The 282,619-nt window shown below is 42.6% G+C and overlaps 17 protein-coding genes, 1 long non-coding RNA gene and 1 pseudogene across 43 annotated transcripts in view; 10 read left to right on the top strand and 9 right to left on the bottom strand.

Annotated features, from left to right (window-relative positions):
* Positions 1–5,787: 5,787 nt before the first annotated feature.
* On the bottom strand, positions 5,788–10,081 carry LOC109903620 (transcription factor 19-like). Its single transcript, XM_020500442.2, has 4 exons — positions 9,773–10,081; positions 8,238–8,865; positions 7,078–8,062; positions 5,788–6,863 (listed from the first exon to the last, which is right to left on the bottom strand). Exons 2-4 carry the CDS (start codon positions 8,494–8,496, stop codon positions 6,542–6,544), a joined length of 1,566 nt encoding a protein of 521 aa, XP_020356031.1. The 5' UTR covers positions 8,497–8,865; positions 9,773–10,081; the 3' UTR covers positions 5,788–6,541.
* An 873-nt stretch (positions 10,082–10,954) lies between these two features.
* LOC109904449 (uncharacterized) lies at positions 10,955–26,364 on the bottom strand. The gene is made up of 9 exons (XM_020501686.2): positions 26,143–26,364; positions 21,937–21,995; positions 21,542–21,562; positions 21,109–21,381; positions 20,478–20,777; positions 20,007–20,294; positions 19,528–19,706; positions 16,427–16,525; positions 10,955–16,173 (listed from the first exon to the last, which is right to left on the bottom strand). Exons 2-9 carry the CDS (start codon positions 21,980–21,982, stop codon positions 15,751–15,753), a joined length of 1,629 nt encoding a protein of 542 aa, XP_020357275.2. The 5' UTR covers positions 21,983–21,995; positions 26,143–26,364; the 3' UTR covers positions 10,955–15,750.
* A 1,007-nt stretch (positions 26,365–27,371) lies between these two features.
* Positions 27,372–32,794, bottom strand: LOC109903619 (tubulin beta chain). The gene is made up of 4 exons (XM_020500441.2): positions 32,622–32,794; positions 29,600–29,708; positions 29,148–29,258; positions 27,372–28,976 (listed from the first exon to the last, which is right to left on the bottom strand). The coding sequence occupies exons 1-4, from the start codon at positions 32,676–32,678 to the stop codon at positions 27,919–27,921; spliced, it is 1,335 nt and encodes a 444-aa protein (XP_020356030.2). The 5' UTR covers positions 32,679–32,794; the 3' UTR covers positions 27,372–27,918.
* Positions 32,795–35,275: 2,481 nt separating this feature from the next.
* LOC109903618 (flotillin-1) lies at positions 35,276–45,364 on the top strand. 4 transcript variants are annotated; one of them, XM_020500439.2, is made up of 14 exons: positions 35,288–35,443; positions 36,076–36,138; positions 36,414–36,489; positions 36,628–36,718; positions 37,275–37,418; positions 38,089–38,208; positions 38,356–38,451; positions 39,999–40,151; positions 40,389–40,570; positions 40,816–40,861; positions 41,171–41,308; positions 41,529–41,693; positions 42,330–42,371; positions 44,554–45,362. In XM_020500439.2, exons 2-13 carry the CDS (start codon positions 36,096–36,098, stop codon positions 42,348–42,350), a joined length of 1,275 nt encoding a protein of 424 aa, XP_020356028.1. In that variant the 5' UTR covers positions 35,288–35,443; positions 36,076–36,095; the 3' UTR covers positions 42,351–42,371; positions 44,554–45,362. The 4 variants fall into 4 exon arrangements, with proteins under 4 accessions (XP_020356027.1, XP_020356028.1, XP_031644429.1 ...); XM_020500438.2 differs by lacking the exon at positions 44,554–45,362 and having other exon boundaries at positions 35,276–35,443; positions 42,330–44,245; XM_031788569.1 differs by lacking the exon at positions 35,288–35,443 and having other exon boundaries at positions 36,096–36,138; positions 44,554–45,364.
* A 204-nt stretch (positions 45,365–45,568) lies between these two features.
* On the bottom strand, positions 45,569–61,732 carry LOC109903617 (zinc finger protein 384). 7 transcript variants are annotated; one of them, XM_020500433.2, is made up of 12 exons: positions 61,583–61,732; positions 60,259–60,326; positions 59,718–59,967; positions 59,386–59,508; positions 58,910–58,948; positions 55,765–55,916; positions 55,486–55,562; positions 55,082–55,306; positions 51,743–51,910; positions 51,176–51,254; positions 50,789–50,947; positions 45,569–48,588 (listed from the first exon to the last, which is right to left on the bottom strand). In XM_020500433.2, the coding sequence occupies exons 2-12, from the start codon at positions 60,319–60,321 to the stop codon at positions 48,190–48,192; spliced, it is 1,734 nt and encodes a 577-aa protein (XP_020356022.1). In that variant the 5' UTR covers positions 60,322–60,326; positions 61,583–61,732; the 3' UTR covers positions 45,569–48,189. The 7 variants fall into 7 exon arrangements, with proteins under 7 accessions (XP_020356022.1, XP_020356025.1, XP_031644427.1 ...); XM_031788565.1 differs by lacking the exon at positions 61,583–61,732 and adding an exon at positions 60,947–61,426 and having other exon boundaries at positions 45,597–48,588; XM_020500436.2 differs by lacking the exon at positions 51,743–51,910.
* A 4,864-nt stretch (positions 61,733–66,596) lies between these two features.
* On the top strand, positions 66,597–70,322 carry LOC109903615 (carboxy-terminal kinesin 2-like; annotated as a pseudogene).
* Positions 70,323–70,443: 121 nt separating this feature from the next.
* On the top strand, positions 70,444–77,314 carry LOC109903614 (zinc finger and BTB domain-containing protein 22). 2 transcript variants are annotated; one of them, XM_031788571.1, is made up of 4 exons: positions 70,444–71,625; positions 71,716–71,948; positions 72,350–73,255; positions 73,416–77,314. In XM_031788571.1, the coding sequence occupies exons 2-4, from the start codon at positions 71,721–71,723 to the stop codon at positions 74,367–74,369; spliced, it is 2,088 nt and encodes a 695-aa protein (XP_031644431.1). In that variant the 5' UTR covers positions 70,444–71,625; positions 71,716–71,720; the 3' UTR covers positions 74,370–77,314. The 2 variants fall into 2 exon arrangements, with proteins under 2 accessions (XP_031644431.1, XP_020356020.1); XM_020500431.2 differs by having other exon boundaries at positions 70,444–70,949.
* A 1,056-nt stretch (positions 77,315–78,370) lies between these two features.
* Positions 78,371–94,198, bottom strand: LOC109903612 (death domain-associated protein 6). Of its 3 annotated transcripts, none has more exons than XM_020500425.2 (11): positions 94,105–94,198; positions 92,920–93,174; positions 92,077–92,463; positions 91,781–91,912; positions 91,486–91,602; positions 91,060–91,291; positions 82,295–82,464; positions 80,769–80,928; positions 80,070–80,631; positions 79,823–79,955; positions 78,371–79,615 (listed from the first exon to the last, which is right to left on the bottom strand). In XM_020500425.2, exons 2-11 carry the CDS (start codon positions 93,127–93,129, stop codon positions 79,556–79,558), a joined length of 2,163 nt encoding a protein of 720 aa, XP_020356014.1. In that variant the 5' UTR covers positions 93,130–93,174; positions 94,105–94,198; the 3' UTR covers positions 78,371–79,555. The 3 variants fall into 3 exon arrangements, with proteins under 3 accessions (XP_020356014.1, XP_020356013.1, XP_031644430.1); XM_020500424.2 differs by having other exon boundaries at positions 94,058–94,171; XM_031788570.1 differs by lacking the exon at positions 94,105–94,198 and adding an exon at positions 93,771–93,993.
* Positions 94,199–94,691: 493 nt separating this feature from the next.
* Positions 94,692–102,638, bottom strand: LOC109903613 (tapasin). Of its 2 annotated transcripts, none has more exons than XM_020500427.2 (9): positions 102,457–102,624; positions 101,475–101,657; positions 100,986–101,234; positions 100,379–100,738; positions 98,186–98,503; positions 97,815–97,913; positions 97,638–97,666; positions 95,692–95,728; positions 94,692–95,345 (listed from the first exon to the last, which is right to left on the bottom strand). In XM_020500427.2, exons 1-8 carry the CDS (start codon positions 102,512–102,514, stop codon positions 95,717–95,719), a joined length of 1,308 nt encoding a protein of 435 aa, XP_020356016.1. In that variant the 5' UTR covers positions 102,515–102,624; the 3' UTR covers positions 94,692–95,345; positions 95,692–95,716. The 2 variants fall into 2 exon arrangements, with proteins under 2 accessions (XP_020356016.1, XP_031644432.1); XM_031788572.1 differs by having other exon boundaries at positions 94,699–95,345; positions 102,275–102,638.
* Positions 102,639–122,027: 19,389 nt separating this feature from the next.
* Positions 122,028–154,155, top strand: LOC109903610 (uncharacterized). Its single transcript, XM_031789225.1, has 15 exons — positions 122,028–122,194; positions 127,458–127,715; positions 130,315–130,593; positions 130,903–131,202; positions 131,448–131,558; positions 131,856–131,873; positions 132,135–132,162; positions 145,647–146,428; positions 150,911–150,961; positions 151,419–151,682; positions 151,919–152,197; positions 152,357–152,650; positions 152,905–153,015; positions 153,220–153,299; positions 153,643–154,155. The coding sequence occupies exons 1-15, from the start codon at positions 122,137–122,139 to the stop codon at positions 153,682–153,684; spliced, it is 2,955 nt and encodes a 984-aa protein (XP_031645085.1). The 5' UTR covers positions 122,028–122,136; the 3' UTR covers positions 153,685–154,155.
* Positions 154,156–171,128: 16,973 nt separating this feature from the next.
* On the bottom strand, positions 171,129–174,090 carry psmb8a (proteasome 20S subunit beta 8A). The gene is made up of 6 exons (XM_020500419.2): positions 173,651–174,090; positions 173,315–173,456; positions 172,826–172,937; positions 172,268–172,397; positions 171,835–172,039; positions 171,129–171,533 (listed from the first exon to the last, which is right to left on the bottom strand). Exons 1-6 carry the CDS (start codon positions 173,774–173,776, stop codon positions 171,445–171,447), a joined length of 804 nt encoding a protein of 267 aa, XP_020356008.1. The 5' UTR covers positions 173,777–174,090; the 3' UTR covers positions 171,129–171,444.
* Positions 174,091–174,874: 784 nt separating this feature from the next.
* psmb13a (proteasome 20S subunit beta 13a) lies at positions 174,875–178,810 on the bottom strand. The gene is made up of 8 exons (XM_020500418.2): positions 178,650–178,810; positions 178,203–178,296; positions 177,894–177,991; positions 177,566–177,706; positions 175,985–176,100; positions 175,780–175,838; positions 175,420–175,571; positions 174,875–175,282 (listed from the first exon to the last, which is right to left on the bottom strand). The coding sequence occupies exons 1-8, from the start codon at positions 178,709–178,711 to the stop codon at positions 175,171–175,173; spliced, it is 834 nt and encodes a 277-aa protein (XP_020356007.1). The 5' UTR covers positions 178,712–178,810; the 3' UTR covers positions 174,875–175,170.
* Positions 178,551–181,568, top strand: LOC109903608 (proteasome subunit beta type-6-B like protein-like). The gene is made up of 6 exons (XM_020500420.2): positions 178,551–178,920; positions 179,444–179,514; positions 179,947–180,078; positions 180,488–180,617; positions 180,712–180,856; positions 181,144–181,568. The coding sequence occupies exons 1-6, from the start codon at positions 178,888–178,890 to the stop codon at positions 181,269–181,271; spliced, it is 639 nt and encodes a 212-aa protein (XP_020356009.1). The 5' UTR covers positions 178,551–178,887; the 3' UTR covers positions 181,272–181,568.
* Positions 181,569–182,439: 871 nt separating this feature from the next.
* psmb9a (proteasome 20S subunit beta 9a) lies at positions 182,440–187,916 on the top strand. Its single transcript, XM_020500417.2, has 6 exons — positions 182,440–182,758; positions 182,970–183,037; positions 183,156–183,287; positions 183,489–183,618; positions 186,118–186,259; positions 186,409–187,916. The coding sequence occupies exons 1-6, from the start codon at positions 182,705–182,707 to the stop codon at positions 186,534–186,536; spliced, it is 654 nt and encodes a 217-aa protein (XP_020356006.1). The 5' UTR covers positions 182,440–182,704; the 3' UTR covers positions 186,537–187,916.
* Positions 187,917–188,725: 809 nt separating this feature from the next.
* Positions 188,726–193,634, top strand: LOC109903604 (antigen peptide transporter 2-like). The gene is made up of 11 exons (XM_020500416.2): positions 188,726–189,446; positions 189,541–189,655; positions 189,852–189,982; positions 190,236–190,441; positions 190,853–191,050; positions 191,177–191,305; positions 191,564–191,752; positions 191,877–192,050; positions 192,294–192,453; positions 192,543–192,679; positions 192,848–193,634. The coding sequence occupies exons 1-11, from the start codon at positions 188,918–188,920 to the stop codon at positions 193,052–193,054; spliced, it is 2,175 nt and encodes a 724-aa protein (XP_020356005.1). The 5' UTR covers positions 188,726–188,917; the 3' UTR covers positions 193,055–193,634.
* Positions 193,635–221,705: 28,071 nt separating this feature from the next.
* Positions 221,706–224,101, top strand: LOC116353398 (uncharacterized). Its single transcript, XR_004202839.1, has 2 exons — positions 221,706–221,751; positions 223,722–224,101. It is a non-coding gene; the product is annotated as an uncharacterized LOC116353398 (long non-coding RNA).
* Positions 224,102–229,858: 5,757 nt separating this feature from the next.
* Positions 229,859–242,635, top strand: LOC109903601 (bromodomain-containing protein 2). 8 transcript variants are annotated; one of them, XM_020500407.2, is made up of 12 exons: positions 229,859–231,973; positions 235,450–235,756; positions 236,037–236,174; positions 236,462–236,609; positions 236,961–237,151; positions 237,420–237,905; positions 238,045–238,173; positions 238,305–238,520; positions 238,918–239,192; positions 239,339–239,664; positions 239,910–240,038; positions 240,299–242,635. In XM_020500407.2, exons 1-12 carry the CDS (start codon positions 231,942–231,944, stop codon positions 240,418–240,420), a joined length of 2,499 nt encoding a protein of 832 aa, XP_020355996.1. In that variant the 5' UTR covers positions 229,859–231,941; the 3' UTR covers positions 240,421–242,635. The 8 variants fall into 8 exon arrangements, with proteins under 8 accessions (XP_020355996.1, XP_020355998.1, XP_020355997.1 ...); XM_020500409.2 differs by having other exon boundaries at positions 231,836–231,973; positions 240,302–242,635; XM_020500408.2 differs by having other exon boundaries at positions 231,837–231,973; positions 239,913–240,038.
* A 1,469-nt stretch (positions 242,636–244,104) lies between these two features.
* On the top strand, positions 244,105–249,232 carry hsd17b8 (hydroxysteroid (17-beta) dehydrogenase 8). The gene is made up of 9 exons (XM_020500414.2): positions 244,105–244,231; positions 244,717–244,919; positions 245,200–245,316; positions 245,516–245,611; positions 245,721–245,806; positions 247,112–247,196; positions 247,299–247,341; positions 247,465–247,539; positions 247,652–249,232. Exons 1-9 carry the CDS (start codon positions 244,129–244,131, stop codon positions 247,669–247,671), a joined length of 828 nt encoding a protein of 275 aa, XP_020356003.1. The 5' UTR covers positions 244,105–244,128; the 3' UTR covers positions 247,672–249,232.
* The window catches only part of col11a2 (collagen, type XI, alpha 2), a 46,745-nt gene continuing 12,976 nt past the window's right edge, over positions 248,851–282,619 (bottom strand). The window contains exons 5-66 of one of the 6 annotated variants that reach the window (XM_031788575.1): positions 278,489–278,611; positions 273,703–274,279; positions 272,894–273,648; positions 270,897–271,016; positions 269,128–269,331; positions 268,129–268,182; positions 267,821–267,862; positions 267,657–267,719; positions 267,247–267,321; positions 266,916–267,002; positions 266,630–266,686; positions 266,389–266,442; positions 266,092–266,145; positions 265,748–265,801; positions 265,387–265,440; positions 265,038–265,091; positions 264,741–264,785; positions 264,501–264,554; positions 263,750–263,794; positions 263,553–263,606; positions 263,282–263,326; positions 262,936–262,989; positions 262,498–262,542; positions 262,283–262,336; positions 262,134–262,178; positions 261,447–261,500; positions 260,927–261,034; positions 260,676–260,729; positions 260,506–260,559; positions 260,323–260,367; positions 260,047–260,100; positions 259,834–259,878; positions 259,673–259,726; positions 259,513–259,566; positions 259,203–259,256; positions 258,902–259,099; positions 258,719–258,772; positions 258,491–258,598; positions 258,272–258,379; positions 257,989–258,042; positions 257,774–257,827; positions 257,543–257,650; positions 257,378–257,431; positions 257,186–257,239; positions 256,895–256,948; positions 256,739–256,792; positions 256,499–256,606; positions 256,341–256,394; positions 256,056–256,109; positions 255,483–255,536; positions 255,246–255,299; positions 254,906–255,013; positions 254,622–254,675; positions 254,308–254,469; positions 254,080–254,133; positions 253,775–253,810; positions 253,599–253,652; positions 253,057–253,342; positions 251,999–252,111; positions 251,820–251,888; positions 251,296–251,532; positions 248,851–250,899 (exon numbers count right to left, since the gene is read on the bottom strand). In XM_031788575.1, the coding sequence (XP_031644435.1) occupies positions 250,753–250,899; positions 251,296–251,532; positions 251,820–251,888; positions 251,999–252,111; positions 253,057–253,342; positions 253,599–253,652; positions 253,775–253,810; positions 254,080–254,133; positions 254,308–254,469; positions 254,622–254,675; positions 254,906–255,013; positions 255,246–255,299; positions 255,483–255,536; positions 256,056–256,109; positions 256,341–256,394; positions 256,499–256,606; positions 256,739–256,792; positions 256,895–256,948; positions 257,186–257,239; positions 257,378–257,431; positions 257,543–257,650; positions 257,774–257,827; positions 257,989–258,042; positions 258,272–258,379; positions 258,491–258,598; positions 258,719–258,772; positions 258,902–259,099; positions 259,203–259,256; positions 259,513–259,566; positions 259,673–259,726; positions 259,834–259,878; positions 260,047–260,100; positions 260,323–260,367; positions 260,506–260,559; positions 260,676–260,729; positions 260,927–261,034; positions 261,447–261,500; positions 262,134–262,178; positions 262,283–262,336; positions 262,498–262,542; positions 262,936–262,989; positions 263,282–263,326; positions 263,553–263,606; positions 263,750–263,794; positions 264,501–264,554; positions 264,741–264,785; positions 265,038–265,091; positions 265,387–265,440; positions 265,748–265,801; positions 266,092–266,145; positions 266,389–266,442; positions 266,630–266,686; positions 266,916–267,002; positions 267,247–267,321; positions 267,657–267,719; positions 267,821–267,862; positions 268,129–268,182; positions 269,128–269,331; positions 270,897–271,016; positions 272,894–273,648; positions 273,703–274,279; positions 278,489–278,611 (5,988 nt within the window). In that variant the 3' untranslated portion in view covers positions 248,851–250,752. Of the gene's footprint in view, positions 250,900–251,295; positions 251,533–251,819; positions 251,889–251,998; positions 252,112–253,056; positions 253,343–253,598; positions 253,653–253,774; positions 253,811–254,079; positions 254,134–254,307; positions 254,470–254,621; positions 254,676–254,905; positions 255,014–255,245; positions 255,300–255,482; positions 255,537–256,055; positions 256,110–256,340; positions 256,395–256,498; positions 256,607–256,738; positions 256,793–256,894; positions 256,949–257,185; positions 257,240–257,377; positions 257,432–257,542; positions 257,651–257,773; positions 257,828–257,988; positions 258,043–258,271; positions 258,380–258,490; positions 258,599–258,718; positions 258,773–258,901; positions 259,100–259,202; positions 259,257–259,512; positions 259,567–259,672; positions 259,727–259,833; positions 259,879–260,046; positions 260,101–260,322; positions 260,368–260,505; positions 260,560–260,675; positions 260,730–260,926; positions 261,035–261,446; positions 261,501–262,133; positions 262,179–262,282; positions 262,337–262,497; positions 262,543–262,935; positions 262,990–263,281; positions 263,327–263,552; positions 263,607–263,749; positions 263,795–264,500; positions 264,555–264,740; positions 264,786–265,037; positions 265,092–265,386; positions 265,441–265,747; positions 265,802–266,091; positions 266,146–266,388; positions 266,443–266,629; positions 266,687–266,915; positions 267,003–267,246; positions 267,322–267,656; positions 267,720–267,820; positions 267,863–268,128; positions 268,183–269,127; positions 269,332–270,896; positions 271,017–272,893; positions 274,280–278,488; positions 278,612–282,619 lie in introns of all 6 variants that reach the window. The other 5 variants (XM_031788574.1, XM_031788576.1, XM_031788578.1 and 2 more) reach the window with 5 other exon arrangements.

A 282,619-nucleotide genomic window follows, 5' to 3' on the forward strand; every position in this document is an offset into this window, starting at 1 on the left:
AGTGCTCTCTCCCTCATTGTTTCCTTTGTACAGGAGTCCATGAATTGTATATGTGGTCCTCCGTTTTCACTCCCATTCCAACAAGCCCCAAGGCCCATATGGTTGCCATCGGATTTGTGTGGATATAGATTTGTATGTTTTTCTAAGAGGGAAGGGAACCCGCAGGTTGCCAGATAATCTTTCAATCTACAAACATGTGGAGCGGTGGGCGAGAGGTGGCTGTCCATCACGGTAAGGACCCTGCTGACATGGCTGAGATTGGAGGTTGAACACAACAAACAGCAGGAGACCAGAGCTGAGCTGGATGCCATCATTGTGCCTGGGCAAAATGGAGGCAATGTTCACCATCACTCAACCAAGGGTCGATTGGGCTGGTCATGTCATCTGCAACATCTAGCCGGCACAAATGTAGGTTTAAAGGGTCTTAGTCAAAAATGATTCTTAACTTTAGCCCTGGGGTTTATTGGGCCTTTATTAGGGGTTGTGTTAAGGTCATCTCCATAGAGACCAAGTGGGGGGAGCAACAAAGTTATTACCTCCAACTACCGCTAGATATTGTCTTAGATGTGCTGGTGAACTTTAAACACTGAAGTAATGCACTGTTTCAACTAATAAAATGTGCCTTTCTGTCCCCAAAACTCTGCCAATTGTCTGAATGGCACCACTGATGGCTCAACCCAACATTCTGGAAGAAGGCCACTGTGACATGCAGACCAACAGAAAGACCATGCCTATAGTATCTCTGGAAAACAAACTGCCCATCTAAAATCTCATTTGGTAAAACCATGTCATCAAAAGAGACGACTACAGTAAATGCACCTGATGTTTGGTAGCCTCTTCCGTCTCCCCCTCTCTCGGCCCGACCATGTCCGTGCCATTTGAGAAATTGCCCCTGTGGCCAGAGATTGGCTCAGAGGAACCCGATTGATTAAACAAGCTGTCGCTTAATGCGATCGTGTGTCAGGCGGAGCGACACGTTTGCCCGCCGTAAGTCTTAGCCGCGGCGGCCTGCTTAATTTTGTTGAAGTGTTGATCTCACATCTCCCTCCTCCTCCCGCCATCTTTTCCCTCCCTGCGATGACTTCCTTCGTCCCCCTTTCTTTTCATGCCATCATTAGAGTTGAACCCTCTCCCTTTCCCCTCCCCTATTAGCTGAGCTGTAGCTAAGTGTTGCTTCAGTAATGGTACTCCAAAGGAGCAGCAGATAGTTCTGTTCGCTTTAATTAAAGACATTAAAGGGCTGGAGAGACATGGAGCCCCGGGGAGGAAGGGTTCTCACCCCTCCTGAAGTACTCTCTTTCCTCCCCTCCCACTCTCATTCTATCTTTCATTCTCTCCCGTCTCTCTCTCTCTCTCTCTCTCTCTCTCTCTCTCCCACTCTTTTCTAGTCTTCTTCTGCTATCTGTTTCTCTCTTGGTGTCTCCGCCACCTCATCCCTGGTGTTCTCCGACTCATGAATACCTTCATTAGTTTAGTACCGTGGACTTTGTTTACAGTTAATTAGTGTTTTCCCTGCTCTTTTATTTCCAGTACGCTTGTTGCCGGATTTAAGACGTTGTGTGGGTTTGAGTTTCAGGCACAAGGGTGGTAGCTGTGTTTTTGTGAATATATACTGAGGACCTTGTGTGTGTGTGTGTGTGTGTCATTTGTCTCACCTGAAGTGTATACATTCATGTGACACACACAGAGAGGCTTTTGTCCTCGTGCTGAGAGAGCCTCTCCTAGAAGTCGTTGTTGCATCTGGTGCGTCTTGTTTCTCCACGTTTTGCCATTTTTTTTACACGTTTCATTTGCATCTGTTCTGTTCCCTGTACGGTGTCGCTGGCCCCTGTTTGTGTGTCCGCTCATCCACTCCTCATCCACAATGCACAGCTCACACGCAAACACAATGGCAGGCAGGCGCTCTGATCGTCTCACATCCGCTCAACACTCCTCCATAAATAGAAAGCCGGCTCCCCAGGGGGAGAAAACAATGTTTGGAGGACAGATTAAAGGGGGGGGGGGGGGGGGTTCATTGAGGCAGGGGCTGGCTGGCTAGATGTGTGAGTCTGGCGAGATTGCCAGTCCGGTTTAATTTCCTCACATTCTCTCCCAGTGTGAGAGAGCCTGTGGGTTTTACATCCCTTGTACTTGACACATGTCCGCTGCTTGGCCCCTCTGTCATTTTAAATAGTAGGCATTTTACTCCCATCACATATAGACTTAGCTAAAACAATTACTGAGAAGGGATTGAGACACGAATACTCATTTATGTAAGCAGCAGAGCGGATGCTGAGCAAGTGTATCACATAATTGGCAGTTCAACAGCGGTTTACCCTTGTGGAAGAAGACTAAGTGGGCACTCCTTCACAGCCTGCAATAAAGCAACTTTGCCATTGCTACCATTTACTTTTATCCACGGAGTCTCAACTCAATTGTTATGACTCAGAAATAGCCATGTGGGGAAAGTGAGATGGGAGCCTGTTGATGACAACAAACATACATTTTTTTTTGCATGGACCCCATAGGTGCAGTTAAATACAATCTTGTTTTCATATTAAAATTCACGATAATAACTATTCTAGGGGCGTTAACCTCACGACCCCAGATCACTCAAACGCTAGAGGTTTGATACAGCCAAATTGTTTTGAATTATAACCCACTGCTCTTTGTGCTGTTTTTTTACCCCCTTTTCTCCCCAATTTCGTGGTATCCAATTGTTAGTAGTTACTATCTTGTCTCATCGCTACAACTCCCGTAGGGGCTCGGGAGAGACGGACGACGCTAGGCCAATTGTGCGTCGCCCCACGGACCTCCCGGTCGCGGCCGGCAGCGAGTCTCTGGTGGCACAGCTAGCGCTGCGATGCAGTGCCCTAGACCACTGCGCCACCCTGGAGGCCTGCTCTTTCTGATGTTAACCTCACGACCCCTAGATCACTCAAGATGTTACAGTGCAGATACAAGCCCACTTGCTTTGAGATTCGGATGGACTGGAGACTGATGGCTGTTCTGTTCACCACCTGTGGACTGAGTTCAGAGAATGAAGCATGCCACCCACTGTGAGATGCTGCTGTGTGAGTGATGGCCTTTGTGTGCGTGTGTGTGTGTGTGTGTGTGTGTGTGTGTGTGTGTGTGTGTGTGTGTGTGTGTGACTGGTCATTTCCTTGCATGTTGTGATACCAGTACAGTATGTGTTGTATGCTCAGGCAGCATGTTAAAGCCTCTCTGATGAGCCGAACGACAGATTGGCCGCCATTAAAATGTCATGTCCAATTACTGCCACATTTACTCCTCTCTCCCTCTGACATCAGGGCCGTCCATCAAAGTTGGTTATCTGTGACATAAAGCCTGGTCATGTGGAATGATCAACCCTCTACAACGGGCCAATTAAAAACGTGTAATAGGTGTTTCAGGCTGATTTTAACCCAAGTTAAGAATTTGACAACAATTTTGTGACCACGAAACATGGCCATGAATGTATGAATGGACTATCTCTATCCCATTGCCCGCCTGTGGTGATAAGTAAAACAATTATTCTCCCCTCGGTTCTGCTAAACGTCATTTATTTCACATTTTTAGAACCGTACTCTTAGAACCTGTTTTTACTGGCCGTGTTTTATTAATTATTGAGAAAGAGTTACAACTTTTAACTGGAAGCATTAAAGCGCCGAGAGTTCTATAATGCTATCAGACATTTATTTTCATGGCCCATTAATATTGTTTGACTGTAATTGATACACTCATTAAATTGAACACAAGGCTTACGAACGGTGGGCTCATTGTGTTCCAGGCACTTACCTCTCAGGCTGTACTATTGCGTAATAGGGTTTTCCCTCCTCTTCTGACTGGTGCTGGAGGCCCACCGAATCAGGGTCAGGATGGGGTCAGGAGGAAATAGTAAGCAGACAGGATCTTGGGGGAAGTGGCAGCTGCTCCAGAGTGATCCCATTAGGCCTCAGTAAGCCTGTGTGTCAGTCACACCACACCTCTCAGGCACCAGAGCAAGTATGGGTCAAACTCTCGCATCTGGACCTGTTTGGCTGGGGTGTCTGATAATATTCTGTGCCAATAAGTGTACTGTAATCCATCCATCCCAAGCCTATTTTGTCCCTCGCAGTAACTTATATCAATATTGAATTCTCTTTGAATTGTGTAATGAAAACAAATGATTTTCAGTGAAAATAATTGGGAATGACTTCATAAATGTATCCAGACTTGGGTAGTTTTATACCAGGCACTTATAAGTGATGTCTACAGCCATATAACGGAACAACACAGCCCTCTGCTGGTGAAAAATAAAAACGCAAAATAGCTTTTTAGCTCAATATTCTCATTAACACCCTCCCAATAACAGTATGGTATTTTCCCTCAGACTACAATTATTTGAGCCAAATAGATTTTCTTCTCACTACGGTCCCATTTCCAATCCCCTCCAAGGTTCCAGAAGTAACACTTGTCTGTCGCTGTGGCTGGCCCCCCAAAAAAAGTGTTGCCATGGAAACACGGACAATGTAATTTTCGCCCATGAGGGTCTGGCCGCGTTTCCCCCCTCTGTAATCTGTTTCCTTGGCCGTCTGTGAGTCTGTCTGCACATATCTGACTTGGTATCATGTTAACCAGGGCTCTAGGGCACACCTCACTAACCTGAGAGCAGACATGCTCCAATTGGAGAGAAAAAAATCTGGATGAAAACCTATTATAAAAGACCAGAGAATGTTATCACGACCCAGAGCCATAGATGGATATGTACCCCCAGAGGGCCGAAGTCTGAGTCATGGTAATATCATGGTGAATTGAAAAGAAGCTTCAGCACACAGGGGGCGATCTTGATGCTCCATGAAATCTGTGAAGCTGTTGCGTCGAGATCCCCGCTGTGCTAGTTTCTTTTCAATATAGTACAGTTTTTATCCAGGCACTTGGTAACTCAATAGCCAATAGATGTGTTATAGTTTCACAAATAAGCATCATGGTGAACAGAACGGACTTGCGAACTACAGGTCGAAAAATATATTCCATCAATACATTTTTTAAATACCTTTTATTTCTTCCCTGGTTAACTTTCAAGACAAATACCAATAATCAGAGAGGCATCCAACTGAGCAAACCCTACTCCTGGAGACGAAATGGGTGAGCAGGCTTTAGCTCCAGCCCTATTATATCTCACCTGTTTCAGCCGATCAAGGGCCTAAGGAGCAGCTGATTACTACAATCAGGTGAGTTATAGGGCTTGAACAAAACCCTGCACAAGGGTAGCTCCTCAAGAGTGTTGGTCATACCTGCTCTACAACTTGATGAAGGAAAACTCCACCCACAAATCTTCTGGTATTTGTTTCATTAGTCCATTGTTGACACGTTTTCCTGACCAGAAATCAATGGGCGGCAGGTAGCCTAGTGGTTAGTGTTGGGCCAGTAACTGAAAGGTTGCTGGATCAAATCTCCAAGCTGACACGGTGAAGAACTGAACAAGGCAGTTAACCCACTGTTCCCCAGTAGGCTGTCATTGTAAATAAGAATTTGTTCTTAACTGACTTACCTAGTTGAATAAAGATTCCAAGATATGTAACTTTCAAAATACAGAAATCATCCCTGTATGGTTCATCTTGGAAAAAAGCCAAATGCATCATATGGGGATGATCTGTCATTTAGAAGTGACATATCTTGAAAACGTGATTGCTGACGAGCAAAATATTTGAGACTATGTCAACAATGGACAAATACCAAAATAGTTTCTGGGTGGAGTTTCTCTAAATCGACGCGTGTCATGGACAGATATGCATACGGTACACTGTTAAGAGACGTAAATCAAAGTCACCAGAAAGCTTACGTTTAATTAGAAGACAAAAAAAAACAAGTCTGCGTGTTATAGATCTGAATTCCCATATCAAAACAGTCTTTAAGAGAAGATTAAAACAACGACTTAGATGGTAGAAACACAGAAAACCCATGCTCCTCTTTGCGTAAACATCTTTACTCAACGGGATAGAACCAAGCTAAGCACATCCTTGCGCGATTATTTTTGGTGTGTGTGTGATGAGAGTATTGCAATGCATATTGTGTAACTCCAATACCACCTCCATTAGCCCCAATCAACAGCGGGTTTATTCACAACCCGATATCAAAGTACTTAAGCACATGAAGTTATAAACCTGCTCTCTGTCACTGTGCATCTACTTGTTTCCAGACTTATACTGTACACCAGAGAGTAGCCCTTGTGTAGCTGATATCAGTCCCCGGGGTCTCCACTGCTAACCCGAGTCCTAGCTGTCACTCTATTTGGCAAACAGAGCGAACGTGGATGAACACTGAAAAATGTCAAGTTTAGGACCGCCTCTAACTATCACGTAGATGAGACCCACCCCACTGTCCATGACAGCCTCAGTCACAGCTAAAAAAAAACTCCACAAACACTGTACAACATCTACTTTTTTAAAATTCATACAATCCCCATTATACAACAATCGTCTTTTTTCCTCTCTCCATAAACAAGCCCCACATTCCCTGTGGTATGATTAAGGCATTTAAGTGTGTTCTAGTTTAGGGGCTGTGACCCACTCCCACTGTATCAGCAGCAGCCACAGTGGAAGTCTGCGTTGGGGTCCAGCAGGAGGTTCTTGCGGTCGCAGTGCAGGCAGTCCAGGTGGTACCAGGCGTCGCAGTCGTCACACTGGACCCACTGCACCGTGTCCTGCTGGGGCAGGTGGCAGCGAGGCGCGGCACAGGGCTCCACCCCCTGGGATACCACCCCCTCCTCTTCGTCTTCTGAGGAGGACGAGGAGGAGCTCGAAGAGGAGGACGAGGAGGATGTGGAGGAAGAGGAGGAAGAGGAAGGAGGGGGAAGGGAGGGCCGCGGAGGAGGGTGCTTCCTTGGTCGGCCCCGCCGCTTGCTGGGGAGAGGAGAAAAGCAAGGTGTGAGTGTCACATTTGACTTTCAATATATTAACTCGATTTCACAAAAAATATATATAATTTGAGAATGTGAAGAGAGAACGGAGCATATATATTTACAGGGAAGGAAAATGTCAAATGAAAAAAAATGACTATGATACGATAGAGAAATATCACTGTAGTTTGGATGCTGTCACATGAGGGCATTCTCACCCAGTGGTGACATGAAATCTGGCAAACTGCCCTGGCCGTGCTCTCTCCTCTTTGCAGATCCTAAGGGACGGGGACACCAGCGAGTAGCTCTCTCCTCCCACCACCATAGGGGAGTACACTGGGGAGCTGTGAGCCCGTCGCCTTCCCCTCCCAGAAGATGGCGGCGGAAAAATATTCTGCTGGCGAAACACAGAGACGTTCATATTTGGGCCAGTCCTTTGATGGTTTGGGTCGATCTCCCGCCTCTGATTGATGTTGAAGGATACGTGGTTGAGTTTGCCGTTAGCGACGATTGCGTGACCGTTTGCAATCGGTTTAGGCACAGGCTTCAGTTCGAACTGGCGTCGTACATCCTGGTCCGTTTTGGCTAAAGAAGCGTGGAAACCCTCAGACTCAGACTTGTAGAGGCGTCTTCTCTTCGTCCCTCTCTGGATGTCCTTCACGCTTCGGTGGTTCCTGGCCTCGTCCGAGCTGTCATCCTCCAGAAGTACAGTGTGGGCTGACTTGCGCCTGCTCTTGGATGACGCCGGGAGTGACTTGGATGAGACCACAGTGGTAGTGGGCGGGAAGGGAGGAGGGGTGGAGGGCGGGACCAAGGATGTAAAAGGCGGGGAGGTGGAGTTTGGGTCTGTGATACTGCCGTCACTCCTCTTAAATGTCCAAGGACTCCCATTGATCTTGCTCAGGCTTCCAATGGAATTCAGAATGACAGTCGCCCTGTTGATTGACCAAGTGGAGAGATCCAAGTTGGCCACCGCCTTGCGGTCCAGGCTCGTTCTGATTCGGTTCTTCAGGTCGGAGGAGAAGGTGCCGGCCTTGGGGATGGTGATGGCGTCAAAGTCCAACGGCCGCACGCTAACCTTCTGGAAGAGAAAGTAGAACTCTGGGCTCCCTCGCTCTGATTGGCAGCCGAAGGTGAGTGTGTCACCATCTGAGAGCTCCCATTGGACACTGGGCTGCAGACGGACCTCATTCACCCAGGTACCTGGCATGGGAAGGTGGGGGAGAAAGCTCATTAGATGAAATGCTTGTAGAATAGAGATGAATGAGACCTAAGGAAACTAAACAGAAGTGTGTGTAGTTCTAGAACATGTAGATATTTCTTTATAAATAAATGTTAAAAAGTGCACTGTAATCATGTGGGATGGTGTGAAACTCACCATGGCTGCTCCGGTCCTTTAGCTGCACCTTCCAGCCCCCCTCCACCTCCCCCTCCACCTCCCTCTCAGCATGCAGCTCGGCATGGACCCGGGACACGGACGTCGAGTCCAGGGTGACATCACACAGCTCTGCCGCACGGCCCAGCCGAAACACTGAGTGGGTCAGCGCCGGCCGGAACGTGTACAGGTCCTGGGCCAAATCTGTGGAGGACGAGCCGATTCTCAGCAGCTGGAAACACGGCTGGACTCCGGTCAGCATGGCCACGACTCACCGATCCCCACCCCAGTCAGTAACAGCTACTTTCTTACATAGAGCTTTCCATGGCTTAAATAGCAATTAAGTCAGTAAATGTGATTTAAAAAAGCCGTCTGTAATGCTGGTAAAGGCTTTGTTCTTAGTATGTGGTGTTGAATGAATTTGAAAAGAGTCAACATTAAAACTCTTGTTTTAAAAGTGAAAGTTAAAACCTATATTGTATACAATCTATAACCTGCACGGTTAGTTGCTGAGTAACGTCCTCTAAATATCAGTTGTAAATGCTAATGGTTACAGTTGTCTAAGCTAACTAGTTCAGAAATGGACACTAAAAGGCTGGGGGCTAGAACTGGCAGCTTGAGGTAGTTCAATCTGAAAAGAAGAGGGAAATTCTAAGACAGCATGCCCATGATTCTCACCAAACTATATATTTAAAAGCGGAAGCAAAGTCATTTAAGCATATTTGTTCATTTCAGTCTCCTCCATCTCTCCTAACCGAAGTTATTTGTAAGGATCATTTTTCTATTAATAATGGAAAATTAACAGTTGTACAGAAAGGCTAAATTACAGAGGAGGAACTTATTGACGCAATTAAAGCCTTTAAGTCCGGGAAAACTCCAGGTCTGGATGGCAACTCCAGGTCTACAACAAAATGTCACTTAGGGACCCCAAAAGGCTAGGGCCAGCTCTGACTGCATGGATTGGTATCGAGGTGGGTATGAGCCAATGTGGCCCCCTCATGATGAGTTCAGATTGTGGCCCCCACCCCCATCAAAGTTGCCCGTCCCTGCCCCATCTAGTGCATTCATCTGGATCTGAGAGAAGTCACATAAATTAAACATATGCATCAAAATAGACTTTTACATGTAGTTGAACAGTAGTAGGTGCTACCTTGGCGTTAGGATCACTCACAAATATGATGCACATTGTTATATGAAAAACTCAAATTGCATGTAGGTAGCTAATAGCTAACGTTACTGGATGCCTGACAGACAGTGCTCGTGATTTGCTCGTGTAGCCCAAAGCTCGTGCCATGCTATGGCACAGGGACAAAGCAGGGGACAGCAAGTGAATCACTTTTGTTAGCTAGCTAAATTACAACGACTTTTTTTGCAAAGATGACTCTACAAATGTGAACCAACTGTAATATATCGTTACACCGATTAAGAGGCGCGTATCATTAGGAACTCAAAATACACTACTAGGAAAAATTATTTCACAATCGAGGCGTAGACAGCTGGATAGTTCCTGTAATCCACATTGAAAGTCATAACGTTACCTCCACAAACGTGGGTCGAATCTGGTGCACTTGAATTCTCTTCCACTGCCTAAATATGATGCTAACGGTGCCGATTGTCTAAAACTCTGGATATACTTTAGTATTTTGATCACTTTTGACTTATGTCCAATTTAATCGTCGTTCTTTGCTAAACAGAGGTTTTCGCGTTCTTTTCCCCAGGAAGTCCTTTGAAATTTGGCGCGCCAGCCGGGCTTTCTTGCGCGAGATTCCACGCCACTTCCGCCCGCCTCCGTGCTGTCACTCACAGCTATGGCACAGTTTTATGAAACTCAGTCACTGCACAGAGGTAGCTAGCTACCTGCCCTGCTACTTCATATGAAACTTTTAGTTAGTTAGTTTAGTTAGTTAGAACAGTGCACTGCAGCACCTGCTGTAACTACAGATTGTAGGCCTACTACACCAGATAATGTTATATAACCAAAGATTGTTGGTGTCCATTACTAAATGTTACCGGTTTTCCTATACAAAACTGCTCCATAGATCTTTCAACGAACCTCCATTTGGCGATAGACCTACTCTCTTCGTTCTCTATTCTGGAAAAAAATGAATGTCCCTGTTGCAGGTGGTTCTACTAAAACAAAACAGAAAACTAAGAAAGGTTCCTCACCATCTTAGCTGCCGAGCATCTTTGCCGGAACTAGTCGTTTCTAGGCAACAGTGCAAGTAAAATAAAGAGACATGCAAGAGGCATATCTCACTCGATACAAATCATGGATTTACTATTTGAGTTTTCTCTGGTGTTTGCAGAACCACCTGCAACTGGACACTGACATTTATAAGATAACTGTTTTCCTGCATCGAGAATGAAGACAGTATCTCCAAATGCAGGTTAATCGAAAAATTGTTGGTATAGTTTTGTATGTAGGCAAACCTGTAACGTCCAGTAATGGACAACAAAAATATTTGCTTATATCACATCATCTGGTGTAACAATCTGTAGCTACACCTGCAGTAGGCCATATGTCTGCACATTACAGGAGGAAACTCGATTCACTTCCAGAATTTGACTTCATTATGGAAATTACTTTCCCAATCCTGCTACACCAAGAAGGTTCCCTAGTGAGTTTACCTCAGCTTAATATTTTTGTTCCTTATATTGGAAGAATATATTGCAGACAAGGCACTGACACAAGACACAATAATGGCATCCTTTTCCATCGCTATCTCTTCAAAATCCTTTAATGGACATTGCTCATTCATTACAGAAAAAAACAACATATAAAAAGAAATTCTGTGCATGATGCCAAAAGTATTACATTTTATAAATGGTTAATTATAGCATACAAGGGCATAGTTGTTTCTACATGATAGCGAAGTATTATAAAAGTCAATGATAATATAGCTAGGGAACCAACAGTAAGAATTCTGGACTTAAACCTAACAGACAAGTTTGGAAAGTCATTCATTTTAAATTAAACAAAACAATCAAATGCAATAATAACAACCAAGGTTAGCATGCATCGTTTAATTTGCAGAAGCAGTTTTCCTGAATATATCTGACATTTTCCCACCAAGGGATCTGAAATAAACCTGCCAGGTAGATAAAACATTCAGCTGATTTCAACTATGTACTTCGGGCTAGTGAACTCAACCCTGAAGTAGGTAAACTGGACATATATTGCTGAATACTAAATACTACTGAGTCTTGTTTAAAGGATGCACATACATGGTAGGCTCAATAATGAATGGTCAAACTTTGTCGCCAAAATCACACATTCTTTTCCTGTATATAGCATAAAGTCACCCCAAGACTTACTCTCCCCCCTGGGTGACCATTTGCTTGCATACCATGTAGGCTGACATCAATATTAAGAAAATAGAATTTAATGCAGGTCTACAAAAAAACGACCTCTCTTTCTAGCATTCTGGCACGTTTTCTCCCTTTATTCTTAATGTTTTTTCAAGACAAACCTTTCCTACGTCGTCACATCATAGTAATAAACTACCCATTCCAATGAACCTAAAAAAAAGAAAGAAACTGGTACACTTGAAAATTGCAGAGTTGATTTTTGTCATGGCTTTTGCGGGTCGAGGTGTACATTATTCCAGTCTTAGCCATAGTAATATTGACATTTGAGAATACCTCATTGACTGCATGAACAGACATCAACAGGATAGGACCTACAGTGCAATTTAAATAGTGCAGTATTCCTGCTGTCTCACAGGCAATATACAGGTCAGCATGCAGCAGTAGCTCTTGGGAATACTACAGCTATGACAGCAGTTATCTGCATAAGAAGAACAAAAATATTAGTTATAGTTGTGATACTACGAGTTCTGACGAAATGTTCAAGCGCGTAAAAGCATTTTTTCCAAAAACATTCTCAGGTGCTGATACTATCGCGTGATAGGTAGATGATATGTGATGCAACAGAGAGCGGAAGAGAAAGAGAGACAGAAAAATAGGCATTTTACTGCTATTACGTCTTCTCGGCCACTCAGTCTAAGGCATCTCATATATTATGTGTATCAGTATCTATCTACTGTGAACTTAGTGAAAGGATAAAAGACGCAATTCAGGGATATAAAATGTTGCATAACTTTGCAGTAAGAAACAGTATTGGCGATGCACATGCAATATATCTAGGCTATATACAAGAGTGCTTGAAAGTGAGCTTTGGGTAATGTTTGTAAGGTATAGTATGTGTGTATGAATTGTATATATATATATTTTTTTACCCAGTTAAAAAATATAATAATAATTTTGGTGCTACAGCACAGATATTGCTCAAGATTCAATCAGAAGTCAATTAGCTAAAATAGGAATGGGTCAAATATGCCTCCCCAGACCATGGATTCAGTAGCTTGTTACCTGATATGGAAGGGATAGCTTTAAAGATTAGGTGGCTTTTACATTGTCTTTAGTCAACGTTGTTATCCATCCTAATCTAATCAGTGCAAATTCAGCACCAATTTAACACACATCTATAAAATTGTAATACTCCACAAAACCAAGATAATAGCCGATAGAATATCAACGATCAAGTAGCTACATCATATATGATTCATTTATACATAAGATATTTATGCTGTCCAGTATTCTTATGTTGCATTAAAAACAATTAAACCTTCATTTTAAACAAAAAAGCAAAGTAGAATTATACTTGTATTTTGCAGGTATTATTATTTACAACATCTGCAATAAAAAAAAAAACATTTAAAAACATTTTTGTAACACGGGGACTTTTTCTCATGTAATTATATTTGTGCTTTTTCTTTCTGACACTAATCATGTTTGACTTTACTCTCTTGAGTTCCTCTCACGGACATCCTAAATCGGTTACAACACGAGGCAGGGATATTGCTAGCAGATGCTGTCCCCCACCAACAACTACGCCATGTCCCAGAATGCCTGGGACTGTTACACCCCTTCATTACCTTTGCTTTGACATTTTTAACATGGTCAGCTATACACCCACCTATTATCGACATACAGAATGCCTTCGTTAATAATATGCAGTACCTGATTGGACTAGAGTTGAAACCAATGGGAGGCCTTAGTGGAATGGTTCGTCAGATGTCGTAATGGATGTAATAATATACTGTTTCTGAAGCAAGTGGACTGAGGGTGGATGTCTTTGTAATGTATATTTGCAGCAAATGGACTGATGTTATCTGAATGGTCGGCGAACGGTTCTGTGTTTTTCCTGTTCAGATTGAACAGATTGAATAGATCTGGGTTACAACTCGAATAGAACTTAAGACAATACAATCATCACGAAATTTAAGAAGTTCAGCAATCACGGTGCTGGATAAGAATGATGTTCTATTTTGCATTGTGACTTTGCCGCTTCGTTGTAATCTAGTCATTCATCCTCGCCTATCTGGAATACGACGCGTTGGCAAAAGATGCTGCACTGAATTGAGATGAGGCAGCTACTGTTATTCGTTTAGAGGTTCTGGGTGGGATGTGTGGTTCAAATAAGTGACTCTGGCAATGTATATTGTGTTAAAAGAGAATGCGTAAAAAACCTTCCCCCATAAAGACAGTGATGAATGCAGCAGCAAATACATTGGATCTTAATAACTTGCTGGCTTTGTTGGCGCTCCAGTCTCACTCACTAAGCAGTGTTTTCAGTCTGTCAGGAAAGTAAGTTGGCTTAATTGTTAGCATTTATCAATTCAGCGTTCAGTTCCTTTTGGCTAACAGGGCCATGGAGTCAGGCAAAATAGGAATGAAAAAGGACATCATGCATGTAATTCCTTCTCCATAGGTCTGCCTTACTTACTTGCCTTTATTAAAGGGTAGTGATCCAAACGTTCAGGTCCCTTCCAAAGGGATCATTGTCATGTCCCATCTGTCAGAGAAGTTCTAGAAGTCTCTGTTCCAAGGCTTGTTCTGCAGTGGCTGGGGTTCTAATGAGAAACGTGATGTGGAGGGGTTTAGAATGACCTGATGTGAAGTTCCCGTTGTATTAGTTCCAGGTCATTTGTTTTGCAAGATGAGGGATGTAGTAAACATTTACTGTGCTGGGATTATGTCATCAAAAGTGGCAGAGATTGGACACCTTGTTACATGCTCAGGGACACTACTAGCTTTCTTGCATAGCATGGTGTTATTCAATCTACTAGCTTGTGTCGGTTAGCAAGAATGTTGTAAGAAGATCTTGGGGGTTTTAGTTCTCCAACTCTGCTATTCTATAGAGGCTATATGCTGAGACAAGCACTTTCTCTGAGTTGGTGCCAAAGCCTAATGCCATGCCTGTACTTTCTGTTAATAGTGTCTCTCTGGATGTAATGAAATTGTAGCGGTATAGGCCTATGTCAGATACTCTGGGTTTATGTTTGTCAGAAGCATTTTTTTTACCGAGATTTATTAAAAAATAAAGTTATCTTTATTGGTCTTGTTAATCTAGTATTACAATGTTATTTGTAGAATGAATTTGGTCTATTACCATATGTCATATATTTTGCTGCTATGTCTATGTCCCCACATACAGCTGCTATGTCTATGTCCCCACATACAGCTGCTATGTCCATGTCCCCACATACAGCTGCTATGTCCATGTCCCCACATACAGCTGCTATGTCCATGTCCCCACATACAGCTGCTATGTCTATGTCCCCACATACAGCTGCTATGTCTATGTCCCCAAATACAGCTGCTATGTCGATGTCCCCACATACAGTACTGGTGGTAAGAGCATTGAATGCTAATAAGAAATATAGATCAAATATATTTTCGCTCTGTCAAAAATGTTTACATTTTTGTCATTAGAAGAATTCTGGGATTCATTTTTACAGGGGTATAAAAACAGTTACTCAGATATCAGTGTGCGCTCATTCCTTTTGGGCATGGTAATCTTAATGTATTTTCATGAATCATCATAATGCCTTTTCCCTTAGTCCACCAAGTTATCTTAGATATTATCTCGGTCTCTGGTTCTTAGGCCAAAGAGGCATGCATGCACTATGCAGTCATCAATACTATAAATTGCCTCTTGGGCCAGCTAAGGCTAAATCCTGGCTTTTAAGTCTAATTTAAATGCACGTGTAACAGGGGTCAGTCTGCTGCTAACAGCTTAGCTTCCTCCACTGTCCGACTGCCCCATACTGGGCTCGAACCAGTGATCCTCTGCTTCGCAACACACGTGACCGCCCTGCGTGACAACGTTCCAACGTGCTGAGCCTCCCAAAAGGTATCAATTGGATGGCTCCATCCGCGACATTTCAAGCTAGCTGTGGAGTGAGCTTACGTTCTTAACTCCGTTACACATGCATTTCCTGTATGCACAGAATTAATGTATTCTAATGAGCTAGGGTCTTGTATTTTTTCTTTAGGGATTAAGTCGAGTGCATTTAGCCTGGCAATTTTTACACCAAGCATTTTTGTGTAGTTATAGTTTATAAAAGCAGTGATCAGGATTTTGGTTATGTCTGCGTGAGGGGGGGGGGGGGGGGGGGGGAGTAATTGAAGTTGAAGAGTAAAGATTGTCAGGGTGTCCGGTGGTTTGCGCTCAGGTGGTGGTGCTCTCTGCAGTGGCATTGGGAACTGACGGGCTGATAACTTTATCGGCTGCCTCAAGTGCTGCAGACAGCTCGGCGCCACTGGATGCCCTTTCTGGCGTGGTGACACCCATCAGGTCTTCTTCAGGGGCGTCGGCCTCAGACCGGGCCTGGGTCATGTAGCTGGGGCTCATGGCCGAGTCGGGGGTCCGGTTGGCACTCTGGTCTCCCTCGGGGATGATGGTGGCGGCCACACTGTCAGAGTTGTTGAGGAGCAGCTTGTGGGAGGTGAAGGTCTGGGGCACGTCCGTCTCACATTCGCTGTCCAACGGGAGGGTGGAGGAGTTGAACTCTACCCCCGAGTCGCTCATCTCCAGGAAGTTCTTGTCCGAGGAGAGAGTGTGGTAGCGACCTGCTTTGGATACCTCCAGACCCTGTGGGAGGAACGTAACGTGGAACATGAATAATTCATTTCGTATGTGTCTGCAAATGTAGTCTAGGTACTGCTTGGCGTGGAGACTGGTTATTTTCAGCCTCTTATAGAAACATTACCCCAGCATTTCTGTTTGTTCATCTACAGTTAAAACATTTGCAATTATAATGGTGGGATGTGTTTTCCTCTTGCACTTTAACATGCTCACCGGTAGACCACTTCCTACCACATTATGTGTCCCGAGCCCTGCTTACCTTAATGGTGACCTCCGTGCTCTCTGTAGCATTGCTGTTGTCCCACGTAGACGTCAAAGTGGATTCCTCAGCGAACCGTGTATAGGCCTCTTGAACAACCTACCGACGACAACACACGAGGGTCGTATTTTAGCAGGAAGCCGCGGCAAGCACATTACAGTAGCAATCACAGGTTCACTTCACCATGTACGCTGCGAGTCATAACGAATACATACGGGTAAATAGGAGTTGGCACACAAAAAGCACATGTACTGCACGCGAAGCTCTTATATGGATTTATAAGATCATCAGGTGTATATATAGTGACACATTGAGAGACTGGAGTTGTTGGCTCGAAAATAACACCCTGGAAGTTTAGAGGAAAAGGCTTCAGGGAACTATCGTTCTTGAGGGACAGGGAATCGCATACTAGAGTGTGTCAGGAGAGAGATCGAGGTAGATCAATCGATTTTCATGTCGGAACACGCAGGAAACTGCTGTTGCGACCGCAAAGCCAATCAGACAAGCTGTCCAGGTTTGTCGCTTAGTCTCCAGAAATCTCTGGCTAAATCCATAATGAAGTGGGACATGAAGCCTCGCTGCATTTGAATAGTTTTGTCTAAACCTCCAGAGGGAACACCTTACAGGGGGATTAGAACAGTAGAGGCCCCTCACATCATGTCACAATATATTCAATACATGTAAATGATCTACGGTACACCACGCTCAAACACAAAAATGTATAGCATCAGGTGTACAAAAATTACACCGACACACACATAGACACAGACAAAGACGAACAAACATAGAAACGGCACACCTTTGACACAAATTCTGTTGGGCTAGTAGCTGATTAAGCAATATACCCCCCCCCCCCCCCCCCAAAAAAAAATACATAATAATTGTAATCAAGAATAAGATCTTACATGGATGTACAGTGCCGCGAACTTTGAATAATTACTACAGTGCTTGAATTGGCCCGGCTTCCCAAACCCAGATTAAGACAGTAACTGGACTAAAAATCACCCTCAACAGAGATTCTCCATTGAGCATGCATTTTAGACCAGGAGTAATCTGTGTCCAGGAAACCCATCCAATGCACAATGCTCTTGGTGCAGTAATTAATGTGTAGGTCTATACACTCACTCCACAGTATTCCAATACTAGAGAACACTAATTGCTATTATACCAGAGTGTACGGCTGTGATAATCTTAGTCCAGGTGGCAACTTAATCCAGTGTACTATACAGCCTAATCCCACATTATGTCTGTGTACTCTGCATGTACTGTATGTGTGCTACTAACTACGTGTAAAAATCATGCAATTCACAACGTACCACAGCATATAATCAAGAAAACAAGTGGTAGATCTAGTCCAGTATCACCATCCCAATTAATATGTTAATCGCTACTGCCCCGATCTTAGACAAACGCACAGCAAATACACACACACACACACACACACATCAGCACATACTCACACATACACATAAATACATGTTTACCTTGTAACTCCGCCTCCAACAACAATATATGTGCATGTGTGCTTGAAAATAGCTGAATCGTATTGGACGGCTGCATCTGTATGCTTATTTGCACTGAGGCTAGGACTGCAGTTATCATGAATAAGTAACTGCTGCAGTTATTTGTCCGTTTGGAGATTAGCGAAAGGAGGGAGGGGTGAGGAATGGATGGCACAGACAAATAATCACTGACGGTGGTAGGAGGCCCACACAGCATAGTGACGCTATGACCATCCCCTGAGCGTTAGTACAAACACCAATACAGATTCATCCACTTAACACTACGGAATGAAGCCAGAACACAGTTCTCTCACCAAGCAGAGGCTCCGTCGGAGGCTCCTTTAAGAGGGAGAAACGTAACGCAAAGGCAAAGCGTTAACTAGATTTTCCCCCCAATTTGTAATTAGGCCGACATCTATTGTGTGGACCAATTGAGATTGAGATTAAGATGACGGGTGGACAATGGCAACATTGTGGGCTGCAGACAAAGCACTTGAAATTACAACTATGATGGAATCTGCCATATGGAGAGAGTGATGACTGATGATATATGGGTGATCTCATTTTGTGTGATTCAAAGCACCACACATGCAGGAAGCCGACATTGGGCAGACCGGTTTCATTCCTTGGTGAATTCCAGCAAATTAATCAAAGTAAATTAGGACCTGAAGTCTAATTAAAGCTAATTATCTGAGGTTTATAGGTCAAGACTAAAGACGAACACAGGAACGCACACTGCTGGAGGAAAAGAGAGCGGGACAGGCAAAGGTACACACAAACACACACAAATACAGTTAGATGTACACTGGCATCTTTCGTTGACCATACTTAAAAGGATAGTGCAACATTTTACAAAATTCCGTACTGGTTACCTTACCCTGTAAGCAGTCTATGGACAAGGTATGACAGCAACCCATGCTTTGGTTTGGTTGAACTTTCTAGCATTTGTGGCACAAATCCAATGCAAGTCAATGGGTACAACGTTACAATTTTCCCGCTTCATGTCCAAATCATCTCTCAGTAACTACATTCATTTTCAAAACCAATTTTAAGATACTTTAGGATGGATTGGACATGAAGAGCGGAAAATACTAATGTTGTTCCCATTGACTTGCATTGGGTTTGTGCCACTGATGCTAAAGGGTTAGCAGTTGAAACAGTGGCCAGGTAAACAAAACAAAAGCATGAACTGCTGTCATACCTTGTCCATAGACTGCATACAGGGTAAGGAAGCCAATAGGTCATTTTGTAAAATGTCTCACTATCCCTTTAAGAGGTCTTACCATCACCATTATTTATCTTACAATCACTTTGCAATCTGCAACTTGTGTAATAGGAATATGGCATTATCATTTTGGCATCATATTGAGCCATTGTCGCAGTGTGCGATGGTCTACGAGTATATTAGGCCTGGAATCATAGTAACAGGGTTCCAAAATACATGAAAATGGCCGATAATTGTTCGTAAATTAAGTGTTTCAACGTGAGAATAGCATACATATATGATAAAGCAGATGCTGTTTAACTATAGTACAGGGGTTGGATCATGGTGTCTTAACGTTTCCCCCCCCCCGTGGAGGAGGCGTTAGAGTGAGTTACCTTGACGAATGCATCTCCATCCCCCTTGCCCGCCTGCTGGGCGATGAGGGCAATTTGCCGCGCCTTCTCCGCCCGACGGCGCACATTTATCAGGCAGGAGAGCAGACACACCAGCAAGAGGAGGACCAGGAAGCCCAGTAAGGAGAGGATTGCAACATACAGCGTCGGTAACTTATAGGCTAGAAGAGAGAGGAAAGAAGAGAGAGAGAGGATGGAGAAAGGAAAGACATAAGGGTAGAGAATGGACAGGAATATGATAAGGAAGATAGGAGAAAGACAAGCAGGCAGAAAGGAACACAAAGAAAAGAGGAAAGATGGATGAGAGGCGAATGTGGAGCATTACAACATCAAAACAAGAGAGTGAAATATACAGTGCCATCGATGACAAGAAGAAGAAAGGGAAAGGAAAGACCATTAATAGAGGTGATAGATGGATCTATATGTTAAAGCCCTAGTCTCCTCCCTGACCCACGGTTTACCTTCCACCTCCAGGTAGATGTTGGTCACAGGGAACCCCAACAGGTCTGTCACTCTGAAGAGGCCCATGTCACTAACCCGGACCCTCTCCAGAATGCACACGGAGCCTTCTACAGTCAGCCTGCCGTCCAGTGAAGGGTCCAGCGGCACCACCAGCTCTCCTTGCTCTAGTATGACCCGGTCCTTCCGGTCCCAATCTGGAGTGTACATGAGGTTGACTTTGGTGTGGTCCACAAACAGGTTGATCTTCAAAGTACTGCCATATGATAGGTGGACGAAGTTCTGGTGCTCTTTGGAACAAAGTGGAAAGAGAAAAGGTTGTCAAATAATTCTGCTTGCTCTTATGTGTCTTCAAGCTTTGTCAATCCTATTTTACCCACACCACTAACCACAATTTCAAACCCCCTAGATCAAGCATTATCTCCCTCTGAGATTGACCACTGCCTCTCAGACTATGGTCTTCCTCATCTCACCTTTCACGTTCAGGCATGACCTCCTCCTGACTTTCCCATCACGGTCCAGTACGGTGAAACTTCCCTCGTCTGTCCCCCGCACCATGCCTAGAGTCACCCTTTTCTCGGACACACTCAGACGACCCTTGTACTCCTCTGGGGGGGTGGAAGTCTGGTTGAGCAATACCACTGCCGGGGGCTCCGTGGTCTGATTGGCCTGAGCTTGACTGGACCTGAACTCCAGGGTGATAGGGCCCAAGATGTCACTGAGTGGGATGTGGTATGTCTCACCGTACTTAACCACCTGCTCCAGCGCGCAATCTGCCAGAGAGCACACAACAGCACAGCACTATCACTCAGGGCTCTTTGGGAGTATTTTCTTCCTATACAGTTGCATTCGCATCAGAACAATGATAGTAATCGATTGCAGACCAAATGCAACTACGTCAATAATGCAAAGAAACGTTCATTTCGATTGACGTCTGCCTCTAAGGGTTGGCGCAGAGTTAGGATACAACCTTAGATAGTGAATGTGTTGGATAAACAATGGTTTTAAGAAGTATAGAAACAAGTCGATTTGCAACGTTGAAAAGTTTGAAGAATTAGAAGAGCTGAAGATGAATGAACTGTGCAGCAAGAAGAAGAACAGTACCCCTGACGATGAGGATGATGTGTTTGACATCGGCAGGCGCCTCAGTGTTCTTGATCACGTACATGCCCTCGTGCTCCTCCCCCACATCCTCCAGGATGAGGTGCTTGAGGGAGTTGAGCTGGGCCCGGTGGCCCACCACCCGCCCGTCCCTCATCAGGACCACCTCGGCGGTGCGGTTGGAGGCGGGCTTGAACAGAACATCAGTGCTGACTAGGGATGGGAGTGGGATGTGCACATCCTCGCCGAAAAAAGCAATCTTGTGTTCTTCTTTGACTGAAGAGAGAGAATGTAAAAGAGGTAGAGATTGACAAGGGTATGCAGAGTTTAAGGAACAATATGTCAGAATCAGGGTAAAGTTACTGATGGTATTCATACTTCATCTTCAGGTTTTGACAGTCCCTGAAAAAAATCAGTAGATCATGCGTGACTTTACCTTTCAGGGATGCAGTCAGAACTGTAAAGTAAAAGATAGGTTTATTTTAGCATTTCTTTACGTTCTTTGTCAATGTTTCCGAAGATCCTTCAAGAAGTTAGAAATCATTTGTACTACTGGATGAGAAACTACTAAACTTGGCAAATATCACAAAACGTTTGCAATGTAAACGGCCTACATTCTCACTGCAAAAATAGAACTGCTGTCAACATCAAACCCTCCATAAATTAGTGAGGGGAAAGAAGAAAAAAAAGGAGCAGATAATAAATGACTCGAACCATTTTGTACTCATTTGAATCAAATCTGATATAATCATGTGACTGTGTCAAACATTCTTTATGATCTTTCAGCCTCTCAACCTAAATCACTGGTGACTAATCGGCCAATATGCTTACCAGTGCAGAACACGGCTCCAAACACGGCAACACCAATTGTTTTCATCTTGATTGAATCTCTGAAAACACATAATACATTTTTTTTTTTTACAGCAGGATATTCCTTATCTAAATATGGATTTAATTATTGTACATGCATGCACAGTATACAAATACCTTTCAAACTAAATTGTAGAGATACAGTATGAAGATTAACAAAATATAATAGGGAATAGTTTAAATCTGGACAAGCAGAGCTCAAATGTAATAATCTACTCCTAGTAAATTCTACTGTAACTGGGAGTCTGCCATGGTAATGACATCATTTCCTGAGGTTAATTAACAGGAGTGGTGTGTAGTTCCTCAGGGCATTAAGTCAGCTCTTTTGTGTGATGAGGCTGACCACTATTAGACTAGAGTGGACATGAGCCTAGGCTATAGCCACCATTCTGCCTACAGCGACAGGAGATGGGGAGTAGGAGAGGGGGAGGATCTAAGTGGCTCCAAGGATCCTAGTGTACAACCATGAAATAACACAGAGTGCTGTTTAATAAGCATTGTCTCTTTCAGTGGTATAAATGAAGAAATGACTATTCTATTTGCATCTCATTTTCAGAACACAGGCTGAAAAGGCAATGGGTTTCCAATGGGTTGTATTTAGTACACTAAAAACTAGGGGTTCAACAAGGGTTCTTCTAAGATCCTCAAAGTTCTTTGAAGAACCTTAGGGTTCTTGGGATTGAAAATGGCCCAAATGAGGAGGTGGGGTTCATTGAGAAACAGCCCAGATGAAACATTTGGATTCAAGATTGAAAGGACAGCAGGCACAGGTACTCAATTTAAGGTAAGGTCTGTCCCTCGTATGATCTAAATTCATATTGTTTTATGATGATACCATCTATCTTTTCATTTTTGTGCAAATCTTTCTAAAACAGAAAAAGGACACAATTCAATGGATATCAATCAACAAAGAGGTAAGAATATGTGGGCTATAACAATATGTTGACGGCTAGCTGTATTGGGTGCAGATGACTGAACTGCTCACTTTTGTGTCTGTGTCTTCAGGTATATAGAGGAGGCACATAAAGGTATGTCATTTGGTATTGGTATGTTATGCAGATCACATGCACCAGCTTCCTCCCTTACCTCTTCATTAAATATCCCATAGGCCTCTACATTATGGACAAGATGTGCGTATGAAAACCATTATCAAAACAGTTTTTTCATTCACATCTACCACAAAAACCAAGGTATGAATACTGTCGTATGCATGTTTTGTTAATCATCTGTATAATTACTCTTTTTTGGATTCACAGACTTCACCCTCCCTACACCTCTGATGAACATAACAGGAAACATGTTCAATCACCATGCACTGCATAATCATTCTGGCTATGGATACGGAGAACATCAACACATTAACATCAACACGCCAGAGGATATACCCATTGGACTTGGGACTCTTCTGGGAGTTTACCTCATATTGATTTTTTTTTATTTTGCCTTGCCTCTAAAATCATAATTAACACCGACAACTAAAAATGTGTGTTATTGTTGTTATTGTTATGCATATTATTATTGTTAATAATAATAATAGGTGAGGGGAAGTAGTTCAGAAAGGAACCCCAAAAGGTTCTCAAATGGTTCTTCGAGGATCCATTAAAAGGGGTTCTTTGAAGAACCCTTTCAAATGTTTCGGGTAGCCTTCCACAAGCTTCCCACAATAAGTTGGGTGAATTTTGGCCCATTCCTCCTGACAGAGCTGGTCTAACTGAGTCCGGTTTGTAGGCCTCCTTGCTCGCACACGTTTTTTTTCTTCAGTTCTGCCCACAAATGTTCTATGGGATTGAGGTCAGGGCTTTGTGATGGCCACTCCAATACCTTGACTTTGTTGTCCTTAAGCCATTTTGCCACAACTTTGGAAGTATGCTTGGGGTCATTGTCCATTTGGAAGACCCATTTGCGACCAAGCTTTAGCTTCCTGACTGATATCTTGAGATGTTGCTTCAATATATCCACATCATTTTCCCCTTCCTCATGTTGCCATCTATTTTGTGAAGTGCACCAGTCCCTCCTGCAGCAAAGCAGCTCCACAGCATGATGCTGCCACCCCTGTGCTTCACAGTTGGGATAGTGTTCTTCGGCTTGCAAGCCTCCCCTTTTTCCTCCAAACATAACGATGGTCATTATGGCCAAACAGTTCTATTTTGTTTCATCAGACCAGAGGACATTTCTTCAAAAAGTACAATATTTGTCCCCATGTGCAGTTGCAAACCGTTTTTATGGCGCTTTTGGAGCAGTGGCTTCTTCCTTGCTGAGCGGCCTTTCAGGTTATGTTGATATAGGACTCATTTTACTGTGGATATAGATACTTTTGTACCTGTTTCCTCCAGCATCTTCACAAGGACTTTTGCTGTTGTTCTGGGATTGATTTGCACTTTTCGCACTAAAGTACGTTCATCTCTAGGAGACAGAACACTTCTCCTTCCTGAGCGGTATGACAGCTGCCTGGTCCCTTGGTGTTTATACTTGCGTACTATTGTTTGTACAGATGAATGCGGTACCTTCAGATGTTTGGAAATAGCTCCCAAGGATGAACCAGACTTGTGGAGGTCTACAATTTTCTTTCTGAGGTCTTGGCTGAGTTCTTTTGATTTTCCCATGATGTCAAGCAAAGAGGCACTGAGATTGAAGGTAGGCCTTGAAATACATCCACAGGTACACCTCCAATTGACTCAAATGATGTCAATTAGCCTATCAGAAGCTTCTAAAGCCATGACATCATTTTCTGGAATTTTCGAAGCTGTTTATAAAGGCATAGTCAACTTAGTGTATGTAAACTTCTGACCCACTGGAATTGTGTTACAGTGAATTATAAGTGAAATAATCTGTCTGTAAACAATTGTTGGAAAAATGACTTGTGTCATGCACAAAGTAGATGTTCTAACCTACTTGCCAAAACTATAGTTTGTTAACAAGAAATTTGTGGATTGGTTGAAAAACGAGTTTTAATGACTCCAACCAAAGTGTATGTAAACTTCCGACTTCAACTGTATCTCTTCAGTTTCACATCCCGTGTCGCTCTTCCTCACATACTCGCGCGCGCGGCATCTTTTTTTCTTCCTCTATCGCTCGGCGGTAAAACAGTGTGCAGTCTGTACACCCGTGGTGCGACAAGGGCGTGTCACGCTTCGCTGCATGGGCTATCCCAACATGATAAAACACAGCTTTGGTAATGATGAGGAATATACTGCACTGAGGAATTTGGAAGACCTGGAGAGACCCCTTCTCGTTCCAGCTACGATTTCTGTCATCCATGTGGATTTTGGCAACGCTCGCACTCTCTTTTTTTTGCGCGCATCACACGCACACAAATGCTCCCTTTCTCGCGTCCCCCGTTTACCCCTTCGCACGAGACCAAGTGCCATTGAAAAACCTGTATTCTCTCTTCAGTACATTGAGTATGTGACCAGACCAAACACTTACTTTTCGACTATGCAAAATTTGCCATCTGTCGTTCCCATTAATTACGTAGCCTAACGATTGGGTGTCCTGGCAGGGTGTCCACGCATGAACGCATTGGGCAGGACGTCAAACAAATATTGAAGAATAACCCATTTCACATTCAACTACTTACCATTCGTTCATCAATTACATAAACGATTGAGGGGGAGGGTGGATCAAATGTAATAGGCTTATGATTTTTCTTTTTTATTCCCAGACCTATAATAAACTGCACCTTTGATGGGGAGAAGAATAGCCTAGAAAAAACGAACCCTCATATTGTCTGTTCTGGTGTTCATTGTAAGGATATAGGCTAGAATCTGAAGGTGCAGAGACGCCGTTTAAGCTTTCGAAATAGCATAAATAGCCTATGAAATGCTGCCTGGTGCCCAACAATAGTCATTGTCCCCGTTTCAAATGTTCTATTATTAGCCTTTGTTTATGGGAAGTGCTATACTTTACATGTAAAATAATCATGAGATTTTATGTTTTGTAGGTGAAGATGACGGTAATTACTGTCCTCCTACCCGTCTCTGCTGCATTACCGGTATCACGCCCTAAATGACCCATATTAGATATAGCTGTTAGACATGCATAAAAAAACAACCAGATAACCTGCCAGCAAACGAAAAAACTGCAAAATTTAACCCATAAATTTCTCGGTGAAATAAAAAACCAGTAGAACTGAGTAGATATAGATGCATCATAATTGCTGGTAATTACCTTTCAGACAGGCTTGGATCCGAAAACAGCAGATGGGATTTACGGGGTACAGAAAGTAAGGTTTTCTACAAAATGTTGTTTTTTTCCTTCTTAATATCTTCCCCCTCTCCCTTACCCCCAACCCGTCAAAGAAAGGGACTTCAATGGTGTTACGAATCGGGATTATCTGGAGAGTTTCGGTAGCTGTCGGCTTGTGGTCTGTTAATGATCGGTGGAGCTCGTGCCATTTCGTTAGAATCCGGATGTTCGGCTCTGGAATGCCGCCACTCATATTCATGTGGGATTATGATATGGTATTATGACTTCACATCTTGTTTGCCTTGATGTTTGATTAAATAACAACAAATATAACACATTTATTCCAGGAAAGTACCAACCAATTGAATATATATATATATGAATATATGAATAATATATATATATGAATAATTTTGCACGCCCAATTTCAATTTCAATTTGTTAAAAAAGTTTGAAATATCCAATAAATGTCGTTCCACTTCATGATTGTGTCCCACTTGTTGTTGATTCTTCACAAAAAAATACAGTTTTATATCTTTATGTTTGAAGCCTGAAATGTGGCAAAAGGTCGCAAAGTTCAAGGGGGCCGAATACTTTCGCAAGGCACTGTAGGTGGGTTAGTTACAGTGGTGACTGATGAATTAAACAAATTCAAAATGGCCCTCCATTCACAACCTAATTAGTTTTTCTTTTATCTGTTTTGACTCCCCCCCCCCCCCCCCCCCCTTCTCCTCCTCCTGAGTTCTTTCCCCGCTGGTGGTGAACTGCTTGTACAAGCATCATTGGAGCCAAGGGATACTCCAATTCCATACCTGTTGTTTAAGAAGTACGATGTGACAAATACAATCTGATTTGTCTGTCACAGATTATGCCTTTTTTTGGGCCCCATCACAGATCCAGGCGGAGGAATCCACATATTCTAATCTAGTGCTGGACAAGGTAGCAATATTTTTGGAAGAGCATTTGGGGTTGTCTGCTGTTTTCAAGTGCTTATTCATATTCACACTCTTCTATAATCACATTTGACTATTTTCTTTGCCTTTGCCCAACAGTTTATTGATTTAATATTTGTTTCTATTGACCTGATTTTCAAAATGTTGCAATGCAACGGTGTTACAGTAAGTGTTTCTTATAGATTCCTTGTTAGTGTATTTTTGCTTCATTATACCACACTAATATCAATATTTTCCTTCCAATAATAACAACAGAGAGAGGTTTTCTAAAAATGCCTTTTTATTTCTCCCCAGTGGCACCTTGCTTTTCACTTTCTCAAGGATCAAAACAATTATAATACTTTTTTTTTTTTAAACATGCAAGAAGGTTGCAGTTTCAGCCCTTCATAGTGCAGTACAGATGTCAACAATACCTGACACTATAGCAGGGTTTGGACATATAGACGAACTGGCTTGACCTAAAATAACAATGGCTTCTATTTGAACATTTGTTCAATGTGTAAACATTTACTAAAATGTTCTGTACACACAAATTTGCTGAGGTTCTTTCAGATAATCTTGTTTCAAAACCTTGCTATTGTCTAATGGGATTAAATTCCTAGACCTCTCCATATTGTGTTCCAGGTCATTTTCAGATATGATCCTCCATTTATGGGTGTGCAATTGGGCTCCTCCTCTTCTCAGCTACGTATACTATTCCTCCGGTTTTCTTTTCGTACTTTTTGTGGTATTTTCAATTTATTTCAGAATTTTTGTAGGTCTTTTCGTCATTCTTCCTCCTCGCTCGTGTTGCTTCACTCCGTCTTTAAGCGTCCTCCTCAGCCTCCTCCTCAAACTCACCTTCCTCCTCGGCGGTGGCGTCCTGGTACTGCTGGTACTCAGACACCAGGTCGTTCATGTTGCTCTCTGCCTCAGTGAACTCCATCTCGTCCATGCCCTCTCCAGTGTACCAATGGAGGAAGGCCTTGCGGCGGAACATGGCGGTGAACTGCTCAGAGATACGCTTGAACAGCTCCTGGATGGCCGTGCTGTTGCCGATGAAGGTGACGGCCATTTTGAGGCCTCTTGGAGGAATGTCGCAGACAGCGGTCTTGACGTTGTTGGGGATCCATTCAACAAAGTAGCTGCTGTTCTTGTTCTGGACGTTGAGCATCTGCTCGTCCACCTCCTTCATGGACATGCGGCCACGGAAGACAGCGGCGACAGTGAGGTAGCGACCGTGGCGCGGGTCACATGCGGCCATCATGTTCTTGGCGTCGAACACTTGCTGAGTGAGCTCAGGCACGGTGAGGGCACGGTACTGCTGGCTCCCCCTGCTGGTGAGGGGTGCGAAGCCGGGGATGAAGAAGTGGAGACGGGGGAAAGGCACCATGTTGACAGCCAGTTTACGGAGGTCGGCGTTGAGCTGACCGGGGAAACGCAGGCAAGTGGTGACTCCGCTCATGGTGGCCGACACCAGGTGGTTGAGGTCTCCGTAAGTCGGCGTGGTGAGTTTGAGGGTCCGGAAGCAGATGTCGTAGAGAGCCTCGTTGTCAATGCAGAAGGTCTCGTCTGTGTTCTCCACTAGCTGGTGGACTGACAGGGTGGCATTGTAGGGCTCCACCACAGTGTCTGACACTTTAGGGGAGGGCACAACGCTGAAGGTGTTCATGATGCGGTCGGGGTACTCTTCACGGATCTTGCTGATGAGCAGGGTGCCCATGCCCGAGCCAGTGCCCCCACCCAGGGAGTGGGTGAGCTGGAAACCCTGGAGGCAGTCGCAGCTCTCCGCCTCTTTCCTCACCACATCCAGGACTGAGTCCACCAGCTCTGCTCCCTCAGTGTAGTGGCCCTTTGCCCAGTTGTTTCCTGCACCGCTCTGACCTAGAAACATCAGAGGAAAGGAGGGACATAAAGACCTCAAACACCTGAAATGACAGGACTGTTTCATAATGACTTTTTTCCTTGTGTTTCATTATCCTATGTGCCAACTAAAAGTGATATGTCCCTTCAATGTCCAAGCAGTGCTAAACCCAAACCCCTCTAGTTCCTTACCAAACACGAAGTTGTCTGGTCTGAAGATCTGCCCGAACGGTCCGGATCTGACAGAGTCCATGGTGCCGGGCTCCAGGTCCACTAAGACCGCTCTGGGTACATACTTGCCACCTCCATGAGAGACAACGATAGAGAGACACACACCAGCTCAATACTGCAGGGAACAATGGGTTATTTGATGTCAAGGGGAGAGGAGCTCCTGTCTGTCCACCAGGGGGAGGACAAAATACATCACGTCCTGCACACCACCACTAGTCCACAAATTTTGTGACCCTATCCAGTATCCCCTGCCACATTGAGATGTTCACCCAATATGTTACATTATGGATAGAATTGAAATGAATCTCAATTTCAATAGAATAAATGCATATATGTACATGTCTGTGTAAGCACCAAAGATGTTCTTCGGCTTGAAAAGTTCTTTGTAACTGTAGAGGGTAGAGATGTGCTACCTGAAGCCTCGTTGTAGTAGACACTGATCCTGTCCAGCTGCAGGTCACTGTCTCCATGGTAGGTGCCTGTGGGGTCGATGCCATGTTCGTCGCTGATCACCTCCCAGAACTAAAGAAGTCGAGACATGTCAACCGAGAGGCTTGAATTGACACAGGCCAGCACTGCTAAAATGCAGGTTGCGCTCAGTGGCTGAACTACCAACAGAATGTGTGGTGGTGTGAGGTCAAGGGGTTGGGAAGCTAGTGGTAGTACATTTGGTTATTGTTGTTACTATATTATTACATTAGAAATGGAATGAAAAAATGACTATTGCTGTAAAGGTGAACAAGACCCTATACCATACAAGGTATCTTCTACAACACATAACATACAAAACATCATGCAATACACTCTATTATGTTAAGTTGAATCATATACCATATGGATATTCAATACACAACATAATTCCCAAACTATTCAAAATGTTATCCAGTTTGGTTGTCTATCCTGGCACAGATGTGTGCTCCTGACCTCCCAGCTACCACAGGTGGAGAAAAACACTCCCTGAGATTTCCCTCAGGGAGTATAGAGGCAAATCCAATAAATAATTGCCTTTGCAGTCACAAGGCATTGAGCAGCACGTTCAAAATCGCATTTCTATAGCTGAATTGGTGCTTTTCAAGCTAGGCTACCCCCCCCCTTGTGCAACGTACAGTGCAATGACAGTTGTGGTGTGCTCGGCGTATTCGTTAGTTCAGCCTCGCAGTCACACTGCAAAGCTATGGTGTGTGTGTGATATTTCGAAGTCTGAGAAGTGTGTGTAGATGCATGAGTGTGGATGTGATGCCTGCACACATCCATGCGTGCATGGTCGTGTCACTACTACTGATGTCACTTTTCTGACCTGGGAGGGCTGCAGCAACAACAAGGGATTGGAGTAATGTGGAGAAACAACTAGCCTTGGTGTGAAAGACCAGCTCAAGAGATGGGCGTAAAGAGCTGCTTAAAACAACTCTATACTTACGTTAGAATATCTACCGTCCATGAATACGTGTTATAAACGGCTGAACAAGAGAGAGAGAGAAGCAATACTCTGTAGGCTACCACGTGAGCGGGCAAAGTGGAACCATCCCAGAGGAATTAGCCTACTGGGACAGATTGATGCGAACTCAACTGACCCTAATCTGAAATAGAGAGAGCGAGAACCTTGTTCTATATGAAACACCTCTTTGAGGTTTCGCCCCACTTTACCATCTATTCTTGAACCCCTCTGAATATCAAGAAATATTAGTGAAATGGCCCATTCTTGTTCACCGTGCTGTCTGGTAATACACATTCGCATTTAACACATCAACAAGTTAGGGCTACCAAGTTAGCCTATTGACACACTCTGTTTCCCATCAGAATTCCATTCACCACAAAGGGTAGGCCTGAATAGACTTATGTAGCTATTTGCTATAGACAGCATATTTAAAGAGAGTTATTGAGGCCTTGTGGATATTACATTATGTTGATGACGTTTCACTGGTCCACTGGACATGGCTGGTGTTGCCAAATGGTGTTGTGTAAAATAACTAAAGTTGTGGATAAAAACATTATAGGCTACACTTAAGTGTGTACTCGACTCCTTATCACAAGCATGAGTCATTTAAACGATGTCATGTGCTCTCATAGACCACAGCCTGGTCATATCCCTCCACAGAAGTCCCCATTCACAGTTGTTGGCGTTTTATATTTATTATTTAACTAGGCAAGTCAGTTACAAAAAAAAAATCGTATTTACAATCCCGGCCAAACCTGAACGACGCTGGACCAATTGTGCACCGCCCTATGGAACTTACAATCACAGCCGGATGTGATACAGCCTGGATTCGAACTACGGACTGTAGTGACGCCTCTTGCATTGAGATGTTGTGCCTTAGACCGCTGCGCCACTCGGGAGCCCGATCATTAATCTCTCCCTTGCCTGCTTTAGCAACTTTCCCCCTTTTCCCCCTTAAATTAAAGGACGTTGATTCAGCCCCAATAAGACAGCAGTAGTGTCCCCGCTATTCTCTTTAAATCACCATCGCGTTAATAATGGTTTATTTTACTGGTCTATTATGCGTACTCAGCCAAGATGCGACGTGTCAATGCGCAAAAGGGCAATGCGTTTTTGTTGTAAAAAGCCCATTACTCTTTTACAAGTTATGTTTAAAGTTTGACTCGTGCCACTGCCTAAAGATGACTCAATAGTATTATAGGAGGCTATCTAGAGACATAGCCTACTTAACTAAATGTGTAATGCAAGAGAATACACATAGTCTACTGAGACTAAAAGTATAGGAAATGTAAACTTGTCAAACCACAACAACAAAAAAGTCTCGAAAATGCCATCTTTGCGCGTCAACATCTGTAAACCGCGGGGGGTGAACTAGCCTTTGTGAAGCTATAGTTTTTCTACCGTGTCATAACTTTAGGACTAAGTGTCTTGTGTATAAATGTCTAGTTGTTTTTTCATCTGTGTTTTTAAAGTCTTCATTTTAGACATCTCTTTTTCGTAGACTATTGAAGAAAAGGCTATTCCAGACACGAAACAATGAGCGTGGCAGAAAAAGCAGACAGACGCCCAGCGAAAGCACGTCTCAATTGTCCCGGGGATATCTTACCATAATAAAACAACTGTCAGCGTTTTTCCAGTTGTGCTTTCTTCTAAGACTAGTTTACATTGGCAAAAGATAAATGTATATCCCATAAAGAAACAAAAACGACGTAGAAGCTTTACAACTGGACTGAAAAGCAGACAACAAAAGGCATATTAATTCCGGCACTCTTCATCCATTGAGAACTTTAAATGGCCTCATGTTAGAAAAAGAGACCATAACGGAATATACTGCATTGAATGTTCAGCATTTAGGCTAAGTGGATTTTTAAAAACTTAAAATACCCATAGCCTAGAATACAACTTTTTGAGAAGCAACAAATAGTTTTTACAATATATTTTTTTATTAATTCCCAAATGTAAGCCTAGACATTGTTCGTTTAAGTTTTTAAGATTCTTACCTTGGCCCCAATCTGGTTACCGCACTGCCCGGCCTGAATGTGTACAATTTCCCTCATTCTGTAAGCGTGTAGTAATAGAAAATACAAGAGAATAAATTGAAGTGCTGTTATGTCGACGCTGTTGACACACTCACCACTGTGAAATATGTGGATGCCACCTTTGAGTAAGGCGGGACAACAAATGTAAAAGTCTGGACAGTGGCCAACCCGAAGTTTGCGCTAATGATTGGTCAAGGACTTTGGAAACCCAATCTTGATTGGCTGAGGAAAGAAAATCAACGGGGTTTCTCTACCGTAAAGAAAGGGGCCGGAAGTCGAGAGGGAGTGCCGCGTCCCGTCCTGTTACACTGCCCTGTTGGAGCTGGCAGGACATGGAGCCAGCGCACTCGCTATCAAATATTTTCTAATCTAAATGATCGTGAACTGTATGACTTGCCTCGAATCCTGTAAGACTCATATAAAATTGTCTATTAATACAAAAAGGTATTGTTGGAAAATAATCCCCCCTCCCTATTAAATGTGGAAATAGTTCCTAGAATAAAACAATAAAACAGTGATATTATGTACAGCAATTGATTCCCTTAAATCAGATCAGCCAAGACAAATGACGTACATATTGATAACCTTACTACAATAAATCCAAAATGATGTTCATCATCCTACATTTTGAGTTGAAAACAGATATAATGATTATGCAGAATACTATCTTCTGCTGTTTGGTTATAACATCCAATGGCCAAATATATATTTGTAACCATGCTACGTGTTGTGCTGATTACCCCGGTCACTGCGTCTGAGGCCTTAATAAGACAAACATTCAACGGGGTGGTTGTATGAAGCAACACATTTAAGCTCCGGCACCAATCAAATGTATATGTAAAGCCTTCTTTTTTTTACATAAGCAGATGTCACAACGGGCTTATACAGAAACCACGCCTAAAACCCCAAACAGCAAGAAATGCAGATGTACCTTTAAGTCTTTACTGAAGACTCATCTCTTCAGTGGGTCATATGATTGAGTGTAGTCTGGCCCAGGAGTGGGAAGGTGAACGGAAAGGCTCTGGAGCAACGAACCGCCCTTGCTGTCTCTGCCTGGCCGGTTCCCCTCTTTCCACTGGGATTCTCTGCCTCTAACCCTATTACAGGGGCTGAGTCACTGGCTTGCTGGGGCTCTCTCATGCCGTCCCTGGAGGGGGTGCGTCACCTGAGTGGGTTGATTCACTGTTGTGGTCATCCTGTCTGGGTTGGCGCCCCCCCCTTGGGTTGTGCCGTGGCGGAGATCTTTGTGGGCTATACTCAGCCTTGTCTCAGGATGGTAAGTTGGTGGTTGAAGATATCCCTCTAGTGGTGTGGGGGCTGTGCTTTGGCAAAGTGGGTGGGGTTATATCCTTCCTGTTTGGCCCTGTCCGAGGGTGTCCTCGGATGGGGCCACAGTGTCTCCTGACCCCTCCTGTCTCAGCCTCCAGTATTTATGCTGCAGTAGTTTATGTGTCGGGGGGCTGGGGTCAGTTTGTTATATCTGGAGTACTTCTCCTGTCCTATTCGGTGTCCTGTGTGAATTTAAGTGTGCGTTCTCTAATTCTCTCCTTCTCTCTTTCTTTCTCTCTCTCTGAGGACCTGAGCCCTAGGACCATGCCCCAGGACTACCTGACATGATGACTCCTTGCTGTCCCCAGTCCACCTGGCCATGCTGCTGTTCCAGTTTCAACTGACCTGAGCCCTAGGACCATGCCCCAGGACTACCTGACATGATGACTCCTTGCTGTCCCCAGTCCACCTGGCCATGCTGCTGCTCCAGTTTCAACTTCCACCTGACTGTGCTGCTGCTCCAGTTTCAACTGTTCTGCCTTATTATTATTCGACCATGCTGGTCATTTATGAACATTTGAACATCTTGGCCATGTTCTGTTATAATCTCCACCCAGCACAGCCAGAAGAGGACTGGCCACCCCACATAGCCTGTTCCTCTCTAGGTTTCTTCCTAGGTATTGGCCTTTCTAGGGAGTTTTTCCTAGCCACCGTGCTTCTACACCTGCATTGCTTGCTGTTTGGGGTTTTAGGCTGGGTTTCTGTACAGCACTTTGAGATATCAGCTGATGTACGAAGGGCTATAAAAATACATTTGATTTGATTTGATTTGAGATGTAGAAACGCGATGGCTAGAAAAAAAACTCCCTAGAAAGGCAGGAACCTAGGAGGAAACCTAGAGAGGAACCAGGCTCTGAGGTGTTGTCAGTCCTCTTCTGGCTGTGGCGGTGAAGATTATAAGAGTACATGGTCCTTAAAGGCCAGATCGCTCTTCAAGATGTTAAAATGTACATAGACGACCAGCAGGGTCAAATAATAATCACAGTGGTTATAGAGGGTGCAACAGGTCAACACCTCAGGAGTAAATGTCAGTTGGCTTTTCATAGCAGAGCATTCAGAGGTTGAGACAGCAGGTGCGATCGAGAGAGAGGGGCGGGGTCACATCAAATAAACAGCAAATAAAAAAGTGCAACTAAAGAGCAGAAATGCAATACTTTTGTTGATCTAGCTAAGTAATTCGATATTGTATCCTAAATACTGAAGTATTTCACACTGATCATTGAATGAAGTTAAATTCACCACCGCAACACCAGATGGCGACAGCACATTTTGTAATGGGCGTGAGACGATGGATAGACTCTTTTTGACGGGAAGGGCTATAACGGTACAAACGCTTCATATATACATACAGTCTTTGGACAGACGATAGCAAGAATAAGGCTGCTGTATTTTTGAGAGCAAAAACAATTATCTCTACATTTTGCATTTCTGCATTAGTTCATTCTGTCAAATTGGTAAGTGATTGGACATACTTCGCCTAATCATTCGATTGATTTGATGCATCTCGGATTGCAATGTATGTAAACAGCAGTGGGGTCTGGCAAAAAGGATAGTGGAATTGGACACATTTGTATCATTTGGAAACGAGTTGCTACATCCTTGCATGTTTTATTTATATCATATTTGCATGTGTGTTGATACATTTGTTGATACATATATTAGCTTATGCTCTTTATCAGCAAAATGTCCTGAGTGATGATGCGCAACATTTACGCTAATTAAATTAGCTATCAGTGTTGTCTCGAGAACTTTCTCAAGGCTCCTGCCCCCTTGGATTTTCATGGAGAAGATCACAATAGTTCTAATACTGACTACCAGCTCAAATTCGGATTCAATCTGAATTGAAATATAGAAAACGTTTAGTCACATGTTACTTAATGTGGCTATATGAAATTATTATTAGGCCTACTATATAGATTCCAGTCAAAGCTGTCAAGCATGACTGATGAATAAAGCTAGAAATGTTTGAGCAATAGGCCAATGTAGGACTCTTAAGTAGCCCACTGTCAGGCCCATTGCCAAGCATTGAAGCTTGGTATATGAAATTGTTTAATTCAATTGTGTGTGTTGTTTTTTGTCTTTCTAGAATCTGAGGGAGAAAAAAACATGTTCTACACATGTGGTCCAAATGAGGCTATGGTGGTGTCAGGTCCATTCTCTAATCAATACAATTATATTCTCCATTTATAAACATATTACATTAAAGAGCTGTAAGATGGTAGAAATACTCGCATGTGTATCTCACCATCCTCTCGCTCTCTCGCTCTTCTTCTCTTGCTCTTTCGCTCTCTCGCTCTCACTCTCTCGCTCTCCCTCTCTCGCTCTCCCTCTCTCGCTCTCTCTCTCGCTCTCCCTCTCTTGCTCTCTCTCTCGCTCTCCCTCTCTCGCTCTCTTCCTCTCCCTCTCTCGCTCTCTGTTTCTCAGGGCTCTGCCGTTCTCCTCCAGTAATGATTTCTGGAGGCAGAGTGTTTGTGCTTCCCTGTGTTCAGAAGATCCAGAGGTGTGGTCTCTTTTCCTGTTCACGTCTGCAAACACATATATTGGCCGTGCGTTGCCATTTGCCATTGTTTTGGGATATCATTACTACAGCATTGTGGAATGACTATATCTCTCCCTCATTTCCCCTCCTCTCTCCCAGGATCTCCCTGAACACTCTGACGCTGAACGTGAAGAGTGATAAAGTCTACACCCGGCATGGGGTTCCCATCTCGGTCACTGGTATTGCCCAGGTTTGTCTCTCCATCTTTCTCTGTCTCCATTTCTTCCTGAGCCAATGTAACGGCACTATTCTGTTACATCACCTTTAAGCCTTGTGTCAACGACCGCAGCACAGCTGTGCTCAAAAGTTTACCTCCACAGTCAGGTGGGCAATAATGGCCCTAGTTTTGAACACAAATGTAAAGGCTCTCTTTAAGTAAGTAGGTATCAAGTAGCTAATTAAAACATGCCAACTGTTTTGCTTATATCATTCATTTATACACGGGTCTTAAATGATTAAATAACTCACTCGCTTGTGCTTTGGACAGAACTGAGTAACCTTGCCTGTTGGGAGTGTTAGTACTACTACTACTGCTGTGTAGTCGGGTAGTATACAGCAGATGCTTCTGTTTGTTTAGCAATGTGCACACCTGAGTCATGCTCACTAATCACCAACAACAGACTAAAACAGGGAGGGACTACCTGAACTTTCTCATAAAATGCACATTGTCTGTTTCAAAACATTTAAAAATGTTTTCGGGTGCGTGCCCTAATGAACTATTAACCTGTGTGCTCTCCTCCCTCCAGATGAAGATCCAGGGGCAGAACAAGCAGATGCTGGCCGCAGCCTGTCAGATGTTCATGGGGAAGTCGGAGGGCGAGATCGCCCAAATCGCCCTGGAGACGCTGGAGGGTCACCAAAGGGCCATTATTGCCCACCTGACTGTGGAGGTAAACTTGACCTTTTTAGCACAGCCGTGCTGCGGTCGTTGGTCCAAGGCGAAGTCGAGTACCTGCCGAGTACCCAATCACAATGCTTGTTTTGACCAACCTGTTGTAGAACATCTGTTTTGCAAGATGTCACAAACAGATCTGGGATCAGGCTACATTATAGCAACTCACTCATTTTAGTGCAATATAGAAACATTTTGGCACCATTTGCCTTCTTCATGGTTGCATGAGGTTAACTGGATAGCACTCTTACTGGCCACATCCACAGTTACAGATAAACAAACAGCACATTATAGCAGATCACTGATTTCAATGCCAAAATACCAGCAACAGTGTGTGCAAACCTTGTGAAGACTTACAGAAAACGTTTGACCTCTGTCATTGCAAACAAAGGGTATATAACAAAGTATTGAGATAAACTTTTGTTATTGACCAAATACTTATTTTCCACCATAATTTGCAAATAAATTCATTAAAAATCCTACAATGTGATTTTCTGGATTTTTTTCTTCTCATTTTGTCTGTCATAGTTGAAGTGTACCTATGATGAAAATTACAGGCCTCTCTCATCTTTTTAAGTGGGAGAACTTGCACAATTGGTGGCTGACTAAATATTTTTTGCCCCACTGTATCAACATAGGCCCTAACTCTTTTATTTCCCCCCCATCAGGAGATCTATAGGGACCGCAAGAAGTTCTCGGAGGAGGTGTTCAAGGTGGCCTCGTCTGACCTGGTCAACATGGGCATCAGCGTGGTCAGCTACACGCTCAAAGACGTTCACGATGACCAGGTGTGCTTTCTCTCTCTACTTTCAATGGAGACTCCATTTTTATGCTGATGCTCCAATAAAAGGTAAATAATGGACACTAGATGGATGCCAGGTAAATAATCGACCCTAAACTAAAAGCATGTTGTCGTCTTCCTCTCTGTGGTTCAGGACTACCTCCACTCCCTGGGGAAGTCCAGGACCGCCCAGGTGCAGAAAGACGCCCGCATCGGAGAGGCCCAGTTCAAGAGGGATGCTGTGATCAGGGTGAGCCACCTCTCCCTTCTCTCTAGTCTCTCATTCTTTCTACCTTCTCTTCCTCAACCCGTTATCCTTTACCTTGCTCTTGTTTATTTCGGAATTCACCATCATATTTTCTTTTGCTTGGTTTTCCTTATCCGTTCTTACTTGATTTTTTGGGGGGGGTAGACCAACTTGAATATTGCAGATAGATTGTAGTTTCCATCAATGTAATTGTCTGCATCATTTACAATCCCCCATATATATTTATATATATAGAAATATATATATACATCTCCTTCCAGACTCACATTAAGCATCGCCAACCTAAAATTAAATCTAGAATCGGCTACCTTTTTCGCAACAAAGCATCCTTCACTCATGCTGCCAAACATACTCTCGTAAAACTGACTATCCTTGACTTCGGCGATGTCATTTACAAAATAGCCTCCAACACTCTACTCAGCAAATTGGATGCAGTCTATCACAGTGCCATCTGTTTTGTCACCAAAGCCCCATATACTACCCACCACTGCAACCTGTATGCTCATGTTGGCTGGCCCTCGCTTCATATTCGTCACCAAACCCACTGGCTCCAGGTCATCTATAACATTTTTTTTTTTTATTGTACCTTTATTTAACCAGGCAAGTTAGTTAAGAACAAATTTGTATTTTCAATGACGGCCTAGGAACAGTGGGTTAACTGCCTGTTCAGGGGCAGAACGACAGATTTGTACCTTGTCAGCTCAGGGGTTTGAACTTGCAACCTTCCGGTTACTAGTCCAACGCTCTAACACTCTAACCACTAGGCTACCCTGCCGCCCCAGATCTAGAAGTCTTTGCTAGGTAAAGCCCCGACTTATCTCAGCTCACTGGTCACCATAGCAGCACCCACCCATAGCACGCACTCCAGCAGGTAAATTTCACTGGTCACACCCAAAGCCAATTCCTACCTTGGCTGCCTTTCCTTCCAGTTCTCTGCTGCCAATGACTGGAAGAACTGCAAAAATCAATGAAGCTGGAGACTCATACCTCCCTCACTAGCTTTAAGCACCATCTGTCAGAGCAGCTCACAGATCCCTGCACCTTTACATAGCCAATCTGTAAACAGCCCATCCAACTACCTCATTCCCATACTGTTATTTATTTGATTTATTTTGCTCCTTTGCACCCCAGTATCTCTACTTGCACACTCATCTTCTGCACATCTATCACTCCAGTGTTTAATTGATAAATTGTAATTATTTTACCACTATAGCCTATTTATTGCCTTACCTCCCTTATCCTACCTCATTTGCACACACTGTATATAGACTTTTTCTATTGTATTATTGACTGTACGTTTGTTTATCCCATGTGTAACTCTGTATTGTTGTATGTGTCGCACTGCTTTGCTTTATCTTGGCCAGGTCGCAGTTGTAAATGAGAACTTGTTCTCAACTAGCCTACCTGGTTAAATAAAGGTGAAATAAAAATATACATTACTTTTCTCTTTCCTGGTACTCCATCTCAACCTTTCCTTGTCCAAACTCCTCTTGTTTCTTTTTCCCCTCTCTCTGTGTCTCTTGCTGTAGGAGGCCCATGCCATGCAGGAGAAGATCTCAGCCCAGTATGTAAATGAGATCCAGATGGCCAAGGCTCAGAGGGATTATGAGCTGAAGAAAGCATCCTATGACATCGAAGTCAACACCAAGAAGGCGGAGTCCGAGATGGCCTACCAGCTACAGGTATGTCCATGATATTACGCTAAGACACGGATGTATTGTACTGCACACCCAATCTCGTTATTTGTTTGTTCTCAAAATGGAAAGCAGCTCACCAAACCAATTGAAACAAAACAACACAAAAGTAAAACACGGAATACAAAAAAGAAAAACACATAGATGTCAAACATAACCTCTTAAAAATGGTCACAAAGAGCGCCACTGAGATCTTGGTCTTACCGTTTGAACCCTCCCTGTCAGGTGGCCAAGACCAAGCAGCGCATCGAGGAGGAGAAGATGCAGGTGAAGGTGGTGGAGCGCTCTCAGCAGATCATGCTCCAGGAGCAGGAGATCACCCGCAGGGAGAAGGAGCTGGAGGCCAAGGTCAAGAAGCCCGCTGAGGCCGAGAGATACCGCCTGGAGAAGCTGGCCGAGGCCCAGCGGTGAGTAACGGCCACAGGGTCTCCAAATGACCTTTCACAGAGTATATATTGTAGTTTGTGAAAGATGTATTGCATAGACAATGAAAATATACTAGATAATTAATGCGTTCTATGGCGTATGAGACAGACAAAAAAAAACACATATATAAACTATACTGAATATGTACAATGTACTATATCCGTAATGTATACCTCACTGGCCAACCAATGTGTATGAGATCAAATAAATGTTTCTCTTCCCACAGTGCACAGCTCATCATGGAGGCAGAGGCTGAAGCAGAGTCCATTAGGGTGAGTGAGCATCACATTGTTCGAGAGAGATTCTGAAAACGACATTGTTAGTATAGGACTGTTACTGTTCCAAGCTTGTTTTACCCCTAAAAGCAGCTAATTCGTGTGTCTCTGACTCATATAAGCAGAGAGAACTTTAATGGTAATAGGAGAAGTCCACGTTCACCACACTCAAGCCATTTTGCTTGCTCAAATCAATACTACTAAATATTGCAGTCAACTTACGATAAATTACACCCAAGAAGGCTGGAACAACATAGTTTGACCGTCATAACAAAATGTTCTTCTCTCTTTCTCTCTCTCTCTCAGATTAAGGGAGATGCGGAGGCCTTTGCTGTGGAGGCGAAGGGGAGAGCCGAGGCGGAGCAGATGGCCAAGAAGGCCGAAGCCTTCCAGCAGTACAAGGAGGGAGCCATGGTGGACATGCTGCTGGAGCAACTACCACTAGTGAGAAACAAACCTTTGAAGAGACGGAGCTCAAATACACATATGAGATGTGGACGTTTAACGATCGCGTAAAATCCTGCACGGAATCGAAGATTTGCATGAAAAAGTCATAACACTGATAGAAAGTTAGTTCGTGCACATAGTTGTAGAGCCCAAAATCGGATCACCGGGCATAGAAACTGGACGGACACCTCTCGTATGTGCCTGTGTCCTCCTCTAGATGGCGGAAGAGATCAGCAGGCCTCTGGCGCAGGCTCAGAAGATCACCATGATATCCAGCGGCGGCGGCGAGGTGGGCGCGGCCCAGCTCACAGGGGAGGTGCTAGACATCATGACCCGCTTACCAGCGGCGGTGGAGAAACTGACCGGAATCAACATCTCACAGGTGAGACGGCCTAACCAACGATGTGTGTGATGTATTATATTACAAGATGACTTCTATTTGTCTGCCTAACAACATTCTCAGTCGGTCTCCAATTAATTATACCAGTTGTTACCCCCCCAAAATGATAATAATAATGTTTTATGTCACATACACCGGAGAGGTGCAGAGAAATGTGTTGTTTTACAAGGTCAGTCATGGTAGTAAATTAGGGTTAAGGGTTAAGTGGCTAACTCAAGGATATATCAACAGATCGGGTATTCGAACTAGCGACCTTTCAGCTACTAGCCCAACGCTCTAGAGTTATATTTCACAGGATAGGATATATGAATAACTTGCCAGATAACTGTGACAAACACGCATGTACATGTATAACTCTTCATTTGGCGGTTTATGAAGAATGCTAAAGGTTAGTATGTGTCATCGTAAGTACCATGTACAAGATAGCATAGCATGCCGACTGCAGGTTAGTAATGTTTGTATTGTTGGTAAACCCAGTTGGCTAGCTCACTGATCCTACTTTGTGAGTCCTTACTCCTTCATTTTCTCTCTCTCTCCAAATCCCCCCCCCCCAACCCCACCCTCTCGCTCTCTGTCTCTCCATCTCTCTCTCTCTCAACCTGTCCCTCCATCCTCTAGGTGGCGACTCGTATGGGCTGAGGAGAGGCTCCGGGTGCTCAGGTAGACCTATCATCATACCCCTGCCTGGCTGTAGTGTCTGCGTATGTGTCTACTGTCACAGCCTTACCTTCTCTCCTCAAGTACGTTATGCCAACGACCTATCTGTTTCTATGATCAACCCTTTCTATCGATCCCCTCTTCTTTCCATGTGTCTTAGTGCCCCTTTTCTCTGCCTGTCTCACCTTTCACCTCTAACCCGTTTTCTATTTGGCCCTGGATTCCTCCTCCTAACTGCCTGTGTCCACTGCCTTGCTGCCAAGCCCTAAGTGCATCTTAACTGGCGAGTTCAATGCAAGCGCGCAATCAACTCGTCCATCCAGTATTGTCATTCTCAGCGCTCGGTCTAACTCATCAGAAAAAAAGGGGACCTGACCAAATCCATGTTTCAGTCTTTCATTGTTTTTAATGTTACTGGTTGTCGTTTTAGTCTGACAAAATGTAATTGGTTAAGAGAAAATGTCATGGCTCTGTGGGCACTAAGTTTGAGTAACAATGAATGTAAAAAATATTCACCATTCAAAGTATCCAATATTCTAATCTATACCTGCAAAGGCTCTTTGGGAGAAGTAGTCTGAATAGGCCAGTCAACTTGTTTCTCAATATATTATTATTTTCTATGGATTTCTATCTGTGTAATGTGTGCTTTCCCCATTGATGTGTGTCTACAGTCACTGTTACGACACAGTTTTTTGATGTTGTTTTCGTTGTACTTTCTCACACTGAATTATCCTATTTAATCAATATTCGTTAGAAAGGACCTTCTAGTCAAGCAGATTATGTAGCAGTTCTCACAAATGTGACTTGAATTACTTTTGTCCAGAGTGCTAGGGGACTGGTTTACTGCTCTGTTATAGCTGTTAAAATGTAATATGATGTTATAATCTTGGAAATATTGCACTTCTGCCTAACGCTACGTACTGTAATGTCAAGCTGTACTATGTATGTTATTTGAGATGTACTGTTAGCATTGAAGCTACATTATTCTTAAGGTGGTCCTCAGATCAACGGAAATAGTAGCTGTGATAATGAATAATAAAGGGAGTGATTTTCAGTTAGAAAAATGTTGATTGTCGTCAGAAGTAGAAAGAGAGGAGGTGTCATGTAAAAAGAAGAAATTCGGAAAAGCATGTACTCTCTTTTTGGGAACCTTTTGAAGCCCAAACTAAAGCTAGATGTGTCGTATTGTACTACTAATAGAAATAACTACTAATGGACATAACAGCATGATATACAAGCATTGAGTACATGGCACATACAGAATACACATCCATTGTTGCCCTCAGAACAGCCTAATTTCATCGGGGCATGAACTCCACAAGTTTTTGAAAGCGTTCCACAGGGATGCCGTTGTTGACTCCAATGTTTACCACAGTTGTGTCAAGTTGGCTGGTGGACCATTCTTGATACACACGGGAAACTGTTGAGTGTGAAAAACCCAGCAGCGTTGCAGTTCTTGACACAAACCGGTGCACCTGGCAGGCACCTACTACCATACCTCGTTCAAATGCACTTAAATTTTTTGTCTTGCCCGTTCACCCTCTGAATGGCACACATACACAATCCATGTCTCAATTGTCTCAAGGCTTAAAAATCCTTCTTTAACATGTCTCCTCCCCTTCATCTACACTGATTGAAGTGGATTTAATGAGTGACATCAACAAGGGATCATAGCTTTCACCTGGATTCACCTGGTCAGTCTATGTCATGGAAAGAGCAGGTGTTCCTAATGTTTTGTATACTCACTGTATTTCATGACACTGCATTTCACCAGAGGAAAGGCAAGTGGTCATTCCTCATCCCCGTATGCATTGGCTGGTGCAATCAAATTTCCCCTCTGGGGGATTAATAAAGTACTATCTTATCTTATCGTCCAATCAATGTCTCAGATCAGTATGTTCAATGGAAATCCTCCAGATAGCATAGTGTGCTAGCCCTGTGTGTCTCATGGCATTGTCGGGTCTAGTGAGATGACTGATTCAGTATAGGAAGTGAGGCTGACAACCAACTTGCCTTATCCCCCACACACTGTCACCCTTGACCTCATCGTCACCACACAAGATCGCGTCTTATGTACTGATGATGTTACACAGAATAGTCTGTAATGTATTGAATTGTATATTTAATTTAATTGATTTTTTGTTTTTGTATATATTTATTGTTTTTTTTCGATGTAATTTGTCAGGAGCCTGAAGGCATGACCCATAACAGGTACTCCCGCTATGGATAAGTAACCAAACCAGGGACTGAACCAGAGGTTCAAAATATGTCCAAAGCATCAAAATAAGGGATATTTTGGATGTTGTAATTACTGTAGAAATGCCTCTACAGTACCTGTTTTAGTGAAGTATTTTAAAATGTGTGTTCAATTTAGCTTAAAACATGTTGTACTGTACTCAAAGATATCTAAAATCAGCTGTTTATGTCAAGTTGTCACATTTATCATACTTTCTTAAGAACCTTCTGAGCTCAGCGTTTTGGCCTGGCTTTGTCAAAAAGGGTTTACCTTCAGTTGCATCACAAGACAAGAGTAATCAAACCTCCTTATCCTGACTAACACAATGTTACCCTGTTTCTGTGTTGCATCTTACTATAACCAGGACATAATCTACTTTCATGGTTGTCTCTTGTTTTACCAAGAAATAATATCAACAGTTGCTGTATTATATATTCTTAAATGGCATGTTTCAGTGAAAACCAAACCAAGCTTGGGAAAAAGTTACATACTATACATTTAATGAAAATAATGAGATTAATTCCATGGCAAGCAGATTGTATCCAGGACTGGTTTCATGTCGTTTTCTTTGAGTTATATTAGAATAGTGTGTTGTTTACTTGGTTTTTGAAGACTTGCCAAAATTGTAATGTGTCTCTGTATTGTTTTCAAATGGCTGTGCACTAGTGTCATGAGGAACCTTAGACATTTGTATTTTATAGGAAACATATACCCTTAAATTATATCAAATACAGAATTCCTTTGATTCTATTAACCACAACCCTCGTCTTCCCTCGTCTTCTTTGGTGCTTGTGTGTAGGAAGGTTGTGAAATGGGCATGGCACAGGGGACACTAATGGCAAATTAGTGTCCCTAACACAATAACCTAGCATACACAATATTCTACACCATTTCAATGTATAATTTACCTGTGTACAGTACATTGATACAATACCTTCAAACTGACTGGCCACGGCATGCAGGAAAAGGTGAATCGGACAGAAAGATCGTCATCTCCGACTGTCTCACTTTATTGTCCTTACAAGGAGAAACAGTCTGCTCATATGAATGTGTACTGTGCATATACAGCGAGTGTAGCATAAGGGTAGTTAATAACGGCATTAGGAGCGATAACAATAAGAATAATGAGAACTGTGTTATTTCAAAAGACACATAATGAAGTACAAGGAGTATACGTAAGATCACCGGCCAATCACAAGCCAGCTCAATAAATACACAGAGCAGAATAGAGCTCTGTGATTGGACGGGTTACAAATACATGTCAACGATTCATACTTTTGAAGTTATTTTGTTTTCTTTTTCATATGTATTTAGATCTCTGTTTTTTCTTTACAGAGGCAGTACATAATTCCCTTTTTTGAATGAAAAAAGTCACTTCTATATACAGTACCAGTCAAAAGTTTGGACACATACTCATTCCAGGGTTTTTCTTTATTTTGACTATTTTCTATATTGTAGAATAATAGTGAAGACATCAACACTATGAAATAACACACATGGACTCATGTAGTACCCCAAAAAGTGTTAAACAACAACTCATCCCAAACCATCTCAAATTGGGTTGAGGTCAGGTGATTGTGGAGTCCAGGTCATCTGATGCAGCACTCTATCACTCTCCTTCTTGGTCAAATAGCCCTTCCACAGCCTGGAGGTGTTGGGTCATTGTCCTGTCGAAAAACAAATCATAGTCCCACTAAGCGCAAACCAGATGGGAAGGCGTATCACTGCAGAATGCTGTGGTAGCTATTCTGGTTTGCCTTGAATTGTAAAAAATAAATCACTGACAGTGTCACCAGCAAAGCACCCCCCACACCATAACACCTCCTCCTCCATGCTTTATGGTGGGAAATACACAGGCAGAGATTATCCGTTCACCCACACCTCGTCTCACAAAAACACAGCGGTTGGAACCAAAAATCTCCAATTTGGACTCCAGACCAATGGGCACATTTCCACCGGTCTAATGTCCATTGCTTGTGTTTCTTGGCCCAAACAAGTCTCTTCTTCTTATTGGTGTCCTTTAGTAGTGGTTTCTTCGCAGCAATTTGACTGTTACTTAAACTCGGTGAAGCATTTATTTGGGCTGCAATTTCTGAGGCTAGTAACTAATGAACTTATCCTCTGCAGTAGAGATAACTCTGGGTCTTCCTTTCCTGTGGCGGTCCTCATGAGAGCCAGTTTTATCATAGCGCTTGATGGTTTTTGGCGACTGCACTTGACTGACCTTCATGTCTTAATAAAGTAATGATGGACTGTCATTTCTCTTTGCTTATTTGAGCTGTTCTTGCCATATTATGGACTTGGTCTTTTATCAAATAGCACCATCTGTATATAGGACCACCATTCAAATAGGACCACCATTCTGTATTCCACCCATACCTTGATTGGCTCAATCACATGAAGGAAAAAATAAATTCCACAAATGAACTTTTATCAAGGCACACCTGTTAATTGAAATGCATTTCAGGTGACTACCTCATGAAGCTGGTTGAGAGAATGCCAAGAGTGTGCAAATCTGTCATCAAGGCAAAGGGTGGCTACTTTGAAGAATCTAAAATATTAAATATATTTTCATTTGTTTACCACTTTTTAGGTTACTACATGATTCCATATGTGTTATTTCATAGTTTTGATGTCTTCACTATTATTCTACAATATAGAAAATAGTAAAAATAAAGAAAACCCCTGGAATGAGTAGGCGTGTCCAAACTTTTGAGTGGTACTGCATATCTACATAGATTACAGTATCTTCCAATGGATAATAATGAGGATAACATTGATAGTTGCGTACAATAAGAATAACGAAGGTACTAATACTCTGTATGAAAGGTTAAAAAATAAAAAATAAACTGTTAAAAGTACCTCATTGTTTCAACACAATCCGCCTTTCTCCCCCATACCCCTTGCTTTGCAAGAATGAGTTGGGAATATAGAAAATGATCATTCTTAAATAGAAAATCTGCTCTGTTTCTTGATGTTTCTTCTCACTCACTTTCCTTGCACAATCTTTTTACTTTCCCACGTCGTTCGTTAACACATTCCAATGTTGGTAGAAAAATACATACATATGATAATATACATACAACTAATAAATGAAACAATGAGAAACCATGAGGGTAAAAATACAAGATTGATCAAGTGCCTTCTTTATATCAGCCCCCCCCCCCCTCATCTCTTTTAAGTGCCTTCTTTGAACCATTCATAGATCATCTCTTCATTCAATACTGGACTACATATCCCATACTACCTCTTCATCTCAGGTTTCCTCTTCACGCCCTCCTTTCCTTCTCTGATTGGGTCTTGCATCGCCAAACCTCATTCTTCCATTCATTCCTTCGCCAACCACAAGGCAGTGTCGCTTTTACTTAGTCCTTTCTCCCTGTCAGTGTAGGCTGGTGGGAGGAGAAATCGGAGAACGGCCTCATTGAAATAGCTGGAATCAAACACATTGATTGTGTTTGACACAGTTCCGTTTATTCCATTGCAGCCATTACAATGAGCCTATCCTCCCATTTAAAGTGACACCAGCCTCCAACTCCCTCCCTCCCCATTCTGTCCATCTTCTGCTCTGTCCATCCTCCTGCTCTATGAGTTCATGTGCTCCACCTGGATGGCTGAGGTGGACACGGTCAAGCAGAGGTCCTTATGGGCCGATAGATCAGCCACGCTGACTGGCTTGTACTGGATCTCACCGGCCGACACCGTCTTGTACTGGTGCAGGTCGAAGGAGCATGGCACGCCCTCCGTCTGTGGGTAGCTGCCCTGCTGGGGGTTGTTGGGGTTCTGGGACTGGTTCTGCCCCGGGTTCTGGCCCGCCCCTCCAGGACCACCCACTGAATTTGCCCCACCTCCTCCTCTCCCACGGCCCCTCCCCCTGCCCCCTCCTCCGGGGGTGTGGCCCTGAGCCTGCTGGGCGGCGATGGCTGCCGCCACCGTGAGGGGGTCAGGGTTGTGCTTCCGCATGTGTTTCATCAGGTAGGTCTCCTGGAGAAGAGGAGTGGGGAGAAAGATGGTGAGGGAGGTGGACAGTGCAGTGAACTCTTACTATGCAGTGGGTCTTGGGGACAAAATGCAAGGGATTGGCAGCAGCACCTACAGCTGAAGTCGGAAGTTTACATACATTTAGGTTGGAGTCATTAAAACTCGTTTCTCAACCACTCCACAAATTTCTTGTTAACAAACTATAGTTTGTCAAGTCGGTTAGGACATCTACTTTGTGCATGACAAGTCGTTTTTCCAACAATTGTTTACAGACAGATTACTTCACTTATAACTAACTGTATCACAATTCCAGTGGGTCAGAAGTTTACATACACTAAGTTGACTGTGCCTTTAAACAGCTTGGAATATTCCAGAAAACGATGTCATGGCTTTAGAAGCTTCGAACAGGCTAATTGACATAATTTGAGTCAATTGGAGGTGTACCTGTGGATGTATTTCAAGGCCTACCTTCAAACTCAGTGCCTCTTTGCTTGACATCATGGGAAAATCAAAAGAAATCAGCCAAGACCTCCACAAATCTGGTTCATCCTTGGTAGCAATTTCCAAACACCTAAACGCACCACATTCATCTATCTGTATAAGCAATAGCACGCAAGTATAAACACAATGGGACCACGCAGCCGTCATACAGCTCAGGAAGGAGGTGCTTTCTGTCTCCTAGAGATGAACGTACTTTAGTGCAAAAAGTGCAAATCAATCCCAGAACAACAGCAAAGGATCTTGTGAAGATATCTATATCCACAGTAAAACGAGTCCTATATCGATATAACCTGAAAGGCCGCTGAGCAAGAAATAAGCCACTGCTCCAAAACTGCCATAAAAAAAGCCAGACTATGGTTTGCAACTGCACATGGGGACAAAGATTGTACTTTTTGGAGAAATGTCCTCTGGTCTGATGAAACAACAATATAACTGTTTAGCCATAATGACCATCGTTATGTTTGGAGGAAAAAGGGGGAGGCTTGCAAGCCAAAGAACACCATCCCAACCGTGAAGCACGGGGGTGGCAGCATCATGTTGTGAGGGTGCTTTGCTGCAGGAGGGACTGGTGCACTTCACAAAATAGATGACACCATAAGGAACGAAAATTATGTGGATATATTGAAGCAACATCTCAAGACATCAGTCAGGAAGTTGAAGCTTGGTCGCAAATGGGTCTTCCAAATGGACAATGACCCAAAGCATACTTCCAAAGTTGTGGAAAAATGGACAACAAAGTCAAGGTATTGGAGTGGCCATCACAAAGCCCTGACCTCAATCCCATAGAACATTTGTGGGCAGAACTGAAAAAGCATGTGCGAGCAAGGAGGCCTACAAACCTGACTCCGTTACACCAGCTCTGTCAGGAGGAATGGGACAAAACTCACCCAACCTAATGTGCGAAGCTTGTGGAAGGCTACCCAAAACATTTGACCCAAGTTAAACAATTTAAAGGCAATGCTACCAAATACATAATTGAGTGTATGTAAACTTCTGATCCACTGGGAATGTGATGAAAGAAATAAAAGCTGAAATAAATCATTCTCTCTACTATTATTCTGATATTTCACATTCTTAAAATAAAGTGGTGATCCCAACTGACCTAAAACAGGGAATTGTTACTAGGATTAAATGTCAGGAATTGTGAAAACTGAGTTTAAATGTATTTGGCTAAGGTGTATGTCAACTTAGACTTCAACTGTACATACAAACTCAGTCATTTGTAGTCTATGCAAATTACTGGAAGGAAATATGGGCCAAGCGTATATAAACTACAGTAGAGGGGGGAGAAGTGTTTTTAACTACATAGCCAAACGCCTACCTGTACAGTCCTATACAACACTATAGGTTACCATCAAACCAAACTACTGGGTGTACTTGTTCATCTACTCTTCTACTGGGTGTTCAACTGTTTTCACTACCAACCAACTTACAGTAACCTGAAGTACTGTAGTCCTTCAAGTAATCTAATATTGCAGTTACTGAAAGAAGCACATACAATGAATTAATCTTCACCCTCACAATGCTCTAGCCCCTCCCCTAAAATATGACATTGCTGAACACCACTTTCATTCACCAGGCCCCTCACAAGTGGGGAGGCCCCGCATCTAGAAAGCAAAAGTGGGTGTGACTCTTTTAAAAGGGGTGGGACTTCATGTAGTTGAGGAGGAGGTAGAGGTTTTAGGGTGATTGGCAGGCGTACCGAGGTGTAGGCGCGGTTGCACAGGCCACAGGAGTAAAGCTTGGCGTGTTTGACAGTGTGAGTGGTCAGGTGCACCTCCAGACTGGCCGCATCTGTGTAACCGCGGTTACAGTTGTGACATTTATACGGCTTGTCTTTGTTGTGCTGCCGGCGGTGAGACTGGGGTAAGCAATGTAAGAGTTAATACATTATGATTATTGTGACTATAACATTATCATGCCTACATCATATCATTATGCTTATGTTATTAACTGTACATAATTCATTTAAAGATAAGTGAATTTATGCTATGAGAAATTTACAACCAAATAAATTGAACTTGAGATGATTATTGTCCAAATTTGAGATCTATTGGACTTGTGAATTGGATGTAGAAGTCCTGCCTACCTGTAAGTTGGACAGCTGAGTGAATGCTTTCTCACAGCCAGGATGGATACACTTGTAAGGTCGATCCCCCGTGTGGATCCTATGGAAGTGAAACAGTCTGTAATGAACTACAGCTCCCCGAAAACCCCAGTAGCCTGACTACTTTCATTACAGTGTCACTCACTCCAAGGAACTGACAGGAAAGATGGAAAGAGAGAGATCCAATCCCAAATCAACCACACTTGACGGCCCCTCATAGATAGAGTTTCCACCATAATACTTACTGGTAAATCCAACCAGTCCATTCAGATGTCAAAGTGTAAGGGATACGTATATTGGCAACAGCCTCATGTCCAAACTGATGCGGACATGAGGGAGGAGCTAGTAAATGTAGCAAACTTTAATGAGACTTGTAATCACATCAATTTATCCTAAACGCTTTATTAAATAACTTTGTGGGTTGTTTTGAAATTGAGCAAGAAGATAAAAGAATGAGAGACAACGATTGAGAAGGAAAGAAAAAAAGAAAGAACTAGAGAGGGTGTGTGATGACGTGACTGCCCACTGTCCCTGTTTAGTAGTGTTTACCTGTGGTGCTGCTGTAAGTGACTGAGCTGCCTGAATGTTTTCTGGCAGAAGGAGCAGGTGTAGGGCTTGGACCCGCTGTGGATGCGGATGTGCTGGGCAAGGTAGCTGGAGTTGGAGAACGATTTGGAGCAGTGGGGACACTTGTGCGGTTTGCCCTCAGTGTGGTTTCTAACAGGGGGATGGGGAGATGGAGAGAGAAAAAGAGAGAGATTTATAATGTATCAAATCAGCGACAAATTATCCTGAGATCAAATCATAATCAAATCACCCCAAATCAAGTTTAGAGCAGTTTGATTGACAGTGTGCACTTTTTTGTTGTTGCTGTGTCTGAGTTGCAAAACACAGTACGAAAACAGACAGTAGGCAGTCCCCCTTTCCTTTCTCTCTCTCTCTCCACCTATGGTGTGCTAACGATATTGTGTGGTAATTCTACAGAGGCCTACAACTTAGACATTTGAGTGAAGGCATGTGCTCGCCTTTCTCTTGAAACATAAGGCAAAAAACTGTGAGGGGCATGTGAGGGAGGAAATGCAATAGAGAAGGCAAAGGGAGCACTTTATTCTAACAGAACAGTGAGGGTGGGAGGAAGGGAAAAGCAATTTATTTAATTCCTCAAACATTCAAGAAACCAAAGACTGGTTGTAGAGATGGTGCACAGATAGAACTGAAAGTGTAAGGGAAAGGCATCCAAATAAAATGAAGAACTCAATATGGAAAGATGTAGTCTTTGGATATCTAAATGTACAGATAGAGCCATATTATTTGTCTGAAATAAAAACATTTACGTTATGATGCTCTTTCAGGGATAGTTTACCCAAAATGACATCCTTTCCCCAAAGATGGACGTGACTTATTAGTCTTTGCTATGGTTCTCCAGCCATCTAAAAGGAAGAATGCAATCTGTCACTTTCAAAGAAGTTAACCCCTCTTCAGATCAAATGTGGTGTTCCACAGGGATCGATGCTTGGACCTCTATTATTTCTAGTTTACCAAACGCATAAAAACTAATTTTTCAGATTGTGTTTGTCAATAACATAAGCAACTTTAATTCCCCCCAAAATCTGCAAACTACACATAAAAACTATAGCCTCCAAGATAGCAAACAAAGCATACACTTATTGTGATCTCTCTTGAATACAACCATGGCACTCAATCTGTACTACACTTGAAGCCTGAACTGTGCTTTTTGACCTCCCCTACACATTTAGCTTTTAATCTAGCACTGAATGTTGTGTCAAAAATCTTTGTCTATGTCTCTGGTAATGGTTATATACGGTATCACTGTCTTCCATATGTTCCTGCTTGTATGTACAGTACCAGTCAAAAATGTGGTCACACCTACTCAATCTAGGGTTTTTATTTATTTTGACTATTTCCTACATTGTAAAATAATAGTGAAGTCATTAAAACTATGAAATAACACACAAGGAATCATGTAGTAACCAAAAAAGTGTTAAATGATAAAAAAAATATTTTGCATTGATGACTGCTTTGCACACTCTTGGCATTCTCTCAACCAGCTTCACCTGGAATGCTTTTCCAACAGTCTTGAAGGAGTTCCCACATATGCTGAGCACTTGTTGGCTGCTTTTCCTTCACTCTGTGGTCCGACTCATACCAAACCATCACAATTTGGTTGAGGTCGGGGGATTGTGGAGGCCAGGTCATCTGATGCAGCACTCCACCACTCTCCTTCTTGGTCAAATAGCCCTTACACAGCCTGGAGGTGTGTTGGGTCATTGTCCTGTTGAAAAACAAATCATAGTCCCACTAAGCCCAAACCAGATGGGATGATGTGTCACTGCAGAATGCTGTGGTTGCCATGCTGGTTAAGTGTGCCTTGAATTCTAAATAAATCACAGACAGTGTCACCAGCAAAGCATCCCCATACCATAACACCTCCTCCATGCTTTATGGTGGAAAATACACATGCAGAGATCATCTGTTCACCCACACCGCGTTTCACAAAGACACAGCGGTTGGAACCAAACATCTCCAATTTGGACTCCAGACCAAAGGACCACATTTCCACCGGTCTAATGTCCATTGCTCCCATTTCTTGGCCCAAGCAAGTCTCTTCTACTTAATGGTGTCCTTTAGTAGTGGTTTCTTTGCAGCAGTTTGACCATGAGGACCTGATTCACACAGTCTCTCTGAATAGGTGATGTTGAGATGTGCTTGTTACTTGAACTCTGTGAAGCATTTGTTGGGCTACAATCTGAGGTGCAGTTAACACTAATGAACTTATCCTCTGCAACAGAGGTAACTCTGGGTCTTCCTTTCCTGTGGTGGTCCTCATGAGAGTCAGTTTCAACATAGCGATGGTTTTTGCGACTGCACTTGAAGAAACGTTCAAAGTTCTTGACATTTTCCAGATTGACTGATCTTCTTGTCTTAAAGTAATGATGGACTGTCGTTTCTCTTTGCTTATTTGAGCTGTTCTTGCCATAAGATATTTGGTAAAAGACCAAGTCTATATTATGTATACCACCCCTACCTCAAGCTGGTTTAGAGAATGCCAAGAGTGTGCAAAGCTGTCATCAAGGCAAAGTTAGGCTACTTTGAAGAACTTGTTTAACACTTATTTGGTTGCTAAATTAATCCATGTGTGTTATTTCATCATTTTGATATCTTCACTATTATTCTACAATGTAGAAAATAGTAAAAATAAAGAAAACCCCTGGAGTGAGGTGTATCCAAACTTTTGACTGGTACTGTAAGTGAACGTGTGGAACCGAGAGCGAGGAAGCAGACAGTCAGAAAAGTCAAATGAGGGATAAGGATGAGATAGGAAGAAAAGATGGATACCACAAAATGAAGAGGGCACACGCAAAGAAATCAACAGAAACAAGGATATAACTGAACAAATTCATAAAATTTCACAAAAAGCAATTTGGCAAGAAAAAACATGTCAAACAGCACACACTCTGCTTAGAAAAGTGGTGACATTTCAACAAGAGAGGAAAAAGGTGGTGCTGCTTTGTCACACGTCACCAGAAATATCACTATTGGGCTTGTTTATTCTAAATCTGCAGTCATAGATGAAGTACAATAAGACGTTTTTAAATCAGTATTCTTGGGGATAATAATGTATTATTTGCATTGTCAAAATAAAAACCCATGTATCTAATGCAGAGTAGTTACTCATATTGTAATGGTCAAATCCAAAGCCAAATGTGGAAAGGTACATTGGTATCAATATCCCTGAATTTGTAGTGATAGTCTTTACTACCAGCCCTTCATTCTTGTGTGACAGTCTATACTCTGCAGTCACACACCTATTCCCTGAAATCAATCATCACACACACACACTCACACACGCCAGGGAGGCAGCAGTACCGTGTGTGCTGCTGTAAGTGACTGAGCTGCCTGAATGTTTTCTGGCAGTAGGAGCAGGTGTAGGGCTTGGCCCCGCTGTGGATGCGGATGTGCTGGGACAGGTAGCTGGAGTTGGCGAACGACTTGGAGCAGTGGGGGCACTTGTGCGGTTTGGCCTCCGTGTGAGACTTGGCGTGGATCTGCATGTCCGACTTGCTGAAGAACGTCACCGCACACATCCGGCACCTGGAATATTGGTATGAGAGAGTGGCAGGTGGTGGAAATGGAGAGAAAACAAGAAGAACAGAGATACTGTATAGACACGGGGATACGTTGAATGGGGAATATATTACAGGGTCAACTTGGGTAACAAATTGTGAGAGTTAAGGGGTAAAAAGTATGTAAGCACAAAGCCTCTAATCTACCTGTATGATTTGGTCCCATCTTTGTTCCCATGGTCATCCTCATCATTTGATAAGTCATAATGGTCGGCAGTGTGGTGCTGTAAACAAACAATATTTGTTTTTATAAACAACACTTTGCTTCACTAATCCTGAAATAATGACACTACATTATGTAGTCTTAACCTATTTTATCACTATGGATTGGATTGACTGGGGAGTTGATCTCAACACAACATAATACTCAACATAATTTCTGTAGAGGCTTAGTTCTTATGTGACATCCCTTAGACTCTCAATCACCTGTCCCCCAGCAGCCAGGTGTGCCAGAATCAACGCATCACTTCCTGGGGGGAGGGTGGCGCCCGCCCTCGGCATCATTGACTTCTTCTTCCTGCCCCGCTTCCCGGGCGTTGGCATGACAGCAGGAGGGATGACCAAATCCTCTTTCTTGCCTGAAATGGGTACAAAAAAACGGGGTGGGGAAAGGAGGGAAGGGGAGAGAACAGGGGGGATACAGCTTGATTAAAAGACACCAAACACCACACTACATATCCCTTGGGCCTCTTCTTGGTGAGTACCATCCAAAACGGTGTCTCCTGGTATGCAATGGTGAAAGCAACAACGTGTGAGTGGTATATAACCCCATAACACTGAGGCATTTTAATCTCTTCGCCCATGTCATGACTGTCCTGTGAGGATCCGAATGGGTCATATCAGCTTGGCAAGGGATGACAGTAACCACAGAGGGGGGAGAAGGGAGCTGGTGGGTGGTTGATACCTCACACCCTGTTGTAAATTAAAGGAGAGAAGATCTAGAGTCTCCATCTCCAAAATTCACACAGGAATGTTAATTTGTCTCCAGAGACCATTTTCCCGCTGAAACTCTTAACATGTTAACATTGACCATTCCACACGTTCTGAGATGATCTAAAGAATAATAATGTCATATGGGTTGTTATTTTGTGATGTCATTAAAAAGGTTATAAAGGAAATACTGTAACTTGAAAAGTATATACACTACATGTACGAAGTCTCCATCCTCTACTTTGTATATGAAATATGAAAAACGATTAATGTATATTTGTTAAGATAGGAATGTGATTTTAGGAGCCATAAGAGATCATTTATCTCAAATAAACTTTGCACAGTAAGTAGCCACGCCCCGAGTGAGGTCAGATAGCATGTCAGCTTGACAGAACCATCCCCTTTGACATGAGTTCATAAAAGGATTGGTAAAGAAATTAACATTTAGTCCAGGAAAGACCAGGAGTTGCAACCCACGTCTAACGTGGTTTGAACCCTGAATCTCAACACGAGGTTGAAACAATAACGTCACCTTCCGGACAATCACTGGTACGGCTGATTAGCTGTTCGGAGTAAAATCTCTTCGAAAGTGAATTTAAGTGAGACTATTCTTTCAAATCACCATAGTGCGCTACTCTCATCACAGCACTGGAACCATCGACACGGCTGGCTAGCCTATCTTCAAAGAAGCTTCAGGAGAAAATGAGAGAACAGAGAAACACCTTTTGGACAATCAGAGCCTTACAAGCGTGCCGAGGAAAAGCCCATCACCCTTCCTAAGGAGGCCTGGTTCAGACAGAGAGATAAACGGCAAACGAAGGCATTCACATGTAAATACATTCATGATTTCTTACTCCAAACGGGCGGCAGTTCGTGTGCAACGTATATGATTACTGTGAGAGTAGTTCCTAAAATGTATTAACGATAAGTGTCTCTTTCTCTCTCTCCCCCTCCATTCCATCTCCTTTGTAACAAGCCACCATAGGTTGTGTCAGTCCGCTAGGGACCTTTTCCTAATGTAGTAAGTGTGTATGTTTATCCTGTGTTATTTATTTACCAGCTAACTTAATGATAATTAAACCAATTTGTGTAGTACCGAATCAAAAGTAAGGCTGGGGTTTTGCAGATGCAGGAGGTTCCGACTGTTCAGAACTACTTTCTTATTTAGCCTTTATTTAACTAGGCAAGTCAGTTAAGAACAAATACTTATTTACAATGATGGCCTACCGGGGAAGAGTGGGTTAACTGCCTTGTTCAGGGGCCGAATGACAGATTCTTACCTTGTCAGCTCGGAGATTCGATCCAGCAAACATACTGTCCCAACGCTCTAACCACTAGGCTACCTGCCACCCCTGGCTAGCTTGTCTTCAAAGAAGAATGATGATATGATATGAGGTTATGATTAATACGTTGACTGTTTTATGTTTTTGATAGGTAAAGACCTTTAGAGTTTAATTCGGGAGATGGTAACTCTTTAAACAACCGCTCTCGTAGTGCCCCAAATTCCTAATGAGTTAATTGTTACATGATTAATTTAAAATCGGGTAACAATTAAACATAGTTAGTTGATTCGATAAATAACAGTCAACAGATTAATGAAAGTAATGTCACAACACCCATATACTGAAATACCTGACAGACTTCATCGCTGCAAAAATAATAGTTTACACTCAACTGCCTATTTCGACAGCATTGCACAGTTACACAACTAAACAAAATTGATTTTGCTTTTTGAATGGGCCAGATACTGTAGTTTATATATTTTGGACATTAATCCAAGACAATGGTTTTGATCAATCTTTGGATGATCACATTCATGAATGGAATAGCACCACCAGAGAACATGGCGGTGTACTCCAGATCACTCCATTGGTCCTCCAGATAACTTGCTTGGACCATTAGTGGATGTGCATCAGATCATATTCCTAGACTTTCAGATATCATTTTTGGAGTCTTGGACTTACACAGTCAGATAACTCTACTAGACCATCAATAGGTCACAGATCTGATCATCTTCATAATATGTTGTGAGATTTATAGTGTGAGCTTAAGTCCAGTAAAACATTAAATCCAATACATTTTCTTTGCAGCTTATAACAGGCCTTTCAAGCAGCGTTTCCCAAACTAGGGGGTCGCCTGATTTGAAAATGGTGTGGCGAAAGAAACTCTGAAATAAACAACTGCACTTGGTTCATAGAACTGGGGTTACGTCAGTAACCTCCGATAGCCGCTAGATGCGGTTGTAATAAACAGAGTGGTTTCTGTTTTCTCCCTACAATTGTGGCTCTATCTTTTGAACGATTTAAGCTACAACATATGACCCCATATCACTGAAACATAAGACGTACAGTGGTTCCTCCATTAAAAGTTGCGAGCTTACACCACGGGACTTAAAGGTAATTTGTGGTTTAGTACGGTACCCTCCACGCAGACAAGTCATTTAGAAAGCAACTCAACTGCACATCCAAACCAGCAATCAAACAGTTCAGAGTGCAAGTAAACACAACACAACCACAAGACTGAACCTGGGCTAAGGTTGCAGGGCTTTGCTGCTAAGCAGTAGGGATGGTTGATGGCATATGGGGAGGGAGTAGTCAGCTAGGTGGGGCAGGGTGGAGGGGAGATGGAGGTGGGTACTCACTGTGGCTGTAGAAGTAGAGAGAGGAGTGCTGGCTGCTCTCTGACAGAAACCGAGAGAAGAGAACACACTCAACACACGGAGCTCACTACCCGGCTCGCTCCCTCTCGCTCACACCGCAGAGGGTGGGGGGGGGCTGGATCAGGTCATGGGTTAGTGGTTGGCTGCTGGCAACGCGTTGCAGGGGTTAGCTCAAGCAGCAATGAGTGCGTTACTGTGTGTGTAAGTGCATGTCTGTGAGTGTTGAGTCTAAAAGACTTTAGAACGTGGTGCCCCCCTTGCTGGGCAAGCCCATATCAACCATATTTTTTTAATGCTCCAATGAATGTACAGTATGTGTGTATGTGAGTGTGTGCCAGTGAGTCTGCTACGGTTGTTGATAAGCCAGGACAGGTTTGCAAGCTGCTCAGGCACACAACCTATCACAATGTGGGGGGGGGAAGGTAAACAGGTTTGGGGGAACGTGGTGGAGGTTTTACCTGTGTTTGTGGGGTGCAGTGAGGACACTATCATGGTGGTGGCAGGGGGTCCGGACACAAAAGATTGTGTGGAGGTGGGTTGAGAGACCAGGGTGCCTTGGGGAGTGGTTATCACTAGCCCCGCTAAGAGGGAGAGAGAGACTGTGACCTGACTGCACCACGCCCCTCCAAGAGAGAGCTGAGGCACACACTAGACACCCAATGAAATACAGAGAACGTTTGACAGACATCACTATAACATGATTAAGCCAGACAGAAACAGGGAAGAGATACACATAGAACAACCATAGAGGATCGCCAGACAAACGGACACTGGTGTTTCGTCTTCTCACCTGCCGTCATGATGCCCGCGGACTGGACGGGCACCACCGTGATATTCTGTGAGGTGTGCGGCTGGTGCAGGTGCCCACCTATGGCGTTCAATTGGACGCCTCCACCTTCCTGTTTGGGCACCACCCGGCCTCCAGCGTCCATGGTGAGCACGGCGGTGGGATAGTGCGAGGAGTGAGGGAACGATGGAGAACCCTTATTGTCTGGACTCAACTGCTCCTTCATCTTGTTCAGGAACATGGCGTTTTCAATCTATAGTGGAGGGGGAAGGTGGATAGGAAAGGAGAGGAGGGAAAGAGAAAGACAGGCAATAGAGAGAATGGGTGAGATGCCAAAGGGAAATAAGTAGAGGTTGATAAGGGAAGTGGGAGAGAGGAGGGGTAGAAGTTATCATTTAGGGAGGCTCATTGTTTTGTTACTTACACATGAATTACAGTGAATTTTATGTTTTTCGATCCTCACCTAAGGTGTAAACTCATTATTAGTGCCAACTAAAATGTATTATGTACAATTCAAGATAAGGTCCAGTAATAAGGTTTCTACCTGTCCTTGTACTGTAGGGACGGGAGACCAAAAGTATGATGAGTTGAAATGGGAATCTTCCATTATTTCTGTAATTGAAAAGCAACATGACTTATAAACACCTGCTCGCTCGTTGTCGTCAGCTGAAATGAGACCATACCCATCTCAACTGATGTCTGGCAAAAGTTCTTGGTCTCTTGCAACTGCATATCCAAGAAGTTGAGTAAAAGAAAGAGTTTTTCTCAAGGGAATGGGGAACATTGAATGATACAAATGTTTTTTCTTCACTGGTATGCATTTTTCCCACTGCCAATAATTTAACTAAGATTTTAAAAAAGTGTGAGCCATATTGTATGGAGCCATATTGTATGTAAGAGTCCGTGGCCCCCGGACAGAGAGTGTTGCTGTTGGTCAGGATTGTAAATGGCATGTACAAGAAAGTATGTTTCATCAATGGCTACTTAAAACGTATAACAGTCTACAGATGAGATAACAAAAAATGAGGGATACATTATATTGCATACATAATAGAATATTTAACAGAAATATTTAAATATACCATGCATGGAGTGGGCACTATAAATTTTAAGGAACAATGAATGTCAAGTCTGTCATTGAAAATCATCCAGCTAGTAGGTGTAGAACAGTGGAAGTTATTTATTGTAGATTTGTAACTCAATACACCAGCAACAGAGAGGTGTCTGCTAACCATTCTGAAGTGGAACATTGAGTTCTGTCAAGTTATAGTAAGTCCTATCCCAGGCCAGGGCACACACACACTAGACAGCTTGCCAGCCAACGGTATAGCCGCCGACCGTCACCTAACGTTACAATAAAACACTCGCCTACCCTTTCTTTCAGCTAAATGTCTGGTGGCAAGCTTGATAGACTGCTATTGATGTTATCTAGCGAGTTAATTATCTAGCAACAACAGAGGAGTGAAATCTGAGCTAGTTAGTTAACGTAGAAGCTAGCTAGCTCCTTGAGGTTAGCTGGCTAGCTAACTTGCCTCCATTAATTTCAGCTTTTGTTAGCTAGCTTGCTACTATGCGGCCTATTTTTAAAGTCGACAATAAACAAATAAACTCCCGCTTGAAAACAACAATGCCACAACCCCTTAAGCCTCCATCCCTCTCCCTGTTCGTCACACTGAGAAAATAAAAAAACAAAAAAAACCTCACGAATAAAAAAAACACAGAAAAAAACGTCGACGCCAATGCCCCTGTGCGAGACGCAGCTTCATGCAGACTTCCGGCTGTCCAGATAGAGGAAAGCAGCAGCTCGTATGAGCTGCTCTGTCACACAGAAATAATTAACGATTGAGTAATAACTCGATGTTAATTACCGGTGTTGTCGATTCCCTTTCAACCCCGGGGGTCCCGCGGGTCGGGACAGTTCGGAAACTCAGTCCAAATCCGCCCGAACCCTCAGATTCGCCGATTTTTTTTCCACTAGATTTTTTTTCTTTTTCCCTCTTGTGGGTCTGCTCCGCTCTACACTTCCGGTGCCGATACATTGATTTCCGGTCCTTGGAGTCCTGTACAGAACTCTTAAAATGTATATAATCATATATTATATGAATATTTAGTTTAATTTCTGACTATATGGAATTTACTGTTGGTAGCCTTCCGCTATCAATGATGGCTAATACAGGTATGCCACAGTACAGGCAAAGACACTGGTCCCCAAACTGGAATCCTGGTCCAGTTTCCAACAAGGTGCAAGAAAAAAAAAAATGCTCCCCCATCAGATATTGTTCCCCCACTATATTGCAGCGAACAGAGGGAGCGGGAAGTGCACCCTGGTCTCCAGCGTGAATACCCTGGTCTCCGCATCGAGTCTATAGGTTTAACCCACTTGGTGGGAAATGTAATGTGGCTCATATAGCTAGGATTGCTACACTGCCCTCTCTGAACGGGAAGCCACGTCCCCTTAATTCAACTAGACTCAGCCCCCTCATGTCCCGGACTGAGTGTTACGATGACCCAACGGCCACCATCCCACTTCTGACACCAGTGTAGCGAACGCAAAGACCAGGAAACAAATCCTGGTCTCTGGCATGAAAGTCAAACACCCTAAGCATCGCCCCAATATGGTTAACCCACTTGGTGTAAATTGTACCATGGCTCATATAGCGAGGATTGCTACAATATACTGTTCTCTATCAGATACTGCTTTCCCATCATAAAGGCCTACTGTTGTTCCCCCATCATGGCCATAATTGATATTGCTGCATGTGAAATGAACAACAGCTGAACATGATGGCCTTAAACTGCTTAATTCCTGCTGAGACATTACCACGCACCAGGCAACCCTAAATAGCCTGGGATACATGGGTCCAAGTCAGCAAAATATCACTAAACCCATCCAAATGCAAAACCACCTTCACCAAAAGACCTCAACCCATAATAACCTTACTGTGTATAGAATACGTGCCCCAGGTCACCCACCCAAGGAGCAACCCTGCTTAGCTTCAGGGGCAACCCAGCGGGGTGGCATGGCTACTGGCAATCTATAGGAAACCAACTCCAAACATTTTTTCCTCTGATGGCTCAAAAGACTAGGAGTTTCCAGGGAGGATCTCACCAATACTACTCTGGGTGCATCCACCCGACACAGTGCATATGCAACCCAAACAGTACATATGCAGCCCCAGCTGGTCTTTGATCCCTGTTATAGCTCCCTAACAACAGCTCTAACAGAATGTGATAGGAAGTGAAAAGTTATTGGGAATAGAGGTATCTTAAACAATAGTAGCCTATCTGATGGGGGAACATAATGGGTGAACAGTATTTGCTAGGGAACAGTATATGATGAGAGAACAATATATTTTAGGTCCAGTAGGTTTTGATCATTGTGAAAATGTATAGTATTTTATATCCATAACATAAAAATCCTAATAATTCATTCCCCCCCAAAAAGTTTGCCAATGTGTTGTGGAAATATTGTGGGTAAAAAAACTAGATTTTAATGAGTTCAAACAGATAATGAAAACTGGTTTATGTAATAATTCAAATGTAGACTAGATTCATTTTGCTCATATGTCCATATTTAATTGAATATTGTTATTTTATAGAGCCAAACTGATGATTCAGAGCTATATTTCTATTTTATATTCGATATCAGAATACATTTCATTGATCCAACGACTGATCTGATCAATGGATTTTCTGTATTGGGAATGGAATTGGCGAAAAATTGCCCATCCCCTGAACGACTATAATTTACATTGGATTGGGTAGTAAAACAAAATGAAGGCGGGATTGTGTTTCCTGTAACGGGATGTTATAAAGTCAACCAATTACATTGGATGGTGTAAATTCAAACGGGTGTGGTGTCTGTAGCGAAACCAGTGTGAACGCGCGGATTGGTAAATAAATATTTCTCAATTCAAATTTGTGAAATGTCTTGTTTATATGTTTGTAAGGCTGTTGAATGTTGTATGTCTGTTATGGCTTTACCGTTCCCTCAACTTTATCACGACTTGCTGGGTGTGTAAAGTTAGCCAACTAAGGTTGGCTATTTAGTTAGCTAATGTAAAGTAAGCCAGTTAATTTTTGTTACTCTAACCACATATTATTATAGTAAACTACACTCCTGCTATCTTGCTATTTTCACACAACTAAAACATGGATCTCTAGCTACATGAATCTATACGAAGTTGCAGTTCGTAATTCAACCCACCATTCTACTTGGCGTGCTAACGTTAACGAGCCAATGGTTTCTTTTTTAACTAGCCCTATGTCATGCCATTGATTCCATTATGGTTAACGTTACATGTTGACCCCTCTGTTTAGGTACATACAAATGCAAGTCATATGAATAAAGAGGTGAGTGGGACTCTAATATAACTAGCTAACTATCAACCTAACGTTAGCTGTCAGTCTGAATTGGGTGATTTTGGATATCATCAAGCTTAGGCCAGGAACTAGTCAGTTTACTCTCTCTTTCTCTATTGACAACTACAGAAAAACATGCAGCTAAATGGAGTGCCTTCTGCAATCTGTTATCACGTTGTAACATTAGATTTAAAAAAATATATATATATATTTCACTAACAAATATCCCTCCCTCTGCCGCCTACCAGTCATGTCTGGTAAAAGAGTCCTCCTCTAGCAACAGCAATGAAAGCATGAACTCTGACCAACAACCTGTTCAGGTGTGGCAATCTTCTGCAAAACTGTAATACAGGCACTGATGACAAACATGTTAAATTCCTTTATACAGCACAAACAGTTAGATGTGTCCGGTTTCCAATGTGTCCTTATTTACCAGTGTAAAAAAAAGCCTCCTTTAGAAAAAGATGCGAAGGGTTGATTCTGACCCAAAGATGAGACGGGCAGTTAATGCGATGGGAACAAAGAGGCCCCCTCCACCCAAGCGAACTGTTAGTGACTGGTCCTCTCAAACACTTAATTGACTGGCTTGGTCAATGTCATCACCTCTTGTTTCTTATAGTTTTAGCACAGTCTTTCTGTAATTCCTGTATGTGGTTTAATTAAAATATATATATATTAGGTCTCTTGCTCCTTCCCTTCCTCTCTTAGCAGTCAAACTGATTCGGCCCACAAGAGCAGCCACTATAGCTGCTGCTCCGTCTAGAGGTGAGGTGCTGTGTTTTGAGAAAGATATAAATATATTTATAGCTAGCCGTACCAGTCCACTGTCTTGTTTGTAGGGCTGACCCAATTTAGTCGACTGGTGATTGTTTGGTCGACCGAGATTTCTTTAGTCGAGCAGTAGGGGAAAAAATCGCTGTGGGGGTGGCACAGGCCATTAGTCTAAGACGTGCTACTGAAATTGTAAACTCAGCAAAACAATAAACGTCCTCTCACTGTCAACTGTGTTTATTTTCAGCAAACTTAATGTGTGTGAATATTTGAACATAACAAGATTCAACAACTGAGACATAAACTGAACAAGTTCCACAGTTGTGACTAACAGAAATTGAATAATGTGTCCCTGAACAAAGGGGGGGTCAAAATCAAAGTAACAATCAGTATCTGGTAGAGGTCGACCGATTATGATTTTTCAATACTGATTATTGGAGGACCAAAAAAAGCTGATACCGATTAATCGGTCTATTAAAAAATATATATATATTTGTAATAATGACAATTACAACAATACTGAATGAACACTTATTTTAACTTAATATAATACATCAAGAAACTCAATTTGGTCTCAAATAAATAATGAAACATGTTCAATTTGGTTTAAATAATGCAAAAACAAAGTGTTGGAGAAGAAAGTAAAAGTGCAATATGTGCCATGTAAAAAAGCTAACATTTAAGTTCCTTGCTCAGAACATATGAAAGCTGGTGGTTCCTTTTAACATGAGTCTTCAATATTCCCAGGTAAGAAGTTTTGGGTTGTAGTTATTATAGGACTATTTCTCTCTATACCATTTGTATTTCATATACCTTTGACTATTGGATGTTCTAATAGGTACTTTAGTGTTGCCAGCCAAATCTCGGGAGTTGATAGGCTTGAAGTCATAAACCGTGCAATGCTTGAAGCACAACAAAGAGCTGCTGGCAAATGAAGTGCTGTTTGAATGAATGCTTACGAGCCTGCTGCTGCCTACCACCGTGCTCAGTCAGACTGCTCTATCAAATCATAGGCTTAATTATAATATAATAACACACAGAAATACGAGCGTTAGGTCATTAATATGGTCAAATCCGGAAACTATCATTTTGAAAACAAAACGTTTATTCTTTCAGTGAAATACAGAACCGTTCCGTATTTTATCTAACAGGTGGCATCCCCAAGTGTAAATATTGCTGTTACATTGCACAACCTTCAATGTTATGTCATAATTATGTACAATTCTGGCAAACTAATTACGGTCTTTGTTAGGAAAAAATGGTCTTCACACAGTTCGCAACGAGCCAGGCGGCCCAAACTGCTGCCTATACCCTGACACAATTTCCATAGTTAAAATAAATTAATGTTAGCAGGCAATAATAACTAAATATGCAGGTTTAAAAATATACACTTGTGTATTGATTTTAAGAAAGGCACTGATGTTTATGGTTAGGTACACATTGGTGCAACAACAGCGCTTTTTAAATCACCCGTTTGGCGAAGTGGGCTGTGATTCAATGATAAATTAACAGGCACCACATTGATTATATGCAATGCAGGACAAGCTAGATAAACTAGTAATATCATCCACCATGTGTAGTTAGCTAGTGATTATGTTAAGATTGATTGTTTTTATAAGATTAATGCTAGCAAGCACCTTACCTTGGCTCATCACAAGTGTAATTACACTGTTTAGCTCACATCTGAAGGCTGTGGGGGGGATATTTAGGACGTACTGTTTAGCTCACATCTGAAGGCTGGGGGGGGGGGGCATGTAGGACGTGCTGTAGATCGCTACAATATCCCAATGATTATGATCACACTTCATCAATTCAAATATTATGGTGACACTATAGGAAAGATGGTTTGGTATGGTTTAGATTAGACACTTGGGATCCAAGCTGGAGTTATCAGTGTGGCCCCATCACATGAAAATGTTGAAATACTGTATCTTCACGCCTAGAATAAAAACCTCCAGGCTTCCGTCATTACTGTCAATTTATTGGGGGAAAATAAAGGATTACATGGGGCAGTTTTGGAGAAGGAAAAAAACCCACTAATCCTGTCCAAATTGTCCTCTGGAATAACGGACATTCTGGAGTAATAATGACAACCAACGTTCTCTATTAACACTAGTCCCGTGTGAATAGGGCTTTGGTCTGGTGCATACGATGCATACAGGTGTCACGTAAAGAGAGCAAGTGTTGAGGGAATAGGGAATGTTTTTTTCTAAACAAATGAAGGATTTAGGAAACAGAACTTTCCAGTCAGAAATGGCTGCAATTATGTTGCAGCTTCAGCAAAATGGACAGCGAGCGATAAACACTTTGATGTTCTGTGGTGGTCGCTGCAGCACAGAGCGAGACAACAGGTGCTAGTCACTGACACTCGCTGTGTCTTTTTAAATTTCAATACAGCGCAGCAAGTCTATGCCTGGCCCAGCACAATCAAATAAATTGCAGGCCGGACTCCAGTCATTTGTGTGTCTTTTTGAATTATTTAATCAACCTGTTTGCTTAAAGCATCAGACAAACTCAGTGAATATAGTTGACTTGATTAAAACGCATAGGATGTCTATATATGGAAAAATACACCACATGATTGGTAGAAATAACAGACGACTCTATGTCGACTGGGACAGCCCTACGTATTTGCTATCATTTTGTGTGTGTGTGATTTATATATATATATATTTTCCTATACCATGAAAAGGTTTTCAGAAGCCGCCCATTGCATCCGCCACTATAACAGGTAACTACCCTAGTGTCTGTTTTTTCCACATGGTCCTTAACATTTTCTGTATCTTGTATCCACAAACATTCTCTTCCATATCTTAAGACATGAGGGTGTTGAATGTGTTTACTTAGCACCAACAGCAGCTGTTCACGGCGGCCTGCATGGGACCTCAAGGGAAAAGTTACTGACTGTAAGAGGCATGGGAAAGGGCATTGTAACCACATAGGAAAGAGTTACTTATTTTGCGTAAGGAACGTCAGAGGCAAGCGTTGATTTAGCAAAACAAGTGGGCGTATATAGCTGACATGATTTCTCACCTTTCTTGAGTCCTATACCAGTCATAACTTTATGCATACGTTTAGCCAGTAGTGCAGTAATAATAACATGATAGTATCACTACATGTTACTCTTTTGGTCCCTTTGGTGTGTTTGCCAATCTTAGCCAGTTTTGGTCTGTGTTGCAGCCACTATGAGCAGGAGCTGGCTACCCTGTCTGGTGTCAAAGAGCAGCTGACCATTGTAGCCAGTGAGAAGGCCTCCCTGGAGAAAACCCTTAAACAACCTCACTGAGGAGCACAATGTTCTTCTGGGCTTGAGAAAGAGCCTGAAGGCCGAGCTTCACAATGTGCAGGTAGAACATCTTCTTCGGTGGATTATTATGGCAGACTACAACCCAAAAAGATGTAATGCCCCGACCAACTGGACAAGGGGGAAAAAAATATATTTATAAATCCCGTATGTGACAGGATAAACATACTTAATCCAGCCAAAATAAAGCTATCAAAAAACACATTGACAGAACTTGTTCACCCACACAAGAAGTGAAATAGCACGCAGGCCTACTCATTGTGACAACTGATCACCTTGACTGCTGTGACATGAGATGAATGGTGTATAGCTGTATTGAATGAGGCAGTCTTGCCTCTGCTCCTTGGTCAGAAATAGGAAGGAAGTCTGGCATAATCATTTTGTCCAGCCTCATTCAAACCCACTGCCATTACGTCTCTTTGCCAGAACCCCCTTTGCAGCCCAATATATATATATATTTTTTTATGTGTGTCTGTTGGATCAATGTCTGACTTCTCTCTTCTTACCAGACCCAGCTCTCTGCAGGGCTCCACTCTTTCCTGTTGCTAGACAACCCTGAGGGAGACCCAGGACACGGTCTGCAACTTGGAGGAGACTGTGACCCGCCAGACAGGGGTGATTCACTGTGGAGAGATGGATCGCAGGGAGCTCCACAACGCAATCCAAGAGCTCAAGGCAAGGCAAGTGGGTCATACAGTAGGGCGAATGCTCAATGCCCTGAAGATAGGATTGCATACAATGAAATTGTCAATCTCCCGAGCCTATTGAATTAGTTTTTTTTCTCTTATATTTCTGCTTCAAACATACTGTATGTTCTCGTTGGATAGGCCCCTGTCCATTTCAGCTCCTAATAGGAACAAAACGTTGCAATGCTCTTCTCAAAATAATAACTCTGACCGCTCTATTATTTCTATAGGGAAACATCATTGTTCTGCAGAGTGCGCCCCCTGCAGACCGGTGGGCAGATTGACCATATTCAGCTCCCGTCCCACGACAACAAGGCTCTCACACTGGCCAAGACTGTGGAGGTAACAATGACACAACTGAAGCACAATCTTGAAATAAGTCACTATATAATATAGTTTTTTGGTAATTGTATGTTTTTCAGTGTGGTCCTCTAATCTTACTTTGCATGTGTCAAAGACGGCAGAATTTATTTTCCTTATCACTCCCCTATTTCCATGTAGTCTCACATAGGGCGCTCTGGAGACACCCAGAAGAGCGACAACTTCACACCGGGTGTTTGGGCCCTCCACACAGCAACAGGATGTATTTGAGGAGATTTACCTCCTGGTGCAGTCAGCCCTGGACTGCCACGTCTGCTGCTTCGCCTACGGCCAGACGGGCAGTGACAAAACCTACACCATGGAGGACATCCCCCGGGCCGTGCATCAGATCTTCCAGGCCTCCAAGAAATTACGGGAGCAGGGATGGCAGGTAGTGATGATACCATTGGTTTTCATCAGTATGCGTGGTAGCTGTCTCTTCAGCTGAAACCGTTCTATTACACTGAGCACGGAATTTGAACTTGTTCATTTGACATTTACTGTATCAATGCGTTTCTGTTTTTCCGATTATGTATTTCCCATTGAAGTGGAATGAGTTGAAGCTGGTGTAAATGCATGGTACTTGCAACATTTCACTTTTTTTACTGGATTCTTGTTCATTTTTCCCAGTTTACATTTAGTGCCAGTTTCGTTGATCTTCAATGGAACTCTGCGTGATCTCCTCTACACTGGCAAGGCCGTCAAGAGACCAGAGCACGAGATTCGCAAAAGTGCCTACAACCAGGTCACTGTCACCAATCTGACCTACCAGAAGGTCAACTCTGAACATGTGGTCATTTCAACACTCATATTAGCCTACATTTGACTGTTAGATGTATTGTATTTGTACATTTTAGATTTAAAGGTAGACTCAATATGATGTATATGCAGAAAGAAAAACTCATAGTGGGTCAATTGTTTTGGTCTTGTGGCTACCATGTTGTAAAAGCGTGAAGCGTGCCCATGCGCAGATGCTGTGTGAAAGCGAAGTTGTGCATCTCACTCATCACAATATCTGCGGTGCTGCTTGTGGCAATGTAATTTTGCTGAGTCTACCTCATTTAGATGGCACTTATCCAGAGAGACATGGAGAATTGTATATAATTAAAGTATAGGTATGTACTAGTGATGGGGAAGTTGGCCTCTTGTTTTCACGACTGGATCATTTCGAAATGTTCCGTAAAAATGAAAATGTTCTTGTTATTTACAACCTCAGGCTACTGTGATTAGCATATGTTAGTTTATGCGTCCCGCCAAGCAGAACGCCGATCCCAAATGCTTATTTTAATGACCGCCTACTGCGGCCAAACCCTGACGACGCTGGGCCAATTGTGCGCCGCCCTAGTGGAAAAGTCGAAGCGAGAGCGCTCACTCTCGCCAAATTATGTCTAGAATAAGCCGAATACTTTTTGGGGGCTTAATTTGCAGTCCTAAACTTGTCTCCTGCCTTCCCGTCTATGGTGGAGACATGAGCATCTCGTCATTATATACACCTCTATGGTTTAATAAACATTTTACCAATTTGACTAAACGCCACAAGAGGTCGTATTTGTCATAGCTTGGTTTTAGTCGGCTGGTCAGTATGTCTGACATTTCGTCAAAGGCGGTGAATGACGGGTTGTCTGCCAAATATGATGGGAAACAAATCATATCATTTGAAATGTATATGTAATCAACGGAGAGACGATAGCTTGTCAGAATAGAGAGAGTCTGGCTTTACGTAATTGTTTCAAAGGTGCACATTCTAAAACGGTAAGTGGTGTTTAGCTTGCTAGCTAGATACATTTGAGCAGGCTAACGTTAGCTAGCTAGAGAGACATTTAAGGCAGTTTTTAGTTGTAGCTAAATTATGCTCTCATGATTGAGAGCTTGAAGCTACTTATCTATGCTTTGTCATGAGAAACTCAAAACACTGCCTTTTCAACGCATGTCCACCGTCGCAGACTGCTGACAAACCAGCTTGCTTTGTTATTCGCTATATTTAGCTACAAATGCTGGCTGGTTAGCAGAATTGATTGACTGCAAACATGTGCTAAGCTACCTAACGTTAACTAATTGCATTACAATATGCTATGCATGTGGCAAAATAAAGACTTCTACGCATCACGTTTTAATTGTCTACTGCCAGTTGCTGTAGGCTGTTGCATTATTTATCAACAATATTGTTTTTCCCCCACAGTGTTCGTAAATGTTTTTGAGTCTCAAGCAAGGTGGTGTCTGTCATTCAGATACATTTGAGTCAGTGCATTATAAGAACGCATCAGTAGTGATTTTTAAAGCTTACATTAAAGGGGTCTTGATTGGTTGATTGACCACCTAGGGCAATTTCATATGACTGTTTTGGGAATGTGGTTGACTTTTTGTTTGTTTTTGTAGGCAGTAATAAGCACTAATAAAGGGTTAATCTCAGGAAAACAGTTAACTACTTGTAAGTAAATGAAAGGATATACACTATTCATCCACCACGTCATGTAATGAATTATTCCTTCACAAACTACATTTTCCATCTCTTCAAAAGCCTAGATGCATTCTCTGTCCATGGGGCAGGGCTGTAGCAGCAGCAGCTCAGGTGCCCCCTCTGGCTCGGTGGTACAGGTGTGCTTCCCCAGCTCCCAGGCGTCTGTACTGGACAGCCTGAACAGGCAGCGCGAGGAGGGCCAGCTCTGTGACCTCTCCATCCAGGTCCAGGGGCAGGTGTTCAAGGCCCACCGCTGTGTGCTAGCTGCATCCTCACCCTACTTTCACGACCAGGTGTGTGTCGTTTTGTTTGCTAGGGCGTTGCATAGCCGGACTGAACAAAAATATAAATGCAACATGTAAAGTGCTGGTCCCATGTTTCATGAGCTGAGGAGGGGTGCCAAACTCTGATATACCCTCCCAGGCTTACCCACTTGGGAGCCAGGCTTTCAATTGACTGATTTCCTTATATGAACTGTAACTCAGTAAAATCTGTAAAATTGTTGCATATTGCATATATATTTTTGTTCAGTATAGTTTAACTCTAACAGCCACTGATTGTGTCTCATCTAGATGGTTTTCATCCAAGGCCGATTGCAACTTGCTACACTGACGTGAGAGTTTACATCAATAACTTTGATCCTGTGCACTGATGTTACCAACCATTAACAGTCTCATCAACCCCATCCCCCCAGGTGCTCTTGAAGAACATGTCCACCGTCTCCATCCCTGCCGTCATGGACCCACTGGCGTTTGAGAGCGTCCTGAGCTGCGCCTACACGGGCCAGCTGCGCATGCTCCGCGAAGACATCGTCAACTACCTCACCGTGGGCAGCGTGCTGCAGATGTGGCACATCGTGGACAAGTGCACAGAGCTACTCAAAGAGGGGCGGGTGACGGGGAGTGGTAGTGCAACCCAGGGTGTCATTGGGGGAGCGCAGGGGAACCCTGGATGCAGTAGCAGTGAAAGCTCCCTAGGGGCTGGGAGTGCCCAAGCCGGGGGAAGCAACACCCAGCCAGCCCCTCCCCCTCCCAGCCGCCCATCCCTGAGTGAGAGCCAGTCTCCCAGCAGCACCAACTACTTCAGCCCCAGAGACACTAACTTCGGAGGGGGAGTGGCGGCCGCTGGAGCTGCAGGGGAGGGAGGCGTGAACTCCACCCCCAGCTACTGCACCCCTTCTGGGGGCGAAGAGGCTTTCCTCATCGAAGAAGAGGATGAAGAAGAGGAAGAAGAGCTCCTATACCATAGGAAGCGAGGGAGCAGCAGGAGGAAGCCGACGGCCTCTGTCTCAGACCAAGAGGTTGGAGTCAGCGACAGCTTCGGGGTGTCGTCCTACCAAGACGGGGATGCCTCCCCTCTCCAGAAGCGGCCCACATACAGCCAGCCCAGCATCATGCCCCGGAAGCAGTGGGTGGTGGTAAAAACAGAGAGGCCCCAGGATGATGACCTGATCGTGGTGTCAGGTGAGGAAGGACCAGATGAGGAAGAGGAGAGAGAGTTGGAGATGCTGAGGGAGAGGGAGAGGACGTTCAACATATCCAACATTAGGACTCTGTCTGGAGAGTTGAGCAGCAAAGCGGACCATGAGATGGAGACACAGGTTAGTCAAACCCTTGACGCAAAATATGTTTGTCAGTGGACGTGGCTAATTACCATTCTAATTTATCAGGAGGACAACTGTATTTGGTTGGTGCATTTGGAATGAGTGTCAGTTTCTGTATTTTTGGATCGTTACCAAACTGAATCACTTTCTCTCATAGATCGATTACTGCCAGTCTTCTGAAGACTACCTCAAGTTTGACAGTGGTTTGATGGACCAGACTCCCCCACAGCACCTTCATGACAGCGCTGGTCAGGGTGGTGGCAGAACCGTCTCAGCCCTACTAGGCCAAGTCCAGTCTGCTGCTGCTGCTAGAGCTCAGCTCTTTCCCATAGACATGCAAGGCAACCAGATCCTCATGTACAGACAATCCTCTCTAGATTCCTCTCAACCCATAGGAATGGGAGGTGGTATGGCCGGGGCACCATTTAAAGGGCCAAACCTGGAGCATGGAGCAGTCCATTTGTCAGCACAGGGGGGTTTGGGCGGTGGCTTAGATGGACTGGATGGGGGTGGTGGCGGGAGTTCAGGGAAGGTGTTCATGTGCCACTGTGGAAAGACCTTCACTCACAAGAGCATGCGCGACCGTCACATCAACATGCACCTGGACCTGCGGCCTTTCAACTGCCCGGTTTGCGCCAAGAAGTTCAAGATGAAGCACCACCTGACGGAGCACATGAAGACCCACACGGGGCTCAAGCCCTACGACTGCCACGGCTGCGGCAAGAAGTTCATGTGGCGCGACAGCTTCATGCGGCACCGCTCCCACTGCGAGGGACGGAGCGGAGCGGCTGGCAGGAGCGAGGATGGGGGAGGGTCCGACCGCGCTGATGGGATCTCCCCACAGCATCTCCCCCTCTCGACCAGCGAGGCCGGTCACGGTGTCGTTGGTGGCAGGAATGGGAACTCTGTCTTGTCCCCACATCATTCCAGTACAGGTAGCAGCAGTAATGCTGTCTCTTGCCTGACCATGGCCAGTTCTGGAGTGCTCTTAGGGGTCAACTCTCAGAGCGTGATGCAGGGTCAAGGTTCATCTGTGTTTGGTCTGGGGGTCAGCCGAGGTGGGTGTGAGGAGGAAGTGTGTGAAGTTGGTGCTAATGATAGTGTCACTTAAACACTCGTGTTGTTCACCCGTTTGGTTAAAGAGGCTTTCCAATGACCATTGGAAAGTGCCCCCCTTTGGCAAATGGCTCGTGACCATTGTACAGTTCAGTATACTCTTAAATGTCAAGTTTATTCTCTGTATGACTGTTTAGTGGCACATTCTATGTCAAGAAAACCAAAAATCAAGAGACAATAACTCACCAATGACAGCATTGGCAAAATGTTAAGAGTTCGAGAGGAAAGTTGCTGTTGTAAGTGATGTGTCCTATGATATTATACGCCTTTTCTGCCACAGAATGTGCATTTCAAGTAAGTGTCTGAAGAAGACACTTGCAGTACTGCCATCTTGTTTCACACTGGTGATGTGTCCACTATCCAATTGCAGTGTTATGGTACAGTATTACTGTAAATATAATCCTATTATCAGTTACTAATCTGTTACCATTATGATAGGTGCAAAACTATACAGTGTATAGTGCGTTTTTATAAGTAATCCTCATAAGTATTGATGGTAGACAAAGCATTTAGTCTGGAGATTAGGTTTCTTACAGATCGTTCCTCACTCAAACTGCCAAATTCCAACGCCTGCCTTGAGACATTGACTACTATTAACAGTAGGGTGGCTAAACAAAGCAGTATCCACTGTGATTCTGTATGTTTAACTGAGGTTTTACCTTCTATGAAGGCTCTGGATGTATTTTTCTGCAGGAGAAAAAAAACTGGTCTGGATCTAAGAGAAAGACGTGGTGTTTTCAGTGTATACTTATCTGTTAGGTCAGGATTGGTAAAATGTATGAAAGATGTAGCTCGTGTTTGCAGCAGTTTGATGGATGAAATTTGATTTGAAGTGAGCTTAAACTAAGTGTATATAAAGATTTATGTTTAGATAGATTTATCAAATAGGGAATATAGAACTATTTAACTCTAATTTGTCATTTGACTGCCTTACTATAGCATACAGTGGGCGTAAGGTTAGAAATTGACACCCTTGATAAAGATGAGCAACAAATGACTGTAAAGTAATTGAAATACTGAGCTACATGGTATCCCCCCCCAAAAAAATTCTTGGGAAATGATTTTATACTGATACAATTGCTCAGAGAGATTTTGTTTAACAAGTAATATTCATTCTCAAAAGATAGGGCTCAAACTTATTGACACCCCTGTTTTCAGTACCTTGTGAGGATAACAGCACTGAACCTTTCTCTAAATGGTTTATGAGTTGGAGAACACATTACGAGGTATCTTGGACCATTCCTCCATACAAAATCCATCCAGATCCTTGATATCTGTTGTCTGTGCTTATGTCAGGTAAACACGGCATCATGAACTTAACCCAGAACCAGGAAATGTATGCCAAAAACCTGGTTACCTCCAGTGATGTAAAGTACTTAAGTATTTTTTGGGTGAATATCTGTACTTTACTATTAATGACAACTTTTACTTCACTACATTCCTAAAGAGTATGTACTTTCACCTCCATAAATTTTCCCTGACACTCAAAAGTACATTACATTTGGAATGCTTAGCAGGACAGAGAAATGGTTCAATTCACACTTATCAAGAGAACATCCCTGGTCATCCCTACTGCATCAATCTGGCGGACTCACGAAACAAATGCTTCATTTGTAAATTATGTTGGAGTGTGCTCCTGGCTATTCATACTTTTTTTTAAAGAAAATGGTGCTGTCAGGTTTGCTTAATAAGGAATTTGAAATGATTTATGCTTTTACTTTTGATACTTAGTATATTTTTGCAATTACATTTACTTTATATTTAAAACAATATTTTTACTCAAGTAGTATTTTACTGGGTGACTTTCACTTTAGTCATTTTCATATTTAAGGTATTTTGAATTTGACTAAAGTATGAGTATTGGAGACATTATCCACCACTGGTTGCCTCTGCCAGGAATATAAAACTTGTCCACAAGTGGATCTTCCAGCAAAACAATAACCCCAAGCACACATCAAAATCCAAAGTAAGGGTAAAACTTTATTTTTATTTTTTAAATTTCAACAGCCATCTGTCTCCAGACTTAAACCATTGAAAACCTGTGGTTTGTATTGAAGAGGGCAGTCCATAAATGCAGGCAAAGGATCTGGTGGAATGGTCTAAGATCCCTCCCAATGTGTTCTCCAACTCATAGCATTTTTTTGATAACATTATCCCCACAAGGTGAGGTATTGAAAACAGGTATACATTTTTTACCCTTACTTAGAGAAAATAAAGTATTAAACAAAAAGCAATTTCTGAGCAATTGTATTAGTATAAAATAATAATTTCAATTTTTTTGTTACATACAATATAGCTCAGTATTTGAATTGTAATTTTTGCTGATCTTTATCAAGGTTGTCTAATTTCAGACTTCACTGTATATAGAGATAAAGTGCTTCTGGTCAATATTGTATTGACAGGTGTGATTATTGTATTGACAGGTGTGAGTCACAGGCTCAAAAAAAGAAGTCTAGACTCCCTCTTAATTGTCAAGTTGGCTGCTATTTGTGTGGGACTGAAAGGGAATTCCATTGACTGTTCAATAACTTGCCTGGCTGCATTTCATAGCATTTACACCACATAATAATGAATTCAACTTCATGTACTGTAGCACCTTTTCATCAAATCTCAAAGTTCGTACCATTGTTTGAGGCTTAGCAGCCGTTATTCAGTTGTCATCTTTATGGCAGGACAAATACCTTTTTTTCCATCAAGGGAAAAATGTAGAAAGCTTGTAGCTGCTGCACACTAGGTCTGACACAACGCTACTGTTCTTTGCAGCTTCTGAATAGTGCATATTTTGGGTTACATTTGATTTGGTATTGAACACATTGTTGTTGCACATGCTTATAGAGCCGGAGTTGTCTTTTTTGGCCTACGGTAACAATGGATAAGTACATCAATGTTATCTTTACTAATCTGTATCAAAAGGCAAAAATAAAACTGGTAATTTATTTAGCAAGCTGTGCTTGTGTGATCTATTTCAGAAAAAAACTTCTCAACTTCTCTTAAAGCCCTTCAGTTGTCTTGATACAGTCTTATACACAGCTGGCCCCTCAGATTTCGCATTGAACGCTCTACAACAAAGCTTTCTTAGTCCCCAGCAAGCTTTCGCTGCCCTTAACCTTGTTCTAAACACCTCCAAAACAGAAGGTCATGTGGTTTGGTCAGAATGCTCCTCTCCCCACTGGTGTGATGACTACCTCTGAGGGTGTAAAGCTTGACAAGTACTTGGGAGTATGGCTAGATGGTACACTGTCCCCTCAGCACATATCCAATCTGTTCTTGTCTATTAATGTTTTGTGTGGACCCCAGAAAGAGTAGCTGCTGCCTCTGCAACCGCTAATGGGAATCCTAATAAAATACCAAAAGCTGCTAAATCTAGATGTTGTTTACTCTATAATAAATCGCTTTCACCCCAGCTGACAAACCAACCCCGATTCAGATGACCATCCTACCCATGCTAGATTACAGAGACGTAATGTTCTTTACCATTCAGCCATCAGATTTACCACCAATGCTCCTTATAGGACACATCACTGCACTCTATACTCTGTAAACTGGCCATCTCCGTATACCCATCACAAGACCCCACTGGTTGATGCTTATTCCAACAGTGACATTCTGTTAAAGGTCCTCAAAGCATACACATCCCTGGGTCGCTCCTCTTTTCAGTTCGCTGCAGCTAGCGACTGGAACGAGCTGCAAAAAAACACTCAAACTGGACAGTTATCTCCATTGCTACATTCAAATCATGGACACTTACTGACACTTGTGGCTGTACCTTTTTGTCCTTCGTGCTGTCGTCTGTGCCTAACAATGTTTGTGCTGCTACCATGTTGTGTTGTCTTAGGTCTCTCTTTATGTAGTGTCCCACATTTTTTTATCCCCGTCCTCACAAGGGGGCCTTTTGGCTCTTGGTAGGCCGTCACTGTAAATAAGAATTTGTTCTTAATTGACTTGCCTTGTTAAATAAAGGTTAAATAAAGGTTAAATAAAAAATCGTCTTCAAAGTTAATTTCTGTCATCTGTATTAGCATGTCACTCTTCTTGTTTTCCAAATGTACAATTCATGTTTTACTTTACCTTATGCCTTTACCCACAAAGCACCTTGTGAGCGTTATCAAAGTTAATTTAAAAGGAAATGTGCCCTTTGCTTCTCAGTGTACTAAAAGGAAAAATGGATAACAATTAAGCGGTCTTCCCCCGTAATCTTATTGAATTGGTAAAAACAAGGGAATCCAACCATAGCATCTTAGGGAGATTTGAAAAATATTGAGTTTGATTAATCATTACAACTGTTTGCAGTCTCAAGCAAGAGGGATTCTGAACGTTCCTTTGATGCAAACCAACCCAAACACCACCTTACTACATGCTGAGATGGACTACACCTCCAACAATGCCCATCACACTGAACACAACTATTTCTGTAAAGTCAATGTGGGGGTTATGTCTGCATTAAGTAGGACACCGCTCTACAGTTCACGTTAATGCAAAGCTGTACCTGGTCATTTAGGTCAACGCATCTGCTTAATTGTATTCGTTTGGCATCTTGAACACAATTAAACTGATGGCCAGTCTGACAACATATTGCAATTGCATATTACTTGGCCTGAACGCCGCTATTTCACCCACTAGGTGTCACTATGTGGACACAGCAACACCAAATGTACAACAAATGATCCATGACAAAGTTGATGTAGATCCTGTATTGGCCTTGTATAAATCTAAGTTACAGTACTCCTGTGTTCAACTCCTATTGCCAGCATTCTAGCATACTAACCCCAGACACCCATTCATTCACCCATCTAAAATAATAGACAAAACCCCCCCCCCCAAAGAAAACAGGTCAAATAATATCTAATTAAACTAATTTTTACAGCTAAAATAAAAAAATAACCTGACGTGATGCTGCACCCTCCCTGCTCAATCCAGACACTGGGAGATAAAATTGGCATATAAATATGAATGTAAACATTGGCGGTAAACTACCACGTCCGTCGCCAGTTTAAATCTGTAGTGAAAGGTTTGCCCTCTCCCGTCTGAAAATGCGTACATTTTCAAGAGTTCACATTAGCAGGCACTAGTTTGGAAGTCAAGTGGGATAGCCTGGTCTCAGATCTGTTTGTGCAGCATAAACAGACCTGGTTTCAGACTAGTAATGGGAAGCGTGAACACCCAGAACGGTGGAGGCAGAGGTTATTCCGAGTCCGATAGGACGATCACTTCGTCCGGGTCACACTGGGTGGCCACGTTGACCTGAAAATGACACAAAATGGACATTGGTAAGAGGTCTGCATACTGTACAAACAAAGGTTTTTAGTGACATGTCATGGCTGCGGAGCATGTGCATGACACACAGACGTGACAGATTTTTTTTTGAGGGGCGAGACGTGTTTTAGTGCAAGGGTACGGTGTGCTGAGCATACGTGGGGAAAAATGTGTAGTGATATCATTTACTCTCACCTTGTTTTTCTTCGGTGGCGGGGTGGACTGGGAGCTGGTGACCATCTCCTGGGTGGGAGTGTCTGCCCTGGTGGAGTCTGCCTGCAGGAGGCTACTGGTCACCACGACCATGTCCAGAGGGATGTCACTCTGACTGCAGATGGAGAGAGATAATTCATTCATTCATTCAAGTCTCTACAGTTGAAGATGGATAGATATCGTCCATGGACTTTATTTAAACATAATTAAATGTGGGTGCTAGACTCACCTCCCATTGTGGTGCCTTAGATCCCCGTTGTGAAACTTCCTGGATTCCACCTCTTCTTTCCTCCTTCTCTTCCTGCCTCTGGAGGTGTCTTTGGGACTGGGTGGCCTGGGGCTGCAATTTGCTGACCTCGTCTCAGTGATGACCGTGCAGGAGTCCTCATTGGTCGAAATCAGCACTGGTGACGGAGGCAAAGAGACCTGATTCGCCGCCATGGGGGAGGCTGAGGAGTCCTTAGTTTCCACACTAGTGCTTACAGAGACGGCCGAAATGTGATTGGAGGAAACAACGTCTTCCTTTCTGAAGTTGGTATCGGATGATTCGTTCCCCTTGTCGGCCTCCATCGCCTCCGATTGGCTGGGGCTGTCTGTGGGGGATTGGTCGACTAAGGAGGAGATCCGCGGGGTGTCACCCCGGGAGACGGGGCTGATTCCTCTCGTCACAGAGTCTGTGTCCTCCTCAGCGTTCTCTTCTTTCTCTCCTCCAACCTGGTCTCTGTCACTCCCCCCATCAACCTCGGTTTCACTCTCGATTGCTGCCTCTACCTCGTTGTCCTCCTCCTCCTCTGAAAAAAATAAAACTCAAGTCAGTTGAAACTAGATTTTTATTTTATCTATCTATGTTGTCGCCAAAACCCAGGCCAACCAGTGTTAAAACACAATTTGAGAAAGGTGCTATGTAAATGCAAATGATCATCGTCACCTGGCCCTGCTTGTGCTTTGCTGGCCTGGATCTCCTCCTCGATGTCTGGATCAGACGACTCATCGTCTTCATCATCCTCTTCCTCAGCTTGTTCCTCACAATCATCCTCTCCCTTCGCCAAGGGATTGTCATCGGCTGTGGTGGCCTCCTGCGCCAATGACTGATACACAGAACAGACAGTGAGTGGTGCCGAGTCGTGACATAAGTCATTCATATACAGTTGAAGTCTGAAGTTTACATACTCCTTTGCCAAATACATTAAAACTCAGCATTTCACAATTCCTGCCATTTAACCCAAGTACAAATTCCCTGTCTTAGGTCAGTTAGGGTCACCACTTTATTTTAAGAATGTGAAATGTCAGAATAATAGTAGAGAATGATTTATTTTAGCTTTTATTTCTTTCATCACATTCGTGGGTCAGAAGTTTATATACACTCCATTAGTATTTGGTAGCATTGCCTTTAAATTGTTTAACTTGGGTCAAACATTTTGGGTAGCCTTCCACAAGCTTCCCACAATAAGTTGGGTGAATTTTGGCCCATTCCTCCTGACAGAGCTGGTGTAACTGAGTCAGGTTTGTAGGCCTGCTTGCTCACACACCTTTTCAGTTCTGCCCACAAATTTTCTACAGGATTGAGGTCAGGGCTTTGTGATGGCCACTCCAATACCTTGACTTTGTTGTCTTTAAGCCATTTTGCCACAACTTTGCTTGGGGTTATTGCCCATTTGGAAGACCCATTTGCGACCAAGCTTCAACTTCCTGACTGATGCCTTGAGATGTTGCTTCAAAATATCCACATCAGTTTCCCCCTCATGATGCCATCTATTTTGTGAAGTGCACCAGTCCCTCCTGCAGCAAAGCACCCCCACAACATGATGCTGCCACCCTAGTGCTTTTGTACCTGTTTCCTCCAGCATCTTCACAAGGTCCTTTGCTGTTGTTCTGGGATTGATTTGCACTTTTCGCACCAAAGTACGTTCATTTCTAGGAGACAAAACGCATCTCCTTCCTGAGCGGTATGGCAGCTGCGTGGTCCCATGGTGTTTATACTTGCGTACTATTGTTTGTACAGATGAACGTGGTACCTTCAGGCTTTCGGAAATTGCTCCCAAGGATGAACCAGACTTGTGGAGGTCTACAATAGTTTTTTTGAGGTCTTGCTGATTTCTTTTGATTTTCCCATGATGTCAAGCAAAGAGACACTGGGTTTGAAGGTAGGCCTTGAAATATATCCACAGGTACACCTCCAATTGACTCAAATGATGTCAATTGGCCTATCAGAAGCTTCTAAAGCCATGACATACATTTCTGGAATTGTCAAAGTTGTTTAAAGGCACAGCCAACTTAGTGTATGTAAACTTCTGACCCACTGGAATTGTGATAGATTATTTCACTTATAACTCAATGTGTCTGTAATCAATTGTTGGAAAATCATTTTTAAAGCAGATGTGGAAAAGCTTTGGCTGATAATAACAGGTGACAATTACAGAATTGCCACCACGTTTCTCCTTCTACGTCTCTTACCTCTTTCTTCTGCCTGTCTCTCTCTATCCGTTTACTCCTCTCCTCCTCCTCCGTGTCGTCCTGCTTCAGGGCGTATTTGGAGATGACCTGCTCCAGGCTGGAGAGAGCCACCTCCCGGTTAGAGCGCAGCTTACGGGCCAACGTGGGGTCCAACAGGGCAGGGTCAGTAGCTGGTAAGAGTGGGCAAAATGAAAGAGGGACAAAAAAATGGTGGGAGTTAGTAACTTTGTAGTCAAATCTTCCTAAATAGTTTTCCCACGTTCGACCCGAAATGCATTTTTGTTTTTTACTTTTATTTAACTAGGCAAGTCAGTTAAGAACAAATTCTTATTTACAATGATGGCCTACCAAAAGGCCTCCTGCAGGGACGGGGGCCTGGGATCTTTATTTTTTATTAAAATAAATGTAGGACAAAACACACATCACAACACTACATAAAGAGAGACCTAAGACAACACCATAGCAAGGCAGCAACACATGACAACACAGCATGTTAGCAGCACAAAACATGGTAGAAACATGATTGGGCACAGTCAACAGCACAAAGGGCAAGAAGGTAGAGACAATGTACTGGTGCATACTGCTGTCACTGTATCAACTACCAGGTTTTCACAGCTTGGTGAATGAAGTGTGTTACTAGTTGGCTGTACCTGCACCAAAACTCCAGTATTTTTCCATCCTAGCTTGTTCTCCATCTTATTTTTAAATAGCCAATTGGTTTTCAGCACTTATTTCCATGACTGATCAAAACTCTCGTGGCTCTCTCTTGTCCCTCTGCTGCAGACAGATGGTGAACAATATGTTTGGAAAATCAGATTGTAATAAAAATCACAGTATCTAATTGCAATACATAAATGGCGGCGGAAGAAATGGCAGCAGTTTTATGCCCAACCAATTGTGCTATTATGTGGGAATTTATCACGTTATTTGTAACTTATTTTGTACATAATGTTTCTGCAATCGTATATTACGGAAAAAAGAGCTTCTGGATATCAAGACAGCGATCACTCACCTCGGATTAGACAAAGATTTTTTCTTCAACAAGCAGGAAGCACAGGACCTTCTCCAAAGGCCAACATCCCCGTTATTTGCAAGAGGAGGAGACGCAGGTAGAGGACACAGAGCGGGATGCCTCGTGAGGACCCGCAGGAGGCGAGTGGGAAAGCTGCCATTACCGTCAATATTACTCGCTAACGTGCAATCATTGGACAATAAATTAGATGAGGTACGATCACGAATATCCTACCAACGGGACTTCAAAAACTCATTTGACAAAATTGTGGCTGAATGACGACATGGATATTCAGCTAGCGGGATATATGCTGCATCGGCAAGATAGAACAGCACAGTAAGACGGGGGGGGGGGGGGGGGGGGGGTCTGTGCATATTTGTAAACAACAGCTGGTGCACGAAATCTAAGGAAGTCTCTAGATTTTGCTCGCCTGAAGCAGAGTATATTGTGATAAATTGCAGGCCACACTACTTGCCTAGAGAGTTTTCAGCTATACTTTTCGTGGCTGTTTATTTACCACCACAGACATATGCTGGCACTAAGACCGCACTCAGTCAGCTGTATAAGGAAATAAGCAAACAGGAAACCACTCGCAGAGGCGGCACTCCTAGTGGCCGGAGACTTTATTGCAGGGAAATTTAAATCAGTTCTACCAAATTTCTATCAACATGTTAAATGTGCAACCAGAGGGGAAAACAATTCTAGATAACCTCTACTCCACACACAGAGACTCATACAAAGCTCTCCCTCGCCCTCCATTTGGTAAATCCGACCACAACTCTATCCTCCTGATTCCTGCTTAAAAGCCAATATTAAAGCATGAAGCACCAGTGACTCGGTCTATAAAAAAGTGGTCAGATGAAGCAGATGCTAAACTACAGGACTGTTTTGCTATCACAGACTGGAACATGTTCCGAGATTCTTCCGATGGCATTGAGGAGTACACCACATCAGTCACTGGCTTTATCAATAAGTGCATCGAGGACGTCGTCCCCACGGTGACTGTACGTACATACCCCAACCAGAAACCATGGATTACAGGCAACATTCGCACTGAGCTAAAGGGTAGAGGTGCCGCTTTCAAGGTGCGGGACTCTAACCCGGAAGCTTGCAAGAAATCCTGATATGCCCTGCGACGAACCATCAAACAGGCAAAGCATCAATGTAGGGCAAAGATTGAATCATACTACACCGGCTCCGACGCTTGTCTTATGTGGCAGGGCTTGCAAACTATTACAGACTACAAAGGGGAGCACAGCCGCGAGCTGCACAGTGATACGAGCCTACCAGACGAGCTAAATCACTTCTATACTCGCTTTGGGGCAAGCTGCACTGAGGCATGCATGAGAGCATCAGCTGTTCCGGACGACTGTGCGATCACACTCTCTGTAGCGAAAGTGAGTAAGACCTTTAAACAGGTCAACATACACAAGGCTGCAGGGCCAGATGAATTACCAGGACGTGTGCTCTGGGCATGTGCTGACCAACTGGCAGTTGTCTTCACTGACATTAACAACATGTCCCTGATTGAGTCTGTAATATCAACATGTTTCAAGCAGACCACCATGGCCCCTGTGCCCAAGAACACAAAGGCAACCTGCCTAAATGACTACAGACCCGTAGCACTCACGTTCGTAGCCATGAAGTGTTTTGAAAGGCTGGTAACGGCTCACATCAACACCATTATCCCAGAAACCCTAGACCTGCTCCAATTTGCATACCGCCCAAACAGATCCACAGATGATGCAATCTCTATTGCACTCCACACTGCCCTTTCACACCTGGACAAAACTAACACTTATGTGAGAATGCTAATCATTGACTACAGCTCAGCGTTCAACACCATCAAAGCTCATCACTAAGCTAAGGATCCTGGGACTAAACACCTCCCTCTGCAACTGGATCCTGGACTTCCTGACGGGCCACCCCCAGGTGCTGATGGTAGGTAACACCACATCTGCCATGCTGATCCTCAACATTGGAGCCCCCCAGGGGTGCGTACCCAGTCCCCTCCTGTACTCACTGTTCACCCACGATTGCATGGCCAGGCACGAGTCCAACACTATCATTACGTATGCAGACGACAACAGTGGTAGGCCTGACCACTGACAACGATGAGACAGCCTATAGGGAGGTCAGAGACCTGGCCGGGTGGTGCCAGAACAAAAACCTTGAGAGCTTCAAGTTCCTTGGTGTCTACCTCAACAACAATCTAGAATGGTCCAAATACACCAAGACGGTCGTGAAGAGGGCACGACAAAGCCTATTCCCCCCCAGGAAACTAAAAAGATTTGGTATGGGTCCTGAGATCCTCAAAAGGTTCTACAGCTGCAACATCGAGAGCATCTGGTTGCATCACTGCCTGGTATGGCAATTGCTCGGCCTCTGACCGCAAGGCACTACAGAGGGTAGTGCGTACGGCCCAGTACATCACTGGGGCTAAGCTGCCTGCCATCCAGGACCTCTACACCAGGCGGTGTCAGAGGAAGGCCCTAAAAATTGTCAAAGACCCCAGCCACAGACGGTTCTCTCTACTAACGCATGGCAAGTGGTACAAGTCTAGGACAAAAAGGCTTCTCAACAGTTTTTACCCCCAAGCCATAAGACCCCTGAAGAGGTAATCAAATGGCAACCCGGACTATTTGCATTGTGTGCCCCCCCAACCCCTCTTTTACGCTGCTGCTACTCTCTGTTTATCATATATATATCATTGTTAGTTTTTGTTAGTTTTTTTAAAACCTGGATAACACTCGCCAGGCCAGCTTCCCTGCCCCATCCACCGCTGCCCCCTGGACACTGATCTCTTGGCTACATAGCTGATGCACGCTGGACTGTCCATTAATCACGGTACTCCATTCTGCTTGTTTGTTCTATCTGTTGGCCCCGTTGCCTAGTCTACGCCATTTTACCTGCTGTTGTTGTGCTAGCTGATTAGCTGTTGTCTCACCTACTGTTTTAGCTAGCTTTCCCAATTCAACACCTGTGATTACTGTATGCCTCGCTGTATGTCTCTCTCAAATGTCAATATGCCTTGTATACTGTTGTTCAGGTTAGTTATCATTGTTTTAGTTCACAATGGAGCCCCTAGTTCCACTCTTCACGCCCCTGTTAACTCCTTTGTCCCACCTCCCACACATGCGGTGACCTCACCCATTACTACCAGCATGTCCAGAGATACAACCTCCCTCATCATCACCCAGTGCCTGGGCTTACCTCCGCTGTACCCGCACCCCACCATACCCCTGTCTGCGCATTATGCCCTGAATATATTCTACCATGCCCAGAAACCTGCTCCTCTTATTCTCTGTCCCCAACGCTCTAGGCGACCAGTTTTGATAGCCTTTAGCCGCACCCTCATACTACTCCTTCTCTGTTTCGCGGGTGATGTGGAGGTAAACCCAGGCCCTGCATGTCCCCAGGCACCCTCATTTGTTGACTTCTGTGATCGAAAAAGCCTTGGTTTCATGCATGTCAACATCAGAAGCCTCCTCCCTAAGTTTGTTTTACTCACTGCTTTAGCACACTCTGCTAACCCTGATGTCCTTGCTGTGTCTGAATCCTGGCTCAGGAAGGCCACCAACAATTCAGAGATTTCCATACCAAACTATAACATCTTCCGTCAAGATAGAACTGCCAAAGGGGGCGGAGTTGCAGTTTACTGCAGAGATAGCCTGCAAAGTAATGTCATACTTTCCAGGTCCATACCCAAACAGTTCGAACTACTAATTTTGAAAATGACTCTCTCCAGAAATAAGTCTCTCACGGTTGCCGCCTGCTACCGACCCCCCTCAGCTCCCAGCTGTGCCCTGGACACCATTTGTGAATTGATCGCCCCCCATCTAGCTTCAGAGTTTGTTCTGTTAGGTGACCTAAACTGGGATATGCTTAACACCTCGCCAGTCCTACAATCTAAGCTAGATGCCCTCAATCTCACACAAATCATCAAGGAACCCACCAGGTACAACCCTAACTCTGTAAACAAGGGCACCCTCATAGACGTCATCCTGACCAACTGGCCCTCCAAATACACCTCCGCTGTCTTCAACCAGGATCTCAGCGATCACTGCCTCATTGCCTGTATCCGCTACGGAGCCGCAGTCAAACGACCACCCCTCATCACTGTCAAACGCTCCCTAAAACACTTCTGTGAGCAGGCCTTTCTAATCGACCTGGCCCGGGTATCCTGGAAGGACATCGACCTCATCCCGTCAGTTGAGGATGCCTGGTCATTCTTTAAAAGTAACTTCCTCACCATTTTAGATAAGCATGCTCCGTTCAAAAAAATGCAGAACTAAGAACAGATACAGCCCTTGGTTCACCCCAGACCTGACTGCCCTCGACCAGCACAAAAACATCCTGTGGCGGACTGCAATAGCATCGAATAGTCCCCGTGATATGCAACTGTTCAGGGAAGTCCGGAACCAATACACGCAGTCAGTCAGGAAAGCTAAGGCCAGCTTCTTCAGGCAGAAGTTTGCATCCTGTAGCTCCAACTCCAAAAAGTTCTGGGACACCGTGAAGTCCATGGAGAACAAGAGCACCTCCTCCCAGCTGCCCACTGCACTGAGGCTAGGTAACACGGTCACCACTGATAAATCCATGATTATCGAAAACTTCAATAAGCATTTCTCAACGGCTGGCCATGCCTTCCGCCTGGCTACTTCAACCTCGGCCAACAGCTCCGCCCCCCCCCGCAGCTCCTCGCCCAAGCCTCTCCAGGTTCTCCTTTAACCAAATCCAGATAGCAGATGTTCTGAAAGAGCTGCAAAACCTGGACCCGTACAAATCAGCTGGGCTTGACAATCTGGACCCTCTATTTCTGAAACTATCTGCCACCATTGTCGCAACCCCTATTTCACTAAAGCACCTTATACCACCCACCACTGCGACTTGTATGCTCTAGTCGGCTGGCCCTCGCTACATATTCGTCGCCAGACCCACTGGCTCCAGGTCATCTACAAGTCCATGCTAGGTAAAGCTCCGCCTTATCTCAGCTCACTGGTCACGATGGCAACACCCATCCGTAGCACGCGCTCCAGCAGGTGTATCTCACTGATCATCCCTAAAGCCAACACCTCATTTGGCCGCCTTTCGTTCCAGTACTCTGCTGCCTGTGACTGGAACGAATTGCAAAAATCGCTGAAGTTGGAGACTTTTATCTCCCTCACCAACTTCAAACATCAGCTATCTGAGCGGCTAACCGATCGCTGCAGCTGTACATAGTCTATTGGTAAATAGCCCACCCTTTCTCACCTACCTCATCCCCATACTGTTTTTATTTATTTACTTCTCTGCTCTTTTGCACACCAATATCTCTACCTGTACATGACCATCTGATCATTCATCACTCCAGTGTTAATCTGCAAAATTGTAATTATTTGCCTACCTCCTCATGCCTTTTGCACACATTGTATATAGACTCCCCCTTTGGTTTCTACTGTGTTATTGACTTGTTAATTGTTTACTCCATGTGTAACTCTTTGTTGTCTGCTCACACTGCTTTGCTTTATCTTGGCCAGGTCGCAGTTGCAAATGAGAACTTGTTCTCAACTAGCCTACCTGGTTAAATAAAGGTGAAAAAAAAAAAATAGAAAAAAAAAATAGTCATTCACTATACATTCATGTACATACTACCTCAATTGGCCCGACCAACCAGTGCTCCCGCACATTGGCTAACCGGGCTATCTGCATTGTGTCCCGCCACCCACCACCCCCTCTTTTATAGTACTGCTACTCTGTTCATCATATACAGTGCCTTGCGAAAGTATTCGGCCCCCTTGAACTTTGCAACCTTTTGCCACATTTCAGGCTTCAAACATAAAGATATAAAACTGTATTTTGTTGTGAAGAATCAACAACAAGTGGGACACAATCATGAAGTGGAATGACATTTATTGGATATTTCAAACTTTAACAAATCAAAAACAGAAATTGGGCGTGCAAAATTATTCAGCCCCCTTAAGTTAATACTTTGTAGCGCCACCTTTTGCTGCGATTACAGCTGTAAGTCGCTTGGGGTATGTCTATCAGTTTTGCACATCGAGAGACTGAATTTTTTTCCCCATTCCTCCTTGCAAAACAGCTCGAGCTCAGTGAGGTTGGATGGAGAGCATTTGTGAACAGCAGTTCAGTTCTTTCCACAGATTCTCGATTGGATTCAGGTCTGGACTTTGACTTGGCCATTCTAACACCTGGATATGTTTATTTTTGAACCATTCCATTGTAGATTTTGCTTTATGTTTTGGATCATTGTCTTGTTGGAAGACAAATCTCCGTCCCAGTCTCAGGTCTTTTGCAGACTCAATCAGGTTCTCTTCCAGAATGGTCCTGTATTTGGCTCCATCCATCTTCCCATCAATTTTAACCATCTTCCCTGTCCCTGCTGAAGAAAAGCAGGCCCAAACCATGATGCTGCCACCACCATGTTTGACAGTGGGGATGGTGTGTTCAGGGTGATGAGCTGTGTTGCTTTTACGCCAAACATAACGTTTGCATTGTTGCCAAAAAGTTCCATTTTGGTTTCATCTGACCAGAGCACCTTCTTCCACATGTTTGGTGTCTCCCAGGTGGCTTGTGGCAAACTTTAAACAACACTTTTTATGGATATCTTTAAGAAATGGCTTTCTTCTTGCCACTCTTCCATAAAGGCCAGATTTGTGCAATATACGACTGATTGTTGTCCTATGGACAGAGTCTCCCACCTCAGCTGTAGATCTCTGCAGTTCATCCAGAGTGATCATGGGCCTCTTGGCTGCATCTCTGATCAGTCTTCTCCTTGTATGAGCTGAAAGTTTAGAGGGACGGCCAGGTCTTGGTAGATTTGCAGTGGTCTGATACTCCTTCCATTTCAATATTATCGCTTGCACAGTGCTCCTTGGGATGTTTAAAGCTTGGGAAATCTTTTTGTATCCAAATCCGACATTAAACTTCTTCACAACAGTATCTCGGACCTGCCTGGTGTGTTCCTTGTTCTTCATGATGCTCTCTGCGCTTTTAACGGACCTCTGAGACTATCACAGTGCAGGTGCATTCATACAGAGACTTGATTACACACAGGTGGATTGTATTTATCATCATTAGTCATTTAGGTCAACATTGGATCATTCAGAGATCCTCACTGAACTTCTGGAGAGAGTTTGCTGCACTGAAAGTAAAGGGGCTGAATAATTTTGCACGCCCAATTGTTCAGTTTGTGATTTGTTAAAAAAGTTTGAAATATCCAATAAATGTCGTTCCACTTCATGATTGTGTCCCACTTGTTGTTGATTCTTCACAAAAAAATACAGTTTTATATCTTTATGTTTGAAGCCTGAAATGTGGCAAAAGGTCGCAAAGTTCAAGGGGGCCGAATACTTTCGCAAGGCACTGTATGCATAGTCACTTTAACCATATCTACATGTACATACTACCTCAATCTTCCTGACTAACCGGTGTCTGTATATAGCCTCGAACTATATATAGCCTCGCTACTGTTATTTTTCACTGTCTTTTTACTGTTGTTTTTATTTATTTACTTACCTATTGTTCACCAAATACATTTTTTGCACTATTGGTTAGAGCCTTTAAGTAAGCGTTTCACTGTAGTATTCGGCGCACGTGACAAATAAACTTTGATTTGACATCGTATCGTGAGGTCCCTGGCAATTCCTAGCCCTAGTGTGTAATTCTCTTTATTCTTTGACACAGAAAGACAGAATAACACACACACACCCAACCAGGAATGTAGAGATGTGTGTATTCTACATTCTCTTACCGGGTTTGTAGAGGTCTGTGAGGTGCGAGCCGAAGTTGTAGACCATGTCGAGGTGGCGTCTCTCCTGCAGTCGGTTTCCAGTCTCGCGGAAGGCATCCTGGGAGATCTGGGTCAGCTGCTTTCTGCTGAGGTTGAGGCCGTGGCGCTCGTTGGCCCGACGGACATGCTGCAGGATGTCCGTGTAGTCGGGGGGATTCAGCTGAGCCTCAGGACTATTGATGAAACGCTCAATCTGGAGGTGGGAAAGGGTCAGAGTATATCGTTATGTTTTCATGCATTTATTTCATAGTTATACTTTATTTCTCTCCTACTTGGTTAGTTATAAAGCTCATTTTCACCCGTAGTCTATTTAACTAAATGAACAGTGGTCAAAAAGCATTGGGTTGTCAAACAATGAGTCGGTTGATTATGTCACGTGTTGGTTACCTTTCTGTTGACCTCAGGGTAGCGTGTCCCTTTGTATTGGATCCTCTGCTCGATCACTCGGCCTGTCAGACTGCTGCAGCCCTTCAGCTCACAGAGCTTATCATAGATCTTCATCATCTATACGAGAGAGAGATTTTCAGTGACTCAAAAAACAGTCGTTTCGCAGATACTTCTATCAAAGCCACGTACAGTTAACACATGTATTACTATGTGGTTCATGCAGGAATCAAACAAACCTCTGGTTTTACAAGCACCACACTCCAATCAACTGAGCGATTGGCCTTGGTGATCTGACCTTTCGTTTTAGCTTGTGCTCCTGGATATAGCTGGAGTCCTCCTCCTCCAGCTCGTTGACGCTCAGCTCCTTCTCCTGCAGCCGCCGGATCTCATCATTGTACATCTTCAGCAGGTTCTCCAGGTACGCAATCTGAGAGACCGAGAGTGATGGAGGTATGCCTGGTATATTTCATCTAAACCAATACCATGCTTTTAAACCCTTGAGGGTGACCAAGTGCACACTTTCAAAAGAAAATGAATGGGGATAAAGCTATAGAGAACTCATGGACACTGTCCATCTATGGTACTGCTGACCTGTCTCCGGGAAGCCTTCTTCGTCTTCTTCTCCTTCTCGTCCTCCAACGCCTCCTCCACCTTCTCTTCCTGCTGCCCTGAGGTAGACGGTAGCTCCTCTGTCGGTGCCTCCTCTTCCATCTCCTCCTTCTTCTCCCCAGCGGTAGGCCCCACCTTCACAACACTCTGCCTCCTCTTGTCCGAGTGCTGTTTGAGGACGGTACACAGCTCGTTGATGTAGACGAAGGTCTTGGTGCGGCTGGCCTGGGCGCGCGTCAGGCAGCGGCCCAGCGTGTTGCGGAACTCCACCGAGGACAGAAAGTCCGGTGACGCCTTGGAGTGCTTTGCGTGCAGGAAGGTCATGACCTCGGGGCAGTCCTGCGTTTGGGCCGAGCAGTAATCTACAAACTGAACAAATGGAGGCAGAGGAGTGAACGAGGGAGAGAGGTTTAGAGGAGTGTTCTTCAATCTTTGCACTGGTTGGGACAGGGGGGCGGGGCCGGAGCGGGGGGGCACCAGGGTGGACCCACAGAGTGGGCGCAGACTTCTGTTCCAGCTCAATACAAGGGCTTAAGGTTAGTGGATTAGTTATAAATCAGGTGTGTTAGTGCTGGGCTGGAAAATAAGCTTGCACACACTATGGGATTCGAAAAACACTGATTAAGAAGTTCCAAATTCGAGAGTATCACGCACAATCACGTTATGACTTCAGTGATCTGACAACATTGTGATGAACTAATAGCCAGCAAAGACTCACTAGTCACATTAGCAGTGTTGCTTGCCAGTGTTGCAGCGCAACTCATGTATTTGTAGTGTGACCGTACCAATCATCCCCACTATCCATCCATTAATGTACCCTCTTACCTCAGTAAAGAGCTTCTGGTTCTCTGCTTGAAGAACATGGCTCTCTTTCTTCACCATGGCGAAAGGAGATTGGGTGATGTGAGTAGGAGCGGGCTGCTGGATTTTGGGGGGAGTACGCTGATTGGCTGAGAGTTTAGAAGAGGTGGTGGAGGAAGAAGGCTGAGGCCTCTCCTCCTCTTCATCATCATCAAGGATTACAATACTGTCCATCACTGCTGCTGAGGCAAACGCCAATCAGATAGGGACTATTCTTTGCTGAGGAAAGGCAAAAACAATGGTGTTAAAATGATGCCTCAGGCAAATTCAAAAGTAACATAGCACTGTTATCACTGTCATGAAATCTGAAACCTAGGCCTATATCCTGCTCTGTTCAGTGATTCCTACTGTAGTTCAAATAACAAGGTGTTGGTTTAGTGAGTCTATCTAATGCAAGGCCTACGCCCTTCAACGTTTTGTTACATGTATGGTCAACCATTTTTACAATATGAGAATGACACAGGATCAGGCGCAGTCACAAACACCCCTGGATAGCTCTGGCTAGGCCAGGGCTTGCTACACATTATCCAATGCAATCTCCACCCCTGTCTTTTTTTCACACGCCCGAATCACAACAAATATAACAAACATTGTTTGTACGCTTACGTTGTCTACAACGAAAATAGACTGGACACGGACCATCAGCTCAGACAGTCAGTAACGTTAACTAGCTAACTTAGCTAGCTAAACGTAAGGAACTCTTGCTAGCTAACTTAATTACTTAGCGCGTAACGTTAACAGCTAAAGTGGAGAAGTATTATGTGATTAAACGAGAAGGCGCTGATTGAAACCTATCAGGAAAATACCACATTTACCAGATTGTTTACTGTCAACCTCAACTGCATCAACACTCCAAAAACCATTGTGTGTGCTGATGACTAGCTAGCTAGCGTGCTAACGTTAGTTAGCAACAAGCTAACTTTAGCTGGCTGGTCAGGAAAGCGCCAACATCTCTGGGTAAAATGGTATCGGTGTGACAAAGACAACATGTAAACAAATACTTTGACTATCTTTATGTATGAAATGCAGATATAATACAGCTACTGTTTTCAGACAGTGGTTAGACGGTTAGCTATGGACAAAACAATGATAGTCAACTTACGCGCTCGACACCGAAATTTCTCCCAGCGCGAGAACATTCATGCCTACCATTGGTTGGTTGTCATTCAGTAACGTCGTCGATCATTGGCTATTCACTTGTTTTTTTGTCCAAAGTGTCTCCATTTGCCGGTCAGGTTTTTATGTTTCTGAGACTGACAAGATACATATTAATAGCATTAACATAAAATATTATAATAACATATATATATTTATATATAAACTACCGGTCAAAAGTTTTAGAACACCTACTAATTCAAGGGTTTTTCTTTATTTTTACTATTTTCTACATTGTAGAATAATAGTGAAGACATCAAAAGTATTTAGTCAGCCACCAATTGTGCAAGTTCTCCCACTTAAAAAGATGAGAGAGGCCTGTAATTTTCATCATAGGTACACCTCAACTATGACAGAAAAATGAGCCTCTTAAAGAAGAAGTTACAGGTCTGTGAGAGCCAGAAATCTTGCTTGTTTGTAGGTGACCAAATACTTATTTTCCACCATAATTTGCAAATAAATTCATTACAAATCCTACAATGTTATTTTCTGGATTTTTGGTGGCACAATTGGTGGCTGACTAAATACTTTTTTGCCCCACTGTAAGTATTCACATCCTTGAGTCAAGTTGTGTGGAAGCAGAAGCACCCCTAGTCAAAAGATCCTAGGATTTTCATATGATAAGTACTTCTTATCTACTCATCACATGACCAATAATGCAAATTAAACAGGCGAAACTGTTCTGAAGATGAACAAAGGCTTTATTACATCCCATCACAAATAGTCTTCATTTACTCAAAGTTGTTGCTCATTCCTGACCACACATTAATCTAACAACTCTGATGTGATGGTAGGAACATCAATAAGAAAAAAACGATTCACAGTAGCCTATACTGTCTATACAAGGCAAGATATCATTAAATATTACCCAAAACAAACTAAATGTAAACAATATATAAACACACTTCCATGATGAAAACAAATCTATATTCTAATTGAAAAGATTACCTTCAGAATCCATAGAAAGCAAATAATGACAGGGTTCAATCTTCAAATACAGGGTCCATTAACCAATTAGAACCACTAATAACACAACATAAAATTATCTGCATCCACATGTACACACGCTCATATGCACAAGTCTCTTAGTCTCCTAGTGGTTAGAGGGTTGGGCCAGTAACCGAAAGGTTGCTGGATCGAATCCCTGAGCTGACAAGGTCAAAATCTGTCGTTCTGCCCCTGAGCAAGGCAGTTAACCCGCTGTTCCCCGGGTAAGGCAGCCCCCCCGCACCTGTCTGATTCAGAGGTGTTGGGTTAAATGCGGAAGACACATTTCAGTTGAATGTATTCAGTTGTACAACTGACTAGTCCCCATTTCCCTTTCCCCTTCTTTGAGAGATTAATTTTCATACTGTTATAAAACAGTAGTTTAATTTGTCAATATTTAAATCAGTCATCTATTAAATTATTTTTTAGCAGTCATCTATTAAAATATTTTTTACAATATTCTTGTCAGGTAAATTCATTGTCAACTGCTGTCAGAAACTAAATATCTTATTTCCATGTACCACCTTCCACATCCTTCCACAAACTCTACACTTTTATTCCTGAAATTCCAGCTTTGTTCCATTACACACTCACCTGGAAGTCCCAGGTGTTATCACATTTACTTCACTTTCTGTAATTGAGAGAGGATGATGATGACCCCAATGTGTGTAAACTAACAAAACAGACAATGGGAGAAATCCAAAGATCTCATTCAAAATTCACTAATACACAAAAGATAATGTCGTCATATTATATAGTAATCCAGGGGCTGGAGTTTTAATTAGAGTGATAGAGCTTGAGATAAAAAAACAGTTTTGGGCAAGACAGTGTAAGCTGGGAAATATACATAGATACAGTGTATTTGGAAAGTATTCAGACCTCTTTGTCACGCCCTGACCTTAGTTATCTTTGTTATCTTTATTATTTTGGTTAGGTCAGGGTGTGACAAGGGTGCTTTGTTTAGTTTTTATATTTGTCTAGGGTTTTTAGTATGTCTAGGGTTTTTTGTAGGTTTAGGGGTTTTCTAGTCTAGGTGTTTATAAGTCTATGGTTGCAGAGATTGGTTCTCAATCAGAGGCAGCTGTTTATCGTTGTCTCTGATTGGGGACCAAATTTAGGTAGCCATATTCCTTGGGTATCTTGTGGGTTGTTATTCTATGTTTAGTTGCCTGTCTGCACTAGCCATATTAGTGTCACGGTTCGTTTTGTTGTTTTGTATAGTTTGTTCGTTCAGTGTTCTTTCGTCAATAAAGAAGTATGTACACTTACCAAGCTGCGCCTTGGTCTCCTCCATATGACGACCGTGACACTCTTCCCCTTTTCCACATTTTGTTACTTTACAGACTTATTCTAAATAAACATTGTCCTCATAAATCTACACACAATACCCCATAATGACAAAGCGAAAAAACAGGTTTTTAGAAATGTAATAAAAAAACAGAAATACCTTATTTACATAAGTGGTCTCCATCATTCTTAAATGGAAGAAGTTTGGAACCACCAAGACTCTTCCTAGAGCTGGCCCCCTGGCCAAACTGAGCAATCGGGGGAGAAGGGCCTTGGTCAGGGAGGTGACCAAGAACCGGATGGTAACTCCTACAGAGCATCCGAGTTCCTCTGTGGAGATGGGAGAACCTTCCAGAAGGACAACCATCTCTGCAGCACTCCACCAATCAGCCCTTTATGGTAGAGTGGCCAGACGGAAACCACTCCTCAGTAAAAGGCACATGACATTCCATTTGGAGTTGGCCAAAAGGCACCTAAAAGACTCTCAGACCATGAGAAACAAGATTCTCTGTTCTGATGAAACCAAGATTGAACTCTTTGGCCTGAATGCCAAGCGTCACGTCCTGGCACCATCCTTACGGTGAAGCACGGTGGTGGCAGCATCATGCTGTGGGGATGTTTTTCAGTGGCAGGGACTGGGAGACTTGTCAGGATCGAGAGAAAGATGAACAGAGCAAAGATTAGAGAGATCCTTGATGAAAACCTGTTCCAGAGCGCTCAGGACCTCAAACTGGGACGAAGGTTCACCTTCCAACAGGACAACAACCCTAAGCACACAGCCAAGACAACGCAGGAGTGGCTTCGATAATCTCTGGAGAGACCTGACAGTGACACTCCCCATCCAACCTGACAGAGCTTGAGAGGATCTGCAGAGAAGAATGGGATGAACTCCCCGAATACAGGTGTGCCAAGCTTGTAGCGTCCTATCCCAGAAGACTCAAGGCTGTAATCACTGCCAAAGGTGCTTCAACAAAGTACTGAGTAAAGGGTCTGAATTACTTACAGTATGTACAAAATAATATGTCCGTTTTTTTATTTTATACATTTGCTAAATGTTTTGCTTTGCCATTATGGGGTATTGTATGTAGATTGACGAGGGGGAAAACACAATCTAATCCATTTTAGAATAAGGCTGTAACATAACAAAATGTGGAAAAAGGCAAGGGGTCTGAATACTTCCCAAAAGGCACTGTACATAGTAGTTACTTGTAACTACAAAATATGTCTGACAACATTTATTAAAGCGTAATTACCTTTTCTTGTGTGTTAGCAACATCGGACCCTATAAAGACAAGAAAAGGACAAGCATTAGATTGACAAACAAGATCCAAATGCATTCTTTGGATGGACACAGTCGCTTTACGGCTTCAACATCGTACGTTACATTAGTGTAGTTTTTGTGTATTTTAGTTCAAACTGATTGTAGTTACCAGAGCTAAAAGTCCAGGAGACGACCTGGATCAAACCATAGATCCCCAGGGCCACAGCAACCATCGCCATATAGTCCTCAATGGAGGGAGCACTGACACCTGATTGGGGTGAAGAGAGAGGGAGTACATTTAAGACATATGCATGAGTGTTGTATTAAATCAAATGTATTTGACTTTTCAGATCAACATAATTGCATATCAGTAATTATACTAGTATGCCAAGAGACACTGACCATAACGACAGATCTAGGATCAGATGACCTTACCCCAATCATAACCTTTGCCTTTACAGGGATATAAATATCTGGCTCTGAATCAGTGGATAGGGGTAACATCCATAAACTTAATGCAGCTCTATTAAATTCTCTCACCAGCGATATTGAGGGTGACGCTGGCCCGCCGGGTGCCTCCATGGTGGACGGCCACACAGGTGACCTCCCCACCCAGGTCCAGCTTGGCTGAGTCCAACTCCAAACGGCTGGTCTGGCTGAAGGTGCTGTCTGGACCCTGTCTGTGGCCTGTCACGCTGCCCTGACCCAGGGGCCTGACCTTACCGTCCGGCCCTGTTAACATCCAGCGGAACTCCAGGGAGAGGGGGTAGAATCCTGACGCCTCGCACTGCACCGTCACCACCTGGCCGGGCATGGAGAGAGGGAGTGGGGAGGGGAAGATGGAGAGGGAAGGAGGCTCTGGAAGAGATAGAGGGAGAAAGAGGAGGGAGAGAATGAGGTAAGATAGGATAATACACTGTCATGACGTTGGCCTGGGGGGTAGGTTTATGACAGTCATAAATACCTCCTCCCCCCCTTTTCCTCTCTCTACCCTACTGATGTTACATTTGCAAAACCCTTGGTTAACATAGAGATTCTGGGAACATCAGAAGGTGGTGGGAAATGAACTATATTCTGGTAATCCGACCAATTGAACATATGCAGTGGTACTTAATGAATATGATGTCAGTTTGGTTGTCATCTGAGACATTCTCAGACTCTACAGTGGAAAGTCTACACATCAGAGTTATCGGATTCACATGGAATTGTTGTTCAATTTAAATGTTTGAATATGAAATTATTCGTGATGGGATGAAATGTGATTTTAGCTTCTAAAATGTGAGATTTGGGTTTTCATAAAGTAGGGCTCTGCTCAATCAGTGGCCCGTCCCTGTGAAGGGTGTGATCTGGTTGGGCATTCTATGTTAATTGTCTAGTTTGTCTAGTTCTATGTTTGGCATGATATGGTTCTCAATCAGAGGCAGGTGTTCGTCATTGTCTCTGATTGGGAACCATATTTAGGTAGCCTGTTTGGTGTTGGGTTTTGTGGGTGATTGTTCCTGTCTTTGTGTTTGCACCAGATAGGGCTGTTTTGAGTTCGCACATTTCATTGTTTTGTAGTTTATTCATGTATAGTTTTTCTGTTATTAAACAAACATGAATCATCATCACGCCGCATTTTGGTCCGCCTCTCCTTCAACTAAAGAGAACCGTTACAGCCCTCCTCTCCCTTCCTATATAAAGCCTTGACGACAATGTAACCTCCTGTTCCGAGGACGTGAGGACGACGGTCCGATGTCAGAATGGTTAAGATAATAACTACAGAACGAAGCCAACATCAGCGTGAGCTTTGGTTGAAAATGGTATGAACTTTGAACTCTTATTCACTACAGAAGTGATACCTCCTAGCCGTTGAGTTAGCAACAGCTGCTGCAAACGAGAGTTAGGAAGGAACAGACAGAGTATCCTGTCTTTCACACAACGACGTTACTACAACTTATCCAATTGACCACCAGAGACATTCTTCAAAGGACAGAGGACTCGGTTTGGCAACACGGTCTTCCCATCTACCACCAACCTACTGAAGCGCAGCTCAGAGTAAATATTTAATGCATTTTCCTTTTCCAAATGGGTGGTAATTTAGAATGCATAAGATACTGTATTCACGATAGCACAGCTTCACCCTTTGTTCCTCAGTCTTCCCGCTCTTTCACAACAAACCCAGCCCTTTTCTTTTGTGTAACAAGCTGTCATATCAGTTCCACCCGCTAGGGACGTTTTCCTTTATGACATCATTTATAATCAAGTTACGATTTAATTATGTGTATGTGTAATTCTGTGTGATTAGTTAGGTATTTTTGTAAATAAATAATTAAACCCAATTTTGTATTGCTGATTCAACTTGTTAGCCAGGGTTCGTGCAGATAACCAAGAATTTACAACTTTCATATGAGACTGAATTAGGATGACGATTAATATTGACTGCTATTGATGTAAAATATTACTAGGTCTTTAAGAGTTTATTCAGAAGATAACAGCTCTATAAATATTATTTTGTGGTGCCCCGACTCTCTAGTTAATTACATTTACATGATTAGCTCACAACAACACACTTATGGCATGTAATCTAATGACATTTAGTTGACCATGACATACCATTATAAGACTGTACTGTATAAGGAGTTGCAGTAGTTATTTCAGTGAATAAATATGTAAAGACAAAGGGGTTGAGATTCTAAACATTTCAATGGTTTAGTATTGGCCGACTAAACAAGCGTTTTTATCTCTCCTCACCTACAATCTCCAGCTCCACTGCCACCTGAGCCAAGAGATAGGGCAAGTACACCATGCAGATGTAGGTTCCTGAGTGGCGCACTTGAGCTTCCTGCAGGATCAGTGATGCATCTCCTGTCTCGTGCAGAGCCGTGAAGTCTAGCCCCGATCCCTCTTCCTGGGTCTCTGCAAATCGGTCACTCTTGCCGTCGTAGGCCAGGACCAGACGGCCATCGCCCCTGAACTGGTAGCGCCACTCCACGGCGAAGCCAGAGCCAGAGAGAGGAGAAGAGGCATCCACCCAGAACCCACAGTCTAGAACAACTGGTTCCCCGAGTCTGGAACGGATCATGAAGGTTCTACTGGACACACTGAGCACCACTGGGAGAGAGGGGTAGGAGAGAGACGTTACACTTTTAACACTACATTACCTGTGACATTACGTGGTAATAAACATCACAGGTTGCTATACTTCCTCATGGTGTATGACAAATTAATTTCAATTATGGTTAATAATAATTCATTATCACTGTGGTGTTGGTCATCACTTGTAATGGTTATATATGACAATCTGTCTGACGTTTACAACTCTTGCTCAAGAAGAACGTCATTCCTTTTTCAATCATACCCTTGGGTTCCTTGGTTGCCGTGGGAGCACGCAAGACATTGGAGAGGCGCAGCTGTCCGTCAAAGCCCTGCAAGGTAGCAGTGTACCAGTCGGCTTGCAGGTAGATCGGACTGTGGGCAGAGTCCGTGAGTGGGACTGTCCATTGGACAGTGGATGGCTGAGGCATGAAGGGGTTGATCTCACACTGTGATTTCTGGACTGAGCCTTCTGGTGGGTGCAGAGAAGAACTGCAGAGGGTAGCTGCTGGGTCTGAGGAGAGAGGGGGAGATTTGTCTATCAAAGTTATCCTTTCAATTAAATAACATTTATTTTTCTGAAAAGCTCTGCCTAAAATGGCAACGCTCTTGTAGCCTTGTATAATTTAAATGACAGGCTTGGTGTCACACATAATTGACTGACTGCACCTGTAACAGCCACTGGTTTGTCACTCAAATCAGGCATGATTTCTAAAGAGATTGTTCTATTTAATATATAACAATAAGTACTGACCAGTGACGTAGTAGACTCTATCATGGTCTGTAGGTGGTCCCTGCTTTGACCTGGTTTCTTCACTGTCTGGGTCTGTATTGATGTAAAGTAGTGACTTCTCCTGGCTCATAGCAGCATGGAAGCCACCACCTGGTTTCTCCTGGACAAACCAGCACTCCAGAACTGGACAACTTGCTCCATAGACTGGAAGAGAGAAGGATGAGGGAGTTGTGTGAACGTGAACCCAACCAACGTGGGAATGTGAAAAAACAGAATGAAATAGAACAACACGGTAGCTCCATGGGTGAAGTGATGTAGACTTCTGTAGAATAAGGATGGGTATGAAAAGGCAATCAGAATAGAAACTAGTTATTGAGTAATGATACACGCTTAGCATTAAGACTGTGGAAATGACTCTAAATCTCTATAGCGTTATGTAGGGCTGTTTTCCCCGTGTGCATTTTCTACAAGGTGTATATACTATTATGCAAAGTATCTATTCTTATATCAGCAGTTAAACCAATAACAAAGGCACCTCCCCACCACTGTTTCAGGGGAATGGGCCTGGAGAAATGCGACCACTCTCAAATTCAAAGACAGAGTTATGGATGCAATGACTGACCATCCATGATAACAAAAATTATAGTTGTACATGTTTTTTAGGCTATACAGTGTTTGTTTACAGTAATTTTGTTTACAAACATTGGAGTAAAACAAGATTATATTTTGTGTTCTGATGGGATAAGACTGTTGAACTAAGCTCACGATCCATTTATAAATGACATTCTTCAAGAGTCAATGGGTACATACAGTATCATTACCTTATAAGTCCAGAAATGGACGTAGCATCTTCTGATTGCCCCTTTAACTCAACAAAGTGTTTTTGTTGTAAATTAGCTACAACCTAAGGTTAATTGAGTATACAGAATATACAATAACTGTGCCACCAGTAACACATCCAACACCAAATCAAATGTACAGTACGAAAAGCTGACCAATTTACCGTGCATAACGTAACTAAAGGCAAGAAAGGATTGCAATATTATTGATATATTGGTCATGTTAGTTTTCGACAGTGTCCTCGACTATTCTGTAGTCTGATGGATGAGAACAAATATGGAGAAATATGTCTTCAGAGTTCCATTGTAACTCCCCACAGCAAACTCTACTTTCACTTTCATTTTGCAGACAGACACTGACATGCGCATAGCCAGACGAGGCAGAGACAAAGCACCATGGTATACAGTAGACATCAGTAGGTTTATAATTGAACACATTTATGAAGATTTTACACTATTGTGGAGAGATGTACTGTTTGGATTCTTTACATACAGTAGAAATAAGCGGAATCATTTTTATGTAATTAATTTCATTATTCTTTTGGCCAAATTTCATATACACAAATGTAAATTTACAAACAGAAAACCACATTTTCGTACCCTACAAAAAGAAATTGAACTGTATTTTAAGACTGTTAAATGCTCTACTAACAAAAAAGCTGTTAGAATTGTAAGTATATACATGTCCCTTAAGGTCCTTGTGTAATTGTAATGTGATATTGTACCCCCTAGCCCCGCCCATAGCCCCGCCCCCAGCCCCGCCCCTAGCGCGATTGTCCATTGTTTGTAATCTATGTATGCTTGTGTTCTCTCATGTGCTTTATGTATTGATTTGTTGTTAATAAAAAATATTTAAAAATAAAAAAATAAAAAAACATGGTATACAGTAAAACCAAAAATAGTCCAGTATGTACGGTTTAGAAACTACGGAAGAGTATTAGGGCCAAGTGAAGAGAAAAAAAAATAGTGACAGATGGTACTTGGATTATTATTTTTTGCAATATAGTACTTTAAAAAAACTGGAAATATTTCTAGAATAAAGTGGCAATATTTCAAGCATAAACTCGACATTTAATTTCCTGAATAAAGTCCAAATGTTTAGAATAAAGTCGCAGTTCTATTTCAATATTAGCATAGGGTATTTTGTTAAATGCATGTCTCCCTGGCTGCCTTTTGCTGTGCGCGCCACCGTCTCTTTTAGCACATAATAACCATATGATTATAAGTAGGCCTATTAGGACCTGGAAGAAGTTGTGAAGAAATAAAGAAACTCCGTGGTAAAACTAAGTCAGGACACTGATTTTATGAGGGATAAATGCAAAAACGTGAAAAATAAATTGAGTTCCAAACTCAGAGAGCTTGTGCACACATTGCAGAATGCACAATGAACACAAGATGGCGCTCCAACACTACACCGCTCACCAGAATGGTTAAAATCACATGATTTCTTAGAAACAAGGATTTAGGTCATCTGAGGACAACAAACGGAACAGTACATAGCTCAAGAGAGCTATTTCATGTCACAAATGCACACCCAGATTTGTGATGACAGACAACTTCTACGTGACGGAGTATGGTGAAGTTTCCTTAAAAACGCTGATCTTAGGTCATTTTAGAATCTTCCCCACAATGGCTAAGATTAGGGGGGAGGAGAAGCGGATCCTAGATCTGTACATTGAGGAAACTTTTCCACGGAGCTACAAAGACAACCAAAAGTCAACCCAAGTGCTATATACTAACTGAACCTGATTTGGTTATCCCATTCACATACCAGAACATGCTGTGGGAGTGGCAAAAAAATCCAGAACACATTTTAATTGGGGAGAAAAAAAATGAGAAAATATGACCATAGATTGCTTGTGCAGGCCTGTTACTGTAGTTATGGTCAAAGAGTTTCAGCTAGTATCCACTGGCTCTGTTCTAGTTCTTTCAGTAACCTGAAGTCGTTGTGACACAAAAACACTGAAAATAATGTAGGCTAACAAAAAAAATTATGTGTCAATGTTAGTCCAACATCCTACACAGCAGTTTGGGTATGAAAAACCATGTACTGTACAGGCTCCTAGAACAAGATGATGTGCCTGTGTGTCGGACATCTCACGATTGAGGGCAGATAGACACAAGATGGCTGCATCAGGAAAGGGTGTAGGATTTACCTCAACAGTGTTTGACTCCACCTTCCTCTGTATGTGTGTGTTTGTGTGTGTGTGTGTATATGTGTGTGTGTGTGTGTGTATATATGTGTGTGTGTGTGTGTGTGTATATGTGTGTGTGTGTGTGCACAGTACTTTGATTGCATTTCTATGCTGTATTATTTTGTTGCTGTGTTTTCAGTGTGATGATATAAAACAATTTAATATCACATGGAGCTAGATCCAACATGATGCACCTCCTTCAATGGGTCATATAGAGTACCTCAAATCAAGCTCCATAGACCCTAGCCTGAGATGGCTCAATTGTGTCATCCTCCCAAACCACAAGCCCTCTGAGAATACTATAGAAATAATACATTTTTTCTCCTCTTTCATGTCAAAGTAATCCACCTCCTAATTTGAGTCAAGGCCATTGTAATAACTAGGCCTACAAGACCTAGTTGGTTCCCGAGTGGTGCAGCGGTCTAAGGCTCTGCATCTCAGTATAAGAGGTGATACTACAGTCCCTGGTTCAAATCCAGGCTGAATCACATCTGGCTGTGATTGGGAGTCCCATAGGGCAGCACACAATTGGCCCAGTATTGTCTGGGTTTGGCCAGGGTAGGTTGTCATTGTAAATAAGAATTTGTTCTTATGACTTGCCTGGTTAAGTATAAATAAATAAAGACCTCCCCGTATTTAGGTCTACCACAATACACTTGCAGGTTATCTAAACTGGCTTGTTTCCGTTATCCCAATAAATCTGGTATATGCCAAACAATGACCTTTCAACACTTGGTGGTGAATTTCAGTGATGGGGAAACTGCAATTACATGTACTCAGCAAAAATGAAGATATGGCTTCTCATTCACAAGTCTGGTTATAATACAGGGTCTTTCTAAAGGGTGTAAGGACCTCTCAGTGAGGTGGTGGTCTCTTACTGTATGTTTCTGTTTTAAGACCATGTGTCTATCATAGACTTGGTATAATTACATTATGACTGTTTTAGACCATTTTCTTCTGTTTCAGATTAAGTACAGTTTTCAGATAGTTTGCTTGTCTGTGTGTCTCAATCTTCTGTCTGTCCGTCCTCATTTGTCCCTGCTACATGTGCTGTGTTTTCATGACAAATTGATACTGAAACCTACAAACTCATATCCGTTCTGGGGTGATGCTGGTTGGGACGCTGCTCTGTTTAGATACATGATCTCAGTGTAACAGAAGGAGGAATAGAACAGAGATGAACAACAGCCTCAAACTCAGGTGCTGATGACCATGAAAATGAATCAGCATACTCTAATGTAGACTTTCAAGGGGCATGTGAGGTAATGACATAGACATTGACATAAATAATAAATAACATTATTGATATTGGTCATTTATAGGCCTTTAGTTTCTCACTATTTATGAACCTGCATGCACTATCTGGAGACATAAACTATCAAGAGTTGCAACTAAGCCCTCAAAGTTAGTGAAAATATCTAGACCCCCTGCTCCATACCCAAGGAGAGCACTGTTTTGGGCCTAATGGTTGACTGACATTCATACAACATACTTTGATTTTTGTCATAAAAAAATGTAATAAAAAATCTCTGCTGGTTGGTTCCACCTGGATTTTATGCTACTGATGCTTGAGCCAGCTAAATTCTCATCCGCTCAAAAACGATATACAAGCTAATATCGTGGTGCAAAAAAAGAAAGAAGAGAATTTGGGCCTGATGTTTAATAAAACCTTCATTCAGCCAAGAAATCCATATTTTAATTGATGGACTATTCAATAAACTGAACAGTCATGAACTAATGAGATGAATTAGTTGCATTGCAGTTATGTATGGTGTTGATGCCATTCAGATTTATCCAGCCTTGATTTGGAATGAATCAGTAACTGACAAAATACCTCAGCCTTAGGAAATCGTTAGGGAAAGAAGTCACACTTCCAGTTTGCACTAATCGTTATTTAACTTGCGGTAATACAGAGATACAGACTGTATAAAATCATACATTAGCTCTCTAACCTTCTCTTTATTGTGTCTTAATTGAAAATGAAAGCATTGTCTTCCTTTATTCACCATTTCAACAAGGAAACAGCAATACCAGTATAAATAACCAACAGGCTCTGACAATATCCAGAAAGTATTAACACTTCAAGACCCTGTGGTCAGATGGCTTTTCATGAAGACGTCCTGGTAGATAATGGAATCGAATAACTCTAACATCTCTAAAATGTTTACGTTATTGTCCATCTCTTAAGGGACATAGTCCCCATACCGCAGGGGCAGTTTTATTTTAACCCTTGTCCTAGTGTAGCATGGGCACCTCTGGGATCCTCAGGGCCACTCCTCCACATCCTCCTGAAATTGTGGAGGCACGGTCGGCAGAGATAACTGCCCTGGTGGGGTCTTACCTGTCTCCTCATTATGTGTCCTGCCCACACCATCCAGAGGATATTCCCAGTCTTCCCATGTAGCCCTCCTGTGCCCTATACTCTTCTGAACTGGGCGTATGTCCTTCCAGTTCCTTCGAAACTTTCGTCCCTTTACTTCCACTTCATATGAGGTGACAGGAGCACTCTGACAGCTTGGCCTTGTTATATTGACTTGTCCTGACGTGCACGTTTGTGAGCCTGAACATCCCTAATGACCTTTGGTGCTTGTTGTTGTTATGTTGTTTGCTATTCTAAAGTGAATACTGATACTGAAAGAAAACACGTCATTTTAAAGTTCACCATTTATCATCTGACTGTGGATATTTTATGTTTGACTGTATCCTTTTTAGACTGTGGTTTTGTCTCTTTCTTGTAGACTCTGATGTTGGTTTAAACTCCTCCAACAACTCTTCAAAAGACATGAGGTTTCTCTCTCACTAATCAAACAGGTGAACATCTTTCTGTGTGTCTTTGAAACACCAACGTCAACTTTCTCACCAATCCCCTATTGACGTGAATTCATGTCATGATGTACTCAGGTTTGACTTACTAGTGGATATCTCAAGTCAGGATTTGTCCCAAGACTTTTCAGTGGAATATTGTCACGGCGGAAATGACTGGACCAAAGCGCAAGGGTGGTGAGCGTACATTTATTTTTATTTATGTAAATGTCACCAACAAAACAAGAAACAAAGAAACTACTGTGAAGCTTAACTTGGGAAACAATGCCACTAACAAAGTCAACTACCCACAATAACAAAAGAGAAAAAAGGCTACCTAAGTATATTTCCCAATCAGAGACAACGATAGACAGCTGTCCCTGATTGAGAACCATACCTGGCCAAAACATAGAAACAGAAAAACATAGAAATAAACTAGAATGCCTACCCTAGTCATACCCTGGCCTAACCAAAATAGAGAATAAAAGCCTCTCTATGGCCAGGGCGTGACAAATATGCGTTATTTAAAATAAAAAAAAGATTGCTTATGTACTATTTTCACAAGTATGTGGTAAATTTTGAAAACTCATAGTACAAAACTCCAAACTGGTAACACCTGTAATGCTGCCAGTCTCACATAAACCTTTCATTGTATAATCAGTACATTGGTTTAATTTGCAATTTAGTTATTTTAACAACCAGTTAATCCAATGGCAAAAAATATAAGATACATGTTCCAAAATTACCTTTTAAATGTGGTATGCTACAGTACTGTAAATTACAGTACATTACACAGTTTCACATTAGGCAACACACTTGCCTACCCATAAAAATTGACTGAACATCACATTTCCATCATTTCTATCCCATGTGTGATCAAAGGTATGATCATTGAAGACATCATTCAAAATGTAATTCAATTAAAGAAATGAAAGAAACAATGTTTAGCAGGCACTAGTTTGCATCAAGAGTGTCTTGAGCATTTGGCCACAGGTTCACATTGAAATCGCAGTAAATATCTTCATTGTTGATGCATCTGGGCAAACACCTTTTGGCATGGCGAATCCAAGTATGATATAGGTCTGGACTGAAATCAATGCATGCCTCATCCATGGCCTGAAGGAGGGCGGTACGCTCATTGGGAATGGCAGTCATACACCTTCCATTTGTACTGTGATGGTCTTGAGAGAATCTGTTTGTAAGAGCATGGCTCTAGCAACACTAGAGCTGTAGGTTCGATTCTCACTGGGGTCACATACCAAAATGTGTGGGCTATTGTTATTTTTGAAAAAAAGTATCTGCTACATAAATGGCATTATATTACAAAATTACAGTACTGTATTGGCCAATGCAAATTTAGTCACATATCCCAAAAATGTTTTTGCTTTGTCATTATGGGGTATTGTGTGCAGGTTGATGAGGGGGGAAAAAACAATTTAATCCATTTTAGAATAAGGCTGTAATGTAACAAAATGTGGAAAAAGTCAAGGGGTCTGAATACTTTCCGAATTCACCGTATGTTATGTGATAAAGTAAGTACACCCCCTGGAAAGTTGACATTGTTTTTTTTACAGATTCATTTGTAATCTTGACTTCAACACTATTGACAGATATATTAACATAATTTAACAAATAGCACTGAAAGAATATACTTTGCAATCATTTATACATACAAAATCAACAGAAATGCAATTCGATAGTGTCAAAAAAATAAGTACACCTGTAACGGGATTCCTCCTGGGAAGGAGAGGCGGACCAAAATGCAGCGTGGTTATAATTCATGGTTCTTCAATAATGAAACTATACATGAATAAACTACAAAACAAGAAACATGAAAACCCGAAACAGTCCCGTGTGGTACAAACACTGACACAGGAGACAACCACCCACAAAACCCAACACAAAACAGGCTACCTAAATATGGCTCCCAATCAGAGACAATGACTAACACCTGCCTCTAAATGAGAACCATATCAGGCCCAAACACAGAAACAGACAAACAAGACATCCAACGTAGAATGCCCACTCAGATCACACCCTGACCAAACAAAACATAGAAACATACAAAGCAAACTATGGTCAGGGTGTGACAACACCCCTAGCTTCAATAGCTGGTGTTGCCCCTTTCGGCTGAAATAACTTAACATTAGCCTTTTACATCTAGCTACATTATCAGGGCACAAGGCGAGACCCAAATGAAGACACGTGAGGCAGATGGTTTGAGTCTTGATAGTTTAATAAATATCTTAAAGGGGTAGGAAAGAGAATGGTCGTGGACAGGCAAAAGGTCAAAACCAGTTCAGAGTCCAGGAGGTACAGAGTGGCAGGGAGGCTCGGGATCAGGGCAGGCAGAATGGTCAAGCAGGCGGGTACAGAGTCCAGAAAACAGGCAGGTCAAAACCGGGAGGACTAGTAAAAGAGATTAGAAGCAGTAGTACGGGAAACTCGCTGGTTGACTTGAAAAGCAAACAAGACGAACTGGCACAGAGAGACAGGAAACACAGGGATATATACACCAGGGATAATAAACGACACCTGGAGGGGGTGGAGACAATCACAAGACAGGTGAAACAGATCAGGGTGTGACATACATATTGAACTTCCATCCTCTCAGGCCAGGAGCACAACAATGTATAAATGAATGGTTGGATTAGAATCGTCATTATAGTCATTGGCCAGTACGGAGAATTAAGTAAAATCAAAGTTCAAATCCCTATCTCCACCCGTTGCTATTTTAGGAAAGGGCTAATTTTAGCTAGCTGACTAGCTAGCCACCGGAGGACAACAACATAACAAGATGCAACAATTCAAGTTTTTCTGTCAATGACATATGCTCTAAATGGGATTTGATAGGAGTGACGCCAAATCCATGCTGGCTTCCCTTGACACTTTTTGGCTGTCCCAGGACCATTCACTGTAGAGCTCAATGCTGATTGGCAAATGTTTTATACTTATTTCATCAAGGGAGGCGAGATGCTAGCTGGCTTCTCTTACCTTCAAGGCTACGGGCGGCAACAATGTCATACTCGTTTGAACCAGACAGCATCAGATAGATGGCCTACACGTAGAGAAACAGAGGGACGCTATTTTGCTCGCTCGGATGCTTTCTCCTGTGAAATAAATTTAGCTTCTTGCGAATTTAAGGAAAATTATGAAACACAAGAGAGACGAAAGATATATATTTTTATTTTTATTGGTAAAAAACGTTGGGTAAATTGGCTTTCCTTGGCATCTATAAATAGACGCCCCTGCTCCCATGTATGTTTATGCAGTCTCTTTCTGACAGTTGACTCATGCACTTCGACATTGATTGTGTCCAGAAAGGCCTGTAAGATCCCTTGATGTTACCCTGGGGTTCTTAGAGACTTCTATGAGCATCTTACGGTCAGCTCTTGGGCTGAATTTGGTGGGACAACCTGTCCTAGGTAGATTGCCAGTGGTCTGGAATTTGCTCCATTTGTAGATGATCTGTCGGACAGTGGAATGATGTACTTTGAATTTCTTGGAAATGGATTTGTAACCCCTCTCAGACGGGCATCAATAATCTTTCTTCTGAGGGCCTCGGATAGGTATTTTGAGTTTGTCATGATGTGTTACCACACACCCATATGGTTAAGACCAAACCAGACCAAGTTTCTAATCTTTATGGAAGGCTGGATCCCCCCCCCCCCAAGTTACTCTCTAATAATTTTCTAGTTGATTTTCTAGTCCCCCCCCTCCCCCCTAAGAACTAGGCTACAAAGTTTTGCATATGGATTTCCATAGAATTTCTCAAATGTTCGTTAAATTAAAATCTAACCGGTCATGTTGTCCGGCACCACATTTTCCTGAAGGACACTCTGAAGTGGCATATTGTTTTTATAAAGATTTTAGAATATTCACATGAAAATCTGTCACCAACTGGATGAAAACCTAGCTATAGACACCCAAAAGACTCTGGCAAGTGCGCTAGTCCAGTGTTACTTTGATTATGTCACGTTCTGACCTTAGTTCCTTTGTTTTTGTCTTTGTTTGAGTATGGTCAGGGCGCAAGTTGGGATGGGCAGTCTATGTGTCTATGTGTCTATGGATTTCTGTGTTTGGCCTGGTATGGTTCTCTATCAGAGGCAGCTGTCTATAATTGTCCCTGATTGAGAACCATACTTAGGCAGCCTGTTTTCACCCTTTAGTTGTGGGTGATTGTTTTCTGTTGAGTGTTTGTATCTGCACCAGACAGAACTGTTTCGGTTCGTTCACGGTGTTGTTTTTGTTCAGTGTTCTATTTCTTTATTAAAAATATGGACACTTACCACGCTGCGCATTGGTCCTCACCTTCTTCCAGCCACGACGACCGTTACAGATTATGCCTGCACATCATGGTTCACCAGCAGTCCCACACATCTAAAGAATAAACTACCATCCTAACAAGCTCGTAAAAATTGTACTTAAACTCCCCCCTCATATTCATCTGGAGGCTGAATTTTTTTTTGTCTCTATCTCTATAAAGGTACTTTATCTATGTAATTGTATATTTATTTATGTGAAAAATAGGGCTAACAATGGAAATAAGTCCCCAACTTTATTGTGCAATCCCGGTCACTTAAAAAATATATTTGTGTATATACAAAATTATTCAAAATAGCTACATTGTATAGTTATTTTTTTTAAACAAATTGCAACTGCAGTATTAAACTATAAACTTTGTGAGAAAGTTTATATAAAATTGTTCCTCAGCTAGAAATGTTACACCCTCTCATGCAGCCATCTTGAGCGCCCATCGGTGGCGGTAATGCACCTAATTTATGAAAGTTGCCAATCGCAATATAAAGTCAAGAGAAGAAAAATCCTGGAAGGAGGAGAGATGACTAGAAACGGTTGACCGTTTTATGTGTGGATTAATTGTCGGAGTAGAGGACCTTGTGCATTTCTGGTCAAATAACAGCTACATGTTTATATCCCAGGACAAATTAGCTGGCAACAGCAAGCTAGCTAAATAGGACAAATTAGCTATTAAGTGCAAGCTAGCTAAATTGCCATAAATGTTTAATGTTTTTTGACCTGTCCTCAAATAAATGTAATTGGTTCAGAGTTTGTTTGATATTTTAACCTGCGTGTCGTGATCGCGTTTGGTGTGGGGGGACAAAATAAATGTATGCACAATGGAGCACGCGCGCAACTGGTTTTGGTTCCGTGTTAGATTAACACGAATTTAAGCTTTTAACCAATATAAGACACTTGTGTATACCTACATGTTTAATATCCATAATTGTTATGATTATTTATTTGAATTGCCTGCCCTCCAATTTCACTGGAAATTGTAGCCCTAAGAAGTTGTCATTCTTTGCTTGAAACCTCAAAGTTGTATCTTTCCATAAATTATCTCTACGATTCCCACTAATACTAACTAATTGGCTGAAAACCAGTTACAGTAAAATAACATATTGTCTCTATGGAATATTGACCCATTATTCCATATAAAACATTTATGAGGTGAAAAGTTGTGTTTATACAGCAAAGCCCACCATATTAAAGCCTGCTTGTGAAAAGCTGCCAATTTCACTACAATTTCATTGTAGTTTCCCCTCACCTCTTTTCCAAATTAAAAAAGTATCTACTGTTCTTTTCCGCCTTTTTCAAGCCATTGTTTTCTGGATCTTGTGAAGGCTCCTCTAGCCCTTCCCTCATAAAATGTATCTAGTTGATCCTGTAAATCATTCAATTTAGCTTTCTCATTAAGATAAAGAAGCTCCATCTCTGTGATATCCGCAATTTTCTTAGAGAGCTACCTCACATATCCTTCTTAAAGCAAGCCGTATCCCATAAGTAATATAGGCTGAGCGATTTTACATTTCAGCAGTTCCCAGTATTTACCATATTCTGCATTAGAAGTAGCTAAATTCCAGTAAACAGAAATTAGATTCTTAATCACATTTTTTTAAATCATCATGCAATAACAATGAGTTATTTAATTTCCAATAACCACCTGAGTATTTCTTATCATTACTGCACATTCTTAGTCAGCCATATGACTTTATGATCCATCAGGACTGGAGGAAGTATTACTGTGTTGGACTCAAGACGAGAGGTTATCACCCACAAGTCAATTCTTCATTGTAGTGAACAATTAAGTCCAGGCTTTGGCAGAAATTCACCAATTTGTTTTGCCTATTTGTTGCCTATGTGGCAATCTATCAGTCTCATTATAATAAACCATATTCCAATCCCCAACTATAATCTGACTGGATGGATATTTTCTCAGAAGACTTTTAAGAATTTCCTCCAGAAGTAAGTCATTTGGATTTTTTTAATTGAACCTTTATTTAACTAGGCAAGTCAGTTAAAAACAAATTCTTATTTACAAAGACGGCCTACTCCGGCCAAACTCGGACAACACAGGGCCAATTGTGCGCCCCCCTATGGGACTCACAATCACGGCCGGATATGATACAGCCTGGACTAGAACAGTATCCATATACATTACACAACACAAATAATCTGTCCATGTGGGTGATGACCGCTACTTTGTCATGTTTTCTAGTTTCCAGGTTGCCCAAATTATTACTTATTGGTTCCACATGGTTTTGATTACCTTCTCTGTGCACCTGGTTGCCTTGCTGTTTAGGTCCCTCAGTTGCTTGTATCTGTGCTTAGGTCTTATGTTTTGTTTAGTGCACTCTTGTGCTGTGGCCTTTTTTCTGTCAAGACTTTAAATAAAGGTCATCCAGGTCATCTATAAGTCTATGCTTGGTAAAGCTTCGCCTTATCTCAGTTCACTGGTCACGATAACAACACCCACCCGTAGCACACGTTCCAGCAGGTATATCTCACTGATCATCCCCAAAGCCAACACCTCATTTGGCCGCCTTTCCTTCCAGTTCTCTGCTGCCAGTGACTGGAACGAATTGCAAAAATCGCTGAATTTGGAGACTTATTTCCCTCACCAACTTTAAACATCAACTATCTGAGCAGCTAACCGATCGCTGCAGCTGTACATAGTCCATCTGTAAATAGCCCATCCAATCTACCTACCTCATCTCCATAATGGTTTTATTTTATTTACTTTTCTGCTCTTTTGCACACCAGTATCTCTACTTGCACATCATCATCTGCTCATTTATCACTCCAGTGTTAATCTGCTAAATAGTAATTATTCGCTCTTATGGCCTATTTATTGCCTACCTCCTCATGCCTTTTGCACACACTGTATATAGAATTTATTTTTTCTACTGTGTCATTGACTTGTTTGTGTTATTGGCTTGTTTATTGTTTACTCCATGTGTAACTCTGTGTTGTTGTCTGTGTCACACTGCTTTGCTTTATCTTGGCCAGGTCGCAGTTGCAAATGAGAACTTGTACTCAACTAGCCTACCTGGTTAAATAAAGGTGAAATAATTTTTTTTTAAATATATTAAAAAATCTGGATTTACCCTTACCTCTGCTTGCTGTGTGTGAGTTCGTGCAAGCATCACTGTAACAGGACCTACATGAAGCTGTCCTAACAGTAGAGCTTTCTTCCTAGCATAAATGAGTGAATCCTTACCTCCGCTATCAGCGGAGCCTTGTCTGGCAGTGAAACAATTAATTCAGCCTCATTTACTGCATTTTTAAAAAACATAGCTGATATGGCTGACTTGCTTAAACAAATGTGGTTTCTACTGACAATTGAGATGTAACCTCAGCAAAAAAGAAATGTCCTCTCACTGTCAACTGCATTTTTTTCAGCAAACTTAACATGTGCAAATATTTGTATGAACATAACAAGATTCAACAACTGAGACATAAACTGAACAAGTTCCACAGACGTGACTAACATAAATGGAATAATGTGTCCCTGAACAATGGGGGGGTCAAAATCAAAACTAACAGTCAGTATCTGGTGTGGCCACCAGCTGCATTAAGTACTGCAGTGCATCTCCTCCTCATGAACTGCACCAGATTTGCCCGTTCTTGCTGTGAGATGATACTCCACTCTTCCACCAAGGCACCTGCAAGTTACCCTCCGATCCAACAGGTCCCAGACGTGCTCAATGGGATTGAGATCCGGGCTCTTTGCTGGCCATGGCCGGACACTGACATTCCTGCCTTGCAGGAAATCACGCAGAACAAGCAGTTTCATTTATCTTTGCAGAGTCAGCACTGATTATGTTGACCTGGAGTTCGCGCAAAGAAAATGATTTCTGTGTCTTTTTGGGTGCAGGACTGGAGTTTCTGAATCAACCGAATGTCCAGATTCCTCCATTTCTTCTCCAGGAGTCACCACTACCACATATCTACAGTACAACATCCATGTGTACGTGTGTGTATAGTGCACATGTTATCATGTGTATGCATCTGTCTGTGCCTATGTTTGTGTGGCTTCACAGTCCCCGCTGTTCCATAAGGTGTTTTTTAACTGTTGTGTTACATTTAAGTAAGTTGGACAGGGATAAAAGTTAAGGTTACTCGGAACAAGCTTTAATCCCGTCTGCACTCGCCGCCATCTTCCTGGAACTTGAAATTAGTGACAAAATTCAAAGCGTCAACATCGACAAATGTTGTTTTGATTCACAAAAGAGCATTCAACACTCACAAGTTTAGTCAAATTTGACTTGCATTCATTATCAAATTTAGTTGCATTCTTGAAAATCTTATTGAATTTATTCACACATCAAGTTACATGTTTGCAAGTGTTGAATTTATTCACACATCACATTATGTCCTTGCAAGTGTTGGTGCATTTATTCTGAACATAAATTATGTTGGCAATTATTTTTTGCAACTCCAAAACTGATTATACAGGTGAAACTCATATTTCACATGCTTGTACACTTACTGTATGTTTCTATTCTGCCTGACGCTGCTCTGTTTAGATACACTCATATAATGTAACAGAGACAGCAGCAACAGAGTAAAGATGAAGAACAGCCTCAAACCGAGTGATGACTAATCTGACCATGAAAATGGATCTGCATCACTCTCTAGACTACAGACACCAGTTCAAGGGGCGTGTGAGGTAATATTGACATATAAATCAAATTGTATTGGTCACATACACATGGTTAGCAAATGTTAATGCGAGTGTAGTGAAATGCTTGTGCTTCTGGTTCCGACAGTGCAGTAATATCTAACAAGTAATCTAACAATTCCACAACAACTACCTAATACACACAAATCTAAAGAGATGGAATAAGAATATATACATATAAATTTATATGGATGAGCGATGGCTGAGCGGCATAGGTAAGATGCAGTAGATGGTATAAAATACAGTATATACAGTACATATGAGATGAGTAATGTAAGATATGTTAACATTATTAAAGTGCCATTGTTTAAAGTGACAAGTGATCCATTTATTAAAGTGGTCAATGATTTGAGTCTCTATGTAGACAGCAGCCTCTCTGAGTTAGTGATTGCTGTTTAGCAGTCTGATGGCCTTGAGATAGTAGCTCTTTTTCAGTTTCTCGGCCCCAGCTTTGATGCACCTGTACTGACCTCGCCTTCTGGATGGTTGCAGGGTGAACAGGCAGTGGCTCGGGTGGTAGTTGTCCTTGATGATCTGTTTGGCCTTCCTGTGACAACAGGTGCTGTAGGTGTCCTGGAGGGCAGGTAGTTTGACCCCAGTGATACGCTGTGCAGACTGCACTACCCTCTGGAGAGCTTTGCGTTTGAGGGCGGTGCAGTTGCCGTACCAGGTGGTGATACAGCCCGACAGGATGCTCTCAATTGTGCATCTGTAAAAGTTTGTCAGGGTTTTAGGTGACAAGCCAAATTTCTTCAGTCTCCTGAGGTTGAAGAGGCGCTGTTGAGCCTTCTTCACCACACTGTCTGTGTGGGTGGACCATTTCAGTTTGTCTGCGATGTGTACGCCGAGGAACTTAAAACTTTCCACCTTCTCCACTACTGTCCCTTTGATGTGGATAGGGGGGTGCTCCCTCTGCTATTTCCTGAAGTCCACGATAATCTCCTTTGTTTTGTTGACATTGAGTGAGAGGTTGTTTTCCTGACACCACACTCCCGAGTGCCCTCACCTCCTCCCTGTAGGCTGTCTCGTCATTGTTGGTACTCAAGCCCACTACTGTTGTGTCGTCTACAAACTTAATGATTGAGTTGGAGGCATGCATGGCCACGCAGTCATGGGTGAACAGGGAGTACAGGAGGGGGCTGAGCACGCATCTTTGTGGGGCCCCAGTGTTGAGGGTCAGCGAAGTGGATATGTTGTTTCCTACCTTCCCCACCTGGTGTTGTGACATGGCTGGTTTTCTTTTTGTAATCTGTAATTGCTCTTAGACCCAAGACATTTCTTGTGTCTGAGCCGTTGAATTCCGACTCCACTTTGTCCCTATACTGACATTTCGCTTGTTTGATTGCCTTGGGAATAACTACACTGTTTATATTTGGCCATATTCCCAGTCCTCTTTCCATGGTTAAATGGGGTGGTTCGCGCTTTCAGTTTTGCGAGAATGACGCCTTTCATCCAAGGTTTCTGGTTAGGGTAGGTTTTATTAGTCACAGTGGGTACAACATCTCCAATGTACTTCCTTATCAACTCACGCACCGAGTCAGCATATAAATCTATGTTATTCTCTTGAGGCTGCCCGGAACCTTTCCCAGTCCCTTTGATCAAAACAATCTTGAAGCGTTGATTTCGATTGGTCAGACCAGCATTGAATGGTTCTAGTCACGGGTACATCCTGTTTGAGTTTCTGCCTATAGGATGGTAGGAGCAAGATGGAGGCGTGGTTGGATTTGGCAAAGGGAGGGCAAGGGAGGCCTTGTATGCATCGCATAAAGTTAGAGTAGCAGTGGTCCAGTGAATTGCCCGCACCAGGAGGCCGCTCCATCTACTTCTTCTGCTGCGATGTTGTTTTGGGTCAACCTTAGATCCAATGTCCTGGGTGGTGATCCGAACAAAGGATCCGCTTCGGGAAAGTCGTATTCCTGGTCATAATGTTGGTAAGTTGACGTCGCTCTTTATATCCAATAGTTCTTCCTGGCTGTATGTAATAACACTTAAGATTTTTTGGGATAACAATGTAAGTAATAATGAATTAAAAAAAAAATACTGCATAGTTTCCTAAGGACTTGAAGCGAGGCGCCCATCTCTGTTGGCACCATTTTAACAGCATATACAGTGCATTCGGAAAGTATTCACTTTTTCCATATTTTGTTACGTTACAGCTAAAATAGGTTATAACACAAATGCCCTCATCAATCTACACACAATTTCCCATAATGTCAAAGCAAAAACTGGTTTTAGAACTCTTTGCAAATGTATAAAAAAATACAAAAGTGAAATATCACATTTACACCTTTGGCAGCAATTACAGCCTCAAGTCTTTTTCGGTATGATGCTACAAGCTTGGCACACCTGTATTTGGGGAGATTCTCCCATTCTTCTCTGCAGATCCTTTAAAGCTCTGTCAGGTTGGATGGGGAGCGTCACTGGACAGCCATTTTCAGGTCTCTCCAGAGATGTTCAATCAGGTTCAAGTCCGGGCTCTGGCTGGGCCACCTAAGGACATTCAGAGACTTGTTCCGATGCCAATCCTGCGTTCTCTTGAGTGTGGGCTTAGGGTCATTGTCCTGTTGGAAAGTGAACATTCACCCCAGTCTGAGGTCCTAAATGCTCTGGAGCAGGTTTTCATCAAGGATCTCTCTGTACTTTGCCCCTTTCATCTTTCCCTTGATCCTGACAAGTCTCCCAGTCCCTGCCGTTGAAAAACATCCCCACATGAAGCATGCGGTGAAGCATCTTGGTTTCATCAGACCAGAGAATCTTGTTTCTCATGGTCTGAGAGTCTTTAGGTGCCTTTTGGCAAACTCCAAGCATGCTGTCATGTGCCTTTTACTGAGGAGTGGCCTCCATCTGGCCACTCTACCATAAAGGCCTGATTGGTGGAGTGCTACAGAGATGGTTGTCCTTCTGGAAGTTTCTTCCATTTTACAGAGGAACTCTAGAGCTCTGTCAAAGTAACCATCGGGTTCTTGGTCACCTCCCTAGCCAAGGCCTTTCTCCCCCGATTGCTCATTTTGGCTGGGTGGCCATCTCTAGGAAGCGTCTTGGTGGTTACAAACTTCTTCCATTTAAGAATGATGGAGGCCACTGTGTTCTTGGGGACCTTCAATGTTGCAGACATTTTTTTGTACCGTTCTCCAGATCTGTGCCTCGACACAATTCTCTCTCAGAGCTCTACAGACAATTCCTTCAACCTCATGGCTTGGATTTTGCTCTGACATGCAGTGTTAACTGTGGGACCTTACATACAATAGACAGGTGTGTGCCTTTCCAAATCATGTCCAATCAATTGAATGTACCACAGGTGGACTCCAATGAAGTTGTAGAAACATCTCAAGGATAATCAATGGAAACAGGATGCATCTGAGCTCAATTTAGCAAAGTCTGAATACTTATGTACAGTATATCACAAAAGTGAGTACACCCCTCACATTTGTGTAAATATTTGAGTATATATTTTCATGTGACAACACTGAAGAAATGACACTTTGCTACAATGTAAAGTAGTGAGTATATAGCTTGTATAACAGTGTATATTTGCTGTCCCCTCAAAATAACTCAACACACAGCCATTAATGTCTAAACCACTGGCAACAAAAGTGAGAACACCCCTAAGTGAAAATGTCCAAACTGGGCCCAATTAGCCATTTTCCCTCCCCGGTGTCATGTGACTCGTTAGTGTTACAAGGTCTCAGGTGTGAATGGGGAGCAGGTGTGTTAAATTTGGTGTCATCGCTCTCACACTCCCTCATACTGACTGGTCACTGGAAGTTCAACATGGCACCTCATGGCAAAGAACTCTCTGAGGATCTGAAAAAAAGAATTGTTGCTCTACATAAAGATGGCCTGGGCTATAAGAAGATTGCCAAGACCCTGAAACTGAGCTGCAGCACGGTGGCCAAGACCATACAGCGGTTTAACTGGACAGGTTCCACTCAGAATAGGCCTCGCCATGGTCGACCAAAGAAGTTGAGTGCACATGCTCAGCGTCATATCCAGAGGTTGTCTTTTGGAAATAGACGTATGCGTGCTGCCAGCATTGCTGCAGAGGTTGAAGGGGTGGGGGATCAGCCTGTCAGTGCTCAGACCATATGCCGTACACTGCATCAAATTGGTCTGCATGGCTGTCGTCCCAGAAGGAAGCCTCTTCTAAAGATGATGCACAAGAAAGCCCGCAAACAGTTTGCTGAAGACAAGCAGACTAAGGACATGGATTACTGGAACCATGTCCTGTGGTCTGATGAGACCAAGATAAACTTATTTGGTTCGGATGGTGTCAAGCGTGTGTGGCGGCAACCAGGTGAGGAGTACAAAGACAAGTCTGTTTTGCCTACAGTCAAGCATGGTGGTGGGAGTGTCATGGTCTGGGGCTGCATGAGTGCTTCCGGCACTGGGGAGCTACAGTTCATTGAGGGAACCATGAATGCCAACATGTACTGTGACATACTGAAGCATAGCATGATCCCCCTCCCTTCGGAGACTGGGCCGCAGGGCAGTATTCCAACATGATAACGACCCCAAACACACCTCCAAGACGACCACTGCCTTGCTAAAGAAGCTGAGGGTAAAGGTGATGGACTGGCCAAGCATGTCTCCAGACCTAAACCCTATTGAGCATCTGTGGGGCATCCTTAAACGGAAGGTGGAGGAGTGCAAGGTCTCTAACATCCCCCAGCTCTGTGATGTCGTCATGGAGGAGTGGAATAGGACTCCAGTGGCAACCTGTGAAGCTCTGGTGAACTCCATGCCCAAGAGGGTTAAGGCAGTACTGGGAAATGATGGTGGCCACACAAAATATTGATACTTTGGGCCCAATTTGGACATTTTCACTTAGGGGTGTACTCACTTTTGTTGCCAGCGGTTTAGACATTAATGGCTGTGTGTTGAGTTATTTTGAGGGGACAGCAAATTTACACTGTTATACAAGCTGTACACTCACTACTTTACATTGTAGCAAAGTGTCATTTCTTCAGTGTTGTCACATGAAAAGATATACTCAAATATTTACAAAAATGTGAGGGGTGTACTCACTTTTGTGGTATACTGTATATAAGGCATTTCTGTTTTTGATTTTTTTTATATACATTTGCAAAAAAGTCTAAACCTTTTTTCGCTTTGCAGATTTTGATGAGGATTTTTTATTTATTTCATCCATTTTAGATTAAGGCAACATGTAACAAAATGTGGAAAAAGTCAAGGGGTCTGAATACTTTCCGAACACACACCTTTGCTGTCCATTTCTTAAATTGAACTAGGCAGTTAAGAACAAATTCTTATTTACAATGACAGCCTAGGAACAGTAGGTTAACTGCCTTGTTCAGGGGCAGAACAACATATTTTTACCTTGTCAGCTCAGGGATTTGATCTAGCGACCTTTACAGTTACGAGCCCAACGTTCTAACCACTAGGCTACTTGCCACCCCAACTTGCACTGGAATATTGTTGATTGCATAATTTCAGTCAAATCAAATTAAAACCATATGGTTTAATCAATAAAACATATGCTATGACAAACTATATATATATATATATATATATATATATATATATATATATATATATATATATATCCTAGTCAATTGGTCAATTGTAGGCCTCCTATATCGGTAACTCAATGCACTCAACCCTGTAGGGACATACACTATCTAGTAGTGTTGCAATGACTAACACGTCACAATTAGTTAGAATATCTCAACCCCCAGCTCCAGGCCCAATCAGAATTGATACCATTTAGGCTTCCTTTAGTTTCAACCTCTGCTGCTTGGTTCCACCCATATTTTACTGATGCTTGGGCTGTCTAAATTCTCACCCCAGACGGAAACATCGGGAGAGACAACAAACACATCGGTCATTGACAGACCAACGTCAACATGAAGGCTTTTATGCTTATGTTCATGGGAATAGGCCACCTTCATGAAGCATTTGCTGGTAAGTGTAAAGTTTTATGTTTTGTAGATTTAGGAAGATATTTTTTTCTTAGCTTGACTATTTAACGTTAGTTGTTATAAGGCCAAATAGGCCTATGCATTTGACTTATTATCGTCAAATTAGGCTTTTCTATTTTTACAAACTTTACAAGCTTTTTCTTCCGGATCAATGACGGATAAAACAATTATAATTTAAAGATGCACAATGCATAAATCGCTAACGTTACGCCATTTCCTGGTTTCAAAAATTCGAATAGTTCACCCAATTTTAGTTCGTGACAAAACAAGCAAGTAACGTTATAGTGTATAGAATCATTGTACCATCTAAACCGCTGTGAAATATATTTTCTATAATAAAAAATAATGTACTTTGATCTGTTTGAAACTGGTGTACAACCAAAACCGAAAGTAAATGACGTAGAAACTAATATTGAGCCGTAAAGCATAGAAATAGCGCACATGGAACATATCTACTGTTTCTTAGGGGGTTTTCACAACAATATTTGGTGCGATTATTTTCCGAATTCTGGTGTGTTTAACAATTTAGTTCGTTTGGACTGTTGTGAACACTCCGCGCTCGAGTGCTCACCAAACACCGTACCGTGGTTCGCTCCAAAAGGGTGGTGTCTGTCCTTTCCCAAGTGCGTCATGGTGCGTTTTATTACTAATGAGAACACTGCTCGGCAGAGGTCCGGACCAATCACAGGAAATAAACTACACATGGGCAGTTGAATGAGGATAAACACCTCTGAAATATTTACTGACAGTTATTTAAAAGAGCAGCTAGAGAATTTTTAAAAACCTTTTATTTAACTAGGCAAGTCAGTTAAGAGAGAAATCTTATCTTATTTACAATGACAGTTTACAGTGCAGTGGGTTGTTCAGGGGCAGAATCACCGTTTTATTTTTTTACCTTGTCAGCTCTGAGATTCAAACAAACAACCTTTCGGTCACTGACCGAAGTACTACTGAAAAGTGCTATTTTACATGTGAAAAATGAATGCCATTTTCTATAGGCCTATTGTTTACCTTTTTTGTTGGTGACACTTTGATAGCTTAATTGTTTGGTTGTGTTTAATTCGGGTGTTTTAGTGTCATGTAATATTTATATCTATTGTTGGGCTGGAACAACCAATTAGACAACTTGCTCTGTTAACTATCCCATTAAGGCCTTTGTCCTAGGCAGTAATGTAACATTTTCCATCCTCTTATGAATAAAGTTCTCAACAAATTATCAATTGGTTATCATATGAATGTATGATAATCATTGGAGTTTTTTTGGACAAAAATGTCCTCCAGGCTATATGGACGTCATTGTACAATTTCATGGTCATGGCTAGAAGGGATCCAGCTTTTATCAAATTTACATCATATTTGACATTTAGTAGCAGATGAGAATTTAGGCAGCAGGTTAATAGAATCAGGTTAAGGATAGGAAAAGGGTAAGTCTTAGCTAAAATGCAAAAAAATAACTTTTGATATTAAATTGACTAAAGCTGGATCCCTACTAAAGCTGGATCCCTTTTTGCCTGGGCTCATTTACATAGGCCTAGACTACATGGTCGCATTCAAGACAATGTCGTTTTTGTTGTCAGTAGAGTCGGCCTAGGCTACCATCGTATTAAAGAATATTCTGCTAATGTCTCCAGTAATATAAAGTGTAGTAGAATTGCAGGAAATGTTTATCAAAGGACTGAGGTAAAGACAGTTTTCAAGTTGGATATTTTACAGATATTCACGCTTTCAAACCTCAATAGCTTTCAAACTACTTGAGCCACAGACTCCAAATCAGTGTCATGTTGGAAAAATTGTGCACAACATTGCACGGGTCTTATTTTCACGATTTGGCCAATAATTCGCTTTCCAAAGCTAATAAACGTGTGGAAAGGTGAAGCAGCATTTTGTATTCCTAGTTGAGTTAGGGAGCATAAACAAAGAACAAACTTTTTTACATTTCAATAACTCCTTGGTCATGTGACCTCCTGACTTCAAACAAGGTTCAGAATGTCCACTCAGTGGCCCTACACATTGCACACCCTTTAGATTGTCCATTATCATATCACACGTTTTTATATGAATTTTTTCAAACTTTCTCATTTCAATAGCTCCTTGGTCATGTGACCTACTGGACTCAAACAAGATATATTGTGCATGCCTAGTAATGATCACCACTTTACATGTTGCGTTTATATTTTTTTCAATGTAGTTTGTATTCTGAGTAAATGATCCCTTAGGTATTTAAGATGGTATATATTTTTTTAAACATTTTTTAATAATAATAAATAATATTTAACCTTTTATTTAACTAGGCAAATCAGTTAAGAACAAATTCTTATTTTACAGTGACAGCCTACCCCAGGCAAACTGTCCACTAACCCGGACGACGCTGGGCAACTATGGGACTCTTGAACACAGCCGGTTGTGATACAGCCCGGAGCCCAAGTGGTATAGTGTGTGTTTTGAAACAAAAACACTTGTGCTCAGATGGACAATGAGGTTCAAAGTTATTTATGCTAAGAATCTAATTTGGTGTTTGCAAATGGCTTTGAATTACTCTACAGTATTTTACACATCATCAAATTAATTGCAGCTTTCAAGCTTTTCAGTGGCATGTTGAAAGAGTCATACAGTAGTTGAGCATCTCAACTTATTTATACTTCTCTGTACAAAATATAATTGGTTAATTGGTTTGACTTGATTATGTACATTTGGGGCAACGGCCATTCAGGAGAATGGATATTTAAAAAATGTTCAGGTAGAAATGCATTGTGTAGATCAAATATGACTGTCAGATTGGAATAGTATAGAATTAATTAGAGGTTGACTGATTTAATCGGAATGGCCGATTTTAATTCGGGCCAATTTAAAGTTTTCATAACAATCGGTAATCTGCATTTTTGGACACCGATCATGGCCGATTACATTGCACTCCACAGGGAGACTGCGTGGCAGGCTGACTACCTGTTATGCCAGTGCAGCAAGGAGCCAAGGTAAGGTGCTAGCTAGCATTAAACCTATCTTATAAAAAAACAATCAATCTTAACATAATCACTAGTTAACTACACATGGTTGACGGTATTCCTAGTTTATTTAGCTTCTCCTGCATTGCATATAATCGGTGCGGTTCCTGTTAATTTATCATTGAATCATAGCCTACTTCGCCAAACAGGTTATTTAACAAGCACATTTGCGAAAAAAGCACTGTTGTTGCACCAATGTCAACCTAACCATAAACATCAACGCCTTGCTTAAAATCAATACACAAGTATATATTTTTAAACCTGCATATTTAGTTAATTTTGCCTGCTAACATGAATTTCTTTTAACTTGGGAAATTGTGTCACTTCCCTTGCGTTCTGTGCAACAGTGTCAGGGTATATGCAGCAGTTTGGGCTGCCTGGCTCGTTGCGAACTGTGTGGAGAATATTTCTTCCTAACAAAGACAGCCAACTTCGCCAAACGGGGGAAGATTTAACAAAAGCGCATTTGTGAAAAAAGCACAATCGTTGCACGAATGTACCTAACCATAAACATCAATGCCTTTCTTAAAATCAATACACAGAAGTATATCTTTTTTTAAACCTGCATATTTAGTTAAAAGAAATTCAAATAAGCAGGCAATATTAAACTAGGGAAATTGTGTCACTTCTCTTGCGTTCATTGCACGCAGAGTCGGTGTATATGCAGCAGTTTGGGCCACCGAGCTCGTTGCAAACTAATTTGCCAGAATTTTATGTAATTATGACATAACATTGAAGGTTGTGCAATGTAACAGCAATATTTAGACTTATGGATGCTACCTGTTAGATAAAATACGGAACGGTTCCGTATTTCACTGAAAGAATAAATGTTTTGTTTTCAAAATGATAGTTTCCGGATTTGACCATATTAATGACCTACGGCTCGTATTTCTGTGTGTTTATTATAATTAAGTCTATGATTTGGTAGATGTCTGCCTGAGCAATGGTAGGCAGCAGCAGGCTCGTAAGCATATAATATAAAACCGGCCGATTTAATCGGTATTGTCTTTTTTGGTCCTTCAATAATCGGTATCGGAATTGACAGATTATGATTTTTCAATCTCAAGAATGAATAGACCACACAATCTCCCATCTTCAACATGCATTTCCAGCTACAGCCCTGTCATTAGTTGGAAGAGATTACCTAAAAACTCAGCACTTTGATACAGCTATGACTTTTTCATAGTGTAACGGATGTGAAACGCCTAGCTTAGTTAGCGGTGGTACGCGCTAAATAGAGTTTCAATCGGTGACGTCACTTGCACTGAGACCTTGAAGTAGTAGTTCCCCTTGCTCTGCAAGGGCCACGGCTTTTGTGGAGTGATGGGTAACGAGGCTTCGTGGGTGACTGTTGTTGATGTGTGCAGAGGGTCCCTGGTTCGCGCCCGGGTATGGGCGAGGGTTACGGTCTAAAGTTATACCGTTACAATAGCATGTTAGGATAATTAATATAGCAGGTTAGAACCTGGATGGCAGGGAGCTCGGCCCCAGCGATGTACTGATGACCAGCCTTTCAAAGCACTTCATGATTACAGATGTGAGTGCTACGGGACGATAGTCATTTAGGCAGGTTACCTTGAAGTTCTTGGGAACAGGAACAATGGTCAGCTTAAAACATATTGTGATTACAGACTGGGACATGCAGAGGTTGAAAATGTCAGTGAAGACGCTTGCCAGCTGGCCTGCGCATGCTCTGAGAATGTACCTTTGTATTCCGTCTGGCCTAGCGGCCTTGCAAGTGTAAACCTATTTAAAAGTCTCACTCGCAGCGGCCTATAGCTTTCTCAGTAACAGCACTGGAGCGCTACTGACATTCATAAGAGGCTAAAAGTCCATTCTGCCACCTTTGAGAAACAGAATTGACCATTTACCTTCCTCTCTGAATATGATGTCAGCAACACCCCTAGAGGACTGTGAACAATGACAGGTTTTGCACATGGACTCTGCAGTGTTATTCCTACAATAATCAAGAAAATTGGTTCTCCATGCCTGATACACAAAAGGTGTAATAACGAGGGGTTGCATGTTGTCTTTGAAACTCCTTGTAAATGTCATCCTGCAGTTGAACAAAAACACCTATTTTGTTCAAAGTAATATTCAATAAACAACCAGTTTATTAAAGAATAGTGTGGAGAAACTAAAAAGTGAATATAGAGAAAATGTAAACCTCTGTCTAGTCTACATGACTTTGAAAAACAATTATCTGTTCAGAATTCAACATTAACATGTACTTTTTGCCCTTAGTGACTCACTCCCTGGAGCATTTCTACACTGCATCTTCTGAACTTCATAACTTCCCAGAGTTTATGGTTGTGGGGATGGTGGATGGTGTTCAGATGGTTCACTATGACAGCAACATCCAGAAAGCGGTGCCCGAAAAGGACTGGATGAAGCAGACAGACACAGAGTTCTGGGAGAAGGAGAAAGAGAATTTCTTTTATTCCCAGAAGTCATTCAAAGCTGAAGTCGCTAATCTAAAGCAGCATTTGAACCAAAGTGGAGGTAAGTCCTTCATCTTTACCTCATCTGATCAGTTGTGTTTGTATAAACTGTCAAAATCCCTTATTCTAGGAGACAATAATTAATCAGGATTAGAGAAGTGATCAGTAAAGTTACAGATCTAGAATATCAGGGATGTACAGATCTGCCCCTCCTTCCTGTTTCCGTTTCCTTCACACACTTACCACACAGCATCATTAGCTGACTTCAGTATTAGAAAGCATCTAACATGGACTCCTTTGTTTCTCAGCTTATGTTTACTGTATGTATGGTCCCACTCCCGGACACCAGCACAGCATTCACTTTAAAAACTACTGTGTGCTGCTTTAAGTGTGTGAAGGACAGATGACTATGACCAAACCACCACTGTAAATGGAATCAAACTATAAGCATCTTTGTGCATTGGTACGGTCAATCTCCAATTACCCGAATGTCAGATCTCTGCTTGAGATGCATGTGCTAGTTTTATTTGTCAGTCAATACCTCAGTCAGTCTTTCTAGTCTGCTCCCTGGGGCTTTCATGCTGTGTGTGTGTGTGCGCCCAGCTGTCCCCCACAGTAGAGCTGTAGTCTCCTCAGTCTCTCTGAGTGTCTCTCTTATCTGATGGGACAGTGAGAGAAGCAGAGGAGCAGAACATGGTGATGATGTTAGTGATGATGTGTTTGGCTTCTCTGCTCTGGACCAAAGCTCCCAGTGACTCCCTTTGGGCTCTGCTGCATGAGCTGATCAGGCCTCTCAGGAGAACTCTCTACTAGAGGTCGACCGATTATGATTTTTCAACGCCGATACCAATACCGATTTATTGGAGGACCAAAATAGCAGATACCGGATATATTTGTAATAATGACAATTACAACAATACTGAATGAACACTTATTTTAACTTAATATAATACATCAATAAAATCAATTTAGCCTCAAATAAATAATGAAACATGTTCGATTTGGTTTAAATAATGCAAAAACAAAGTGTTGGAGAAGAAAGTAAAAGTGCAATATGTGCTATGTAAGAAAGCTAACGTTTCAGTTCCTTGCTCAGAACATGAGAACATATGAAAGCTGGTGGTTCCTTTTAACATGAGTCTTCAATATTCCCAGGTAAGAAGTTTTACGTTGTAGTTATTATAGGAATTATAGGACTATTTCCCTCTATACCATTTGTATTTCATTAACCTTTGACTATTAGATGTTCTTATAGGCACTTTAGTATTGCCAGTGTAACAGTATAGCTTCTGTCTCTCTGCTCGCTCCTCCCTGGGCTCGAACCAGCAACACAACGACAGCAGCCACCATCGAAGCAGCGTTACCCATGCAGAGCAAGGGGAACAACTACTAGAAGGCTCAGCGAGTGACATTTGAAACGCTATTAGCGCGCGCTAACTAGCTAGCCATTTCACTTCGGTTACACCAGCCTCATCTCGGGAGTTGATAGGCGTGAAGTCATAAACAGCGCAATGCTTGACGCACAACGAAGAGCTGCTGGCAAAACGCACGAAAGTGCTGTTTGAATGAATGTTTACGCGCCTGCTTCTGCCTACCACTGCTCAGTCAGATACTTAGATACTTGTATGCTTGTATGCTCAGTCAGATTATATGCAACGCAGGACACGCTAGATAATATCTAGTAATATCATCAACCATGTGTAGTTAACTAGTGACTATGATTGATTGTTTTTTATAAGATACGTTTAATGCTAGCTAGCAACTTACCTTGGCTTCCTGCATTCGCGTAACAGGCAGTCTCCTGGTGGAGTGCAACGAGAGAGAGGCAGGTCGTTATTGCGTTGGACTAGTTAACTGTAAGGTTGCAAGATTGGTTCCCCGAGCTGTCAAGGTGAAAATCTGTCGTCCTGCCCCTGAACGAGGCAGTTAACCCACTGTTCCCAGGCCATCATTGAAAATAAGAATGTGTTCTTAACTGACTTGCCTAGTTAAAAAGGTATATAAAACATATATAAAATAATCTGCAAATCGGCAGCCATAAATACCGATTTTTGATTATGAAAACTTGAAATCGGCCCTAATTTAATGGCCATGCCGATTTTTTTTCTTTTTCTACTCTCTACAGACACACACACTCACTCACCTGTCACCCTCATGATCTGGGGATCACACACAGCTCCAGTAGTCTTATGTTATTGAGAGATAATCTTCCTCATGTTAGTCTCCATCTCTCTCCTGTTGTTTCTGACTGGACAGAGGATCCTCTCTCTCGTCCTCTATTTATCTCTGACATCATCACTAGAGGACAGTCTTCATTTGTCAACAGTGTTTTATTCATTTACACACCTCACTGAACTACAGTTCTACACAACATCCATTTGTTAGAATAACACTACTGTACTGAACACAATGTGTATCTTCAACACAGTAGATAGAACCATGCCAACATCAGCCGGTGTAGAATAGAGCCACACTCTGAGTCTCCTCATCACCTCTCTGTCTCTGTGGTGAAGGTGTGACATCATCACACTATAGAGTCTGAGCTGATCTGTTTTATTCCTGTCTGGTTGAACAACTAAAACATGATGATGGAGATCCCACTGGCAGACTGAATCTGGAGAACAGATTGCACAGTGTTGTTGACCCTCTCTCTCTTTCAGGAGTCCACATTCTCCAGTACATGTATGGCTGCTCACGGGATGATGAGACTGAACAGACAGAGGGGTTTGGACAGCTGGGTTATAATGGGGAGAACTTCCTTGAGTACGACATGGAGACATTAACTTGGAAATCTCGTAAACCGCAAGCTAATTTCATGCAGGATGAGTGGAACAGTGACATCAGTAGACTGGGCTTCTGGAAGAACTACTTCTCCCAGACCTGCATTGATTGCCTGAAGAAGCAGGTGGACAATGGGAAGAGCACTCTGATGAGGACAGGTAAACATTCAGAAATGTCACATTTTTTATGCAACACTTGACATCTACTACTACATAATTGTAGATGTGTCACTTAGGAACATTGAATGGTTATGGAACAACAGTGAAATATGTTTGGTTAATGATCCAGAATGCACCATATTGTTGTGACATTCATCTATACCACCAACATCCTTTATCTTTACTGATTCTGTGTTATCTACAGAAATCACCATTTATGGTATCATTTGGATAAATGTAGATGCTTTTAGTCTGCGCTCATTTCAAAATATCACCACTGAAATGTCTGAATTCTCTCATTCCCTCCAGTCCCTCCCTCAGTGTCTCTGCTCCAGAAGACCCCCTCCTCTCCAGTGACCTGCCACGCTACAGGTTTCTACCCCAGTGGAGTCATGGTGTTCTGGCAGAAATATGGAAAATACCAACATGAAGGTGTGGAGCATGGAGAGATTCTCTTCAACGATGATGAAACCTTCCAGAAAAGCACCCACCTCACAGTGATGCCTGAGGAGTGGAAGAACAACAAGTATCAGTGTGTGGTTCAGGTCACTGGTATCAAGAAGGACTTCATCAAGGTTCTGACTGAGTCTGAGATCCAGACCAACTGGAGTAAGAGGGAGAGATTAAAATACACACTATACCTAACCCTCTTACTAAATGTACCCAATATTCCTCATTTAAGTTCCCTCATGTGCTCAGTAAAGCTACCTGTCTGACTGCATGTTCTCATTGACCTCCTGAATTGTTATTATCATTTGTTTTTTACATGTAGGGGAATGCTGCTTGGATTTCATTTGAGATGGAAATGTGTTATCTTGCACTGTAGTCTGAATGCTCTGTTCTGATGATTACAGAGGACCCAGCCCCCAACATTGTCCTCTACATTGGAGGGGTGGTAGCTTTCCTCCTGGTTGTTGTTGTTGTTGTTGTTGGGGTCATCATTTGGAAGAAGAAGAGTAAGAAAGGTGAATGAGGAAAGATATTATAAGCAGTGATTCACTTAGTAGTTTAGAAGTAGTAGTCAGGTCATAGTACTGGTTTAAAAGCATTAGTATAGTAGTGATGGTAGAAGTACAATCTGTTTGATTTGAATCTGTTTGATGTAAATAAAGACTTGTCACGAAGGCTTTATGTCAAGTCTGCAGTAGGATATGCAGAAGGAATACAGGATTCAGCATCATCTCAAACATTATATTATCTTTGTATTCCAAAAAAGCAAGCTATCAGAGTCAATAATAACGTCATGTTTATCTCGGTTTCAGGGTTTGTTCCAGCCAGCAGTAAGTACCTCAGTTCATATTGTTCGCTGTTATGAAAATATCACATTTTTGTTTTGTGTTTGACTGTATCCATTTGTGGTTGTCTCTTTTCCTTGTAGATTGTGATGCTGGTTCAAACTTGGATGTCAATTGTTGTAGCTACTTAGTTAATATGGATGGTTTTATTTACTTTGAACCATGCATTAGGAAGTTGTAAATTAACCTGAACTCATATCTTTCAATCAGTCTCTATCTAACATTGGTGTTTTATTTCTGTTTTAGCTTCCAACACTGACTGGGACAACTCTGGGTAAGGTTTCCTGAAGATTTGAGAAACCTCTGCACTTCTGTAACATCAGAGTAAGTCACTTAAGGTGTCCTCATATTAATGACCAAACTAGAGATTCAACTACTACCACACTGGAACATACTGCTACTGTTTGGAATGTGTTTATATGTGTAACCTCTCTTTTCTCATGTGTTTTAGGAAGCAACAAACTTCTCAAAAACATAACATATACGTATACTTACACATCAGTCACACACACTCTATATATATATATTGAACAAAAATATAAACGCAACAGTTTCAAAGATTTTGCTGAATTGACGTTCATATAAGGAAATTGATCAATTTGAAATAAATTCATTAGGGCCTAATCTATGGATTTCATGTGACTGGGAAGGGGTGGGCCTGGGAGGGCATAGAACCACCCCCGATGTGGCATAGCACATTTTTGACTGTACCTTCTGTAGTTGGTGATGGGGCAAGTGAACATGTATTGTAAGTGTTTTGTTTCTACTTTGTACTTTATGAATGCTCTACACATTTGAAGGAAAGTGCCATACTGGGCCTTTTTTAATAATGTTTTCAGTAAGATATGTTCTAAACAGAAAATACATTTGTATATGGGCTTAAGAAATAATATAATATACTGCTCTTTTCATGACATACTAATCATGTGAATCCAGGTGAAAACTATGATTCCTTATTGATGTCACCTGTTAAATCCACTTCAATCAGTGTAGATGAAGGGGACATGGATCATTGAGAGAGGGATGTGTGCCATTCAGAGGGTGAATGGTCAACATATTTAAGTGCCTTAGAACGGGGTATGGTAGTAGACTCCAGGTGTACGTACTGGTTTGAGTGTCAAGGACTGCAATGCTGCTGGGTTTTTCATGCTCAACACTTTCCCGTGTGTATCAGGATTGGGCCACCACCCAAAGGACTTCCAGCCAACTTGACACAACTGTTGGAAGCGTTGGAGTCAACATGGGCCAGCATCCCTGTGGAATGATTTCGACACCTTGTAGAGTCCATGCCCAGAGGAATTAAGTCTGTTCTGAGGGCAAAAGTTAGTGCAACTCAATATTAGGAAGGTGTATATTTTGATGACCTGTATGAAGTTGATGGGGCGGCAGGTAGCCTAGTGGTTAACTTCTTGCGTCAAGCCATCCCGGATCCGGGATCGTGAATACAGCCTCAAGCTCATTACCATAACGCAACGTTAACTATTCATGAAAATCGCAAATGAAATGAAATTAATATGCTAGCTCTCAAGCTTAGCCTTTTGTTAACAACACTATCATCTCAGATTTTCAAAATATGCTTCTCAACCATAGCAAAACAAGCATTTGTGTAACAGCTAGCGCAGCTAGCGTAGCATTTAGCGTTAGCATTAGCAGGCAACATTTTCACAAAAACCAGAAAATCATTCAAATAAAATCATTACCTTTGAAGAACTTCAGATGTTTTCAATGAGGAGACTCTCAGTTAGATAGCAAATGCTCAGTTTTTCCTGAAAGATTATTTGTTTAGGAGAAATCGCTCCGTTTTGTGCGTCACGTTTAGCTACGAAAAAAACCTGTATCCAGGAGAGTAATTATCCCCGCAGCTCATTAGCATAACACAACGTTAACTATTCATGAAAATCGCAAATGAAATGAAATTAATATGCTAGCTCTCAAGCTTAGCCTTTTGTTAGGAGACTCTCAGTTAGATAGCAAATGCTCAGTTTTTCCTGAAAGATTATTTGTTTAGGAGAAATTGCTCCGTTTGGTGCGTCACGTTTGGCTACCAAAAAAAAACGAAAATTCAGTCTTCAAAACGCATAACTTTTTTCCAAATTATCTCCATAATATCGACTGAAACATGGTAAACGTTGTTTAGAATCAATCCTCAAGGTGTTTTTCACATATCTCTTCATGATATATCGTTCGTTAAAAGCCTCCTCTCTCCTCTCAATCACTGGATGACTGCGTGCAGCTTGTAGATTACGCACCAATTTAGACAAAGGACACCGGGCGGACCCCTGGTAAATGTAGTCTCTTATGGCCAATCTTCCAATGATATGCCTACAAATACGTCACAATGCTGCAGACACCTTGGAGAAACGACAGAAAGGGCAGGCTCATTCCTGGCGAATTCACAGCCTTATAAGGAGACAATGGAAAACAGCCTCAAAAGCAGCAGATATGCTGGATAAGAACAATAAGGACTGCATTTTACTTTCTACTTAAACTGTTGCTAATGAGGTTACTTGACCATTTAGTAGGCTAAAGCATTTGACTGAACCTCTTCAAGTTACTGAGTTGTCAAGTCACAACTCTCATCCCACTTTAAAGAGCAAATAAAAGTCAAGGTTTGTATTTGTCACGACTTCTTCCGAAGTCAGTTCCTCTCCTTGTTCAGGCATTTTTCATGTTCCATTTGTTTTGTCCTGGTTTCAATTCCCTAATTACATGTATATGTTCCCTCTGTTTCCCCCATGTCCTTGTCGGGAATTGTTTATTGTAGTACGTGTGCATTCTGTAATTGGTGCGATACGGGTTTTGTGCCCATGTGTTTTTGTTTTGTTTTTTGTATACCGATAGTTATGTATATTAAACGTGTCTGGCTATTTACCAAGTTCTGCTCTCCTGAGTTTGACTTCCCTGCCACCAGTTACGCACCCCTGACAGTATTAAACAATCCTACAAATGTTTTCCAATAACTGGCACTAGGAAATAACTTGTAGATTATCATATGCTGTACATTTGAATCAACCTGGTCTCAGAACATTTTGTATTATTCTGTATGTAAACCTGAGATACAAACATTTTTAGGCATGTAAGACCTTCAGGTTAAACAATTGATGCAAGAGTATGCAGTTTGAAACTCTTTCTTTGGAGCAGTGTTGGGATCAGAACATAGTGTCTGTGTAGATGTGAAGGCTGATCTGGGATCAGAACATGCCCTTCCTGTAGCAGTGGATCAGTTCTGACACTTCAATGATACTCAAAAATGTTGGGAACCATGAAGATGAAAATGTAGGCTATAAAACAAGGCTTTCAAATAAACACACACAAACACACTCCTCCCCCCCTGTACCTTGTTGTCCCAGCCAACGATCATGCTGCCCATGGAGAGGCCCATGCCTCTGTATCCCAGCATCATGTTACACAGCAGCTTAGAGGCTGCAGACACTGAGATCCTCTGCTTGTTCCTCAGTTTGTACAGACTGAGACACAAAGAGATGGTCAGTCACTGTATGAGACAAGGCAGTCAGAGTGCTAAAACACTGGTTTACTTCCAGATACATTTTAACACCCCAGAGACATGAAGGCATTAATGTGGCTTGGAAGCATATCATTAACACCAATACAGGAGAGGGCTAGTCTAGATAAGTATTATGGCCAACCCATTGAGTAGATGGTAACTACAGAGTTACTGGTTGATATTGGTATGGTTATGCAGTGCTTACTTTATTTCCCATGTATTTGTATTGAATGTATAGAAATTGATTGGTTCATTTTCTCTTCATCCACAGTAGTGGTGTGTGGGTAAAATCACCAGGGAAGCCAAGCCAGGAAAAAAGCCATACTACAACCTATGTTGTGTGATAATTGCATTGTTTGCTCTATAACCTGTCAGTTCATATGCCTTGCGACTGTGATATATAGAGTGGGGCAAAAAAGTATTTAGTCAGTCACCAATTGTGCAAGTTCTCCCACTTAAAAAGATGAAATATAACTTTTTTTGACTGTTTGAGGTTGTGGCCAGGTGTCTTTTATACTGATAACAAGTTCAAACAGGTGCCATTAATATAGGTAACGAGTGGAGGACAGAGGAGCCTCTTAAAGTTACAGGTCTGTGAGAGCCAGAAATCTTGCTTGTTTGTAGGTGACCAAATACTTATTTTCCACCATAATTTGCAAATAAATTCATGAAAAATCCTACAATGTGATTTTCTGGATTTTTTTCTCTTTTTGTCTGTCATAGTTGAAGTGTACCTATGATGAAAATTACAGGCCTCTCTCATCTTTTTAAGTTGGAGAACTTGCACAATTAAATACTTTTTTGCCCCACTGTATACACGTATAAGGCAGAGACAATAAGAAGACACAGTGGCAGAATAAATTCAACCAAATCTTTGTTTCATCATAAAACCAGAAAGTAACCTCTGTCCAGTGAAGTCCATAAAGCATATTGCATGTACAGTTACATGACCGACAACATGGTCAAGCAAGTTAATGTTTCTGACATTTTCGGACTAGTGAACAACTATTTATTTAGAACAAGTTGCAAAGAAAACAGGAGATGCCTCCACTATTCCAGGACCATTTCAACTTCAACTTCATTAAATCACCCATGCCTAGTCTAAAACAGTGACAGCTAAAATATTCTAAAAACAATTGGGTCAAATCAACATATGCTAAACATTATGTGGCTGTCCATGGTACTGATTTCTGTTTGTGTGTGTGTGTGTGTGTGTAGAAGTTAAACACCCTACTTGTAGAGAAACACCAATGCCATCCTTCTCTCTTTCATGTTGACGAAACGGTCTATCACCCTGTCATACCGTACACTTTTAGTTTTTGTTGTCCTAGTCTACCTGGCTAAAATGCTTGCTCGCTAGACTAACTTCCTTTCGTGCATGGGAAATGATTATCCAGCTAGTTAACATTAGCCTACTACATCGAGCTACATGTCCCTGATTGAGTCTGTAATACCAACATGTTTCAAGCAGACCACCATGGCCCCTGTGCCCAAGAACACAAAGGCAACCTGCCTAAATGACTACAGACCCGGAGCACTCACGTCCGTAGCCATGAAGTGCTTTGAAAGGCTGGTAATGGCTCACATCAACACCATTATCCCAGAAACCCTAGACCCGCTCCAATTTGCATACCGCCCAAACAGATCCACAGATGATGCAATCTCTATTGCACTCCACACTGCCCTTTCCCACCTGGACAAAAGGAACACCTATGTGAGAATGCTATTCATTGACTACAGCTCAGCGTTCAACACCATAGTACCCTCAAAGCTCATCACTAAGCTAAGGATCCTGGGACTAAACACCTCTCTCTGCAACTGGATCCTGGACTTCCTGACTCACCGCCCACAGGTGGTAAGGGTAGGTAGCAACACATCTGCCATGCTGCTCCTCAACACTAGAGCCCCCCAGGGGTGCGTGCTCAGTCCCCTCCTGTACTGCCTGTTCACCCACGACTGCATGGCTAAGCACGACTCCAACACCATCATTAATTTTGCAGACAACACAACAGTGGTAGGCCTGATCACCGACAACGACGAGACAGCCTATAGGGAGGAGGTCAGAGACCTGGCCAGGTGGTGCCAGAATAACAACCTATCCCTCAACGTAACCAAGACTAAGGAGATGATTGTGGACTACAGGAAAAGGAGCACCGAGCACATCCCCATCGTCATCGACGGGGCTGTAGTGGAGCAGGTTGAGAGCTTCAAGTTCCTTGGTGTCCACATCACCAACAATCTAGAATGGTCTAAACACACCAAGACAGTCGCGAAGAGGGCACGACAAAGCCTATTCCTCCTAAGGAAATCAAAAAGATTTGGCATTGGTCCTCAGATCCTCAAAAGGTTTTATGGCTGCAACATCGAGAGCATTCTGACGCGTTGCATCACTGCCTGGTATGGCAATTGCTCGGCCTCCAACCACAAGGAACTACAGAGGGTAGTGCGTACGGCCCAGTACATCACTGGGGCTAAGATGCCTGTCATCCAGGACCTCTACACCAGGCGGTGTCAGAAGAAGGCCCTAAAAATGGTCAAATACCCCAGCCACCCCAGTCATAGACTGTTCTCTCTACTACCGCATGGCAAGCGGTACCGGAGTGCCAAGTCTAGGACAAAAAGGCGTCTCAACAGTTTTTACCCCCAAGCCAAAAGACTCCTGAACAGGTAATCAAATGGCTACCCGGACTATTTGCATTGTGTGCCTGCCCCCAACCCCTCTTTTACGCTGCTGCTACTCTCTGTTTATTATATATGCATTGTCACTTTAACTATACATTCATGTACATACTCCCTCAATTGGGCCGACCAATCAGTGCCCCCACACATTGGCTAACCGGGCTCTCTGCATTGTATTTTTTACTTTCTTTTTACTGTTGTTTTTATTTCTTTACTTACCTATTGTTCACCAAATACCTTTTTTGCACTGTTGGTTAGAGCCTGTAAGTAAGCATGTATTCGGCGCACGTGACAAATAAACTTTGATTTGATTGGATACGGAACATCCATCCTCTCAGGCCAGAGGCACAATGTATGAATTTATGGTTGGATCAGAATTTACATTGTAATCATTGTCCAGTTTGGAGAATTAAGTAAAACCATCAGTCCAAATTCCTATCTCCATCCATGGCTAATTTAGGAAAGAGACAATTTTAGCTAGCTAGTGTCGTGGAGGATCGTTTCAAAATATAACACTTACAAGAACTTGTGAATTCAATATAGGCTTTTAATACAAACATATCAGAAGCCTAGATGGTCCGCGGAACACACACTTTTCCAGATCACTGGCTCTGTATTTATACACATACAACATATGAGTCAATCCCACATGCAAATGAAGTTACTTCCCTCAGTCCATCTGCCACCATTATCTTTCAATCTGTGCTTCCTGCTTGTTCACGCCCAACAACGCCCATATCTGCTTTCAGTTAAGTTATAATGGTGGCAGGACCACTTCATGTCCCAAAAATAATACATGCCCATCTTATCCTATGGGCCCCTTATGTTTAGCTTGGTGTGTTCTTTGGTATGTCTGTCCTTATTAGGACTAGTAGACTATGTGTCTCTTCTCTTCCTGTCCTAACAATTTATGTCCTATGACCATAGTCTATCCGTTGGTCATTTGGCTGACCCTCTCCCTTGTGTGTCCTCTGACCTCGGTATGTCCAGCTGTCCGATGCTCTCATGGCCTTGCTTTGGTTTCCTGTCCTATACAATAGACAATGCATTTTACCCTAAACATTTATTCATTTTATGGCTTTGCTATTACGTCTGTTATTTCTTGGTTTCCTGTTTTTACCAGAATGGCAAATGCACTCTAAGTGTGTCCTCTTCCTCTTGTGGTCTAATGTACACCTTTCTTTGCTCAATTGTATTATGTTTGTCCCTATATGTACCTTTTGCTCCCACACTACACAACGAGGTGCAACAATTCAAGTTTTTTTTCTGTCAAATTAAGTGTTTGGCTTGATGTGATGTTGGGTTGGGGTGGGGGGGGGGACTGGCCTCCCTTAGCACGCATGCATACATGCCACTGCTTGACAGCCAAACAGACTTACCCAGACAGGCATCAATGATAGTGATATGTAACTGTATAGCGGGACTCAATCCAACAGAGACAAGCTCTAACAGACCTGCACTCCTTAGCCAGCAGTCTCTCCCAGTACTGGCAGTCAGCAGCACTACCAGACATGGTCCCCAGCAGGTAAGGGTTGATCTCTATCACCTTGTTAGCCTCCTTCAACGCTGTTCTGAAGACATTATTTAATAAGTGTCCCTTTAGTGAACATTCAGATGCAGCTATGTTATGATATGTCAATCTATCCCCCCCATGTGCACCAGGGTTATGGGGTTGGAAAACTACCTCAGAGTCATCCCAAAGATGTATTTGTACCAAAAGACAAGAAAGTCAGTTTTTGCTTAAATTATCTGGCTTGATAAACACATAGGATTTTAGAGTGTCAAAAGCTGAATAATAGGTCAAACAAGTATGTACATGTGTATATATAAAACCTAAATTATATCGACATTTGAGCCTGAAAAAACAAAACAAAATAATTATTTAGGCTTTATATTATATGTGTGGCCATTAAACCCCCTATAGTCTATGCAGGGACATTAGCACAGGCTTTACGTCTATTTAAGATATTGCTTGACAATGATGCACTGAATTCATCATCATGCAGATGTTTGCTAAGGACAAGTAGGGCTCAAGCAAATGTACACGTTCTCCAGGCACATACATTGCCTATATGCTGTATCGGTATATGATGCTAGCAGCCTATCACCATACATGTTAGAACATGCACTTATTTATTTGGGTTTAATATAGACTATGTTGACATATAGACGTAGGTCAACGTCAAGAAGTAGCCTATAGAGCCCAAGCAGATAGATGCACCTGTCGCATCCTTGCGCCTACAATAAACTCCACTATGTGCTTATTATCGCATAGGCCGATAGGCTGTTGCGTAGGCTATTTGAAGGTAAGTCGGCCTTTTAATAAGATCGACTGTTGTTCCCTGTTTCTAATCAATTAAACATATTGGCCTGAAGCAGTGGTGTAAATAGTTACCGGTAAGTAAAAATACTTTAAAGTACTAAAGTGTTTTTGAAGGTATCTGTAATTTACTATTTATATATTTTTTCCAAATTGTACTTTTACTTCACTACATTCCTAATAAAAATAATGTACTTTTTACTCCATACATTTTCCCTGACACACACAAATCCTTGTTACATTTTGACAGAAAAATTGCCCAATTCACACACTTATCAAGAGAACATCCCTGGTCATCCGTACTGCCTCTGATCTGGCAGACTCACTAAACACAAATGCCGGTTTGTAAAATTATGTCTTAGTGTGATAGTGTGCCCCTGGCTATCCGTCAATTTAAAAAGAAATGTGCTGTCTGGTTGGCTTATTCCATTTACTTTTGATACATAAGTATATCTAAAACCAAATACTTTAACTCAAGTAGTATTTTACTGGGTGACTTTCATTTTTACTTGAGTCATTTTCTATTTAGATATCTTTACTTTTACTCAAGTATGACAATTGAGTACTTTTTCCACCACTGTTGGCTAATATAATGGAAAGTGGACTACCAGTATACTGTTGTGCAGCTGCATGTTTTGGATGTTAGGATAATATTTTGTCTTTATCATTCTTTTCTGACGTTGCTTGCTTACTGTATATTTCTCTGACTTCTTGTCTATCTGTCAAACCCATGTAAATCATTAGGGAAAGTAGGACTACAACATTCAGCCCCTTCAAAACCCCTACATTCATCTGACACACCCCTCATGCAGGTCCACTGACGTCAAAATCACTATGGAAATTTGCCTACAGATTCAATAGTATTTGCATTTCAAAATACAATTTTCTCATACGTTATGATTGTTTTTTCATTGAGACATTCACTAAGAGGCTAGACGTTGTTCCGACCAATGTGCTTCTCTAATATTTTAACATCATACCATGTGACTATACTGTAGCCTACATCTAAATTCCACTGTAACATTGCTGGGGGTTACCCTGGGGGTTGGGTGTGGGGCTACACCAGTGCCATAATTACTGTATATATGTGATAACCTTTGTATGCTTGCAATGCGCAATGATGGAAAAGTACTGGGTAAATGGAGATGTACTGCTTCAGTTCTCAGGCTGAGAATCATCTGCACCTGCTGATAGTAACACAGGGTCAAGGCAGAGATAGTAGAGTGAGAAACCACAGTCTAGACATGTTTTTCTCATCTTAGATACTTTGTATCTAATCCAATGCAACAATGTTAAGATATGATTGACGGTAGGTTGTATAAAGAGTGTGGTCTCCTGTTTCGCCACACAGATCTTTACTATAGACTACTGAGGTATTCTGTGTGTGAAACTCTGTCTGCAATTTTATGACTAAAGAGTTTTATACCAAGGTTACTGTGTCTGTGTCATCTGTCTGGAAGACTGATTGTTGAAGGAAACTTACATCACCCCCATGCAAAGGACCGCACAACATTTGGCGAGCTTGCCGGAGTGAGTGACCGCTGCATCGGGATGATCTTCGTCCCACTGTGCAGCGCATCACATTATAAAGTCAAAAGTCTGACATTAGAAAAAGCACCGTGTAGTTGATGACTCATTCCAGAACGTAAGTGGCACCTCACTCATGGGGTTGATAATTACAGGAACAGTCGGGTTACAATTTTCTCTGATTCTGCTTATGTAATAGGGGTTTGTCTCTCCTGGTGTGGTGTCTGGAGGAGTAGGGGTTTGTCTCTCCTGGTGTGGTGTCTGGAGGAGTAGGGGTTTGTCTCTCCTGGTGTGGTGTCTAGAGGAGTAGGGGTTTGTCTCTCCTGGTGTGTTGTCTGGAGGAGTAGGGGTTTGTCTCTCCTGGTGTGGTGTCTAGAGGAGTAGGGGTTTGTCTCTCCTGGTGTGGTGTCTGGAGGAGTAGGGGTTTGTCTCTCCTGGTGTGGTGTCTAGAGGAGTAGGGGTTTGTCTCTCCTGGTGTGGTGTCTGGAGGAGTAGGGGTTTGTCTCTCCTGGTGTGGTGTCTAGAGGAGTAGGGGTTTGTCCCTCCTGGTGTGGTGTCTAGAGGAGTAGGGGTTTGTCTCTCCTGGTGTGGTGTCTGGAGGAGTAGGGGTTTGTCTCTCCTGGTGTGGTGTCTAGAGGAGTAGGAGTTTGTCTCTCCTGGTGTGGTGTCTGGAGGAGTAGGGGTTTGTCTCTCCTGGTGTGGTGTCTGGAGGAGTAGGGGTTTGTCTCTCCTGGTGTGGTGTGTGGAGGAGTAGGGGTTTGTCTCTCCTGGTGTGGTGTCTGGAGGAGTAGGGGGTTTGTCTCTCCTGGTGTGGTGTCTGGAGGAGTAGGGGTTTGTCTCTCCTGGTGTGGTGTCTAGAGGAGTAGTAGTTTGTCTCTCCTGGTGTGGTGTCTGGAGGAGTAGGGGTTTGTCTCTCCTGGTGTGGTGTCTGGAGGAGTAGGGGTTTGTCTCTCCTGGTGTGGTGCCTAGAGGAGTAGGGGTTTTCACAATGCATGTGGAAGTCCTATTCGTAATAGAACTATGGTTTTAGACACCCTAAAGCTAAGACAGTAGCAAAGCTACTAGTGAGGGAGATAATACCTGAGGTTTTATCTGCAGACAATGGTACCCACTTCACTGGTGATGTAATGAAGCAGGAAGCCATAATGATGGGAGTGGACCAGATGTTTGTGTCTATCTACCACCCCCAGAGTAATGGGGTTACCAGGAGAGCTAACCAATCCATTCAACAAGGGTTAGCTAAGGCATACCACTCCAACAAGAAATTTTGGGTGGATTGTTTACCACTGGTGCTAAAATAAAAATGCGCAGTGGTGTTAATAAAGGCCTGGGGTGTTATTAAAGGCTGGGGTGTTAATAAAGGCCTGGGGTGTTAATAAAGGCCTGGGGTGTTAATAAAGGCCTGGGGTGTTAATAAAGGCCTGGGGTGTTATTAAAGGCTGGGGTGTTAATAAAGGCCTGGGGTGTTAATAAAGGCCTGGGGTGTTAATAAAAGCCTGGGGTGTTAATAAAGGCCTGGGGTGTTAATAAAGGCCTGGGGTGTTATTAAAGGCTGGGGTGTTAATAAAGGCCTGGGGTGTTAATAAAGGCCTGGGGTGTTAATAAAGGCCTGGGGTGTTAATAAAGGCTGGGGTGTACACCACATTAAATGTTGACAGGAAGACACATGAATGTTCCTGCACACAGACCTATGACTGACAGATAGCTAGACCTCACTCTAGCTGAAGTAGAACACTTAGAGTACATGAAAGAACACTCCACCACACCCTTTATCTGGTGAGATGTAGATATTGTAGGTCATCATTTACAGCCCATTAGTTAACATCCTAAATCATCATGTGAGAAACATGCAGTTTAATGTCATTAGCCAATGGATTGGGAAAGGAAGATGTTACGTCCATCACAATAGATCAACACATGATTCATATCTGTTTTTTGTATCCCTAAATATATTTTCATTGTTTTCACAGTCCTTTAAGTAATGAGAATAAGGACAGTGACTGGAGTAAAGGTAGTATGCATGTGTAACGATATCCCTCATCTGAGGAGGAGGAGTAGGAAGGATCGGACCAATATGCAGCGTGGTACGTGTCCGTCTTAATATTTATTAAAACTGAACACAAAACAAAATAACAAGAGAACGAGCGAAAACGAAACAGTTCTGTCTGGTACAGACACAGAGACAGAAAACAACTACCCACAAATCATAGTGGGAAAACAGGCTGCCTAAGTATGGTTCTCAATCAGAGACAACGATTGACAGCTGCCTCTGATTGGAACCATAACAGGCCAAACACATAGAAATAGAAAACATAGAACACAAAATATAGAATGCCCACCCCAACTCACTCCCTGACCAAACTAAAATAGAGACATAAAAAGGAACTAAGGTCAGGACGTGACAGCATGTGTGATATGCCTACTGCTTCCAGAATTTAGTCAGCTAAGATGATTATAAGAAACGTTTACAGTAAATGTCATTCTGTCTGGACCATGGATGACAGGGCTAACAGTTTTAAACATATGGCTCAGTTGGTATGAGCAATATGAATACTTATATGCCAACAAAAACAAATAATCTTTATTTACAATAATATGAATAGGATATATACATAAAATCAACTGATTGCGGCATTACTGAAAAAAAGGAAGAGGCAAGTGAAAAGGGAGAAAGCAGAGAACTTGTCTGTTAACACTAAATTAACGACCAAAATATGAAAATACAAACAGGAATATGTTTTTAAATTGAAATGTGCATAAAGTTGGGAGATGTCCAATGACATTAGGGTGTCTGTAACACAAATGTCTGTATTAGGACTATAGTATAGTTAGGAAATTAACTAAAATACTACAGTAACATGTACTGCCATGCAGTTAAATACTATCACATGCATGTGATAGCGTGTGGCCTACACACACAAAACAATTCATCTCCACCCGGCACAGCCAGAAGAGGACTGGCCACACCTCATAGCTTGGTTCTACTCTAGGTTTCTTCCTAGGTTCTGGCCTTTCTAGGGAGTTTTTCCGAGCCACCGTGCTTCTACACCTGCATTGCTTACTGTTTGGGGTTTTAGGCTGGGTTTCTGTACAACACTTTGAGATATCAGCTGATGTAAGAAGGGCTTTATAAATACATTTGATTCGATTTGAATTAATTGGACTATAATTCATCTTTCTAGTGTTTTGGGGTTGTTTATACTAGTGACAGGTGTAGTGGACTACTAGCTGAACCAGCAAGGACGATGAGGAAATATATGGCCTTTTGGTTATCAGTGGAGCGAAGAGAAGTGGACCCACCAAAAAAGTCTCCACGGGAGGATACCCAGTAGAAACCACAAAGGTCTGAAACAAAGAATGTGACTTTTTATACATCATAGCAGTTATATGGCCCATAGCCTTTCCCCTGCATTCACAAACAGGTAGGTGCTACTACTTTGTAGCACAGCCCCCACAACACCTCCCCTACAGTAATGTAGGTGAAATGTAATTAGTCGACTGAACATGTGTCAGCAACCCTGTTTTTCTTGTTGCTACAGGGTCTTCTCTAGTTGCAATGTGTTTGCAGAAGCGTGTTTTTGGACAGACTTTGAAAAATGACCTTCAAATGATTGGGGAGAATGTAGACCCACCGGCTGATCAGGTGTAGATGCAGCAAGGGGTCTGGGGGGCTCCGGAGGTCTGCTAAGGCCAGACTGTTCCTCACCACGTCTAGGGGGCACTGTAGGTCGACTGGGACCCGGCTGGCCCTCACCACGTCTAGGGGGCACTGGAGGTCGACTGGGACCCGGCTGGCCCTCACCACTTCTAGGGGGCACTGGAGGTCGACTGGGACCCGGCTGGCCCTCACCACTTCTAGGGGGCACTGGAGGTCGACTGGGACCCGGCTGGCCCTCACCACGTCTAGGGGGCACTGGAGGTCGACTGGGACCCGGCTGGCCCTCACCACGTCTAGGGGGCACTGGAGGTCGACTGGGACCCGGCTGGCCCTCACCACGTCTAGGGGGCACTGGAGGTCGACTGGGACCCGGCTGGCCCTCACCACGTCTAGGGAGCACTGGAGGTCGACTGGGACCCGGCTGGCCCTCGCCACGTCTAGGGGGAACTGGAGGTCGACTGGGACCCGGCTGGCCCTCACCACTTCTAGGGGGCACTGGAGGTCGACTGGGACCCGGCTGGCGCTCACCACGTCTAGGGGCCACTGGAGGTCGACTGGGACCCGGCTGGCCCTCAATACGTCTAGGGGGCACTGGAGGTCGACTGGGACCCGGCTGGCCCTCACCACGTCTAGGGGGCACTGGAGGTTGACTGGGACCCGGCTGGCCCTCACCACGTCTAGGGGGCACTGGAGGTCGACTGGGACCCGGCTGGCCCTCACCACGGCTAGGGGGCACTGGAGGTCGACTGGGACCCGGCTGGCCCTCACCACGTCTAGGGGGAACTGGAGGTCGACTGGGACCCGGCTGGCCCTCACCACTTCAAGCTCCATAGGAGACGTTGCTTTTAGCAGTGCAGCCCCCCAAAATAGCAAACAAAAACATATAAAAACTGGAACGAATCTCTGAAGAGCGGGTGCTCTTTCTCCAGCTCCACGGGCTACAGTTCTTCAATGACATAGCAAAGGCGAGCACACAATGTTGTTTCACTATTTAACCAGATAGTCAACTGACTAACAGGCCAGATACAGTAGGTTATAAACACACGTGACCCATGACTGTATCAATATTAAAAATATATTATATTCCACATATATTATTATCTAATAATATACGCCATTAAGCAGACACTTTTAAGCGACTTAGTCATGTGTAGCTTAACCTAAATATGCTTTATGTAATGAAGACTGCATGTGTAATAAAACAATCGTTTTGAGTAATAGATTTCTGAATACATTTCACTTATGATTCAAACCATGGACCTCATCCCTGTTAATTACTCAGTAGTGTTCAAAAACCTTCCTCAACCATGAATGCTTATTGTCAGACGAATCCATACACCTCCTACCCCTGGGCAAGATCATCTAACATCACAAAGTTTACTTCCACTACTATGCTGATGACACACAGCTCTACCTCTCCACCAAATCCACCACTCCCCTCCCTCCCTCCCACCTCCTCATCAGCTGCCTTCAAGACATGAACCTCCTCAAACTCAACAAGACATAGGTCATGCTCATCCGCTTCAAATCCACTCTCTCCAAGCATCACCGTAGATGGTTTCCCAGTCCTTCTGTAAACACAAGTCAAAAGCCTCTGTGTCTCCCTGGACAGTTCCCTCTCTATCAAACCCCACATAACCCCACCCAGACAGCATTCTTCCACCCCCACAATATCTCCAGGCTCTGCCGCTCACAGTCAAGCTCCACCACCGAAACCCTCATCTGTGCTTTTGTTACTTCCTGACCCAGTACGACTGTAACACTCTCCTCATCGGATCCCCATCAAACTCATCAATAGACTGGTTCTGAACTCCGTTGCCAGAATCCACACCCACACCAGATCAACAGAACACATCAAACCAATCCTCATCAATCTACTTTGGCTCTCTGTACAATCCTGTATTAACTTTAAAACACTCCTCCTCACCTACAAAGCCCTCTACATCCTGGCACCCACCTACCTCTCTGATCTTCTCCCAGTCTATGCCCTCTCCTGCTCCCTCCCCTCCTCCTACTGCTGGTCTCCATGTCTCCCCCCCATTCCTCCTCTCTACCATGGGTGCCATTTAGCTCCTATTCCCAACCCTACCACCTTAAACCAAACCCTTACCCTAAACTGTGTACCCTACCACCTTAAACCAAACCCTTACCCTACCTACCTACCACCTTAAACCAAACCAAACCATTACCCTAAACCGTGTACCCTACCACCTTAAACCAAACCTTTACCCTAAACCTGGGTACCCTACCACCTTAAACCAAACCCTTATCCTAAACCAACCCTACCACATTAAACCAAACCTTTACCCTAAACCGGGTACCCTACCACCTTAAACCAAACCAAACCCTTACCCTAAACCAACCTTACCCCCTAATACCAAACCCTTAACCTAAACCAACCCTACCACTTTAAACCAAACCAAACCCTTACCCTAAACCAACCTTACCACCTTAAACCAAACCCTTACTCTAAACTAACCCTACCACCTTAAACCAAATCCTTACCCTAAACCAACCTTACCATCTTAAACCAAACCCTTACTCTAAACTAACCCTACCACCTTAAACCAAATCCTTACCCTAACCCGGGTAGCCTACTACCTTAAACCAAACCAAACCTTTGCCCTAACCCGGGTAGCCTACCACCTTAAACCAAACCCTTACCCTAACCCGGGTAGCCTACCACGTTAAACCAAACCCTTACCCTAACCTGGGTAGCCTACCACCTTAAACCAAACCCTTACCCTAACCTGGGTAGCCTACCACCTTAAACCAAACCCTTACCCTAAACCAACCCTACCACCTTAAACCAAACCCTTACCCTAACCCGTGTTTGTATCCTCTTCCCAACCCCTCCCTAATCTTTTTAATTGTCCTGTTTTGTCTGGTCCTTTGATTTGAGATTGTTTAGATGTTATATTCCACTGTTGATTGATGCACTTGATTTTATGACTTCATGTATCACACTTAATTTTATGTAGGCCTACTTTTAATGTAAGATGTCCTTGAGTGTCCTGAAAGGCATCCGGCAAATTAAAATGAATTATTATTAGTGAATTGTCACGCCTTGGTCATTGTATTTGTGTTTTCGTTATATATTTGGTCAGGCCAGGGTGTGACAGGGGTTTATGTTATTGTATTTTGTATTGGGGTTTGTAGTATTTGGGATCGCGGCTGATTAGGGGTGTTGTATAGGCTTGGCTGCCTGAGGCGGTTCTCAATCAGCAGTCAGGTGATTCTCGTTGCCTCTGATTGGGAACCGTATTTAGGTAGCCTGAGTTTCGCTTTGTCTTTCGTGGGTGATTGTTCCTGTCTCTGTGTAGTTTCACCAGATAGGCTGTAATTAGGTTTCATGTTCCGTTTGTTGTTTTTGTATTTGTATAGTTATTTCATGTGTCACTTTGTTCATTAAAGTCATGATTAACCACCACGCTGCATTTCGGTCCGACTCTCTTTCGACAAACGAAGAACGCCGTTACATGAATCGGGAAAAAATAAATAATAAGATGTCGTTGGGCAGATAACATCGCTTTTAAATAATACTTTTACTTTAAAACGCCTTTAAAAAAAGAATCCAGCAGGAAACACTTATTTGAAATGAGGAATATATCATATTTTTCTGACTAAAAAAGGAATACTCTGGAAAAACTCATTATTCCCTCCATTTCATACCTTAACTACAGACACATGTAGTCCTCTAGCAGCCTCCGTCACCAAGGCTGACTGCCTCCTTTTCATACCCCGTTCATGATAAGACACAAGGGTATCCCTGATGTTAGCCGTTATGAGGTGTCTCCTACAACAAAAAGAAAGATATACAAAATATTACACTTTAACATGGGTGTATGTAAGTGATTCCTAGTCTTTGAACTAGAGCCTTCAGTCCTTTGATTTCACCGACAGGGAATTAGCCTTTGCCAGCAAGACCAAAAGACCTTGGTCAGGGTAGTAGGAGCCAGTCTTTTCATTATACTGCACTAACATAGATAACGTACTGCAGGTTACAATATGAAGCAGTAGAAACAATAAGGGGTCTTCGATGTCCCTGTTTTGGTAAAAAGCTGCGGGCCTGGAGAAATGTTACCACTCTCAAATTCATAGACAGAGCTATGGATGTAAGGACTGACCATCCATGATATAGCTTGAGACATATAGATATTATAACTATAAACAAGCTATAATGTTATTTATTCATCAGTATCATCATTTAACATCTCAATAATCAATTACATTTACTAGCATTTCCTATTGGATCATAAGTGTTGGACTAGTAACCGGAAGGTTGCGAGATCGAATCCCCGAGCTGACAAGGTAAAAATCTGTCGTTCTGCCTCTGAACAAGGCAGTTAACCCACTGTTCCTAGGCCGTCATTGAAAATAAGAATTTGTTCTTAACTGACTTGCCTAGTTAAATAAAGGTAAACATTTGTTTTTTAAATAATGCAGAGAAACAAGGTGGCCAGAAGGATTCCATGACCTGGGACTTTTATCTGATAAACAAGGCAAGCTCGGTCTCTGCTCTGGCCATCTTACTTCCTGGTGTGTGCCCAATCAAATGCCAGTTCTCTGTTGACAATAAAGATGGACTATGCCAGAGGGAGTTGGTAGAAGTTGATACAGGGTCAGATATTTCTGTCACGTTCTGACCTTTATTTCCTTTGTTTTGTATTTATTTAGTATGGTCAGGGCGTGAGTTGGGTGGGCAGTCTATGTTTGTTTTTCTATCATTTGGGTATTTTCTATGTTTCGGCCTAGTATGGTTCTCAATCAGAGGCAGGTGTCATTAGTTGTCTCTGATTGAGAATCATACTTAGGTAGCCTGGGTTTCACTGTGTCTTTGTGGGTGATTGTTCCTGTCTCTGTCTTTGCACCAGATAGGACTGTTTAGGTTTTTCATGTTTATTGTTTTGTAGTGTTTATGTGTACATTTACATATTAAAAGAACCATGGACACTTACCACGCCGCATATTGGTCCTCTGATCCTTTTCGCCTCTCCTCTTCGGAAGAAGAGGAGGAAATCCTCGACAATTTCTTTCACCACGCACAGTTAAGGTCAGGATTGTGGGAGGGTAATCTGATCCTAGATCTGTACCTTGTGGAAACTTTACCCCGGAGCGACAGAGACACACAAAAGTCAAGTGACTCATCATATTGAATAACGGAAGGTCTTGTATGCACCGTTGTGTCACTCCTTAAAGATTACATTTGATGGCTAAACATTAACAAGTTATGACCCTGTTTGTTTGTCATGATGGAGAGAATAGTGAAAGAAAGTATACAGTTGTGTTGTTCAACCCAGCGTTACCATTCAATCTCATCTAAACCGATAAAGAAATGATTTCCTTCTGTCTCTTGTTTCTCTGGATTCCTACAATGTCTGCAGGTCAGTACAGATATAATGTGGCTAGAATCATGTTGCTAGAATCATGTTGCTAGAATCAAGTTGCTAGTTATTTGAACTTCAGAAAACTACTTGGTCAGTACTTAGGCTCCAGACTAAGTGACATGTTTACTTCATCTCACTGTAGAGTGAGGATCTGTGTTTAAACATAGGCCGAGCCGTAGGTATTCAATCAATTGACGATAGGGGTTTTACAAATATGTCAGAAATGACAGAAGACATGCAGATCATCTATGTTACGTTATTGAATTATAGTATTATATTCACAGCTCCATATTGTATGATATTACATGATCAATCATATAATTATTATATTATATTCACAGCTCCATACTGTATGATATTACATAATCAATCATATCATTATAATATTCTATTACAGCTCCATACTATATGATATTACATAATCAATCATATAATTATAATATTTTATTCACAGATCCCCACTCTTTGAAATACATATACACTGCAGTCTCAGGTGATACTGACTTCCCAGAGTTCACGGTGGTGGGTTTGCTGGACGACCAACAGTTTGTGCACTTTGGCAGCAACACCAAGACACTGGTCAACGACGCTGAGTGGATGAATAAGACAGGAAAATACTACAGGGAACTCTACAATGAGACCCTGATTAACCAATATGAAGGCTTCAAAAACCTCATTACGTTTGCAAAGAAGCAGTTTAACCAAACCCAGTCAAAAGGTAGCAGAATGCACATGGGCATGCATGCAAACACACACACACACACACACACACACACACACACACACACACACACACACACACACACACACACACACACACACACACACACACACACACACACACACACACACACTTACATAAATGAATAAAGCAGTTTATAGCTAGTATTACAAGGCCGTTGCCCAGGTAATCAAGGTTTACTGAAGATAGACCTCTCTCTCACTCTTTCTCAGGTGTTCACACAATCCAGAACTTGTACGGCTGTGAGTGGAATGATGAGACTGAACTCCAAGATTATTTCCATCACTATGGATACGATGGTGAGGATTTCATTTCATTGGACATGAAGACCGTAAGATGGATAACCTCCGTACAGCAGGCAGACACCATCAAACAGAAGTGGGACGACAACAGCAAGGATCTGCACTATCTCAAATGGTACTTCACTAAGGAGTGTATTGACACTTTGAAGGAGTATGTGAACTTCGCCAGCAGCGTCTTGAAGAAGATAGGTACAGAGACACTGTCTGAGACACATGGCATCCTATTCAATCAAAACCTACTACCGGTTGTTTCCGGCTTGAGGCACAACAACATCATTCCCCAATGCTAGATGCTATTTTGAATTCATATTTCGATCCCTCTTCTTTCCTCTCCTTACTTCTCTCCAGTCCCTCCCTCAGTGTCTCTGCTCCAGAAGACCCCCTCCTCTCTAGTGACCTGCCACGCTACAGGTTTCTACCCCAGTGGAGTCATGGTGTCCTGGCAGAAAGATGGGCAAGAACAGCATGAAGATGTGTTGCATGGAGAGATTCTCCCCAACGGTGATGGAACCTTCCAGAAAAGTGCCCATCTCACAATCGACTCTGAGAAATGGGAGAACAACAACTACACCTGTGTGGTTGAGCACAAAGAAAACATCATCGCCATCAGACTGAATCAGTCTGTGATAAAAACAAACAGTGGTAAGATTAATAACATCTTACATTATGACAGAGAATTATGTAATTTACTGTAATATTCACTGTGTGAACACACAGTATTCACTGTGTGTTCATGGGTGTCTGAGTAAAGGGTCTCAATATATATGTAAATGTGATATTTCATTATTATAATTTTTTATAAATGTGTATACATTTCTAAACACCTGTTTTTGCTTTGTTCATTATGGGGTATTGTGTGTAGATTTTAAACTTAATATTTTGTCAACTCAACTCAGTCAAGCTTCTTGAAACTGTCCCCATCATTATTGGAGGAGGAGTGGTAGCTGTCATCCTCCTAGTCACCTTCATCATAACTAGGTTTATTATGTGGAACAGGAAGAGTACAGGTGAGCAACAACATAAATAATATGTGATGAGTACAGTACATTACAAATATTTCTCAAGCTGTCTTAGTGTCACATATGGAGGTGAAGAAGCCTGGAGAAGCCCACATTTATTTGAACCTGGCGTGGGTTGGTATGTACAGTGCTGATGCTTATTTCAGCTTTTAAAGTAGTCTAACTGTTTGGCTCTCTTCTGTTTTGTATTAGCCTCTGATGATGGTTCCAACCCCTCCATGACACAGCAGAACCAGATACAACTTGAGGTTTCTCTCTCACTAATCAAACAGGTAATGTACTGTATCTATAAAGGTCCAGTGGCATCAAGTGGTTTGTACTCCTATTAGATTATGCTTGTCTGTCTGTCCATCCTTCTGCAAATCAAATCTCAATTTTTCCTTTATCTACCCAAATGTTTGTCTCTTTATCTGTCTGTCTGTCTGTCTGTCTGTCTGTCTGTCTGTCTGTCTGTCTGTCTGTCTGTCTGTCTGTCTGTCTGTCTGTCTGTCTGTCTGTCTGTCTGTCTGTCTGTCTGTCTGTCTGTCTGTCTGTCTGTCTGTCTGTCTGTGTCTCTCTCTCTCTCTCTCTCTCTCTCTCTCTCTCTCTCTCTCTCTCTCTCTCTCTCTCTCACAGGAGAGAAGCAGAGAAAAGAGGACCTTTATTGAAGGACAGTGAGGCCAGCTGAAAAGTGCTACCGAACAATAGGATATTTCATCTCATGATTAACACCATGTCTGCTCAAATCCGACATCACAGCTCTTATGAATATACCACACAGTACTTGAATATAGGAAAAACCCGCCGTCACTGAAATATTCTTTAAGTTTTCATGCATTTTTTAGCAGCAGAGATCGGAACAAATGGACACGTTTAGGCGGAAGCTTCGTCAGCGTTTGGAGAACAATCAGCATTCACCCATATTTATAGATGACATCATATGGCAGTACTGCTTGTTTCTTTTTTTACAAACATTATTTACATAATTACTTATTTATATTAATTATTTCAATGAATTATTTACATACATTATCTATTATTTTCCACAAGATATTCCAAATCTACCACAAACTATTCATGACGGCAGATTACCATGTTTTTCTATTATGTAAAAGGGTTTTCAGCAATAAAGTTGGATTGTTAATACCATGTTGTGTATTTGTACATTCTGGTCAATGCAATGAGCGTGAAATTAGCAGCAACTATCTGACCTCTGGAATGTCATCATGAATTACCTGAGCTAATGTGTACTGTAGTGTGTCCTGTGTAGATCATCACCAGACAGGAGGACTACATCAGGCTATATATGTTCTCTAGATTTTCTTGAGTTTCTGTTACCACCTAGAACAGTCAAATGACATCACTTTATTAAGTTGTAATTAATTATATGGAGATTGTGATGACGCAAAAGAACATAACTTATTGTCACAGCACACAAAGTGCACCATAGGTGTTATTGAGTGTCAGCATCTGCATTACTTAATTCAGTAGGCTTCAGAGACACCCATTTTTACTTCCTGTTATATGTATTGTGACCCCTCCCCACAGTGAGCAGCAGCTCTTATTCCTGTGGCCTGACCAGAACTAACACAATGCTGTATACAGCTTTTTATCTCCTGTTGCTGTCTAGGGACTTCCCAGGTCAGGCAGCAGGCTTCAGACTTCACCTACTAGCTTTATACACTCAGGGACTGACTACACAGCCTTACAGGAAGTCCATGAAGCTGTGTGTAGGATATTTTGTAATAATGAATGGCATACACTCAGCTCAGCAGAGGAGTGATGTTATTTGAGACGCTGTTCTGTTTAGAAACATGATCTTAATGTAACAGAGCAGCAACAGAACAGAGGTGAAGAACAGAACACTGTGTGTGACAGAGCAGGAACAGAACAGAGACGAAGAACAGAACACTGTGTGTGACAGAGCAGGAACAGAACAGAGATGAAGAACAGAACACTGTGTGACAGAGCAGGAACAGAACAGAGACGAAGAACAGAACACTGTGTGACAGAGCAGGAACAGAACAGAGACGAAGAACAGAACACTGTGTGACAGAGCAGGAACAGAACAGAGACGAAGAACAGAACACTGTGTGTGACAGAGCAGGAACAGAACAGAGATGAAGAACAGAACACTGTGTGTGACAGAGCAGGAACAGAACAGAGGTGAAGAACAGAACACTGTGTGTGACAGAGCAGGAACAGAACAGAGGTGAAGAACAGAACACTGTGTGTGACAGAGCAGGAACAGAACAGAGACGAAGAACAGAACACTGTGTGTGACAGAGCAGGAACAGAACAGAGACGAAGAACAGAACACTGTGTGTGACAGAGCAGGAACAGAACAGAGACGAAGAACAGAACACTGTGTGTGACAGAGCAGGAACAGAACAGAGACGAAGAACAGAACACTGTGTGAAAGGCTGACAGGTGATCAAACCCTAAACATTGAAACTGAACCCTCAACATCAGCATATATTCAGCATGTTTATCTCTGTTTCAGGCATTATTCAGGACAACAGTAAGTGGCTGCCTTTATTCTGCTTCTGACATCATCACTGAAACTGAAAGAAAATGCTTAATCTTGTAGTTGTTCATTATTTATCATCTGACTTTGGATGTATTGTGTTTGACTGTATCCATTTTACAATGTTGTTGTGTCTGTTTTCCTTGTAGCTTCTGATGATGGTTCAAACTCATCCAAAAAGCATTAGGTTTCTCTCTCACTAATCAAACAGGTGAATGTCTCTGTCACGTTCTGACCTTAGTTCCTTTATTATGTCTTTGTGTTAGTTTGGTCAGGGCGGGAGTTGGGGGGGGTAGTCTATGTTCTTTTTTCAATGTTGTATTTCTGTGTTTGGCCTGGTATGGTTCTCAATCAGAGGCAGCTGTCGATCGTTGTCTCTGATTGAGAATCATACTTAGGTAGCCTGTTTTCCCCATTTTAGTTGTGGGTGATTGTTTTCTGTCTCTGTGTCATCACCAGACAGAACTGTTTCGTTTTCGTTCGTTCTCCTTGTTATTTTGTTTTTGTGTTCAGTGTTAATAAATTCAACATGGACACGTACCACGCTGCGCATTGGTCCAATATTTCCTATTTCTCCTCAGAAGAGGAGGAGAATCGTTACAGTCTCTCTAGTTGTCTGTTTTTGAAACACCAATGTCAACTTTCTCAACAATCCCCTATTGACATGAATGCATGTTATGAGGTACACAAGTTTGAGTTACTATTAGATATACTGCATGTCCAAAAGTATGTGGAAACATTGAACATGGCTGTTGACATCTCCAACATCTCATTCCAAAAACATGGGCATTAATATGGAGTTTGTCCCCCCTTTTCTACTGTAACAGCCTCCACTCTTCTGGGAACGCTTTCCACTAGATGTTGAAACATTGCTGCAGAGACTTGCTTCCATTCAGCCACAAGAGCATTAGTGAGGTCAGGTACAGATGTTAGGTGATTAGGCCTGGCTCGCAGTTGCCATTCCAATTCATCCCAAAGGTGTTCGATGGGGTTGAGGTCATGGCTCTGTGCAATCTCAACAAACCATTTCTGTATGGGCCTCGCTTTGTGCATGGAGCATTGTCATGCTGGAACAGGAAATGGCCTTCCCCAAACTGTTGCCACCATGTTGGAAGCACAGAATCTTCTAGAATGTCAGTGCATGCTGTAGCGTTAAGATTTCCCCATCACTGGAACTAAGGAGCCTGAACCATGAAAAACAGCTCCAGACCATCATTCCTCCTCCACCAAACTTTACAGTTGGCACTATGCATTGAGGCAGGTAGCGTTCTCCAAGCATCTGCCAAACCCAGATTCGTCCGGCAGACTGCCAGATGGTGAAGGGTGACTCATCCCTCCAGAGAACGTGTTTCCACTGCTCCAGAGTTCAATAGCTGCGAGCTTCATGCCACTCCAGCTGACGCTTAGCATTGCGCATGGTGATCTTAGGCTTGTGTGTGGCTGCTCGGCCATGGAAACCCATTTCATGAAGCTCCCGACGAACAGTTATTGTGCTGACATTGCTTCCAGGCAGTTTGGAACTCGGTAATGAGTGTTGCAACTGAGGACATTTTTACGCTCTACGCACTTCAGCACTCGCCGGTCCCGTTCTGTGAGCTTGTGTAGCCTACCACTTCGCCCGCTGAGCCGTTGTTGCTCCTAGAAGTCTTCACTTCACAATAACAGCACTTACAGTTGACCAGGGGATCTCTAGCAGGGCAAAACTTTGACGAACTGACTTGTTGGAAAGGTGGCATCCTATGACAGTGCCTCGTTGAAAGTCACTGAGCTCTTCAGTAAGGTCCATTGTACTGCCAATGTTTTTCTATGGGGATTGCATGGCTGTGTGCTTTATTTATACACCTATCAGCAACGGGTGTGGCTAAAATGTGGGTGTGGCTCAAGTCAGCCTCCCGGGTGGCGCAGTGGTCTAAGGCACTGCATCGCAGTGCTAGCTGTGCCACCAGAGATTCTGGGTTTGAGCCCAGGCTCTGTCGCAGCCGGTTGCGACCTGGAGGCTCATGGGGCGGCGACAAGCGTCGTCCGGGTTAAGGAGGGCTTGGCCGGCAGGGATATCCTTCGTCTCACCGCGCACTAGTGACTCCTGTGGCGGGCCGGGCGCAGTGCACGCTGACCAGGTGGCCAGGTGTACTGTGTTTCCTCCGACACATTGGTGAGGCTGGCTTCCGGGTTGGATGTGCATTGTGTCAAGAAGCAGTGTGGCTTGGTTGGGTGGTGGATGGCTCTCGACCTTCACATCTCCCGAGTCCATACGGGAGTTGCAGCGTTGAGACAAGACTGTAACTACTACCAATTGGATACCATGAAATTGGGGAGAAAAAAGGGGGTAGCATTTTTTTTTTATGATTAAAAAAAAGGATTTGTTTTTAAGTATTTTCAGTGGAATATGCTGTATTAGCTTCAGTCATCTTTTTCACTGACCTCTGTCTGTCTGTCTGTCTGTTTTTACAGCAGAGTAGCAGAGACAAGAAAAGAAAGACAGAAAACTTTTCTAGAAGTTTGAGTCAAAGTAATGTGCACCCAGCCACAAAGACACATTTCTCTAAAACAGCATTATCTGGTGATACCTTCTTGGGGAACAACTTGACACCATGTGTCATAACACGTTATAACTATGTCATAATATGTCATAACAGCTGACATAACTTGTCATAACCTGTCATAATATGATCATAACACTGTCATGACCCATATATTTACACCTGTTGTGACACATATTGCATTATTTTATTGCTGGTTATGACACCTGCAATAATTATTTTCATTACCATGATGTTTCCTTTTGTTTGAAAGTTTGTCTCTTAAATCCTTTGTTTTTGATGTAATGAATTCTTTCAGTCATGTTTTTTGGATCATATTTTAAATAACTTGTAGAAAATACACTTTATGACACTGTCATGAAGCATTATAACCATCCTGTGTCACTTTACTTTGACTAAGAAAATACACTTCATGACACAGTCATGAAGCATTATGACCATCATAATCATATAAGCCAGATAGGCCTATCACAAACATGCCCTTAAATAAGTCCCCAGTCAAAAAGAGGGTGTCTTGTCCTGCTTCTGAAATCTGCTCCTGAATTCATCCCATTCATCAGCAACAGAGCATAGGGGTAGGTGCATGTCTGACATCAATTTGTGCCCAATTACATTGATAATTTAATATGGTCAATTTAAAAATATATATCAGAAACATACTGTTGACACATAGGCTATGATGTAGTGAAATGTTTGTGTGGGTTTTTACAGTCTTGTGTAGGTGTCACAACCAGCCATAAAATAACGCAATACATGACAGGCCTAAAAAAGGCCTAAAAAAATGTGTCATGACAGTGTTATGACCATATTATAACAGGTGATGACAAGTTATTTCAGCTGTTTTGACATATGTTGACATGGTCATGACCCTGTCATAATGTGTTATGAAGCTGGGAGTCAAGGAAATTGTTACAACTTCTTGTAACTAATAACTGCACAACTAAAATCTACAATGACAGAAATCTTCTTTTAATGTATATATATTTTTTTACAATAACTGGGTCTGATATTGGGGTTATAGGCTTTAAAATGGTTTGAAAATCAAAAACAGATGGGTTTTTACTGAAAATGAGTTATTTTTACTTTTGCTAACCTGTGACACTGTTAGATGTTACAAACTAAGTTCTAGTTTGTGCTGTGCAATACTGTCAACATCCTTGAATTAGGAGTATCACTTTTGTCTTAATAACAGACAATATTAATAACTTCATAACTTTTGGATTATCTTTCTGCTACACAGGTGATCCGTACTCCATGCTGTTCAGTAATGCTCTACTACATCATTCAATAGCCGTTTTATTCTTAACAATGGTGTACAAATGATTTTCTCAGATCTTTACAGTTTTATAACGGACATATTGGAGGTGGCCGTATGTTTGTCTCTCTGATTTCAGAGGGGTTGGGTTAAATGCGGAAGACACATTTCAGTTGAATGCATTCAGTTATGTAACTGACTAGATATCCCCTTCCCTTTTCCTTTCACTTTCTGCTATCATGCCAAGGAGTTGGAAACAGTACATAAACCGACTGGCACTCAGGCTATGTTGGAGGAGGTTAGTTAGATTGTTTTGTGTGATTATATTTTCTATATAAAGAATTATTGTGTGGATGATTACAATCATACATCTGTATATATACAGTTGATTTACAGAAATAAATGGTTGCTAACTTACTAATTGTGTCTTTGTGCTTCATATTGAGCTTTGGGGAGCTTCAATCAGGAGCCAAACAGAGAACATGCACCCTGGTCACATTCTGTAGTGCTGAAGAGACTTAGTTAGTTCAGTAGTGTTTGTTATTGTGAATTGGCAGACATTTCATACTAGAAATGACACCTCATCAGATACCCTCCCCTTACATAGGCTATAGTGTAGATCTCTCTGTGCTCCTCTCATCTACACTACATGACCTTTGACACCTCAGGCCAGTCACCAGCATGGCTGTTCAGCCACAGTTACTGTAATCACTAATAAGATGTGTATGGAAAAAAACACAACTACAACCCTCATTATAGTTCACCCATGGGAACAAACATGGCAGACAAGCCAGACCTACAGATGTAGGATCTTAATTTGATCACCCTGTTGCAGGAGAACTTTCCTGAAATGCAGGAAATGTTAAACTTGTAGTGTATTTGAGGTTTAAAAAGGATTCGGAAGATTGTAATTTCCATTTTGTAATTTCAGATGTGATTCCCATGAATTATAATCCACATAATAATTCCCATTTCCTGTTGCTGCAGGATTATTTTCCTGCTGTAGCAAACTGTCTCAAACAAGATCCTACATCTGTATGTCAAAGACAGGTATTGAATGACCGGTTGCCTACTGGAGAATGACTAGTGAACTGGTGAAGGCTGTTAGAATTAGTGAGGCCTACGTTTAATATATTTGTTACTGCTATAATATAAATATAAACAAGCTATAATGTGATTTACTCATTAGGATCACCATTAAAACCTGTCAATAATCAATGGCATTTCTTTTACTTTCTATTTCAATTTATTTAGCTCATTTCACTCTGGTGCCTGATGATATTGTACTTCTTTCATCTCCTATTGGATTATAATTCCTCCACTGTTGTTTTTTCATGTCACCTACAACATCATATCTGTCACACCTTGGTCTTAGTATTTTGTGTTTTCTTTAATTATTTGGTCAGGCCAGGGTGTGACATGGGTTATTGTGGTGTGTTTTTGTCTTAGGGGTTTTGTGGGGTGTCTACGTAGTCTATGGCTGCCTGAGGCGGTTCTCAATCAGAGTCAGGTGATTATCGTTGTCTCTGATTGGGAACCATATTTAGGCAGCCATATTCTGTGAGTGTTTTCGTGGGTGATTGTTCCTGTCTTTGTGTTTGCACCAGATAGGTCTGTTTTGGTTTTCATTATTTACTTTCGTTAGTTTTGTAGTTTCTGTATGTATAGGTTTTCCTTCATTAAAATATATCATGAATCATCATCACGCTGCATTTTGGTCCGATCCTTGTTCTACCTCTTCGTCAGAAGAGGAGATAGAAGAGAGCTGTTACAATATCCAACAATCACTCCTTATTCCATGATGTTTTTGTTGATGTTTTTATTGGCAAAAAAATGTTTTAGTTCTAATGCCATTCATGTATGGCTTAACATGTTTTGTATATAAAGTCAACAGATTAAATCAACTGCATTTTCAATAGATTGTACTTCCTGAGTCGGAAAGTCACAGAATTTCCTGACTGTTTTCAGAATGCAGAGAAAAAGGTAACAAGAAGGATTCCATGACCCAATACATTTATCTGATAAACAAGCTATGGCCTCTGCTCTGCCTGTCTTACTTCCTGGTGTATGTGCCAAATCAAATGCCAGTTCTCTGTTGACAATAAAGGCAACTATGACAGAGGGAGTTGGTAAAAGTTGCCTTAACCACTGATACAGGGTCGGATGTGTTTTACCCATCAAATGGTTTATATTAGAATGGGGTTAGAGTAATCTGATCTAAGATCTGTGGTGAGAGGCTACTTCTTATTGGAGCAGGGCAGGCAGAGACATCAGGTGATTTCTCTGAAACAGTGTTGAGGAGAGTTACAGTCTACCTGTAGATGGCACTGTGGCATTGTTCATCCTTCACTGTAGCCTATTGGACTGATGGTTTGTCCCTTTATTGATTCTTATCAGGGACTTTCCATTCACAGACTTATTAGCTACCTGATCTTGATGTGGTTATCCCCTCCACACACATACCAGAACACACTGTGGGAGTGTTAAAGAATTCCAGAACATGGTTCCATCTGGGAGAGAATTGGAGTAATTATTGGTGAACAAAAACATTTGACCTGGTTAGCGATGTAGTTACTTTACATCGATGGTAAAAGAGTTTTCATCTATTATCTACTGCCACTGTATTCCATTTAGCATATGTGTTTACACAGTGAGACAAAAACCCTGGTTGAATGGCAAGATTGTAATGTTCATGACAATAACAAACTCGGTCTCAACCTTTAAGTCTTTACTGAAGACTCATCTCTTCAGTGGGTCATATGATTGAGTGTAGTCTGGCCCAGGAGTGGGAAGGTGAACGGAAAGGCTCTGGAGCAACGAACCGCCCTTGCTGTCTCTGCCTGGCCGGTTCCCCTCTTTCCACTGGGATTCTCTGCCTCTAACCCTATTACAGGGGCTGAGTCACTGGCTTACTGGGGCTCTCTCATGCCGTCCCTGGAAGGGGTGCGTCACCTGAGTGGGTTGATTCACTGATGTGGTCATCCTGTCTGGGTTGGCGCCCCCCTTGGGTTGTGCCATGGCGGAGATCTTTGTGGGCTATACTTAGCCTTGTCTCAGGATGGTAAATTGGTGGTTGAAGATATCCCTCTAGTGGTGTGGGGGCTGTGCTTTGGCAAAGTGGGTGGGGTTATATCCTTCCTGTTTGGCCCTGTCCGGGGGTGTCCTCGGATGGGGCCACAGTGTCTCCTGACCCCTCCTGTCTCAGCCTCCAGTATTTATGCTGCAGTAGTTTATGTGTCGGGGGGCTAGGGTCAGTTTGTTATATCTGGAGTACTTCTCCTGTCCTATTCGGTGTCCTGTGTGAATCTAAGTGTGCGTTCTCTAATTCTCTCCTTCTCTCTTTCTTTCTCTCTCTCGGAGGACCTGAGCCCTAGGACCATGCCCCAGGACTACCTGACATGATGACTCCTTGCTGTCCCCAGTCCACCTGGCTGTGCTGCTGCACCAGTTTTTACTGACCTGAGCCCTAGGACCATGCCCCAGGACTACCTGACATGATGACTCCTTGCTGTCCCCAGTCCATCTGACCATGCTGCTGCTCCAGTTTCAACTTTTCTGCCTTATTATTATACGACCATGCTGGTCATTTATGAACATTTGAACATCTTGGCCATGTTCTGTTATAATCTCCACCTGGCACAGCCAGAAGAGGACTGGCCACCCCACATAGCCGGTTTCTCTCTAGGTTTCTTCCTAGGTTTTGGCCTTTCTAGGGAGTTTTTCCTAGCCACTGTGCTTCTACACCTGCATTGCTTGCTGTTTGGGGTTTTAGGTTGGGTTTCTGTACAGCACTTTGAGATATCAGCTGATGTACGAAGGGCTATATAAATAAATTTGATTTGATTTGATATTTAGCAATGTAATGCATCCCACACAGCGGTATGGAGATGAAAAGGCCTATTTACTAGAACTAGTTGATGGGTCAGTGTGTCAGACATCTCATGATGGAGGATAGATAGACACAAGATGGCTGCATCCTGATGCTCTTACATGAAAGGGCGTGATACTTAACTCAACACTGTTGGACTCCACCCCTCTCATGTGTGGGTGCGTGTGTGTGTGTGTGTGTGTGCACAGTACTTTGCATTTTCATGCTGTATTTGTTTATTGCCCTGTTTTCAATGTGATGCTATAAAATCATTGAATATTAAATAGAGGTAGATCCAACATGATGCTCCTCCTTCAATGGGTTACATCCAGTACACCAAATAAAGCTCCATAGACCTTAACCTGAGATACATGTAGCTCTATTGAGTCATCTACTCAAACCACAGAAGCCCTCTAAGAATAGGCCAATAACTAAACCTACAACAGCTGGTTGCTGCAAGACCTTCCTGTATTTAGTTCTACCACGATATTCTTGCAGTATCTAGACTGGCTTGTCTTAAAAGTATTTATTGTCACAGACACTGAGATTGGTCTTTTTCCTTTTTCCTTTATCCCAATATACCCAATATACCTCTGTCAAATTTCAGAGGTGGGGAACTACATCATCGACGTAAACCTGTCAAAGATCAAGCTGTCTTCCCATTTACAAGTCATAAATAATACAGGGTCATTCTAAACATGGTTAGGGCATCTCACTGAGTCCATTTAGGTGGCCTCTTACTGTATGTTTCTGCAATTACTCCATTGACTGTCATCCAACATTGTTGTCTGTTTCAGAATTCAGTTTTCAATTGGTTGAGCATTCCTTCTCAATCTCATGTGTGTATGTTTGTCTATGTCCTCATTTGCCCCTTCAACAAATATATGGCATGTTTTCATGACACATTGATACTGAAACCAGTGTTAGGAGTGTTGCTGTTTGGGATGCTGCCTGTTTACATACAATATCTCAGTGTAACAGAGAGATACAGCAGTAACAGAACAGAGATGAAGACGAGCCTCCAACTGGCAAGTACCTTGACTCACATTTTCAACCTCTCCCTGACCGAGTCTGTAATACCTACATGTTTCAAGGAGACCACCATAGTCCCTGTGCCCAAGAATGCGAAGGTAACCTGCCTATATGACTACCACACCGTGGCATTCATGTCGGTAGCCATGAAGTGCTTTGAAATGCTGGTCATAGCTCACATTAACACCATCATACCAGAAACCCTAGACCTACTCCATTTTGCATACTGCCCCAACAGATCCACAGATGATGCAATCTCAATCCCACTCCCCACTGCCCTTTTCCCACCTGGACAAAAGGAACACCTATGTGAGATTGTTGTTCATTGACTACAGCTCAGCACTAATCGAAGGACCCTGGGACTAAACACCTCTCTCTGCAACTGGATCATGGACTTCCTGAAGGGCCGTCTCCATGTGGTAAGGGTAGGCAACAACACATATGCCACGCTGATCCTCAACACCGGGGCCTCTCAGGGGTGAGTGCTTAGTCCCCTCCTGTACTCCCTGTTCACCCACGACTGCGTGGCCAAGCACGACTCCAAAACCATCAATAAGTTTGCCGACGAGACAACAGTGGTAGGCCTGATCATCGACAACGATGAGACAGCCTATAGTGAGGAGGTCAGAGACCTGGCAGTGTGGTGTCAGGACAACAACCTCTCCCTCAATGTGAGCAAGACAAAGGAGGTGATCGTGGACTACAGGAAAAGGTGGTCCGAACAGGCCCCCATTAACATCAATAGGGCTGTAGTGGAGCGGGTCGAGAGTTTCAAGTTTCTTGGTGTCCACATCACCAACAAACTATCATGGTCCTAACACACAAAGACAGCCATGAAGAGGGCACGATAAAACCTTTTCCCCCTTAGGAGACTGAAAAGATTTGTCACGGGTCCCCAGATCCTCAAAAGGTTTTACAGCTGCACCATCGAGAGCATCGTGACCGGTTGCATCACCGCCTGGTATGGCAACTGCTCTGCATCCGACCGTAAGACGCAACAGAGGCCCTGGGGCCAAGCTTCCACCCATCCAGGACCTATATACTAGGCAATGTCAGAAAATTGTCAAAGACTCCAGTCACCCAAGTCATTGACTGTTCTTTATGCTACCGCCTAGCGCCAAGTCTAGGTCCAAAAGGCTCTTTAACAGCTTCTACCCCCAAGCTACACTGCTCAAAAAAATAAAGGGAACACTTAAACAACACAATGTAACTCCAAGTCAATCACACTTCTGTGAAATTAAACTGTCCACTTAGGAAGCAACACTGATTGACAATACATTTCACATGCTGTTGTGCAAATGGAATAGACAACAGGTGGAAATTATAGGCAATTAGCAAGACACCCCCAATAAAGGAGTGGTTCTGCAGGTGGTGACCACAGACCACTTCTCAGTTCCTATGCTTCCTGGCTGATGTTTTGGTCACTTTTGAATGCTGGCGGTGCTTTCACTCTAGTGGTAGCATGAGACGGAGTCTACAACCCACACAAGTGGCTCAGGTAGTGCAGCTCATCCAGGATGGCACATCAATGCGAGCTGTGGCAAGAATGTTTGCTGTGTCTGTCAGCGTAGTGTCCAGAGCATGGAGGTGCTACCAGGAGACAGGCCAATACATCAGGAGACGTGGAGGAGGCCGTAGGAGGGCAACAACCCAGCAGCAGGACCGCTACCTCCACCTTTGTGCAAGGAGGAGCACTGCCAGAGCCCTGCAAAATGACCTCCAGCAGGCCACGAATGTGCATGTGTCTGCTCAAACAGTCAGAAACAGACGCCATGAGGGTGGTATGAGGGCCCGATGTCCACAGGTGGGGGTTGTGCTTACTACAGCCCAACACCGTGCAGGACGTTTGGCATTTGCCAGAGAACACCAAAATTGGCAAATTCGCCACTGGCGCCCTGTGCTCTTCACAGATGAAAGCAGGTTCACACGGAGCACGTGACAGATGTGACAGAGTCTGGAGACGCCGTGGAGAATGTTCTGCTGCCTGCAACATCCTCCAGCATGACCGGTTTGGCGGTGGGTCAGTCATGGTGTGGGGTGGCATTTCTATGGGGGGCCGCACAGCCCTCCATGTGTTCGCCAGAGGTAGCCTGACTGCCATTAGGTACCGAGATGAGATCCTCAGACCCCTTGTGAGACCATATGCTGGTGCGGTTGGCCCTGGGTTCCTCCTAATGCAAGACAATACTAGACCTCATGTGGCTGGAGTGTGTCAGCAGTTCCTGCAAGAGGAAGGCATTGATGCTATGGACTTGCCCGCCCGTTCCCCAGACCTGAATCCAATTGATCACATCTGGAACATCATGTCTCGCTCCATCCACCAACGCCACGTTGCACCACAGACTGTCCAGGAGTTGGCGGATGCTTTAGTCCAGGTCTGGGAGGAGATCCCTCAGGAGACCATCCACTACCTCATCAGGAGCATGCCCAGGCGTTGTAGGGAGGTCATACAGGCACGTGGAAGCCACACACACTACTGAGCCTCATTTTGACTTGTTTTAAGGACATTACATCAAAGTTGGATCAGCCTGTAGTGTGGTTTTCCACTTTATTTTTGAGTGTGACTCCAAATCCAGACCGCCATGGGTTGATAAATTTGATTTCCATTGATAGTTTTTGTGTGACTTTGTTGTCAGCACATTCAACTATGTAAAGAAAAAAGTATTTAATAAGAATATTTCATTCATTCAGATCTAGGATGTGTTATTTTAGTGTTCCCTTTATTTTTTTAACAGTGTATAAGACTGCTGTACAATTAATCAAATGCCCACGCTGACTATTTACATCGCCATTTTAGAGTGTGGTTGTGTCTCTTTTCTTTGTAGATTGTGATGCTGGTTCTAACTTAGATGTGAATTGATGTAGCTACTTAGTTAATATGGAAGGTTTTATTTACCGTGAACCATGCATTAGGAACTTAACCTGAACTCATTATCTTTCAAATCAATCTCTTTATTTCTGTTTTAGCTTCTGACACCGACTCTGACAACTCTGGGAAAGGTATCCAGAAGACTTGATAAACCTCTGCACTTCTGTTACATCAGAGTAAGTCACTTTAAGATGTCCTCATATTAATGACCAAACTAGAGATCCAAACACTACCACACTGGAACATACTGCTTACTGTTTGGAATGTGTTTGTGTGTGTAACCTCTCTCTTCTCATGTGTTTTAGGAGCTGAAGAGGACAGCAACGGAAATAACAAACAAACTTCCCGAAAACATAACACATCTGTATATTTACACACACACATCAGTCTCACACACATCTTTCTCACGCACAAGCGCACACGCGCACACACACACACACACACACACACTGTAAACACAGAATCCATATAGAAAACATATCTGCTGTCAGAAATATTCTTTGGTGATTTCCTTGAAACAGTTGTACTTTCATATATTCCTTTTGCTTTTTAAAAGATGTGCTGTAATTTTGTTGAATTATACAATGAAAATGTTCCACTGTGTGATAGGCATATCTCAATCTTACTGGTATATTAGAATCAATGGATGTAAAAATTTGAATCTATATTATTATTAAAATAAAACTTCCCCTACCTGAATCCACCAAAACAATCACATTTAAGAGATATTGCTGTAAACTGGAAAAACATTTTTCAATTTTGTTTGAATGTGTAGTGTAGCAGCACATGTTTTGGTGGTATAAGATACAGTAATTGTGTGATGTTATAACTTTGCTCACACTAACTTGTTTAATTGTATAACTATAATCCAGACCGGGCCTGTCCACATGTTCCATTTGTACATTTTTCTCTTTTCTCGAATGTGACTTTATTTTTCTAGCTTTTAATTTTTTTTATGATACGTTTGATTTATGATGAGGCATAACACTTTTTCACTACACATTCTGTAGAAATAAGTTGGTGAATAAGTGAACATGTATTTTATTGGAAGTGTAAATGTGATCCATTTAACAGACGCATAATCAACCAGCCAAACAAGACCAATTAGAGACCAAATTCATGCATTCTGTAATAATGTTCTTACACCGAACAGAATTGAAATGAAAGTGTCATACTGGCCCTTTTAATAATGTTTGCAGTAAGATATGTTCTAAACAGCAAAGGACTTGAAGTGGAACAAAATAATTGTGTATATGGTATATGGGCTTAAGAAGAAGTAATATATATTTTGATGACATGTATGAAAAATGATGGGGTGACAGGTAGTCTGGTGGTTAAGAGCATTGGGCCAGTAACCAAAAGGTAAGTTGCTGGTTAGAATCCCACAGCCGACAAGGAGAAAAATCTGTCAACGTGCCCTGGAGCAAGGCACAACCATAATTTCTCATGTAAATCATTCTGGATAAAAGTGTCTGATTATGTAAATGTTTTAATAAAATGCTTCTTAGAAAGGGGGTCATCTCTACACAGTTTCTTTGAGTACCGGCACCTATTTCAGTCCAAGTCAAGCAATGGATGTAAACAACAACTGGCATAAATAAATAGGTGCTGATACTAGTTTGGGTGCGGTACTGTTGACGTTTAGGTGTAGGAGTTCAAAAATTATTTTGTAACAATATAATAGGCTTTTGAATAAAGGTAATTCTAGACATTTTGTTGTCCTGTAAGAAAGATGTTTCTTAAAAAAGGGTGATAATCTCTGCACTTGTCTCTTTAGTCCTGAACATGATCATATGATAGAGACTAGAATAAAAACATGTTCAGTATCTTTACTTGTCTGGAGGTCCACAGCACTGCTGATTTTCATGCTCATCTAATCAGGGACGGAGTGAACTCTGGCCTATGAGTCAATTATACACTGCTCAAAAAAATAAAGGGAACACTAAAATAACACATCCTAGATCTGATTGAATGAAATATTCTTATGAAATACTTTTTTCTTTACATAGTTGAATGTGCTGACAACAAAATCACACAAAAATGATCAATGGAAATCAAATTTATCAACCCATGGTGGTCTGGATTTGGAGTCACACTCAAAATTAAAGTGGAAAACCACACTACAGGCTGATCCAACTTTGATGTAATGTCCTTAAAACAAGTCAAAATGAGGCTCAGTAGTGTGTGTGGCCTCCACATGCCTGTATGACCTCCTTACAACGCCTGGGCATGCTCCTGATGAGGTGGCGGATGGTCTCCTGAGGGATCTCCTCCCAGACCTGGACTAACGCATCCGCCAACTCCTGGACAGTCTGTGGTGCAATGTGGTGTTGGTGGATGGAGCGAGACATGATGTCCCAGATGTGCTCAATTGGATTCAGGTCTGGGGAACTGGCGGGCCAGTCCATAGCATCAATGCCTTCCTCTTGCAGGCACTGCTGACACACCAACCACATGAGGTCTAGCATTGTCTTGCATTAGGAGGAACTCAGGGCCAACCGCACCAGCATATGGTCTCACAAGGGGTCTGAGGATCTCATCTCGGTACCTAATGGCAGTCAGGCTACCTCTGGCGAGCACATGGAGGGCTGTGCGGCCCCCCAAAGAAATGCCACCCCACACCATGACTGACCCACCGCCAAACCGGTCATGCTGGAGGATGTTGCAGGCAGCAGAACGTTCTCCACAGCGTCTCCAGACTCTGTCACGTCTGTCACATGTGCTCAGTGTGAACCTGCTTTCATCTGTGAAGAGCACAGGGCGCCAGTGGCGAATTTGCCAATCTTGGTGTTCTCTGGCAAATGCCAAACATCCTGCACGGTGTTGGGCTGTAAGCACAACCCCCACCTGTGGACGTCGGGCCATTATACCACCCTCATGGAGTCTGTTTCTGACCGTTTGAGCAGACACATGCACATTTGAGGCCTGCTGGAGGTCATTTTGCAGGGCTCTGGCAGTGCTCCTCCTCCTCCTTGCACAAAGGCGGAGGTAGTGGTCCTGCTGCTGGGTTGTTGCCCTCCTACGGCCTCCTCCACGTCTCCTGATGTACTGGCCTGTCTCCTGGTAGCGCCTCCATGCTCTGGACACTACGCTGACAGACACAGCAAACTTTCTTGCCACATCTCGCATTGATGTGCCATCCTGGATGAGCTGCACTACCTGAGCCACTTGTGTGGGTTGTAGACTCCGTCTCATGCTACCACTAGAGTGAAAGCACCGCCAGCATTCAAAAGTGACCAAAACATCAGCCAGGAAGCATAGGAACTGAGAAGTAGTCTGTGGTCACCACCTGCAGAACCACTCCTTTATTGGGGGTGTCTTGCTAATTGCCTATAATTTCCACCTGTTATCTATTCCATTTGCACAACAGCATGTGCAATTTATTGTAATTCAGTGTTGCTTCCTAAGTGGACAGTTTGATTTCACAGAAGTGTGATTGACTTGGAGTTACATTGTGTTGTTTAAGTGTTCCCTTTATTTTTTTGAGCGGTGTATTTACTGATCAACTGCCAGGGAGAACAGAGAGCTGTAGTAGTACTTCTGCCCTCTAGGGCTAAAATGTATTATCTGGTATTCACCAAGACCTATTGCACAGAATCCTGCTTGGCAACAGATTATATCAATGTTGGTAGACTATTTTATGGAATGTAGTTTCTGTAAGGGATGTAATTCTCTTTTGAGAAAATGAACATAATATGTATGGGAGAAATAGTCTTCTTCAGGTTTTATGGCAAATTCATTGCATTCATTTAAAACTTCCTCTGATATCACAAACATTTTGGTTGTAGAATTTAATTTGTACAGTGAACTCCTATACTGAGGTGGACATTTACAGAATTATGCCAACCAAAAGATACCTGGGCAAACACATCCGACTGGTTTGGGACATATATTTCTGTTTCAGGAAACAGTTTGTTGGAAGCAGATACGCTCGACAAAACGATAAGGACTCCGAATTTTACTTCTTCCAACTGTCGGTTATGTTATTCGACTGTTTAGTAGGCTAAAACATTTGACTAAAACGCTTCAAGTCACAAAGTTGTCAAGTGTATTTCACAAGTCTCAACAGACTTTACAGACAAAATTAAAATCAAGTTTTGTAGTATTGTATTAAACAATCCTACAAACATTTTCCAATGACTGGGACTGGTACATAACTGGTAGATTATCATACTGTACATTTGAATAGGAATGGTAACAGTTGCAGCAAGTTGTGACTGCATGTAAGACCTTCAGGTTAAACAATCCAGAGGATGCAGTTTGAAAACCGTCTTTATTTGGAGCAGTGCTGGGATCAGTTGATAGAGAACACAGTGTGTCTGTGTGGGTGTAGAAACTGATCTGGGATCAGAACATGCCCTTCCTATAGCGGTGGATCAGTTCTGATACGTCCTCCTTACACACCTTTATCCAGCCGTCCTCCTGCATGTGGTACACTGGACAAACACAGACACACATAAATTCATTTGAAAGGTATTGTTTACATTTTATTTTCCTATGGATTCAGCATATGACTACTTTTTAATATGGATAAATCCCTTTGAGATTAGATTATAATTGCATATTTAGATCTAACCTCTTGAATGGAATTACAACAAACAAACAATATCTCAACATACAGCAAACTCAATCCTGCACCTATCTATGCTTCACATGGTCTCACATGAACTGACTTAGTCAATTCATGTCAAATGAATCGTTATAGAATGAGTATAGGTTCCGAACAAGGTCACTCACGGTTGACCACTCCTCCAGAGTAGGCGTCTCTGTGCGTGGCGTGGGTGATGCCACGGCGGCCCAGCTCGTACGCCTCCTCTACCGTCATGTCCTCGCGGTAGCCGCTGTCCATCACTCCGTACGCATAGCTGCTACCACAACCAGTAGAGAACATACGACCAGAGAGACGTGTGGCGTTATCATCCACGTAGTACAAACCAGGGCCCTGGACAGCAAGACACAAATAAATCAATACTCATCAACAGACATGTCAACTGGAGACACTCCAATGCTACTCAAACATCTTTGGGTAGCATCAGGATGAAAATGTCATCTATAAAATAAGGCTTTCAAATAAACACACGCACGCACAGACACACACATACCACAGGCACACACATACCACAGGCACACACATACCACAGGCACACACAAACACACAACCCCCCTGTACCTTGTTGTCCCAGCCAACGATCATGCTGCCCATGGAGAGGCCCATGCCTCTGTATCCCAGCATCATGTTACACAGCAGCTTAGAGGCTGCAGACACTGAGATCCTCTGCTTGTTCCTCAGTTTGTACAGCCTGAGACACAAAGAGATGGTCAGTCACTGTATGAGACAAGGCAGTCAGAGTGCTAAAACACTGGTTTACTTCCAGATACATTTTAACACCCAGAGACATGGAGGCATTAATGTGGCTTGGAAGCATATCATTAACACCAATACAGGAGAGGGCTAGTCTAGATAAGTATTATGGCCAACACGTTAAGTAGATGGTAACTACAGAGTTACTGGTTGATATTGATATGGTTGTGCGGTGCTTACTTTATGTCCCATGCATTTGTTTTGATTGTATGGAAATGACATTGATTGGTACATTTTCTCTTCAACCAACCCTCACTGGCCCTCCCCTTGTGCATAAGCCTAACAGACAGGCATCAATGATTGTGATATCAACACCATGTAACTGTATAGCGGGACTCAATCCAACAGAGACAAGCTCTAACAGACCTGCACTCCTTAGCCAGCAGTCTCTCCCAGTACTGGCAGTCAGCAGCACTACCAGACATGGTCCCCAGCAGGTAAGGGTTGATCTCTATCACCTTGTTAGCCTCCTTCGACGCTGCAGGGAAAGACAAATGCACGGGAAAGGGGTTAGAGAATGATTGCTTTATGTTTGGTTATAGATCTCTGAGTTATAGATCTCCATTCTGCATCTGACGTGTCGGATGTGTCTACGACTGCTGCTGGAACAAAAATCTAATGGACTCAAGGCTGATCACATCAACTTTCCAAGGTAAATCACATCAACATGGAGGATCTTACAATTACCACTTGTAGATGTTTTAGTACTCACAATACAGTAGGCAGTTATAGTAGTAACAGTAGAATGTTATTACTAGTTTCTTACTGTGTATAGGCACTGTATTCTCGGATGAACACAAGTGTATGAGAGAAACGAGAGACTAAAAACGAATCCCTATGGAATGTGATGTTTACCAATGTAGCTGCCAGCTGAGGCCCTGGAGTCCACAGCCACAATGACGCCATGGCGAAATTTGAAAGCCAGTGTAGTTGTTCCGTGATTCAGATCAATGGACACACCACCTTCACGGCTGCATGACTTCAGGAACCCTGAAGGCTGGAGAGAAAGAGCGCAACATACGTGCGCGCGTAAAAGTGTGCTTGAGGTGAAGTGTGAGTTTCCATTGAACCATGCTTTAGTAAGGTATAGTTCACTTCACATAGGACACATTAGATCATTTAGATCACCATATCATTGTCACAGGAGAAACAGAAACGAACTGCAGATTGAAAGACGCGTAAAATACTCACATCCACTCCAACTGGGACAGCAAATTCCTGATTCGGTCGGTCAACAAGATGCCCTACTCCTGTTCCAAGAATCTGCCCACGAAGTCCCGCGTGCGATTTATAACCACTTACGTCGAAAAGTGCCATAATGATTAAATCAAATATAAGAATGTACTGTATCTTAATCAAATTTGAAAGCGAAAATACAGCTTGACTTCGCTCTGACGCGTCAAGGAAATATATTTCCGAATCCAAACGAAACCGAAAGGGTTTTTAATATACATTTTCATTCCTAATCAAAAAAGTAACCCAACTGTTGCTTATAATATGCGTTGTTGCTTATAATATGCGTACTCATTCCGAGTATTATTTGACAATAGCCTAACCACCCCTAATCATACGGATAAACAACTGTGAATAGTCATTAAGTTTTGACGTGATTTTTCACAACAATATACAGTAAACTGACTGAAAACGTATCACACATTTGGCCAATCGCAGAGCATCATTTGTGGGTCGTCACCAGTAAATATGAAGACTTACCTGGTAGAGGTTTACCGTGCTGAAGGAATCACTCACAAAGAGTCACAGGGAGAGAACTACAATGAACAACAAGATAAATACAACATGTAAAGTGCTCGTCCCATGTTTTATGAGCTGAAATAAAAGATATCAGAAATGTTCCACACGCACAAAAAAGCTTATTATTTCTCTCAAATGTTATGCACAAATTTGTTTACATCCCTGTTAGTGAGAATTTTACATTTTGTCAAGATAATCCATCCATCTGACAAGTGTGTGATATCAAGAAGCTGATTAAACAGCATGATCATTACACAGGTGGACCTAAAATGTGCAGTTTTGTCACACAACACAATGCCACAGATGTCTCAAGTTTTGAGGGAGCGTGCAATTGGCACTGTGACTGCAGGAATGTCCACCTGAGCTGTTTCCCACCCATGGCTGCGCCCCTGCCCAGTCATGTGAAATCTATAGATTAGGGCCTAATGAATGTATTTCAATTGACTGATTTCCTTATATGAACTGTAACTCAGCAAAATCATTGAAATTGTTGCATGTTGCATTTATATTTTTGTTCCGTATAAATGTTATGCTGTATTACATTTGAAATATTCATTGGTGCACCATGGAAATATATATTTTTTAACATTAAGTTTCTGTGAGCTGAAACTGCTATAAGGAAAGTGGAAAGCTAAAAGTGAGGAGGGAAAACTCAAACACATATTCATGAAAAATAATGTAGACTTTTTATTCAATCAATCACTTTCCAATATTTCACCCAGTGCCTATAGACACAGCTATAGCCTAGACCTGCTATACCTGTTCAAAATGTATTGGTGACTACAGTTCATTGAACTAAGATCTTTATGTGACAATGTTTTTTTTATGGCTTTGCATTGTAGTGTCACCTAGCAGTCACATCTTGTCATTTTAGGTGTATTGTATTCACTGATTTTATGTCTGAATATTGTGATAAGCCTATGTGTGGCTGTAACTTTGTTGTTTCTTAGTGGTCAGGTTCAGGCGGTATCCATCCGCTGGACTGTCTCCTGCACTACCTCCAGCTCCAGAGGGACTATTTTCTCTGTCAAAATAGACGTTGTACCTGGGCGATACTTGTATCTTCTCTGCCTGAGTAAGAGAAAGAGAGATAGAGAGAAGATAAGATAGAAATTAATCACTGTTCTGTCAACAACAACAAAAAATTCTCAAATATGCTGTTTAGAATAATCGTTGAAGCAGAGTCTGAGGATGGTAACACCATTTACCTCTTGTCTTTGTACTCTGACTCCTGGTACGGCCTGATGTAGTCCACCCCCTGTTTAGTGATGACACAGATATCTATGTTGTTGCCTGAGCCCAGGTCACTCATGATGCCAGAGTGGATGGCATCCCGGACCAACTCCTTAGCCTCTTCTAACTAGAAGGGCATAGGGATGAGGAGTGAGTGAAGGGATTGGAATGGGGGAGTTAGGTCTGTAATACATCCAGCTTAATGTAAACAAACCTGATGCCTTATTTATGGTGAGTTCAATGACTTAACTCTTGAGACTTGAAGTCTATCGATGTGATGGCATATGAACTACATGTATGACAACCCCTAGCCCGCCTAAGGAAAAGTCACTCACCTCCATATTAGGTTTGAATCTATCCTCCAGAATCCCCAGAGCGGCCAAGTCACCAGACCCTACACAAAACACAAATAGGAATCAATTAAATGTCATTATTTATAGATGATTCATGACTAGTCGATTAATCAACTAATAATGGCCCACACAATAACAGTATATGGATGTATGCTTAGGTATGCTTGACACAGTAGCAGTCCCTTACCCATTGCAAGGTATGGCACATTGTCTATGCTCCCATAGGGCCCCACTGTGTAGAGGTGATTACCGGTGCAGTCCACCCCTCCAAGGATTAGACTGGCCCCTATCTGGCCCCGGTACCTAAACATACACATATGAGATACATTATGAACAAACAAGAATGACTCTATTGAATCAAACCTATCTGACATGAAAGGCGGTTACATTGGAGCGGCTATAGTGGTGGATGAGGCGAGTTATTTCAACAGAATGTGATGTTTAAAGGGGCCTTCTGCATTTGCTACATCCATTTTTGGACTTTTAAATCAATGATATGTACCTGTTGATTCTTGAAGAATATCACTTATAAATGCCTCATGAGCTTAGTTAAACTGTCGTACCCGTATCAGAACCCAAAATATAATACTTTTTTACTCCAATGTTTATAAACAATGTAATTCTAAATAAACACTGTATAGCCTCAAAACATGGGCCTAAATTCAACCAGTTCAGCTTTAACCCGCAATAACCGACAACTGCATAGCATATCATTGTTTTTGTTTAGGCGATGTCAGAGGTGAAACTGCATTGGAGCTGTCAAACCCAGAAGCGGCGCTGGGCGTTATACTGTACATATCACAGACATTGCCAGAGGATGCATTAGTAGAAATACCATGCAGTCGTGTTCGAACACTGGAATGTGTGATGTAATCTATTCTACACCTTGATTAGGCTGATAAAAATCCTTATTATTTTGTTTTTTGATTTTCAATTTGACCACACGAGCAGCTGCTCACCGATTTGACAGCTCCAACGCAGTTACACTTCTGACATCGCCTGAATAAAAACAATTATAAACTGAGTGGTTCGAGCCCTGAATGTCGATTGGCTGACAGCCGTGGTATATCGTATACACGGGTATGTCAAAACATTTTTTTTTTACTAATCATGTTGGTAACCAGTTTATAATAGCAATAAGGCACCTTGGAGGTTGGTGGTATATGACCAATATGCTGTACCACGGCTAAGGGCTGTATCCAGGCACTCCATGTTGTGTCGTACATAAGAACTTAAGAACAGCCCTTAGCCGGGGTATATTGGCCATATAACACACCCCCCCGGGACTTATTCCTTAATTATATGCTATGTGATTGTTGGTTATCGTGGGTTAATGCTGATTGAATCTAGGACATGGTAGTAAGAATATATATAATTTTGATCTCATGGATGGTCAGTCCTAACATCCATAGCTCTGTCGATGAATTTGAGAGTGGTAACATTTCTCCAGCCCCATCCCCTAGCTGTTTACCAAATCAGTGGCTGGGTGCCCGCTTTTTCGTATTTTGAACTGCAGATTGCAGTTGTTCTAATGCAGTGGTTCTCAACTCCGTTTCTTGAGTACCCCCAACAGTACACATTTCTGTTGTGGCTCCGGACAAACACACCTGATTCTACTAATCATCAACCCCTTGACAAGTTGAATGAGGTGTATTTGTCTGGGGCTTCAACAAAAATGTGTACTGTTGGGGTTACACTAGAACTGGAGTTGGGAACCACTGCTGTAATGGAGAGTGTTAAAGACACACACACACACACACACACACACCTGAATAGCATGTCCTGTAATATGTTTACTGCCATCACGACACGTGGGTTCCTGCCACTGTTCATAGAAAAGATGGTGAGGTTGGAGGAGAGCAGGTCGGTGGTCTTCTCTGTATCCGCTGCAGTTCCTGCACCACAGCAGCTGAGAGAGGGAGTAGACAGGAGAGGACAGGAGAACAAGGGATGTGTGGGCATGGATATCTCAAATTAAAGTGACAGCGTACATTTGTTCACTACTCTTTCACTTCTCTCTTCCACACATGACAATCAATTCCATTCTAAACATGTCACACACGGACTATCCCTTAAACAGGTGTAGGCCTACTCACTACATATTGGGGGAGATGTAGTGGATCTTGGCACACATCTTATCAGCCACCACTTCACCTGAGGTGGCCCGCGTGTCTGCTCCCAGAACCACTCCATCCTGCACAAACAAGGACACAAAGAAAACTCTATTTTTACTATCAGTACACACAATGTATTTCCATCATTATTGTATTTTTTTTAAGTCACATAAAGACAGGCAAGGATCATAATAATATATCACTATATAAAATGTACTGACATACTCCCATTATATGGAGTCTTCCACTTATTAGAGACGCCTGCCCTTTATCAGCAGACATTGCTCTCACCTTGCACACTACTCCAGCTATGGTGGTCCCTGTCTTCATAGGCTTAGGTGCCTTGGTATGTCCTCCCTCAAGCAGACCCTCCAGAGCAACATTTCTATTTGATAAAGATATAGACTAATCAAACACACTTTAACACAATACCAATAGTGTACCACAAATTCTTACTAAGAAAATCCTTATCTAATGATGACCAGATCAATACATTTACAATCAGCTGATTAACACATAGAAGTATGACTTTCATTAAAAGAAAATGCAGACAGAATCCAATTCAACCTTTACAATTCTGTAGACTTGCTGGTCTTTTTAGAAAGAATATTTACACGATTATACAATATACGTTACTTTCACTTTTGATATAGGCTTGGTATGAGAAGAGAGAAATAATTACGAAGTTCACTATTTACCCCAAAAATACGAAATGCTATTCGGAAAGGGAAATCATACCTGGAGACGTTCTCAAAATTAAATCCCGATGCAGGTGTTTCGACAACATTTGATAGCGCCATACCTGAATAACTTTATTTTGCACTCAGTGCTTAGATTTTGACTTCACTACAATCGCGCATTTCAAGTCCCTGAAGAGGTCGCTATTTTCTTGACGTGGTGTGACCATATGTGACTGAGGGACGCAGTTTTATCCGTATTTTTCATCGGTGTTCGGGAAATACTGGAAATAGACTTTATGGACTCTCAAATCAAAGGAGTTAGCACAGGCGTAAGTTAATTGTTTTTCATATTTTGTACATGATAATTTTATACATTTTCATAAATTGAAGCTGCGATTAACAGTGCATTTTGGGACGGACGTAGCCGAATTTACACTGAGGGTTTTAATTCTAGGTTGCCTTGTTGATTTTGTCATTCATTCATCTCAGTAGCCTAAAGCTGAACCTTCAAGGAAAACGTTTATGCATTTAACCTCATAATAATAGACTTATTTAATATTTTCCGACGAACAAAGTGCTGAATTTACTTTCGTTTTCGAATCATTCATCTGCAACTCAAGCTCAGGGTAGAAATTAACCTACACTTTACCACTGATCTAGGATCAGTTTAGCCTCCCCAAATCCCAACCATAGTTTATCCATTGACTGTAAACTTGATCATAAGGAAAACTAACCTTAAATCATATATTATAAATATGTCATAAATATATTATTATATGTCATATTGTAATTGTATGCTCTCCCCATCTAACTGATTATTAATTCATTTATGATTTTTAAACTCTCCTACAGACCACCATCTTGGCGGTGACGTTCAATGGAGGGGTTATCATTGGCTCAGATTCCAGGGCATCCATCGGAGGGTAAGGAGGATCTTCAACACCTATTAACACCTGGAACTAAATTAATCATCTGGCCCCTCCTTTCCTCTATATGTCTTTATGATCAAATACAAGTCTGTGACACGCAACATATTAAATAAATCAGCCATCACTTATAGCAGTATATACATTTAAACATGTCACCAGGAGTCTCTATCTAATGTGTCTCCAGGAGTCTCTATCTAATGTGTCTCCAGGAGTCTCTATCTAATGTGTCTCCAGGAGGCTCTATCTAATGTGTCTCCAGGAGTCTCTATCTAATGTGTCTCCAGGAGTCTCTATCTAATGTGTCTACAGGAGTCTCTATCTAATGTGTCTCCAGGAGTCTCTATCTAATGTGTCTCCAGGAGTCTCTATCTAATGTGTCTCCAGGAGTCTCTATCTAATGTGTCTCTATCTCCACTTCACCCACAGATACTACGTGTCCTCTAAGACCATCAACAAGCTGATCCAGGTTCATGACAGGATATTCTGCTGCATCGCCGGCTCCCTGGCAGACGCTCAGGCCGTCACCAAGGCTGCCAAGTTCCAGATCTCCTTTCACAGGTATGGACCACCCTGTCCCTTTCCCTGTCTCTGTCCTTGTCTGGTTCAACATAGCTCATGAGTGTTGATATCAGCTAATGAAGCTTGATTGATGTGTGATTGATTTGTATTATTATCAGCAATAGGGACACCTCCATTTTAGATCTGGTCTTAGTAGTAATGTGCAGCCTACATTTACCAGAAGCTCTTTTCCAGAAAGCAATTAGGGTTAAGTGCCTTGCTCAACGGCAGATTTGTTTTCACCTAGTCAGCTCAGGGATTCGAACCAGCAACTTTTTGGTTACTGGCCCAAACCTCTTAACCACTAGGCTACTGCCTCTTGAACTATGATAGACATAGAAACAAACTGTGGAATAAATCTGATCCTGAATGATGACATGTCTTCTCTGTGTCTATCCTGTGTGATAAGTATTCAGATGGAGTCCCCTCCTCTGGTGAAGGCAGCAGCGTCCGTGTTGAAGGAGCTGTGCTACAACAACAAGGAGGAGCTGCAGGCCGGCTTCATCACTGCAGGCTGGGACAGGAAGAAAGGGCCACAGGTGATGCCATGGGGCGTAACAAACAGAGATAGAATAGAGCACGATAGAATAGAACACACACACACACAATTTCTAACCGTTATTTCACCTCTAGGTTTACACGGTGGCCTTGGGCGGTATGTTACTCAGTCAGCCGTTCACCATCGGAGGATCAGGGAGCACGTACATCTACGGTTACGCCGACGCCAAATACAAACCTGATATGAGCAGAGAGGAGTGCCTGCAGTTTGCTACAAATGGTAAAGTTGATTTTTCCTGTAGAATCTCATAGGCTTCATTGTTTTATTAGAATGGCACTGTTTTCATATAGGATAAAAGACGCCAGATAAGACATTTTTTTTTTTTTTAAACATCTTCCTGTGGGACAGGAGAGTGATTGTAGGATGGGTTTGCTATGGATTATTGGCACTGGAACACAAGAGAGCTGTTCCTGAAAAAGTGGACAGATATGGTCTCATACCCATCTCTACCTGCTTTCTGATCTATTTTCCTCCCCTTTATTTTTTCTCCTGTTCACCCCACCTAGCTCTGGCCCTAGCTATGGGCAGAGACAATGTCAGCGGAGGCGTGGCACACCTGGTAGTGATCACCGAGGAGGGGGTGGAGCATGTGGTCATCCCTGGAGACAAGCTACCCAAGTTCCACGATGAGTAGAGTGACACTACAATCAACCAATCAGTGACACTCTGTGAGATGAATTTTCACTCAATCATTCACGGTTGTCCATACATGCAGAACTTGGTGTTCATATGCCTGACTATTCACATCAGTTTTGGGACTGCGGATTGAAAAACAATCATGATTTCCAAGAGACCAATGTGAAAATCTTCTCTGGTTCTGCCTATGTGTTTCATAATCTACACTGTGTTCATGTTGTTTATGTGCATTATATTTTGTTTACTTAATGATCTCTGGGTGGAATCAATAAAATCTTAAGAAAAAATATGTTTACACAGCATGTAAGTGTGTTTGATTATAAATATGTAAATCTGACAGACCCCAATATAATTGAGTAGGCTATTGCTGAGGGAATACGTCCTATTTAATTTGAGGCATCATTAGCAATAGATAATTAGTCAATATTATAAGCCTGTTATAACTAATGCATAACTGTCTGTATCTAAACCTATGTATTTACAAGACAGCAACATACAAATCATTACAATTAGTACATATTGGTACAACTTAAAACTTTTATATGATGAGTGAGAAAGTGCATGATGAGTGCACAAATAGCATACCCCCAAAATATGCTAATCCCTCACCATTACAATAACAGGGGAGGTTGGCACTTTCTCACTCATCATTATTCACGATTCATCCGTAATCATGGTCATGTCCACATGAATGTAGAATGTTTAAAAACTTTAAATTCTTATGTACAATGAAAGTGACTCCCAAATGGCACAATACATTATTTACCATTCATTTCTATTGGGCACAAAATATTCTGAAACACATCGGGAACAAACAGAAAATGCATCCAACACGTTTAGAGTCACATGCTTGATGTAGCCATTGCGTGCTATACATATGAACCCAAATACTTCACTTTTTAATAGTTGAATACACATATGAGTGAATTTGTCCCAATACTTCTGCTCCCCTAAAATGGGGGACTATGTACAAAAAGTGCTGTAATTTCTATACGGTTCATCCGCTATGGATGAAAACACCCTCAAATGAAAGCTGACAGTCTACACTTTAACCTCGTAGTCATTGTATCATTTAAAATCCAAATTGTTGGAGTACAGAGCCAAACCAAAAACTAAAACGTTTATTGAGAAATTATATCAGCCGCACACCTACCGGTCTGTGACTGACAATGTAACTTTCATTTTCAGTTTATGCCAGAAAATGGTGGACGAGACAGAAATTAATGACGGTTCCTTGCTCAAATATATTTAAGAGTTGATTCCTAATACAACAGTACAGTTGAATAGTAATCATTCGTGTAAGTCCTAAATGAGGCGTCGTTTGGTGTTTTCTTTTAATTTCATTTCGCGTTGAATCAATAGGCTTCTCACACACCGTGCGCACTGCACAGGTATCAGCGCGACCAGCCACAAAACTAAAGTGCTTTTATAATGTTAGATGAATCATCAGAGCCAGGGTGGCTATCCGAAGAAGTCAAAACTGGGGTGAGTATCATTTAATGACATGTTTGGACCAGGAATTGATGTTAGCCTAGAGAAGTGTTCTCATTGTACAATTTTGGGGTGTGCATTCTGTTTTTGTTTATTTTTATTAACGTATAAATACAGTCTATTGGTTCGTGTCAAAGTGAACGTAACTGTGTTGAGTCATTTAATTATGCACTTAATCAAAATTGTGTCTGTGCTTTGCTTTCAGACCACCATCATTGCTATTGAGTTTGATGGAGGTGTGGTGCTGGGCTCTGACTCTCGAGTGTCTGCTGGGTAAGTCGCTGTTCCAAGTCTTAGAGAGACAATCATTTACTATGAACATTAAAAAAGTCCTCCCTCAAACCTCAGTTTTCCCTCCACCCATCCCCCCTCTTCCCTCCATCCCTCATAGGGAGACTGTGGTGAACCGGGTGATGAACAAGCTCTCTCTCCTCCATGACAAGATCTACTGCGCCCTGTCAGGCTCGGCTGCAGACGCCCAGACCATTGCTGAGATGGTCAACTACCAGCTGGATGTGCACAGGTATTACCCACTGCATGTCTATGTATTGTGGTTGGCAAAACTCTAGTGCTCTGTGTAACACATTTCGTTGAGTTAAATGTACGGAAAAGGTTTTCTAGACTGACACTGTGCATTTTCACATGTTCTCATGGGGGGTTGCTTATATAGACGTGGTTAAAGATTTCTGCTATTGAGCTGTGACTTGTGACCTCTTGAACTCAGCATTGAGGTTGGGGAGGATCCTCAAGTTCGTTCAGCTGCCACTCTGGTGAAAAACATCTCGTACAAGTACAAAGAAGAGCTGTCAGCACATCTCATTGTTGCCGGGTGGGACAAGAAAGGAGGGGGACAGGTTAGTCATTACATTGGTATTTTGTATTTATTAGGGATCCAGCAGCTACTCTTTCTGGGGTCCAAACACATTAAGGCACTTACATCACACATAAAACAAAACATAAAACAGTACATCATATAACATTATTACACCACTACATATCTACAATACAAAATGTAAAGTATTACAGTGTACATGTGTGTAGAGTGCGTGAGTTAGCGTCTGTGTGCGTGTGCCTGTACCTGTGCGTGTCTCTTCACACTCCCCGCTGTTCCATAAAGTGTATCATTTTTTTATATATTTTTTATCTGATTCTACTGCTTGCATCAGTTACCTGATGTGGAATAGAGTTCCATGTACTCAATACTCTATGTAGTACTGTCCGCCTCCCATAGACTTGGGGATTGTGAAGAGACCTCTGGTGGCATGTCTTATGAGGTACGCATGGGTGTCTGAGCTGTGTGCTAGTAGTTTAAACAGACAGCTCGGCGCATTCATCTTGTCAACACTCCTTACAAAAATAAGTAGTGATGAAGTCAATCTCTCTTCCACTTTGAGCCATGAGAGATTGACATGCATATTATTAATGTGAGCTCCCCGTGTACTTTTAAGGGCCAGCCATGCTGCCCTGTTCTGAGCCAATTGTCATTTTCCTTTGTCCCTCTTTTTGGCACCTGACCACACTACTGAACAATAATCCAGGTGCGACAAAACTAGGGCCTGTAGGACCTGCCTTGTTGATAATGTTGTTAAAAAGCGCTTTATTATGGACAGACTTCTCCCCATCTTAGCTACTGTTGTATCTATACATTTTGACCATTACAGTTTACTCACCTCAACTTGCTCATTATTATCTTTTTTTACACCCCCTTTTTCTCCCCAATTTTGTGGTATCCAATTGCTGGTAGTTACTGTCTTGTCTCATCGCTACAACTCCCTCATGGACTTGGGAGAGTCATGTGTCCTCCGAAACACAACCCAACCAAGCTGCACTGCTTCTTAACACAGCGTGCATCCAACCTGGAAGCCAGCCGCACCAATGTGTCAGATGAAACACCGTACCGTAGACCTAGCGACCTGGTCAGTGTGCACTGCACCCGGCCCATCATAGGAGTCGCTAGTGCATGATGAGACAAGGATATCCCTGCCGGCCAAGCCCTCCCTAACCCGGACGACGGTGGGCCAATTGTGCACTGCCCCATGGGCCTCCCGGTCGCGACCGGCTGCGATGGAGCCTGGGCTCGAACCCAGAGTCTCTGGTGGCACAGCCCTAGACCACTGCGCCACCCGGGAGGCCCCAATTTCCACATTATTCATTATAAGATTTAGTTGAGGTTTTGTCCCAAAATGATTTGTCCCAAATTAAATGCTGTATGTTTTTGAAATATTTAGGACTGACTTATTCGTTGCCACCCATTCTGAAACTAACTTCAGCTCTTTGTTAAGTGTTGCGGTCATTTCAGTCACTGTAGTAGCTGATGTGTATAGTGTTGAGTCATCCGCATACATAGACACACTTGCTTTACTCAAAGACAGAGGCATGTCGTTAGTAAAGTTTTTTTAAAGTATGGGGCCTAAACAGCTGGATTACGTTGGAGAAGCTTCCATTAAAGAACACCCTCTGTGGTGGCAGGTAGCCTAGTGGTTAAAGCTTTGGACTAGCAACCGGAAGGTTGCAAGATCAAAACCCTGAGCTGACAATGTAAAAATCTGTTGTTTGGCCCCTAAACAAGGCAGTTCCTAGACCAGTTTAACCCACTGTTCCTAGACCAGTTAATCCACTGTTCCTAGACCAGTTAACCCACTGTTCCTAGGCTGTCATTGAAAATAAGAATTTCTTCTTAACTGACTTGCCTAGTTAAATAAAAGTAAAATATATATATTTTTTTTAAAGACAGGTAACTCTTTATCCACAATATAGCAGGGGGTGTAAAGCCAGAACCCATACGTTTATCCAGCAGTAAACTATGATCGATAATGTCAAAAGCTGCACTGAAGTCTAGCAAAACAGCTCCCACAATCTTTTTATCATACATTTCTGTTCTGCCAATCATCAGTAATTTGTGTAGGTGTTGTGCTTGTTGAATGTCCTTCCCTATAAGTGTGCTGAAAGTCTGTTGCCAATTTGTTTGCTGTAAAATAGCATTGTATCTGGTCAAATACAATTAGTTCCAAAAGTTGACTAAGGGTTGGTAACAGGCTGATTAAATAGAAATGCACATCTATAAACACTAGTCCAATCTGTATTAATTGATTTTTGTGTCCCTTTCAGGAAATGTTCTTGCATCTGGAACAGTTTAACTAATCCCTGAAGCTTAGAAGAGGTCATTTTAAATATACATTTTTTTATAATAGTTTTGAGTGTTTGCTCAACAAAATGTACCATGAGTACAATTACAGAATCAAACTCAGCTGCCTCAAACCCACAGTTGTTCACTAGTCTGCATAATATTGAACTTTTTCAGAGTTTGCTAGGTTGCTGTGCTCAAGCATTCCCCTCTCATTGACCCCTCCCAGGTGTATGTGACCCTGAATGGCCTGTTGTCCAGACAACCCTTTGCGGTCGGCGGCTCCGGAAGCTCCTACGTCTATGGGTTTGTTGATGCAGAGTACCGGAAGGCCATGAGCAAAGAGGACTGCCAACAGTTTGTTGTCAACAGTGAGTGACCAAAAGTGTACTTTCAAAATAAAATAAATGTGTTGATGTCCAGGTATGACCTAAACAGCATGAATTAGAAGCTGTTTAGATGTGTCATTTGTCAATAATATGCTCTCACTCGCTCTCTTTCTTCACCTCTCCTCTCTCAGCACTTTCATTGGCCATGAGTCGAGATGGTTCCAGCGGAGGTGTGGCCTACCTTGTCACTATTGATGAAAAAGGTGCAGAGGAGAAATGCATCCTGGGCAACGAGTTGCCCACATTTTATGATCAGTGAACACTGGCTTGTGGAAACAGTAACACTGAAGTTGTCGTAGTTATGAAACAGTGAGTGGACATATGGCCACCTTACGAACAAACAGTACTATTACATCTACACAGGATAGAGAATGTTTGGATAGGGGTATGAATCATGCTGGCACAATGTCAAATATTCTCACTACACATGCCATTTTCAAAATTATGCATAATTGTTATGCCCTCTGTTGAAGACACTGATTTTATTTTGGGTAGCCAGGGACCTGAAGCTGGACTGTGTTTTTGGGTGATTCACAAGTAAATTCAACTTTCCCATGGATATTTCTCAGCATGTTTTTTTCAACCCCAAAACAACTATTCAAGAAGTCTTCTTCCACCTTCAAAAGTAATGCTAATTTGAGTTATTATGATTATGTCTACCATATATAATGACGCGTTCAAAGCAACTGGGAACTCGGATATCTCTGACTTCCGACTTCAGTGTGTTCAAAACAACTGGGAACTTGGAAATAAACTAGCTCTGACTGGGAAAAATCGTTTTGAATGTTCATCCAACTTGGAATTCCAACTCAGGAACTCTGGCCTCTTTCTAGAGCTCCGAACTTTCTGACCTGAAGATCACTGACGTCATGATTTCACCTCGTATTTTTCTGAGTTCCCAGTTGCATTGGTGAGGCCATGGGAATATTCGTATCAAATTGTATTAATTTTAGGTGATTAGTCATCAGTTACAAAGTGGATATGAAGCCTGGCTTAAAATAATTATCCTAACGTAAGTTCTCCTGCTACGAAAAGTCAAATCTGATGTTAATTTGACAAAAGCTGGATTCCTTCAAACCATGACCGGTTCTTCGGCTGTCCCCATAGGAGAAACCTTTGTGATTCCAGGTATAACCTTTTTTGGTTCCAGGTATAACTATTTTGGGTTCCATGTAGAACCTTCTGTGGAAAGGGATCTACATGAAACCCAAGAGGCTTCTTCAAAAGGTTCTCCTCTGGGGAGAGCTGAAGAGCCCTTTTAGATTCTAGATAGCACTTTTTTTCTAAGAGTGTAGGGTAAACCTGTTACCATAGAGTACCACAGTATGAGTCATAAAACCTAGTGGTCAAACAGTGAAATTGTTCCAATCGCTTTTCCACCATTCATATTTCCCATAGGGGATTTTAGAAACACTTAAAATAAGGGCTGTGTTTCATTTTAGGCTTACCCTGGCGGGAAGTTTTTAAATTTTTTGTAACTGTAAATCTCTCTAGGACAAGGGGACTTTTATCAATATACTGTATTTGCATGTATTTACCACTGTATTTGCGTGTATTTAACAAAGGTAAGAATCTTTGGATTATCTATCTAATGTTAGTTAAAATGTAGTAATGAATAAATTGGCTACATTTCTTTCAATGGACAATTCTGTAAACTGTCTTGTGCAAGTTTTAAATTGACATAATACCTGTTAGCAAAGGTGTCAGATAGAGATGATGTGCAGGAGCTTGCATGGATTTGTAGTTTTGCATTATGTCTACTTTAATGCTGATTAGCATGTTCAAATATGAGAGTAAATAGAGCCGAATATATCGATAAAAGTCACCTTGTCCGAGACAGATTTACATGGTTATCAAAATGTAACCCCAGGGTAAGCATACAGGAAACACTGCCCTGGCCTCATAGACAACTTTTTAACTACTTACTACTTTTTTTGCTAACCCTAACCATTTTAGCTAAACCTTCCCCTAACCCTTTAACCTAACTTAACCCCTAGCCCAGCTAACATTAGCCAGCTAGCTAACGTTAGCCACCTAGCTAGAATTAGTAACATATTGTAATGAAACAGTCAGGGAGCAGGTCTCGAACCCTCGACCTTCGGCGCACTGTCGAATGTGCCGCAAAAGCATTCTCGTGCGGCAGTGTCGATTTCCGCGCTTATAAACCCAGGGTCGTTACACTATCATACGTTAAGTAATTTCGTAACACATAGTACGAAATGGGTGATGGAAATCCACAAATGAATATATACCATTTGAGTGTTGTGGATTTATGTACAGAATAATATGAAATGCTAAGAGACCAGATTGAATAAATGAATGGTGGAAAAACGATGCTAGGTTTTATGGGTATTATGACACCTCCACTGTGGGGATCTATTAACCACTATGCTAAGTGTGCAAGCATTATTGTCTGGTATTTATTATGGCGCAGAATAAACGCTAAATGGAAAGGTGCTTGATATTTTGGAGAATAATGTCGCCTGAGTTTAAGGCATATGTGAAATTGAAACTAAAACGCAGACTGAAAACAGCTGAAACAATCCATTCCGTGGAAAGATCTCCGCGAATTCGCGGGTTTGACATCGCTCACCTTTTAATTAATAGGTTATAGATTAAAAACAATTATAGACGACAAAAATGATGCTTAGAACGTGCGTGTTCGCTATGGCTGTAGGTCTATGCATTGACATAACCACATTTTGCGCCACGGGTTTTGGCGCATCTATTTCCAAAACTGGACCAATAAGTTTTGACCTTTTTGGAAATCTGTTGCGTCTATGGGTTGTAGCGGGGATTCGATTAGTTATACTATTTGGTGTATCGCTACTCACACTAGGATCGATTAAACCCGTATTGAAGCGCTGGTTAACAGTGCACTGTTTCCTTGCCCCGGTCTACGAGACCGGGCAACTGATGCTGCATGGCAGTTCACCGGAGAGCACGCATGGATCGTTGGGGGGTCCAAGTTTGTGGCTATTGTGTACCGCGGCAGCAGCTGCAGCAGCCCTGTTTTGGGAGAAAACCTTCCCTGACAGCAACGAAGAAAGTAACGGGAAAGAGAAGACACAGAAGGCACGAGTGCTGTTCATGAGAGTCCTCTACTTCTACAGACCTGACACCCTCCTTTTGGTTGGAGCGTTTATATTCCTGTCACTGGCTGTCCTCTGTAAGTATTTTATTGTTTTAACAAAAAATACTGAGTATTATATGATGATGATGGCGAGTATGATGAGGATGATGATGGCGGTGTGCGTTTTCAGGTGAAATGTTCATCCCATTCTATACAGGAAAGGTGATTGACATCTTGGCTTCCCAGTACAAGTGGAATGACTTTCTCACAGCTATCATCCTCATGGGGCTCTACTCTTTGGGAAGGTGAGCAGATACACCAGAGAGCTTCCTATCTGTTTTTCACCACTACGGCCTTCATCCGTTTCGCACATTACATATTGTAGTTTGTGTAATGTATGTATGTAACGGTTATTGAATACACTGATTTCACCGCTGCAAGTGAACATCAGCATCAGGTTGATTATTTCAACACTGCTACAGTTTATGGTGTCTGTTTCAGCTCATTCAGTGCAGGCTGTCGTGGAGGCCTCTTCATGTGTGCCATCAACAGCTTCACCTCTCGAATTAAAGTAGAGCTGTTTGGGGCCCTGGTGAAGCAGGATATCAGCTTCTTTGAGACCATCAAGACAGGTAGAGGCACGTTTATTGATTACCCCAAACAAGAACTAATGATCAGTATGCGATCTGTTGTCTTGCTGGAATGTGTGGCATCCTTGTTTGTTCATGAAATGACTGTAACTGGAATGCACTTCCTATTGAACTTCCTCTGTCTTCCGACGTGTGGCTGAATATCTGTTGAACACCCCCATCAGTTGGTTCTTCTATGCTCCTTGGTTATTCGACGAAGTTGCAGCAATTTACTTTCACCTCTGAACTCTCGTAGGTGACATCACGTCCAGGCTGTCCACAGACACCACTAAGATGGCCCGGGCGGTGGCCCTGAATGTCAACGTCCTACTGAGGACCCTCATTAAGATTGTGGGTATGCTGTCGCTCATGATGAGCCTGTCCTGGAAGCTCACTCTGCTCATGCTGATGGAGACGCCCATCACCGGCCTGCTGCAAGGCGTCTATGACAACTATTACCTGGTATAGTACAATCTATCTAGAACCTAAAAGGGTTCTTTGGCTGTCCCCATAGGAGAACCCTTTGAAGAACCCTTTTTGGTTCCAGGTAGAACCTGTTCAACATAGGGTTCTACATGGAACCCAATAGGGTTCTACCTGGAACCAAAAAGGGTTATCCTATGGGGACAGCTGTGGAACCCTTTTGGAACCCTTTTTTCTAAGAGTGTACTGTTTGTGTCCAGATCAGAAGGTCCTGAACTAATCTATTGGTCCCTGCGAACCCTGAAATAAATCCCTGAAATGATCTAATGCAGAAGGCCCTGACATGTTTGGTGTGAAAATACAGTACATGAGATGGTGACTGCTAAATGTACTGGGTAACCTTATAAAATAAAGTCTAGTAAATGTTATTGTGTATTGACTGTTCCTCAGAGGCTCACTAAGGAGGTGCAGGACTCCATGGCCAGGGCGAACGAGGCAGCGGGGGAAACAGTAGCAGGAATCCGGACCGTGCGAAGCTTTAACACAGAGCGGAGTGAGGCTGGTCATTATGACCACAGGTTGATGGACACCCACAATCTCAAGACCAGGCGGGACACCGTCAGGGCAGTGTACGTGCTCCTGAGAAGAGTGAGTATGCAGGGATCACTCCCTGTCCCCTTAGGCTCAGAAGAGTTGAATGCTTCTGATGTGATCTTTATGTGATCTTCAGTGTATGTACTTATGTGTGTGTGTGCGTGTGTGTGTGTGTTAAAGCTAACAGCGCTGGTAATGCAGGTGGCCATGCTGTACTATGGCAGACTGTTTATCCAGCGAGGTCAGATGAGCACTGGGAACCTGGTCTCTTTCATCCTCTACCAGTCTAACCTGGGAACCAACATCAGGGTAGGCAACTACCAGTGTGACTGTTTGAGCAAGGCGAGGCACAGGATCACTAATCAAATATGTTAACTAAGCAATAGTAATATTGTCATTACATAGTACATAGTAATGGAAAAGTTTGATTGAAGAGGCAAGTAATACTAATGTTAGGGAATGAAAAAATAAACATGTTTAATGTCTGAGATACTGTTTAAAATTTTGTCTAACTATTGTTTATTGATTTACGATTATACATCTGTATAATACATCTGCCCTCTCCAGACTTTGATTTACATCTTTGGCGACATGCTGAACTCGGTGGGGGCGGCTGGTAAGGTGTTTGAGTATCTGGACAGAGAGCCCCAGGTCAGCGCCAAGGGGACCCTCCAACCAGAGACCTTAACTGGACACGTCCACTTCCACAACCTCTCCTTCTCCTACCCCACCCGCCAGGAGCGCAAAGTACTGCAGGTAAAGCTCACCTGGGAGAAGGGTGGCAAAATTCTGGAAACATGAACCTGCCATCACCACATTTTTTGACTTCACATGTACCCATTGCTAAGGTAGTGTGTCATTGGCTCTCTGCTTGTCTTAGGGCTTCTCTCTGGAGCTGAGGCCGGGTCAGCTGACTGCTTTGGTGGGGCCGTCAGGAGGGGGGAAGAGCACCTGTGTTAGTCTGCTGGAGAGGTTCTATCAGCCTCAGCAGGGAGAGATCCTATTGGATGGACAACCACTGCACAGCTACCAGCACCACTACCTACACAGGAAGGTAGTATAGAAAGCTACCAGCACCACCACCAGCACACCTGCACAGCAGTCATAAGACTATACCTACACAGATATTGACACATTTACATCTCTAGAGAAAGCATAGCAGTCAAGATAACCAACTTTTCCATGCCTGTATGGCTACCAACATCATATACATTTTCTCTTGAGAAGAAACATAGCATTGGTTTTGATTGGCTGATTGGTGATTGGTTTTGCCCTATGATTGGTTTTGCCCTACCAGGTAGCCATGGTGGGCCAGGAACCTGTTCTGTTCTCTGGGTCCATCAAGGACAACATTGCCTACGGCCTGGCAGACTGCTCTTTGGAGAGGGTGCAGGAAGCTGCTCGCAGAGCCAACGCCCACAGCTTCATCAGCCAACTGGAGAAGGGTTATGACACAGGTACACTGGCAAATAGGAATATTATATATATTACTTGTGGATGACCACAAGGAGAGACTTGATAAATGTACTGTTTGTCCATCTATTAGATGTAGGAGAGCGGGGTGGTCAGATGTCCGGTGGTGAGAAGCAGCGTATTGCCATCGCCAGAGCTCTGATCAGAGAGCCACAGGTCCTCATCCTGGACGAGGTCACCAGCGCACTGGACACTGAGAGCGAACACATGGTACGGCATCCCTCCACACATAAACTAGAATGCTTTAGCCTTCCATCATTCATACGGTCAATACGGTTAGTGCTAGCGGTTTCACGTTCGTAGCTATAGCTAGCATTGACATTCTCAATAGGGTTAGCGCTAGCTAGCGGTTTCACTCAGATGTTCCCTCTGTCTCAGGTCCAGGAGGCCCTGGCTAGCTGCCCCTCCCAGACCCTGCTGGTGATTGCTCACAGGCTGAAGACAATCGAGAGGGCAGATCAGATCATTCTGATTGACCAAGGAACCGTCCTGGAGCAGGGCACTCACCAGGAGTTGATGGACAGGAAGGGGGGCTACTACAAACTAAGAGAGAGACTCTTCACAGAAGACGACACGTCACATTGACCAAAGAAATCCTCCTGTTTGAACTGTAAATATTGATGTCATTTTCTCACTTTCACTCTGACCAATACTCACAACCTCCCAATATACTGTAAATTACATGTACATCAAAAATGTATTTAAATATTGAATATAGTTAGGTATATATTTTTACTTCATAGGAGATGGACACTTCTGTTGGTGACATTTTATTATGTTGTATGACTCTAGGAGTGGTTTTTATTTTATTTGATTGTATTCTTACTATTCTTCTATTTCTTAATGTTCGATGAAGAAATAGAAGGGCAATGAGTGACCCACATTATAAAACCATTTATGATGTTCTGGAGCAAAGGTCTCTTATGTTGTCTAACCAAGGGAATAAATGATCTATTAAACATTTTAACCTCTCGCTAAACCACCTCTAATTTAATCTGACGCTTGTTTTACATTTCCTGTACACTTCCACACCTATTGTTGTGAATGCTTTTGTCGTATAGTATAGTCATTTTGTAGTATGTATCACTGACAGACTTATCTACAGCCATTTTGTGGCAAAGTGTAGCCTAAGCATTGGCTTAGAGATAAAAATGTTTTCCCGGTATTTTTTATTGTGCATGAGTTTTTATGTACCTTTTGGTCCACATGAGTGTATACATGAGAACATTTTGTTGTGTTGCGGGATGAATGTTATTTTACCACACAGAGCACAATGTCCCTGGAGGCCAGTCCCTTGTTCATTACCGATGTTTATGGTAGTTTGCCTGGCTGCACCACACCAAGATGTCAGCAATCCACCATAGGAGAACAATAACACATATACACAGACCTCAGGTCAGATAATGGCAAACATTTGATCACCAGATATGCAACTAGTACACATCACCATGAAATGGCAGCAGTCAATTGTCATACGAATCTTCACGTTTTGTGCACCTTCAGCACTAAATGTTTTACATTGAAGTTCTTTAGCAGACAATCTTATCCAGATAGACTTACAGTAGTGAGTGCATACATTTTTTTTGTACTGGTCCCCCATGGGAATCAAACCCACAACCCTAGCTTTGCAAGCACCATGTCTTACCAACTGAGCCCCACAGGACCCCCGGTGCAGACATTCATCATCGAGTGGTGCAGACGTTCATCATCGAGTCATCCGAATCGTCACATTAATCAAAGTATTGATAAGAATACGTTTTTTTGTGTGTGTTTTTATGTGTGTTTAGGGGCTGCTGCAATTTGAGCACAGGACATTTGTGAGACAACAGTCATGTGGCAACATTCATCAACTCAATTATTTTCTCACTAGAAGACGTTTGCATTGTCAGTGAGACATATACAGTATCCTCTCCTCTCCCGGTCCCTTTAGGTTTGTGACTTATCAACAACAATTCACCTACCCACCCTACAGATACCAACAAGGAGGGAGAGCACAAAGGGGAAATACCATCGGCCATCTCATCTCAAGACCTGGCATCACAAAATGGCCGACAATCACTTGAGCTGTATCTGACATGGGTGAAGCGAAAATTGTGTAACCACTCCTGCTGCAATTTGAGCACAGGACATTTGTGAGACAACAGTCATGTGGCAACATTCATCAACTCAATTATTTTCTCACTAGAAGACGTTTGCATTGTCAGTGAGACATATACAGTATCCTCTCCTCTCCCGGTCCCTTTAGGTTTGTGACTTATCAACAACAATTCACCTACCCACCCTACAGATACCAACAAGGAGGGAGAGCACAAAGGGGAAATACCAGCGGCCATCTCATCTCAAGACCTGGCATCACAAAATGGCCGACAATCACTTGAGCTGTATCTGACATGGGTGAAGCGAAAATTGTGTAACCACTCCGTGCCGAATCAGTTGACTTAAGTGGATAAGAGTCTGCTAAATAACTTACATTTAAAAATGTAGTGCTGCAGGTGCACAAAAAGATTGGTATGACAATCGACTTTTGCCATTTCATGGGGATGTGTACTAGTCACAGATCTGGTGATAAAATGGTTGCAATTGCAACCACACCACATTGGAAAGTCCCTTCTGCCTTTGCTTCCACTTTCAATTTAGTACAATTCACCAAGCAAAACCAAGCCAAGCCGTGGATCTTGTGACTGTTATTGAGGGTTTGATACGCTAAGCTGCTGTTTTATTGAACCTTTACTTAACTAGGCAAGTCAGTTAAGAACAAATTCTTATTTACAATGACAGCCTGGGAACAGTGGGTTAACTGCCTTGTTCAGGGGCAGAACGACAGATTTAATGTAGTGTAATAAGTACTCTACATGACCAAAAGTATGTGGACACCCGATCGTCAAACATCTCATTCCAAAATCATGGACATGAATATGGAGTTGGTCCCCCTTTATCTGCTATAACAGACTCCACTCTTCTGGGAAGGCTTTCCACTAGATGTTGGAACATTGCTGCAAGGACTTGCTTCCTTTCAGCCACAAGAGCATTAGTGAGGTCGGGAACTGATGTTGGGCGATTAGGCTTAGTTCGCATTCGGCGTTCCAATTCATCCCAAAGGTGTTCGAGGGCGTTGAGGTCAGGGATCTGTGCAGGCCAGTTAACTTCTTCCATACCGATCTCAACAAACCATTTCTGTATGGACCTTGCTTTGAGCATGGGGGCATTGTCATGCTGAAACAGGAAAGGGCCTTCCCCAAATTGTTGCCACAAAGTTGGAAGCACAGAATCGTCTAGAATGTCATTGTATGCTGTAGTGTTAAGATTTCCCTTCACTGAAACTAAGGGGCCTAGCCCAAACCATGAAAAACAGCCACAGACCATTATTCCTCCTCCACCCAACTTTACAGTTGGTACTATGCATTGGGGCAGGAGGCGTTCTCCTGGCATCCGCCAAACCCAGATTCATCCATTGGACTGCCAGATGGTGAAACGTGATTCATCACTTCAGAGAACACGTTTTTTACTGCTCCAGAGTCCAATGGCGACTAGCTTAACACCACTCCAGCCGATGCTCGACATTGCTCATGGTGATCTTAGGCTTGTGTGCAGCTGCTCGGCCAAGGAAACCCATTTCATGAAGCTCCCTACGAACAGTTGTTGTCCTGACATTGCTTCCAGAGGCAGTTTGGAACTCAGTTTGGAGTGTTGCAACCGAGGACAGACACATTTTTACGTGCTATGCACTTGAACACTCGGCGGTCCCGTTCTGTGAGCTTGTGTGGCCTACCACTTTGTGGCTGAGCCATTGCTGCTCCTAATCCACTAATATGAAGGGGTGCCCACATACTTTGTATATATAGTGTTGTTGCAAAGTTGCTAATTAAATAAAATGCTAAAGTTAACCATGATGAGATTCAAACATGCAACCTTTGCATTGCTAGATGTTTGCATGATACCAATCTCCTTTCTTTTTTTCCCTTAAGTAACCTACTGTCCATGCCAAGCTTCATATATCATACTATATTGAACAAAAATATAAATTCAACATGTTTTCATGGTCCCATGTTTCATGAGCTGAATTAAAATATCCCAGAAATTGTCCATGTGCACAAAAAGGTTATTTCTCAAAAATGTTGAGCACAAATTTGTTTGCATCCATTTTAGTGAGCATTTCTCTTTTGCCAAGATAATCCACCCCCCTGACAGGTGTGGCATATCAAGAAGTTGATTAAATAGTATGATCATTAAAAATGATCATTTGTGCTGTGGACAATAAAAGGGCACTCTAAAACTTGCAGTTTTGTCACACAACACAATGCCAGATGTCTCAAGTTTCAGGAATGTCCACCAGAGCTGTTGCCAGAGAACTGAATGTTCATTTCGATACCATAAGCCGCCTCCAACGTCTTTTAAAAGAATTAGGCAGTACATCCAACCGGCATCACAACCGCAGACCACGTGTATGAATGCTGATGTCAACGTTGTGAACCGAGTACCCCATGGTGGCGGTGGGGTTATGGTATGGGCAGGCATAAGCTACAGACAATGAACACAATTGCATTTGATCTACAGCAACTTGAATGCACAGAGATACCGTGACGAGATCCTGAGGCCCATTGTCGTGCCATTCATCTGCCGTCATCACATCATGCTGCAAGGAACTGTACACAATTCCTGGAAACTGAAAATGTCACAGATCTTCCATGGCCTACATACTCATCAGACATATCACCCGTTGAGCTTGTTTGGGATGCTCTGGATCTACAGTGTATTCTATTTCATGCCAATATCTAGCAACTTCACATAGTCATTGAAGAGGAGTGGAACAACCTTCCACAGGCCACAATCAACAGCCTGATCAACTCTACGCGAAGGAGATGTGTCACGCTGCATGAGGAAAATGGTGGTCACACCAAATACTGACTGGACTGGCTTTCTGATCCAACCCCTAACTTTTCTTTTAAGGTATCTGTGACCAACAGATGCATATCTGTAAATCCATAGATTAGGGCCGAATGAATTTATTTAAATTGACAGATTTTCTTATATGAACTGTAATAGATGATGGCGCCAGAGGGGATGGCTGCCGCTTTATTGGCTCTTAACCAACCGAGCAATTTTGTTTGTTTTTTCGCATTGTTTGTAACTTATTTTGTAATGTTGCTGCTACCGTCTCTTATGACCGAAAACAGCTTCTGGACATCAGAACAGTGATTACTCACCTCGAATTGGACCAATAATTTTTCTTTAACGAGTTGGACGGGAAGGATATAGTCCAAACACCCATACAGGCCCTCATCCCCAGCTTTCGCTGGAGAAAGAAACTGATATTTTGCGGAAAGAGATCAGGGTGCATTGTGTGGATCAGGCGACGAGTTGCTAATCTGCCTTTGCCTTCCGTACTGCTAGCTAACGTTCAAGAGGGTGATGCGTACGGCCCAGTACATCGCCGGGGCCAAGCTTCCTGCCATCCAGGACCTCTATACCAGGCGTTGTCAAATCAAATCAAATCAAATCAAATCAAATCAAATTTTATTTGTCACATACACATGGTTAGCAGATGTTAATGCGAGTGTAGCGAAATGCTTGTGCTTCTAGTTCCGACAATGCAGTAATAACCAACAAGTAATCTAGCGAACAATTCCAAAGCTACTACCTCATAGAAACAAGTGTAAGGGGATAAAGAATATGTACATAAAGATATATGAATGAGTGATGGTACAGAGCGGCATAGGCAAGATACAGTAGATGGTATTGAGTACAGTATATACATATGAGATGAGTATGTAAACAAAGTGGCATAGTTAAAGTGGCTAGTGATACATGTATTACATAAAGATGCAGTAGATGATATAGAGTACAGTATATACGTATACATATGAGATGAATAATGTAGGGTATGTAAACATTATATTAGGTAGCATTGTTTAAAGTGGCTAGTGATATATTTTACATCATTTCCCATCAATTCCCATTATTAAAGTGGCTGGAGTTGAGTCAGTGTGTTGGCAGCAGCCACTCAATGTTAGTGGTGGCTGTTTAACAGTCTGATGGCCTTGAGATAGAAGCTGTTTTTCAGTCTCTCGGGCCCAGCTTTGATGCACCTGTACTGACCTCACTTCTGGATGATAGCGGGGTGAACAGGCAGTGGCTCGGGTGGTTGTTGTCCTTGATGATCTTTATGGCCTTCCTGTAACATCGGGTGGTGTAGGTGTCCTGGAGGGCAGGTAGTTTGCCCCCGGTGATGCGTTGTGCAGACCTCACTACCCTCTGGAGAGCCTTACGGTTGTGGGCGGAGCAGTTGCCGTACCAGGCGGTGATACAGCCCGACAGGATGCTCTTGATTGTGCATCTGTAGAAGTTTGTGAGTGCTTTTGGTGACAAGACAAATTTCTTCAGCCTCCTGAGGTTGAAGAGGCGCCCTGTAGGCCTTCTTCACGATGCTGTCTGTGTGGGTGGACCAATTCAGTTTGTCTGTGATGTGTACGCCGAGGAACTTAAAACTTACTACCCTCTCCACTACTGTTCCATCGATGTGGATAGGGGGGTGTTCCCTCTGCTGTTTCCTGAAGTCCACAATCATCTCCTTAGTTTTGTTGACATTGAGTGTGAGGTTATTTTCCTGACACCACACTCCGAGGGCCCTCACCTCCTCCCTGTAGGCCGTCTCGTCGTTGTTGGTAATCAAGCCTACCACTGTTGTGTCGTCCGCAAACATGATGATTGAATTGGAGGCGTGCGTGGCCACGCAGTCGTGGGTGAACAGGGAGTACAGGAAAGGGCTCAGAATGCACCCTTGTGGGGCCCCAGTGTTGAGGATCAGCGGGGTGGAGATGTTGTTGCCTACCCTCACCACCTGGGGGCGGCCCGTCAGGAAGTCCAGTACCCAGTTGCACAGGGCGGGGTCGAGACCCAGGGTCTCGAGCTTGATGACGAGCTTGGAGGGCACTATGGTGTTAAATGCAGAGCTGTAGTCGATGAACAGCATTCTCACATACAGTGCCTTGCGAAAGTATTCAGCCCCCTTGAACTTTGCGACCTTTTGCCACATTTCAGGCTTCAAACATAAAGATATAAAACTGTATTTTTTTGTGAAGAATCAACAACAAGTGGGACACAATCATGAAGTGGAACGACATTTATTAGATATTTCAAACTTTTTTAACAAATCAAAAACTGAAAAATTGGACGTGCAAAATTATTCAGCCCCTTTACTTTCAGTGCAGCAAACTCTCTCCAGAAGTTCAGTGAGGATCTCTGAATGATCCAATGTTGACCTAAATGACTAATAATGATAAATACAATCCACCTGTGTGTAATCAAGTCTCCGTATAAATGCACCTGCACTGTGATAGTCTCAGAGGTCCGTTAAAAGCACAGAGAGCATCATGAAGAACAAGGAACACACCAGGCAGGTCCGAGATACTGTTGTGAAGAAGTTTAAAGCCGGATTTGGATACAAAAAGATTTCCCAAGCTTTAAACATCCCAAGGAGCACTGTGCAAGCGATAATATTGAAATGGAAGGAGTATCAGACCACTGCAAATCTACCAAGACCTGGCCGTCCCTCTAAACTTTCAGCTCATACAAGGAGAAGACTGATCAGAGATGCAGCCAAGAGGCCCATGATCACTCTGGATGAACTGCAGAGATCTACAGCTGAGGTGGGAGACTCTGTCCATAGGACAACAATCAGTCGTATATTGCACAAATCTGGCCTTTATGGAAGAGTGGCAAGAAGAAAGCCATTTCTTAAAGATATCCATAAAAAGTGTCGTTTAAAGTTTGCCACAAGCCACCTGGGAGACACACCAAACATGTGGAAGAAGGTGCTCTGGTCAGATGAAACCAAAATTGAACTTTTTGTCAACAATGCAAAACGTTATGTTTGGCGTAAAAGCAACACATCTCATCACCCTGAACACAACATCCCCACTGTCAAACATGGTGGTGGCAGCATCATGGTTTGGGCCTGCTTTTCTTCAGCAGGGACAGGGAAGATGGTTCAAATTGATGGGAAGATGGATGGAGCCAGATACAGGACCATTCTGGAAGAAAACCTGATGGAGTCTGCAAAAGACCTGAGACTGGGACGGAGATTTGTCTTCCAACAAGACAATTATCCAAAACATAAAGCAAATTCTACAATGGAATGGTTCAAAAATAAACATATCCAGGTGTTAGAATGGCCAAGTCAAAGTCCAGACCTGAATCCAATCGAGAATCTGTGGAAAGAACTGAAAACTGCTGTTCACAAATGCTCTCCATCCAACCTCACTGAGCTCGAGCTGATTTGCAAGGAGAAATGGGAATAAATGTCAGTCTCTCGATGTGCAAAACTGATAGAGACATACCCCAAGCGACTTACAGCTGTACTCACAGCAAAAGGTGGCGCTACAAAGTATTAACTTAAGGGGGCTGAATAATTTTGCACGCCCAATTTTTCCATTTTTGATTTGTTAAAAAACTTTTAAATATCCAATAAATGTCGTTCCACTTCATGATTGTGTCCCACTTGTTGTTGATTCTTCACAAAAAATACAGTTTTATATCTTTATGTTTGAAGCCTGAAATGTGGCAAAAGGTCGCAAAGTTCAAGGGGGCCGAATACTTTCGCAAGGCACTGTAGGTATTCCTCTTGTCCAGATGGGTTAGGGCAGTGTGCAGTGTGGTTGAGATTGCATCGTCTGTGGACCTATTTGGGCGGTAAGCAAATTGGAGTGGGTCTAGGGTGTCAGGTAGGGTGGAGGTGATATGGTCCTTGACTAGTCTCTCAAAGCACTTCATGATGACGGAAGTGAGTGCTACGGTAGTCGTCAGAGGAAGGCCCTAAAAATGGTTAAAGACTCCAACCACCCAAGTCATAGACTGTTCTCTCTACTACTGCACGGCAAGCGGTACCGGTGCACCAAGTCTAGGTCCAAGAGGCTTCTAAACAGCTTCTACCCCCAAGCCATAAGACTCCTGAACATCTGATGAAATGATTACCCAGACTATTTGCATTGACATTTATATATGTTGCATTTATATTTTTGTATAATTTGAATGTCCCGGATTTACATTTACTATGTTACGTCTAGTCAATGTAATGTAACGTAACGTAAAGTAACATTTAATACTAAATGGAGTGGCGCAGATTTTTGTCAAATATAATACGTTTTGGTCTGAGACCAGGTTGGGACACAATAGGCTGCATTAGATTACATGTCCAAAATTATAGGTCCAAAATTTTCCCCACATTCGATAAAGATGAGCAAAACAGACTGCATAAAATAAATAATATAAATAGCTACAGTTGAACTCGGAAGTTTACATAAACTTAGGTTGGAGTCATTAAAATTTGTTTTTCAACCACTCCACAAATGTCCTGTTAACAAACTATAGTTTTGAAAATTCGGTTAGGACATCTACTTTGTGCATGACGCAAGTATTTTTTCCAACAATCTTTTACAGACAGATTATTTAACTTATAATTTCCTGTATCACAATTCCAGTGGGTCAGAAATGTACATAAACTATGTTGACTGTGCCTTCAAAAAGCTTAGAAATTTTCAGAAAATTATGTCATGGCTTTAGAAACTTCTGATAGGCTAATGACATAATTTGAGTCAATTGGAGGTGTACCTGTGGATGTATTTCAAGGCCTACCTTCAAACTCAGTGCCTCTTTGCTTGACATAATGGGAAAATCAAAAGAAATTAACCAAGACCTCAGAAAAAAAATTGTAGACCTCCACAAGTCTGGTTCTTCCTTGGGAGCAATTTCCAAATGGCTGAAGGTACCCCGTTCATCTGTACAAACAATAGTACGCAAGTATAAACACCATGGGACCACGCAGCCATCATACCGCTCAGGAAGGAGACGCGTTCTGTCTCCTAGAGATGAACGTACTTTGGTGCGAAAAGTGCAAATCAATCCCAGAACAACAGCAAAGGACCTTCTGAAGATGCTGGTGGAAACAGGTGCAGAAGTATCTATATCCACAGTAAAACTAATCCTATATCGACATAACCTGAAAGGCCGTTCAGCAAGGAAGAAGAAGCCACTGCTCCAAAAACCGCCATAAAAAAGCCAGACTACGGTTTGCAACTGCACATGGGGGACAAAGATCGTACTTTTTGGAGAAATGTCCTCTGGTCTGATGAAACAAAACTGAAGAACTGTTTGGCCATAATGACCATCGTTATGTTTGGAGGAAAAATGGGGGAGGCCATCCCAACCGTGAAGCATGGGGGTGGCAGCATCATGTTGTGGGGGTGCTTTGCTGCAGGAGGGACTAGTGCACTTCACAAAATAGATGGCATCATGAGGTGGGAAAATTATGTGGATATATTGAAACAACATCTCAAAACATCAGTTGAAAGTTAAAGCTTGGTCGCAAATGGGTCTTCCAAATGGACAATGACCCCAAGCATGCTTCCAAAGATGTGGCAAAATTGCTTTAGGACAACAAAGTCAAGATATTGGAGTGGCCATCAGAAAGTCCTGACCTCAATCCCATAGAAAATTTGTGGGCAGAACTGAAAAAGCTTGTGCGAGCAAGGAGGCCTACAAACCTGACTCAGCTACACTAGCTCTGTCAGGAGGAATGGGCCAAAATTCACCCAACTTATTGTTGGAAGCTTGTGGAAGGCTACCCGAAACGTTTGACCCAAGTTAAACAATTTAAAGGCAATGCTACCAAATACTAATTGAGTGTATGTAAACTTCTGAACCGCTGGGAATGCGATGAAAGAAATAAAAGCTGAAATAAATCATTCTCTGTACTATTATTCTGACATTTCACATTCTTAAAAATAAAGTGGTGATCCTGACTGACCTAAGGGAATTTTTACTAGGATTAAATGTCAGGAATTGGCAGGTGCTAGGAGAAGTGGCTAGGGTGAGAAATGGAACCGAGCCTGTGTCCCATACCAACACACTGACTGCCTACGCCACTCCCTTGGACCTCCGTGTAGTCTTGCTTTGTATGACTTTGTTTTGGCGTTCTCATTTGCCTAGTTGACACACACTACCTTTTCATCAAGGTCTATGTATGTTTTCATCAAGGTCTATGTATATTTGCCTAGTTCACACATTTGACCTTTTCATCAAGTTTACATTTATTTTTGTTAAGGTGTATGTAAAACTTCCAACTTTATATTGTATGCTCTATTTTTTTATTTATTATATTATTTTATACTAATACAATTGCTCAGATAAATATATTTTGTTAAGATTAATGCTTTTTTGTGTATATATATTAGTTGTAATTATTGGCAACCCTGTTATCAATACATACAATATCTCACCTTGCAAGGGTAACAGCACTGAGCCTTTTTCAAAAATGTTTTATGAGATTATAGAACACACTGGGAGGGATCTTAGATCATACCTCCATGCAGAAGCTTTCCAGATCCTTGATCACCTTCGTCTGTGCTTATGGACTGTCCTCTTCAATTCAACCCACAGGTTTTCAATGGGGTTCAAGTCCGGAGACTAAGATGGCCATTGCAAAACTATGATTTGGTTGTCAATTAACCATTTCATTGAGAAAAAAAGGTCCAGGCTAGCTGCCCCTCCCAGACCCTGCTGGTGATTGCTCACAGGCTGAAGACCATCGAGAGGGCAGATCAGATCATTCTGATTGACCAGGGAACCTTCCTGGAGCAGGGCACTCACCAGGAGTTGATGGACAGGAAGGGGGGCTACTACAAACTAAGAGAGAGACTCTTCACAGAAGACGACACGTCACATTGACCAAAGAAATCCTACTGTTTGAACTGTAAATATTGATGTAATTCTCTCACTCTCACTCTGACCAATACTCACAACCTCCCAATATACGGTAAATGACATGTACATCATGACATTGACATGTATAAAGCCACATTGATGTTAATATTGAATATAGTTAGAGATCATTTTCAAATTAGAAATGGAAACTTCTTTTGGTGCCATTTTGTTTTGGTATATGAGTTGTTTTGATTGTATTGCATTGCTCTATTCTTTTCTACCCTTTCTTTTGTATAAAAAAAGGAAATGTTTGATTAAAAGAGAAGGGCAGTGAGTGGCCCAGGCTATCTATTGTTCTTAGGTGACCCCAGTTGACTGTAAAACCATTTATGGAGCAATGGTCTATTAAGTTGCCTATCGAAGAGAAGAAGTTAGTTGAGTATCAGTAAGATAGCCTTAGCATTGACCTACACTAGAGATCAACTTTGTTGCCTGTGTTTTTGTTGTGCGTGAGATTTGGTCTGTGTATAGTGTGGCTTTTAGGTGTCAACATGAGTGTGTAGATGAGCACATTTGATTGTAGGACGCAATGAATGTTTCTTATTTCTACCACACAGAGTACAACATCTTGGAAAGTCCCTGAAGGCCCATCCCCTTGCTCTTTGCCAATGTTTTCGGCAGCTTGCCTGTCTGCACCACGGCCAAAGCCACAACATGTCAGTACTCCACTTCCCACTACCGGAGGGTAATAACACATAGACCTTAGGCGATACTGGCAGACATTTTTTGACCAGATCTGCGACTAGTACACATCACCGTGAAGTGGCGGCAGTCGAGTCTCTATACCAATATTGAGCGTTTCCTTTTAAGAATCCTTAACACTGATGTGCATGTGTCTTGCAGGTGTTTTGAAGTATTGACTTGGTCAGTGTCTTGTGAGAGTCTCTGCTCACCTTTACTTTTCGTGCATCTGCAGCACTGGTGCAGGGAGACATTCATCATCAAGTCGTCCATATCATCAACTTAATCAATCAAAGTATTGAGAAGAAGTGCCCGAGTATGTTTATTTTTGGGCTGCTGCGGTTTGAGCCACAGGACATTCAGGAGTTAACTGTAAAGTGTCAACATTCATCAACTCAAGTATTTTCTCACATTGCCAGTTAGAGACAGACACTATCCTCTCCTCTCCTGTCCCTTTAGGTTGGTGACTTATCGACAACAATCCACCTACCCACTGCCCACGGATACCAACAAGGAGGGAGAGAGAGCACAAGCGGCCATCTCATCACAACACCTTCTGGTATCACAAAATGGCTGACAAAAACTTGATCTGTATCTGACATGGGGGAAGGTGGCAGTTGTGTAACCACTCCATGCCGAATCAGTTGGCTTGCAATCACACCACGTTGGCAAGTTCCTTCTGCCTTTGCTTTCACTTTCCCTTCAGTGCACTTCACCAAACCAAAACCAAGCCCTGGGTCATGTGACTGCTATTGAGGCTTTGACACACCATATCGCTGTTCAACAAGGACACCTTCTCTGGTTGTAATAAACAGTAGGCTGCGTTAGATTACATTACACGGACTTGCTCTGGTGTAGATATTTGATAACAGTCTTAACAAATGAAGCACAACATAGCCTCATCATCAGAAAGCGTAACCTTAGGTAAACCCATGTTGAATGGTGAGTCACAAATGCGACCTGACAAAGAAGATGATATCAAACGTTCTGATGGTGGTAAACAAACAGCAGAGGTCAACAGTAAGGTGAAACTAGAGAAACCAGTTTGTGGGCACAGAGGTTGAGGCACACACCAAACCAAACTAGGCAGATGATCTCTTCCTGTCTGGCCAGAGTTCATGTTTATTTTTTATTTGATTTATTTCACCTTTATTTAACCAGGTAGGCTAGTTGAGAACAAGTTCTCATTTGCAACTGCGACCTGGCCAAGATAAAGCATAGCAATTCGACACATACAACAACACAGAGTTACATGTGGAATAAACAAAACAGAGTCAATAATACAGTAGAACAAAATAAAACAAAAAGTCTGTATACAGTGAGTGCAAATGAGGTAAGTTAAGGAAATAAATAGGCCATGTTGGTGAAGTAATTACAATATAGCAATTAAACACTGGAATGGTAGATCGGCAGAAGATGAATGTGCAGGTAGTGATACTGGGGTGCAAAGGAGCAAAATAAATAAATAAATACCAGTATGGGGATGAGGTAGGTAGATAGATGGGCTGTTTACAGATAGGCTATGTACAGGTGCAGTGATCTGTAAACTGCTCTGACAGCTGGTGCTTAAAGCTAGTGAGGGAGATGTGAGTCTCCAGCTTCAGAGATTTTTGCAATTCATTCCAGTCATGGGCAGCAGAGAACTGGAAGGAAAGATGACCAAAGGAGGAATTGGCTTTGGGGGTGACCAGTGAGATATACCTGCTGGAGCACGTGCTACGAGTGGGTGCTGCTATGGTGACCAGTGAGCTGAGATAAGGCAGGGCTTTACCTAGCAGAGACTTGTAGATAACCTGTAGCCAGTGGGTTTGGCGACGAGTATGAAGCGAGGGCCAACCAACGAGAGCGTACAGGTTGCAATGGTGGGTAGTGTATGGGGCTTTGGTGACAAAACGGATGGCACTGTGATAGACTGCATCCAGTTTGTTGAGCAGAGTGTTGGAGGCTATTTTATAGATGACATCACCGAGGATCGGTAGGATGGTCAGTTTTACAAGGGTATGTTTGGCAGCATGAGTGAAGGATGCTTTGTTGCGATATAGGAAGCCAATTCTAGATTTAATTTTGGATTGGAGATGCTTAATGTGAGTCTGGAAGGAGAGTTTACAGTCTAACCAGACACCCAGGTATTTGTAGTTGTCCACGTATTCTAAGTCAGAGCCGTCCAGAGTAGTGATGCTGGACAGGCGAGCAGGTGCGGGCAGTGATCGATTGAAAAGCATGCATTTAGTTTTACTTGCGTTTAAGAGCAGTTGGAGGCCACAGAAGGAGAGTTGTATGGCAATGTAAGAATGACACTTACGGTTGCCCTGTGTTAAAGCTGCTTTAAACTGGATTGTCTAGACTGGACCATTACTGAATTTGTTGTACATGCAGCAGCCACATTTGCCAAATCCACTTCAGTAACCAAGATGACTGAAAATGGTTTCCGACGTATTATATCACCACGATATCATATGATGGACCCAGCGGTATCCAGCTACAGTATTTTGATTGTCCTGATTTCTGACTAAGACACAGTGGTATCATGCATGATTGGGGATTTGATAGCAGCCTTTTCCACCTCCTGAGAGGACGGAACTTAGCATCACATGCTTGAGGGGTGTGTCAGGTAAACTCCCGATGTGTTGTTGTGAACCCCCTAGATTTCCCTGAGGACAGCATGTGTTTATTGACCCTAATTGATTCATCATCTTACAAGATAACATGCAGTTTCCTGTCTCATTACAAGAAAGAAATGTGAATGTGGTCTGCTGGAAAGTCCCTATGAGTGTGTTGAATGAAGGATTACAGTAGTTAGGGAGTTGCGCCCCACAGAGGTATCTCAGCACACTGCCCCACCACGTGATGATCTGGAATTAGGTCACAAATGTGGACAAGAAGGGGAGGGGACTGGCACAATAACAAAATTGAGGACAATCTTAAGGGATAGTCAACTGCTGTTTTGGCTAATAAATGATGGTGTCTGCTACATGCAAGAATTGTTCTGCTTCAGAGGATTTCTTAGTTGACGGTTTCCTTACTTCCTGGCTCACCCGAGTTTCCACACTAACCCTGATTCAGATGACCATCATACCCATGCTAGATTACGGAGACATCATTTATAGATCGGCAAGTAAGGGTGCTCTCGAGCGGCTAGATGTTCTTTACCCTTCGGCCATCAGATTTTCCACCAATGCTCCTTATAGGACACATCACTGCACTCTATACTCCTCTGTAAACTGGTCATCTCTGTGTACCTGTCACAAGACCCACTGGTTGATGCTTATTTATAAAACCCTCTTAGGCCTCACTCCCCCCTATCTGAGATATTTCATCCTCCACATACAGCACCCATTCTGCCAGTCACATTCTGTTAAAGGTCCCAAAAGCACACACATCCCCCGGGGTCGCTCCTCTTTTCAGTTTGTTGCAGCTAGCGACTGGAACAAACTGCAACAAACACTCCAACTGGATAGTTTTATCTCAATCTCTTCACTCAATCATGGACACTCTTACTGACAGTTGTGGCTGCTTTGCATGATGTATTGTTGTCTCTACCTTCTTGCCCTTTGCCTGTGCCCAATAATGTTTGTACCGTGTTTTGTGCTGCTACCATGTTGTGTTGCTACCATGCTGTGTTGTCATGTGTGGCTGCCTTGCTATGTTGTTGTCTTAGGTCTCTCTTTATGTAGTGTTTTGGTGTCTCTCTTGTCGTGATGTGTGTTTTGTCCTATATTTACATTTTATTTATTTTTAATTTTTAATCCCAGCCCCCGTCCCCGCAAGAGGCCTTTTGCCTTTTGGTAGGCCGTCATTCTAAATAAGAATTTGTTCTTAACAGTTAAATAAAGGTTAAATAAAAAATATATAACAACCCCAAACAACTGCCAAGAGTTATGAGACACAAACAGATGGTCTTTGCTGACATCTAGTGGATAAAATTGGATGTAGGCATACAACCACATTATTGGCAACATTCAGCTACTTTTTTGTGACACTAATTCTGAAACAATCATAGAGAATATGATTTGTCATAGGAAACACATTTTACTTTTTGAAATTGTTATAATGTGGCTACACTTAAACATATGGAAATGTCAAGGGCTTTGTAGCCTGTGAGGAACTTACAGGAAGCCACAGGTGGTAAGAGGAATATGGTGTAATTGCAGACCGCATACCAATGGGAAATTACAGTCACCATTAGTAACATTTATTGAATGACCATACAAAGTTGAAAACATTACAACAGTCTAACTCTAACACAACTAAACAAAACATTTGACAGTGTGTGTGTGTGTTAATAATAATACATTTTATTTTAAGTGCTTTTCAAGACACACAAAGTCACATCACACCCAAAGTCTCAGGCAACTTTATTGCTCCAGTCAAATCACATCAAACTGTATTACAACAATATCAGTCTTTCAGTTCACACAGACGCTTCAGTTTCATAGTGCTTGGATCCATACCCTCTCCTCACTGAGAGAGGGAGGGAGGGAGACACACACACACTCCCCAAGCCAGGGGTGGCTCCTGGAGAGCTATAGGGTGAGCAAGCTTTGTAAGTTACATATCAACACTAACACACCTGCTACAGCTTATCAAAGACTTGATAAGAGGTTGATATGTTGAATCTGATCTGTTAGTGCTGGGCTGGAACAAAAGCCTGCCCAATGCCATTCTAAGACAGATCACTCAGTATCAGGAGAATGCATACCAACTCTAACATAATTATACAACAACATATTATACGCTATACAGTACATATGGCCTCACAGGGTCAGAGGTGAAGAACTGGTTTGGAATGCTGCTAAGATTGGAGGAGAGGAGGAGTAGACTTTCACCTAGGGGTTGGTATCTTAGAGCTGATGTGTAACTGATGGACTGTGGTTTGGTCTAGGTGTGCGAGTGTGTGTGTGTGTGTGTGTGTGTGTGTGTGTGTGTGTGTGTGTGTGTGTGTGTGTGTGTGTGTGTGTGTGTGTGTGTGTGTGTGTGTCTACCTGACAGACTTTAATTTGACCCAGAGGTTGGACCTGCGGACCTCCGTTCACAGGTTTGTTGGTTAAGATGAGGTTGCAGAGCTTGTCCAATGTTGGCTCAGGGTCAGAGTTCGCAAACTGGGCTGCATCCTCAATCACCTGATCTCTTCATCTAGTGTATCTCCTAATGGGAGGGAGGAAGGATGGAAGGAATGACATGTATTTATTTTTATGAATTAGAGTACTTGGACCAGTACTGTGTGTGTGTGTGTGTGTGTGTGTGTGTGTGTGTGTGTGTGTGTGTGTGTGTGTGTGTGTGTGTGTGTGTGTGTGTGTGTGTGTGCGTGCGTGCATGTTTCGGTGAAGGTGTGTGTACCTTGATCTCCTCCACAGAAGCCATGTTGTTGGACAGCGTACTTTAAGTATCAAAAGTAAAAGCATAAATATTTTCAAATTCCTTATATTAAGCAAACAAGACGGCACCATTCTCTGGAGTCGAGTCATGCATCCTCCGAAACATGACCCGCCAAACCAGGCTTCTTAACACCCGCCTGCTTAACCCGGAAGCCAGCCGCACCAATGTGTTAGAGCGCGATGAGCCAAGTAAAACCCCTCCGGCCAAACCCTCCCCTAACTCGGACAACTCTAGGCCAATTGTCCGCCGTCCTATGGGACTCCCGATCACGTCCAGTTGTGATACACCCCGGGAACGAAACAGGATTTGTAGTGACGCCTCTGCGCTGCAGTGCATTAGACCGCTGCGCCACTCGGGAGCCACTCTTGGATTTTTTTGTTATTTACGAAAAGCCAGGGTCACACTCCAACACTCAGACATAATTTACAAAGGAAGCATGTGTGTTTAGTGAGTCTGCCAGATCAGAGACAGTAGGGATGACTAGGGATTTTCTCTTGGTAAGTGCATGAATTTGACCATTTTCCTGTCCTGCTAAGCATTCAAAATGTAACGAGTATTTTTGGGTGTCAGGGAAAATGCATGGAGTACAAAGTACATTCTTTTCTTCAGGAATGTAGTGAAGTCAAAGTAAAAGTTGTACAGATTGCCCCAGGCTGGGGCAACTGGGTCTCAGAGCATTTAATTTGATTTTGTACGTAAATGTAAGACACTCCATTTAGTACGATATGTTAGGTTTTGTATGGTAGGTATTACTGGATGTCCATCCCCCACTTCATATGTAATTTACAAATTACAATTCCTATCATATTTTCAGAATTTGAAAAATGTACAATATGTTGTGAATTTGCAACATGTACAATATGTTACGAATTTGCTAAATGTATGATATGTTATGAATTATAGCTAGGTGGCTAGCTCGCTAACGGGTGGCTAGCTCGCTAACGTTACCTAGGCTAGGGGTTAGGGATAAGGTTATAGGTTAAGTTTAGGAGTTAGGTTTAAAGGGTTACGGTTAGAGTTAGGGGAAGGGTTAGCTAACATGCTAAGTACAGTGCATTCAGAAAGTATTCAGACCCCTTGACTTTTTATACATTTTGTTACGTTACAGCCGTATTCTAAAATTGATTAATTTGTTTTTTCCCCCAATCAATCTACACACCATACGATGATGACAAAGCAAAAACAGATTTTTAGAAATGTTTGCAAATGTATTTAAAACAAAAATGGAAATATCACATTTACATTTACCCTTTACTCAGTACTTTGTTGAATCACCTTTTCCAGCGATTTACAGCCTTGAGTCTTCTTCGGTATGATGATACAAGCTTGGCACACCTGTATTTGGGGAGTTTCTCCCATTATTCTTTGCAGATCCTCTCAAGCTCTGCCAGTTTGGATGGGTAGCATCACTGCACAGCGATTTTCAGGTCTCTCCAGAGATGTTCGATCGGGTTCAAGTCCGGGCTCTGACTAGGCCACTCAAGGACATTCAGAGACTTGTCCCGAAGCCACTTCTGCGTTGTCTTGGCTGTGTGCTTAGGGTCGTTGTCCTGTTGGAAGGTGAACCTTCACCCCAGTCTGAGGTCCTGAGCGCTCTGGAGCAGGTTTTCATCAAGGATCTCTCTGTCCTTTGCTCTGTTTAATCTTTCCCTTGATCCTGACTAGTCTGCCACTCTACCATAAAGGCCTGATTGGTGGAGTGCTGCAGAGATGGTAGTCCTTCTGGAAGGTTCTTGATAAGGGAATTTATATGTTTAAGGTAATGACTAAAGAATGTCACCCTGAAAAGTAATTATTAGATTATGTAACATGTATTATGAATAATTAGAGTGATAAACTTAAGTCCAAGAAGGTTTGGCCGAGACTAGTAAGGGAGAGAAATGTGTGTGTGACTAAGAAAATACAGAGGACAATTAAACTATTGATGACCTAACCTGGTTAGAACTCTAAGAATCTTACGACAGGAAAGGGAGTCCTGTCAAGGTCCCTCTAATCTCGGGAGGATAGAACTACCAGCTTGGTAGTGATAGACGAGGAATGCGGACTGTGGGGAAAGATACATCCCACCTACTGTTTGTGTGTCTGTATGTGCGTGTAAGGAGGTGGGGGAAATGGGAGTTATAAAATGTAATGTCTTTGCATTCTTGACTTTAGAACGTTCTCTGAATAAACTGTACGGAACTTTTGCATAAACTGAGTCTTTGCCTAATTATTATGAAACCACGGGTCTTATAAACCTCAGGGATTGGTCAAAGCTTAAATAATTGTTAGTTATCCACATCGGGATTGAAAATTCTCCTGACAGTTCTCCCATCTTCACAGACGAACTTCGGAGCTCTGTCAGAGTGACCTTCGGGTTCTTGGTCACATCCCTGACCAAGGCCCTTCTTTCCCGATTGCTCAGTTTGGCAGGGCAGCCAGCTCTAGGAAGAGTCTTGGTGGTTCCAAACTTCTCCATTTAAGAATGGTGGAGGCCACTGTGTTCTTGGGGACCTATTATTGTCACGCGGAATGATGCTGGAGGGACGAAGCAGGTACGGGGAGTAAACATTTAATTAACAATGGACATAGACGAGACAGGAACAGCGTCAGAAACAAATACAAAGACAAAAGTCAATCAATGAAGCTGCAGGGCACAGAGTTGGGGGAACTGACAAATATAGGGGAGGAAATAAACAGGAGATAAGTGAGTCCAGGTGAGTCCAATAATGCTGATGCAAGTGAAGAGGGAAGGCATGTGTGCATGATAGATGGCAGGAGCGTGTAATGCAGGGTAATCTGGCGCCCTCAAGTGCCAGAGGAAGGGAAGAGCGGGAGCAGACATGACAATTATAAGGCTTTGCATCTTCCCCCGGCTATGTGTATAGGCCAACATTTCAGTTCTGCAGAATGAACCAGTCGTGCGTTCCGGAACACCTGGTCATCTTGCCACCACGTTCAGCAGTCCCTTTTGCGCATCACATAACCTATCACCTTCACATGAAGAGTGGAAGCCGTTTGTGTTCAAATAGTTGAAATCGTTTTGGGATGGTGATTTTGAAGGCGATGTAGGTGCCGTCTAATGCTCCGTTCGTATTTGGCAACCTACTGATGGCATCAAGTCAAATAAACACCTCTTGACTTCCACCTGTTGTGCAATGATGTAGGGGAATTGTATGTGTGACTGTTTTGCTGATGATTGCATCCAAAACATTGGCTTATCGAGGCCTGTCAGATGACCATTAGCAAGCTCCCACTGAAAAGTGCCCTTTGCATAAAACCCAAGGGTGGAAAGCACTTGGATGTGCACCGGAATGGCATGTGTTTGCCTTTTAAGAGCAGGTCTTAAATTCTCGCAAAAATCCTATAAAATTGATTTGGGGAAATTATATCTGATGAGCCAATCTGTACTTTCTGTATAAAAAAGTCCTGCCTGTCTCTATGCAGCGCTTGGCAAATCTCCAAACAGGGCAAGATCTCACATTTGATTTCCCATTATCTCAGTCTTTTATAGTATTCCAACAATGTTTTCACTTTCACACATACCAAATGACTGTATTTTAAATGGATTATTATCATAACAAATGCACTGATGTGGTCAAATTATATAGCATGTCAAGAAGATATGTTGCACGAATTCACAATTTCAACATACAGTGAGGATCCATTAGGAACACCTTCCTAATATTGAGTTGCACTCCCCCCCTTTAACCTTAGAACAGCCTCAATGTGTCAGGGACTGTACAATATATTAAAACAGTTCCACAGGGATGCTGGCCCATGTTGACTCCAATGCCTCCCACAGTTGTGTCAAGTTGGCTGGATGTCCTTTGGGTGTTGGACCATTCTTGATATACACCGGAAAAGATTGAGCGTGAATAACCCAGCAGCGTTGCAGTTCTTGACACAACCCGGTACGCCTGGCACCTACTACCATGCCACGTTCAAAGGCACTTAAATGTTTTCTCTTGCCCATTCACCCTCTGAATGGCACATGTACACAATGTACATCCATGTCTCAAGGCTTAAAAATCTTTCTTTAACCCGTCTCCTCCCCTTCATCTACACTGATTGAAGTGGATTTAACAAGGGATCATAGCTTAACAAGGGATCATAGCTTTCGCTTGGATTCACCTGGTCAGTCTGTCATGGGAAGAGCAGGCGTTCTTAATATTTTGTATACTCAGTGTATATTTTCCCCATTCTACGCGGGACAAACAGTTCCCTTATTCCACCGCTTGGCACTTTGTGGTCATGGCTGTGCGCAAATGTACACACACTCTCAAACAAACGTTCATACCGGCCGTGGTCGAAAGCATGAAAACCGTGATATATCATGGGTAAATTGTGACTGGCTGATCTACAAATAATATTGAGTAGTTATTTAGACTGCAAGGTGATTTGTAGATCAATCAGTCGGCAGTCGCCTGCAGTCGCTTTGATGCTCTCAAACACCGCCATTGGTAAATCTCACACGTTGCCAGGAAATGAACCCAGGCATGGTTTAGCACAGATTTGTGCCTACGCATATGATTGATAAATGAGGCTCCAGGTAATTTGGTTGTGCTATTAGAGGAAGCACGGTAATAACACATTACGTTGTCATTGTATTCCCATTTGAACTTGGTTGTGCTGTTAGATTGTTGAAAGCATGGTGATAACACATCAGGGGTGGGGCGAAGTGACCCTGGGGAATAAAAAATAAAAAATAAAAGAATACTGTAAACTGTAGAGACGTATTTCCCTTCATAGTATATTTGCCTAAGCATGACCATAAACCACATACCTATTTTTTTTTTTACCAAACTTTGCTTTCTTGTGTCAGTAATTGGCAGTGGTGGAAAAAGTACCCAATTGTCATACATGAGCAAAGTAAAGATAGGTTAATAGAAAATGACTCAAGTAAAAGTGAAAGTCACCCAATAAAATACTACTTGAGTAAAAGTCTAAACGTATTTGGTTTTAAATATACTTATGTATCAAAAGTAAATGTAATTGATCAAATGTACTTAAGTCTTAAAAGTATATTAAACAAACAAGACGGCACCATTTTCTTGTATTTAAATATACGGATAGCCAGGGGCACACTCCAACACTCTGACATAATTTACAAACAAAACATTTGTATTTAGTGAGTACGCCAGATCAGAGGCAGTAGATAACCAGGGATGTTCTCTTGATACATGCGTAAATTGGACCAATTTCCTGTCCTGCTAAGCATTCAAAATGTAATGCGTACTTTTGGGTCATGGAAAATGTATGGTGTAAAAAATACATTATTTTATTTAGGAATGTAGTGAAGTAAAAGTTGACAAAAGTACCAAAAAAGTACCTGAAAGTATTTTTACCTAAGTACTTTACAGCACTGGCAATTGGACATTGTTCAAAAAGGGGGGGGGGGGGGGGGTTGCTTTTATTTGTCATGTGCGCCGAATAGAACAGGTGTAGACTTTACAGTGGAATGCTTACTTACACGCCCTAACCAACAGTGCATTTTTAAAGTAAAAAATAGTTATTAAGTTAATATTAGATAAGTAAAGAAATAAAAACAACAGTAAAAAAACAGTGAAAAATAACTCAACCCATGCCTCCATAGCATCGGATTTAGATGATCATAATACTTTCCAGTTGTATAATCCGCAGTAGGCTGTTGATTCTTTGCCCACCCACCACACTGGGCAAAACACCCCACTGGTTGAATCAACATAGTTTCCACCTCATTTCAACCCAAAAAATCTGTGCGATGACGTTGAATCAACGAGGGAAACTAATTGGATTTGCAAAAGGTCATCCCTATAAGAGCATTTCTTCTTTTTTTCACCCAACCTTTAACCTAAATCCAACGGCATTGTGAAATGTGTTTTTTTTATTTCACCTTAGTTGACAACTCAACCAAATGTAAATCAAAACTAGACATCTAATGATGTCTGTGCCCAGTGGGACCTGTATATTTCTGACCACTAGATGGCACTGTAGCATTGGGTTAATGGAACATGTCATTGTAATTGGCTCTAGTTGGCCTTGCAGTACACAGTGGCTTGTAATTGATCCGTTCATTTAAAACGAAATTATTGAAAAATGGTGACTGCAGGGCAGGGTACCAAAGATAACATGATACAATGTGTATATCATTAATGTGTATGTGATTAATCTAGTAGAAGTCATACCAAAGATGGTGGACAAATGAAGATATCTTACTCAGGCCGTTTACCATTGAAAACAAATATCACAGTTCCGGTTTGCTTAAGGCATGGGTGTCAAACTCATTCCATGCAGGGCTAAGTGACTGCGTTTTTTTGTTTTTTCTTTCAATTAAGACCTAGACAACCAGGTGAGGGGAGTTCTTTACTAATTAGTGAATTAATTCATCAATCAAGTACAAGGAAGGAGCGAAAACCCGCAGACACTGCCCTTCGTCGGATGAGTTTGGCTCTCTCATAGGCACCAATGTGGAAGCAGCTGGATCTGGTCTGCCTCAGTGAATGTATATGAACCAGAATAAATTAGCCAGTGAAATGTCTTGCTTCCTCTTTCATCGCTGGTGTTACCATAGCTAGTTCGTGATATTTGCAGGGTCAATAGTAATACTGGGGTACATTATATGTGTTGCACTAGCATGGGGCTTATAACAGGCCTACTTGAAGCTGTGTCCATTTGGGATATCTCTTCTCTGTGTTTTGACTAATCCACATGAATACATTACTGTCCAGCCTGGTCTCATAAACTAGACGTAACATAGTCAACATAAAATCGAGATACTTCAATTAGTATGATATGTTACGTTTGGTATGGTTACATAAGACAAGGTTAAGGCAAAAACGAAAGTAGGGTAGTTTGTCAGGGACGATGGGTAGGCACATGTGACTCGTTTCACAAAACTAGGTGCATGTCACAAGTCATGACTTCACATGAGAGGCATTTGAACCCTTATTTACATTTTTTGTCAAAATGTGTTTTTGGCAGAAATGCCTTCTAGAACATTTGAACATTCATTTGCCTTAATAACAAACTTGTATGCCATCTCTAAATATGAATAAAGTTGTTAAATTATGAGCCTAGTTGGTTTAGCCACAGAAAAAGTAAGGAACCTTCCCACTAGCCATTATTGGCTGAGATAATGAATGGGCTGGATATGCCGAGAGATGAGTTTCGGATTGGTCTGCCGTGTAACATCTTCTGTCTATAAAATGAGCTGCTCGTTATGTGTAGATAATCCTTTCTACTGCAGTTTTTTTTCCAAAGGATATAACATTAGCAATGGAGAACTGCAAATGTATTGCTACTGCTCTCAGTAACATTGGTGCCCTGAGTTTATCAGGCACTATCGACAAAGGTCAGTGGGAAAAAATTGTGATGGACTACTTTCAGGAGCATGATCGTACCATGCTGACTCTCTCGGACTCTGAAAATGAATCAGATGATGAGGAAATCCCTGATTTAGGTAACATTTTCATTGAATAAGACATTGTAGAGGCTTCTGATGACAGCAACGGGGAAGAAACGGCGATCAAGAGTGTTGTTGTCACGGAAGAAGTTGACCGAGTTTTGAAATCAGTGGAATGTCTTGTGGAAACAGAGTATGATAAGGAGATTAATACAATTCTGGCATTTGATTGCAAATGCAGAGGGAGTCGAAAAGAGAACACAGAAGGCTGTTGTATAAAACACCTGTCGCTGGATTGCATCTTCAAACTAAGGGCAACCATGGCATCTGTGACAGAGAGGGAGAAAGATCTGGTGCTTATTATGGCATTGCACATGGTCAGTGTGAACCAGAGTGACTTGACACAATGGGCCAAGCAAGCTGTACAAACAAACGGAAACGTCACAGGACGTCTTATTTAATAAAAGGGGTTGCAGGCTGCCGTGAAGCGTTGAAGTCGGAAGATAACATACACTTAGGTTGGAGTCATGAGAACTCCTTTTACAACCACTCCACAAATTTCTTGTTAACAAACTATAGTTTTGGCAAGTCGGTTAAGACATCTACTTTGTGCATGTCACGCCCTGACCTTAGAGCCTTTTTATGTCTCTATTTGGGTTGGTCAAGGTGTGATTTGGGTGGGCATTCTATGTTCTTTATTTCTATGTTTTGGGTGTCTATGTTTTGGCCGGGTATGGTTCTCAATCAGGGACAGCTGTCTATCGTTGTCTCTGATTAGGAATCATACTTAGGCAGTATCACACCCTGACCATAGTTTGCTTTGTATGTTGTGTTAGTGCCACACAGGACTGTTTTCGGGTTTTCACTTTGTTGTTTTGGTTATGTGTTCATATTCAGTTTTCTAATTAAAAAACCATGGACAACTACCACGCTGCATTTTGGTCCGCCTCTCCTTCAACAGAAGAATCCCGTTACAGGCAGCCTGTTTTGCCACCTTAGGTTGTGGGATGTTGTTTTTTGTTAGCTCTGTAAATCCTAGGGTACGTGACGGTCATTATTATTTTGTTGTTTTGTTTAGTGTTCTGAGAAAATAAAGAATCATGAACACGTACCACGCTGCACCTTGGTCTACTTCGTACGACGAACGTTACAGTGCAATGACACAAGTCATTTGTCCAACAATTGTTTGCAGACAGATTATTTAACTTATAATTCACTGTATCACAATTCCAGTGGGTCAGATGTTTACATACACTAAATTGACTGTGCCTTTAAACAGCTTGGAAAATTAAAGAAAATTATGTCATGGCTTTAGAAGTGTCTGATAGGCTAATTGACATAATTTGAGTCAATTGGAGGTGTACCTGTGGATGTACTTCAAGGCCTACCTTCAAACTTAGTGTCTCTTTGCTTGACATCATGGGAAAATCAAAATAAATCAGCCAAGACCTTGGAAAAAAATTGTAGACCACAAGTCTGGTTCATCCTTGGGAGCAATTTCCAAATGCCTGAAGGTACCCCGTTCATCTGTACAAACAATAGTATGCAAGTATAAACACCATGGGACCACGCAGCCATCATACTGCTCAGGAAGGAGACACTTTCTGTCTCCTAGAGATGAACGTACTTTGGTGTGAAAAGTGCAAATCAATCCCAGAAAAACAAAGGACCTTGTGAAGATGCTAGAGGAAACAGGTACAAAATAATCTATATCCACAGTAAAACGAGTCACATATCGACATAACCTGAAAGGCCGCTCAGCAAGGAAGAAGCCACTGCTCCAAAAACCGCCATAAAAAAAGCCAGCCTACGGTTTGCAACTGCACATGGGGACAAAGATCGTACTTTTTGGAGAAATGTCCTCTGGTCTGATGAAACAACTGTTTGACCATAATGACCAACGTTATGTTTGGAGGAAAAAGGGGGAGGCTTGCAAGCCGAAGAACACCATCCCAACCGTGAAGCACGGGGGTGGCAGCATCATGTTGTGGGGGTGCTTTGCTGCAGGAGGGACTGGTGTACTTCACAAAATAGATGGCATCAGGAGGGAGGAAAATTTGGTGAATATATTGAAGCACCATCTCAAGACATCAGCCAGGAAGCAAATGGACAATGATCCCAAGCATACTTTCAAAGCTGTGTCAAAATGGCTTAAGGACAACAAAGTAAAGGTATTGGAGTGGCCATCACAAAGCCCTGACCTCAATCCTATAGAATATTTTAGGCAGAACTGAAAAAGCATGTGCAAGCAAGGAGGATTTACAAACCTGACTCAGTTACACCAGCTCTGTCAGGAGGAATGTGCCAAAATTCACCCAACTTATTGTAGGAAGCTTGTGGATGCCTACCCAAAACGTTTGACCCAAAATAAACCATTTTAAGGCAATGCTACCAAATACTAATTGAGTGAATGTAAACTTCTGACCCACTGGGAATGTGATGAAAGAAATAAAACCTTAAATAAATAATTCTCTACTATTATTCTGACATTTCACATTCATAAAATAAAGTGGTGATCCTGACTGACCTAAAACATGGATTTTTTACTAGGATTAAATGTCAGGAATTGTGTAAAACTGAGTTTAAATGTATTCGGCTAAGGTGTATGTAAACTTCCGACTTCAACTGTATATGGGTGAGATTCTAGCTACAGTTTCAGATGTTATACTTACTGTTAGTTAGATAGCTAGTTGACGTTAGGTCGCTGGCTCACTAGCTAACATTACTTGTATGATCTGAGTAGTAATATCTCAGAGAGCTATTTGCATTGCTAGTTACAGCCTAATGTTAGCTAGCTAAATTTGGTTTTCAGCATCAGTAGAACACACCTGACTCTCCTCCACGAGTCATACAAGGAGAATGGTTTAATACCTCCCATCAAAAAGAGAGCTGGCCCAAGCAAGCACAGGTTACACCTGAAGCATGAGGACTTGCAGAGAGTTGTGAACTTCATCAAAAACTACACAGAGGATAATGCAATAGTATTACCAGGGCGCCACCTAGGACACAAACACTTTGCTGGAAAGCTGCTGCCATCTCGTGTGACAAAAGCAGCAGTGTGGCATCTCTACAAGGAATTGATGACAACACTTGGTATGTAAAGCATAAACAACACGTTTTGATTATTGAATTTACCTCCAAAATGATTGGCACCACCTTTATTGATCTCATATTATTTGTGTATTTTCTAGAGGTACGTGTAGTCGGACTGTCTTCCTTCAGGAATCTGTGGAGAAAATTGCTGCCCCACATCTCAAACACTAAGCCCGGGACAGACCTGTGCTGGCAGTGCCAGAGGAACAACTATCAGGTCTTCAGATCTGACAATCTGCCAGAAGCTGTTAAGTAAGCCAAGCTAAAGAAGCAAAGGAAGCATCTCCTGCTTGTTCAGAGTGAGCGGTCTGTTTACCAGAAGATGGTTGCTGACTTCAAGACCACCTGCCAAGACCTGCAGTTGTCTCTGCGGCCCCTACTGAACCAGCAAGCAAAGACATCAGGATGCATTACAGCTTTGATTTTGCTCAACAAGTAAGCAACATTTCCTCCTTTATACTGATTAAAGACATAGATGGATAGATATACAAACACATCATTTATACATACATACATACATACATACATACATACATACATACATACATACATACATACATACATACATACATACATACATACATACATACATACATACATACATACATACATACATACATACATACATGGTTGGGGAGTAATGGACATGTAAGGGATTACAAAAAACGATAACTGTAATCAGTTACTTTACAAGCAAAAATATTGTAATCAGATTACAGATATTTTTGAAAAACTAGATGATTACTTCGAAGATTACTTTTAAATTCAAAAATCTTTGACACTTCTGTTTTCTCAATGACATTCAAATAAGCATTGAAAAAAGGCGCAAATTGAAATTTGTTCCACCTGAGCGAGTCTGACCACAAATCATAGACCACTATGATGACACACCAAATGTGTTTGATGGGTCGCAGGAATATGCTTTTGTAGGCTACAGTCCAAGCTATGTCTTCCACTTGTGCGTATGCTGTGGGGCATCCAAAGATTATCCAACTTGAATAAACGCTTGGAGGTAAGGATGACAGTAGTGGTGTAGTCTACGGCGATACGTATATCATGTATTATTATAGTTATATCTACATAACGTTAGCGCATTGACGTGAATCATATTGCTACTCTCTCATTTAGCTATTTGCGGATTGTGGTTGTTGTGGATGGCTGTTCACAAATCTAAATGTGTATTTGAACCCAATTATGGTGGAATTCAAGAAGTTTAAACTGCCTATCAATCATTGTTTTTGAAACCAAGGGACAGTCAGCAAAAAATGCGCGTTAGCAACAGCTGCAAAGTGCAGATCCCTGCCTGTGGAATACAAGTGGGGCTTTGATTGCTCAATCTAATTCATGCTGATGATAAATCCATACGCCTAATGGACACATGCTCAAACTTGCACACTTTTGATAGAATTAAAGAGGCAATCTGTAGTTGCTACACCTATTTTGGGATTTATAAATTATATATACAGTACCAGTCAAAAGTTTGGACACACCTACTCATTCAAGGGTTTTTCTTTATTTTCACAATTTTCTACATTGTAGAATAACAGTGAAGTCATCTAAACTATGAAATAACACATAAGGAATCATGTAGTAACCAAATTATTGTGGAACAAATCAAAATATATTTTAGATTCTTCAAAGTAGCCACCCATTGCCTTGATGAAAGCTTGCCATTCCATGAGAGCAGCATTTAATTTTCAACTTGAATCAATGAGCCCAATCAGTCCTCCATGACAACAAAATCATAAACAACAGAGTAGGGCTGGCTAATAAGTCCTTCGTTTTGGGGTAATGCTCAGGTAAAACAATTTGGATAATCTATACTTCCATATTTCCAAGTCCTATTCTTGAAGATCGAGGGGTATAACATTTATTGGAATGACTGGAATTCTGATAGACTTTGGTTTTTAATGTAAATATATAATTTAATCATATTATTATATGTAGTAGAAAGCGATGGGTTAGAAGAAGTCTACATAACCAACCCATAAAGTAAAATGTTACATCCGTATATGGCCAGCTATGTAAACTTTAATATTGATTTATCCTGCAATAGATGTCTTTCAATTGGTAACATACATTTTTGTCTTCTTCTAATGCCTCTTAAGGGGAAAGTAATCTAAAAGTAACGGAATGTAATCAGATTACGTTACCGAGTTAAGTTACGTTACTGATTACAATTTTGGATAGGTAACTTGTAACTGTAATGGATTACATTTAGAAAGTAACCTACCCAACCGTGTGTGTGTGTGTATATATATATATATATCACTGAGCTGTGTAAAGACAGACTGACAGGGGTGAGACAATTTATTTTAATTTATCTTAATGTTCTTTTGTTGTTTGCCACATCAAGTTTGCACCCGACTGGTGCTTCAGCCACATCAAGCAGCGCTTCAGAAAGACCAGAGTGAACACTTTGTCTGAGATTGCTGGTGTTGTGAAGGACAGCACTGTGACAGGGGTCAACATCCCACAGCTGTTTGGACTGTCAGCCTATTGAAAATGGCGCGAACAGACAGGGCTGCTGTGCTTCTAGTTCTTAGGAAACTTTTTTTATGTATTATACGTTTTTTTATGTATTATTTCTTACATTATTAGCCCAGAAATGTTTTTGTGTTATTTAGATTTGTGTGTATTGGATACATGTTGTGAAATTGTTAGATACTACTGCACTGTCAGAGCTAGAAATACAAGCATTTCGCTACACCCGCAATAACATCTGCTAAACTTGTATGTGTGACCAATAAAATGTGATTTGATTTGGAGGATGGTACGGTGCTGGTGGAAAGCTATGGCTGGCAACAACACCTGACTCTGTACTTCAGGCCGCTGCCACAGGTCAAGCAGTACCAGCACTCCAGTTGAATATAATTTTCATTGCATTGCATGAGGTTATTCTTCTTATCTAAACTTGGGACGTGAATTAATGTTATGCAAGGTTGTAATGTCTTCTCAATTTTTTAATTTCCTGTTTTACAGCTTCAATGCTCTGGAGCCTGGTCTTGTTGTCGCCAAGGAGCATCACTGACATCCTTCCTCCCATAGATGATCTGCCTGTACAAGCACCACCTGGACTGGACACAGCTAGACAAACTTATATTTTTGAGAAGATCAGGGAGTTTTGCAACGAAGAGGCTATGGACATCACATGCCAAGCGCCAAAGTCAAGGGCAGGACTGAAACAGGCTCTCCGAATATAGATTCCCTTGTTCATCCGTGGTTCAGAGGGACCAGTTCATCACTGGGGTCATCACATGTCATATACTGCTGCGACTATTTATTTTCTATCCTGCTGCTCAGCCACTTTACCCCTGATTGTATGCATATAACTACCTCATCTATCACCAATATCACTGATATCATTATTGTTCTTGTACATGCTGTATATTATTTTGTTTTTTCTCTACTGGCATTGACACTTATTATTTTTTCTTTACATTGACACAATCTATTTTGATATTGCTACTATGCAAGTAACCATTTCGCTGTACCGTTTATACCTTCTGAGAAAGACCCATCAATTTAGCAAAGTGTGTGTGGGTAAGCGTCATCTAATATTTATAAAACATTTTCTGTTTACCTGGAATTTTTCCTTATTGTAGGCTACTACTTTTACCACTTTTAGTCTTCATCTTTACTACACTACTCACTGTTTAGCACATGACGTCACATGTGAATCCTTAAAGAGATGTGTGCGGCTGGCTTAAAAGGGTGTGAACTATGCTGAATGGGTGTAGACAAAGAAGAGCTTTCCGGTAGGTGTACCACAATATTCAAGGGCCATTGTCTCAAAAGTGGGGTTACAAGTTTGAGTTTGAGTTTATTTTTATTTTTACAGGGACAGTGCACATTAATCAACATTTCAGTAAAAGTGCCGGTTTTAGCCAGCCGGCTAATTTTCAACCGCAGTCCCTGGGCAGGTTATTAAAAACAATTACAATATAGACAATAGCAACATAGAACAAGCAAGACATAGCAACATAGGACAAGCAAGACATAGCATACAGACAGAGCATCATAGGACAAGCAAGACGTAGCATACAGACAGAGCAACATAAAACAAAAAGCAGCAAGACAAAATTCATAAAAGCAACAAAGTGTTTCCACACCTCACAAGCTACAGACAACATGGAGAGCGGCAACACACAGCTAGGGACCATGTTCACAAATCTGATTGACCTTTAGCCATGTCTTCAAGCATTTTGTGAAAGTGTGATATGTGGTGCAGTTATGTGTGTCTGATGGCAGTGTATTCCAGACATGGGAAGCTCTCACAGAGAATGCAGATTTACTAAAGGTGCTTTTCCTTAGGGGAACTATACAGTCACCTCTCATGGCAGACCTTGTGGGTCTGCTGCCATATGTCTGGGTTTTCTGTTTAACAAAAATATTGAGTGGAGGGGGAGCCAGGCCATTGAGGATCTTGAATACAAGACATGCGTCGGTGTATTGCACAAGATTTTCCCAACTCAAGAGCTCATGCTTTCTAAGGATGTGACAATGATGATGGCTATTGGGCTTCCTATCAAGCACTTTGAGAGCCTGTTTGTAGACAGACTGAATAGGTTTTAATGTTGTACAGCAAGCTTGGGCCCAACTAGTCAAGCAGTATGTTAAGTGGGGGAGTATCATAGATTTGAAGTACAGTTTTGCTACCTCTGTAGTCAAACAATTTCGTATAAATCGGAAATTAGCTAGGTTGAATTTGGTTATTTGAATTACCTTTTTCACATGCTTTTTACAAGAGAGGTTGGAATCAAGTATGATGCCAACTTTAGCAACTTTCAAAGCGGAATTATTTCCCATTTTTCCTCAAATGCAGTGTTTGATATACAGTACCATTTTGTAGCTCTGTCTGTGCTTTTATCCAATGTAAAAAAAAACACAATTTCAAATTTTGCTATATCAAGGCTGTCGGTCACATAACGCGAACATCTAACAACCCAAAGGTTACGTGTTTGAGTCTCATCACGGACAACTTTACCATTTTAACTAATTAGCAATTTTGCAACTACTTGCTACTTTGTAACTGCTTAGCATGTTAGCTAACTCTTCTCTGAACCTTAATCTTAACACTAACCCGTAGCCTAACTAACGTTAGTCACCTAGCTAACGTTACGAACAGATGACGGACATCCCAAAATTAATACATACCGATATGAAATGTAACATTTTGCACTGTCCCGAATTTACATGTACTGTGTTACGTCTAGCTCTGAGTCCAGGTTGCTCTGTCTGGCAGGTACTGGTCAAATCAACAATGAAAGATGTTCAGAATCAACACTATCTCAGAGTGTCTTCCCCTCTGAAGTGGTACATCAGAGTGGAACTGGATTTTTGGTTGATTCGCAACAGTCAACAAAACAGGTCAAAGAGCTTACTTATCTTTTGTGAAAGTATATAAACACAGCAGTTTGATAGGTATAGTTTTTTTTTTTTACATCTGAAAAGTCTTCAGACTTACTTTGACTCATTCTCCACAATGAAAACACCACTCTCCTATTCCTGTAGAAAAGCTTTAATCGCAATGAGAGAATGATATGAGAATTGTGAAGAGTTGTTTACCAGTGCATTTCTAGCCTGCTCCCTTGTTGTTTTCATATCATTCTATGGAGCGGAAAAACAGGGAAGGTGACACAATGGGATGGCATACCATCCATTCACACCTCCCGGCCTGTTTGTAGGCCATCAGGCTGAAGCACTATCTTTCTGCCTTCAACTTGCAAATGGGGGATAAAAGAATGAGAACAACCCTGAGAAGCACCAGTCGAGCCCCTCCCAAGAAATCAGTCATTGACTAGACCTCACTGATTCAAACACACAAGTGATCTGAGCCAACTTGAGCTATCCCTGAATGAAAACTTAAACTACACTCGAAAATAAGATGTACATGTGAAACCTGTCAAATAACATATTGGTGCTTTTCTACATTACCTGGTATCTTACATTTGTTTTGTATACCTGTGTGTCTGAGACATGCAGTATGCTGCAAAACAGATGGTTCTCTTTGGGAGTATACATTTGACATATTTAGCAGATGCTATTATTCAGAGATATTTACAGTAGTGAGTGCATACATTTTCTTACTGCTCCCCCATGGGAAACAAACCCACAACCCTGGCGTTGCAAGTGCCATGCTCTACCAACTGAGCCACACAGGACAAATGAATCTTAATCTCATTCAATGCAGTGATAACTAATGAATCTCTTATCTGTGGCTGCAGGTGTAACCAGGGTCCTTTAGAGCTTCAGTAACATTCTGTTCCAACTGAGCTATTTAGCCCCAATAAAATAGCTGTGTTGGGGAAGCTACTCTGAAAATATAGTTTCCCAAGCTACCAATGTCTTCACACTGGAGAAAGTTAAGCTACACTAAAGCTACCAGTAAGAAAGATATTGTTGACTTAACTTTGAAAAAGTAGTTTACTACATCCAAACTACTTTGTGATAAATTATCATATCTAAATGTGAAATTTCATAGACTACAAATTGCAAGAACAGATCACTCTGACATCAATGTTAATAACAGAATGTAATTTAGCCTATATAACACATAAACTATGTTTCAAGTGAGAACTAGGCAGGTCTGATGCTGAAAAAGAAAGGAAATTCTTCTCTACTCCATCCACATTTCCTTTTCTTTTTTTGCAAAAAAAGTTGTGTTGTTCCAGTAGTTAGAAAAAGTAATTAACTACTGAAAAGACTACCAAGATTAGCTTTTTGTTCAACTACCACCAAGCTACTGCAAAATGTAGTTACATTTCTAGTTGAACTAGACGTAGCTCCTTACATTGTAAAATAGTTACTCTTCAAAAAAGCTTTAGTGAACTGTGTCTGTTTCTTGAACACTCCAAAATCGGAGTGCTCTACACCTTGGAGTAACCATCTAAGGGAAGTACTAACTTCTATTCAGATGCTAATCATCGTTCTTGGATGCTGCCTTCCTTTCTAGAGTATGAATGCATAATTACAAAGCTGTTTTAGAGGCCTGGACACATTTGTACAAACCGTGCGGCACTACATCGCACTATATAATTTGAGTATCAATTAGTTCTAAATTAGAATTAGAGTTTGAGCCCATGGTTCAGACACATGGCTGGTTTCGTGGACCTTGAGTATATTCCTGTACTTAAAATCACTTTCAATAGAGATTCTTCATTGGGCATACTTTTTAGGAGTAGGTTTAATCTGTGTCTGGGAAATTGTCCCTTAAAATGCACTCTAGGCTTTTCAATTTGAGAGATACACTATTTGTGGCATTAGGACAGAGCCCTGTTTTAAATACAGGGTTGTCAAAACAACATCACATAGAGTAGGGCCAACCAAACGGAGAGCCCCTGGTGTTTGATTTGAAGTCAGATGCGGTCTCAATTTACTGTTACTGTTTTTTTTAAATGTAATATTCTTATATCTTGTAATATTCAAGATGTCTTGCCCATGTGGTTGCTGTGCCCCCCAATCAAATCTCACTTAGGGGTGATTTGCCTGATGATCTTCCCTGATGTTTTCCTGAACTTTCCAATACTTTTCTAATGCAGTTCAGATACTGCGGCAAATAGAAATTGTTACACCTTTCCCATATTCAAGTAATTGGAAAAATATTCAAGTTATTATCCTTATGATCTGTATGAATGTTTTTTTTATGCAACTTTAATACCGGTAATCAGAATGTGCTATAGGTATCAAGTTATATGGCTGCAAATTGATTCATATTTGAAGTGTGATTTTATGATTGCTTACTAAAAAGCTGTTGTTTAAAGCCCCTAAAAAGCTAAATACATCATAACTATTTTGTTCAGCCCAGGGCCCACCACTCAGATTATATTTTGGCCCACCAAGCCCAAAACTTTAAGCACCCCTTAGAGCAATGCAGCTTTTGTTTTATACACAGCCACAAACAGTCAGTTAATGCAAGGTGCCTGAGGGACCAAATTTAAAAATGTAGAAGGCCTATCCCAAGTTTTATTAGGTAGTCCAAATGAAGTCACAACATTTAAGCCATAACAGTAATTGTTCATGGTATTCATAGAATGTGAAAGGAGGGAGAGAGGGTCTCACTCAACAAACGCAAAGGAGGAAAATAAGTTTCCATAGTCATGAACGCTCATATACCCTCCCTTGTATTTTCACACTACTCTGCTTGCGTCGCCAGTAAACAAGTGGGGCTGTTGCCAAGGATGGCTCGCCAGTGAAAGAAATGACGCGTCGCGGTGGAGAGAGCTTCCCTAGCAACCACTTCTCTTCTGACCAAATCATCATGTGACACGGCTCATGCGCCGAATGCTTTGGTGACTCAGAGACGTCTTCCTCTGAGTGAGCTCCGTGAACTGAGGGTGGGGTGTGAGCGTGCAACTTCAGCAGCAAGTCCTATTTGTCAGGTCCTGAGAAAGCACAAAGGACACTCTGTTCTCTGTTGGATGCCTGATTAGATCACACCACAATGGCCAACTCAAGTTGGTCAGAATGTCCCCTAGATATCTCCGTTTGTGGTTCATAGCCTACTGACCTGTCATGCTATAGACATTTGAGGTTGCGGCAAGATAACAATGTAACGTTATATGTATTTGTAGTTTGGAGACTAAATAAATTCTGCATATATGGAAGTTGCACTTGTGTCTTAAACAACTACCCACAATCACAATACTTTTCCCACAATCATATAACGTTTAGCCTACAGTTACTTGAATCTTCTTTCTTTGAAACATTTTAATTGACATTTTCAATACATTACAAATACTCATCTTCTGATAATAATCTTTATTCAGTAACAGCTCAAGGTAGAAGTTTCCTGAGTGAACACAGATCTAGGATCAGATACCATCCCCTGCTCCTAACGAAATATCTCTGTCTTCTCCAAATGAGAAAATGAATTTAGAATTGAGTCTACTCTGTATAGTGGCAATATCCCAAATAGGCTCACCCATATCTAACGCATGCGCAGTTTGATGTCGCAGTGGAAGCCACAATGCTTGCAACCGAAATATGAGTTTTGTCAAGAATATATGCGGTTCTAACAAATATAAGGGTCGTGTTGAAACTGGAAATTGATATTGTTTGCTTGCATGGATTACTGCAGTTGTGTCAAGGAAACATTTCAATCAATATTTCTGTAAATCCAAGCCGCACCACGTGGGTTGGGTTTGTCCAATCGGTGCAAAGCTGTGATACACGAAAGTATGCTCTTTGTTCTGGATTTTGCAAAGTTATACGGTCTAATTAACTTTAATACAGCAACATGTGGACAAATGATATCATTTGTTACGGCAAGATGACAATCCGGATACATCAATATCTTTTTTCCTGGAGCAGTTGTGTAGCCTCCAACCTTTGGCAAACAGTGCGCCATTAGCTTATTTATCACATGACTTCCCTTCCCCCCACTTCATTGAATGAGGAAGAAGTCGGACATGTTGGAGGAAAATGTGTTGAAAAAAAAACGATCGTGGTGGAGGACAAGGAGATTTTTTAAGGAAAGTTTTACTCTGCGTAATGGATTTACAAATCGAGATTTTTAGTAAATTTTTATGTAACCATGGGAATCAATTTGCAAAATGTATTTGTTTCCTTCATATTTACTCACGATTAAGAACATCAATGCATGGTTTAATTCAATGTTCGTTGTATTTAGAGGCTTTTAAATGTATAATTTTTGTCCGTATATATTGAAAATCGTGAGAATTTAGTTCAGTGACATTGGAGAGAACGTGTAACCTTGTGTGGGGGATGGGTATTAGCATTAGGGAACCATTTTGTACAGCTCTTAACTACTTTACGAGTTTATTTTGTTATCGAAGGTTGGCATTTTGCTGATTCATTGTAGTTTGTTGCACGTGGACTTGGTAGAATTAGTATGTTGTCGGTATATGATAGGAACTGTTTGGGGATTTAGTTTGTCTGAATGTAGGTTTTCTGTTTGGGTTTTCCCTGAGCAGCTCATGTTGGGAGATTGTAAGGCTTATAAATTACGATTTAGTTGAAGTGTTCAAATCGTGGATGCGGCCTACATGGGTGTTATTGAAGCAGAGCAACATGGCTCTAAAATTCTTAAAACCGATGCAACCTTTGTGCTTGAAGTGTCTCATAGTAATTATTATAAGTGATTGTTATCCGAAACTCTTATCTACTTTGATAACCATTTCAGCAAGAGTTGAGAGAAATGCTGTGTCATTCAATGGAGGGCAATATCCTTTACCACTTTGGCTTAGGGTGGAAGTTTGCCTTATAGTAAGCCATTTAAAAACCCCAGCTTCAGTGCGAGTTATGGTATTTTATCCATCAGATGTTAAGCCAGTAATAGTATGGTATGTATTTGTTAAGTTCTGAAATATTAGGCCTTGGATAATGATAGCCTTTTTCAGTTGTCTGTAAATTGTCATCTTGGTTAAATGTAGCTAGGTCAAACAGCACGTGGCTCTTACTTGGTATACGAGTAGTTTAGAACTAGGCGTTATGATCGCCTTTGTTTCAATTGAGGGAGTGGGATTTCTTGTACATTGTGACACCATCTCATAGGCTAATAATTTGTATGCAGACAGTAAAGTTCGTGTGCAGTCTTTGCACTTCAAGATGGCGCTCCAACACTTGGGAAGGACTCAAATGCGGCTAGTCGGAGAGAAATGTGTCGTTGAGCGCTCGGCCTACGTTTGGCATCTGATAGATACGCGTGACCGGACTCGCTAACCAATGGCTTGCTTTCTGTTTACTCTGGAAGTTCGCGCTAGAGATTCAGCGACCAATCATTATCGTTGCTCTGCCCACGTTGACGTAATGTAATTTGATGAGTGAAAGGGCGGGTTTTGGGATGTCGCATTTCGTAAAAGAGTAGCTACGTAAAAACAACCACAAAAAGAAAACTTTTTGAGTGATGGGAGGTCTAGTCAGTGCTAACGAGATTTTTGTTTGATTGACAATAACAATATGCGAATAGGTTGGAAGAAAAGCATAATAGAAAAACAAAGTTATTTGGGGGGCTGTGCTAACTCTGGCGGACGTATTCAACTGCGAATAGAAAATACGGGGCGTAGTCTTAAGTTACCGCATCCAATAGGATGAATGGTTGGTCTATAAAGTATCGGGCGTAGACGTGAGTTGCCATTTCGCTGAAGCAGTGGTCAGTCTAGTGCTGTGGGGGCTGGAGGAAAGGACGGGCGAAGCAGGAACTTGAATATTGGTATTTAAACAGAATCCGGATCCATCCTGATGGAGACGGCCATAAACCCGCCCCATGACAGGTACCGATCGGAACAATTGACTTTAAGTTTGCGATCTGACAGGATATTGTTGCATTAAGATTTGCATTAGCTCATAAACCGATGTTTTCTTATTACCGACATGTACACTGGCTGTACATCCAAAGACTGCTCAGCCGGCGTAGAGCGTTTATATATTTTTTGCAATGAAAAATGATATATTGGACGTTTTGTCAGGATATGACCACTCTTCGTCAACCTGCTAAATAACACTTAATTGGGACGACTGTCGTTTACATTTTGCTGCACCGACGCCATCTTCCCAGCGTCTCGGCTAGTTTTGCCTAGCCCAGTAAGAAGTGAACTAGTTTCACGTTGTGACTGTATATTATTGCTGGCGACGATGGGGATAAGCTTGCCGTGTCAGCTAGATAGGTTAGTTGCAGACGGCTATTGCTTGCCAGGGAGTCTGCTTTAGGTACCGCGCTAGCTAGCTACCATGGGGATAAGCTTGCTGTGTCAGTTAGCTAGCTACGGGTACGGCAGGCGGCCATTACTTGCGAATAAGTCTGCTTGGTAGCGATCTAACAAGTAGCTATTTTCCGCTAGGTCAAGTTGACAAATTCGCATGGATTTACTGTAGCACAATCGCGAATGTTTTCCTTAGCTACGTTTACTAGCCATCTCGTCGAGTAAAAGCGTACGTTTTGCTAATCACAACACACTAGTGGCTAACGTTAGCTAGTGATTGTGGTGGCTTGGTAGGCTTATTTATTTAAAAAATTATTTGACCTTTATTTAACTAGTTAAGCTGGCTAGCCAATGTAAGCTCGTAAGGTATCTAGCTATCCTTACCTGTTGGGGCTATTTGGAGAGTATCGGTCTCGTGTATTTGGATGGGGAACTATAGCTAGTTAACTAGCCAGCCGGCTAGTTCAATTTTTTTTGCGGGACACGTTAAATGTTTAGTGAACGTTACATTTCATAGCTGCGTTTCGGTTACGTAATAGTGCTGATAATTTAGTCTTTCTGTATCATTTCCGCCTAATGCCAGGCCCATGCAATGGTATTTTTAACAGCGTGTGCAAGTCACGTGTCTAATTGGACGGAAATAGTTACCCATCAGTTGCTTGCAATGGCCTCACAGTCCACTTACCTTTCCACTCACCAAACCTGCAATTTAAATATATTTGTTGTTCATTTTATGTCACCATGTTACTACAGTACTGGACATCGTTAGTAATCTGACAGTGATGTATTACTGCTCACATAATAGTGAACTAGTCCAGTGCAACGTTCTCAATGGTGGTCTTCCATTTCCCCACATTTATATTTTAAAGGTAGTGCTGCACATGTACAATTATAACATTATACGTTTTTTTGTTGCTGACAAGTCTCTGCGACGTAAGTGTTTTGAGTTTAAAAAAAAAAACTTTATAATAAAGTACATCAAATGTCAAATGTGTTTTCCAACTTGTATCATTGAATAACAGCTGATATTAAACTGTATATAGGGGAGGGGTTATCTCTGACTTGGATTGTCCTCTTGATCAGTATAGGCTACACCCCAAGTTTACCTGTCATCAAGAAACTCTGAAAGTCTTCATTTTGTAGAATTGGTAATGGAACAATCATGACAGCATGACCTCCAACGGGCACTGTGCAGCAGTAGTGTTACTAATTTTTGGGGGTTCCTGTTGAGGTAAGCACAAGTGAATATTAAATTCTGCTCAAAAAGTCTCCGGTGTTCACTTATGAGGAAGACGCAGCCCAACTGATCTAGTCCTGAATGAAGGGACGCACAGACTACAATATGGAATGGTTTGCTCTTTTGATATTCACTTGAGCATAAAATAGATTTATCACACGTGCCGAATGCTGCTGGTGTATGCCTTGTGTTCTTTTCCCAACAATTCAAGAGTTTATGAAAAAAATAAGGTATTGTAAATTACACAAGGTCAATATATACAGGGAGTATCAGTACTAGATTAATGTGCAGAGGTATTTGAGGTAGAGATGTGTGTAAAAAGTGACTAGGCATCTATATAGAGATTAGAGAATTGGATCAACCAAACAAACCACAATTGCTTAATCTTATTTGAGTATTGGGGATTGGCAATAAATATTGAACCCCTGCTTTCCTGTCCCAAGAACACCCTGTTCCCTATCATCTGGTGTAAGCACAATAAGACATGGCACCCAGTTGTGTCACTGAACTTTTCCATGTTTCTTAGCTTGTCTGTATAGAGGAAGTTGTTCATTATTGGTAACATTATGAAGAAAGCACCAAAGAGTATTTGTCTATAAGTGGCTTCTAATTGCCAACAAACTGCACTCTTAAATAGTTGGTCAACTATGTACACACAGTTAATACTCACAAGGCATGGAATACAAATCAAAACATTTTGGCGCTGTTTTACTCATGTATATAAACTTGCCCTTCATTCAGAGGTATGGCGTATGTAAATCATTCTGCTCATAAGGCACTTGAACAGGGTTAAGGTAACCTGTGAGTTGATTGAAGATATCACTGCACCCTTGAGCCCCTCTATTTAAGATTTCTTTTGACACACATATTGTATTTTGATCACAATGCTAAATGTACACACCACAATTGACTGCAGACTTGGACATCTACTTTGCCTCTTGTAGTTGTTGGTGAGGGGGGGGGGGGTAGTGCCTAGTTACCATGGTTATACCAGCATACCATCCAATGGAACAGACTTGTTAGCTTCGTTGCCATGGCGCAATGGGCAGTTAAATGCATGCAAATGGCTTTCCCTTTTTTCTGTAGCATTGCTCTCTTCAAAGCCTCTGGGTGTATAATGGCGGGATTATGGGATCATATCACCAGTACACAATGGTCACTGCAATCAAGTCCACTGTTTCAATTAACAAGCTGCTTGTATGTTCATTTATGTTCACTATGAGTATCACTGTTGCTGTGTATTTCCAGCCAGGCTCTTATCACAGTTTTAACAGATTTGTGTTTCCGTTGAGACCACTTCAGCCCACAGATATTATCAGCCAGGGGCACTAAGCCACGGCCGGCACAAATGATTCATCAGTCATTGGGTTCCTTGTCTTGGTTTATTGCATAAGCTTTTTGGCAATTCGTAAAGTGAACCACACAAATGCCTGCCTGAGGCCAGCTGTCCAAGAACTCCTGAAACCACACCCAGATTCCAGTGTCAGCTTGCTGTATAGATCACATTTTCTACAGCCTGTGACGGTACGGGTATTGAGGCTAATCTTCTAGTTTTTGACAATGCTGATGAGGCAGTTGTGACTCGTAACTAACTCAAAGCTCAACTGAAACCGAATCATGGTGAGGGCGCATGACTCACTTTTGTTAACCTGTCTTCATTTTAAGACGTTTAGAGAGGGCTAGCTAAGTAGAAGGCTAGCTCTACAAAGGCTGCTGTGTCACATCCAATACCCCCTCCTTTCTCCGCCTCCCAATTCTTCTCTATGCCCCACTGCTCTATGCTTATTCCCTCCTCCCTGTCCGTCAACAGCTCCCTGGGCGGGGTCGACGTAGGCCTGCAGGGCGTCATGATGATGGAGCAGGGCCCTCCGGGCCCCGGCAAGCGCATCCGGAAACCGTCACTGCTGTTTGAGGGATTCGAGGGCCCACCTTTGCTCCCACATGGGCAAGCGCCCCCCTCTGGGTCACCACGGCCCCTAGTGTACGACACCAACCGGCAGGGCCGCGCCACCAACCAGCTGCAGTTCCTCCAGAGAGCCATGATGAAGTCCCTGTGGAGGCACCACTTCGCATGGCCCTTCCATGAGCCTGTGGACGCCTCCAAGCTCAGCCTGCCTGTGAGTGTCCCTGCAAGCCACTACCAGAGAGCCCAGTCACATTGTGCTTTAGCTAAAATAAGACTGACAACGGTGGCTATTTATAGATATTCAAATAGTTATCTTGATTGTATATTAGGATGTCCGTTTTCAGAACCAACTGTAGAATTCTTCATCTTTTAGGTTGGGAAGTTTTTTTTTTTAAGCTTGCAGACAATACAGTACTGAATAGGTCTGAAGAGCTCAGTGTACTTATTATCGGTAGAGCAGCATTAAGTAAACCTGCTCCTCTCTGCCTCAGGACTATCACAAGATCATCAAACAGCCCATGGACATGGGGACCATCAAGAGGCGCCTGGAGAACAACTACTACCGCAGCGCCAGCGAGTGCATGCAGGACTTCAACACCATGTTCACCAACTGCTACATCTACAACAAGGTGTGTGACATGCTGTAGCCACAACATTTTCAGTCAGAAATAAGGATTTGACCAACTGAGGTTACTGGCTGGACACTAGAGGGAGTCGAAACTCCAGTTGAGTAACAACGCTCACTGTCCCCATTATCTATTTATATTTTACAGCCCTGATATGATATGTCACTTATAAGAGATATGTCACTTATAAACACAGTCTGGTAGAAATGAGGCTGATCTCACATCTTATTTAGGGAAGTTACATGTATTCTCCAGCCGAATTAAAGCTTTCCGTGGTGACTGTCTCCCAGCCAACAGATGACATTGTTCTGATGGCCCAGTCCCTGGAGAAGGCTTTCCTTCAGAAGGTTGCCCAGATGCCCCAGGAGGAGATAGAACTGCCCCCTCCTCCCCCACGGGGCAAACCGGGCAAGCCAGGCAAAGGACGCAGACCCGCAGGTGAGCATGAGGGGGGTTGTGTGATTCTGTTTGTGTATGGTTAATGAATGTTTTTGAGTGATTGTTTTTTTGGTGGGGGATACTTTTTGTATGATTATTTTGGGGGAAATGTGTTCTGTTTTGATATTGACTCAGATGATATATATATATATATATATATATATATATATATATGCCATTTAGACATGACGCTTTTATCCATATATATATTTCTTATGGGTGGCCCCAGTGGGAATCGAACCCACAAACCTTGGCATGGGCAAACACCATGCTCTACCAACTGAGCCACACAGGACCACGTGAATACACATAATCTCCCATGCGTAATACATTTTTCTTCATTTGCCTCAGTACCAGGAGGAGTGACCACTGCTCACCAGGTCCCGGCAGTGTCCCAGTCCGCGTACTCTCCCCCCACGCCGGACACCCCGGAGTCGCTGCTCTCCACCCCTCCACAGACACTCCAGGCCAAGAGTTTACCTCCTACCCTCCACAGTACTCCTGCTATGCTAGGCTTACCCCCCACACAGCCCACAGCCAAGGTAAGGGCAGCAGTCGATACACAAATACTGTCAACTACTGTCTGTACACTGTTCACTTACCCCTAAACTACACTAATGTTGTACAACTTTACCTTATGGCCTTGCAGCTGACAGTGCTACTGTAAATGAAAGTATCTACTGATCAAAGTGTTTGCGACAATGTTAGGGCAGCAGTTGGTGACATCATCTGACATTGTCATTTACAATTATCTGAAATGGCAGGCTGTTCGGTCAATGACAAGAGCCCCTGTGTCTCCGTCTCCAACAGAAAAAGGGAGTGAAGCGGAAAGCAGACACCACCACCCCCACCACCATGGCCATGCCCATACCCATCACCATGGGCGTTGGCGGGATTGGCATGGGCATGGTCGGTGGACCCGACTCCCCGTTGACACTCACCTCGCTGGGGGTAGGTCAAGGCCTGGGCCTCGGCATGGGGATGGGTATTGGTATTGGTATGGGCCGCGGCAGAGGCATGGCGGGCGCCAAAGCAGCTACAGGGAGGCGGGGAGTCAGCGGGCGCCCTATCAAGCCCCCGAAGAAAGACCTGCCTGACTCGGTGCAGCTCCAACCGGTGCGACGAGGCAAACTGGGCCAGCAGCTCCGGTACTGCAACGGGATTCTCAAAGAGCTGCTGTCCAAGAAACACGCGGCGTACGCCTGGCCTTTTTACAAACCAGTGGACGCCTCCATGCTGGGCCTACACGACTACCACGACATCATCAAGCAGCCCATGGACCTCAGCACCATCAAGGTACATGCCCTACCACACAGCCTGTTTTGTAATCCTTATGGACTCTAGGTAGGGCTGTACATCACAGCTTCATCAAGCACCATAAAGGTAGACTGTAAGTAATTATGTGACGTTAACTTCCTCCACTCTCCCTCTGCAGAGGAAAATGGACAGTCGAGAGTACCGGGACGCCCAGCAGTTTGCCGGTGACGTCAGGATAATGTATTCTAACTGCTATAAGTACAACCCTCCAGACCATGACGTGGTAACCATGGCACGCAAACTACAGGTACGGGTCAACACATTTTACGCATGGAGATATGTCTTTTTCTGGCTGAGTTTTTCTGGCCTTGCACAGTAGTTTCATACAGCTGAATGGACACGAGTTCGCTGGTCTGATATAGCCCTCCCCCTCTCCAGGACGTCTTTGAGTTCTGCTTTGCCAAGATGCCCGACGAGCCTGCGGCCCCTCCCGCTTCCATGGGTGGACGCTCCTCATCTTCTTCCTCTTCCTCCTCGTCCTCGTCTGAGAGCGACCCCAGCAGCGAGAGCGAGAGCGACAGCAGCCCCAGCTCGGACAGCGAGGAGGAGCGTGCACACCGCCTGGCCGAGCTGCAGGAACAGGTGTGTACACAGGTAGACTGACCCGGCCCTGCGTCCACCGCAACACCACACACACACACCATCACATTGCATCCTCACTATAATACATGGCATTTTTGTCATTTAGCGGATGTTCTTATCCAGAGCGACTTAAAGTTAGCCTATTCATCTATAGCTAGATGGGTGAGACAACCATTTCTCAGTCATAGTGAGTACATTTTTCTTCAATAAAGTAGCTGTCAGCAAAGTCAGTGCTATTAGGAAAAGTCATGTATGGGATTTTTGTATTTATATACAGTGTGTATTATTTATATATATATATATATATATATACACAGAAATAAAAAATTGCAAAAGTATTTCTGTGTACCTTAGCTGGAAGTGGTTGCCACAACAGTCACTGACCATGTCCTCTCCACGGTCCCATCAGCTGAAAGCAGTTCATGAGCAACTGGCCGCACTCTCCCAGGGCCCCATCGTCAAGCCTAAGAGGAAGAAAGAGAAGAAGGACAAGAAGAAGAAGAAGAAGCCCGAGAAGCATCGGGGAAGCCGGGTGCCAGTCGAAGAGGATATGCCCATCCGGCCGCCCAAAACGCCCAAGGTCACCAAGACGTCGAAGATGCCGAAGACACCTAAGACCAAGAGCAGCAAAGGGGGCTCCACACAGGGCAAGAGGGGCACTGGCAAGAAGAGCAACAAGAGCAAGTGAGTGCTCTCTGCTAGCAGCGCTTCAACATCTCTTTGATATGATTTATTGTCTCCATGCTATAAAAATTCCCCAAAAGTATTCCTGACATAAACAAAATGTGCACCTTCAGGATTGAATCATTAAATCACACTTTCACCCTCAGGTCCTCCAAGAAGTCGCAGGCGGTGATGCTCAGCATGCACCAGATGAGCGCTGCGGCCATGCTCCCCCACTACGACTCCGAGGAGGAGGACGAGGTGTCGCCCATGAGCTACGACGAGAAGCGCCAGCTCAGCCTGGACATCAACAAGCTGCCCGGGGAGAAGCTGGGCCGCGTGGTTCATATCATCCAGGCGCGCGAGCCATCGCTGCGTGACACTGACCCAGAGGAGATCGAGATAGACTTTGAGACGCTCAAGCCGTCCACGCTGCGTGAGCTGGAACGCTACGTTATGACCTGCCTCCGCAAGAAGCCTCGCAAACCCTATGGTGAGAGAGCTTTCCTATGTAGTGCCAGATCTGTTTTCAAATCTTCTCTGATCCCTGTTATGTGTCCCTGGATGGGCGAAACCATAGGGTTTTTCTGTCACAATTTTGGTCAAATGTCATAAATATTTCCCCTGTTCCCAAGATTTCACTGGGTAGCATTATAGTGACTTAGTCTCCGGTTTATTTGGATCGGTTGGTGAATGCAGACATTGCATCATCTAACCTCCCGGTCTCCTCTCTGTTAGTAGGGAAGAAAGGTGGAGCAGGGAAGTCCCGGGAGGAGCTGGCTCTGGAGAAGCAGTTGGAACTGGAGCAGAGGTTGCTGGATGTCAGCGGGCAGCTCAACTCTGGCAAGAAGCCTCAGAAAACCAAAGGTGAGTCGGAATAAATCTGGATCACTGCCCACAGGGTACACATGACAACTAATTTCAGAGCATGCATAGAGATGTGAAACTACAAGCCCAAATGTATTTAAATATTACTGGCTCAGTACATTTTCACTAGCATATGGCCATGTCGACCTACATAGCATGTCATGAAAAAGTTCTGGACGAGATCAGCTCGGGTCTTTGGAAAACGTGTGGGTTATCTCAACATTATATTACAAGTATTTTATCTTGTGTGTATCGCTCAGCAGAGAAGCCCAGTGCTGTGGAGCCCCATGCCGTGGCGTCTCGCCTCAGCGCCAGCAGCTCCAGCTCAGACTCTTCTTCCTCTTCCTCATCGTCGTCCTCTGACACCAGTGACTCGGACTGAATGCTCCGGAAGGACGGGCCTGGATCCCGCGAACCCCGGATAGGACAGTGCAGAACTGCTAACAGAGCCGCAGGCGGATCAGACTATAGTCAGAACTGACCTGAAATTAAGAGAAAGCTTTCCCTGTGTTCAGAGAAGCCAAACCCAACAGAAATAGTGGATGGAGAAATATTGAGTTGTTTCATTGCTTTAGAAACCTAGAGGGTTGACAGAGAGATGATGCATCATCTCATTGGAAAAAGTGCCCACGGTAGGATCTCTACAGGCTCTAGAAAGGCGGCAGGATCTCTACAGGCTCTAGAAAGACGGCAGGATCTCTACAGGCTCTAGAAAGACGGCAGGATCTCTACAGGCTCTAGAAAGACGGCAGGATCTCTACAGGCTCTAGAAAGACGGCAGGCTCTAGAAAGACGACAGGATCTCTACAGGCTCTAGAAAGACGACAGGATCTCTACAGGCTCTAGAAAGACGACAGGATCTCTACAGGCTCTAGAAAGACGGCAGGATCTCTACAGGCTCTAGAAAGACGGCAGGATCTCTACAGGCTCTAGAAAGACGGCAGGATCTCTACAGGCTCTAGAAAGACGGCAGGATCTCTACAGGCTCTAGAAAGACGGCAGGATCTCTACAGGCTCTAGAAAGACGGCAGGATCTCTACAGGCTCTAGAAAGACGGCAGGATCTCTACAGGCTCTAGAAAGACTGCAGGATCTCTACAGGCTCTAGAAAGACTGCAGGATCTCTACAGGCTCTAGAAAGCGAGACGGGTGGATGAGTCCAGAACTCTGGGATCATCTTGTACTATGTCTTTCTCGCCACACTGTGTATATACCGTGTACAAATATATAAATATCTATTTTTCTTTTATAAAGAAGAATTTTAAGGAATCCTCAAATGTGGGGAGAAAGTAAAGGTGTGGAAAGGCTGGCTTTAGTCTTTCTGTATAGAGGGCAAAGTGTGTGTGAGAATGTGTGGGGCACGGCCTCGCACAGTAAACACAGTCCTGCTTAGTTGTTCATCTTGTTGATGCAGGTTGTTTAAATCATTGTGCATTGTAAAGCACCTTGGCTCAGTATAAATGTATGAACTGCACACATGGAGAAACTGAAGAGCATCAAGACCGCAGCATACGCATGTACTTCTACAGCTTGAGAGGGGTGTCCGTTGTACACATTTAATGAGACGTTTTGGTTTAAGCAAACTTAACTTTTTCCTATTTTTTTCACTCTGTAAATGACGTGTTTCTATCTTCTTGTGACCAACCTGCAAATAAATTGTGAGGACATGTCTCCATTCAACATTTACCCACACACAAACAGATTCTTCCCTTGTTTTGTTCCGTCAATTGGATACGTCTAGGATTTGTCTAGTGAAGTCTACAGACTACTGAATGGTCACATCTCTCTTGCAAGACATTTGAACTTGCATGGGTAGTGCACAATGACTAGATTGAGACTTCACCTTTTCATTTCACTTTGTCTGGGGGAATTTTTTAAATTTGATATATATATATATATATATATATATATATATATTAGAGAGAGATTTTATCTTAGTATGGTTCAGTGGGGTGCTGATATGCCTTCCTTGTACCCCAGATGTGATTCCCATACCGTTGCCATACCAGTGCTTTGCGGCACAGAACCACACTTTATTTTAACTACTTGGCCTTTTAACTTTTTGGCAGCTGGATGTTTTATTCAATTTAGCTAAATCTGGTTTGGGAAGAAGATTGTAGTGACTATTTCCTTGCTCATAGTGCGATTAACAGAAGCTGTATATATGCTTCATGAGATTCGGAGGTACTAAACTGATTTAGTTAAGAACCATGCTTTTTAAAAAATATATAATAGTTTGAGAATTTAGATTTTGTACTTGTGTGATCAGTTATTTATTTCCCGGGGATTTGAATGGAATCCTGGAATCTTTATTGCATTTACTTGAAGGCAATGGAGAAAGTTATATTGGTAATAATGACAAAAACTACAAGCAAAAATGTGTACAGCTTTAAGGAAAAAAGGCAAGACTTAGACTTTTTTTTAAAGTGTGGAGCATGTTTCTACCACGGAGGTTCCTTGTTTTGCTTTTGTTCTCTTAGTCGTTCCCCCTACAATTGAGTGGTTGTTTCTTGTGTTCGGTTTCTTTTCTAAGAAAAAATACTTTGAACTGTCCACCTCTAAAAATAAAGAGAGAGAGAAAGAGCTCTTTAACATTGACTTTGTGTCTGTTTTGATCAAGAAAATGGGTCCATGGAATGATTTGATACAGGGATGAGAAGCTTTCACTTATTAGTGACAATTGTTTTCAACAGTTCAACTTCTTACCATGAGGACATGGATCACTAGATGGCAGCAGTCAGTGAAGAACATGTGTGCCGGCCTATTCTCATATCTGTCAGAGAGCAACAGACCCATACACTATGTGGACACCTGCTCGTCAACCATCTCATTCCAAAAACATGGGCATTAATCTTGGAGTTGGTTCCCCTGCGGCTATAACAGCCTCCACTCTTCTGGGAAGGCTTTACACCACTCCGGCTGACGCTTGGCATTGTGGTCTTAGTCTTGTGTGTGGCAGTGGAGGCTGGTGGGAGGAGCTATAGGAGGATGGGCTGAAATGAATGGAAGAGCTGAACAGTTAGTGTGCAGCTTCTGTACCATAATGTATCCATCTAAAAGACAGGGCAAATAACACAACCTCAGCAAAATATGATTTTTATCATACAGTGTTATTTGGACTTATGGTTCCCGAGAACACGTTTTGAAAGGTTTTCCAAAATGTCCAAGATGGAGGGAAATCTAGCCTGACAGACCTCATGGGTCCTTGGGGCAAATTTGTTCAGCTTAAAGAAAGACACCTACATATACATTTTTAAACCGGGGCGACAAAATATGAGGGTTTAAGTGAGACTGCTTATAACAGTGCTCCCTATAGGCCAATCAGTGCCATTCTTTTTGACCAATTTTCTCATGGCCTTTCTGTGTGCCAAATTAGAAAACAAGTTACCAATCTATGCTTGAGTTACTTAACCATGTCAAGAAATAAATAAATAAGAAGGATTCAGACAATAACAATAGGCGTTTATGGCTTCGCATCGCTGAGAACCCTTTAAAAATCTAAAAATATTCCCCGGACCATCTGCAGTATCCCAGCGGACCACGAGCCCGAGGTTGAGAAACACTGATACTGTTTCGGCCTATTGAAGTGCAATTGCTTTGTCTGAATGTTTGTGCCTATAGCTTTCCATATTAGGTCAAAATATTATTATTTCTGTATTACCTGCTGCAATTAAAATATACTGAGCAATATTAATGCTGTCTTTTTGTAGGGACGTACTTATGGTGCTTATGGTGAAATGAATGGGGTTAAACGCCAAATACGGTCTGTGGTAAACATAGGTTTAGGAGATCTTGTACAATTCGTGCTGTGATAAAGAAAAATATATTCTGTGTGTTTTTGAAGCGTTAATGCAATCAAAACAACACAGAAAAGGTCATGTTAACACTGCCTGATATTATCTCATAGAACAAAACGTATAAGATATCCTAAGCCTGTGTTACTCCTAACGAACCCCATTCAACATTCATTTCCCCCTTAAGAATGGCCGAACGAACCCACGTTAGGTTAGAATGAACCAGAGGAAACTCATTCATTTTTTTAGGACGACAAACTGGCTAGTTACGGATATGAGCTCAAACAAAACCTGTCAATGTGGCGCCATCTCCTGGATCAAGAGAGAACAACTCGGTCTTCAACGACAACCATCATGGCGGCCACCACACGGCTCATATCAAGGTTGACTGTTGTCACGGGTTAGTGTCTTCTTTCACGCTTCGTCGGCCTTTATATGCAACTTAATACATATGTAAGGTAGGCCGATATATCTGCACTTCTCTTTAGGAAATTAGTGGGGCAGATGTGTGTGCTTAGCTAAGGTGCAATAGATTGTGTTGTTGTAGCTGACCCTTGGGCTAGTTGTTGGACTTCAATCATTTTATTTCACTGCAGGACAATATTGTAGCTAACGGCCTTTGTAACATTGTTTCGACTAAGCTACATAACTGTTACAGTATATTATCTTCAGACATTCTTGAGCATATTTGCTTTAGAAAATACAATAATAATCTGTCCTGTGGTATCGCAACAGCCATCCAAGTCAGTTTGTTAATGAAACCTTAATGACAATATCCCAATTAAGTAAATTTAACATGCACATATATTTTAGCCTAGGCCATTTTTATTGGACAAAAATGTGTTTGTCTTCACCCCCCCACCCCCCACTACCCATTGTCTCCAGGAGGGGGCAGCGGGATTGGCCGAGCCGTATGCCAGCGATTTGCTTCCGAGGGTGCCATAGTGGTGGTCGCTGACATCAGCGAGGAGTCAGCCAATCAGACCCTGGACAGCCTGAACCATGACCACAAAGGGCAGGACCACATGGCGTCTGCTGTGGATGTTTCATCAAGGGAGAGTGTAGAGAAACTATTCACAAGCATACAGGTGATTGACTTATGTGCAGACACACGCTCACTAATTCAGTGTGTGTGTTTGGTGTAATTTAGTTATTATCCTAAACCACATGCTGGCGTCTCCTACTAGGAAAATGAGTCAATCATGTAACGTTTTTGGACCTTGACCTAAAGTACTCCACTCAGTACTTTAGCAACAAAATCGAGAAGTTAGAAATTGCCTGAATCTGAAGAGACGTTTTGTGTGAGTGAGTCACTGAATGCCGTAAGTGATTAACTCATAGACAATGTGCTGTGATACCCTCCTGCAGTGTCGGTACTTCCAGCCTCCCTCGGTATGTGTGAATGCCGCAGGGATCACTCGGGATGAGTTCCTCCTGAAAATGGAGGACGGGGACTTTGACAAGGTTATCCAAGTCAACCTAAAGGTATTTCCCTTTGTTCTTATTGTCCTGACCACAATATATTTATATCAGTGGAAGAAAAGCAGCAAGGGTTTCTCTCTCTTTTAGGCTCAGTGACTCTTTTAACGTTGATGCACTGAAATCAGAGTTAAAACGTTGTTACAATAAATAGTGCTTCCTACCCTCGTCTCCCACAAACCCCTCTCTTTTCCCTCTCTATCAGGGTACATTCCTCCTGACTCAGGCTGTTGGCAAGGCTCTGGTTGCCTGTGGAGCTCCTAAAGGCTCCATTATTACCGTGGGCAGCATTGTGGGCAAGGCGAGTCCGACATCTTAGCTATTGGCACTCCAGGCATTATCTTTCAAACAGACTTACATTCATTCCTGCCATTCTTTAACCTTCTCTTTGTGTTTCTGGCTGTTACCAGGTGGGCAATATTGGACAGGCAAACTACTCTGCTTCCAAAGCAGGTGTGGAGGGCCTGACCAGAACTGCAGCCAAGGAGCTGAGCAGGTGAGGCACACCTGGGTAATGTTCATTAGGACAAACCGTAGCAAAATGTTTTGCAACAGAAACAAAAATGAGCATTTTAATATTGTACAAGTTGAGATGGTACCGACCCTTTTTGGGCTGTTATCTTCTGTGCTGTGTCTACTGAACATGACCCTGCATTTGATTTCAACACCCCAAATTTGACCCATTCACCAATAGAGAGAAGATGAATAGGCTATAAACATTATTTAGTGAGGAGGGCTGGTCTCCTGATAGCAATGGAATTTAAGCTTACGAGTGTTTTAACAATCCATTGCTCCTACGACGTGTGTTTCCCAAAACACCAGGCAGAGAAAACATTCACTAAGTGCGTCGTTGGAGCCTGTGTCCATCTGATAGGATCTCTCGGATCAGCTTTCTCCATTCAAATCTTATTTTAACATTAGAATTAGTCCACAACACTGACGGTGGATCAGCTCCTAGAGATATATTATTACTTGGCTGCAAATATTGAGGTTTATTGTAATGCTTACCCTATAATAACTTAATCACAGATTTGACACATCATGTTGTCATACATCAGGAAATTACAGACAGTGTAGCCTACAATCATTTTTAAAAATGTTGCCTTTATTTATCTAGGCAAGTCGGTTAAGAACAAATTCTCATTTACAGTGACGGCCTACCCCGGCCAAACCCGGACGACGCTGGGCCAATTGTGCGCCGCCCTATGGGACTCTAATCAACGCCGATGTGATTCCGCCTGGATTCGAACCAGGGACTGTAGTGTCGTCTCTTGCACTGAGATGCAGTGCCTTGGAACGCTGCGTCAGTGGCAAAATAGAACTCAATTGACTGAAATAGATCGGCCCATATAGCCTTTAAGCCTACTGTGTGCTTTTTTTGCAGTCAGCTTGGTTTTCATTTGAAGCATGTTTTTGTCTTTCACTTTGTTTGTGCCAATTGCAAAGACATTGGCAACTTTGCATTGGGCGGTCACAGAGCGACAGATAAACGCCTTGATTCTATGTTTAGCGGAGATCTTCTGTGTTTAAAAGTGACTCCGAATGGAGCAGAATAAAAGCATTAAACGACCACTTTGCTGTTCTACGAGTGGTCTGAGGCAGTCAGACCACTAAATAAAGAGTGTTTTCAGGTGCAACTTCAGTAACGCTGCTTTTGGGAAACAGCTCAGAGTTTTAACGATGCTCCCAAGAAGGTTCTAATGAACTTAGCCTTAAGATGCGTTTGGGAAACTGGGCCCAGGTGTGGTGTGAAGTATGAATATTGCCTAAAACCTAACATACATCTGCTCTCTTTCTCCAGATATGGGATCCGGTGTAACTGTGTGCTTCCAGGGTTTATAACCACACCCATGACTGATAAAGTACCAGAGAAAGTAATCAGTCAGGTACGACTGAGTTCTCCTTTTTTATATTAGATAGAAAGTCACCACCTCAATGTTGTTTTTGTATAAAAGTGTGTGTTTAACTTGCTGTGTTTGTGTGTGCAGCTTACGTCCATGGTGCCACTTGGGAGGATGGGAGAGCCTGCAGGTAAGAATACTGTATACATACTGTACACCTCTGTGCAGTAGAGCACATCACAAATGCAGAACTCCGTTCCCTTTATAATCAAGTTATAAGACTTAACGTCGCTCTGTCTCTCTGTGTGTATAGAGGTAGCTGATGTATGTGCCTTTCTGGCTTCTGATGACTCTCGCTACATCACTGGAACCAGTATTGAAGTAACAGGTAATGGACCCACCTGAAATACATAAAAATTATTGAGTAATGTTTAACAGGAAATGCCATTTTTTTTTTACTGCTGTCCTGTTGACAAAAAGCATTTCCTACTCACCTCCAGGAGGCCTTTTCATTGGCTGAGACAACATTCCATCATCCTCATTAAGACCAATGAGGCAAGTTCCCATCTCGGTCCAGGAATGGAGTATTGCTTCAACGTTCACATTGTGCCTTCGCTTGTAATAACACAACTGATTGTTTTGTAAATCTAGTCTTTTTTGTGCAATAAATGAAAACCAATGTTTGTAGCTTTTGAGATCTCGTGTTGCGGAGAGAGTTCACAATACAGAGAGCAGGTCAGTGTTCAGTAGTTTCCCAATGTAACCAAGTTACACCTCTAAACGCTCTACAATTATGTACAGTTACTATCATTTAACTAGTGAAACTTCTACTAGTCATTACTATCAGGGTTGGATTTAGATGTTTATGAACAGAAATGGCTGGCTTCACACATGCAAAGGTACTCTAATACAGTATGCACACAGAAAATGCGTTGGCATGTGGTTTAATTGGAGACTTCGGACAGAAAATAACAAGCCAAGAACAAACCGAGACAGTGAAACTAAAAGCAAAACAAAAACCAACAGAAAACGTGGTAAAAAAAATGAAACACAAATGAAAGAGAGCAGTGGACTGTAGAGCGAGAGGGAAGCAGGCATAGATCAGAATCAAACTGGAGTGAAAACACTAGAAGGGATCTTTTGGGGTGTTGAGGTGATAAATAGTGGAAATAAGGTTGGGATGTGACTGATTCTGTGTTAACTGGAGATTTGTGAATGTGGTTGTATTCAACTGTCTGAGCTACTGAACGCAGCAAGTCGAGAGGAATCAAATTGAAAAATATTCTAGCTATTGTGTAGCCCCGGGCAACATGCAACACCAGCCAGTTGAGAGAGAATGAAACAGGAGAGGGACTAAGAAAAAATAACAAGGGAGTCGAGCAGCTCTTTTTAAAAAGATTATATATTACAGAAACAAACATTTAAAAAAAAATACTTACATAAAAGACTTTCTCTTTTCAGCACCATGTTTTGTTGAAACATTTGTCTTTAACAATAGAACTAACCAATAGATGCGATTTTCACTCGAAATCACAAGGTAATTATTTTTCACCTCTGGTTTAGTTAGGTCAACCCCCCCCCCCCCCCCTTCTCTGCAATATCAAAAGAAAAACAAACCAAAATACCCATAATGATATTCAACCCCATAGCCACATTACTTACTCATAAACAAAATCGTAATAATTCTTCCCCAGGTGGTTGCTAGAATTTTCCCTCCCTCCCTCTTGCTGTCCCCTGCCCACTGTGTTCTCACAACCATAGAATCCCGGTGTCTGTTTGTCGCCCACGCCATACTCCTGCAGCACAGCGCAGCTCAGCATTGGCAAACCGCAATGAAATATAACAGCACAGTACAGTTGATTGCTAAAGGTTTACAATGAGATATGGCCACAAATGACACGTTTTCTTTTTCACCAGAACTGTTGACATGCATAGACCAATGGGGTTCGCACAGATAACTCGGGTTAATGTTTTGTTTAATATGTATTTAATTGTTTTAACCATCAAGTGAGAACTACAGGAAATAAATACAAAATGAAATACCACATTCGACTGGCATATTTGGCTTGTCGTTGTTTGAAGCACCTTGTTTGATTTCAATAAATACAATAGAATTTCACTATGTCTGTACAAATGGATTCTAATGCACATTTCCAGTAGGAGAACTGGTGACAGCATCATGTGGCTGTGATGGAGACAAACTTGAATTATTCACGCTGAATATATTAACGCTTTGGTATAATTAGCACCGTGCCACAGTTTTTGAAAGCATGCATTTATTCACTGTTGTACGAGAGAAACTTTCGGCCGTCATCTATTAAGCTCATACACATATTTAACCCTGATACCTTCCCTGCTTGAAAAGAGACAGAATGTCACAAATCCTGGTATGAAACCCTGTGTTCTACATAAAACAAGAATCAAATTCCAGGCATCACACCTGTAAATACTGGACTGGTTTGATGGCATTCTGGCCTATTCGTTGGTCTCGGAACGCAAGTTCTGGCCTGTGTATGACAGTTGTAACAAGGATTAAAAATACATGTACCAAACATCACGTTCAGTACAATTTACAAGGTTAATGGCTTTTGATTCATTGGTCCTTGGAGAAGGCAAAGACACCCTTCCGTCCCATTGCATGCAACATTATTGGCCCAATAATAAACAGCCATACAGTTCAGAGACAGTACATTGCTGTTAGGACTTTATTATTACAGTACTGAGCAAAGAGATGTTCATAGTCACATCTTAGGTTAAAGCCGCGATAAAACTAGAGATCTCACCGCTTTGCTTCCACTCCACAAAGTTTCTATTCACCCACCTCTAGTGTGTTTGACCAGCTTTAGGATAACTAGGCTGATATAGTTGTTTGGTACAGAATTTCACTGTGGAGATGAATAGACCATGAACTTAGCTAGACAACATGGACGTCTCCGTTTCGTCAGGCCTGGTTGGCTACAGGCTCGGCTGTTTTCCGGTCCTCTGTGCTCTTCGTGGAACTCCTATTCATTCATTGGTTTCCCCTTAATGTGGTGAGGCAGCAAGTGAGGCGTAGGATGGGGCGGGGCTTAGATGCAGAAGACGTACAAGTGTGTGGGGAAGGCAATGCAGAGAGGTAGAGTGGGTGAGACAACTGGAAAGAGAGACAGCGGGAAGAAGAGAGGAGTGAGAGGGGGGTCCGCGACGGTGGGCTCTGGTGTGCACGGAAGGAGGAGACGGCTCTTTGGGCCAGCTGTTCGTTGGAAAAGAACACGCTTTTATTCTGCAAACGGTCAGAACTCTATCTCTCTTTCTCGCAATCGATCTTTGGTTTCCTCTTCGTGAGAATGTTTGTGTTCTACTTTTCTCTCGTCGTCCATTTCTATTTGGGAGATGTTTTCCCCTGGGCATGTACTTGAGTGAGTGCATGTCTGTTTCACAACAGTATTTGTGTGTGTGTGTGTGTGTATATATATATAAATGGTCGGGAATGAACTTGATATCATGAAATACATTTGCAAATTACTGGACATGTACTGTATATTGGTGTGTGTGTGTGTGTTCATCAGTGTAAGTGTATATTCTATACGTGTAGGTGTTTCTCATTTCTCTGCATGGTGTTTTAGCCCAGGAAACAGACAGGTCCCACTTCAAAGCCAAATTTCTGGTTGCTCTCCCCAAAGTCTGTGATCTTGAGGTCCCGCAGAGGAAGCTGTTCCACCTGGGGCGTGTTCACCTCCACTACTGTCCTGTCGAAGCCCTTACGATACTGCAGACAGACAGAAACAGAGAGACAGGTGAGATCACTACACGTGCAGCAAGGGTATCTGCCTTGGATTCATTATTATACTTTGATTGTGTGTAATGGAAAAATACAGTTCCGTAGTAATACTTTTAAAGTATTAATCAGATTAAAAATAGAGCAACATTCAGGGAATTCCTTTTTAAAAAGCTAATGGGGGGATGTACCCCCGGACCCCCTATAAAATCTCAGGTTTCTTAGTTTACTTTTTGAGATACTTGAGATGCGCATCCATAACTTGAATGTCCGCACACAGAGGTAAGCTAGAGATGACCTTTGGTTACCATGACTCCCTGGAAAACACTGGCAATTGTTACTGAATATGACCACATTGTTTAAATAAACCAATTAAATAAGACTCACAGAACAGCCGTCGACCAGGGCCTTGATGTATGGGCTGGTCTCGTAGCTGAGGTCCTCATCGTTGGCGCCTTGGAAGTGTAGCGCCCTCTTGTGGCCATCATTGGCCGTGCGGTCGGCCCAGGCCACAGAGCGGTGGCAGTGGTAGGTGAGGTTTTGGCGGGCCTGGACACTCAGCAGCCGCAGGAAACCCAACTGGACCACGCCGATCGGCTCGCCATTAGAGTCCACATACGAGAGCTGGGGGGTGGGGTGGGAGAGAGGACGCCCCATGAAATGAAAAACTCAGATAAAGCCAATAGATGTGAACTCTATAATAAGCATGAAAGCAGAGTGTGATGTCTCAAACCTGACATTAAATAAACATGTTGCTTAGTGACAGTGTTATGATAATGCTTTGATAATTTTCCTGATCGACATTCATCTTTACCCATTGGTTGATATCCAGGTCAAACATAGCACACTTATGGTCTATAATGAATGTCCCTCTGGGATTCTCCACGATGGTGCAATAAACCCAAACTAACCTTGCTGCCAGTTGCAAACTCACTGTACCAGGAGCCTGGTTTCTCCGTGGTCCAAGAGCTGAGCTTTACCTAAGAGAGAAATAGAGAGACAATTAGACTTACGTTTAAACATACAGCTACTTCAGGGTAGAGTTTGTGTGTGTTCATTATTGACTGACAGGCCCAGTCTCTCTTCTCACCGTGTCCACGCTCTTGCTGGGGTACAGGCAGGTCTCCCCACCGGCGGTGAAGTTACAGAACACCTTGAGAGAGTCGCGAGAGCAACCCTGGTTGGGGTCGATCCAGTACTCTCCTACAGGGGGGAGCAGAGAGACGAGGCACGGCTAAGTACCAAGGAACTCAAATTCAAATGTCTTAATGTGACTAAAATTACAATGTGAAGTCGCCATTTATCTTTCTTTGCATTGATGGTGTATTAACCAAATAATTAGCATAGTACACAAATCCCCATCAAAACCCATCTGTTTAAGCTAGAGATATGTTTGTTTTGCATGGGCTGCGTATCCATTCACCGGATCCGCCGACGCCGGCCTGCCGTGTCTGGGGTGGAAGGTGGCTGAGCTACAGCGATGTTTGTCAGACCAGGAGACATCCCGAACAGTTTGGGCTGCAAACTAAGGCAGTGAGCTCCAAAAGTGTTGGGACAGTGACAAATGTTTGGTTGTTTTGACTCTGTCAGCATTTTGGATGCGAAATAACACAATGACTAACTATGGAACATTGATACATGTGTATTAAAGTAGTCAAACGTTTAACATTTGGTCCCATATTCCTAGTTGTATTTGCTGTTTGTTTTCATTGTTTCCCAGATGATTTTGTGCCCAATAGAAATGAATGGTAAATAATGTATTGTGTCATTTTGGAGTCACTTTTATTGTGAATAAGATTATAATATGTTTCTAAACACTTCTACATTCATGTGGACGATACCATGATTACAGATAGACTTGAATGAATAATGAGTGAGAAAGTTACAGAGGCACAAATATCATACCCTCATACCCCCTGCTAACCTCTCACCATTCCTATTACAATGGAAGTTAGCATTTTTTAGGGGGGTATGATATTTGTGCATCTGTAACTTTCTCACTCATCATTATTCACGATTCATTCAAGTCTATCTGTAATCATGGTATCGTCCACATGAATGTAGAAGTGTTTAGAAACATTATATTATTATTCTTATGTTAGAATTGCCACATTTTTGTGAATTGTTTTACGCCTGAAAGCCCCGTACCGTCTTTGAGCTCTGGCTGGCCGAGTTTCAGGTCCTGGCAGGTGCGTGCGGGGCTGTCCTTGGTGCCCAGAGGGAAGCGCATGGTCTCGATCTCCTGTCGCAGCGAGTTCAGTGAGCCGAAGATCTCCTCCATGCCCTCACTGCCTGTCAGGAACTCTGTGCCGGTGGCGTCGGCTGCGACCGCCTCTGCGTCTGTCTCGGACAGCATCCGGCTGGCGTCGATGGAGCGCTTGGACTTCTTGGAGATTTGGATGGGCAGCGGCTGGATGACGTCGCCTGGAGGACCCTGATTGGAGGCGGGTCACAGAGAAAGGTTATTACTGGTTGATATTCATTCATGAGATTCGTAGATTTAGGTTAAATTGAACTTATTTATGTTTGAACTGAAAACTGTAGATGTATGAGAGCATATGCTATGCTCTAGAATGATGTAAGCAACTAACCATAGATCTAGGCAGGACTAAACTGAAAAATGGCGGTAAAATACGAATATTTAATTTGTTTCATGGAGTAAACTGATTATGCAAAGGATGGGTACTCACTGGAGGCCCAGGAGGTCCCGAGACACCCTTCTCTCCCTTGGGACCGGCTCCTCCCTGGAACACACAGACAGAAGATAGAGATTTGAACAATACTGTGCACATGGGACTCAACAGGGACTATAATATGGAAGCAGATATTCCACTAGAGAGAGTGCGGAGGAGGACGTTCTACTCACTGTAGCACCCTTAGCTCCCTTGACACCTTGGGGACCCTGGGAAAGAGGCGCAGGGAGGTCAGGGTTATCATTCAATAGACGCTAACTATTACCACTGTTATACGGCCATAGAAAAGAGGACATTTTAAATGATTAGAGAGCGACAGAATTATGCAAGACACAAAAGGCATGGATGTATTCATGCTTAAATCTCTCTATGTTACCATCTTCTTTAAAAAAAATGTATATACACAAAGCAGATAGAAGATGTTACGTGATATACTGATAAAATAACCAGTAGAGGTGATGTAGAAGTGGTTACTCACAGGCATGCCAGCAGGGCCACCAGGACCGATAGGCCCAGTGCCTCCAGAGACACCCTGAAACACACATGAAATTGCATCAGCACTGAACTCAACAGTTTGTCGAAGGGCGACAGAATACATGTTCAGGAGGGACAACAGATTATTTCGAGTGTGCGTGTGCTCAGAGGAATTGTACGCTCTCTTTCAAAGCTCTATAATGTCCGCTAAGGAGAGACAGGTGTCACTCACAGTCTCTCCCTTGTACCCATGTGTCCCCTGTGGCCCTGGCAGTCCTCTGTCTCCCTTCTCTCCCTGCTCTCCGGGGGGCCCAATCAGACCGATCAGACCCGAGTGGCCCTTCTCTCCCTTGTCACCGCCCTCGCCGCGCAGTCCTGGCAAGCCTGGTGGTCCCTTGAAGAGAGAGAGTAAGAGTAAGATGGTACTGTAGCTAAGGAAGTGGGTATATTCACTTGAAGCATCAATATAGCACTGTATGCCTATAGATCAACACTGTGGGAGATACAATCTATTATAGATCTATTCAGGTACACATCTTATCTCACCAGTGGTCCGGGAGGTCCCTTCTGGCCGGCAAGGCCTGGAGAACCTTGTGCGCCCTGGAAGAGATCATCAGAAGGAAGTTAGTGACACTCAGCCTAATGCACCAAACAGCTCAGCTACACTGTTAAGCTCATAGCTAGTAGTAGTGAACAGACGATAATAGACCCTACAGAGCAGAGGGTAAGACAGATGGACACCCGTACAGACAGACAGACTAGAACAGTAGACGGAACCACAAACTGAACAGCCCAGTCTGTCCATGGAAGCGCGGGATCATCTCGCTCACCACTGATCCAGGGAGTCCTCTCAGACCCTCCGTTCCTGGTTTCCCTGGTTGACCCTGAGGTCCGACGGGGCCTGTCTTTCCTGGAGGTCCGTTAGCACCTGGGTCTCCCTGGGCGGGGGGGGGGAGAAAGGAAAAAAAACATTGATAAACTTCAATATTCCAAATCCCCAAAGTGTGTTGCGAGTTGAGCAAATATTTGGGAAACAATTGACGGAGAAATATACATTTTGGTGTCAGGTCTGTCTGGCATGGCGTGCAAACCATCACTAGATAGATAGAAACGATCCACAGGCTAAACTGCCAGTGCCAATACATTGACCGACGACCTTTGAACTCTTACCTTAGTTCCCTTCTCTCCTTGTCGTCCCTCTGGCCCCCTCGTTCCAGCAAGACCCTAGGAAGTAAGCGATGTGTAATATTCTCAACGTTATGATGCTTTTTCACGACCGCCTATCGGGCCACCTAGTAGTCTTCATTGAGTAGATATATGCACTTATCAAACAGAATACATTGGAAACAAACAGATATGTCTGTGGATGATAGTTGTGGTTTGGCCTGTTGAGCTGAACGATCTTACCCTCTTTCCAGGTCCACCAGGGGGTCCATTCTCACCCGTGGGTCCTGGAGATCCCTACAGTAGAGAGCACGATCACCATTATAACGCCGCAGTGACCTATGCAGGGTCAATAATAACTATAGAGAACTGAACCAAAATAAACATGGTTGTTTTAGAGTTCCATAATAATCTACATTCTAGACAGGCCTGAAGGGCGATCTGCTCGGAAGGACTTACAACTTTAATCCTGCAGTGCCATTTTATGTTTCAACAGGTGCTTCAACATGGGAAATACACTTTCCTAGGGCTTTAATTGAGATGGTTTATGGCTGGGACTTGCATACATATGTCCACAGTGGCCCCTTAGTCCTCTCTGACCCCATTACATTTCTCAATTCTAAATGTTTTTGGATACATCTTAAGGATGTGCTTCACATTACAAACACTACTCTTGCCGGGAGCCATTTTGAATCGGGGCGATGGTAAACGGACAACATATGACCTAATGACATCCAGTTCAAAGTGCTTAATGAAGGCTACAAGGACAGTCCTGAAGATCCCATGTAGTACCTATAGTAAGTTAGGGCAACTTACAGCTTGTCCTTGTTCGCCGTCCTCTCCCCTCTCTCCCTTTGCTCCATCTTGACCCTAAAGAAGAGAAACAGAGTCATTATCAATGATGGTAATTGCTAAGATGGTGTCAAAAGTAGATACTTTTTGGGGGTTTTAATCATGGAAAAAGATTCACAGATACACCAGCAGAGACACATCTTGCACTCACTAGGTCTGCAATGGTATGAACCCCCGCTTTGGAATATCTGTTTAACCACAACAAAACAGATCTAATGAAACGTGTGTGAAGAGTGTTTAGATACTCACTCTGGGACCGAGTTCACCAGGGGGACCGGGGTCGCCAGGGAAACCAACAGGGCCCTAGGAGAGAGACACAATGGCATTACGTTTGACTTACAAACTTTACAGACCAAGTGTGATTTTTTTGTGACAGTGTTTTCCTATAGAGTGAGTGTTTGACATACAGGGTTTCCTTTGGGTCCGTCGTCTCCAGGGCCTCCTCTTCCACCCGCAGGGCCAGAAGCACCAGGTTGTCCCGCCTCTCCCTTGTCACCGTGCTCTCCACGTGGGCCCTGCCATTGGACAACAACACTGTCACTCACAGTACAAAACATCTATGCATAGAAACAAATATGTGTGTATGGGACAATACCTTGAGGCCCATGAGAAGAAGCAAAGAGACAGAGTAAGGATCAACCTCTCACCTTCTTTCCTGGCTCTCCTCCGATTCCAGGTGGTCCAGCTTCACCAGGCTCTCCCTGTCAACACAACGTGTTCAGTTCTCAGAACATACATGTACACACATATCATAACTACTACAACAGAACGTGGAAATCGAGTTATTGTGAAGTCATGTATACCTTATCTCCCAGGTTTCCAGGGTTACCCAGACCACCAGGAGGACCTTGAGGACCCTGAATAAACAAACAGATACACATCATAGCGTCAACGATATAAAAACAACAAGAGTCATACCCATAATAACATATATGTCTTCAAATCAACAGGACAACTACAGTAGGTATTTATGTGGGATGGCTTCATAATATCACCAGTAGCATAAAAACTCCATTACAATTAAATAATTTGATATGATTATTCTATAGTGAGGAAAGAGTTCTGGAATGTTTTGAGAGAAGATTAGTACTCACGTCAGCACCGCTGGGACCAGCAGGGCCACGGGGTCCTGGGGGGCCAGGTGGACCCTAAAGAGACAGATAGGATGAGTTTAGCAATATCCTAGTGTGTTTCATGCGAACAATACCTCTTTCCTGAACTATTGTGATTGGCTTCATGAGATCCAATCATCTGTTGGGTTGCTCCAATTTGTCGTCGACTCTCACCATTGGTCCGACATCTCCAGTCTCTCCCTTCTCTCCTGATGGGCCTGGCAATCCCTGCAAGATACATTCACAGTTAGAGATGCCATTGACCTATCGCGTCACAATCACACGTTTATTGTACTGAGGCTAACATCATATAGTCATAACAGAAATCAGTCATCATACCTGCAGTCCAATAGGACCTGGGGCCCCTGGGAATCCTCTGGTTCCTTCATCTCCCTTGGCTCCAAATGGCCCCTGCTGACCTCTGGCTCCTAGTTCTCCATCAGCTCCCTGAACAATGGAGATATTAGTGAAGGGGACATTTCTTAGGGGCACCATGCTATGAATTCCTATGTGTCTGATGCAATATTGATGATACACTGTCCGTTGATGGAGTTAAGGGTTTCTACTTACAGCAGCCCCGGGTTGACCGAGTGGACCCATTGGCCCTGGTGGACCGGGAGGACCCTGTTGACACACAATGTTTGATTGTAGCCAAATGTATCACTGTATTTCAGCAGAGAAAATCCTATTTATAGTATATTGTTCAGACACAATAGATGTAAGGAACATAACATGATCTGTGGATTTGACACGGACAGCAAAATAATGGCGGTAATGTCACTCACATGCTCTCCTTTGCCGCCCTTTGCTCCCTTCTGGCCGTGCTCTCCAACCTCACCCTGTAATACACAATTCACCACCAAGGCTTTTGTTACGAGAGGTTTGAAATGAGCATTTTGATAAAGTTTCAAGTGGTTTGAAATGAGCATTTTGATATAGTTTCTCAAGTGGTTTGAAATTAGCATTATGATATAGTTTCAAGTGGTTTGAAATTAGCAGTTTGATATAGTTTCAAGTGGTAATACAGTAGTTTGGATATGTGATAAGAGACAGATGATTGTTACTAGCCTTGTCTCCGTCCTCTCCTGGAACTCCGATGGATCCGGCTGCACCTGGCAGACCCACTGGGCCCTGGACACCGTCACGCCCAGCCGGGCCAATCGGACCTTTCTCACCCTGAGGGAACGGGGTGGGAGAGAGAACATGTATGAGACATAGAGAATAGAGAAGAACAATGACTCAATCTGACAGCTCTGTATATTGGATATGTTTTGTAATAGTACTCACAGGCACTCCCTTCTCTCCTGATGGTCCTGGAGGCCCCTGGGGGCCGGGTCTTCCTGGGGGTCCGATGGGACCTCCGCTGCCTGCCTGTCCTCTCTCACCTGGGGATCCCTGCACAGGTATGGTTACAGACATGATTACAGCCAAGGTGATGTGGACGTCAACAAATACTGTGCATCACATTCTCTTTTCACAATGATTCATTTCAGATGTAATTATTGCCAGACGTACAGCCGTTCCGGGAGGTCCTGCTGGGCCTTCACTTCCTTTCAGTCCGCCACCTCCCTAAAGACCAGACAGGAACAAGTTAAAACACTGCATGTGCAATCTATATTCAGTATGACATCTCGCCCTGTGATATAGAGAATAGTGTGCTATTTTAGATGCAGACAGAGTGTTGGTTAGCCTGCTCACCGGGGTGCCAGGCATTCCTCTCTCTCCAGGGAAGCCTCTCAGTCCTGACGGCCCGTCTTTCCCGGGGCCGCCTGGGGGACCAGGGTCTCCCTTCGTTCCCTCCTTGCCAGATGGTCCGGAGAGTCCCTGCTCGCCTGGTGGTCCTGGAGGCCCGGGGTGACCGCGCTCGCCCAGAGGGCCAGTCTCTCCTGAGGAACCCTGGGACAATCAAGAGGAGGGAAAGTGGAATGGTGGATATGATCCATAAAAAATGGATTGGACACTGGACAATGTAAATAAAAGAAAGTTGCATTAATCTTACCTGAGGGCCAACAACACCTGGAGGCCCGGGTGGCCCAGTCTTTCCTTGGAATCCCTGTGGAATAGAAAATTAAATGAATTGGGCCTTGAATATAGCCTTGTGTAACCCCTAATGCAATCAGCTCAGGCAATCATGTGTGTATCATGTGAGGAACTAACAGTAGAGCATGAACAGTATAATTTGAGATCAACTACAAAAAACAAATACAAATTTAGCCAAAGGAAGACATGGCACTGTTTGTAAGATACATTTATTTCTGATAGCGTGTACGCCACATGGCCACATGTTCCTGGCACGAAAACAGACTTACAACTTCTCCTCTCTGTCCAGGGTGTCCGGGCAGTCCATCCTTTCCTGGTGGTCCCTGGGTAGGAAACAGAAAGAGTTGAGGGAAAGAAGGCACTTACAGTTTCAAACTACACTAATCATTCTTAAATGATTGCTATATATAGTAGATATTGTGGCCTTACGGGAGGTCCCTTTGGCCCCGGGAAACCGTTTGCTCCTTGAGGTCCGGGCAGTCCCTGAAAGATACAATGGGAGAAGGACAGGTATAAGTCTCTCAACAACATGTATGTTATAGTGGCAAGTGTATATCGTAAACAAATAAATGATAACTCCAACAACCTACCCTCTCTCCTGGTGGACCAGATGGGCCGTCACTTCCTGATGTACCCTAGTGAAAAGAAATAGAAGCCCAGAATTAACACCATCACATGCAGCGAACCAATATTCCAGCTTTACTATGACGTGTCTTCCCTGTGGTGGCCAGTAGGTGAACTGACAGTGCTGTTGAGCATTAACCTCCATAAATGTATTGTTGAGATTCTAGACATTGTCTTACCTTGGCTCCTGATTTCCCAGTAGACCCTCTTGGCCCTCTCTGACCCCTGGGGCCCTGTTGGAGAGATATGGAGAATCGATTAGGAATGGTATGGGCATTTGGTTGAGTGTTTCTGATCCACTTCATGTTGGTTCATCTCAGTAAACTAACCAAACTGTTGTTTGTTCCCAATACAATATGAGCCCTGGTTTAAACAGCGATGCATAAACTATAAAGAGAGACTTTGACAATCAACAGTAATATAAATAAGTGGAATTTAGTGGAGTTGAACTGTACCGTTGGTCCTCTTTGTCCTCTAGGTCCAGACTTTCCAATCAGACCCTGAAGAAACGCAGACTCAGTCAGACAGACACACAGGCAACATCAGCCATCAGAATCAACGTCAGTGCTGTTGACTTTGTACCTGGGTTACATCACTCATAGAACATACTGCGACAATTTGAGTTTTAATTCCCTTACTCTTGTTCCCTTCTCGCCGTTGGTTCCAGGGAATCCTGGGAAACCGAGGGAGCCCTGAAAACACATCAAGCATTTGTTACATCTAGCATCCGTATTGTCAGTCCTTTTAATAAGATAACATTTCAATTGTTACCTGCAAACAATTCGAAGGAAATCGGGGTTGTCGTTACCTTAGGTCCAAGTCTTCCAGGATAGCCAGGAAGTCCAGGAACACCAAGTTTACCCTGCAATCAGATACTGTCATTAATGACCCTCTGATGAACCTATCAAAATAAACCAAAACCAACAACATAGACGGAACCACCATCATGTAAAAATTGGCCAACCAGGTAGGTGTGTTATGAGATACTTTCAAATATAGTGTCATTTTAATCAAGATAAAACAAACTTCTGTTATACAGAATATGAACCCTACTCTCACCTTCTCTCCAACCAGACCGATGGGCCCGAGCTCGCCAGGGGGCCCAACACGACCCTTTGGCCCCTCAGGACCATCCTCTCCTCTGGGGCCGGGCACTCCACCCTCTCCCTGTTAGCAGGAACACACAGGGGAATCAATCAACACTGATACATAAACCACATAACCATACATCAAATCAAATGTGAATCAATACATAAACCACATAACCATACATCAAATCAAATGTGAATCAATACATAAACAACATAACCATACATCAAATCAAATGTGAATCAATACATAAACAACATAACCATACATCAAATCAAATGTGAATCAATACATAAACAACATAACCATACATCAAATCAAATGTGAATCAATACATAAACCTTAAATAAAAAAATAAATTGTATGCAAATAACAAGGCAAAGAAACAAGGCAAATAACTTCAAACATGTAACACGACATTGTAAAACAATACATAATACTTGAATATAATTCTTTGGAGGAATTATTTCATAAACAACATGTATCTTACTCTCTCCCCCTTGACACCAAAGTCTCCTTTAATTCCAGGGAAGCCATCTTCTCCCTAAAAAAAAGGCAATTGTGGTTAATATTGAAAGCTGAAGGCCTTATACGGTCAATCAAGTGTTTGGGATGTTGTCCCTAAAATGCACAAATCCAAATAAAGTCTTCCTAAGAACTCTTACAACATAAAGAATTATGAAAACGTTGGTGGAATAATATTTAAAGTGTAAAAAAAAAAACAGTATGTACATCTTCTCACGTTTAGGTCAGAGAGAGAGACAATGAACTTTGACACCTGTGTGGCATTCGTGTCTGAAAGTGTGTCACAGTGCGCCCTCTAGTGATCCTAACCTAAAAGTACAGATACCAGTGGCTGATCTCTGAAAACTGCATAACCATGGCTGTTGTCATTCACAAAATACACTTTAGTGGGCTGAGAGACATAACTTTACAACATTTCTAAACGTATGTCAAATCAATCGAACCCAAACACTAACGTAAATGTTACAGAGGTGTTATAGCCCACGACATTACTGTCATCATGACACAAGACCAGCGTTGTACGTCACCTTCAAGATACCAGAATCAGTTCTCAAAGTGAGAGGCTACTTGTTTTTTTTATCGAAAAGATAAGATGTTTTATTGTCACATATACTATTCGTCAATCCCTGATACACTGGATGAGGTCACCTACCTTCTCTCCTTTGTGACCCTTCAGTCCACGGATACCTTGAGTTCCCTGCAATTACAACTGGATTAGGAGGTCAGTCATTAATCAGGCATTTATCGTCACAGATTAGTGACAATTAATGACGACTTTAGCCCCAAAAAAACTCATCTCACCTTAATGCCACGAGGGCCAGGATAGCCAATAGTTCCCTGAGGACCGTTGGGACCCTGTATGAAGATAGGAGAGAGGGTTAATGATGCACTACCTCACACAAGACACAACGTATAAGACACAATATATAGGCAGGCATCTTGGTGGGGATTTTGGCGCGGAGGTTGACTATATTTCATGAATACTGTGCAGGAGAGAGACGATTAGAGGATCTCACCTGGTTTCCTTTGGTGCCAACAGGTCCCTCCTTTCCTGGGTGACCCTGTGAGGTGAAGAGAGTATCAGAGGTCAAGAGAGGCATTATCAAGGACAACTTCAATTCAAGATGTGCTGATTACTTGTTCTTACCACTTTGTTCCATGAAAATGCAATAAAGTACCAGTGGAATTCTGCGTAATGCATTATTTATTTTACCTTTATTTAACTAGGCAAGTCAGTTAAAAACAAATTCTTATTTTCAATGTCGGCCTAGGAACAGAACGACAGATTTGTACCTTGTCAGCTCGGGGATTTGAACTTGCAACCTAACCACTAGGTTACCCTGCCGTCATCTCATGTTAAAAAACCTCTGCAGATTACCAATAATGTTTCCATTGCTCTATTATAACATACAGTAAAGATGAGTCCAATATAGGTCAGTGAGTACGTGACTTACAGGGGGGCCGTCGGCTCCGGGCATTCCTGGCAGACCAGGTTTTCCTGTGGGGCCCTGGGGGAGGAGATGAGAAGAAAGTCACAAGTTTACTGGACTACTGATGACAATACTGGTAACAGTGTTATCATCACTCAGTCTAAATACACTAGGACCTAAGTTGCAAAGTACACAATACTTTGTCTCCTTGTCAATCATTCCTGGCTGAATATTCTGAATGTGACGCTTCACTAGTTGTGACAAGTTCTGGAGACTTTACTGGAGCCTGTCGGGATGGTCAATATCTTTATGAAGGTTCATTACATAGTAATTACACACACAACAGTCATGGATCACTTTGTTCTCTTACCTTATCTCCCGGGGGGCCGTGGGCTCCCTGTGGCCCTGGCATTCCCTGAAACAAACATGTCATACGGTCAGATCTGGTCAGAGATACATCGCTTGGGGCATTATTACCACAGATTACAGTTGTGTTATTAGAGGTTGCTTATTTTTCATTGGATCATCCCACATTGTAAGGAGGTCGAAAATTTGAATGTGATATCCAGTCATTTGCAAGTGTTTAAATTGGCTAAAATCTGTCCCCAATAATGTGTCTCCTGCTCTGTGACGTTTCTCACCTGTGTTCCTGAGGTACCCTGCTGCCCTGGGGGCCCTGGCTCTCCTTGGGGACCCTGAGAGAGAAAAAAGAGAAGAGAGAAGAGGAGGAAGGAAGAAGAGATGGTTTGAGACTTTAAGGATGGTTTGCTCTCAATGGGAATACATCAATATGTTCAACTCCACAGAGGACAAAAAGGACAGAAAATCATTCACTGACCAGGTTTCCTTTAGGACCGTGGGGACCGTCGTTTCCACGCACACCCTGAAAGAGGAAAAAGAAAATAACATAAAATAGAAAAGACTGCTAGTTATCATAGCTATATGCAGGGTAAACAGACCTGACCTTAAGTGGCCTTCTACAAAATGACTATCTAGATGTACTAGTGATAAGAACATGATCCTGCACTTTAGGGGCTTTTTAGCTGGTGACATGAGGTTGATGTGGTCTGCTGACACTGTTGATGTGGTTCCTGGTCATATAGTTGCCTACTTTAGGGGTGCTTAGTACTTTCAGGGGTAGTATGAGGGTAAAGTTGTCATTCTGGGATGTAGTGAAACTATCCCAGTGCAGGGTCTGCTTGGTCATGGTGTTGTTTTAGGGTGCACCGTCATTGGCAGATCATTTGGCATATTTTAACCTAAAAAAGGTTTAAGTCATTTAACATATTTCAATATATTTTTCCCAAGATGTTTTACCCTAATATGACGCTTTAAGGTAAAATATCTTGAAATAAGATCAATTACTTGCATTAAGCCTTTTTAGGTTAAAATAAGTGAAATGATCTGCCAATGAAATTAGATCATTTAGCTTGGAAAGCAAGGAAAAAAGCACACATTTTAAGTTAATTATCCCTCAATATAAGATATTTAGGCTTGCTTATATTCACTTTTTGCAGTGTAGCTTCACAGCCAAGTATATTTAGAGTAAAACTGACATTCCAGTGTGGTGCACCAATGTGTGTACTTACAGGAGGGCCGGGGATTCCATTCGGACCTTTAGGCCCGAGCAAACCACGAGGTCCCTAAAAACAAGAGCGAAACAACAAAGGAACACAGAGAGAAAAAGCCAGGAACGGGTCAATAACAAGCCAGCTAAAACAGGTAGTCGCTATAAACAACACAATACACACACTATTATCCCAAAAATGTGAACGGTGATGGTAGTGAGACGGAACCGATGTCAACGGTAGCGTCAGAAATACACTCACGGGTTCACCTGGAAGTCCTCTCGGTCCGATGTCTCCGTCGTCTCCCTGGAAACAACACACACACACACAAAAGGTGAATGATAGAGACAGGATGTGAGGAAGGAGTTTGAAGGATCAATGGGGTCATGTTAAAAGACCACGGTGAGAAATGTAGAAATGTAGATGCAGTGTGTGTGTGGTTCTAGGTTCAGTGACCACTCTACTGTAGTTCTGGGCTGATAGACTCATAGTTGTATAGATCTCTATGGAGACATGGGACTGATAGGTCAATGTCTGATGTTTCGCCAAACTACTTACCCTCTCTCCGTCCTCTCCAGGACCTCCTAGGGGTCCCAATCCTCCAGTATCACCCTAAAATGGTGGAATAGAGAGGGAGGAAGAACAATTAAAACGACAGCATGCTTCATCACACTTCCGATTCCACTCTGTTTTTCCTCTGTTTCCGTCGATAGGACAGAGTCTTCCTTCCTGGGCAATAACCACGAGTCATGTTGAGTCACAATAGTTCCAGATGGAGTGGCTTGGTTTTCCCCGGTCCCTTGCTGCAACACGATTTCATTTAATGTGACACTCAAACTCTCTTTGACGAGGCCTCTACCATGTGTCTACGGTGGTGTGCTGGGTTGACCTTCGACCGTGAACTCACCCTGTGTCCTTTGTCTCCGGGCAATCCAGGCAGTCCGTCGAAACCACGGTCCCCCTGCGAGAGACAGACACGTCGAGTCAGGGGGTGGAGAAAACGGAAAGAATGTGTGCGGCTGTTGGATGAATCCCATCGACAACACAGTACCGCGGCATGTTCAAGGCGCAGCAGTAAGCCAGAGCATCAAATGAAATCCGCACTGAGAATGGAAAACCATTCATGTGACCTGAACAACGATTCAAAAGCAACACGCATGCAAAGTCGAGGCCATACAGACCGTTTTCAGAGAACTTACGTGAGGTCGTAGAACAGAATCGGGAAGAACAGATGATGTTTACGACAAAACAAGCAGCTGAGAGCTTACCTTAGGCCCGCCCTCTCCTGGCATGCCTCTGGCGCCATCAGCTCCAGCACGACCCTGAGGGGAGATAGAGGGAACCACACAATCACATCTAATGTCACTGCATTCGCGTTTATTGTAATCTGCATGGCTGTAGACATAGCATACCATTTAGTGTGAAGCAATGTATTGGGCATGCATACAAATAGCATGCTAGTATCAACACTGGAATGTGGGCAGTGAGCATCCAAAATGGCACCTTATTCCCTATTTAGTGCACTACTTTTGACAGGGGCCTATAGGGAATAGCGTGACATTTCGGGCGGATTCATAAATACAGTAATGGAGATCAGATTGCGCTCACTTACTCTTCTTCCTGATTTGCCGAGAGGGCCGCTCAAACCCTGTGGTCCTCTGGGGCCCTGAAAAAAAGAATAGATGTCTGTGATGAATGCCTGTCTGAATTGAGTATCGATAATAAACACATAAAGAGAAATAGTCTCTACTACTACTACATTACAGTTGAGGGAAAACAACCGTCTCTTCACAACTGACCAGCACTACAGTGGTGTAAAGGTACCTGTATAAAGCCAATCTGTGGTCTGAGTCAGATATAGGGGGAAGAAATGTCCACAGACGTGGTTCTGGAATGAATATCTCTTTACCTGAGGTCCAGGATCCCCACTCTCACCCTTCAGACCAGAACTTCCAGGGGTACCCTGACATAGAACAGAAACAACCATTATTGTGGAGGGACACACAGACGTCAATCAAATAGCCCAGTCACTCTGTTTACTTTATCCCCGTGGTGATCTGGGGATCATCTACACACGGTCAATATTCTTATGATACATCGACAGACTGTTATTGGAGGAAATGTGACGGAGGAAAAGGGAGGGTACACACCAGAGGTCCTGTGCGTCCAGTGTAGCCCATTGGTCCGGGTGGTCCCTTCAGAGCCAGCTAAGAGAAAGGAGTAACAACAAGAGGCCACGTCAGCCCTTAGCCATTACTCAGACCATTTTGAACACATGAGAACTGCCCTTAAGAACACTGTCCCGAAAGAGATTGCATTCAACCTACATGTTGTCTTATGTTGTGTTCGTTAAATCATTCGGGGTGTTTTTGTAGTGCGTGCTAAAGCTGTGTGATAAACCAGTGTGACGGACAGTGTTGAACTCTCATCCCTCACCCTGGCCTGAGACAGAATGGCCTGAGCCTGGGCTTCCTGTGCTGAGACCATGGGACCCTTGTCTCCTCCACTGCTTCCAAAACGGAACTACAGAGAGAGAAAACATACAATTATTCCCAATTAAGGCAGTTTGTCATCTTCAACCTTACGACTCAGTACTGGGGTCTGAGTCGGAGAAAGAAACAAACTGATGAAGAACAGGGTAAAGATTAAGACTGTTCAAAGACAACAGAGAGAGAGAGAGAGAAAAGGTATGGAAACGAAAGGGGAAAGAAAGAACGTAAGAGGGCCGTAGGGATGATTGCCAGAAGGGCATCAGTCGTTCACTCACGGGCAGCATGACAGACGTTCCGGGGGGGCCAGGGACGCCATCGGCACCGGGGATACCAGACTTTCCAGGGATTCCCTACAGGAGGAGATACCAGCACAGTCAACCACCACAACAAGACAACTAAAGCCATAGACAAACAATACATCAAGTTTAACTTGTTCAGAAACACAGAAATACATTAGATAGTAGGTAAAAGTAGGACTCCCGAGTAGAGCAGCGGTCTAAGGCACTGCATCTCATGGTTCGAATCCAGGCTGTATCACAATAGAATACCGTGATTGGGAGTCTCATAGGGCGGCGCACAATTGGCCCAGTGTCGTCCAGGTTTGGCCGGGGTAGGCCTTAATTGTAAATAAGAATGTGTTCTTAACTGACTTGCCTAGTTAAATAAAGGTTAAATAAAAACTCACCCTCTCGCCAGGATCACCAACAGAGCCAGGAGGGCCAGATGGGCCATTAGGTCCGGGGAGACCCTAAGGGAGAAGAAGAAGAGTTTGGGATAAGTACAGTAAATAAAGGTATTCTATTCTATGAGACGCAATTCAGTAGAAAGAGCTGGATGAAATGCACTTACTGCTGGTCCCTCTGGTCCCGGAGGTCCCTCAATCAACATACCCTGTGAAGAATGTAAAACATGGGGGACTGAGAGACAGTGGTGGTATTTCAACGTCAGACGTTGCTACTTATTTCCATATCAATTCCATCCACAGGAAATTCGGGGAATCCTCTGGCCTTGTGGTAACTCGGTGTTCGGGACAGCTAAACTGTTTCTTGTGAAACGTACGTTGACTACTGAATGTTGTGGTGCCCCCTGTAGATGAGGAGGTCACAGTGCACAGGAGTAGCTATAACAACGAAACAACAACGTAAATGGCAACTCACAGGCTCAAGGACAGCAGGCTCTCCCTTCTCTCCTTTTACGGCACTCACTGAGGCCTGAGGAAAACACACATGTAACCCACAATACAGCACAGTCAATGAATATGCCTACAGACCCGACACACACTCCACCAAGAGCTTTTGTCAAACCTGCCGACATGGCGTGTAGCCAACAGGTTGAGGTAGAAATAGTCATAAAAGCAAATCCACCAATAACAGTTGATTCCCACGTCACCCAAAGGTAGCTCAAAATGGTTCTATGGCACGGCCTTGGAGAAATGCGGTGTTGTAGCGTTTGTTTGTAAAAGCAAGGGAACTATTTTAGAGGTTAACCATTTCTCAAAAGGCTTCGTTTCATAGGACATTTTGTAGCTCCTTATCAAACTGGACAAATCAATGGCTCATCACCAAGTTACAGAAAACATACCTGCAAAGGATGTGTTCTGGGTTGATAATATCACATACACAACATAGTATTAATGAGAGATATATTCAGTACAGACAGAATACTGTATATACTGTGGTCTTTCCTACCAAAAGGCAAATGAGCAGAGTGGGTTTGAATCATAAAATGGTCGCCAAAAATATTGCTATTTACAAGGTTGTAGAAGCAATAAATTTCACCTGTTTTATGTCCGAAATACTATGTAATCTTAAGAGTACTCTAAAGAGACCACAGTGTCTAAGTGTATAAACAAATAATGTAAATAAGTCCAGACCCTCGTTGGGCGTCAACTTTTATCAACTCTCCTCACTAAAAAGTCTTCAGAGCATCCTTCCCTCGGGGCGACCTATAACTTCAAGCTTAATAGCAAGTCCAAATGGAGACATACACATAGACAGGCATTAAAAACAAATGAGATCCGAGCCAGATCATTTGCTGCGCCTTTAGTACCTCTTTGTGTATGCATACTAACCAGAGTATACACCGAGTATACACAAATCCTATTTCAGCTCCTGCTAGGATTGAAAGAAAGATTTGGTGGAAGCGCAGTGACTTACGCCTCCCTCGTCTGTCACAGCGGACAGGGCGGGGCCCATGTAGCCGTCAGTCTCTCCTTCGGGCAGAGGCTCGTTGTAGTCCTTGTAGGAATAGTCGTATTCCTTCATGCCCAGGTCTCCAGTCACATACTCCTCAGTAAAGGCCTCGACCTCACCCCCTGCCTTGGCCAAATCTACCCCCTCTGCCACCAATGTCTCCTCCACCTGGGGCAGAGCGATGACGGAATGGAGGTGCCAACAGAGAGAAAAAGAGCAAAGAGAGAGATAGAGAAAGAGAGAAGGGAGAGGAAGACAGGAAGAGGAAAAAGATCATAGAAAAGAAATCCAAGACATTGACGAAAAGTAAAGTGACAGTAAATGATAGATGAAGAAGCAGAGAGATACCGGGAGAAAAGGAGACGGCAGAGAGTGTGATAAGTCTTACCTTTTACAAAACACAGACACTGACAGAGGGACATAGAGCATAGTGACACCTGGTGGACATCAAAGGAACAGCCAGTTCTTCCGGAAATTTCCTCACCAAAGCATGGAAAGCTTAAGGTCCATTCATGCTCCATTAATATCGCCACAATTTTCATTAAGGGCCTTCTGGGCCTTTGAAGCCATCATCTCTTACAAATGTAGGCATATTTGTGTTTATTCTTAAACTTATAATAATGGCATGTTTCCACCAAAGCTTCTAGGGTTTATCACCAGCTTGTGTGTTTGTGTCTAATGATTGAGTTAACTGAAACGGAAGCAGAATAATTGTGGGCTAGCAATATACTAACATTATCAAAATTAAGTGTGTGAGGGAAATTTCATAATTCTTTACCTAGGCAGTTTTACATATTCCATTCTACACAATGGAGATTAAAAGTTGGGTAGCAATATACTAATATTTTAGTGTACAAGACTCACTGACACACACACACACAAGAATGAGGTGAAACCCCCCCACTTTGTGAAAACAAAAGCAGCTGCTATTATGCAAAGCTATTACTATGTTACTTTTCCCTATTCAACTTACCACTGCTGGTTATGTAAAACATTATGTAACAGGTCCAACATTGATCACATAGATAGAAATGACTGAATAGAATGCTGGCTATTGAAATAAAGGAACTGATTTATTTCTCAATAGAAAACAAATCTCAGAAACATTTTTCCAATGATTTACCATTTCTTCTTTGAAGATAATCATTTTTTAAAAACGATTCATATAAAATAAAGAGAACACATACAACAGAACTGTGAGGAAAGAGTCACACATTCTGGCTGCCACTAGAATTCTCTCAACAAAATACAGTTCCGTATGCGCTCAAACAAGAATGCATGATATCCATTCCTCCGCTGTGTATATCAAACATTCGTACGCGACTTCCATTTTCTCAAGACTGTTGTTCTTATTTCAAGACTAAATGTGTTATCAAATTAGAATATTGATATGAGAACAAACAAAAAATGATCTTGGGTTAGGGAAAATGAGAGCCACATGAAAATGTTTGATACGCCAAAATGAATGTGATTGCGTTCCTCTTTGAAAAAGTGTGGCATGTCTCATGGCTCTGGTGGCAACAAAATGGGTAGGAGTTGTTATGGTGCGTGACAACCTGTTAGACCACTTTGTTGTACTACCGGATGGCTGGGCTCACCTCCACATAGAGATTACTAGGAAGAATATAACAGTATCTAATAATTCATGTTGTATTGACTTTAGCTGGGGAGTGTTTTGAACTAGTGTGATATCGATGGTGTCTTCTCCCACTGTTTTGCTATGTGCGGTTTACCTGGCCAGTCGTCCCTTCTTGTCCAATCACCTCACTCTCTGGCTGTAGGACTGCCTCCTCGTAATAATAATCCGTCTCTGTAGGGGTGTGGCCAGCCTCAGAATTTGCAGTTTCTACATCCTGATTGGTCAGGTCAAGAAGAGGTGGGGGGTGGGGACCAGGGTGGAGGTAGGCGGGTTTGAATGAGAAAGGGTGGTTAGTTTTAAGATGGTCAGTATTATGACTGATGTGTTTAAAGAAAAGATGAGACACATTAAAGGGGATGTTTGTCAGGTAAAAAGGGCAAACATCAAATAGTTTTGCCAAAGAGTTCTCTGGCAAAACATGTTTTCAAAGTTTAGAAATGTCACTTTGAGCTAGAAATACATTTTAGCAGTTCAAAAAATCTTGATGACTAGAAATGTTGCCATCTGCAAGATTTAGGAACGGTCCATACTAAAATGTATTTATTGAATTCCTGAAAAACGTTGTCTGGTAAAAAAAAGAGCCACAAAGCCACGATAGGTTCATTAGGTCAAGTCTGGTCTTCTGCTGATGTCAGAAGGTTGGAGAAGGCCTCAACTTGACCACTCCTGGTGAGATGGATTATCACTGTTATTAATAGTGGATGCATATTTTGTTTGGTCTCCTCTATGAAGTGGGAAAGACTTTAACCAGAGACACGGGAAAAAGTTTCAACCACAAAAAGCAGCCTCACAGAACAAGTTCAACAAGTTCCAAATAACCTCAGAGCAGAGATATTCACAACAACTAAATACTTACCCGTTTTTCAAATCAGTACAAACTTATCTGATAACTGTAATACATATGGCTTTGACATATATATATATTTTTGAACCATCTCAGAGCTTCATTACATTGACATACTCGCCCATCTCAATTCGACTTGCATGTTAATAGTAACTGAGCCAGAGGTCTACGACGTGCACTGAGTGGAGTTGAACTGATACCTAAGCATATTTAGCGTGCTTAGCTTCTGTGAGACTGCTTCACTCATATTTCACTCCAATATGATCAAAACGGGGGGGGACACGTCTTCGAGAGAACCCACGTTTGAGAGGACAGAAGAGAAGTGAGAGAGAGAGAGAGAGAGAGAGAGAAACGGGAAAAGTTGTATTCTATTGTCTACAGATTGTGTGGGTACATATGTTTTATGTCTCCCTTTGTCTGTGTAAGAAACGCATGCACACAGGTCAATCCCTTCACTAGCGCGCCACTCAATGACGGAAAAAAAGACAACAACAGGCCCCGTGTGAACGCTGAGAACAGGTTCTGAGTTTCAGGAGCTTTGAAGGGGAGTTTGTCAGGAAACGGAGAGGAGACTGTACAGGTAGCCATGCGTCAATACGACAGTCTGTTACACCGCTATATCATATAGGTTCTCACCATCATATTGATCATATGATATGTAAACGGAGGAGAGGGTCCAGGTTGGTATGAGCCAACTTCCTTTCTGAGGACCAGGCAGTCCACCACCTAGCTAGGTCTTTCACACTCAATTCCATAGCTGTTAGTGGTTGAGTCGAAAAAAGAATTGCAGTCCCAACGAATCCAAATTGGTCAGCAGCGTTGAACTGTGCAGTTTTAGCTTTATAGATGTTACATCCAAGATTTGTAAATGATATGAATCATTCAGACAAGTATAAAACATTTACTTCTTATATAGATATGAGTATGAAACAAATAAGAGTCACAGCTTTTCTGTATCACTGTAATCTATGTACGTAAACATACCCATAGTGAAGGTATGTACCGTTGTATAAAAATGGTTTACCTTCTCTGCGGCTCAAAATCATTTGAGAAGTGTGGCTAAAAAAGTATAAACTCTTTACACCTAAAACGAGGCACTAAAACTATCATTCGTTTAAAGTAGAACTACAAGCCTGCTTGTTGAACAGACATTTGCAGTAAAATCTGGATGGAGAACGACCTGGTTCCCAGAAGGGATAGCTGGAAGATACAGCTCTGGACTGCCACCATGGGCTCTTTGTTTGTACCTGTTGATAACCGTTGCCCGTTTTCTTCTTTGGTTTTTCCGGCACAGGGACGACGGTGCCACTGTATGCAGTCTTGCCGAAGGGAGGCATTTTTTGGGTCATCGATTTGACGTTATTTACATCAAGCACCACCTTGGTTCTCTCTGGCTTCGGGGAAGCAGGTTCTGGGCTTGGCAGCTCTTTCTTCGGTGCAGGTTTGAGGAAGGGAGGAACTTTGATGACAACTGACTCTCTTGGTATGACTTTAGTGATCTCGGTTTTCGCTTCCTTAACCTTTGTGACCTCGGTTTTTACTACTTTAACTTTGACTTCGGTTTTTGCTACCACTACTTTGGTTTCTGCTTTTGCTGGTTTCACTTTGCTGACCACAGTTTTTTCTACTTTAACTTTAGCGACGTCTTTTTTGGGCTGGGCTTTAGTGGTTTCAGGTTTTGCTGCTTCGGTTTTGCCATTAGCTTTTTTGTCACTGGCGCTTTTTCCATTACCACTCACTTTCTTATCCTCATGGGTTTTACCATTGCCATTAACTTTGGCCTCACCATTTAGTTTCTTCTCAACTATAGGTTTGGCATTGCCATTGATTTTGGCCTCACCATTTACTTTCTTCTCAACTCTAGGTTTGGCATTGCCATTGATTTTGGCCTCACCATTTACTTTCTTCTCAACTATAGGTTTGGCATTGCCATTGATTTTGGCCTCACCATTTACTTTCTTCTCAACTATAGGTTTGGCATTGCCATTGATTTTGGCCTCACCATTTACTTTCTTCTCAACTATAGGTTTGGCATTGCCATTGATTTTGGCCTCACCATTTACTTTCTTCTCAACTATAGGTTTGCCATTTACTTTTTTTTCACCTTTTTTCGCAGCAGGTGTGGGCTTGGCCACTGGTGTGGCTGTAGTGGGTTTGATCTTGTTCAGGAGGACTTCAATTGCAGTAGGTTTGGCTTTGGCCGGGTAAAGCTTGGCTTTGCTGGGCTTGGTGGCAGCAGGTACGGCTTTAGCTGGTTTGGCTGTGGCCTCAAGCTTAGCATGCTCTGCTTTCACAGGTTTGGTTGAGGCAGGTTTTGCCGACTTAACTACTACAGGTTTGGGAGCCTTAACGACTATAGGTTTGTCCGCCTTAACGACTATAGGTTTGTCCGCCTTAACGACTACAGGTTTTTCTGCCTTAACGACGATAGGTTTGGCCGCCTTAACGACGATAGGTTTGTCTGCCTTAACGACTATAGGTTTGTCCGCCTTAACGACTATAGGTTTGTCTGCCTTAACGACTATAGGTTTGTCTGCCTTAACGACTCCAGGTTTGTCCGCCTTAACGACTATAGGTTTGTCAGCCTTAACTACCACGGGTTTGCGTTTGTCAGCATTGCCATTGGCACCCTTCTGTTGTGCATGCGTGTCGGTTGTGTTGTGTTATAGTTTGTGAGGGTGGGTGTTGAGAGAGAGGAGAGGTAGAGAGATACATTGGGGGGTGGGAAGGGATGAAAGCACAGGGGATGGATAGATGGAGAGAGAAAGACAAAGGTGGATGTTTTGAGACAGTGATTTAAAGATGGCTTAGGCTTGGGTGATTTACTGAGACTGTTCTGGCATTACTGGATACAGCAGAATGTGGGCAAAGGTGCTTTACAGTTCCTATAAAGAAAAGTTGTTTCAATGTAGCACTGGAAAGATGGGAACTGAGCATTTTAAAGCCAATTGAAACCTTGACTAATCGGAGCAAGGTAGGAATGGTGCTATGTGCCAATGACAAGACTTAAATTACAACAGGGGACAGTGTAGAATTATATTTTTGGAAGTCAATGTAATACAATGTGTAGCCTAATACTCAGCTCGTACAGTGCAATGGATGCTGATCTCTCCAGTAATGCCATTCTCCATATTAAAAAAGCAGCATCTCTGTGCTAATGACAAATGGAGCCTGTGGCTTGCGGAGGCACTGGGGATGTAACGGTCAGGTAAAGCTGTAGCCTCTGATGCACTGAGCCGTCCAACTGCGAGAGAGCTGTGAGCTCATAGCCACAGAGAAGCAGCAGCATTGGGTGTCAGGCGAACAAAAGTTTGTTGTACTGGGGCGTGATCTGATATTCTAACAAGTGAAGAATATACACAGATATAACCGATATATTCAAATTCAGGCAAATACAAAAATATGTACAGTGTGTGTGCATATATGTAGAGAATAGCTCATTGGACATGCAGTGAGAAACATGTATATTACACATAATGAGATATAGACAACAGAAAAGGGACATTGAAAAACACAGGTATTTAGACAGACAGTTAAACTGAGGCACAGAGAGATTGACAGACAAATGGACAGACAGGGGCATATTTATGCCAGATCCAGGGGAAATGCATAACCATGGATGTACAGGGGGACAGACACATTGATACCTTATATTGACCAAAAGACCGATTACAAAAGTCAAATATGTGGAAGCATGCAGTAACATTTATACACATGAAAAGCAGAAATGCAGTGGTTAATCCCAGAAAGAATCAGACATGCAAATGATGTTAATACAGACACATCTGATACATGACAGCCCTTTCTCACCCACTGCTGTCTGAGTTGAATAATCCTTCCTTATCCTCAGCTAGTCATTTTGTACAATTGCTCCGTTGTTTTGTCATAACTGAGACTCAAACTGAGACTCAGACCCAGTGATATGATGTATGTCTACCTTTAATGCCTACTTTCATACAAAACATGTACTGCATTAATTAAGTTGTTATTTCCAAGTTGAGGGTAATAATCATATGAGCAATTGCAAAAAATGATAGCAAAATATATAAAGTCCATTGTTTTGTATTCATTTATTTTCCTTCCTTCTCTTGACAGTTGGTCCGGCCCAGTGTGGCCAGAGAATAAGGGAGAAAGGGGCAGTGTGGACAGAGAATAAGGGAGAAAGGGGCAGTGTGGACAGAGAATAAGGAACAGAGGGGCAGTGTGGACAGAGAATAAGGGAGAGAGGGGCAGTGTGGACAGAGAATAAGGGACAGAGGGGCAGTGTGGACAGAGAATAAGGGAGAGAGGGGCAGTGTGGCCAGAGAATAAGGGACAGAGGGGCAGTGTGGACAGAGAATAAGGGAGAGAGGGGGAGTGGGACAGAGAATAAGGGAGAGAGGGGGAGTGGGACAGAGAATAAGGGAGAGAGGGGCAGTGTGGCCAGAGAATAAGGGACAGAGGGGCAGTGTGGACAGAGAATAAGGGAGAGAGGGGGAGTGGGACAGAGAATAAGGGAGAGAGGGGGAGTGGGACAGAGAATAAGGGACAAAGGGGCAGTGTGGCCAGAGAATAAGGGAGAGAGGGGCAGTGTGGCCAGAGAATAAGGGAGAGAGGGGCAGTGTGGCCAGAGAATAAGGGACAGAGGGGCAGTGTGGACAGAGAATAAGGGAGAGAGGGGGAGTGGGACAGAGAATAAGGGAGAGAGGGGGAGTGGGACAGAGAATAAGGGACAAAGGGGCAGTGTGGACAGAGAATAAGGGAGAAAGGGGGAGTGGGACAGAGAATAAGGGAGAGAGGGGCAGTGTGGCCAGAGAATAAGGGAGAGAGGGGGAGTGGGACAGAGAATAAGGGAGAGGGGGGGAGTGGGGCCAGAGAATAAGGGAGAGAGGGGCAGTGTGGCCAGAGAATAAGGGACAGAGGGGCAGTGTGGCCAGAGAATAAGGGAGAGAGGGGCAGTGTGGCCAGAGAATAAGGGACAAAGGGGCCAGAGAATAAGGGACAAAGGGGCAGTGTGGCCAGAGAATAAGGGAGAGAGGGGGAGTGGGACAGAGAATAAGGGAGAGAGGGGCAGTGGGACAGAGAATAAGGGAGAGAGGGGCAGTGGGACAGAGAATAAGGGACAGAGGGGCAGTGTGGCCAGAGAATAAGGGAGAGAGGTGTGTGTGCTGTACCTGGTCCCCCAGTGCCCCCACATTGTTAACATACCTACACATACTCATATATACGACAATGACAACATGTAAATGACATTAATACAACATTAATAACACAATGTTAATACAATGTGATAGGTGAGGTGTAAAGAGGTGATGTCAGAGGACGAGCTGTCATGTGAATGACACCACGAGAAGGGTCGTATTACAGAGGAGAGTAGGGAGAAACAGAGTGGCAGGGAGAGAGGCATGGAGACCTAAACTTTTTTAATATGATATTGAAAAAATGTAACACGCAAATTTAACTTACAAAAGGGATGTCTTACAGTAACAAAAAATGATGTCATTATTTTTTCATGTACTGAGCCTGAACCTTATTTGTCTTCACACCTCTTTCCCTGTGCCTCTCTCTCTCCCTCCTTTCCCTCTATTTTGATTCTCTTGCTCCCCTTTTTACCTGTTGAGTGGGGCCCCTTGGTCGGGCGGAGGTGAGGTGGACAGAGGAGGGGGGGGGGGGGGTCTGTTGTTTCCCCATAATAATAGAGGTACTCATGGTCATCTTACTCCTCATCAAAGTACTGAGAGAGATGGGGGTGTGGCCAAGAGGGTCGTGCAGGCAGAGGAATGGAGGCAGTGGAATGAAGGACAGGAGGTGCGAAGAGTGAGTTTCAAAGGCAGAGAAAGGCAGAGGGGGTGGACAGGAAGTCATGAAAGGAGAAGTAAAGGGGGAAATATGGTGGGGATGAGCGCGTTGGAAAAGAAAATAAAAGCAATGTTTTTCGATTCATTAGGACTCCATGTGTTGATTAATGTCTGGAGAGCTATTAATGGAGACACACGGAGGATCTTGATGAATGAGAAAACAAACGCAATGAATAAAACCACACCGATTTATATTCATTCCACAGCACTCATTTCAGCAGCATTTCTAACACGTGTTTTCTGTGATTGGTGCAATCCAACGTGATAATTCTCCTGATACTCATGAAATTAAATGTAGAGAAGCAGGCTACTTGTATCATCCTCTTTCCCCGACCTTTCTGTCTTCCATTTTGTTCTAAAACAGCCTTTTATTCCAGTTGAGTGCATATCGACTGTGATTCAATGCTTGTGTGTCTATATTGAAATAAGTCTTGCACCAGGATTTCAACAAACACAAACAAATTAAAAACGTCATTCTTCTGATGAGTTTCTCATAAGTTTACTGACGTACTACGGCATTGTTTAATGTTGTATTGTTTGTAGTGGTAGAGAAAGGGCTCTGCTTTTATTGAATTCCCTCAGAACACACGTAGGTGAGGGGGAAAGTGGGTAGATACAAACTCATAACGCGAGAGGACAGAGCAGCACTTTGATGACTTCCTGGAGCTGTCGATGGCTGGGGAGGATGAGGCCTCACTGCCTTCAGTGAGCAGAGGGGTTTGTGTGGACATCCCTTCATATCAGTGTATATTGGGGCTTGGGATAGCAGTACTGCACTATGCTATCCTGTGTTGTGTTGCACTGGGATGCGTGGTCCTGAGTTGCTTTATGCTGTGGCCGTGATGTTGGAAGTAGCTGGACTGCAAAGAGAGACTCTAGTGACGTGAGCTCCAAGTGGTAAACGTACTACAGAAAACTGTTGTGACTTGTGGTGGCGCATTGGTGAATCCTAATTCCCTTCCAGGTGGCTGTTCAGTGTCTGTGGTGTTTTGCTGTGTTACTCACGTATGTGTTGGGGTCCTGGGACTGGGTCTTGGGTAGAGGGGAGTCACAGTCAGGGCTGTAGTGTTCACAGAAGTCATAAGCAGCCTGAGGGTTGGATGCGATCAGCAGCTGTTGGATATCGCCCTGTGGGAATTAGAAAACCAACAGAAAGCCTCATTGAAATGACAAGTAATATCACTTGAATCAGTTCCTGAGCTGAAAGCAGATCCGCTGCCGTTGAAGGGAGAAGGGTTGATCAGGTTTTTGCTGGACAAACAAGAAGAAGAAGAACATGAAGATTAAACGAAGAACATTGCAGTGATTGTGAGAGGTTCAGCTTGGTAATGCCATAACATGGTAGCCAGTTTACTGAAGCAGATCTTAATGAAAGTGCTACCATTACAACAGACAGTAATGGTAACCGTGTCCCAGGAGACTCCACATTCCTGGCCCCCTTTTCCTTTCAGACCACAAACCTGTAAAAACTTGATCGGTCAAAGAAAGATGTTAGACCCATTTTCAGTCTTTCTACCCATTCTGTTCAGGAAGGAGAGGAGACAAGAAAAGATAGCAGTCTAATAATATTGGGACAGGTATATCTCTATGGTACTAGGGTCATGTATGTCTCTATGGCACTAGTGTCATGTATGTCTTTATGGCATTGGTGTCATGTATGTCTTTATGTCATTGGTGTCATATATGTCTCTATGGTACTAGTGTCATGTATGTCTCTATGGCCTTGGTGTCATGTATGTCTCTATGGCCCTGGTGTCATGTATGTCTCTATGGCCTTGGTGTCATGTATGTCTCTATGGCCCTGGTGTCATGTATGTCTCTATGGCACTGGTGTTATGTATGTCTCTATGGTACTAGTGTCATGTATGTATCTATGGCATTGGTGTCATGTATGTCTCTATGGTACTAGTGTCATGTATGTCTCTATGGCACTAGTGTCATGTATGTCTCTATGGCACTAGTGTCATGTATGTCTCTATGGCACTAGTGTCATGTATGTATCTATGGCACTAGTGTCATGTATATCTCTATGGCACTAGTGTCATGTATGTCTCTATGGTACTTGTGTCATGTATGTCTCTATGGTACTAGTGTCATGTATGTCTCTATGGTACTAGTGTCATGTATGTCTCTATGGTACTAGTGTCATGTATGTCTTTATGGCATTGGTGTCATGTATGTCTCTATGGCCCTGGTGTCATGTATATCTCTATGGCACTAGTGTCATGTATGTCTCTATGGTACTAGTGTCATGTATATCTCTATGGCACTAGTGTCATGTATGTCTCTATGGTACTTGTGTCATGTATGTCTCTATGGCCTTGGTGTCATGTATGTCTCTATGGCCCTGGTGTCATGTATGTCTCTATGGCCCTGGTGTCATGTATGTCTCTATGGCCTTGGTGTCATGTATGTCTCTATGGCCCTGGTGTCATGTATGTCTCTATGGCACTAGTGTCATGTATGTATCTATGGCACTAGTGTCATGTATATCTCTATGGCACTAGTGTCATGTATGTCTCTATGGTACTTGTGTCATGTATGTCTCTATGGTACTAGTGTCATGTATATCTCTATGGCACTAGTGTCATGTATGTCTCTATGGTACTTGTGTCATGTATGTCTCTATGGTACTAGTGTCATGTATGTCTCTATGGTACTAGTGTCATGTATGTCTTTATGGCATTGGTGTCATGTATGTCTCTATGGCCCTGGTGTCATGTATATCTCTATGGCACTAGTGTCATGTATGTATCTATGGCACTAGTGTCATGTATGTCTCTATGGTACTAGTGTCATGTATGTCTCTATGGCACTAGTGTCATGTATGTCTCTATGGTACTAGTGTCATGTATGTATCTATGGCATTGGTGTCATGTATGTCTCTATGGTACTAGTGTCATGTATGTATCTATGGCACTAGTGTCATGTATGTATCTATGGCACTAGTGTCACGTATATCTCTATGGCACTAGTGTCATGTATGTCTCTATGGTACTAGTGTCATGTATGTCTCTATGGTACTAGTGTCATGTATGTCTTTATGGCATTGGTGTCATGTATGTCTCTATGGCCCTGGTGTCATGTATGTCTCTATGGCATTGGTGTCATGTGTGTCTCTATGGCCCTGGTGTCATGTATGTCTCTATGGCACTAGTGTCATGTATGTCTCTATGGTACTAGTGTCATGTATGTCTCTATGGCACTAGTGTCATGTATATCTCTATGGCCCTGGTGTCATGTATGTCTCTATGGCCCTGGTGTCATGTATATCTCTATGGCACTAGTGTCATGTATGTCTCTATGGTACTAGTGGCATGTATGTATCTATGGCACTAGTGTCATGTATGTCTCTATGGTACTAGTGTCATGTATGTCTCTATGGCACTAGTGTCATGTATGTCTCTATGGCACTGGTGTTATGTATGTCTCTATGGTACTAGTGTCATGTATATCTCTATGGCACTAGTGTCATGTATATCTCTATGGCCCTGGTGTCATGTATGTATCTATGGCACTATTGTCATGTATGTCTCTATGGCACTAGTGTCATGTATGTCTCTATGGCACTAGTGTCATGTATGTATCTATGGTACTAGTGTCATGTATGTATCTATGGCACTAGTGTCATGTATGTATCTATGGCACTAGTGTCATGTATGTCTCTATGGTACTAGTGTCATGTATGTCTTTATGGCATTGGTGTCATGTATATCTCTATGGCACTAGTGTCATGTATGTCTCTATGGTACTAGTGTCATGTATGTCTCTATGGTACTAGTGTCATGTATGTCTTTATGGCATTGGTGTCATGTATGTCTCTATGGCACTAGTGTCATGTATGTCTCTATGGCACTAGTGTCATGTATGTATCTATGGCACTATTGTCATGTATGTCTCTATGGCACTAGTGTCATGTATATCTCTATGGCACTAGTGTCATGTATGTCTCTATGGTACTAGTGTCATGTATGTCTCTATGGTACTAGTGTCATGTATGTCTTTATGGCATTGGTGTCATGTATGTCTCTATGGCACTATTGTCATGTATGTCTCTATGGCACTAGTGTCATGTATGTCTCTATGGCACTAGTGTCATGTATGTATCTATGGTACTAGTGTCATGTATGTATCTATGGCACTAGTGTCATGTATGTATCTATGGCACTAGTGTCATGTATATCTCTATGGCACTAGTGTCATGTATGTCTCTATGGTACTAGTGTCATGTATGTCTCTATGGTACTAGTGTCATGTATGTCTTTATGGCATTGGTGTCATGTATGTCTCTATGGCACTAGTGTCATGTATGTCTCTATGGCACTGGTGTTATGTATGTCTCTATGGTACTAGTGTCATGTATGTCTCTATGGTACTAGTGTCATGTATGTCTCTATGGCACTAGTGTCATGTATGTATCTATGGCACTAGTGTCATGTATGTCTCTATGGTACTAGTGTCATGTATGTCTCTATGGCACTAGTGTCATGTATGTCTCTATGGCACTGGTGTTATGTATGTCTCTATGGTACTAGTGTCATGTATATCTCTATGGCACTAGTGTCATGTATATCTCTATGGCCCTGGTGTCATGTATGTATCTATGGTACTAGTGTCATGTATGTCTCTATGGTACTAGTGTCATGTATGTCTTTATGGCATTGGTGTCATGTATGTCTCTATGGCACTAGTGTCATGTATGTCTCTATGGCACTAGTGTCATGTATGTCTCTATGGCACTGGTGTTATGTATGTCTCTATGGTACTAGTGTCATGTATGTCTCTATGGTACTAGTGTCATGTATATCTCTATGGCACTAGTGTCATGTATGTCTCTATGGTACTAGTGTCATGTATGTATCTATGGCACTAGTGTCATGTATGTCTCTATGGTACTAGTGTCATGTATGTCTCTATGGCACTGGTGTTATGTATGTCTCTATGGTACTAGTGTCATGTATGTCTCTATGGTACTAGTGTCATGTATGTCTCTATGGCACTAGTGTCATGTATGTATCTATGGCACTAGTGTCATGTATGTATCTATGGTACTAGTGTCATGTATGTATCTATGGCACTAGGGTCATGTATGTCTCTATGGTACTAGTGTCATGTATGTCTCTATGGCACTAGTGT

The sequence above is a fragment of the Oncorhynchus kisutch genome, linkage group LG14 (assembly GCF_002021735.2).
Source record: "Oncorhynchus kisutch isolate 150728-3 linkage group LG14, Okis_V2, whole genome shotgun sequence".
NCBI lineage: Eukaryota > Metazoa > Chordata > Actinopteri > Salmoniformes > Salmonidae > Oncorhynchus > Oncorhynchus kisutch.

What these genes read in the sequence shown, in the direction of transcription:
- LOC109903604 (XM_020500416.2), top strand. Translation starts at nt 188,918, where the DNA reads ATGATGCTTAGAACGTGCGTGTTCGCTATGGCTGTAGGTCTATGCATT. An exon ending in ACCTGGGAACCAACATCAGG is followed by an intron (nt 191,306 to 191,563) that starts GTAGGCAACTAC and finishes TGCCCTCTCCAG; the next exon opens with ACTTTGATTTACATCTTTGG. An exon ending in GGAGAAGGGTTATGACACAG is followed by an intron (nt 192,454 to 192,542) that starts GTACACTGGCAA and finishes TCCATCTATTAG; the next exon opens with ATGTAGGAGAGCGGGGTGGT.
- LOC109903610 (XM_031789225.1), top strand. Translation starts at nt 122,137, where the DNA reads ATGAAGGCTTTTATGCTTATGTTCATGGGAATAGGCCACCTTCATGAA. An exon ending in AGGAGACGTTGCTTTTAGCA is followed by an intron (nt 146,429 to 150,910) that starts GTGCAGCCCCCC and finishes AAACCGATAAAG; the next exon opens with AAATGATTTCCTTCTGTCTC. An exon ending in TAACCAAACCCAGTCAAAAG is followed by an intron (nt 151,683 to 151,918) that starts GTAGCAGAATGC and finishes ACTCTTTCTCAG; the next exon opens with GTGTTCACACAATCCAGAAC.
- psmb9a (XM_020500417.2), top strand. Translation starts at nt 182,705, where the DNA reads ATGTTAGATGAATCATCAGAGCCAGGGTGGCTATCCGAAGAAGTCAAA. An exon ending in CCGAAGAAGTCAAAACTGGG is followed by an intron (nt 182,759 to 182,969) that starts GTGAGTATCATT and finishes CTTTGCTTTCAG; the next exon opens with ACCACCATCATTGCTATTGA. An exon ending in CCAACAGTTTGTTGTCAACA is followed by an intron (nt 186,260 to 186,408) that starts GTGAGTGACCAA and finishes CTCCTCTCTCAG; the next exon opens with CACTTTCATTGGCCATGAGT.
- LOC109903608 (XM_020500420.2), top strand. Translation starts at nt 178,888, where the DNA reads ATGGACTCTCAAATCAAAGGAGTTAGCACAGGC. An exon ending in TTCCAGATCTCCTTTCACAG is followed by an intron (nt 180,079 to 180,487) that starts GTATGGACCACC and finishes CTGTGTGATAAG; the next exon opens with TATTCAGATGGAGTCCCCTC. An exon ending in CCTGCAGTTTGCTACAAATG is followed by an intron (nt 180,857 to 181,143) that starts GTAAAGTTGATT and finishes CACCCCACCTAG; the next exon opens with CTCTGGCCCTAGCTATGGGC.
- LOC109903618 (XM_020500438.2), top strand. Translation starts at nt 36,096, where the DNA reads ATGTTCTACACATGTGGTCCAAATGAGGCTATGGTGGTGTCAG. An exon ending in AGATGGCCTACCAGCTACAG is followed by an intron (nt 40,152 to 40,388) that starts GTATGTCCATGA and finishes CCTCCCTGTCAG; the next exon opens with GTGGCCAAGACCAAGCAGCG. An exon ending in CCGGAATCAACATCTCACAG is followed by an intron (nt 41,694 to 42,329) that starts GTGAGACGGCCT and finishes TCCATCCTCTAG; the next exon opens with GTGGCGACTCGTATGGGCTG.
- psmb8a (XM_020500419.2), bottom strand. Translation starts at nt 173,776, where the DNA reads ATGGCACTTTTCGACGTAAGTGGTTATAAATCGCACGCGGGACTTCGT. An exon ending in CTGCTGGCTAAGGAGTGCAG is followed by an intron (nt 172,398 to 172,825) that starts GTCTGTTAGAGC and finishes TTTGTGTCTCAG; the next exon opens with GCTGTACAAACTGAGGAACA. An exon ending in CTCTGGAGGAGTGGTCAACC is followed by an intron (nt 171,534 to 171,834) that starts GTGAGTGACCTT and finishes GTGTTTGTCCAG; the next exon opens with TGTACCACATGCAGGAGGAC.
- LOC109903601 (XM_020500407.2), top strand. Translation starts at nt 231,942, where the DNA reads ATGGAGACGGCCATAAACCCGCCCCATGACAG. An exon ending in TGGACCTCAGCACCATCAAG is followed by an intron (nt 237,906 to 238,044) that starts GTACATGCCCTA and finishes CTCCCTCTGCAG; the next exon opens with AGGAAAATGGACAGTCGAGA. An exon ending in AAGAAGAGCAACAAGAGCAA is followed by an intron (nt 239,193 to 239,338) that starts GTGAGTGCTCTC and finishes TTTCACCCTCAG; the next exon opens with GTCCTCCAAGAAGTCGCAGG.
- LOC109904449 (XM_020501686.2), bottom strand. Translation starts at nt 21,982, where the DNA reads ATGAAAACAATTGGTGTTGCCGTGTTTGGAGCCGTGTTCTGCACTG. An exon ending in CATCATCCTCATCGTCAGGG is followed by an intron (nt 20,778 to 21,108) that starts GTACTGTTCTTC and finishes GCTCTCTGGCAG; the next exon opens with ATTGCGCGCTGGAGCAGGTG. An exon ending in GTCATGCCTGAACGTGAAAG is followed by an intron (nt 20,295 to 20,477) that starts GTGAGATGAGGA and finishes TTTGTTCCAAAG; the next exon opens with AGCACCAGAACTTCGTCCAC.
- LOC109903617 (XM_020500433.2), bottom strand. Translation starts at nt 60,321, where the DNA reads ATGGAAGATTCCCATTTCAACTCATCATACTTTTGGTCTCCCGTCCCT. An exon ending in ACTGCACCCCACAAACACAG is followed by an intron (nt 58,949 to 59,385) that starts GTAAAACCTCCA and finishes GGTTTCTGTCAG; the next exon opens with AGAGCAGCCAGCACTCCTCT. An exon ending in GCAACCGCGCCTACACCTCG is followed by an intron (nt 48,589 to 50,788) that starts GTACGCCTGCCA and finishes CCTCTTCTCCAG; the next exon opens with GAGACCTACCTGATGAAACA.
- psmb13a (XM_020500418.2), bottom strand. Translation starts at nt 178,711, where the DNA reads ATGGCGCTATCAAATGTTGTCGAAACACCTGCATCGGGATTTAATTTT. An exon ending in TTACAGGACATGCTATTCAG is followed by an intron (nt 176,101 to 177,565) that starts GTGTGTGTGTGT and finishes GTGTATGTTTAG; the next exon opens with GTACCGGGGCCAGATAGGGG. An exon ending in GATTCAAACCTAATATGGAG is followed by an intron (nt 175,572 to 175,779) that starts GTGAGTGACTTT and finishes ATGCCCTTCTAG; the next exon opens with TTAGAAGAGGCTAAGGAGTT.
- hsd17b8 (XM_020500414.2), top strand. Translation starts at nt 244,129, where the DNA reads ATGTGGCGCCATCTCCTGGATCAAGAGAGAACAACTCGGTCTTCAACG. An exon ending in AAGGTTGACTGTTGTCACGG is followed by an intron (nt 244,232 to 244,716) that starts GTTAGTGTCTTC and finishes CATTGTCTCCAG; the next exon opens with GAGGGGGCAGCGGGATTGGC. An exon ending in AACTATTCACAAGCATACAG is followed by an intron (nt 244,920 to 245,199) that starts GTGATTGACTTA and finishes ACCCTCCTGCAG; the next exon opens with TGTCGGTACTTCCAGCCTCC.
- LOC109903620 (XM_020500442.2), bottom strand. Translation starts at nt 8,496, where the DNA reads ATGCTGACCGGAGTCCAGCCGTGTTTCCAGCTGCTGAGAATCGGCTCG. An exon ending in AAAGGACCGGAGCAGCCATG is followed by an intron (nt 8,063 to 8,237) that starts GTGAGTTTCACA and finishes TTCCCATGCCAG; the next exon opens with GTACCTGGGTGAATGAGGTC. An exon ending in AGATTTCATGTCACCACTGG is followed by an intron (nt 6,864 to 7,077) that starts GTGAGAATGCCC and finishes TCCTCTCCCCAG; the next exon opens with CAAGCGGCGGGGCCGACCAA.
- LOC109903612 (XM_020500425.2), bottom strand. Translation starts at nt 93,129, where the DNA reads ATGGACAGTATTGTAATCCTTGATGATGATGAAGAGGAGGAGAGGCCT. An exon ending in AGAAGGCTTCCCGGAGACAG is followed by an intron (nt 91,913 to 92,076) that starts GTCAGCAGTACC and finishes TCGGTCTCTCAG; the next exon opens with ATTGCGTACCTGGAGAACCT. An exon ending in CTAAGGCACCACAATGGGAG is followed by an intron (nt 79,956 to 80,069) that starts GTGAGTCTAGCA and finishes CTCCATCTGCAG; the next exon opens with TCAGAGTGACATCCCTCTGG.
- LOC109903619 (XM_020500441.2), bottom strand. Translation starts at nt 32,678, where the DNA reads ATGAGGGAAATTGTACACATTCAGGCCGGGCAGTGCGGTAACCAGATT. An exon ending in CTACTACAACGAGGCTTCAG is followed by an intron (nt 29,259 to 29,599) that starts GTAGCACATCTC and finishes TCTCTCATGGAG; the next exon opens with GTGGCAAGTATGTACCCAGA. An exon ending in ACCAGACAACTTCGTGTTTG is followed by an intron (nt 28,977 to 29,147) that starts GTAAGGAACTAG and finishes TGATGTTTCTAG; the next exon opens with GTCAGAGCGGTGCAGGAAAC.
- LOC109903614 (XM_031788571.1), top strand. Translation starts at nt 71,721, where the DNA reads ATGCATTCTCTGTCCATGGGGCAGGGCTGTAGCAGCAGCAGCTCAGGT. An exon ending in CACCCTACTTTCACGACCAG is followed by an intron (nt 71,949 to 72,349) that starts GTGTGTGTCGTT and finishes CCATCCCCCCAG; the next exon opens with GTGCTCTTGAAGAACATGTC. An exon ending in ACCATGAGATGGAGACACAG is followed by an intron (nt 73,256 to 73,415) that starts GTTAGTCAAACC and finishes TTTCTCTCATAG; the next exon opens with ATCGATTACTGCCAGTCTTC.
- LOC109903613 (XM_020500427.2), bottom strand. Translation starts at nt 102,514, where the DNA reads ATGACCAATATATCAATAATATTGCAATCCTTTCTTGCCTTTAGTTAC. An exon ending in CTTTAGTTACGTTATGCACG is followed by an intron (nt 101,658 to 102,456) that starts GTAAATTGGTCA and finishes TCTCTCTTCCAG; the next exon opens with TCTATGGAGCAAGTTGTCCA. An exon ending in CTCCTGGACTTTTAGCTCTG is followed by an intron (nt 97,667 to 97,814) that starts GTAACTACAATC and finishes TTGTCTTTATAG; the next exon opens with GGTCCGATGTTGCTAACACA.